This window comes from Centroberyx gerrardi, chromosome 10, assembly GCF_048128805.1.
Source record: "Centroberyx gerrardi isolate f3 chromosome 10, fCenGer3.hap1.cur.20231027, whole genome shotgun sequence".
In the NCBI taxonomy this organism is placed as follows: Eukaryota; Metazoa; Chordata; class Actinopteri; order Beryciformes; family Berycidae; genus Centroberyx; species Centroberyx gerrardi.
Window position 1 is genome coordinate 8,146,207 of NC_136006.1, and position 288,358 is coordinate 8,434,564.

General features: G+C 42.3%; 8 protein-coding genes across 12 annotated transcripts in view; 5 read left to right on the top strand and 3 right to left on the bottom strand.

The window, feature by feature from the left end:
- Positions 1-2,020, top strand: part of cops8 (COP9 signalosome subunit 8) — a 10,400-nt gene extending 8,380 nt beyond the window's left edge. Inside the window, exons 6-7 of the mRNA XM_071918282.2 lie at positions 38-100; positions 1,204-2,020. Coding sequence (XP_071774383.1) covers positions 38-100; positions 1,204-1,283 — 143 coding nt within the window. The 3' untranslated portion in view covers positions 1,284-2,020. The remainder of the gene's footprint in view (positions 1-37; positions 101-1,203) is intronic.
- Positions 2,021-27,308: 25,288 nt separating this feature from the next.
- Positions 27,309-143,255, bottom strand: col6a3 (collagen, type VI, alpha 3). Of its 3 annotated transcripts, XM_071918294.2 has the most exons (45): positions 143,002-143,255; positions 134,066-134,172; positions 130,381-130,977; positions 128,624-129,214; positions 127,350-127,979; positions 126,628-127,218; positions 47,374-47,985; positions 46,507-47,127; positions 45,713-46,309; positions 44,898-45,512; positions 44,309-44,643; positions 44,138-44,216; positions 43,843-43,988; positions 43,652-43,744; positions 43,478-43,531; positions 43,090-43,161; positions 42,963-42,989; positions 42,819-42,863; positions 42,524-42,577; positions 42,365-42,427; positions 41,735-41,800; positions 41,533-41,586; positions 41,363-41,398; positions 41,200-41,262; positions 40,859-40,921; positions 40,201-40,263; positions 39,782-39,844; positions 39,122-39,172; positions 38,794-38,829; positions 38,554-38,616; positions 38,199-38,261; positions 37,899-37,931; positions 37,747-37,783; positions 37,633-37,644; positions 36,720-37,213; positions 36,476-36,578; positions 35,479-36,180; positions 35,218-35,320; positions 35,076-35,131; positions 33,782-34,042; positions 33,270-33,344; positions 31,102-31,287; positions 30,370-30,429; positions 29,213-29,398; positions 27,309-28,158 (listed from the first exon to the last, which is right to left on the bottom strand). In XM_071918294.2, the coding sequence occupies exons 2-45, from the start codon at positions 134,148-134,150 to the stop codon at positions 28,118-28,120; spliced, it is 8,877 nt and encodes a 2,958-aa protein (XP_071774395.2). In that variant the 5' UTR covers positions 134,151-134,172; positions 143,002-143,255; the 3' UTR covers positions 27,309-28,117. The 3 variants fall into 3 exon arrangements, with proteins under 3 accessions (XP_071774395.2, XP_071774397.1, XP_071774396.2); XM_071918296.2 differs by lacking the exon at positions 130,381-130,977; XM_071918295.2 differs by lacking the exon at positions 31,102-31,287.
- Positions 143,256-165,047: 21,792 nt separating this feature from the next.
- Positions 165,048-199,717, top strand: mlphb (melanophilin b). Its single transcript, XM_078286211.1, has 15 exons — positions 165,048-165,148; positions 167,924-168,083; positions 178,590-178,811; positions 179,766-179,893; positions 182,716-182,757; positions 184,545-184,600; positions 187,398-187,584; positions 188,215-188,462; positions 191,466-191,549; positions 192,813-193,097; positions 195,202-195,351; positions 195,458-195,529; positions 196,196-196,244; positions 197,187-197,281; positions 199,377-199,717. Exons 2-15 carry the CDS (start codon positions 167,956-167,958, stop codon positions 199,401-199,403), a joined length of 1,773 nt encoding a protein of 590 aa, XP_078142337.1. The 5' UTR covers positions 165,048-165,148; positions 167,924-167,955; the 3' UTR covers positions 199,404-199,717.
- A 14,600-nt stretch (positions 199,718-214,317) lies between these two features.
- Positions 214,318-217,267, bottom strand: LOC139926528 (ras-related protein Rab-17-like). Its single transcript, XM_071918273.2, has 5 exons — positions 217,096-217,267; positions 216,642-216,793; positions 215,740-215,865; positions 215,158-215,251; positions 214,318-214,451 (listed from the first exon to the last, which is right to left on the bottom strand). The coding sequence occupies exons 1-5, from the start codon at positions 217,265-217,267 to the stop codon at positions 214,318-214,320; spliced, it is 678 nt and encodes a 225-aa protein (XP_071774374.1).
- Positions 217,268-220,119: 2,852 nt separating this feature from the next.
- On the top strand, positions 220,120-271,107 carry lrrfip1a (leucine rich repeat (in FLII) interacting protein 1a). 3 transcript variants are annotated; one of them, XM_078286072.1, is made up of 14 exons: positions 220,120-220,724; positions 239,209-239,295; positions 249,661-249,711; positions 258,104-258,130; positions 258,563-258,688; positions 259,325-259,396; positions 260,401-260,571; positions 261,255-261,347; positions 262,471-262,615; positions 268,047-268,096; positions 269,067-269,187; positions 269,310-269,389; positions 269,477-269,581; positions 269,696-271,107. In XM_078286072.1, exons 1-14 carry the CDS (start codon positions 220,635-220,637, stop codon positions 269,801-269,803), a joined length of 1,326 nt encoding a protein of 441 aa, XP_078142198.1. In that variant the 5' UTR covers positions 220,120-220,634; the 3' UTR covers positions 269,804-271,107. The 3 variants fall into 3 exon arrangements, 1 of the variants encoding a protein (XP_078142198.1); XR_013505133.1 differs by lacking the exons at positions 269,067-269,187; positions 269,310-269,389; positions 269,477-269,581; positions 269,696-271,107 and adding an exon at positions 263,796-267,846 and having other exon boundaries at positions 268,047-268,099; XR_013505134.1 differs by lacking the exons at positions 259,325-259,396; positions 269,067-269,187; positions 269,310-269,389; positions 269,477-269,581; positions 269,696-271,107 and adding an exon at positions 263,796-267,846 and having other exon boundaries at positions 268,047-268,099.
- A 233-nt stretch (positions 271,108-271,340) lies between these two features.
- tyw5 (tRNA-yW synthesizing protein 5) lies at positions 271,341-275,575 on the bottom strand. Its single transcript, XM_071918298.2, has 8 exons — positions 275,473-275,575; positions 274,692-274,846; positions 274,530-274,599; positions 274,374-274,418; positions 273,854-273,991; positions 273,585-273,672; positions 273,009-273,125; positions 271,341-272,056 (listed from the first exon to the last, which is right to left on the bottom strand). The coding sequence occupies exons 1-8, from the start codon at positions 275,551-275,553 to the stop codon at positions 271,737-271,739; spliced, it is 1,014 nt and encodes a 337-aa protein (XP_071774399.2). The 5' UTR covers positions 275,554-275,575; the 3' UTR covers positions 271,341-271,736.
- A 293-nt stretch (positions 275,576-275,868) lies between these two features.
- Positions 275,869-278,832, top strand: maip1 (matrix AAA peptidase interacting protein 1). The gene is made up of 5 exons (XM_071918293.2): positions 275,869-276,194; positions 276,379-276,450; positions 277,254-277,380; positions 277,622-277,772; positions 277,889-278,832. Exons 1-5 carry the CDS (start codon positions 275,874-275,876, stop codon positions 277,965-277,967), a joined length of 750 nt encoding a protein of 249 aa, XP_071774394.1. The 5' UTR covers positions 275,869-275,873; the 3' UTR covers positions 277,968-278,832.
- Positions 278,833-279,854: 1,022 nt separating this feature from the next.
- Positions 279,855-288,358, top strand: part of pgap1 (post-GPI attachment to proteins inositol deacylase 1) — a 16,236-nt gene continuing 7,732 nt past the window's right edge. The window contains exons 1-10 of the mRNA XM_071918291.2: positions 279,855-280,089; positions 281,967-282,120; positions 284,317-284,492; positions 285,386-285,557; positions 286,175-286,335; positions 286,544-286,596; positions 286,688-286,754; positions 286,951-287,056; positions 287,435-287,493; positions 287,816-287,899. Of these exons, the coding sequence (XP_071774392.1) occupies positions 279,958-280,089; positions 281,967-282,120; positions 284,317-284,492; positions 285,386-285,557; positions 286,175-286,335; positions 286,544-286,596; positions 286,688-286,754; positions 286,951-287,056; positions 287,435-287,493; positions 287,816-287,899 (1,164 nt within the window). The 5' untranslated portion in view covers positions 279,855-279,957. The remainder of the gene's footprint in view (positions 280,090-281,966; positions 282,121-284,316; positions 284,493-285,385; positions 285,558-286,174; positions 286,336-286,543; positions 286,597-286,687; positions 286,755-286,950; positions 287,057-287,434; positions 287,494-287,815; positions 287,900-288,358) is intronic.

The window sequence follows — 288,358 nt, forward strand, 5'->3', positions numbered from 1 at the left end:
CCTCTTCACCTCTGTGTGTTTCTGTCTTTGTCCAAAGGTGTGGTGAGTCAGGGCTGGCAGGCAGACCCTGCCACCAGGATGGTGATGCCCCAGAAACCAGGTAGGTGGCACTGTTGCTCTTCTCCTTCTCTTTCTCCATCTTCAGCCCGCTGTTCTACACCCAAACTTTTTTCTCTTCCTGGTCCCACCCTCCTCCTGCAGCACCGCCACCGCATTACTGTCCCTGCTACATTTCATTAGCTGCCCATATAACAGTATCCAGAGCTTTGAATTACGAGACATTTTTAATCTTCACGAAGGGTCTCTGACATTTTTATCTCTTGGAGCGAATTTCTTCCAAGAAATTTCCCCTCTCTGACAAAATGTAACTCATTCTGATTTCCTTTTATTTAATTCCCTTTTATTTATATAATCTCCATATTCAGCCTTCCTGCTCTTTTTTTTCTGCTTAAACCTCCATTCACGCCTTCATCGTGATCGGCTACACTTCCCCTTTTCTTTTCTTTCCCTATCCTCCTTTCTTTCTCTGATTTTTATCACGCCATCCCTCTCCAGCCCCCACCACCTAGAATCACGTGGATTGGTCCATCTTCTATGAGCAACCTATTTATTTATGCAAACATATGAGTGGGAGGTTTTGGTCTGCCCCGCGCAACGGCTTCCCTTCTCTCTAATCAGTGGACCTTAATGCTGAAGCATCTGCCATGCACATGTCCAGCCCAACACGGCAGACTCACTCGCCATTAATCCTCTCGCATGTCTGCTTTTTCCCCCCCCCAGTACCACTGGCACTTAATCGCGCGTGTTGATTTCGGTTGTAGAGTGGATCTCGCCCAGGCTATCGGAAATAATTCTTGTTTGGATGAATATAAAGTGTTGTAATATGCTGACAACGGCGTGTAGACAGCCAGACTTGGTACTCTAAATGATATCCAGACTTCAGTCCATTACGGTCACATCACTAGCATGGGCAGACTCTGTAGGTAGAGTATTTTTACAGGTTGGGAGGAAGCGGTGAGCTCATGCGCAGATGTCGGCGGTGCGGTTAGCTGAGAACTGTGCCATGCTGAGTCTGTTCAGCTGGAGCATGTGTGCTGTAGCCGCTGAGTTTAAACGGGGGAGATACTACATGATGGAGAGCACTTGGCACAATGAGGAATCCCCCTCTCACTCCACCTCTCCATACTTTCTGTCTTTCAACAGATCCTCCCCCTGTCTCGTTGGTTCCAAATGAGCAGCAGTTGGCCAGACTCACTGACTACGTGGCTTTCCTTGAGAACTGATAACCCCGCCACAACCACCACCACCCTTCTCTGCCTGCTTTGGACTGAGGGAGAACACCAACCACGGAAGCATTTATCGACAAGTTTAGATAGACCCTTCCTACTTCCTTCAAAGCCTCGCTGTCTGATGCGTAGACGTACCACACACACATTGTCTTGCATGATTTTGCAAGCGAAGTACTCTTCCCCAAGACTTGCCTATTTATGTTCATTGTCTAATACACCTTTCTCAGTTTATTCATACCTTCTTGAAAATGGCTTGTTACCTTTCAGGCTACAGTGTTGTATTATATTATTTGTGGTTCTGCTTTTTTTGCAACTGCCTGAGGTATGAATTTGGCTGTGATTTCAAAGTAGACACTTTCTCAGCTCTGCCTAGATGTTTTTATTGCTACTGTACAGGCATTTGTATTGGGTGTAGTTCACCATGACTCTTCAATATAACATACTCTTCCTACACAATATCAATTCCACAAAGCAGATGTATGTCCATCCTGTCTTAGCGCTTAATAGTTGCCTTCAAACAATTGTCTTCAGGTAAAAGTCTCTGCATGCGTCACCATGTGGAGCTCACAATTGGCTGTCAGACTCACACAAAGTATCACCGCATGTGAGTTACTTCGTTTGTGGGCCTACTGAGAAATGTGATACCATGCTCAGTAAACTCTTCCATCTCTAGACCCTGCGTTTCAATTTTATGTTTTGACTGGTGAATAAATATTTTGATGTGTTTCTAATTCTGAGTTATTTTCTTCTTCAGAAGTTTTATTTGTTGCAGGTTGGTCTTTACAAAGCTGGTTTGGTTCACTCAAGGATCTTAAAAATAATTTATTGTGATTGGCCTGCTGGGCTTTCAGTTGTCACATGTGAAAATAGCTTAGCCCAGTTCTGTGGCCTGGCAGACCGTAGGTTGATGGAGAATAGTATATTAACTGTTTGAGGAAGCATAGTGCTAGGTCATAGCCTTACTAGACCACCAGGTAGCTTGGCATGTGGACATTGTAGCAAATAATCAGAATCAAAGCTATGTTGATTAATTTACTCAATGTAGTGAAAGTGAATTAGCTTTGCACACAACTCATAACTGGCTTATGAGTTGCATTCACTTCATTTAGAGTTGACTTTCTTATGTCCCATGTAGCTATTGCTAAGCTTTTGTTCAAGAGCTTTGAGTGTGCTATAAACATAGAAACAAACGTATAAAGTGCAAGTAGTCGTCAAATATGACCATTAAAATGCACCAGAATCTGTAATTTGCGGCAATTAACATAGTGGAGAAGCCATGGACATTTCGTCAGTAGATTTGTAGGAAAGTCTGGCTGCCATCTGCTCATCAGGGCTACAAAATAAAAGTCTGGTGATTTTTTTTTTTTTTTTTATATATTCCCCTCTGCATCCTGTTTAGAGGAAGAATTTGAAACATACTTATTTACTTGATACTTATTTGATCTACAGTGTAGCTCGATGTTGCCAATAAAAGGAAGTGGCAGACATTTCATCTGATTTATTCTGAGCTCACACACACAACAAGGCCACTCCTCACATGTTTGAAGAGTGGTAAGGAAGCCATTGGAAACATGGTCTGGAAACATTTACATGAGACCATTTCACCTCTCCTTTACCTGCCATGTTCACAGTCTTAAATTGTCCACTTCAGCGACAGATCTAGGCAAAAGTTCATGTTGCATCGCACATGAATATGGAGAGTTTTGGTATTGCTCTTTAGTTTTTTGTTCAAACAGGTTGTCGTAACATTCCCCAACTATGGCCTTGTTTTCATTTCCCTCAATATCTGCATCAACAGACTTCAACGTGCCCCCCCAACTCCCCCTCCACCCCCCTTCTCTCTGGTTCATCCTGTTCCAGCCTATATATAGAAATGCAACAGTATGTGTTTGTGTGCGTTCTCTGTATACAAACATGTGTTCGCATAAACTCATGTCCAGGCGTGCATCGAAGCAGCATCAGCCACATGGCAGTGTAGCGTGCCAGAGTCAGTCAGCACAAGCGTGAGTGTGAGAAGGTAACTGACCCCGATCACTGTCCCGTGAGTTACTGCTGCCCCTGGAGGGTCTGCCACGACACAAGGACCTGTCATGGTCCCGTTATACTCTCTGGGCACTGAGACGGCACTAAATTTGTACATGGTGGCACATGCACAAATAAAACTCGACTGATGAAACGCTGAGCTGAAGCTGTACAGGTTTTGGTTAGGGCTGAAAGATATTGACAAAAAATGCGATTATTTGACAGAATATTGCAATTGTGTTTTAAACTGCGATTCATATCACAAGTTTTTTCTAACATTTTTAAAACTTTAAAATTGTTTAAAGAAAAGTGATTTTGTTAAAAGAATAGATGTCAGTGTGCAGGATTTACTGAATTTGAGTCTGATGAAAGGTTTTCACCAATATTGTACTTGATTCATGGACCAAAGATCACCTGCAGCTCTAAAACACCTTGTTCAGAAATCCATTTTGGACACAACTCTCTCTTAAGCAATTAATTGCAGCCTCTGCGATTTGGAAATTGCAGAAGTTCATATTTTTTTTTGATTAATTGTTCAGCTCTGGTTTTGGTGTCTCAATATGAATTTTCACTGGTATTTGAAGTAAGTTATACTGGATTGATGTGGGTTACTTAGATTGCTGATGTTTACTAGTAAGCTAACTTTCTATGTTTGTGGTGTAGAGGTAAAAGTCTAGGATAACATTGCAAGGACGCATCTCACCTCAGTACTGTGAATACAAAGCAGCACATTACAGTCATAATTCATCCTAATTAAAACCAGATCCCCTTATGATGTTAATAATGACTGTAAACTTGTATTTGTGATGGCCGAGGCCTGATTTCGAACAACCAAACTCAGCCACAACCTTTTTTTAAATGACCTTCCTTTCCTCGCCTGCTGAGTGCATGCAGTGAGCAAAGCTGTTGGTTTTCAACATTGTCAGCAGAACTCACAGGTGGAAAGTAAGTAAGTACATTTACTCAAGTACTGTACTTAACTACAATTTTGAGGTACTGGCACTTTACTTGAGTATTTCCATTTTGTGAGACTTTATACTTTTACTCCACTACATTTATCTGACGGCTGGAGTTTACTGTGCAGAATGAGGTTTTACATGCAAAACATATGATAAGCTCATAAAATATGTTGCATTGTTAGAGTTTAAACTCCCCAACAGTATATGGAGCAGTTAGACCTACAATTACATTACATACAATTACATTAAAATACTTCTTACAGGTTAATGCATCAATAATTTAACACTCTGAAATGGACTGTTCTTCAGAATGAGTACTTTTACTTTTGATACTTAAGTACATTTTGCTGCTAATACTATACTTTTACTTAATTAGTTTTGAATGCAGAACCTTTACTTTTAATACGGATTTGAGTACTTTTTCCACCAGTGACAGGACTACATTTGAAAAGTCGAGGAAACAGACACTCACAGCTCCTTGTATATGCTGTGAATGTAAAGCTAAGAGCCAACCTGTTTATACTGACAGGTTTTATGCAGACAGGGAAGATGGCTCCCATGGTATGGGGGTCTGGACTTCTGGAATGCGGGTAATTAGGCAAAGGGTCAAAGTGAAAGACATCAGACAGTAAATCATTCTTTACAGTACAGCTTTGGTGTACTTTAGAAACTATCAGACCGGTAATATTGAGTAACTTGATGCGTGCAGATAGCCAGCACAGTTTTACAGCTCCATATGATATATAAAAAATGTCAAGGGAATGTTGTGAACCAGCTGGGGGGAAGGCTTTGAAGTGAGGACACCAGGTCAAATGCAGAGTAGACTCTAACTGGTTTTTATTACTGTGAGAAGTATTGTCCAGGAGGGAGGTTTGGTAGTCAGATGTTGGTCCTATGGAGAAGTCAAATGAAGATGAAAATGTGTTTTTTTCTATGACGATCATCTGAAACATGACATATGGAATGGAGTCAGAGATATTTTTTTTTACTGGGCTTACTGTACATGAGTGGTGGGTATTTTAGTCTGAAAGTCACAAGATGAAAATCTGTTTAGCAGTTTCTATTAGTTGTACACAGAGGAAACACAAAGGAACAGCAGAGAAATTATTTGTTGGAAAATTTTAGATGCAATCAATTTTTTATGTTTTAGCAAACAAAAGGGAACATGGGAGGTTGAATGAGTCCATGTCCTCATGTCTTTTGCACAGATGTTCACTAAGACCCTGGGGCTCTTTTTGGTGAGGTCACTTTTTCCAGGGGTCAAAGGTGACCTCTGCCTCGTATCACCGCACATGCCACTGAGGCGATGCTCTGGAGGGCTGCAAGGCTCCCTGGTGGTCGAAAAAAGCAATTTTGTTAAAGTAAACACCACATTTAATTTCCTTTAATATAATATTTACATTTCTTTTGGTAAGCACTTGTGTAGGCCCATTCGTTTTGCACAACCATAATTATATTTGATCAGTAAAACATGGTGTAATGTCAGTCATGACATGTTTGATGGCAAATTAATGAATGAACACGTTTATAATAGCTTTAACAATGAAATGAATGTGCCTGGAGAAAAAATCTACATACTGAAAAACTTTTAATTGGATATCCCAACGTAAAAAGAATATGAATGTCTTTCTGTATGATTTTGGACATTAATATTATGAAAATAAATAACACTTGTTATGTTGTTTTTTTGTCGGAAATGCTTTTACCCAGCAGATTTTGTCGTACTTGCAGTAGTTCAGCTTCTCAGTGTCTAAATCTGTTCAACAGCCCCATGGTATCTGGAGAGCTTTAACAGGGGGGATGCCTTGGATGGGAGAACATGTTATATAAAGCCACTGCAATAAGAAGGGATGATCCAGTAGGGGGCGGTCTTCACTGAGAGTTGGAGTGGCCCCAAAGCTGAGTCCCTAATACAGTTTCTTATCATCTGACATGAAACAACTGCTCGCTATTACCAGATCCTAAAAGCATCATAGACAAGTTTATAAAGCTTTCATCCAAAGTGCAATATTTGGATTAGAAGAGGAAAAAAAGAAGCTCTGCAGATTCATTTTTTTTTGTGTTTTTCTTTGCTTTGCTCCAACTGAGGGCCTGTTGTTTAATTTTTCATTAACAGCAGTAAAAAAGTCCCTTCACATCCACAGTGAAAATGTTTCCATGTGGGACGGTGAGTCATGCGCATGAGACCCGAGAGAAGACTCCAAGAGGATGTGGGAGACTGAAAAGAGAAGGATGATGAGAAAAAAGAGTGAGGGGGAGAGGGGGGGGGGGGGGGGGGGGGGGATGAGGGAGATGGTGAGAAGGGCTGGTTGGAACTGAAGGGAGAGAAGCAGTGGGAGGACGAGTGAGGAGAGCAAAGGAAACATTGGAGGGGTGGTGCTGCACGAGTGCCAAGAGGACAGATAGTTCTTATACTGGAAAGAGGATGAGAGACACAGATAACGACCGGCCAATAGAATCTAACAGCAAGAAAAGTGGGAGTATGTGAATTTTTAAAGTATTACATTAGGCAGCTTTTAGATTTTTGGGGGGGGATTATTTGCATGCTGCGTTAAAGGGATCTATGAAGTGAAATCAAACTGTGTGAATGAGAGAAACTTGAAATCCCTTGAAGCAGCTGCTTTCCGCCATGCATTTTCACAGTTTTTGTCATTACAAGACACATCCTAACAGTCTGTAAAGCCTAGTGAATACTGAGTCAGCGATTTCCTCCAGTCCTCGCCAACAGGATTAATGAGAGCCTGTGTTGGGAATTTACTTATGTTTACCCTTGTTGAACACGAAAGATAACATCTGTTTGCTGGCGGATATGTGCTTAGATTTACAGACGTACAGACAAGAAACGCTTGTGCGCTCCATACATACACACACCAGCACCTCGTCCCGTGTAACACACCCCTCACCGCGCTCATGAGAACCAAAAAGAACTTGAAAATTCATTCTCACGAACGGAGAATTAGATGCACTTTTAGATACAGCTGTTTTCCATGCCATGTGACCTCTGTAAGAGTTCCCAGATAATGGCCAAGGGCTCCAGGCCCTCACATCTCTTCTCCAGGAGATTTCCTAATCCACTATTAAAAGTTGAGATATCCACTAGGACTTGAATTGGCTTAAGTGGCACTGCTCCCAGCCAGAACTGAATGGGTCTTTAATAGGTCTACCACTTGCCCCCCATTCATGTTCTGGTCCTGGGGACTTCACCCTGAAACTTGAGTGTAATTGCAGAGGAAATTAAGTGAGAAAATTAATATTGATTATTGGCAGAGCACAATAGAGGGCACAAAAAACTCCACTGGCTAGAGCAGCATTCACAAACCCATGTGGGCAGTAAGGAAAAGGGGTGCTTTGCATGCTCGTTTTCAGTTTTACACAGCTTTAAAGGTTAAATGTGTAATATTTCTGCTTTACCGAAGCGTAATATGACTAGTAAATATCAGGAGCGGTTCCCAAAGGGTAGTGAGTGAAACAAAGTGAATAGCCACAGCGCATGTGCTGTGGAGATTTCTGCATTCAAAAACACAGGAGTAGGCTGAGGCTAATGCTTTTGTTGTTTGAAGGCCCTCCTACCACACCAAGGTCCGTTCTAAAATCTGGCAATTTGTTTTTGCCTTACTTATCGGCGAAAAACACACATTGGAAAATAGAATTTGAGACTTATTTACTAGGTAGGGTGTTCTGGTAAATTCGGCATGTATATAATCTTCCAAACAGCTCGAATTTTAATGGGCCGGCCCATTTATGCACCGGGGAAGTGCTGTTACTTCACACACAGAATAGCGGTTCCTTACCTTCCATATGTTCCAAAAATCCACAGACAACAGGAATCGTGGTGATGTCTGGATCCTAATCACGGCAAGTGTCCATTGAACAAAAAAAATGCGGTAACTCGGTAAACCATGATAGAACATTAATTGTTGCTGATTCTGAAACAGCCGAAACAACGCTGAACGATAGAGGCCAGCATTGGACCAGAAATTACACATAGACCTTTTAAAAACCTGCCAGTATATCAAACTGAGACAAAGCCAAATATAAATTTCCTCTTAATGCCAAAAAGCATTTCTGTAGTGTAGTCAATACTGCAATAAATATGCGTGGTTCACCTATAATGTTACATAATACTTTTTTTGAAAGGGAAAGAGCAACAACCAGTCCAATTCCCTTAATATCTTTTTTCTTTATTTAGACAGTTGGAAGGCAGAGAGGGCAGCAGGGTTAAAGAAACACCACATCAAATGTCTTAATTCTACTTGAGCCATGCGTATGAAGGTAGTGTGACAGAGAAGAGTCTGTCTTTCATTCATACATTTAGAAGCCAAGGTCAAGAGTTCCTCCACAGGCCGTGACTGGGCCAAATTTGATACGGTCTTGAATCACAGGCACTTTTCATTAGAACTGCATTTTTTTCTTATTTGTTTCTTGTTGAAACAATTAGAAATGTTATTTCTCATGCCAGATGTTTGTTCTCGTTAGGTCATAAGATTAGGAAAAGTCTTCTCACCTTTAAGGATTTGTTTATGATGCTTAAGTATCTGTTTTCAATATTAGGAATCGGAACCAGAAACATTTAATTCACAAAATGCCATTAATGAACAGGAATTTGGCATTGCATTGGCGGAGAGACTGATCGATACTTTATAACTAGTGTGTTTTATATAGTAACACAGTTCATACCAACACATACAGTACAGGGACAACAGGACCTCACATACAGTGCAAAGAGATGGTGCAAGAAGACAAATGATGGACTGTAGACATCACTCTACAAATATACATACAGCATTTCCTTGATAACACCACATGTATATCCATCCACTTCGAGTTACTTTAAATCATCATCATGTATGTTTGTGTTCCCAAAGGGTTAATCCAAACATTTCAGTGCGGTTTGCAGCCAGCCACAGCTAACATGCTGTTACTCCGTGTCCTGTGCTATTATTTTTCACTTACAAGAATTCTCTGGATATTTGAAGGTCTGAGTAAACCAACTGCTGGAAGAGTGTTGCGTGGCATTGACAAACACAAAGTCCTGCAGAAAGTCCTTCAACCAGAAGACCCAGGTTCAAGCCCCTGTGTCAGCAAGCCTCTGGGACGGCAAAAAGAGAATTTATCATTAGGGATCAATGGTTACGTTCACATTACAGGTGGAAATGGCCCAAATCCAACACCAAAAAACACATGGAATCTGATCTTCTGAAGTGTCATCCAACCTCCACTGCAAATATTCCTAAAAATTTATGCAGCTTCCATGATTTACTGTCTCACAAATATGACATCATATGTTGTTGTTCATTTGCACATGTGGGACGCTTTTATGGGTCACTTTTCAAACATGAATGAGAACAGGTAAGACAAAAAAATAGGATATGAGCAAAAAATCTGAATTGAGCATGAAGGCCTGTAATGTTAATGTCACATTACTACATTTTTTAGCAGTTCTGCTCTCACAACTCAATTCTGTGAGTATAATTTCATTGACACTGTTTTGAGACCAGGAAAACAGCAACATGAGAAGGCCTGAAAACTCCTAACCTCAGTGCCCCACAAAGGCAAACAGCAGTAACTACTTTGTTTGTTTGTTTTAAAGGTGTAGAGTTCAACTCACCAAAAATGCCACCATTAACTAAACTATATACTATCCATTTGTCAGACAGGAGACTTTGAACTTTGACATAATTTTTCTCAGTTTCACTGTTCACTCATTTACTGCTGTTTGCCTTTGTAGTGCAGTAAAACCCAAGAGTGGAATGTGCTGTTTAGAACAACACTTGTTTTATGGATTACAGCTCTAATTAAAAAAAACAATTTTAAATTTAGTTGCCAAAACCTCCCAACAATCTTGCCTTTGGTGAGTTTCTCACAGCTCCTTACAAATGGCCTGCACATTTTAGAGGCTTTTGTTTTATATTCAGATGTTTCCAATCTAACCTGTTCTCTTTGAAGTGCCTGAGGTCAATGTTTGTATGGTCTGAGAATCTGCCTGGATACAAATAGTACTGTTGTTGATGGATGTGTCATTATCAACATGATGTGAGTTGTTGAAGCACTTATAATCACTATGTGGTGATGTTTTCCCAATCCCTCCCATCCGCCTCCTGCAGAAAACACTCAAACTCACGCTCATGACACTCAGAGAACATGTGTTGCAGGAGGCAATATAGACAAGTTACTTGAAACCTGATTAATGAAACACGCATCATGCCTGAATGGAAGCTGCATGACACAGCCATGATTACTGATTCTATATCAATTTGCTCTTGAGTCAGAAGGCAATCAAACGTATGGCATACAAATTGTTTCAAAACCTCCCATATTAAGAAATTATGTTTAACTGAATGGTGTGAAACTGTTAGCTATTTTGAGCTGTATAGTTTTACAGTAGTGCCTACAATGAACAGAGCAAAGACTGCTTCTCGTCAAGATCACAAGCATAATCTGTTACGCGACAGACAGTTCTCAGATTAATTTTATATGCCTTAACTTAATCTCTCCAATGTTTAGAGTATATATGTATGCAGACACTGTATATAGTATGTGTGATATATGATACAATATGAATGATTGTTCATTATAAAGTTAAATCTTGGGCACAGTTGATATTTTTCTTCTCCCCCAGGCAGGTTTTCACCCATCTTCTCTGTCTCCCAACTACTCAGGGTTATTGGGAAGGCAGAGTTAATGGTTTGTGGAGGTTCCACCTCTGCCTACTACATAAACACTGAGTTATGGGGTTTTTGAGCTTTACCTCACCACTGCAGGGTCCATGAGGTGCAACAACACCAACTCAAATTCCCCTGGCAGGAAATTCACTCCAGCGCTGTTGAGCTAACCTGTGTTTCAGTTCAATTCAGATAGTTTTATTGGTTACTGCATGTGTGAATTGCAAATTCTGTTTCATGTACAGGCTCAGAAACTATGAAGACAAATAAAATATCAACTAAAAGAAAGGGAAATAGTTTGCAGAAGTTTTATCTCTATTCCCATCACCTCTAGCAAACATTAGTTGCAAGAATTTTACTGTGACAAACATAGAAACCACCATTTCTCCAGTATTGCATAGCAGTTGCATAAATTAACATAATGGCCATCAGTTATTGGTTCACAAAACTTGTGCCCAATAACCAATACAGTATGTGCAGAGATGGAAATTTCACCAGCCCACTAGGTTGGGGTTTGTATTTTTCAGACTGGGCTGTTGTAAAATTGTCCTCACTACCTGGATTATGAACTGGGTCTAATGGAAATGTAAGAGATATGAAGCCATGTAGCCCCGCAGTCTCTGAATCCCATGCCTGAGTATGTGTATCTCATGTAGCCACACCTCTTGCTCACACCAAGCCAGAGGTACAGCTAGGTTAGATCATGTGTAATGGTGATCTTCAGCGCAGCTTCAGTGACAGTCTGTTTTAATCAAATCGAACTCTGCTTTGACAGAAATTAGGAATATGTGACAGCATATGAATAAACTGTACATGTATGCCTGCTCCGCTTCCACAGGGATTCTCAGATGGTTTATAATTCTTGTTGACTCCCACTTTATGCAACAAGGAATGATTAAAAATGATTAAAAGCCTGATTAATCCTCAAAGACAAGGTCATACACTATTTAGAAAGGATTGTCCACACAAAAAAGTACCAATGCAAAACTTAAAATGTAATCAAATGCTGCAGTTTACAGAAAATGCAATAAATAACAAGGTGCAAAACAGATTTTTTTGTCCACTTTTGACTTTCAGTTCTTAATCCTTTTCAGTTCTTACTTTGGGACTCATTGGTCCCAAAGTAAGACTTTAACAGAGAACAACTTGCTCTTTGAAGGGTTTAAATACTAATTTCGACCAGGTTGTTGAGTACTATTTAGTGCAGATGTTTCCTCATTGACTTTCTGATTTTTTTTCAGGTCCCCGAGAGTCTGAGAGAAACTATGGTTTGAAAATGATTAATTATTTTTCTTGAAGCCACTTAATAATAGAAATTAAAGACAAAGGAAAAACCTCACAGGAGATAAATACTGGATAAATTATGAACCAACACTAAGCAAACACAAAAAAATTTACTGGGCTTGCTGTTTGAATTACATCAGGAAATTTAAAAGAGTACAAAGACAAAAAGGCTGGATTGCGGTCTGATGCCATCAGGAAAACAGTCAACAAAATCACTTCTAAAGGGTTTGTGTTCGTGTGCGTTGGCAATCTGGCGTCAATATTGTCAAGCCAAAAACTTCAGCTGACATAGAAAGATGCTAGAGGGAAAGTTGCGCTCTTTTCTTTTTGTGCCAATGTTCCTCTTTGTTACAAAGATTGTTTCCACATTTACTAATAATGCAACATCAATGACTAACAGAGGGTAACTAAGGCAACATTGCCCTCTCATTTGTGTAGTCACTAGATTTGGCGCAAGCATGCTGTAGCTGTATATGAAATCTGATTATGCATAATATGGATGGCAACTCTGCTCTACTATGAAATGCATCGAATTTTTAATCTAATGTCCGGTGAAGGTCAAACCTATTTGTGAATTGATAAAGCTGGTTTGCTTTTTCAGTCTTATCCGCAATTCCTCACAGTATTCTTTATCTTCAAAAAGATAAGATAAAGCGCATCTCAGATTGATCTCTTAAACTGTTTTTATCTTCTCTAAAAACACTTTTTACCCGGGTGACTTAGGATGGAAAGAATGTTTTCCTTTCAGACATGAACTTTGGAGAAGAAACACTGAAATGTGATGTGGGTTGAACTTGAGTTTTATTGCTGTCTGATTAATAGGGCCAGGGAATGCAGTGGAAATAGAGTTAAAAAAAAAAAGCAAAATGGAGACATATGGACTAAGGTGACAAAAGTCTGTAATAGCTTTTAACTAGCCTACCTTCAAAACACAATATGTTTGTAGTTATTGACTTATTGGAAAGAAAGTCTTTTAAAGCTGTTAATGAGCTGCCACCAGTCAAACAGAGTCTAATCTCTGTTGTGTTAACCTCCACCAGGGTTTCAGCAGGCACTGATAGAGCCAGTGGACTGTAGAATTCAATTTTAATTTCTGTGTTGTTTTGGAACTGATAATTTCACCACTGATAAATCTGATCGAGTCTGTGTTGATATTGTCAGCTTGTTAGCTAGCATAGCATTTGGTCAGCTAACCATCACTGTCTTGTAAAAACATCTGATGTATACACTAGCTAATGTAGAAGTTAGCGTAGTAGTGGCTAGTAGTTGCATGTTAGCATTAACTTTGGTTGCTTTGCTAAATAAGCCTGCTGGCTAGTTAGTTAGCTAACAAAGCCAAAAACCACCTCAAGCTACAACGCTACAACAAAATAAAGACAGTGGTTGGTCAGCATATTGTTTTCAACTGGCTTTTTTGGAGTTATTTTGACATACCCTGTTTGGACCGCTTGCTAGCAAGAGGCCTAGCAATGGAGCTTAATTGTGTTTCAACCAACAGCTGACTCAGAATCAACTTTCTCTGCAGCCCAAGTAGGTATGTAAGAGACAAATTATATATAGGCTAGGTCCAAAATCGATTAACTTATCCTTTAATGCAGCTTTAAGACAAGGCAGTTTCCTGTGTCAAAGTCCTAAATTCAGAGACAAATCTTCCTTATCAGACTATATATTCACTTTTACTTACATTACTGAATGGATCTACACCACACACACAACAATCTTTTCATGTGTTTCTCTTATTTTTGTGCAGTTGTCACATATTTTGCCATTACTTTTGAACAGACAATTCTCCATTGGACGTCCATGATGGCACCAACTGTGATTGCTAGATTTGTGACACAACTGCAAAGCCTCACAGACTGATTAATTCTCACTCTCTCCTTAGTCTATATTTTCAGAATAAAATCTTCAACAATTTAACCTTCTTAGTTCATTTTTAGGAAGGAGAATGTCAGCTAGACAGAAAACATCTGTCTCCTTGGAGAGAGTCTGAAGAATGCAGTAAGTAATGACTTCCTCTCATCAGAATGTGTTTTTAATCTCATTCTCTCACTCCAACTCTGAAGCTGAATTCCTCGTGTGATGACGGTGTTACCTTAACTGGAGGTCAAGGGACTGGAGGAGCGAGAGTTCCTGTTAATGCCAATTCACAATTCAGAGTGAGTTTTTCTTGTCATAAATGGAAGGTTTATGGTTTTAATGTATGTAGTTGTCTTACAATGATAATATTGATTTAAGTACGGCATTCAGTACAGACAAAAAGGCATGTCATCAGAGTCATTAGCCTAATTTCTGACTGTAGCAATTTTGTGATGTAAATGTACATACAATATATCCATTTCCTTGTTAAATGGTCTGTTAAAATGAGCTGAGATGTCAGTTTTGTTTGACATTGTGAATACATTGCAGGCAAAATATTTGACTTCCCCAATAGAATATGAATGTACAACTCATTTGCAATAGGAGGATGGAACTTGTTTCAAAACAGACTGTTAAAATAGATTAAGATTGATTTCTGAAACCTTGCAATTAGGTGTGTTACATGGAGCATACAGTTTCTACAACAATGTACTTTTGGGATGCAGTCAAATATTTATATAAATTAATATAAATTCCCCCACCACGAATAACTAATTGACTGGATGCATTGCTCTATTTGAGAAAGTACATAGCAAAACACTTTAATACTCAGATGAAAACTTGTGCTGACTCATTGGTGGTCAATAAATGTCACAAACTGCAGAAGAAAAGTATACAATTTACTGCTATAAATGCGGTGCTATCCACTTTGTGTTAACTTGTGCTGTAGATATTAGCTGTATGTAAGGGGAGATACACCATAGAGGTTTTTTCTCATTGGTGTCCAGTCCTGCAACATCCTTATCAGCACCGTGTGCCGCTAGGATCTTGCTGCTTGGCCTTGGTTCCTATATGTATGCTGCTCCTGCATTATCCAACATGACTAACGTGATCCAATGCCACTGTGGCAATCTTTACAAATTCCAAGACTTGAATGTGAGTCTGTTGTTGATAATGAAATGTCTAACCGTACACAGCTGCAATCCAATATGAACTGCAAATCTTTATCTTAGCCTACTGCGATCTATGGAAGGTGGAATTCTCTGAAGAGACAATAGTGGGCTTAATAATGTTATTGGCATCATTTTTGTCATCAGATGAACAGAGACAGGTGTAGTGCGATGAGCCTTAAATTACAGACAACAGCCATGCTTGGATTCAGAAGTAAATCAGGTGTCTTATATAGGGAGTTAATGGTATTTGCTCGGCCTTATTTAGAGCACTTCTGTTTCTATATTGCCAGCCACAGGGTAATTAGGAATTGTTTTTCTTCTCATATCCCTCTGAGAAACAGATGCAGGTATGCATTTCATCAGAGAGGCATGAGCAGCTAGGAGAAGCACCACTGGAGCTGGTAGCAACACTTAAAAGAAGTGGGTGTGACTTTTTCCATAAGCAGGCATTCTTGAACATGTTTCACTTTCAGCCTCTTCCAGGACAAACTTTACATAGATTTGGCATCAACAGAAGTCATTACATTGACTGACCTTTAAACTGTGAGTTGATTAAATATAGCCCTACACTGCACATGAAAATGAATTCTTATCTGATTCATCCATAAATGTCAAATCATGACTTAGAGAGAATCCAGTCACTTTCATTACCTCTTTGGTTTTATGACAGTCCATGAGAACCACGAGGACTCTATTGGCCCTGTTGTCATCACAAAATTACATTGTTCTGCATGAAAACAAATAAATTGCTCCTTCTATTCTGTCAGATCTCCTTGTCCTTCTATGTTAGATGTTTAATTTGGCAGGATGCAACATTCACCAGTCTGAGGAAATTTGCAGACTGCATGTTCAGCATTTAGCCTGCCCATGAATGGACAATGGCTGACAAGCATGTCCGTGGTGCCACAAAATGCCTGTTTTGGTCCAAAGGAGGCAAAGGAGACACTGGAAGAGACCAGTCTGGAGGCCTTTTCCATTGTGACTCAGGAGCTGCAGATAAGTGGGAGTGTATTTACAGCTCAATGTGAAAGTCATTACAGGCCCCTGACTTTTATGGCTCTTGTGGAAAGATGCAGAGCCAGCGCGGTGAGTCATCGATGGGACTTGTGCATGTGTGCTGCTACAGTGGTGAAGAATCCACACTTCTTTCCCCCTTCCCTTCTTCTGCTGACCACATACAAGGCCACCGGGGACAGAACAGCGCTCCCACGCTCTTTGTTTAACCCTGCCAAGTTCATCAACTGGAAAGTGCTCCAACAAACCGCAAGTACATGATCATTTACCAGGATGATCATGTCTGCTTCAGGGTCTTATTAAATGTTTTTTTGCTTGGGATTCTTTAGAGCAAAACACTGCTTGAATCCCCAATCATTGGTTCACTAGTCTTCAAAGAAACATCATACAGATGAAACCACTGCCTTTTGGTTTTCTGACTTTCTCCACTGACTCCAACCGACTGAAAAACCACACTTTTTTCTGTAATGTCTTTGAAAACTGTAAGCTTTTGGCATGGAACTCAGTAACGGTCTTCCTAATGTTTACACTGGCAATCCCATGTCCTTATATGACTCATCAGTCAGTGGAAATGAACACTCAGACCACTGGTTTGGTAAAGCCACCGCATGGTAGAGCCAAAGGACCCTGTTTAGTGGAATGGAAGCGATGAGAGCCCCTCTTGTCCGTATGGCTCCTGATAATATTAAGCTGTCACAGGGTGGATAAGGAAATGTTGCACATGAGGACATGAGGCTGAGATCAGTGCTCCTCTTTTTGAGCTAGAGGAACTGAATGCAAAGGTTTTCAATGGCATGAAAACAGAATGGCTTTCCAGTGGAGGCAGTCTGAATTTTACAACCAGAGAATTAAAGACTGCTTGAAGTTAAGTTATACACACCAGCTCAAATATTTTATTTTTGTAGTATTTGATATATCTACCATTACAGAGTGAGTTATCACTGCCGAAGAAGCCCAGTTAATAGATATGTATGGTCAACAGAGAAGGGAACATTGATCAGTTTATAGAGCTAATCCATGGCCACATACCATGTGCTGAAGCAAAAAGGGAAAAATAGCCGCACACTCAATCCAAATCCATCATTTATTGATTGGCGTTTCGACCAAAGATCTAAGAGGCTATTTTTCCCTTTTTGCTTCAGTACATTTTTATAGCCAGCACCTCCTTTGTTGGTGTGCGTTTTTGCCTTTTCGTCATATACATACCATGTGCTATCACAAACTAATTAAGTCTGTTCACCTTGACTTCAGCTGAAGAAATGACCAAACATTTTAAATACTGTGACATGAGTAGCTGTGTTTACATGGAGCCTTTTATTCCACTAATAATCAGAATAGTAGCCCAATCAGAATAAAAATGCCTCAGGAAACCACCTCAATCAGAATAAACCGTGAGTTTCATCAGATAAATGCTTGTTCCGATCACTTTCTTTGGTTGGAATATCTCTACTCTTTGTGCACACACAGGCCTATTTGACGTGACGTCAATGACGTTTACTTTTTTAATCATTGTGGGTGCAAAACAGAATGTCTGTTGCTGACACTTTTGGAGTCATATGTTGTGATATTACTGTTACCTGGAGAGATTACCTCAGCTAGTGTCAGTCTAGGTCAATCAGAACACCTGCTTAAAGTAGAGATCCACCCTTGGATACTCTTACACTGTTATATCATCAGTCAGTGATGTTCAATGCATTCCAGAAGTTATTTTGTGATGAAGCAGCCTCGCAAGCCAGACTAGTCTTTCAAGTTGATCTCACAGTAAAACACATCTGGCCTCCCTCCCTGATAGCAGGCTAGGAGTAAGGCGGGTCAGTCCACAAAGTGCACAGTCCAATCAGTTGTGGAGGCTGATTCAAAGTTGGCGATGTAAGCAAGACACACGCAGCAAAATGGTAAACAACAATGGCGGTGATGGAGTATGACAGCATTGGCTGTGTTGATGAAGCTATATCTTCTGTTATTTCAGAATTTGAAGGTGTAAATAACTACTCAAATAACTACACTGAAGTCATACCTTTTTATCGCTTGTCTTCCTATTGGAGCTCCGTTGATGGGGAAGAAAATGGCACGGAGGGAGAACCCAGCAGTCATCGTTGTGTGGCCATGGCCATTGCCAGATTTTTTTTCAGTAGCCCAGAATCTTGGTTGCTGACTGATAAATGGTGGAACATGCACTCATCTGCATTTTATCAGGAAAATCTGAATGGGATCGCTGTGGATGAATTGCATTATGGTCTATTGAGGCTACTGGGTGGAGAAATTTCTCTGTCTCTCTGCCTGTTCTATGATGGATTTCTCCCTGTATGATTGTTGAAAGTCGGTGCAAGAAAGCTGAGAAATGTCTGCTATCAAACTCCATTGTAGCTGTGCTGGGAATATCTCAACATGATGTTAGATTGTCTATATTTAGCTAGTTAGCTAAGTTAGCTAGTCCCCAAGTATAAGAAAAATACACCCCCAAACAATGAAAATGGCCCAGAAATATAAGGAACATCGCCATTAGCTGCGTTTTAATAGTGTTACTGTTTTAGGGTGGATATTTCCTTTAATATAATGGGGAATTTACATTTACACTACATTACATTGCATTACATGACACTACTTTGCTGATGGTCATCCTAGAGTGATTCACGATTGCCAACACTACAAGCAACTACTACTAATGCAATGGTCCAATTAAGCCACAGCACCCAGACTTGTATGTATGTATCTTGTATCCATAGAATGTGTGATAGCAAAATGCTGGGAAAAGGAATAAGAGCCAGGCAGAAAGGGCTAATTTCTAACAAAACAGGAGCAATTCCAGGTGCAAACAGAGGAAGAAAGTAGGTGAGAGGGGAGCATGATTTCGGGGGATATAGGAAGGGAGGAGAGAGGAGAGGAGGATTACCGCAATTTCAGATGTACTTTCCTTGTTGACCCTAAAACATACAACGGAAACCAAAATAATGATTTGCACTATTTAATGGTGCTGAGGTTATTTATTTAATTCATATTCTGTTGGGTGGTTGCGTGGTGGGAGAGAGAGAGGGTGGTTTGCTTTGGCATGTGCTGAATGCCTCAGCAGTATACCACACTGTACTGCACTTAGTCACTTTCTTTGCCTAGCGGAAATTCTGACACACAGTTGCCAGTCGCCGTGGCCTCCGTTTTTTGTTGTACATGGATGGCTGTCAGATCCCCTACTTTTTACTTCTGAGGGCCTGAAGCACACCCAATGCTGGCTTAAGTGCCACATTGAATAGATCTGAAAAGGGTGGATAAACATACGCAAGATGGCAGTGTCTCCACTGTGTCCTACAACTTGTCAACTTTGATCAATCAAGAGCCTGTGAATCTAAGCTATCTAGCAGACTATGTTAAAAATATTATTTCTGTGCTGAGCCAGAAAAGCATCTGAAAAGAAAATGGGAAAATGGTGAAAAATATGCCATCTGTTAATGTTCAACACAAGTAACAGGGATGTAGTACATCTCTGAATAGGAGAGTGGGCATGTGTTTGAAAAGCTGCAGGGACTCTTGGAGCAGTGATAAGAGTGACAGCATGTTACAAACAAAAGGACAGTCCAGGCACTCCAAATATAAAAATATAACCACGAGGAAGAAAATACTTAAAAAGCCTTTATTGTAGTGGCTAAATCATTAAAAAAGCCAACATGTTTCGACCACTGTAAGTCTTCTTCAGGGCTTTAACCACAGACAACACGGGTGTGGCCTCACCTATATAATAGCAACAGCCAATGGGAGGCAGTCACATGACTCGGATAATAACATGACAGGTGAAACAAATTGAAAATAATGAAAAAAATATATAAATAAAACAAAATAACATCAACAACAGTTTGCATAACATTATCACAGTGAGGGCAATGCATACATTTGAAAGTGCCAACCGGTTTGGTCAACCAAGTACCTTTTTTATCTGCTGGAAGATATGAATGCATGAGCCTGTCCCTAAGAGTGGGGGCGCGTCTAAAAGAAATTATAGGGGGTTCAGGGAAAACTTTACTCAAAAGAGTGTCACTCTCAATGATGGCCCAGTTGTTTTTAACGATCCGTTTGATTTGTTCAGCATGTGTACTATATGTGGTGACAAAAAATGGACGAGACTGACGTGCAGGCTTGCGTCTCATGTTTTTTTGAAGAAGAGTATCCCGCTCAAGTGACTGTGCTCTGTCAAAAGCCTGCTTAATCACCCTGGGTTTGTAAGCTCTCTCTGAAAACCTATTGGACATGGCCTCAACCTGTTCAACAAAATCAGTCTCACAATTACAAATACGCCGTAGGCGTTGGAATTGGCCATATGGGATGTTATCTTTGAGGTGAAAAGAATCCGCTCTGAGGATGGTCTTGCGCGAGGTACTCTTCCTAAAGAGAGTATATGCAACTGTCCCTCAGCCCACTTAAAAATAGTTAAATCCAAAAAATTAATGCTATGCTGAGAGTAGTCAATAGAGAGCCTAATATTGTGATTAATGGAGTTCAAATAATTATGAAAATCCAAAAGTTGAGTCTCACTGCCATCAAACACTATTAACACATCATCAATATAGCGGCCATACCAAGTGATACAATGATGGAAAGGGTTAACAGGATTCAAAACATATTCCTTTTCCCACAAGCCCAGAAATAAACAGGCAGAATTAGGAGAAAAACAAGAGCCCATAGGAACCCCAATCTTTTGTATAGCCTACTTCATCCATAAACAAAAATATATTATTGTGAATGATCAGTCTGTCAATTTCAATAGAAAATCAGAGGAGGATGTAGAGTTCCCTCTGTCTGAAAGGAAGTGACTTAAAGACCCTATAGACAACTTTTTTGCTTTAACTTATCATTATGAAGTAAATGTTGATTGCACAGTGTAATGGCTATAGAATAATGACACCATCGGCGTTTAGATTGGTTCCCTATAAGCCTCACTCTGTCTGCCACCGGGTACGATCTCCCGGGAGAATGAAGGCTCGATTTACGGCATAAAGGAAGTGCGTCATCCATTGCGCAACCAAAAGAGGAATAGCATAGGTTTTCCCAGGTAGCTACGGTTGTTTCTTGCTTTGGACAGCAGCCAGAAAACGAACCAGGAGCTACAAGGAAGCAAGCACCAGTTAACTATGTTTGTTTCTGGCTGCTAGCGTTAGCAACGTTAGCCATTTTGCTAACGCTAGCTAACGCTAACGCTAGCTAACGCTAACGCTAGTAGCCAGAAACAAACAAATGATCCATTGTCCGTTTGATAATCTAAACAAAGAACACGTTTTCTTGCAGTGGCCTTTCTAAAATGAGCAGTGGTGAAAGTTACTATATTGTGTTATGATAGGGTGACCACATTTTCAAACCCCCAAACCGGGACCCTTAAGTGTACCGCACGTTCATGCACGTGCACATGTATGCACTTATGCACGCACCATAGGCGTTTTCATCAGGATGGGGGACAATTATTTCAGCGTTTAGCACACCTAGTGACTGCACCTTTCAACACCATGGACAGCGCCTCAGCAAAAAAATGATGTTTTGTCTCCAAAAATCCACCAAAACATAGTTTATTTGAAAACTGTATAATAACACTAGTAAACACAAAACACAAGGATTGCACTGGTGTAATATAACATATTTTTTGATTGTCAGATACCTTTCAGCTCTGGTTGTGTTTCACCAGATGGTAACGTTAGGCAAAGGTCCCCTCCTGAGCTGCCAGTTTCAGATCACTGTCACCGGCGTTTGCCCCGCTGAAGTAGGTCGCAACGGTGCTACTACTAGCTTGTAGCCACCGCTTATGTTTGGCCGTCTTAATATGATCTTTTATGTCGGCATTTCCACCGTGCGCGACCGAAAATGTACTCTTGCAGTGTGTGCAGAACGCAGCATTTTCGTTGCCGGCTACTTCACGAAGAAAAGAGTAAGCCTTCTGGAGGTCTTTAGAAAAGAGCGACTTTCTCTTCGGCACGACAGCTAACCGTTAGCGTACTGACAGATTCTGTCAGACAGAGCCACAAGCGTCATAGGCTAGCAACAGCCTTGACAACGACACATTGATTGATTGACACACATACAGACAAATCAGTGTTGAATTCAGGCGCATGGTGCATTGTTTATGTTTTTTGATTGGGTTAGGTATAAATGAGCGGGACAGAACATGATAAACGTCTATGTAAGCGCTGAAAACAAGTATAATACTATTATTATTATTTTAATTGTAGTGAAAACCGGGACAATTTGGTAGTGAATGTTGAAAACCGGGACATTTTAGTGTTTTACAGATATTTGTTGGGACTCGGGACACCCATCTTGAAACCGGGACAATCCCGGACAAACCGGGACAATCCCGGACAAACCGGGACGTCTGGTCACCGTATGTTATGATCAAGGAGTTGATAAGCAGACAGATGGTTTGTTCTATTGCACGGAGCTCGGCTCTAACGGAAAGCGATCCGGTTGTCTTTGCGACAGCGGCGCAAACAACAATACCACTTGGAAACACTAGGGGGGGACAACGGGGGGAAAGTTGAAAAGTTGTCTGTATCCACTTTAAGGCAATTAGCCCCTCCTGGTGGTCAATATTTGTATACAGACTTTCTACATCCATAGTGACAAGAAAATGAGACCGGATATCAGTCAAGGTGGCAATCCTATTTAACACATCAGTGGTATCCTCAATAAAGGATGAAAGTGTCCTCACCAAGGGTTTAATAAAGGAATCAATATATTTAGATGCCGGTTCTGTAAGAGTGCCATTACCTGATATAATAGGACGACCAGGAGGGTTATGCTTAGGCCCCTTGTGCACCTTAGGGAGTAAATAAAAAGCTGCCATAACAGGGTGTTCAACCGTTAAGAAACCACATTCATTAGCATTGATACAGCCCTCATCAAACGCCTCTTTCAGTAGAGCATCAAGTTGTTTTTTCATGTCCTGCAAGGGATTGCTATAAAGTCTTTCATAATGCTTGGTGTCAAGTTGGCAACGAGCCTCTTTATTTGTCCTTGGATAACAGAACTACAGCGCCACCCTTGTCCGCTGGACAGCATGGTGACAGCATGTGTTAGCTATTTACTGTATCAGCGCTAGCACAGTTAATCAATTTAGACAGCACATTGTGCTGTAATGGATCGTAATGAAGGCAATGATGGTTGCACTGTGATGGATTTACAAACAGAGAGAAATGCCAGCCAGGAAACGTGTCCATGATCAACCCCAACTGGAGCGTTTGTACACCATGTGTATGTGTATCAGTGTGCGCTGGGGTTTGCATGTGCATGCATGTGAATGCAAGACATTACACTCACTGGAAAGATGCAGCTGTTTGGATCTTTCACACATCTGCCCAAAAGTATAAATTCCCACCCTGTGAGAGAGAGAGAGAGCGAGAGAAAACATTGGTGAAAATGTCAAGTCTCACCACTAACTGTCAGCAGCTTTTTACAGTTAGGGTTAGGGTTATTGATAGATGTCCTCTAGTGATAAGAGTTGTGTAAGACCTCTAAACTTTATCTGGTTAACTGCCATGTGATGTGGGATCTCAGAAAACTGAGGCCCAGATTCACTAAATGTTTGAGCAGGGAAGAGTTCACACTGTAACACCAAAATGACCAAATCAGAATGCCAGGTTATTCACTAACCGTGCACAGTGAAAGTTTACCTAGTAGCTCTAGTCAAAAAAGACTCCGTCATTGTCATGCATATATAAATAAGTATAAGTATATATAAATCTCATTTTGCCAACATAATAGTTAATTGTAGGCAAGACCAAATCAAGAACTAACCAAATTATTGTAGCGTATATAAGATCCTTTAAAAGATGGCAGAAGCTGTACAAAGAGTTTGGCCAATCAGAATGGTCTGATGCTGCAAGATGCAGGCATCATCTCCAGCAAGTCAGGCAAACAAGGGAAGCATGAATCTCAGATCAGATCAGAGAACAAAATTACAACTCTTACCACTTTAGGGTGCAAGGGTGGCAGGCTTGGTGGATTAGTCTTAAAGCTGAGGCTGAAGCTGGGTGATGAAGGGGGTATTTGCCTGTGCAGTGTTCTCTTTCGGGGCTTTTTTGTTCCACAACTTGATAGATTTCTCAGTGAACAAGACAAATCCTCTGTACCTCTGTAAAAAATATATACAACTTGGGGCATCCTGGTGACTTAGTGGTCTAAGGCGCATACCTTGTAAACGCGATGTCTTGGGTTTGAATCCAACCCAAGACTTTTGTTGCATGTCATTCCTGTCTCTCTCTAATTTGAACTGTTGAATAAAGATGAAAATGCCCAAAAAATAATCTTGCAAATTGCCCTGGCAACACACTCTTAGTGAATATGGACCTTTGTGTACCCATACCACCACGTGTCATCATTATCAGATAGATCACAACCATTAAGTCATTTCCTGACTGGCGAATAATATGTAATTGCAATGTAAACTATTACAATACAGCACCCTGCAATGTCTAACAGTATCAAATGTTTCCACAGTTTAACTGTGTACATATTTCAAAGATTATAAAAAAGCTTAATCAAACATGGTGTAAGACAGCTATGTGGGCTTTCAACAAGACGTGATGTTTCCCCCACATTTGATTAACTCTTCTGTTTGTGTTCACAGTGTTCATTAGAAAATCCAGGACTGTGTTGCATGTTGATAGAAGTTACTATGACAATGGCAATGAAAAGAAGTGTGGGAAGTTGGCAGTCTTCGCTGCTACTATCAAAATAATTATCCAATTATCAAAACACCTCAAGAGAAATGACATCTGGATGTTTTGCTGGGCTGGATAAAGGGGTCACATCCCCAGGTCTATTAAATCCACTGAACAAATATTTTCTCTTTTCCTCTCCAGACAATAGCATGTGCTTCTTGCTTGTTTCGCTCGTTTGTTTGTGTTTTTTAAGTGAAAAGTTCATAATAAATGATTTGGGTCTGATCTCTGAAGGGACGGCTGCATCCTGTTTCCAACAAGTTAAAGAGTATGGATTCTCCAAACCTTGGCGTTTATAAATGTTAATTTTTCTAGTGCCTATATATATTGTTTTCAGCCTGTAAAACCAGCCAGGCAAAACAGTTTAATATTGTGATGGGTGAAGATCAGCAATTGATCACTGCCTAGGCTCAGCCCCTTTGCCACTCAGAATAGGCCTATGTGTACATGAACAAAGTGGCAACTTAAAACTCAGCCAATGTCCGCCCAAGCCACATTTCCAAGCTCTGGACTTTGACTTTGAAAAAAAATAAAATAAAAAAAGGTCCATTGCAGTAAAATCTGCAACCATTTTGAGGCTGGCCTTAGTGTGTTTTCTTTACCAAAGATTCATTGTTTTGTGATTTTTAAGAACATCGGTATGGGTCTTTGCAAATGTGTTAGTAAATGTATGATGTATTTTAGATACAAGTAAATTATTTAAAGCTGCTGTAGGTAAGTTTGGGAGGAAAGAGATCAAATCTCCAGAAATTCAAACCAACACAAGGAGTGACACACCTCCCACTGCTCCTAGTGAGTGACATTAGGAAGGATTGACAGGATGGAGTCACACCTTCTGCCTCAGACTTCTCCTCATTGGTTGGATGGGTTTTCTCATATTTCACTTTGAAATGAGAATAGAGGAACGGGGCTACTGCTGTTTCTGAGATTCTGACTTCTAGTTCATCTTTGGCCACCAAAAGTGGCAATTTATTTGTATTATTTCTAAATAAATGTTAATCCATAAAAGTTACCTACTGTAGCATGAATGAATAGTGTTAGCCTGGCTTGGTAGCATTCTTGGGTTAGTCAGGTGCTAGCATCAGATTGCTAGCATGTTTGGGTCAGCCTTGTGTTAGCATTAGCTTGGCAGTGAACATAATGAGTCAGAACTTGTTTGGTAATACAACTTAGAGCCCGCATAAACAGGGCTTAAGTGTCTAGTAGAATATTGAGGCGGCCTTGTGCTAGAATTTGTTTGCAGATGAAGTTGGTAGCAGCCATACTCAAAGGCCGCACAAATGGGGCCTCTGATTAATCGTGTGACTTATATAAACATTGAGGGTGGCTGGACAGCTGAGCGGCCCTGGCATTCAATGAGAAGCTGCCAGACAAGCCAGCAGGGCCAGTCAGACTTAGCTTTGCCTAAACAGATACAATGTGGATATGCGGACTGCTGAGTTGGTCGGGTATCTGCTCTCTGCTTGGGCAGTGTAGGATGTAAACATCATAGGATGTGTGACTTGGTGGGGTTTAGATGTAGCGCGTAACTTAATATTCTGAATAGAAAGGGATATTGATGGTAGTGTGTGATGTAAAGTAGTGTTGTTGATAACAAGGTGCAGGTGACAGTGACAGTAGTGTAGTGGACTTGGGTCTGCTGAGTCTGGGCAAAGGGGGGTGTTTCTGGGACGCTGGAATACACTGTTGAGCCTTCTTGAGGTGTCGTGGGCCTAATTCAACGAAACATCGGTGAAGGAGGGTGCCCACTTGATAACCCCAATGATTTGCCTACACTCACTCACCCTGTAACTAGAGAGGGAGCTGGTGAATGTTGCTGCCTGTCTTATGGTGCTTTAGATTTATGACGGTGTAGCATGATGTTTTCTGTGGTACTTATTGGTATGGTAGTGTATCATTCTGTGATTCTCATTCTTCTCTGAATTGGGCTTCTATATGAATGCTTACCTTGGATTATGGCACAAGGGACATTAACATCACATCCTGTGTATTGATAAATACTGTACAGTATATGCGGGTATGTGTCTATATATGTATATACGTATATATATGTATTTTATTTTTGGTGTTTCTTGTTTTTGTACCCTTGTTGCTTGGTTTGTGTTTTTTATTGGTTTGTTTCTATGTCTGGACACTTAAAAAAAGGTAAGAAAATAACAATAAAAAATAATTGAACACAGAGAGGATATTATTGTTAGCTTCTGGTTTTGTGCAATCTTCAGTTCCACTTTGAACTCCACCTTTGAAAGGATATCAAGTGCATTTTGTGTTTTTGAGACTCTGTAACTCTGTTTCAGAAACTCTTTTGGTGCACAGCACGTGATTCAAAACAAGAAAGAAAAGAATCAGTTGCTCAAGTTTATTATAAAGTCTAATTCATTTTATTTCCCCTGTACCCAGATGAACACAAATTTCAGTAAAACATAATGAAACAAAAAAAAAAACAGCTTGACAAGTACATTCCATTTTTCAAAAACTGGAACTTGTGTGTTTGAGGCAGTGGTTCCAGAAGTGCATTTACGTTACATTAATTTTTTTGCATCCAAGCAATTGGTCACTGTCATTTAAATACACACACTGCCATACTAGACTTGTGTAAACATTGCAGTGGATTCTGTAACTGTAGGAGTCTTTAGCATAGTGAAGGAAAGATTCCACGGGGATCAAGTGAGTTTGCAATCAATATAAATGAATAATGACAGCCATTGTTGCTATGTGAAATGTGGAATGTAAAAAAAAAAGGTTACTGCATTGAATAATGCCATTCCTGCAAATACTGATGTATTGCTAATCTTTGTCCAAGATATTCATATATATTTTTTGATTAATTATAAAACTGCATTTAAAAAATATGATATATCATATGATGTCGTTGTTCCAGAAAATTTTACTTTACAAAACTGAATGTACTCCACAACTCCATCTGCAAAAAACAAAAACTATGTAGCACCAGTACGTTAAAACAAATCATGCAGCAAATTGTGTTGCTTTCCATCTTCTTGTGAAAAAGACTACTTCAAGAATTTTGGGGATGAAATCCTTTTTTGTGGAATCCAGTGCAGCCACCATTGCTTTGGTATTGCATCCCTATGGCCATTTTGGTTGGTTTTCTTCAGAATCCCCTAAACAGAGGTATAAGCTGGCCATTTTGTCAGTGTCCTCCTATGTTCTTATTGCAGCAACGACTCCTCGTTTGACAGGTGCTGGTGATAAAAGACAAAGAAAATCATCATTAGCTTATTAGCCTCTGTGCATATGATTTAGTAATTATTTTCATAGTGCTCTCTTCTGTGATATCTTACACTGTTATCTTCTTGTTAACTACTGTAAACTAATACTGTATGTAACAAAGTATAACTGTTAATTGAAGTGACTCTTTTACTACATGCTCTTCAGAAATTAGGCTAAGAGATACAGTGTACACATCTGTATGGCACATATGATTGCTCATGTGCAACAGAGGTGGTAAAGGGGTTACTTTTTGTTGATAACTTTGCTTGGCAGCTCAAGTTCTAATGGGTTTGTTTACCTGCTCCCAAGATAAAGTTAACACCAGAATAAAGTGTTAGGCAGTTGTGCCACTACAAGCCACAGAGCAGCATTAATGCTCCTGTGCAACGGGCTGGAACTCTACTATTCTGCTCTAAGACATTCAATCATTTGGTGGTTTCTAGTGACTGAAATGGCGATGTGACACGGTTTAAATCATATTCAAGAATGACAGTGACCACTTATGAGCCGACCTCCATCGGGATAGAAATACATCACTCTATTAAAATGATCACTACGAATGGTTGTGTAGTTATTGGATCTTAAAGGGGAATGCCACCCATTTTAAGAATTCACATATGTTATTCATGTGCCCCAGGACAATTAAGTCAATACTTGTTAACGTGCGCAACCCTTTCCTAAAGCTAGAAACTGGAGAAAACACCCTTGAATTTGTGATGTCACACTGGAATGTAAAATCTGACACTGCTCCATAGACAATGAATGGGATTCTGACTTTTCTGACCCATAAGGTGTTTGTGTGAGTTCTTGCACCCAACTGAGGTTTTAATTCTACTTCATTCCCCTTGTTTTACTTTAAGCAACGCACTTGTAAAAAGTACCATTTTACATGGACCCATTATGCCAGGAATGCCACCCTGCAGCGCTGCTTTCAAAATATTTTCTATCCCTCTTCTTCGCAGTTACTTGTACATTGACAATAGCTGATGACTGAAGCTGGGAGATTATTAAGAAGAAGACATTTACCTGGTTTTCCACAGGCCTTCTGACACTCCTCATGTGTCTCAAAGCGATTCTGGTTCCCGCCACAGCCTCCATACCAGAAACGCGTGCAGCTCTTGCTGAGGGCGTCGTAGTGCCACTTGAGGACAAATTTGGCACAAGTGCCCTCCTCTTTGGGAAGCTGGCAGATGTCTACTGCTGTAGAGGCCGCTGTAAGGGAGGTGACAAAGAATGACAATTAGTTAAAGTAGAAGAGCACATATAACAGTGTTCATTGTACTGATACAAAATAAACTAAATTAAAATAGACATTAAATACGAGCCTCGCTGAATGGTGCAATCAAAAGTAAATGTGTCATTACTAGTATGCATAATGACTAGTAGTCGAAAGGTCACATGGTATTTTGCCAATGACTTGTCACTGAAGTTGTTCTATGGAATGGAGATCGGTATAACGCATATAAAAGTTTCAAGAAAAGAACGAAAGCACTTCCAACCACAGCAGACTTTTATTCTTCTATCTTCATAAGAAATGGCACATTTGGTTTAGAGTATATATTGTATAAACTACCTGCTGCCAATTTACTCCAACACTGACAACGTACTGACAAATTGAACTTGGTTTGTATGGAGACTGCTGCCAAAAAACAATGAACCAGTGAACAAGGCTTTCCATTCATTTTCTCCATGCTTATGACTTGGCCTGCTCCTGGGAATGACAAAAGTATAACTTTCTCATTTTCCATGCTTGGCTTTTGAGTTGTTCCGTCAGTCTTTTGGAGTATTTGAAGGGGGGTGAGGAGGTGGGGCTTTGTGGTTGAATACAAAGGACTTTTTGTTTTGCAAAGTAAGCACAGTTTGAGGAAATTGAATTATGCAACAGTGATATAACTTGCAACATTGGTGATTTAATGTCCAGATATATCCCTAAGATCTGGGTGAGAGGTCTGATTCAGATCATGTTTGAGGAGGTAGACTCGCCTGTTTAAAAACTAGAGGAAGGAGGAAGTGCTTTCTTCTTTCATGTTGGCTGGCATTTGCATTACATACATATGCACACAGGTCAAAGTCAGTCATTTGTTCAACAGAGGTAGTTGGAAGGGAAGGCACAGTAACATAATAGGCCTACAAAAGCAAATAAATCTCAAGGCAGATTATTCCATCAGCAGTTCAGTACTCACCGGGAGCTGGGAGGATCTCAACCTGTTCAACCTGCTGCACTTTCTGCTGTGGCTCTGGCACTGTGGAAACATTAAAACATATTGTTTTTCCACTTCAAGGAGCAGACTTTCATCAGCTAGTGAGAACCTATCAGATAGATTTTCAACAGGACGTCAAGTGGAACATGGACATAAACGGACACATGTATCCACTCAGATGCTCAATTTTTTTTCTACACACCACTTGCACGTCACTACGCTCGAGTCTGTGGTCTGTCTTTATGCTCTGTCACAAATCTTCATCACTGACAGATTATTTTTCTGATCCTACTTTTCAGAGATGCAGAGTCCCTTGCACTCTTCTGTATGCAGCTGTAATCCACATTTCTATAGACAGCAGATATACAGTATGTAGTGACGGTAATCATTACCTGGATTCATTTCCGGATTAATTTAAGATCAGTAATATGACACAATGTGGTTTTATGAAGCTTTTACTTTCCCCTAAATCTATCTGTACATACGATGGGCCTTAATCATGTAAAAGACAGTATCAGTGAAATCCCTTTACCTTCCATGATGGATTATCCATTCTACTGGTAACAACACTTATTAAAACAGCTTATGCAACACCTTAACGTCATTGCAGCTATATATCTGGGGTTCAAGCTCATAATATGCTGCATCAGATTGCACCATCACACCAGGCAGTGGCACATTTCCTCAGAGGGCCTGGCAGCGACAACCACTTACCTGACCTCATGCAGTGTTTCAAGCAGAGGGCCTCGGTCTCGAACCTATTGTCATTGCCTCCACAACCTCCATACCAGAACTGGGTACAGATCTCGTTCTTTCTGTCAAAGAACCACTTAGCCTGATAGTCTTTGCACGGCATTCCAGGGTCATAGTCAAGTGAGCATGGGTCTGCAAATTCGTTAACTAGAACATGCAAAAAAACAACAGCAGCAATGGAAGACAGACAGAGAGAGAGAGGATTAGTTTGTATGAAGATTACATTTACAACTACATGAAGCATAGTTTTTGTGTGCTGTTAAAAAGTTGCCCATAATGACTAAAAGGGTCTAGGGGGCTCAAACAACTCTCAGTGCTAATATAGTTCACTAAAACAGTGCAAAGAAAATGGCATTCAACATGGCATAACATTCTAAAGACGGTTCAGGCTACTTGCATTATTAGCATTTGGACGCTAGTAGTAGTCAGTGGAAAGAAAGAAGTAAAGTACAGCTTGCTACAGGTGAATTGTAGTTGTAAACGTTAGTTATTACTACAGTTACTGGTTAGTGTTAGTTCATTTTAGTCATCTAGGATCTGCAATGGCTGTGTGGTCTCTGGATTATGCTGCAAAACCACTGTCTATGGATAATCCCTCAGAGTCAAACCCCAGAAATACCTCACAGCTAATTCTGAGAAAGCTCATGAAATCCATCGCAGTCCTGGCTACATTCACAGCCCTCAAGACCATCCAACCACATGGTCTTTCAATTCCCTTGTGGAACAGTCCGGTCTAAATTGCCTAGTGCTAGTAAAAACATGTTCTTGTTCGCTTTGAGGTAGCAATATGCAGCACTCACTTTTCTTGAATGAAGACATCACTAATCAATGCTATTCTTAAAATCACAGTTGAATGAGAGCAGAGCAGATTGAGAAACTGTACTGCCAGTGAAGGAGATGTTCTCATGTCTTTGTTATGCTGCACCTTATGTTTTTACTATAAGGGAGAAGCAGCAGTAAGGCTTCACTCCAAAGGCCAACGTGTGAGCTATAAATCTGCATTAATGGATTTACTTTCCAGCAAAGCAAGAGATTTTTTTTTTCCAAAGTGACACACAGATATTGCAAGCTTAGCTGTTTTGCTTGTCACAACACTTTAAAGAAAAGTTTTAATCTCTTGGTAAAAAAGCTACAGGAGCAATAACGGTAGTTCTGATAAGAGACTCCATGAGCCTGACGAGTCGGTTGAGCAAGTTTCCCCTAATGCCCTGTATTCTTGGCAAGCACTAGTGAGTTGATTAAGAACACATTTGTGTAGTAGTTAAGTTGAAATATGGCTGCATTACTGCAAAGTGTTCTTTCTGTTCTTTGAGCTGTGCAGTTGAACCATATTATCAGGTTTTATTTGGGTAACATATATACTGCCTATGAAAACCAGCCAAACACAACTCTATTGAGATCATTAGCAGAAAAAGCACCAGGAAAATGTGGAGAGAAAATCGAATTGCCTGCTGCACAAAAGTTCAAAGAAAAAACGTATTTAACCCTTTTTGGGGTGTTCATTTTACTTCACCCATTGTCCATTTCCCTTTGCAGTGCTTTTTTATTATTATGATTTAGGACAGGGTTCCATTAATTTTAAGGTCATATTCTGATGAGGTCAGGGATCAGAGGATACAAAAAACATACAGCTATACTTATGATACTGCAGTTAATTTGTAAAGAATATGGGAAATATTTCCCAGCAAACAACACACAAAGCTAAGACTACACTGATGAGATATCACTTCAGACTTCAGTGACTCAAACTGAATGGGATGCTATGAGCAGCACAAAGTAATGCAATTTTTAATTACATACCTGAAATAGTAGAGAAGTAATAAATGATAAAGATGTCCAAATTAATTGATAACACATTTTTTTCTCAATGTCCAAATAACAGCAACCAATGTATATAAGCATTATTTTACATACATGTGTATTTTGCCTTCTATCAGGTAATGAAAAAATGTTAATCAAGTTAACAGGTTATGCCGATTCAAAATCATGGAATACAGATAAAAGCAGGCAAAAGCATCACATGCACACAAACTGTATACATACACATGTGCACACATACACATACACATACACACACACACACACACACACACACACACACACACACGCACACAGTCTGAGTCACTCACCAGTCTCTGGTTTGTCCAGGGGTGTGGTGTTTGCAATACCAGTGGCTTGGCTGGCTGGCTTGTGCACTGCTGCTTCTGTCAAAGTGGAACAAGCAGTCATGGAGCTGGTACAATAATGTTATAGTTCAATATGAGATTATGGTATTTGTCAGAATCAGAGTGATTTTAATTGCCAAGAACATTAAATGCACAGGGATTTGTTTTGGTGCAGATTGATGAAGAGAAATATTGAAGACTTTCAGCGTTTCACAGAACAACCCTCTCACCCCCTCAAGGGGATCTTGAGTGATGCTAGCCTATAATTGACACAAACAATAAAGTCATATTTTCACAATAGAGACGAGAATAGCTAGTCTAGTGAAGAGGTAATATATCACTATCCAAAATACTAATACTGCTGTTATTTAATTTTTTGACTTGAGAACAAAGGTTTTTAGCCTTAAGAGCAGGATCACATGGGATAAAAAAATTAAGCATACAAACTAATTGTACAGGTGCGTTCATGGACTTACTGGTAGTGATAATGCCCTTGTGGGTGGAGACAATGTGACCTTGGGCAGAGTGGGCCGTGACCACAGCGTGATATGACTGGGCGCTCTCCAGGTTGTAGACAGCGAGCTCCGTCCCTGACACGTTGGTTTTCAGCACCAGGGCATGGTCACGCAACCGAGTCACCACCACCTCGAAGTAGACCAAGACCTTGGGATCTGGGCTGGACCAACGCAATTTCAAGCTGCTGGAGGTGATGTTAGTGGCGTGTAGCTCATCTGTTTCTGAGGGGGTAAGATAGTGGTGTTGACGCAAGACAGCACACAAATAGACAAGATAAAAGCACAGAAAGTGCACAGAAAACAAGTGCAGGTCAGACAAGACAAAAGCATCCTGCCTGGTCCTTATCTTCTTGTGAATATTTTTATGTTCCGAAAATGACTGCAAGTAATATGCTGCTTTAGTTGAACATTTTCTTTGCAGCACTAATATGAGTTCATGAACAATGAAGCACCGATATTGGCTATCCGTCACCCTCACGTCCAAAAAACACACGATACATACTGTACACTCACCGAGCACTTTATTAGGAACACCTGTACACCTGCTTATTCATGCAAATATCCAATCAGCCAATCATGTGGCAGCAGTGCAATGCATAAGATCATGCAGATACAGGTCAGCAGCTTCAGTTAATGTTCACATCAAACATCAGAATGGGGGAAAAAAGTGATCTCGTTTGAGTATTTCTGAAACTGCTGATCTTCTGGGATTTTCACGCGCAACAGTCTCTAGAGTTTACATACAAAAACATCCAGTAAGCGGCAGTTCTGCGGATGGAAACGCCTTGTTGATGAGAGAGGTCAGAGGAGAATGGCCAGACTGGTTGAGCTGACAGAAAGGCGACAGTAACTCACATAACCTATTTACAACTGTGGTGAGCAGAAAAGCATCTCAGAATGCAACACTTCCAACCTTGAGGCAGATGGCACTTTGGTAGCCGGTTGACACTGAGCTGAAAGCTGATACCTACCCAGTATTAGTAAGGTGTTCCTAATAAAGTGCTCGGTGAGTGTACAGTATAGGTGACTAAGATAATATTATTTTTCATTTGCCTTTTTGTATTTACACAATAACAACAAGTGAAATGTGAACAGTGGTGCTGATTGCTGATTTCTGGGGCAGCTACTATTCAAGGTTGACTATGCATCAGTCACACTGAAGAAAATGGAAATGTAGCCAAGTGAAACACTTGAAATTGACATTTGCTTCTGTGATAGTGTATGAAAGTTAAATTTAGTAAGCTTATGATCTTACCTTTGTGCTTTCTTTGATGGACCGCTTGGTTATTTTCCTGGTGTTTTTGATGTTTCCTATGAATATACAAATAATTAGTGAATTGCAACATCAGTATTTACAGGGATTGATGACACGGGGTAAAAATAATCAAAACGCTTACTCCTGGACGTGTGATGACTTAAAGGGGTTTTTGAATGGCTGATCACTCTGGAACCACTTGCAGTTTTTGGCGACTTCAGGGGACATGTAGAAAGCATTTTCAACTGAAAAACACAAGTAATTTAGAACAACTTTTTCACTCACAGGGACATGGACAAACTGATGGTCATAATGGCATAAAGTAAAAATTGCCCACAATGGTAAATACATGCGCATAAAAGGCATTTTTAAAAGCACACTGACAGATGTATGTTAAACTTACTGCTGATATACTTTGGCAACAGTTGGCCAAAGCTCTGGATGTGTTTGTCATAAAAGTGTGAGATGCTGTCCAGCCTCTTGAAGAAGACATCCGACGGCTCGCTGGCCATGCGTGACAAGACACGGGCGTCTCCGGCACTCAGTTTCCCACCCACACCCATGATGACCAGGAAGTAGCCCTTGCACTTGACCTCAGTGGCCACACGCAACAGCTGCTCCTCCTCTTCTTCCACACCTCCTGTCACAAACAGCATCAGTACCTTCCGGTCACGCTGGTGCGGCGACCTCTCGAACACCTGCTCCACTGTCTGCTCGATGGCTGCCGCCAGCGCCCGACCGCCCTCTAGCTGCGGCGTCTTCTCCAGGAGGAAGTTGACGATATCTTGAGCTGAGCGGTGCTCGGTCAGGCCGATATCCACGCGGATAGGAGAGCCGCTGTTGTTGCGGAGGAACTCATAGGGTGCTTGCTGGACCACGGCCACTCTGGCATGGTGCATGGACAATGCGGGAATGGAAGACACATGTAGCTGCTCCACAATGTGCGCAATGTAGCGTTTAATCTCAGTGAAGAAGGTGGGGTAGGTGGACTCAGAGCTGTCCATGACGAAGGCCATGTCGATGTCCACATCAGTGGTGAAAGACCTCCTGTCTCTGTTGGCTGATGGGGGCACGTAGTCGCACATTTGGTCCGGAGAGCAGAAGTCTAAGGAGGAAAATACAGAATTTGACATTTTGTCTTGCTATGATTTATATTACATCTAACTGGATTTGTTTGCAAAGCTGCTTTCGGTTTGCATGCAACTTTCACTGCTACAAGGAGGCAATGTGTTTCCAATTAGGTAACAATGGAAGTATTATGATTGTTCAGTGTTTCTCGAGTCAATGAGCTGTTATACTCCTGGGATGTATTGTAGTACAGTTTTGGTCACACAAGGTAAAAAAACTATATGCAGCATTAGTACGATGTCATTTTTAGTGCACTTAAGTAAAGCTCTTACCCAGGCACACATGGCAGTTCTTAACCTTTTGGATGACTGAGTTGTACTGTGCACTTCCAGGACTGGGCAGGACAATGACCTGGGCCAGTGCTGTGTTGTTGATCTGATGTATAAAGAGGAGGCAATGAAATGTTGAAAATACAGTGTACATTGTAATATTGTCAAAGTCAAGAAAGATGCTGTAAATACATATTGTTATATGAACCTGCTGCCAGTAATCTACCCTGTTGAGTATTTTTTTTACCTGCAGTGCTCTAGCGAGCGCTCTGTCTTCACGGTTGACCAAGAACACAGAGGCGATTCCAGCATCATAGAGGCGGAGGGCTGCAGCACTAATAGGCTGTGTTTCCTTCACTCCTCCATTGACGAAAAAGATGGCCACCTTCCTCATGAGGAAGCCACTGCGCACCCTCTTGAAGGTGTTCTGGGCCACAAAGTTCATGACTGCCTCCAAACTGCGCTGCTTGCGGGTCTGCAGGGTCTGCAATCCCTCAATGCGCTGCACCAGGGCGCGTTTCTTCAGCGCGTCAGCAAAGCGGACCTCGGTGGTCACCTCATTGTTGTACAGGGTCAAAGCAACGCGCGCTCCTCTTGGGCAGTTACTCTCAGCGATGGTGATGTCGTTGATAAGGCGGAGGACTGTGTCACGCATGTTGTTAAAAACAGGGCGGCCAACGCCTTCAGAGGCATCCAGGGCAAAGGCCAGCTCAGTGGGGTAGAGAGGGCATTCCACCTGACCTAGTGGTGCACACATGGAGGATTGTGAACTCTGTATAGTATGTATTAGTGCTAAACAGACCTGGGTCAAATAGTATTTGCAAATACTTTTTCTTGTTTTTTCAGCGATTGTTTTACCCTGCTTAAAGCGCCAGATGACTGGAGTTTGTCACATACATTGATATTTAGCACCATGCCAAATTCATCCAGTCAGAGAATGTTGTCTGAAAGCTACCATAAAAATGTTCTGTGAAGGATAACTTGCCTACATAAAAACAGAATTGAACTAAAAGGCAAACTCCACCGACCTGGCACTTCAGGTTGACTAAAACAAACTTTGAGAAGCATTTCAAATAATTATTTTACTAAGGTCTAGTGCTAAATACTAATGTGCATAGTTTTATTCTGCTGAAAACTGTCACAGTTTTTAATTTACTTACCATAACAGCAAGCTGGTAAAGAAAAGGAAACAAAAAGTGATTAGACATTCTCTTTACTTATGGATAAAAAATATGGTAGTATTGCATTGTTGATAGCTTTCACATTATACTTACGACAGTTATCTCTGATCTTCTTGACCAGGTCACATTGCTGGGGACAAAGAGGCAATTGGAAACAGATGTGTGAAACAGGTAAGATACCAGACATTAGTTTTGCTGTCTTCATCCAATGCAATTTTTCAGAGTTTGATAAATGGAGTACATACCACAACGCCTGGTCCTCTCGGTCCTTTCTGACCCTATGGGAACAGAAACACTTGTGTTAACAGCTGGACATGGCTGGACAAAGACCCATGGATGATGAAGCTCTTGTATTTATTTGTGTGAAATCATTTAAACAACTGAGCAATACTTGTACAGAATATACTATGTGCCATAGAGAAGGCAAAAACAGCCCACTCAAGATCGTATATTGTAAATTATAAACACCCAGCGCATTAGGTATGGTTGCTTTATGTAATTTATATGGAATTTACACAGCATACAAATGGAAGAATGTTACTTACATAAGGCCCAGGGTATCCAACCTCTCCCTTCTGTCCGGGTGTACCAATATTCCCTGAAACGCCCTGGAAGGAATTAACCAGAGGTTTAACTTTTACAATTATTCAACATATAATCATTCTAAAAGAGCTTGATTTCAAAGGTTCACTTAAATCAAAGATGGCCCTGAAAAACGTATATAAACATTAATGTGCTCGCTCATTTAACTCACTGCTGAGGGAGATTTGTGTTAGGATGTGTTACCAGGCAGGATTTGGATACGAAAAAGGCAGTGAATTTTGTTGTGTGATACCATACAGAATGTAACCCTATGACTAGGAGAGGCAAACCTAATCTGACTGGTGTTTCAACACTCACCCTCTGCCCACGATTTCCTCTGGGTCCTGGCCCGCCCTTGGTGCCGGGGTCACCAGCTGCTCCCTGAAATGAAGGAGCCAAGAACAGAGAATGAATGCAGAGAATGAGCTGGTTTCAAGATTACGTCCAATGATCAACATCGAAAGAGGCCCACTTGCCAACTTGAGCTCTCTGTACAGTGAAACACTGCAGCCACTCTTGGAATTTCAATTTAAGGCTTAATGTTTTTGCAAACATTACCTTTGGTCCTGGGAATCCTGGGAAGCCTTCATCACCCTGCAATGACAATGCATACACACTTGATGTATCATTGTTGATTTATGAATGATTTAAGCCTGAATGGGATAAGAGTGTATTCAAGGTTTTATGTAAAATGAGAAATTAGATTTGTAATGAACAACTGGTGGTGAAATGATAATTATATTTTGTAATTTTATAATTACATTTTTTTGAAATTTACATCTTAACCTGATTTTGCGTTAACTTTAACATGAAGACAAAACTTACAAGGGCATGCACAATGGTAACTGGTGATCATATATTTTGTTATGGGTCACATTTCACTTACCCTCCTTCCTTTGGGCCCTGAGGTGCCAAATCCATCTCTACCATCTTCACCCTATAAGAAAAGGTTGGTAAAAAAAAAAAAAATCAATAAAACAATGTCCTAAAATAATAATTCAGCTGCACATGCTCTTGGTGGTTGTGTGGCAGAGTATTGAATATGGAATATAAATTTCACATAAAATGTATTGGATAGGAATACAGAGAACCCCCCCGCCCCCTCCTATGTCCTTGCATAACAGTGTTTTGCAGCTATACAGTGTATCAGAAGGCACTGACTCAGAATAGAATATGGCATAAGGAAATCATCAGCAAAATACCATTTCCCTGATTAAAAACACACCACATATATTCTCAGACATGGCAACATAAATCTTGCTTCAAACTCTGACATACAGAATAGATTATCAGACTGCAGCCTGAAGCGGATCAAAGGTTCTCCTGCCAAGAGCATTCTTTTTCATAAGAACCACTATAAATACAGTTACCTAATAAATTCATCTATTAATAGTATAGAGGAATACATGATGGTTCAAAGCCAATATGATTAATCACATATGTCTGATTTTTTTGGATTATGGAAAAGACTATTTTTATTTTGTTCATTTTCCATAACTTTTATATTCTGATGTACTGTAAGAGGAGGATGTGAGTTCATTCTTACAGGCTCTCCACGGGGGCCAAGGGGTCCAATAACACCTTTGGGTCCTGGATCTCCTGGCTCTCCCTAATAAGATAGGATAGACAGAGATAGAGAATGAGTAGGCAAAAGAGAGACAGAAAGAGTCAAAGATTTGTGTGAAACTGAGTGTCACAGAGTTTTAAATAAATAAAAAAAAATAGAATATTTCTAGTGGCTATCAAGTCAGTTTCCTTAGATTTAATTGAGCTCATATGCTTTATTTGAAGTATATGTGAAACTGGCCTTGGATGTTTTCTTAGGGTACTTTTATGTTTGTTCAAGTAGACTGCATATGTGTGTCCAGTAATGTGAGAGTGCAAGGCTTAGGCCAATGTGTTTATAACTGAAACAAGGCTGTTATGGAAGAACGTAAGCCACGCTGATTATGTTCCGCTTGGTACCTTGCGACCAAGAGCTCCTCTTCTGCCATTATCTCCAGGGGGTCCTTGGAGTCCTCCAGGACCCTAGAAAACAAAATCTGAGGTTAGGAAAGTTCTTTTTAGGCACAAAAGAAGCACAAGTAAAATTATAATAAACAGGTATACTGTGCAGATGATTGAAGGCAAATAATGTGTGTGTCACCAATGTGCCATCACAGTTGCTGTGTGTGGAAGACACAACTGCAGGCATTTATTTTTTCCATTTTCCTCCAGGCCATGTGTTCTTCTGACAGCACATTGCTGGTGTGTGTACATCTTACAGCCAAACCCATTCATGTTAAATTAGCAAACAGTGGAGTTTCTTAAATCAAAGAGGGATAAAAGATCCAGAGATTTCCTTTGTCAGTGGGCCTATGTTTTGAAGACCAGCCTCTGTTGTCTAGGACAAAGGTGCTGGGTGAACCTGGCATCAGTTTGTTTCAAAGTTTTAGTCTTTCGTCTTTGTGTTCCTTATCTGCATTACTTTGTTGTTTTTATATTTATACACCACCTTGGTCAATGATGGTTGTTTTAAACATGCTTTATTAATATACTTGACTCAACTTGACTTGATTTAAATATGTTATGGCCGTAAAAAAAAATGTGTCACATATAAAATGGTCCTGACAGGTTCACTCACCCTGGGTCCAGGGTTCCCATCTTCTCCTCTGAGTCCAGGTACACTTTTTGGCCCAGGTGGACCCTTGAAAAAGACAAACCAGACATCTATGTTCTAGCAATTTGTTATACTAGAGCTGGGCTACCAATCCATAAGTAAAGCATTAACATAAATTTGTGGACATATAAGTATTCCAGCCACCATGGTCCAGTCAAAACAATTGGTCATGTAACTAATGCAGCCAAGAGAAGTATTAACAGTAAAGTCCTATGAAAGCAATGACAATGAATTATGTTTTGGCAACGGCATTTACAGCCTGAATAATCTGCCAAATACTGCATAAAAAATGAAGATGAACTTACTCTAGATCCTCCAATACCAGGCTCTCCCTGCATACCATCGCCTCCGGGCTTTCCAGCAATTCCCTAAATGACAAGAGAACATGAAAGGGTTACAATTTCTGGAATGTAAGTATTAAGTATTAAGTATTAAGCGCTGGCTGTTATCACTGAAAGGGAAACTTACAGCCTGTCCAGGTGGGCCTCTTCTGCCATCAGATCCCTAATAAAGGAGTAGGAAATGGAATAGGTTCAGAATCAAAACACAGTTATAAGTGAGTATTTGGTTTAGAGATGTCAGCTCAGTATAACAGGCACAGATACTGAATATAGACACACAGATAGGAGTTGTCATACCCTCCTGCCGGGTTCACCAGGGCCTCCCTTCTTTCCATCCTCACCAGGCTCTCCCTATCATTTCAGAACAGATATCTTATTAAGAGCAACTTGTGCAAACACAAACAACCATATACTGTCAAATTGTTTAAATGTTTACTGTTGAAAATACAATGACAGGAATGTTATTTATAGCAATAAGATGTGTGCAGGGGGACTTTACCACTGGTCCAACATCACCGGGGTCTCCTTTAGGTCCTGCTTGTCTGTTATCTTGTCCAGTTGCACCCTAGTAGACAGAAATTACTTTGTCAAACTCAATTAGAGTCGATTGCCTTTATGGCAGTTATAACTTCTTAACCCTTATTTGCCTAGGAAAGTTGACCAAGACGACATTATTTACAGCAACTGCCTGGGAGAGCAATGGCAAGCGGAGGGAGGGTTATACACATTCACATACTAACATATTTGAGCTGACCAGAGCTACCACAGTTTTATACTGTTGGCCACTGTTGAGTGCCTTGCTCAAGGGCATTTGGACAGTGGTTGTTGAGGGAGAGGAGAGCATAACTCATTAACTCCTCTCAAGTGCTGAAAACACTCTCACAAAGACTGTCCAAGCCGGTCTGGAGATTCATACTAACGGCCGATGACAAGCCCACTTCTCTAACCTTCAGACTACCATACATGCATACCTTCACAAACATACTCTACATTTTATATGTAAAATGTTACTCCATAATGAGCCTAGACCAGTTCAACCATTCATGTCCAATATAGGAAAGTTGTTCATTTGGACATAAAATTCCACCATAACCAGCTTTGTAATATCATTAGCATGCAGTGTACTCACAGGGTCTCCTCTGATACCCATGTCTCCTCTGTCTCCTGCCTGTCCTTTGGCACCTTTAGGTCCCTAAAAGAAAGTTGAGTAAGCATACATGAGCAATAACCATATGTGATAATTGTGTGTAGAAAAAATATAAAGTTGAAATGGTATCCAGTCACTCACTCTTCTTCCAGGGTTTCCTCTCTCTCCCGGGGGTCCAGCCACTCCGCTTTTGCCCTGACAGAACACAGCAGATGTCAATTAAAGCCCACTTTCATACATAAACCAAAATCAGCCACACATGTCTTTACCACAAGCAAATTTGTCTGGTGGGACTATCATTTGATGTATTGCTGAAGACACACAAGCAAGAATCTCTAACCCTGCGTCACCAAGGCAAGCTGCCATCACTGTTTGCAGTTTGACCTTGGATTCAGAATCATAATCAAAAGGAAAAATGCAAATATGACAGACTTACCTCTTCTCCATTGATGCCATCCAGGCCAATTTCTCCAAATTCACCCTGCAACATGGCATGGTTGATTGAGTAATCACTGTAATAGCCATTTTTCTGACAGTGTTTGTCTGATAATGATAATTAAAAAGAGAAAAAAATACTCACCTTTTCTCCAGAGTATCCACGAGAACCCTGAATGAAAGAAAAAATAGTGTTACGCATGATGAGAGATAACAGAATCTACAATTTAAGCATTAAGGTTAAGGTTAAGGTTAAGGTTAAAGCCCTTTACCTTGACACCTCTCTGTCCGGGACATCCCTGGAAACCTTGAGTTCCATTCACACCAGGAGGACCTCTCTCTCCCTGTCATTAAAGACCAAAGATGTTATGCAAAATATGTAGACACAAAATACAAACATTATTAGGAAGATTAAATCTGAATGCACATGTAGTGGAGGGAAACCAAACAAAAGCTGAAACTTGGCACAGAAAAAATATTATAAAAATAATAATGATACTACTACTACTACTACTACTACTAATAATAATAATAATAATAATAATAATGAAAATAAAAAACTTCTAACAGTTGACAAATCCGAAAAGCAGTATAACAGCAGAAGCCCTCATGGAATCAGTATTTCAGCTGGACCCAAATAAGCAGGGAAATCAAACTTACAGGTCCACCCTCATCTCCAGGATGTCCTGGGCTTCCCACTCCTCCTGGACTACCCTGAAAGACAGCACAATAAAGTCCAGTAAACAATCCATCTCTGGTATAATTAAGACATTTTTGGTCTTGTATGTCTTTCTAGAAATGCCCAGAAAAGTATATATATAGTAAAATAGATACCTTAGGGCCTGGAATTCCAACTGCTCCTCGGTCTCCCCTGGTGCCAGTACACTTGCATGGTACTGCACAGCATTCCCTCTCTGCAATATTGTCCTGTACAAAAAAAGAAAAAAAAGTTTAAGTGATTGAAGGGAGAAAACAAATAACTGTATAATTTCAAAAAAAAAAAAAAAACCCTCATTACAACTTACCAGTTCCTCCATCAGTTCGTAGTCCAAGTCCATGATGTTGATGCGTAGGGGCCTGGTGTACCTGAACCCTCGACCAAACTCCAGCAGCACCGCTTCCTCAAATTTGGGCACCCGCTCCAGGCCAACCAGGATGAAACTGTTCACACCTGTTTGGCACATATGTACAAGAGTGAATGGGATGAGAAATCTTTATCTTTTTTATTGTTACTAGAGTATAATATTACTATTATTTCATATATCTGTTGTTCAGGATACATATCAGTTGAGGGCAGTTTATATCATCCATCTTTGTCACCTGACAGCCGAAGCTCCTCAACCCGCCTTTTCATTTCAGCATATGGGGCATCAAGACCATCAGTCAGATGAATGACAACCTTCAGGGGGGAAAAAAACACCATTCAGTTTCACATTTGCTCCCATTTTCTGTGAATCTCTACATTGATAGAGATAGGATTCGCTAACCCACCTTGACAACATTGTCCTGTCTGCTCTTGAACCTATCAGTGTAAGCTGTGATGGTCTTGCCATTGAGGAGATAGGGGCCACGGCTGTGTAGAGCCCTGAAGGCCCCAAAGAGCTGGTCAGCGTTGTCTGTGAAGTCCAGGTGGACAGGCTCAGAAGCAGAGTCCATGGCCAGTATGCCCACCTGCACAGAGGGAATCTGCCCTGATGAGCAACTGATGGTTGCCATTTTGGAGATCCTCTGCAGAATGGCACCCATCTTGCTCTGGAGGTTGGTCTGAGCAGTGAAGATGTTCTGGGAGGAAACATCAAAGCCCACCAACACCTCCACGCTGCAGGCTGTGAGAGAGAACATGGTTATATGTACATAATGCCTTATTTTGTGAACCATAGGCAACATCTGGAAGTCAATAATATTGATTACTAATACATATTCTTATATTCCCATAGCACACTTAATTAATAACAGTATCAGACATTTTCTAAATAGTTAGAATACTGTTGTTGTAATGTTGTAAATTTAAAAAATCAATGTGAAAGATTTCAACTATAAAGTCTATTAGCAAGTAAAAATAAATCTCTGTGATTCTCACTTTTAGGAGCTTCTGCCACACCAGTGCAAAGCTTGACACCCTTCACCTCATCATCCAAAGTCTCCAGGATCTGCTCATTGAGCTCCGAAAGTCCCTGGAAGGTGCTTGCACGAGCTACGGTGGTGGACTCGCTTCCCAGGTTTTCTAACTCGTCCTCGATGTCGCCCACTCCCACGGCATAGATTCTCACGCCACTGGCCTTCAGACCAAGGGCTGCTGTTTTACTGTCATCATCTGATTTGCCTCCAGTGACAATCATCAGGATCTGAGGGACGCCCTCATCCTTCCTGCTGCCTCTAGCTTTGGAAAAGTGATTCTCCTGAATGTGGCGAATGGCTGCACCAGTGTTGATTCTACGTCCGCCTTTGTACTCTGCTCGAATGATGGCATCGAGAATGGCCTCCTTGTCCTTGTGTGTGTTGAGGTAAAATACATCAGTCACATCTGTGGCATAGTGTGCCAGGCCAATCCGCATGTTGTCCCTTGTGTTGTAGAACAAATCGATTAGGTTGTAGATGAACTCCATCACCACCTTGAAGTCGCCCTTACCCAAGTTCATGGAGCCGTCCACCAAAAACACAATATCAGCCACTTTAGCTTTCGGTAGGCTTGGTGCTGTGAGATGAAAGTTGAGATATTGCAAGGGAAGGATAAAGAAGGGGGAGAATAGGAGAAGAGATAGGAGAGAAAACTGACTCAATAGAAATATGGTGCTCTCTCGTTAATATGAGCATAATTATATGATTGCTTTAGAAAAAAAAACAATTAATTATCACTTGGTAACTTAGTATCTAGCATCTTTTTGCACTACTTACATGGAACATCAATGTCTGTAGGTTCCTCAGGGATGGTTCCACTCAACCTGGCAATAAAGCTTTTCTGGATGGCTGGCAGGCTAGGGAATGTTGGAACTTGAAGGACATCAGCTGGTGTGGTGGCAATTTGGCTTAGCTGTCTTGTGTCAGCAGATTCAGCTCCGATACCAATGCAGTTGACCCGGGCGTCTTTAAGCCGAGGCCCGTAGAGAGACACATCAGTGGGGGAACGTCCACCTGTGAGAACCACAAGATGCTGGGAGGCCTCGGCCAGACGTACACCCGCAGAGGCTTTTAGCTCATTCCTTATGACATACTCAATGGCCTCTGCCAGGTCTGAAGACCGGCCACCCATCTGACGTAGCCTTTTGATGGCAGAGAGAACAGCTAGTTTGTTGTTATGTGAGTTAAGAGAGAACTCTGTCTTCACTCTGTCTGCATACTGGACAACAGCCACACGCACTTGGTCAAGCTGCACATCAAGCTGTTCGACAATGTTGAGGATGAAGTCACGGATATGAGCAATGCCAGCGGAACCTGTGTTGTCTGAGCCATCGATGAGGAAAATTATGTCCTTTTTCCCAAGGTTTAGGTTGCCTGTAGAGTAGGAAAGGACAATAAAGAGACAGAGGTTTCACCAATTTATTTAGTGAAACTTTGATGATTCATTTTATGATTCCCACTTGATGAATGAAATTCAATTTAGTTCACTGCTATTATATGAAAAATGAAAAACAATGCTAAAAAGCAAATGTTGAAGACATGTTGATGTTTGACAATATAGTATTTCTTACCTGAGTCCACTGAAGGAGCAACATAACTCTCGGAGATATCAGCGGTGGTCATTGTGTTGACTGAAGCAATAAGCTGCTGCTCCACGCTTGGAAGCTGTTGGAAACTGTCAACTGTATATGTGAGTTCAGGCTTCAGGGAAATCTGTCTCAGTTCATTGGGGTCTGCATTCCTTGCGCCAACGGCAAGAGGAGCTATCAGGTTTCTCTTAAGTTGGTTCGCTGGAGCGGATACATCATCTGTAGACTTGCCACCTGTAACTAGAATGAGGAACTGAGGCACGCCTTCCTCAATACGGCTTCCAGCTGTCCTCTTGTAGATTTCTCTGGAGACCCACTCGAGAGCACGACCTGTGTTCAGGCGGTTCCCACCTTTACTCCGAAGCCTTGTCACAGCCTGTCGCACCTCATCTTTGGTGGAGAATGCATTCAGCATAAAGTCTGCCTTGGCATCATCACTGTACTGCACCACTGAAACTCTGACTTTATCCAACCCTACATCCAGCTTATCCACTACTCTCCTTATCATTTCACGGATGGAGGGGAATTCACCACGCATCGCTGTTGTGCCATCAATTAGAAACACAACATCTCTCTTGTCTCCTCCAGTGGTTACTGTGGTAACTGCAAAAGACAGCAAACAATAATGAGATATGTTAGTTAGCTACAGAGTTACAACTGAATGAAGTTATGTGACTAACAACCGTGCATATGACTTCATCATGATATCCTCTTAGTAAAATAAACTTTCTGTAGGTGAGTCTGACCTAAGGAATCCTTTTAAACAATAGATGTTTGTATTTTTGAACTGTGTTATGTCAAATTCATTAAACATTATTGGTCAGAGATAATTTAACTGAGGAAAATTACCATCATAGCGTGGGAAAACTGGACTCATCCTGGCAATGTCATCATCCGACAACTCAGTAAGAGTGGTGATTATGTTGTCCTGGACTGTGTACAGGCCAGGGAGGTCATCTACAGTGTAGGCATAGTTAGGAACATACGAGACCACCTGGAGCTCTGTAGGGTTAACATCCCTGGTCCCAATGCTGAAGGGCAAAACCCTAGATTGTTTGAGGGATGTTGCTGCACGACTAACGTCATCTGTAGAACCTCCACTGGAGACGACAATTACAAACTGTGGTACACCCTCCTGCTTCCTGCTACCATGTGCTCCTGTCAGAACGTCCCGACTGACAAACTCCAAGGCCTGACCCAGGTTACGTTGCGTTCCTCCACGCTGCCTTATTCCCTTGATGGCATTCAAAACACCCTCTTTGGATGTATGTGTGTTCAAATACATATCAGCATTTGGAGAGTCACCATACTGGACCACGCCAATCCGGATCTTATTCTCGCCAACATTAAGATTGTCCACGATCCTGCGCATAAACTCCTGGATAATAGGGAATTCCCGTCCAACACCATCAGAACCATCGACAAGGAAGACCACATCCTTCCTGGGACCATGCGACTCAGCTGAAAAAGGAGGAGAAAAAATGTAATTATCTTCTGGTACACAAGTAATTAAAATACGTGACAAAGGGTAAAATGAAATCAAAAGAGCATTTACACAGCAGTGTTCGATATCCTTTCAACAAACTATGATTGGATACCTGAAATACTTGTCTCAAGAAAAAAATCTGATTGAGAGATTGTGTCAGGGTGCGTTAATAACATGGGGAAAAGCCCAGTCTGAATGTTTTATTGATTGTGGACGCGTGCTATTGCAACTGCAATCTGTTATTGGCTGATGTGATGTAGGTTACCTGTTTTGTCATGGATCAGCCAATAGCAACCAAGATCAGCCAACAGCAGATTGCAATTGCAGTAGCATGCAGTAGATGTCAGTCCAACCTGAAAAGTAGTCTCTGTGTTTGGTTTTCCTTTAAGTATAATGGCTTATGGTCTAACAATATGGCTAGACCTTTAAACACTTAAAGTTAAAATAACATTTGTGGAAAACACTCCATGCACCTGCTAACCCAGGTAACCCTGAAGAGAGGGTGAAATCATTGCCTTTGACATACTGGAGAAACGCATGAGTATTTAGGGATTAACCTCTTTTTTATGCCATGTATAATTACATTCATAATACTGACTTTATTGTGTAAGAGTTTATATAGATTTTTTGACAATGGATCTCTGCTGTGCTGGACTGTCTTTTACAGTCACCTAAAAGTGGGAACTCATTTCTGACATCAGATCCATTCATCAAAAATATAAGTAAATTCAAAATGACTTTTAAACTATCAAGTTGTGGCAAAAATGACAATGAACATTTATTTTATTTTTTCTATTTGTAGGATATTTACTCACAACCTATCAATTTAGACTGTGGCAACTTACCTGTCACAGCAATGTGCTTTAAAGTAAAGAGTACATCTAATAAGATGTCTGGGAGCTCTCCAAAGTCTCTGATTGGGAACACAAAAGTGGTATTCAATGCAACGGTTGAAAGACTGAAAGGATCGATACCAATGATGAAGCTCCGAATATTTCGACCATGAAGGGATGTAGCCTGTTGTTTAACACTATCACTAGAGAGTCCTCCTGAGAGCACTATCAACACCTGCTTAACTCCTTCATCATGCCGACTACCAGCAAGGGTTGTGAAGACATTGTCCAAAATATACTGTACAGCTGCTCCTGTATTTCGTGGTCTTCCTCCCTTGTGCCTCAATGTTCGAACGATGCTGATGACTGTGTCTTTACTTGAATGGGACCTCAAGAAGAAGTGCACTTTTGTGTCTCCACTGTACTGGACTACTGCTATTCTGTCCCTATGTTTAGCCACATCAAGGTTTTCAATGGCTCTTCGCAAGAAGTCACGCATAGCAGGAAATCCGCTTCGGCTACCATCCGAGCCATCGATGAGGAAAACAACATCACATCTTCCGATACGCAATTCTGCAGAGGAGAGTGCATCATGTAGATGAAACAAGACATTTGGCAGAAACATGAATGGGGAAAGATGGAAATAAGATATAATCACTGAATATAGCAACAGAAGGTCAGGCTGCAAGTAAACAAGAAAAGATCATTCACCGTATGGAATTAATGAGAAGTATTAAAAGAAGTAGAGGAAAAATTATCCAGTATTTTAGTGAAAAATACTGCTTGAAAGTAGAAAGGCCTCCTGAAAATGATGATCTCATGCTAGCAGAAACACTGCAAGAATACCAAGATCAGTGTCCTCTAATGGCAAATTGAGGAGTCAATGAAAGATATAAACAAAAATGACCAGCGGTTGCCAAGAGAGAGCCATCCATTGTTCTTACATGAGAGAACAATGACAACAAAGTCAAAGGACGATCCCACGATTAACACAATAAAATAATTCAAAGAGTTGAAAATCAGTCTTCACTGAAACGAGATCAAAAGAGCTGATGAAGAAAGCAACTATTGACTAAGCTACAAAATGCTGAGTAAGTTGTCCATTATATTAAGAGTCACTCCAAAGCTGAAATGTCTGCCTTTGTTGTACTCAGTACCCATAACAGATTCAAGAATGTCTTTATTTTGTGCTGTGTTCTATGTGTTCTATCTATAAATACACCTCAACATTTCTGCTTTTCTTGACCAGATACTAGATATTTACTATGCTAAACAATTCTCCATTAATTCTCACACAATGTCTCAAATTACATTGGAATTAAAAGGTTAATTTTGCTCCACAAATTAAAATAGGTTGCCAAAATTTTACAGTTGATGAGCCTAGCAAAAAACCTGCATTTTTTTTCACTCAAAATGCACAAATGGGGGGGACTGCAAAATCAAACAAATATTTGACTACTATCACACTCACTGTCTTTTGAGTATAATTTTTAGCAACATTTGGAATATTATGAAAATAAAGACGTCCAACATGTTATACTGAATGACAATATTCACAAAACAGTTGTAGTGAGTTAGCTGATACTATATATCCTACTTTTTTTTGTCTTGATAATTAAATATTTTCAAATATTTTATTCATAACCATTTTTAATTCAATTAATTAGAGAATGGTTCCAAAGTTCTTCTTCCACACCGTTGGACATATTTATCATAAAATCTGGTTTGCAAGTGATATTGTAGTGTTGTGATGGTTAACAGCAGCAGTGAATGCAAAGCTTAATGGTGAAAAACATCAGAAAAGGAGCAAAAAAGAGGTAAGATGACTGGCATGTTTCTGCCACTACGTGGATTTTGATTTTTGATGGATTTAAAATGGAATCATATAAAAAAGATAGAATGGATAAATGGATAAATATAACATATCGTCACTGTGGGGTGAAAACCTTGTATCTCCAAAATGTCAACTTTACAGGAACTATGAAAAACGGCCTTGTTTTCAGCTTGAGCACCATGCATTTTCCAGTTTATCCTAAGGATTTGAGTTTCAAAAGCCCAAGTGTCAAAGGATTTTCTCAGACAATAGAGGAGCAGGGAATTCTTCAAGTTAGGTTAAAACACCAAAATCACCAAAATCTCAGTTACAAGGTTTTTCCTGGACAACCGTGATATTCTAAATGTGTAGGTACGAAGTGAAAAATTTACCATATAAACTTGAAAAAACAATTAAAAATGAGAAAATATTACCTGTCAAACCAACGCGTGAGACTTCAGAAATAGATGTAAGTAGGTCCGACAGCACACTTGGCAGCTCTGAAAAGTCCCTTGCCTTGAAAATTAATTGTGGATTGGATGTAATTGTTTGCATGTCTCTGGTGTCTACCTGACTAATGACAATGCCAATACTCTGGACTCCCAGACTTTTCAAATCAGATGAAACCTGGCTAACAGCATCACTTGACCGCCCACCGCTCAACAGAATCAGGATCTGAGGAATGCGCTGTTGCAGCCTACTTCCAGAGGAGGGAGTAAAGACGTTGTCCTTGACATATCGTAGGGCTGCCCCGGTGTTGAGGGGTCTGCCTCCTCTGTGTCTCAGCCCTCTGACTGTTTTAACAATATCTTCGCTTGTGGTGTATGTGTTCAGATAGAAATGGACCTCTGTATCTCTGCCGTACTGGACCACAGAGACACGGTCGTTGTTGACTCCCACATTGAGTTTTTCCACCACTCTCTGAACAAAATCACGCATGGCAGGGAAGCCATTCCTTGTGGCATCAGAACCATCCAGAAGGAATACTACATCCTTTCTGGTCATTTCAGGATCAACTGAGAAAACAGATAAAGACAAAGCGTAAAAAAAACTAGGCAAAAAGCGTGCGTGTGGACTAATCATCTATGGTGGAGACTTCTCCAAAAGTAGCTAGCATTGGCTGCTTAGATTTCAACACTTTGAAAGCATAGGACCACCTCCCTTTAGCGGCACACATACGGCTAAACAATTATCACAGTTCATTAGCTTTCCCTAAATGTACATGAAACAAAGCACTCTAACATACCAAATACGGTTGGCGGTTCTGGGGTGACCAGAATAATGGCTGCCTTCATGGAGGACTTTAGTTGCTCTTGGACACTGGGAAGGTCAGTGAATTCAGACACAGAGAGAGCATAACTGGGGTCATGGGATATCTTCTGCAGTTCTCTGCTATCAGAGCTCCTGGTTCCGATTGCAAAGGTCAAGACGCCCAGCTCTTTCACAGCAGAGGCTGGTGTATCAACACTGTCAAAAGACCTTCCACCACTTAGCACTATTAGGAGCTGTGGAACTCCTTTCAGGCGCCTGCTTCCAGCAGAGGGGGTGAAGACATTATCCCTCAAGTGCTGAAGAGCTGCTCCAGTGTTGAGGGGTCTTCCGCCTTTGTGCCTCAAACCTCTGACAGTGTCAAGGATCTCGCCCTTTGTCGTGTATGTGTTCAGATAGAATTGGACAGCTGGATCTCTGCTGTATTGAACCACTGAGACACGATCTTTGTTGTCATCCACACTGAGTGTCTCTACCACTCTTTGGACAAAGTCACGCATTGCTGGGAATCCAGTTCTAGTGCCATCAGATCCATCCAGCAAGAACACAACATCCCTTCCGGAGGGCTGGCGCTCAACTAGGGAACATTAAAATTACACACATTTTAGGGTGCATGTTGCTAATGTGTGTGGCGGGATAATGAACTGATAGGAGCAAACCGCACCATTTAAAATTCACACCGGTAAACCAGTCATTACTATTTTATCAAAGTGACAGTGGCTGCCATGAACTTAATGAGAAAATCTAGCCTGAAATAGAAATCAATTTGCCTTTTCCTACAATCTTGGACAGTTAGAATTGGTCAGTTTCTTACCAGTTACTGTCGGTGTCATGGTTGTGGCTCTCTCTAGGACTTTAGCCATTACAGAGGACAGCTGTTCTTGGACATTGGGGAGGTCGGTGAATTCAGACACCGATAGAGAATAACTAGGGTCATATGATATCCTCTGCAGTTCTCCACTGTCAGAGTTCCTTGTTCCAATGCCAATCACAGAGATGCCCAGCTGTTTGAGAGCAGAGGCTGGGGTATCTACGTTGTCAAAGGACCTTCCACCATTTAGCAGGATCAACATTTGCGGAACACCTTGTTGGCGTCTACTTCCAGAGGAGGGAGTAAAGACGTTGTCCTTGACATATCGTAGGGCTTCCCCGGTGTTGAGGGGTCTGCCACCTCTGTGTCTCAGCCCTCTGACTGTTTTAACAATATCTTCACTTGTGGTGTATGTGTTCAGATAGAAATGGACCTCTGTATCTCTGCCGTACTGGACCACAGAGACACGGTCGTTGTTGACTCCCACATTGAGTTTTTCCACCACTCTCTGAACAAAATCACGCATGGCAGGGAAGCCATTCCATGTGGCATCAGAACCATCCAGAAGGAATACTACATCCTTTCTGGTGATTTCAGGATCAACTGGGAAAACAGATAAAGACAAAGCGTAAAAAAAACTAGGCAAAAAGCGCGCATGTGGACTAATCATCTATGGTGGAGACTTCTCTAAAAGTAGCTAGCATTGGCTGCTCAGATTTCAACACTTTGAAAGCATAGGACCACCTCCCTTTAGCGGCACACATACGGCTAAACAATTATCACAGTTCATTAGCTTTCCCTAAATGTACATGAAACAAAGCACTCTAACATACCAAATACGGTTGGCGGTTCTGGGGTGACCAGAATAATGGCTGCCTTCATGGAGGACTTTAGTTGCTCTTGGACACTGGGAAGGTCAGTGAATTCAGACACAGAGAGAGCATAACTGGGGTCATGGGATATCTTCTGCAGTTCTCTGCTATCAGAGCTCCTGGTTCCGATTGCAAAGATCAATACGCCCAGCTCTTTCACAGCAGAGGCTGGTGTATCAACACTGTCAAAAGACCTTCCACCACTTAGCACTATTAGGAGCTGTGGAACTCCTTTCAGGCGCCTGCTTCCAGCAGAGGGGGTGAAGACATTATCCCTCAAGTGCTGAAGAGCTGCTCCAGTGTTGAGGGGTCTTCCGCCTTTGTGCCTCAAACCTTTGACAGTGTCAAGGATCTCGCCCTTTGTCGTGTATGTGTTCAGATAGAATTGGACGGCTGGATCTCTGCTGTACTGAACCACTGACACACGATCTTTGTTGTCATCCACACTGAGCGTCTCTACCACTCTTTGGACAAAGTCACGCATTGCTGGGAATCCAGTTCTAGTGCCATCAGATCCATCCAGCAAGAACACAACATCCCTTCCGGAGGGCTGGCGCTCAACTAGGGAACATTAAAATGACATACATTTTAGGGCGCATGTTGCTAACGTGTGTGGCGGGATAATGAACTGATAAAAGCAAACCGCACCATTTAAAATTCACACCGGTAAACCAGTCATTACTATTTTATCAAAGTGACAGTGGCTGCCATGAACTTAATGAGAAAATCTAGCCTGAAATAGAAATCAATTTGCCTTTTCCTACAATCTTGGACAGTTAGAATTGGTCAGTTTCTTACCAGTTACTGTCGGTGTCATGGTTGTGGCTCTCTCTAGGACTTTAGCCATTACAGAGGACAGCTGTTCTTGGACATTGGGGAGGTCGGTGAATTCAGACACCGATAGAGAATAACTAGGGTCATATGATATCCTCTGCAGTTCTCCACTGTCAGAGTTCCTTGTTCCAATGCCAATCACAGAGATGCCCAGCTGTTTGAGAGCAGAGGCTGGGGTATCTACGTTGTCAAAGGACCTTCCACCATTTAGCAGGATCAACATTTGCGGAACACCTTGTTGGCGTCTACTTCCAGAGGAGGGAGTAAAGACGTTGTCCTTGACATATCGTAGGGCTTCCCCGGTGTTGAGGGGTCTGCCACCTCTGTGTCTCAGCCCTCTGACTGTTTTAACAATATCTTCACTTGTGGTGTATGTGTTCAGATAGAAATGGACCTCTGTATCTCTGCCATACTGGACCACAGAGACACGGTCGTTGTTGACTCCCACATTGAGTTTTTCCACCACTCTCTGAACAAAATCACGCATGGCAGGGAAGCCATTCCATGTGGCATCAGAACCATCCAGAAGGAATACTACATCCTTTCTGGTGATTTCAGGATCAACTGGGAAAACAGATAAAGACAAAGCGTAAAAAAAACTAGGCAAAAAGCGCGCGTGTGGACTAATCATCTATGGTGGAGACTTCTCTAAAAGTAGCTAGCATTGGCTGCTCAGATTTCAACACTTTGAAAGCATAGGACCACCTCCCTTTAGCGGCACACATACGGCTAAACAATTATCACAGTTCATTAGCTTTCCCTAAATGTACATGAAACAAAGCACTCTAACATACCAAATACGGTTGGCGGTTCTGGGGTGACCAGAATAATGGCTGCCTTCATGGAGGACTTTAGTTGCTCTTGGACACTGGGAAGGTCAGTGAATTCAGACACAGAGAGAGCATAACTGGGGTCATGGGATATCTTCTGCAGTTCTCTGCTATCAGAGCTCCTGGTTCCGATTGCAAAGATCAATACGCCCAGCTCTTTCACAGCAGAGGCTGGTGTATCAACACTGTCAAAAGACCTTCCACCACTTAGCACTATTAGGAGCTGTGGAACTCCTTCCAGGCGCCTGCTTCCAGCAGAGGGGGTGAAGACATTATCCCTCAAGTGCTGAAGAGCTGCTCCAGTGTTGAGGGGTCTTCCGCCTTTGTGCCTCAAACCTTTGACAGTGTCAAGGATCTCGCCCTTTGTCGTGTATGTGTTCAGATAGAATTGGACGGCTGGATCTCTGCTGTACTGAACCACTGACACATGATCTTTGTTGTCATCCACACTGAGCGTCTCTACCACTCTTTGGACAAAGTCACGCATTGCTGGGAATCCAGTTCTAGTGCCATCAGATCCATCCAGCAAGAACACAACATCCCTTCCGAAGGGCTGGCGCTCAACTAGGGAACATTAAAATGACATACATTTTAGGGCGCATGTTGCTAACGTGTGTGGCGGGATAATGAACTGATAAAAGCAAACCGCACCATTTAAAATTCACACCGGTAAACCAGTCATTACTATTTTATCAAAGTGACAGTGGCTGCCATGAACTTAATGAGAAAATCTAGCCTGAAATAGAAATCAATTTGCCTTTTCCTACAATCTTGGACAGTTAGAATTGGTCAGTTTCTTACCAGTTACTGTCGGTGTCATGGTTGTGGCTCTCTCTAGGACTTTAGCCATTACAGAGGACAGCTGTTCTTGGACATTGGGGAGGTCAGTGAATTCAGACACCGACAGAGAATAACTAGGGTCATATGATATCCTCTGCAGTTCTCCACTGTCAGAGTTCCTTGTTCCAATGCCAATCACAGAGATGCCCAGCTGTTTGAGAGCAGAGGCTGGGGTATCTACGTTGTCAAAGGACCTTCCACCATTTAGCAGGATCAACATTTGCGGAACACCTTGTTGGCGTCTACTTCCAGAGGAGGGAGTAAAGACGTTGTCCTTGACATATCGTAGGGCTTCCCCGGTGTTGAGGGGTCTGCCACCTCTGTGTCTCAGCCCTCTGACTGTTTTAACAATATCTTCACTTGTGGTGTATGTGTTCAGATAGAAATGGACCTCTGTATCTCTGCCGTACTGGACCACAGAGACACGGTCGTTGTTGACTCCCACATTGAGTTTTTCCACCACTCTCTGAACAAAATCACGCATGGCAGGGAAGCCATTCCATGTGGCATCAGAACCATCCAGAAGGAATACTACATCCTTTCTGGTGATTTCAGGATCAACTGGGAAAACAGATAAAGACAAAGCGTAAAAAAAACTAGGCAAAAAGCGCACGTGTGGACTAATCATCTATGGTGGAGACTTCTCTAAAAGTAGCTAGCATTGGCTGCTCAGATTTCAACACTTTGAAAGCATGGGACCACCTCCCTTTAGCGGCACACATACGGCTAAACAATTATCACAGTTCATTAGCTTTCCCTAAATGTACATGAAACAAAGCACTCTAACATACCAAATATGGTTGGCGGTTCTGGGGTGACCTGAATAATGGCTGCCTTCATGGAGTACTTTAGTTGCTCTTGGACACTGGGAAGGTCAGTGAATTCAGAAACAGAGAGAGCATAACTGAGATCATGGGATATCTTCTGCAATTCTCTGCTATCAGAGCTCCTGGTTCCGATTGCAAAGATCAAGATGCCCAGCTCTTTCAGAGCAGAGGCCGGTGTATCAACACTGTCAAAAGACCTTCCACCACTTAGCACTATTAGGAGCTGTGGAACTCCTTTCAGGCGCCTGCTTCCAGCAGAGGGGGTGAAGACATTATCCCTCAAGTGCTGAAGAGCTGCTCCAGTGTTGAGGGGTCTTCCGCCTTTGTGCCTCAAACCTTTGACAGTGTCAAGGATCTCGCCCTTTGTCGTGTATGTGTTCAGATAGAATTGGACGGCTGGATCTCTGCTGTACTGAACCACTGACACACGATCTTTGTTGTCATCCACACTGAGCGTCTCTACCACTCTTTGGACAAAGTCACGCATTGCTGGGAATCCAGTTCTAGTGCCATCAGATCCATCCAGCAAGAACACAACATCCCTTCCGGAGGGCTGGCGCTCAACTAGGGAACATTAAAATGACACACATTTTAGGGCGCATGTTGCTAACGTGTGTGGCGGGATAATGAACTGATAAAAGCAAACCGCACCATTTAAAATTCACACCGGTAAACCAGTCATTACTATTTTATCAAAGTGACAGTGGCTGCCATGAACTTAATGAGAAAATCTAGCCTGAAATAGAAATCAATTTGCCTTTTCCTACAATCTTGGACAGTTAGAATTGGTCAGTTTCTTACCAGTTACTGTCGGTGTCATGGTTGTGGCTCTCTCTAGGACTTTAGCCATTACAGAGGACAGCTGTTCTTGGACATTGGGGAGGTCAGTGAATTCAGACACCGACAGAGAATAACTAGGGTCATATGATATCCTCTGCAGTTCTCCACTGTCAGAGTTCCTTGTTCCAATGCCAATCACAGAGATGCCCAGCTGTTTGAGAGCAGAGGCTGGGGTATCTACGTTGTCAAAGGACCTTCCACCATTTAGCAGGATCAACATTTGCGGAACACCTTGTTGGCGTCTACTTCCAGAGGAGGGAGTAAAGACGTTGTCCTTGACATATCGTAGGGCTTCCCCGGTGTTGAGGGGTCTGCCACCTCTGTGTCTCAGCCCTCTGATTGTTTTAACAATATCTTCACTTGTGGTGTATGTGTTCAGATAGAAATGGACCTCTGTATCTCTGCCGTACTGGACCACAGAGACACGGTCGTTGTTGACTCCCACATTGAGTTTTTCCACCACTCTCTGAACAAAATCACGCATGGCAGGGAAGCCATTCCATGTGGCATCAGAACCATCCAGAAGGAATACTACATCCTTTCTGGTGATTTCAGGATCAACTGGGAAAACAGATAAAGACAAAGCGTAAAAAAAACTAGGCAAAAAGCGCACGTGTGGACTAATCATCTATGGTGGAGACTTCTCTAAAAGTAGCTAGCATTGGCTGCTCAGATTTCAACACTTTGAAAGCATGGGACCACCTCCCTTTAGCGGCACACATACGGCTAAACAATTATCACAGTTCATTAGCTTTCCCTAAATGTACATGAAACAAAGCACTCTAACATACCAAATATGGTTGGCGGTTCTGGGGTGACCTGAATAATGGCTGCCTTCATGGAGTACTTTAGTTGCTCTTGGACACTGGGAAGGTCAGTGAATTCAGAAACAGAGAGAGCATAACTGGGATCATGGGATATCTTCTGCAATTCTCTGCTATCAGAGCTCCTGGTTCCGATTGCAAAGATCAAGATGCCCAGCTCTTTCAGAGCAGAGGCCGGTGTATCAACACTGTCAAAAGACCTTCCACCACTTAGCACTATTAGGAGCTGTGGAACTCCTTTCAGGCGCCTGCTTCCAGCAGAGGGGGTGAAGACATTATCCCTCAAGTGCTGAAGAGCTGCTCCAGTGTTGAGGGGTCTTCCGCCTTTGTGCCTCAAACCTCTGACAGTGTCAAGGATCTCGCCCTTTGTCGTGTATGTGTTCAGATAGAATTGGACAGCTGGATCTCTGCTGTATTGAACCACTGACACACGATCTTTGTTGTCATCCACACTGAGTGTCTCTACCACTCTTTGGACAAAGTCACGCATTGCTGGGAATCCAGTTCTAGTGCCATCAGATCCATCCAGCAAGAACACAACATCCCTTCCGGAGGGCTGGCGCTCAACTAGGGAACATTAAAATTACACACATTTTAGGGTGCATGTTGCTAATGTGTGTGGCGGGATAATGAACCGATAGAAGCAAACCGCAACATTTAAAATTCACACCGTTGAACCTGCCATTACTATTTTATCAAAGTGACGGTGGCTAACATGAACTTAATGTGAAATCCTGAAATAGAAATCAATTTGCCTTTTCCTACAATCTTGGACAGTTAGAATTGATCAGTTTCTTACCAGTTACTGTCGGTGTCATGGGTGTGGCTCTCTCTAGGACTTTAGCCATTACAGAGGACAGCTGTTCTTGGACATTGGGGAGGTCGGTGAATTCAGACACCGATAGAGAATAACTAGGGTCATATGATATCCTCTGCAGTTCTCCACTGTCAGAGTTCCTTGTTCCAATGCCAATCACAGAGATGCCCAGCTGTTTGAGAGCAGAGGCTGGGGTATCTACGTTGTCAAAGGACCTTCCACCATTTAGCAGGATCAACATTTGCGGAACACCTTGTTGGCGTCTACTTCCAGAGGAGTTAGTAAAGACGTTGTCCCTGACGTATTGGAGGGCTGCCCCGGTGTTGAGGGGTCTGCCACCTCTGTGTCTCAGCCCTCTGACCGTCTCAACGATATCCTCTCTTGTGGTATATGTTTTCAGATAGAAATGCACCTCTGTATCTCTGCCGTACTGGACCACAGAGACACGGTCTTTCTTTTCTCCAATATTGAGTTTTTCCACCACTCTCTGAACAAAATCACGCATGGCAGGGAAGCCATTCCTTGTGGCATCAGAACCATCCAGAAGGAATACTACATCCTTTCTGGCGGCGTCAGGACCAACTGAGAAAACAGATAAAGACAAAGCGTAAAAAAAAACTAGGCAAAAAGCGTGCGTGTGGACTAATCATCTACGGTGGAGACTTCTCCAAAAGTAGCTAGCATTGGCTGCTTAGATTTCAACACTTTGAAAGCATGGGACCACCTGTCTTTAGCGGCACACATACGGCTAAACAATTATCACAGTTGATTAGTTTTCCCTAAATGTACATGAAACAAATCAGTCTGTCGCGCCAGCAAAAGGCCATGCTTGTTAACATACCAAATACGGTTGGCGGTTCTGGGATGACCTCAATAACCGCCGCCTTCATGGAGGACTGAAGTTGCTCTTGGACATTGGGGAGGTCAGTGAATTCAGACACAGAGAGAGCATAACTGGGGTCATGGGATATCGTCTGCAGTTCTCCGCTATCAGAACTCCTGGTTCCGATTGCAAAGGTCAAGACGCCCAGCTCTTTCAGAGCAGAGGCCGGTGTATCAACACTGTCAAAAGACCTTCCACCACTTAGCACTATTAGGAGCTGTGGAACTCCTTCCAGGCGCCTGCTTCCAGCAGAGGGGGTGAAGACATTATCCCTCAAGTGCTGAAGAGCTGCTCCAGTGTTGAGGGGTCTTCCGCCTTTGTGCCTCAAACCTCTGACAGTGTCAAGGATCTCGCCCTTTGTCGTGTATGTGTTCAGATAGAATTGGACAGCTGGATCTCTGCTGTATTGAACCACTGACACACGATCTTTGTTGTCATCCACACTGAGTGTCTCTACCACTCTTTGGACAAAGTCACGCATTGCTGGGAATCCAGTTCTAGTGCCATCAGATCCATCCAGCAAGAACACAACATCCCTTCCGGAGGGCTGGCGCTCAACTAGGGAACATTAAAATTACACACATTTTAGGGTGCATGTTGCTAATGTGTGTGGCGGGATAATGAACCGATAGAAGCAAACCGCAACATTTAAAATTCACACCGTTGAACCTGCCATTACTATTTTATCAAAGTGACGGTGGCTAACATGAACTTAATGTGAAATCCTGAAATAGAAATCAATTTGCCTTTTCCTACAATCTTGGACAGTTAGAATTGATCAGTTTCTTACCAGTTACTGTCGGTGTCATGGGTGTGGCTCTCTCTAGGACTTTAGCCATTACAGAGGACAGCTGTTCTTGGACATTGGGGAGGTCGGTGAATTCAGACACCGATAGAGAATAACTAGGGTCATATGATATCCTCTGCAGTTCTCCACTGTCAGAGTTCCTTGTTCCAATGCCAATCACAGAGATGCCCAGCTGTTTGAGAGCAGAGGCTGGGGTATCTACGTTGTCAAAGGACCTTCCACCATTTAGCAGGATCAACATTTGCGGAACACCTTGTTGGCGTCTACTTCCAGAGGAGTTAGTAAAGACGTTGTCCCTGACGTATTGGAGGGCTGCCCCGGTGTTGAGGGGTCTGCCACCTCTGTGTCTCAGCCCTCTGACCGTCTCAACGATATCCTCTCTTGTGGTATATGTTTTCAGATAGAAATGCACCTCTGTATCTCTGCCGTACTGGACCACAGAGACACGGTCTTTCTTTTCTCCAATATTGAGTTTTTCCACCACTCTCTGAACAAAATCACGCATGGCAGGGAAGCCATTCCTTGTGGCATCAGAACCATCCAGAAGGAATACTACATCCTTTCTGGCGGCGTCAGGACCAACTGAGAAAACAGATAAAGACAAAGCGTAAAAAAAAACTAGGCAAAAAGCGTGCGTGTGGACTAATCATCTACGGTGGAGACTTCTCCAAAAGTAGCTAGCATTGGCTGCTTAGATTTCAACACTTTGAAAGCATGGGACCACCTGTCTTTAGCGGCACACATACGGCTAAACAATTATCACAGTTGATTAGTTTTCCCTAAATGTACATGAAACAAATCAGTCTGTCGCGCCAGCAAAAGGCCATGCTTGTTAACATACCAAATACGGTTGGCGGTTCTGGGATGACCTCAATAACCGCCGCCTTCATGGAGGACTGAAGTTGCTCTTGGACATTGGGGAGGTCAGTGAATTCAGACACAGAGAGAGCATAACTGGGGTCATGGGATATCGTCTGCAGTTCTCCGCTATCAGAACTCCTGGTTCCGATTGCAAAGGTCAAGACGCCCAGCTCTTTCAGAGCAGAGGCCGGTGTATCAACACTGTCAAAAGACCTTCCACCACTTAGCACTATTAGGAGCTGTGGAACTCCTTCCAGGCGCCTGCTTCCAGCAGAGGGGGTGAAGACATTATCCCTCAAGTGCTGAAGAGCTGCTCCAGTGTTGAGGGGTCTTCCGCCTTTGTGCCTCAAACCTCTGACAGTGTCAAGGATCTCGCCCTTTGTCGTGTATGTGTTCAGATAGAATTGGACGGCTGGATCTCTGCTGTACTGAACCACTGACACACGATCTTTGTTGTCATCCACACTGAGTGTCTCTACCACTCTTTGAACAAAGTCACGCACTGCTGGGAATCCAGTTCTAGTGCCATCAGATCCATCCAGCAAGAACACAACATCCCTTCCGGAGGGCTGGCGCTCAACTAGGGAACATTAAAATGACACACATTTTAGGGCGCATGTTGCTAACGTGTGTGGCGGGATAATGAACTGATAGGAGCAAACCGCACCATTTAAAATTCACACCGGTAAACCAGTCATTACTATTTTATCAAAGTGACAGTGGCTGCCATGAACTTAATGAGAAAATCTAGCCTGAAATAGAAATCAATTTGCCTTTTCCTACAATCTTGGACAGTTAGAATTGGTCAGTTTCTTACCAGTTACTGTCGGTGTCATGGGTGTGGCTCTCTCTAGGACTTTAGCCATTACAGAGGACAGCTGTTCTTGGACATTGGGGAGGTCGGTGAATTCAGACACCGATAGAGAATAACTAGGGTCATATGATATCCTCTGCAGTTCTCCACTGTCAGAGTTCCTTGTTCCAATGCCAATCACAGAGATGCCCAGCTGTTTGAGAGCAGAGGCTGGGGTATCTACGTTGTCAAAGGACCTTCCACCATTTAGCAGGATCAACATTTGCGGAACACCTTGTTGGCGTCTACTTCCAGAGGAGTTAGTAAAGACGTTGTCCCTGACGTATTGGAGGGCTGCCCCGGTGTTGAGGGGTCTGCCACCTCTGTGTCTCAGCCCTCTGACCGTCTCAACGATATCCTCTCTTGTGGTATATGTTTTCAGATAGAAATGCACCTCTGTATCTCTGCCGTACTGGACCACAGAGACACGGTCTTTCTTTTCTCCAATATTGAGTTTTTCCACCACTCTCTGAACAAAATCACGCATGGCAGGGAAGCCATTCCTTGTGGCATCAGAACCATCCAGAAGGAATACTACATCCTTTCTGGCGGCGTCAGGACCAACTGAGAAAACAGATAAAGACAAAGCGTAAAAAAAAACTAGGCAAAAAGCGTGCGTGTGGACTAATCATCTACGGTGGAGACTTCTCCAAAAGTAGCTAGCATTGGCTGCTTAGATTTCAACACTTTGAAAGCATGGGACCACCTGTCTTTAGCGGCACACATACGGCTAAACAATTATCACAGTTGATTAGTTTTCCCTAAATGTACATGAAACAAATCAGTCTGTCGCGCCAGCAAAAGGCCATGCTTGTTAACATACCAAATACGGTTGGCGGTTCTGGGATGACCTCAATAACCGCCGCCTTCATGGAGGACTGAAGTTGCTCTTGGACATTGGGGAGGTCAGTGAATTCAGACACAGAGAGAGCATAACTGGGGTCATGGGATATCGTCTGCAGTTCTCCGCTATCAGAACTCCTGGTTCCGATTGCAAAGGTCAAGACGCCCAGCTCTTTCAGAGCAGAGGCCGGTGTATCAACACTGTCAAAAGACCTTCCACCACTTAGCACTATTAGGAGCTGTGGAACTCCTTCCAGGCGCCTGCTTCCAGCAGAGGGGGTGAAGACATTATCCCTCAAGTGCTGAAGAGCTGCTCCAGTGTTGAGGGGTCTTCCGCCTTTGTGCCTCAAACCTCTGACAGTGTCAAGGATCTCGCCCTTTGTCGTGTATGTGTTCAGATAGAATTGGACGGCTAGATCTCTGCTGTACTGAACCACTGACACACGATCTTTGTTGTCATCCACACTGAGTGTCTCTACCACTCTTTGAACAAAGTCACGCACTGCTGGGAATCCAGTTCTAGTGCCATCAGATCCATCCAGCAAGAACACAACATCCCTTCCGGAGGGCTGGCGCTCAACTAGGGAACATTAAAATGACACACATTTTAGGGCACATGTTGCTAACGTGTGTGGCGGGATAATGAACTGATAGGAGCAAACCGCACCATTTAAAATTCACACCGGTAAACCAGTCATTACTATTTTATCAAAGTGACAGAGGCTGCCATGAACTTAATGAGAAAATCTAGCCTGAAATAGAAATCAATTTGCCTTTTCCTACAATCTTGGACAGTTAGAATTGGTCAGTTTCTTACCAGTTACTGTCGGTGTCATGGGTGTGGCTCTCTCTAGGACTTTAGCCATTACAGAGGACAGCTGTTCTTGGACATTGGGGAGGTCGGTGAATTCAGACACCGATAGAGAATAACTAGGGTCATATGATATCCTCTGCAGTTCTCCACTGTCAGAGTTCCTTGTTCCAATGCCAATCACAGAGATGCCCAGCTGTTTGAGAGCAGAGGCTGGGGTATCTACGTTGTCAAAGGACCTTCCACCATTTAGCAGGATCAACATTTGCGGAACACCTTGTTGGCGTCTACTTCCAGAGGAGTTAGTAAAGACGTTGTCCCTGACGTATTGGAGGGCTGCCCCGGTGTTGAGGGGTCTGCCACCTCTGTGTCTCAGCCCTCTGACCGTCTCAACGATATCCTCTCTTGTGGTATATGTTTTCAGATAGAAATGCACCTCTGTATCTCTGCCGTACTGGACCACAGAGACACGGTCTTTCTTTTCTCCAATATTGAGTTTTTCCACCACTCTCTGAACAAAATCACGCATGGCAGGGAAGCCATTCCTTGTGGCATCAGAACCATCCAGAAGGAATACTACATCCTTTCTGGCGGCGTCAGGACCAACTGAGAAAACAGATAAAGACAAAGCGTAAAAAAAAACTAGGCAAAAAGCGTGCGTGTGGACTAATCATCTACGGTGGAGACTTCTCCAAAAGTAGCTAGCATTGGCTGCTTAGATTTCAACACTCTGAAAGCATGGGACCACCTGTCTTTAGCGGCACACATATGGCTAAACAATTATCACAGTTGATTAGTTTTCCCTAAATGTACATGAAACAAATCAGTCTGTCGCGCCAGCAAAAGGCCATGCTTGTTAACATACCAAATACGGTTGGCGGTTCTGGGATGACCTCAATAACCGCCGCCTTCATGGAGGACTGAAGTTGCTCTTGGACATTGGGGAGGTCAGTGAATTCAGACACAGAGAGAGCATAACTGGGGTCATGGGATATCTTCTGCAGTTCTCCGCTATCAGAACTCCTGGTTCCGATTGCAAAGGTCAAGACGCCCAGCTCTTTCAGAGCAGAGGCCGGTGTATCAACACTGTCAAAAGACCTTCCACCACTTAGCACTATTAGGAGCTGTGGAACTCCTTCCAGGCGCCTGCTTCCAGCAGAGGGGGTGAAGACATTATCCCTCAAGTGCTGAAGAGCTGCTCCAGTGTTGAGGGGTCTTCCGCCTTTGTGCCTCAAACCTCTGACAGTGTCAAGGATCTCGCCCTTTGTCGTGTATGTGTTCAGATAGAATTGGACGGCTGGATCTCTGCTGTACTGAACCACTGACACACGATCTTTGTTGTCATCCACACTGAGTGTCTCTACCACTCTTTGAACAAAGTCACGCACTGCTGGGAATCCAGTTCTAGTGCCATCAGATCCATCCAGCAAGAACACAACATCCCTTCCGGAGGGCTGGCGCTCAACTAGGGAACATTAAAATGACACACATTTTAGGGCGCATGTTGCTAACGTGTGTGGCGGGATAATGAACTGATAGGAGCAAACCGCACCATTTAAAATTCACACCGGTAAACCAGTCATTACTATTTTATCAAAGTGACAGTGCCTGCCATGAACTTAATGAGAAAATCTAGCCTGAAATAGAAATCAATTTGCCTTTTCCTACAATCTTGGACAGTTAGAATTGGTCAGTTTCTTACCAGTTACTGTCGGTGTCATGGGTGTGGCTCTCTCTAGGACTTTAGCCATTACAGAGGACAGCTGTTCTTGGACATTGGGGAGGTCGGTGAATTCAGACACCGATAGAGAATAACTAGGGTCATATGATATCCTCTGCAGTTCTCCACTGTCAGAGTTCCTTGTTCCAATGCCAATCACAGAGATGCCCAGCTGTTTGAGAGCAGAGGCTGGGGTATCTACGTTGTCAAAGGACCTTCCACCATTTAGCAGGATCAACATTTGCGGAACACCTTGTTGGCGTCTACTTCCAGAGGAGTTAGTAAAGACGTTGTCCCTGACGTATTGGAGGGCTGCCCCGGTGTTGAGGGGTCTGCCACCTCTGTGTCTCAGCCCTCTGACCGTCTCAACGATATCCTCTCTTGTGGTATATGTTTTCAGATAGAAATGCACCTCTGTATCTCTGCCGTACTGGACCACAGAGACACGGTCTTTCTTTTCTCCAATATTGAGTTTTTCCACCACTCTCTGAACAAAATCACGCATGGCAGGGAAGCCATTCCTTGTGGCATCAGAACCATCCAGAAGGAATACTACATCCTTTCTGGCGGCGTCAGGACCAACTGAGAAAACAGATAAAGACAAAGCGTAAAAAAAAACTAGGCAAAAAGCGTGCGTGTGGACTAATCATCTACGGTGGAGACTTCTCCAAAAGTAGCTAGCATTGGCTGCTTAGATTTCAACACTTTGAAAGCATGGGACCACCTGTCTTTAGCGGCACACATACGGCTAAACAATTATCACAGTTGATTAGTTTTCCCTAAATGTACATGAAACAAATCAGTCTGTCGCGCCAGCAAAAGGCCATGCTTGTTAACATACCAAATACGGTTGGCGGTTCTGGGATGACCTCAATAACCGCCGCCTTCATGGAGGACTGAAGTTGCTCTTGGACATTGGGGAGGTCAGTGAATTCAGACACAGAGAGAGCATAACTGGGGTCATGGGATATCGTCTGCAGTTCTCCGCTATCAGAACTCCTGGTTCCGATTGCAAAGGTCAAGACGCCCAGCTCTTTCAGAGCAGAGGCCGGTGTATCAACACTGTCAAAAGACCTTCCACCACTTAGCACTATTAGGAGCTGTGGAACTCCTTCCAGGCGCCTGCTTCCAGCAGAGGGGGTGAAGACATTATCCCTCAAGTGCTGAAGAGCTGCTCCAGTGTTGAGGGGTCTTCCGCCTTTGTGCCTCAAACCTCTGACAGTGTCAAGGATCTCGCCCTTTGTTGTGTATGTGTTCAGATAGAATTGGACGGCTGGATCTCTGCTGTACTGAACCACTGACACACGATCTTTGTTGTCATCCACACTGAGTGTCTCTACCACTCTTTGGACAAAGTCACGCACTGCTGGGAATCCAGTTCTAGTGCCATCAGATCCATCCAGCAAGAACACAACATCCCTTCCGGAGGGCTGGCGCTCAACTAGGGAACATTAAAATGACACACATTTTAGGGCGCATGTTGCTAACGTGTGTGGCGGGATAATGAACTGATAGGAGCAAACCGCACCATTTAAAATTCACACCGGTAAACCAGTCATTACTATTTTATCAAAGTGACAGTGGCTGCCATGAACTTAATGAGAAAATCTAGCCTGAAATAGAAATCAATTTGCCTTTTCCTACAATCTTGGACAGTTAGAATTGGTCAGTTTCTTACCAGTTACTGTCGGTGTCATGGGTGTGGCTCTCTCTAGGACTTTAGCCATTACAGAGGACAGCTGTTCTTGGACATTGGGGAGGTCGGTGAATTCAGACACCGATAGAGAATAACTAGGGTCATATGATATCCTCTGCAGTTCTCCACTGTCAGAGTTCCTTGTTCCAATGCCAATCACAGAGATGCCCAGCTGTTTGAGAGCAGAGGCTGGGGTATCTACGTTGTCAAAGGACCTTCCACCATTTAGCAGGATCAACATTTGCGGAACACCTTGTTGGCGTCTACTTCCAGAGGAGTTAGTAAAGACGTTGTCCCTGACATATTGGAGGGCTGCCCCGGTGTTGAGGGGTCTGCCACCTCTGTGTCTCACCCCTTTGACCATGTCAACGATATCCTCTCTTGTGGTATATGTGTTCAGATAGAAATGCACCTCTGTATCTCTGCCGTACTGGACCACAGAGACACGGTCTTTCTTTTCTCCAATATTGAGTTTTTCCACCACTCTCTGAACAAAGTCACGCATGGCAGGGAAGCCATTCCTTGTGGCATCAGAACCATCCAGAAGGAATACTACATCCTTTCTGACGGCGTCAGGATCAACTGAGAAAACAGATAAAGACGAAGCGTAAAAAAAACTAGGCAAAAAGCGTGCGTGTGGACTAATCATCTACGGTGGAGACTTCTCCAAAAGTAGCTAGCATTGGCTGCTTAGATTTCAACACTTTAAAAGCATAGGACCACCCCCCTTTAGCGGCACACATACGGCTAAGCAATTATCACAGTTGATTAATTTTCCCTAAATGTACATGAAACAAATCAGTCTGTCACGCCAGCAAAAGGCCATGCTTGTTAACATACCAAATACGGTTGGCGGTTCTGGGGTGACCTCAATAACCGCCGCCTTCATGGAGGACTGAAGTTGCTCTTGGACATTGGGGAGGTCAGTGAATTCAGACACAGAGAGAGCATAACTGGGGTCATGGGATATCTTCTGCAGTTCTCCGCTATCAGAACTCCTGGTTCCGATTGCAAAGGTCAAGACGCCCAGCTCTTTCAGAGCAGAGGCCGGTGTATCAACACTGTCAAAAGACCTTCCACCACTTAGCACTATTAGGAGCTGTGGAACTCCTTCCAGGCGCCTGCTTCCAGCAGAGGGGGTGAAGACATTATCCCTCAAGTGCTGAAGAGCTGCTCCAGTGTTGAGGGGTCTTCCGCCTTTGTGCCTCAAACCTTTGACAGTGTCAAGGATCTCGCCCTTTGTCGTGTATGTGTTCAGATAGAATTGGACGGCTGGATCTCTGCTGTACTGAACCACTGACACACGATCTTTGTTGTCATCCACACTGAGCGTCTCTACCACTCTTTGGACAAAGTCACGCATTGCTGGGAATCCAGTTCTAGTGCCATCAGATCCATCCAGCAAGAACACAACATCCCTTCCGGAGGGCTGGCGCTCAACTAGGGAACATTAAAATGACACACATTTTAGGGCGCATGTTGCTAACGTGTGTGGCGGGATAATGAACTGATAAAAGCAAACCGCACCATTTAAAATTCACACCGGTAAACCAGTCATTACTATTTTATCAAAGTGACAGTGGCTGCCATGAACTTAATGAGAAGATCTAGCCTGAAATAGAAATCAATTTGCCTTTTCCTACAATCTTGGGACAGTTAGAATTGCTCAGTTTCTTACCAGTTACTGTCGGTGTCATGGGTGTGACTCTCACTATGACTTTGCCCATTACAGAGGAGAGCTGCTCTTGGACATTGGGTAGGTCGGTGAATTCAGACACCGATAGAGCGTAACTAGGGTCATATGATATCCTCTGCAGTTCTCCACTGTCAGAGTTCCTTGTTCCAATGCCAATCACAGAGATGCCCAGCTGTTTGAGAGCAGAGGCTGGGGTATCTACGTTGTCAAAGGACCTTCCACCATTTAGCAGGATCAACATTTGCGGAACACCTTGTTGGCGTCTACTTCCAGAGGAGTTAGTAAAGACGTTGTCCCTGACATATTGGAGGGCTGCCCCGGTGTTGAGGGGTCTGCCACCTCTGTGTCTCACCCCTTTGACCATGTCAACGATATCCTCTCTTGTGGTATATGTGTTCAGATAGAAATGCACCTCTGTATCTCTGCCGTACTGGACCACAGAGACACGGTCTTTCTTTTCTCCAATATTGAGTTTTTCCACCACTCTCTGAACAAAGTCACGCATGGCAGGGAAGCCATTCCTTGTGGCATCAGAACCATCCAGAAGGAATACTACATCCTTTCTGACGGCGTCAGGATCAACTGAGAAAACAGATAAAGACGAAGCGTAAAAAAAACTAGGCAAAAAGCGTGCGTGTGGACTAATCATCTACGGTGGAGACTTCTCCAAAAGTAGCTAGCATTGGCTGCTTAGATTTCAACACTTTAAAAGCATAGGACCACCCCCCTTTAGCGGCACACATACGGCTAAGCAATTATCACAGTTGATTAATTTTCCCTAAATGTACATGAAACAAATCAGTCTGTCACGCCAGCAAAAGGCCATGCTTGTTAACATACCAAATACGGTTGGCGGTTCTGGGGTGACCTCAATAACCGCCGCCTTCATGGAGGACTGAAGTTGCTCTTGGACATTGGGGAGGTCAGTGAATTCAGACACAGAGAGAGCATAACTGGGGTCATGGGATATCTTCTGCAGTTCTCCGCTATCAGAACTCCTGGTTCCGATTGCAAAGGTCAAGACGCCCAGCTCTTTCAGAGCAGAGGCCGGTGTATCAACACTGTCAAAAGACCTTCCACCACTTAGCACTATTAGGAGCTGTGGAACTCCTTCCAGGCGCCTGCTTCCAGCAGAGGGGGTGAAGACATTATCCCTCAAGTGCTGAAGAGCTGCTCCAGTGTTGAGGGGTCTTCCGCCTTTGTGCCTCAAACCTTTGACAGTGTCAAGGATCTCGCCCTTTGTCGTGTATGTGTTCAGATAGAATTGGACGGCTGGATCTCTGCTGTACTGAACCACTGACACACGATCTTTGTTGTCATCCACACTGAGCGTCTCTACCACTCTTTGGACAAAGTCACGCATTGCTGGGAATCCAGTTCTAGTGCCATCAGATCCATCCAGCAAGAACACAACATCCCTTCCGGAGGGCTGGCGCTCAACTAGGGAACATTAAAATGACACACATTTTAGGGCGCATGTTGCTAACGTGTGTGGCGGGATAATGAACTGATAAAAGCAAACCGCACCATTTAAAATTCACACCGGTAAACCAGTCATCACTATTTTATCAAAGTGACAGTGGCTGCCATGAACTTAATGAGAAGATCTAGCCTGAAATAGAAATCAATTTGCCTTTTCCTACAATCTTGGGACAGTTAGAATTGGTCAGTTTCTTACCAGTTACTGTCGGTGTCATGGGTGTGACTCTCACTATGACTTTGCCCATTACAGAGGAGAGCTGCTCTTGGACATTGGGTAGGTCGGTGAATTCAGACACCGATAGAGCGTAACTAGGGTCATATGATATCCTCTGCAGTTCTCCACTGTCAGAGTTCCTTGTTCCAATGCCAATCACAGAGATGCCCAGCTGTTTGAGAGCAGAGGCTGGGGTATCTACGTTGTCAAAGGACCTTCCACCATTTAGCAGGATCAACATTTGCGGAACACCTTGTTGGCGTCTACTTCCAGAGGAGTTAGTAAAGACGTTGTCCCTGACATATTGGAGGGCTGCCCCGGTGTTGAGGGGTCTGCCACCTCTGTGTCTCACCCCTTTGACCATGTCAACGATATCCTCTCTTGTGGTATATGTGTTCAGATAGAAATGCACCTCTGTATCTCTGCCGTACTGGACCACAGAGACACGGTCTTTCTTTTCTCCAATATTGAGTTTTTCCACCACTCTCTGAACAAAGTCACGCATGGCAGGGAAGCCATTCCTTGTGGCATCAGAACCATCCAGAAGGAATACTACATCCTTTCTGACGGCGTCAGGATCAACTGAGAAAACAGATAAAGACGAAGCGTAAAAAAAACTAGGCAAAAAGCGTGCGTGTGGACTAATCATCTACGGTGGAGACTTCTCCAAAAGTAGCTAGCATTGGCTGCTTAGATTTCAACACTTTAAAAGCATAGGACCACCCCCCTTTAGCGGCACACATACGGCTAAGCAATTATCACAGTTGATTAATTTTCCCTAAATGTACATGAAACAAATCAGTCTGTCACGCCAGCAAAAGGCCATGCTTGTTAACATACCAAATACGGTTGGTGGTTCTGGGGTGACCTCAATAACCGCCGCCTTCATGGAGGACTGAAGTTGCTCTTGGACATTGGGGAGGTCAGTGAATTCAGACACAGAGAGAGCATAACTGGGGTCATGGGATATCTTCTGCAGTTCTCCGCTATCAGAACTCCTGGTTCCGATTGCAAAGGTCAAGACGCCCAGCTCTTTCAGAGCAGAGGCCGGTGTATCAACACTGTCAAAAGACCTTCCACCACTTAGCACTATTAGGAGCTGTGGAACTCCTTCCAGGCGCCTGCTTCCAGCAGAGGGGGTGAAGACATTATCCCTCAAGTGCTGAAGAGCTGCTCCAGTGTTGAGGGGTCTTCCGCCTTTGTGCCTCAAACCTTTGACAGTGTCAAGGATCTCGCCCTTTGTCGTGTATGTGTTCAGATAGAATTGGACGGCTGGATCTCTGCTGTACTGAACCACTGACACACGATCTTTGTTGTCATCCACACTGAGCGTCTCTACCACTCTTTGGACAAAGTCACGCATTGCTGGGAATCCAGTTCTAGTGCCATCAGATCCATCCAGCAAGAACACAACATCCCTTCCGGAGGGCTGGCGCTCAACTAGGGAACATTAAAATGACACACATTTTAGGGCGCATGTTGCTAACGTGTGTGGCGGGATAATGAACTGATAAAAGCAAACCGCACCATTTAAAATTCACACCGGTAAACCAGTCATTACTATTTTATCAAAGTGACAGTGGCTGCCATGAACTTAATGAGAAGATCTAGCCTGAAATAGAAATCAATTTGCCTTTTCCTACAATCTTGGGACAGTTAGAATTGCTCAGTTTCTTACCAGTTACTGTCGGTGTCATGGGTGTGACTCTCACTATGACTTTGCCCATTACAGAGGAGAGCTGCTCTTGGACATTGGGTAGGTCGGTGAATTCAGACACCGATAGAGCGTAACTAGGGTCATATGATATCCTCTGCAGTTCTCCACTGTCAGAGTTCCTTGTTCCAATGCCAATCACAGAGATGCCCAGCTGTTTGAGAGCAGAGGCTGGGGTATCTACGTTGTCAAAGGACCTTCCACCATTTAGCAGGATCAACATTTGCGGAACACCTTGTTGGCGTCTACTTCCAGAGGAGTTAGTAAAGACGTTGTCCCTGACATATTGGAGGGCTGCCCCGGTGTTGAGGGGTCTGCCACCTCTGTGTCTCACCCCTTTGACCATGTCAACGATATCCTCTCTTGTGGTATATGTGTTCAGATAGAAATGCACCTCTGTATCTCTGCCGTACTGGACCACAGAGACACGGTCTTTCTTTTCTCCAATATTGAGTTTTTCCACCACTCTCTGAACAAAGTCACGCATGGCAGGGAAGCCATTCCTTGTGGCATCAGAACCATCCAGAAGGAATACTACATCCTTTCTGACGGCGTCAGGATCAACTGAGAAAACAGATAAAGACGAAGCGTAAAAAAAACTAGGCAAAAAGCGTGCGTGTGGACTAATCATCTACGGTGGAGACTTCTCCAAAAGTAGCTAGCATTGGCTGCTTAGATTTCAACACTTTAAAAGCATAGGACCACCCCCCTTTAGCGGCACACATACGGCTAAGCAATTATCACAGTTGATTAATTTTCCCTAAATGTACATGAAACAAATCAGTCTGTCACGCCAGCAAAAGGCCATGCTTGTTAACATACCAAATACGGTTGGCGGTTCTGGGGTGACCTCAATAACCGCCGCCTTCATGGAGGACTGAAGTTGCTCTTGGACATTGGGGAGGTCAGTGAATTCAGACACAGAGAGAGCATAACTGGGGTCATGGGATATCTTCTGCAGTTCTCCGCTATCAGAACTCCTGGTTCCGATTGCAAAGGTCAAGACGCCCAGCTCTTTCAGAGCAGAGGCCGGTGTATCAACACTGTCAAAAGACCTTCCACCACTTAGCACTATTAGGAGCTGTGGAACTCCTTCCAGGCGCCTGCTTCCAGCAGAGGGGGTGAAGACATTATCCCTCAAGTGCTGAAGAGCTGCTCCAGTGTTGAGGGGTCTTCCGCCTTTGTGCCTCAAACCTTTGACAGTGTCAAGGATCTCGCCCTTTGTCGTGTATGTGTTCAGATAGAATTGGACGGCTGGATCTCTGCTGTACTGAACCACTGACACACGATCTTTGTTGTCATCCACACTGAGCGTCTCTACCACTCTTTGGACAAAGTCACGCATTGCTGGGAATCCAGTTCTAGTGCCATCAGATCCATCCAGCAAGAACACAACATCCCTTCCGGAGGGCTGGCGCTCAACTAGGGAACATTAAAATGACACACATTTTAGGGCGCATGTTGCTAACGTGTGTGGCGGGATAATGAACTGATAAAAGCAAACCGCACCATTTAAAATTCACACCGGTAAACCAGTCATTACTATTTTATCAAAGTGACAGTGGCTGCCATGAACTTAATGAGAAGATCTAGCCTGAAATAGAAATCAATTTGCCTTTTCCTACAATCTTGGGACAGTTAGAATTGCTCAGTTTCTTACCAGTTACTGTCGGTGTCATGGGTGTGACTCTCACTATGACTTTGCCCATTACAGAGGAGAGCTGCTCTTGGACATTGGGTAGGTCGGTGAATTCAGACACCGATAGAGCGTAACTAGGGTCATATGATATCCTCTGCAGTTCTCCACTGTCAGAGTTCCTTGTTCCAATGCCAATCACAGAGATGCCCAGCTGTTTGAGAGCAGAGGCTGGGGTATCTACGTTGTCAAAGGACCTTCCACCATTTAGCAGGATCAACATTTGCGGAACACCTTGTTGGCGTCTACTTCCAGAGGAGTTAGTAAAGACGTTGTCCCTGACATATTGGAGGGCTGCCCCGGTGTTGAGGGGTCTGCCACCTCTGTGTCTCACCCCTTTGACCATGTCAACGATATCCTCTCTTGTGGTATATGTGTTCAGATAGAAATGCACCTCTGTATCTCTGCCGTACTGGACCACAGAGACACGGTCTTTCTTTTCTCCAATATTGAGTTTTTCCACCACTCTCTGAACAAAGTCACGCATGGCAGGGAAGCCATTCCTTGTGGCATCAGAACCATCCAGAAGGAATACTACATCCTTTCTGACGGCGTCAGGATCAACTGAGAAAACAGATAAAGACGAAGCGTAAAAAAAACTAGGCAAAAAGCGTGCGTGTGGACTAATCATCTACGGTGGAGACTTCTCCAAAAGTAGCTAGCATTGGCTGCTTAGATTTCAACACTTTAAAAGCATAGGACCACCCCCCTTTAGCGGCACACATACGGCTAAGCAATTATCACAGTTGATTAATTTTCCCTAAATGTACATGAAACAAATCAGTCTGTCACGCCAGCAAAAGGCCATGCTTGTTAACATACCAAATACGGTTGGCGGTTCTGGGGTGACCTCAATAACCGCCGCCTTCATGGAGGACTGAAGTTGCTCTTGGACATTGGGGAGGTCAGTGAATTCAGACACAGAGAGAGCATAACTGGGGTCATGGGATATCTTCTGCAGTTCTCCGCTATCAGAACTCCTGGTTCCGATTGCAAAGGTCAAGACGCCCAGCTCTTTCAGAGCAGAGGCCGGTGTATCAACACTGTCAAAAGACCTTCCACCACTTAGCACTATTAGGAGCTGTGGAACTCCTTCCAGGCGCCTGCTTCCAGCAGAGGGGGTGAAGACATTATCCCTCAAGTGCTGAAGAGCTGCTCCAGTGTTGAGGGGTCTTCCGCCTTTGTGCCTCAAACCTTTGACAGTGTCAAGGATCTCGCCCTTTGTCGTGTATGTGTTCAGATAGAATTGGACGGCTGGATCTCTGCTGTACTGAACCACTGACACACGATCTTTGTTGTCATCCACACTGAGCGTCTCTACCACTCTTTGGACAAAGTCACGCATTGCTGGGAATCCAGTTCTAGTGCCATCAGATCCATCCAGCAAGAACACAACATCCCTTCTGGAGGGCTGGCGCTCAACTAGGGAACATTAAAATGACACACATTTTAGGGCGCATGTTGCTAACGTGTGTGGCGGGATAATGAACTGATAAAAGCAAACCGCACCATTTAAAATTCACACCGGTAAACCAGTCATCACTATTTTATCAAAGTGACAGTGGCTGCCATGAACTTAATGAGAAGATCTAGCCTGAAATAGAAATCAATTTGCCTTTTCCTACAATCTTGGGACAGTTAGAATTGCTCAGTTTCTTACCAGTTACTGTCGGTGTCATGGGTGTGACTCTCACTATGACTTTGCCCATTACAGAGGAGAGCTGCTCTTGGACATTGGGTAGGTCGGTGAATTCAGACACCGATAGAGCGTAACTAGGGTCATATGATATCCTCTGCAGTTCTCCACTGTCAGAGTTCCTTGTTCCAATGCCAATCACAGAGATGCCCAGCTGTTTGAGAGCAGAGGCTGGGGTATCTACGTTGTCAAAGGACCTTCCACCATTTAGCAGGATCAACATTTGCGGAACACCTTGTTGGCGTCTACTTCCAGAGGAGTTAGTAAAGACGTTGTCCCTGACATATTGGAGGGCTGCCCCGGTGTTGAGGGGTCTGCCACCTCTGTGTCTCACCCCTTTGACCATGTCAACGATATCCTCTCTTGTGGTATATGTGTTCAGATAGAAATGCACCTCTGTATCTCTGCCGTACTGGACCACAGAGACACGGTCTTTCTTTTCTCCAATATTGAGTTTTTCCACCACTCTCTGAACAAAGTCACGCATGGCAGGGAAGCCATTCCTTGTGGCATCAGAACCATCCAGAAGGAATACTACATCCTTTCTGACGGCGTCAGGATCAACTGAGAAAACAGATAAAGACGAAGCGTAAAAAAAACTAGGCAAAAAGCGTGCGTGTGGACTAATCATCTACGGTGGAGACTTCTCCAAAAGTAGCTAGCATTGGCTGCTTAGATTTCAACACTTTAAAAGCATAGGACCACCCCCCTTTAGCGGCACACATACGGCTAAGCAATTATCACAGTTGATTAATTTTCCCTAAATGTACATGAAACAAATCAGTCTGTCACGCCAGCAAAAGGCCATGCTTGTTAACATACCAAATACGGTTGGCGGTTCTGGGATGACCTCAATAACCGCCGCCTTCATGGAGGACTGAAGTTGCTCTTGGACATTGGGGAGGTCAGTGAATTCAGACACAGAGAGAGCATAACTGGGGTCATGGGATATCGTCTGCAGTTCTCCGCTATCAGAACTCCTGGTTCCGATTGCAAAGGTCAAGACGCCCAGCTCTTTCAGAGCAGAGGCCGGTGTATCAACACTGTCAAAAGACCTTCCACCACTTAGCACTATTAAGAGCTGTGGAACTCCTTCCAGGCGCCTGCTTCCAGCAGAGGGGGTGAAGACATTATCCCTCAAGTGCTGAAGAGCTGCTCCAGTGTTGAGGGGTCTTCCGCCTTTGTGCCTCAAACCTCTGACAGTGTCAAGGATCTCGCCCTTTGTTGTGTATGTGTTCAGATAGAATTGGACGGCTGGATCTCTGCTGTACTGAACCACTGACACACGATCTTTGTTGTCATCCACACTGAGTGTCTCTACCACTCTTTGGACAAAGTCACGCACTGCTGGGAATCCAGTTCTAGTGCCATCAGATCCATCCAGCAAGAACACAACATCCCTTCCGGAGGGCTGGCGCTCAACTAGGGAACATTAAAATGACACACATTTTAGGGCGCATGTTGCTAACGTGTGTGGCGGGATAATGAACTGATAGGAGCAAACCGCACCATTTAAAATTCACACCGGTAAACCAGTCATTACTATTTTATCAAAGTGACAGTGGCTGCCATGAACTTAATGAGAAAATCTAGCCTGAAATAGAAATCAATTTGCCTTTTCCTACAATCTTGGACAGTTAGAATTGGTCAGTTTCTTACCAGTTACTGTCGGTGTCATGGGTGTGGCTCTCTCTAGGACTTTAGCCATTACAGAGGACAGCTGTTCTTGGACATTGGGGAGGTCGGTGAATTCAGACACCGATAGAGAATAACTAGGGTCATATGATATCCTCTGCAGTTCTCCACTGTCAGAGTTCCTTGTTCCAATGCCAATCACAGAGATGCCCAGCTGTTTGAGAGCAGAGGCTGGGGTATCTACGTTGTCAAAGGACCTTCCACCATTTAGCAGGATCAACATTTGCGGAACACCTTGTTGGCGTCTACTTCCAGAGGAGTTAGTAAAGACGTTGTCCCTGACATATTGGAGGGCTGCCCCGGTGTTGAGGGGTCTGCCACCTCTGTGTCTCACCCCTTTGACCATGTCAACGATATCCTCTCTTGTGGTATATGTGTTCAGATAGAAATGCACCTCTGTATCTCTGCCGTACTGGACCACAGAGACACGGTCTTTCTTTTCTCCAATATTGAGTTTTTCCACCACTCTCTGAACAAAGTCACGCATGGCAGGGAAGCCATTCCTTGTGGCATCAGAACCATCCAGAAGGAATACTACATCCTTTCTGACGGCGTCAGGATCAACTGAGAAAACAGATAAAGACGAAGCGTAAAAAAAACTAGGCAAAAAGCGTGCGTGTGGACTAATCATCTACGGTGGAGACTTCTCCAAAAGTAGCTAGCATTGGCTGCTTAGATTTCAACACTTTAAAAGCATAGGACCACCCCCCTTTAGCGGCACACATACGGCTAAGCAATTATCACAGTTGATTAATTTTCCCTAAATGTACATGAAACAAATCAGTCTGTCACGCCAGCAAAAGGCCATGCTTGTTAACATACCAAATACGGTTGGCGGTTCTGGGGTGACCTCAATAACCGCCGCCTTCATGGAGGACTGAAGTTGCTCTTGGACATTGGGGAGGTCAGTGAATTCAGACACAGAGAGAGCATAACTGGGGTCATGGGATATCTTCTGCAGTTCTCCGCTATCAGAACTCCTGGTTCCGATTGCAAAGGTCAAGACGCCCAGCTCTTTCAGAGCAGAGGCCGGTGTATCAACACTGTCAAAAGACCTTCCACCACTTAGCACTATTAGGAGCTGTGGAACTCCTTCCAGGCGCCTGCTTCCAGCAGAGGGGGTGAAGACATTATCCCTCAAGTGCTGAAGAGCTGCTCCAGTGTTGAGGGGTCTTCCGCCTTTGTGCCTCAAACCTTTGACAGTGTCAAGGATCTCGCCCTTTGTCGTGTATGTGTTCAGATAGAATTGGACGGCTGGATCTCTGCTGTACTGAACCACTGACACACGATCTTTGTTGTCATCCACACTGAGCGTCTCTACCACTCTTTGGACAAAGTCACGCATTGCTGGGAATCCAGTTCTAGTGCCATCAGATCCATCCAGCAAGAACACAACATCCCTTCCGGAGGGCTGGCGCTCAACTAGGGAACATTAAAATGACACACATTTTAGGGCGCATGTTGCTAACGTGTGTGGCGGGATAATGAACTGATAAAAGCAAACCGCACCATTTAAAATTCACACCGGTAAACCAGTCATTACTATTTTATCAAAGTGACAGTGGCTGCCATGAACTTAATGAGAAGATCTAGCCTGAAATAGAAATCAATTTGCCTTTTCCTACAATCTTGGGACAGTTAGAATTGCTCAGTTTCTTACCAGTTACTGTCGGTGTCATGGGTGTGACTCTCACTATGACTTTGCCCATTACAGAGGAGAGCTGCTCTTGGACATTGGGTAGGTCGGTGAATTCAGACACCGATAGAGCGTAACTAGGGTCATATGATATCCTCTGCAGTTCTCCACTGTCAGAGTTCCTTGTTCCAATGCCAATCACAGAGATGCCCAGCTGTTTGAGAGCAGAGGCTGGGGTATCTACGTTGTCAAAGGACCTTCCACCATTTAGCAGGATCAACATTTGCGGAACACCTTGTTGGCGTCTACTTCCAGAGGAGTTAGTAAAGACGTTGTCCCTGACATATTGGAGGGCTGCCCCGGTGTTGAGGGGTCTGCCACCTCTGTGTCTCACCCCTTTGACCATGTCAACGATATCCTCTCTTGTGGTATATGTGTTCAGATAGAAATGCACCTCTGTATCTCTGCCGTACTGGACCACAGAGACACGGTCTTTCTTTTCTCCAATATTGAGTTTTTCCACCACTCTCTGAACAAAGTCACGCATGGCAGGGAAGCCATTCCTTGTGGCATCAGAACCATCCAGAAGGAATACTACATCCTTTCTGACGGCGTCAGGATCAACTGAGAAAACAGATAAAGACGAAGCGTAAAAAAAACTAGGCAAAAAGCGTGCGTGTGGACTAATCATCTACGGTGGAGACTTCTCCAAAAGTAGCTAGCATTGGCTGCTTAGATTTCAACACTTTAAAAGCATAGGACCACCCCCCTTTAGCGGCACACATACGGCTAAGCAATTATCACAGTTGATTAATTTTCCCTAAATGTACATGAAACAAATCAGTCTGTCACGCCAGCAAAAGGCCATGCTTGTTAACATACCAAATACGGTTGGCGGTTCTGGGGTGACCTCAATAACCGCCGCCTTCATGGAGGACTGAAGTTGCTCTTGGACATTGGGGAGGTCAGTGAATTCAGACACAGAGAGAGCATAACTGGGGTCATGGGATATCTTCTGCAGTTCTCCGCTATCAGAACTCCTGGTTCCGATTGCAAAGGTCAAGACGCCCAGCTCTTTCAGAGCAGAGGCCGGTGTATCAACACTGTCAAAAGACCTTCCACCACTTAGCACTATTAGGAGCTGTGGAACTCCTTCCAGGCGCCTGCTTCCAGCAGAGGGGGTGAAGACATTATCCCTCAAGTGCTGAAGAGCTGCTCCAGTGTTGAGGGGTCTTCCGCCTTTGTGCCTCAAACCTTTGACAGTGTCAAGGATCTCGCCCTTTGTCGTGTATGTGTTCAGATAGAATTGGACGGCTGGATCTCTGCTGTACTGAACCACTGACACACGATCTTTGTTGTCATCCACACTGAGCGTCTCTACCACTCTTTGGACAAAGTCACGCATTGCTGGGAATCCAGTTCTAGTGCCATCAGATCCATCCAGCAAGAACACAACATCCCTTCCGGAGGGCTGGCGCTCAACTAGGGAACATTAAAATGACACACATTTTAGGGCGCATGTTGCTAACGTGTGTGGCGGGATAATGAACTGATAAAAGCAAACCGCACCATTTAAAATTCACACCGGTAAACCAGTCATCACTATTTTATCAAAGTGACAGTGGCTGCCATGAACTTAATGAGAAGATCTAGCCTGAAATAGAAATCAATTTGCCTTTTCCTACAATCTTGGGACAGTTAGAATTGCTCAGTTTCTTACCAGTTACTGTCGGTGTCATGGGTGTGACTCTCACTATGACTTTGCCCATTACAGAGGAGAGCTGCTCTTGGACATTGGGTAGGTCGGTGAATTCAGACACCGATAGAGCGTAACTAGGGTCATATGATATCCTCTGCAGTTCTCCACTGTCAGAGTTCCTTGTTCCAATGCCAATCACAGAGATGCCCAGCTGTTTGAGAGCAGAGGCTGGGGTATCTACGTTGTCAAAGGACCTTCCACCATTTAGCAGGATCAACATTTGCGGAACACCTTGTTGGCGTCTACTTCCAGAGGAGTTAGTAAAGACGTTGTCCCTGACATATTGGAGGGCTGCCCCGGTGTTGAGGGGTCTGCCACCTCTGTGTCTCACCCCTTTGACCATGTCAACGATATCCTCTCTTGTGGTATATGTGTTCAGATAGAAATGCACCTCTGTATCTCTGCCGTACTGGACCACAGAGACACGGTCTTTCTTTTCTCCAATATTGAGTTTTTCCACCACTCTCTGAACAAAGTCACGCATGGCAGGGAAGCCATTCCTTGTGGCATCAGAACCATCCAGAAGGAATACTACATCCTTTCTGACGGCGTCAGGATCAACTGAGAAAACAGATAAAGACGAAGCGTAAAAAAAACTAGGCAAAAAGCGTGCGTGTGGACTAATCATCTACGGTGGAGACTTCTCCAAAAGTAGCTAGCATTGGCTGCTTAGATTTCAACACTTTAAAAGCATAGGACCACCCCCCTTTAGCGGCACACATACGGCTAAGCAATTATCACAGTTGATTAATTTTCCCTAAATGTACATGAAACAAATCAGTCTGTCACGCCAGCAAAAGGCCATGCTTGTTAACATACCAAATACGGTTGGCGGTTCTGGGGTGACCTCAATAACCGCCGCCTTCATGGAGGACTGAAGTTGCTCTTGGACATTGGGGAGGTCAGTGAATTCAGACACAGAGAGAGCATAACTGGGGTCATGGGATATCTTCTGCAGTTCTCCGCTATCAGAACTCCTGGTTCCGATTGCAAAGGTCAAGACGCCCAGCTCTTTCAGAGCAGAGGCCGGTGTATCAACACTGTCAAAAGACCTTCCACCACTTAGCACTATTAGGAGCTGTGGAACTCCTTCCAGGCGCCTGCTTCCAGCAGAGGGGGTGAAGACATTATCCCTCAAGTGCTGAAGAGCTGCTCCAGTGTTGAGGGGTCTTCCGCCTTTGTGCCTCAAACCTTTGACAGTGTCAAGGATCTCGCCCTTTGTCGTGTATGTGTTCAGATAGAATTGGACGGCTGGATCTCTGCTGTACTGAACCACTGACACACGATCTTTGTTGTCATCCACACTGAGCGTCTCTACCACTCTTTGGACAAAGTCACGCATTGCTGGGAATCCAGTTCTAGTGCCATCAGATCCATCCAGCAAGAACACAACATCCCTTCCGGAGGGCTGGCGCTCAACTAGGGAACATTAAAATGACACACATTTTAGGGCGCATGTTGCTAACGTGTGTGGCGGGATAATGAACTGATAAAAGCAAACCGCACCATTTAAAATTCACACCGGTAAACCAGTCATTACTATTTTATCAAAGTGACAGTGGCTGCCATGAACTTAATGAGAAGATCTAGCCTGAAATAGAAATCAATTTGCCTTTTCCTACAATCTTGGGACAGTTAGAATTGCTCAGTTTCTTACCAGTTACTGTCGGTGTCATGGGTGTGACTCTCACTATGACTTTGCCCATTACAGAGGAGAGCTGCTCTTGGACATTGGGTAGGTCGGTGAATTCAGACACCGATAGAGCGTAACTAGGGTCATATGATATCCTCTGCAGTTCTCCACTGTCAGAGTTCCTTGTTCCAATGCCAATCACAGAGATGCCCAGCTGTTTGAGAGCAGAGGCTGGGGTATCTACGTTGTCAAAGGACCTTCCACCATTTAGCAGGATCAACATTTGCGGAACACCTTGTTGGCGTCTACTTCCAGAGGAGTTAGTAAAGACGTTGTCCCTGACATATTGGAGGGCTGCCCCGGTGTTGAGGGGTCTGCCACCTCTGTGTCTCACCCCTTTGACCATGTCAACGATATCCTCTCTTGTGGTATATGTGTTCAGATAGAAATGCACCTCTGTATCTCTGCCGTACTGGACCACAGAGACACGGTCTTTCTTTTCTCCAATATTGAGTTTTTCCACCACTCTCTGAACAAAGTCACGCATGGCAGGGAAGCCATTCCTTGTGGCATCAGAACCATCCAGAAGGAATACTACATCCTTTCTGACGGCGTCAGGATCAACTGAGAAAACAGATAAAGACGAAGCGTAAAAAAAACTAGGCAAAAAGCGTGCGTGTGGACTAATCATCTACGGTGGAGACTTCTCCAAAAGTAGCTAGCATTGGCTGCTTAGATTTCAACACTTTAAAAGCATAGGACCACCCCCCTTTAGCGGCACACATACGGCTAAGCAATTATCACAGTTGATTAGTTTTCCCTAAATGTACATGAAACAAATCAGTCTGTCGCGCCAGCAAAAGGCCATGCTTGTTAACATACCAAATACGGTTGGCGGTTCTGGGATGACCTCAATAACCGCCGCCTTCATGGAGGACTGAAGTTGCTCTTGGACATTGGGGAGGTCAGTGAATTCAGACACAGAGAGAGCATAACTGGGGTCATGGGATATCTTCTGCAGTTCTCCGCTATCAGAACTCCTGGTTCCGATTGCAAAGGTCAAGACGCCCAGCTCTTTCAGAGCAGAGGCCGGTGTATCAACACTGTCAAAAGACCTTCCACCACTTAGCACTATTAGGAGCTGTGGAACTCCTTCCAGGCGCCTGCTTCCAGCAGAGGGGGTGAAGACATTATCCCTCAAGTGCTGAAGAGCTGCTCCAGTGTTGAGGGGTCTTCCGCCTTTGTGCCTCAAACCTTTGACAGTGTCAAGGATCTCGCCCTTTGTCGTGTATGTGTTCAGATAGAATTGGACGGCTGGATCTCTGCTGTACTGAACCACTGACACACGATCTTTGTTGTCATCCACACTGAGCGTCTCTACCACTCTTTGGACAAAGTCACGCATTGCTGGGAATCCAGTTCTAGTGCCATCAGATCCATCCAGCAAGAACACAACATCCCTTCCGGAGGGCTGGCGCTCAACTAGGGAACATTAAAATGACACACATTTTAGGGCGCATGTTGCTAACGTGTGTGGCGGGATAATGAACTGATAAAAGCAAACCGCACCATTTAAAATTCACACCGGTAAACCAGTCATCACTATTTTATCAAAGTGACAGTGGCTGCCATGAACTTAATGAGAAGATCTAGCCTGAAATAGAAATCAATTTGCCTTTTCCTACAATCTTGGGACAGTTAGAATTGCTCAGTTTCTTACCAGTTACTGTCGGTGTCATGGGTGTGACTCTCACTATGACTTTGCCCATTACAGAGGAGAGCTGCTCTTGGACATTGGGTAGGTCGGTGAATTCAGACACCGATAGAGCGTAACTAGGGTCATATGATATCCTCTGCAGTTCTCCACTGTCAGAGTTCCTTGTTCCAATGCCAATCACAGAGATGCCCAGCTGTTTGAGAGCAGAGGCTGGGGTATCTACGTTGTCAAAGGACCTTCCACCATTTAGCAGGATCAACATTTGCGGAACACCTTGTTGGCGTCTACTTCCAGAGGAGTTAGTAAAGACGTTGTCCCTGACATATTGGAGGGCTGCCCCGGTGTTGAGGGGTCTGCCACCTCTGTGTCTCACCCCTTTGACCATGTCAACGATATCCTCTCTTGTGGTATATGTGTTCAGATAGAAATGCACCTCTGTATCTCTGCCGTACTGGACCACAGAGACACGGTCTTTCTTTTCTCCAATATTGAGTTTTTCCACCACTCTCTGAACAAAGTCACGCATGGCAGGGAAGCCATTCCTTGTGGCATCAGAACCATCCAGAAGGAATACTACATCCTTTCTGACGGCGTCAGGATCAACTGAGAAAACAGATAAAGACGAAGCGTAAAAAAAACTAGGCAAAAAGCGTGCGTGTGGACTAATCATCTACGGTGGAGACTTCTCCAAAAGTAGCTAGCATTGGCTGCTTAGATTTCAACACTTTAAAAGCATAGGACCACCCCCCTTTAGCGGCACACATACGGCTAAGCAATTATCACAGTTGATTAGTTTTCCCTAAATGTACATGAAACAAATCAGTCTGTCGCGCCAGCAAAAGGCCATGCTTGTTAACATACCAAATACGGTTGGCGGTTCTGGGATGACCTCAATAACCGCCGCCTTCATGGAGGACTGAAGTTGCTCTTGGACATTGGGGAGGTCAGTGAATTCAGACACAGAGAGAGCATAACTGGGGTCATGGGATATCTTCTGCAGTTCTCCGCTATCAGAACTCCTGGTTCCGATTGCAAAGGTCAAGACGCCCAGCTCTTTCAGAGCAGAGGCCGGTGTATCAACACTGTCAAAAGACCTTCCACCACTTAGCACTATTAGGAGCTGTGGAACTCCTTCCAGGCGCCTGCTTCCAGCAGAGGGGGTGAAGACATTATCCCTCAAGTGCTGAAGAGCTGCTCCAGTGTTGAGGGGTCTTCCGCCTTTGTGCCTCAAACCTTTGACAGTGTCAAGGATCTCGCCCTTTGTCGTGTATGTGTTCAGATAGAATTGGACGGCTGGATCTCTGCTGTACTGAACCACTGACACACGATCTTTGTTGTCATCCACACTGAGCGTCTCTACCACTCTTTGGACAAAGTCACGCATTGCTTGGAATCCAGTTCTAGTGCCATCAGATCCATCCAGCAAGAACACAACATCCCTTCCGGAGGGCTGGCGCTCAACTAGGGAACATTAAAATGACACACATTTTAGGGCGCATGTTGCTAACGTGTGTGGCGGGATAATGAACTGATAAAAGCAAACCGCACCATTTAAAATTCACACCGGTAAACCAGTCATCACTATTTTATCAAAGTGACAGTGGCTGCCATGAACTTAATGAGAAGATCTAGCCTGAAATAGAAATCAATTTGCCTTTTCCTACAATCTTGGGACAGTTAGAATTGCTCAGTTTCTTACCAGTTACTGTCGGTGTCATGGGTGTGACTCTCACTATGACTTTGCCCATTACAGAGGAGAGCTGCTCTTGGACATTGGGTAGGTCGGTGAATTCAGACACCGATAGAGCGTAACTAGGGTCATATGATATCCTCTGCAGTTCTCCACTGTCAGAGTTCCTTGTTCCAATGCCAATCACAGAGATGCCCAGCTGTTTGAGAGCAGAGGCTGGGGTATCTACGTTGTCAAAGGACCTTCCACCATTTAGCAGGATCAACATTTGCGGAACACCTTGTTGGCGTCTACTTCCAGAGGAGTTAGTAAAGACGTTGTCCCTGACATATTGGAGGGCTGCCCCGGTGTTGAGGGGTCTGCCACCTCTGTGTCTCACCCCTTTGACCATGTCAACGATATCCTCTCTTGTGGTATATGTGTTCAGATAGAAATGCACCTCTGTATCTCTGCCGTACTGGACCACAGAGACACGGTCTTTCTTTTCTCCAATATTGAGTTTTTCCACCACTCTCTGAACAAAGTCACGCATGGCAGGGAAGCCATTCCTTGTGGCATCAGAACCATCCAGAAGGAATACTACATCCTTTCTGACGGCGTCAGGATCAACTGAGAAAACAGATAAAGACGAAGCGTAAAAAAAACTAGGCAAAAAGCGTGCGTGTGGACTAATCATCTACGGTGGAGACTTCTCCAAAAGTAGCTAGCATTGGCTGCTTAGATTTCAACACTTTAAAAGCATAGGACCACCCCCCTTTAGCGGCACACATACGGCTAAGCAATTATCACAGTTGATTAATTTTCCCTAAATGTACATGAAACAAATCAGTCTGTCACGCCAGCAAAAGGCCATGCTTGTTAACATACCAAATACGGTTGGCGGTTCTGGGGTGACCTCAATAACCGCCGCCTTCATGGAGGACTGAAGTTGCTCTTGGACATTGGGGAGGTCAGTGAATTCAGACACAGAGAGAGCATAACTGGGGTCATGGGATATCTTCTGCAGTTCTCCGCTATCAGAACTCCTGGTTCCGATTGCAAAGGTCAAGACGCCCAGCTCTTTCAGAGCAGAGGCCGGTGTATCAACACTGTCAAAAGACCTTCCACCACTTAGCACTATTAGGAGCTGTGGAACTCCTTCCAGGCGCCTGCTTCCAGCAGAGGGGGTGAAGACATTATCCCTCAAGTGCTGAAGAGCTGCTCCAGTGTTGAGGGGTCTTCCGCCTTTGTGCCTCAAACCTTTGACAGTGTCAAGGATCTCGCCCTTTGTCGTGTATGTGTTCAGATAGAATTGGACGGCTGGATCTCTGCTGTACTGAACCACTGACACACGATCTTTGTTGTCATCCACACTGAGCGTCTCTACCACTCTTTGGACAAAGTCACGCATTGCTGGGAATCCAGTTCTAGTGCCATCAGATCCATCCAGCAAGAACACAACATCCCTTCCGGAGGGCTGGCGCTCAACTAGGGAACATTAAAATGACACACATTTTAGGGCGCATGTTGCTAACGTGTGTGGCGGGATAATGAACTGATAAAAGCAAACCGCACCATTTAAAATTCACACCGGTAAACCAGTCATCACTATTTTATCAAAGTGACAGTGGCTGCCATGAACTTAATGAGAAGATCTAGCCTGAAATAGAAATCAATTTGCCTTTTCCTACAATCTTGGGACAGTTAGAATTGCTCAGTTTCTTACCAGTTACTGTCGGTGTCATGGGTGTGACTCTCACTATGACTTTGCCCATTACAGAGGAGAGCTGCTCTTGGACATTGGGTAGGTCGGTGAATTCAGACACCGATAGAGCGTAACTAGGGTCATATGATATCCTCTGCAGTTCTCCACTGTCAGAGTTCCTTGTTCCAATGCCAATCACAGAGATGCCCAGCTGTTTGAGAGCAGAGGCTGGGGTATCTACGTTGTCAAAGGACCTTCCACCATTTAGCAGGATCAACATTTGCGGAACACCTTGTTGGCGTCTACTTCCAGAGGAGTTAGTAAAGACGTTGTCCCTGACATATTGGAGGGCTGCCCCGGTGTTGAGGGGTCTGCCACCTCTGTGTCTCACCCCTTTGACCATGTCAACGATATCCTCTCTTGTGGTATATGTGTTCAGATAGAAATGCACCTCTGTATCTCTGCCGTACTGGACCACAGAGACACGGTCTTTCTTTTCTCCAATATTGAGTTTTTCCACCACTCTCTGAACAAAGTCACGCATGGCAGGGAAGCCATTCCTTGTGGCATCAGAACCATCCAGAAGGAATACTACATCCTTTCTGACGGCGTCAGGATCAACTGAGAAAACAGATAAAGACGAAGCGTAAAAAAAACTAGGCAAAAAGCGTGCGTGTGGACTAATCATCTACGGTGGAGACTTCTCCAAAAGTAGCTAGCATTGGCTGCTTAGATTTCAACACTTTAAAAGCATAGGACCACCCCCCTTTAGCGGCACACATACGGCTAAGCAATTATCACAGTTGATTAATTTTCCCTAAATGTACATGAAACAAATCAGTCTGTCACGCCAGCAAAAGGCCATGCTTGTTAACATACCAAATACGGTTGGCGGTTCTGGGGTGACCTCAATAACCGCCGCCTTCATGGAGGACTGAAGTTGCTCTTGGACATTGGGGAGGTCAGTGAATTCAGACACAGAGAGAGCATAACTGGGGTCATGGGATATCTTCTGCAGTTCTCCGCTATCAGAACTCCTGGTTCCGATTGCAAAGGTCAAGACGCCCAGCTCTTTCAGAGCAGAGGCCGGTGTATCAACACTGTCAAAAGACCTTCCACCACTTAGCACTATTAGGAGCTGTGGAACTCCTTCCAGGCGCCTGCTTCCAGCAGAGGGGGTGAAGACATTATCCCTCAAGTGCTGAAGAGCTGCTCCAGTGTTGAGGGGTCTTCCGCCTTTGTGCCTCAAACCTTTGACAGTGTCAAGGATCTCGCCCTTTGTCGTGTATGTGTTCAGATAGAATTGGACGGCTGGATCTCTGCTGTACTGAACCACTGACACACGATCTTTGTTGTCATCCACACTGAGCGTCTCTACCACTCTTTGGACAAAGTCACGCATTGCTGGGAATCCAGTTCTAGTGCCATCAGATCCATCCAGCAAGAACACAACATCCCTTCCGGAGGGCTGGCGCTCAACTAGGGAACATTAAAATGACACACATTTTAGGGCGCATGTTGCTAACGTGTGTGGCGGGATAATGAACTGATAAAAGCAAACCGCACCATTTAAAATTCACACCGGTAAACCAGTCATCACTATTTTATCAAAGTGACAGTGGCTGCCATGAACTTAATGAGAAGATCTAGCCTGAAATAGAAATCAATTTGCCTTTTCCTACAATCTTGGGACAGTTAGAATTGCTCAGTTTCTTACCAGTTACTGTCGGTGTCATGGGTGTGACTCTCACTATGACTTTGCCCATTACAGAGGAGAGCTGCTCTTGGACATTGGGTAGGTCGGTGAATTCAGACACCGATAGAGCGTAACTAGGGTCATATGATATCCTCTGCAGTTCTCCACTGTCAGAGTTCCTTGTTCCAATGCCAATCACAGAGATGCCCAGCTGTTTGAGAGCAGAGGCTGGGGTATCTACGTTGTCAAAGGACCTTCCACCATTTAGCAGGATCAACATTTGCGGAACACCTTGTTGGCGTCTACTTCCAGAGGAGTTAGTAAAGACGTTGTCCCTGACATATTGGAGGGCTGCCCCGGTGTTGAGGGGTCTGCCACCTCTGTGTCTCACCCCTTTGACCATGTCAACGATATCCTCTCTTGTGGTATATGTGTTCAGATAGAAATGCACCTCTGTATCTCTGCCGTACTGGACCACAGAGACACGGTCTTTCTTTTCTCCAATATTGAGTTTTTCCACCACTCTCTGAACAAAGTCACGCATGGCAGGGAAGCCATTCCTTGTGGCATCAGAACCATCCAGAAGGAATACTACATCCTTTCTGACGGCGTCAGGATCAACTGAGAAAACAGATAAAGACGAAGCGTAAAAAAAACTAGGCAAAAAGCGTGCGTGTGGACTAATCATCTACGGTGGAGACTTCTCCAAAAGTAGCTAGCATTGGCTGCTTAGATTTCAACACTTTAAAAGCATAGGACCACCCCCCTTTAGCGGCACACATACGGCTAAGCAATTATCACAGTTGATTAATTTTCCCTAAATGTACATGAAACAAATCAGTCTGTCACGCCAGCAAAAGGCCATGCTTGTTAACATACCAAATACGGTTGGCGGTTCTGGGGTGACCTCAATAACCGCCGCCTTCATGGAGGACTGAAGTTGCTCTTGGACATTGGGGAGGTCAGTGAATTCAGACACAGAGAGAGCATAACTGGGGTCATGGGATATCTTCTGCAGTTCTCCGCTATCAGAACTCCTGGTTCCGATTGCAAAGGTCAAGACGCCCAGCTCTTTCAGAGCAGAGGCCGGTGTATCAACACTGTCAAAAGACCTTCCACCACTTAGCACTATTAGGAGCTGTGGAACTCCTTCCAGGCGCCTGCTTCCAGCAGAGGGGGTGAAGACATTATCCCTCAAGTGCTGAAGAGCTGCTCCAGTGTTGAGGGGTCTTCCGCCTTTGTGCCTCAAACCTTTGACAGTGTCAAGGATCTCGCCCTTTGTCGTGTATGTGTTCAGATAGAATTGGACGGCTGGATCTCTGCTGTACTGAACCACTGACACACGATCTTTGTTGTCATCCACACTGAGCGTCTCTACCACTCTTTGGACAAAGTCACGCATTGCTGGGAATCCAGTTCTAGTGCCATCAGATCCATCCAGCAAGAACACAACATCCCTTCCGGAGGGCTGGCGCTCAACTAGGGAACATTAAAATGACACACATTTTAGGGCGCATGTTGCTAACGTGTGTGGCGGGATAATGAACTGATAAAAGCAAACCGCACCATTTAAAATTCACACCGGTAAACCAGTCATTACTATTTTATCAAAGTGACAGTGGCTGCCATGAACTTAATGAGAAGATCTAGCCTGAAATAGAAATCAATTTGCCTTTTCCTACAATCTTGGGACAGTTAGAATTGCTCAGTTTCTTACCAGTTACTGTCGGTGTCATGGGTGTGACTCTCACTATGACTTTGCCCATTACAGAGGAGAGCTGCTCTTGGACATTGGGTAGGTCGGTGAATTCAGACACCGATAGAGCGTAACTAGGGTCATATGATATCCTCTGCAGTTCTCCACTGTCAGAGTTCCTTGTTCCAATGCCAATCACAGAGATGCCCAGCTGTTTGAGAGCAGAGGCTGGGGTATCTACGTTGTCAAAGGACCTTCCACCATTTAGCAGGATCAACATTTGCGGAACACCTTGTTGGCGTCTACTTCCAGAGGAGTTAGTAAAGACGTTGTCCCTGACATATTGGAGGGCTGCCCCGGTGTTGAGGGGTCTGCCACCTCTGTGTCTCACCCCTTTGACCATGTCAACGATATCCTCTCTTGTGGTATATGTGTTCAGATAGAAATGCACCTCTGTATCTCTGCCGTACTGGACCACAGAGACACGGTCTTTCTTTTCTCCAATATTGAGTTTTTCCACCACTCTCTGAACAAAGTCACGCATGGCAGGGAAGCCATTCCTTGTGGCATCAGAACCATCCAGAAGGAATACTACATCCTTTCTGACGGCGTCAGGATCAACTGAGAAAACAGATAAAGACGAAGCGTAAAAAAAACTAGGCAAAAAGCGTGCGTGTGGACTAATCATCTACGGTGGAGACTTCTCCAAAAGTAGCTAGCATTGGCTGCTTAGATTTCAACACTTTAAAAGCATAGGACCACCCCCCTTTAGCGGCACACATACGGCTAAGCAATTATCACAGTTGATTAATTTTCCCTAAATGTACATGAAACAAATCAGTCTGTCACGCCAGCAAAAGGCCATGCTTGTTAACATACCAAATACGGTTGGCGGTTCTGGGGTGACCTCAATAACCGCCGCCTTCATGGAGGACTGAAGTTGCTCTTGGACATTGGGGAGGTCAGTGAATTCAGACACAGAGAGAGCATAACTGGGGTCATGGGATATCTTCTGCAGTTCTCCGCTATCAGAACTCCTGGTTCCGATTGCAAAGGTCAAGACGCCCAGCTCTTTCAGAGCAGAGGCCGGTGTATCAACACTGTCAAAAGACCTTCCACCACTTAGCACTATTAGGAGCTGTGGAACTCCTTCCAGGCGCCTGCTTCCAGCAGAGGGGGTGAAGACATTATCCCTCAAGTGCTGAAGAGCTGCTCCAGTGTTGAGGGGTCTTCCGCCTTTGTGCCTCAAACCTTTGACAGTGTCAAGGATCTCGCCCTTTGTCGTGTATGTGTTCAGATAGAATTGGACGGCTGGATCTCTGCTGTACTGAACCACTGACACACGATCTTTGTTGTCATCCACACTGAGCGTCTCTACCACTCTTTGGACAAAGTCACGCATTGCTGGGAATCCAGTTCTAGTGCCATCAGATCCATCCAGCAAGAACACAACATCCCTTCCGGAGGGCTGGCGCTCAACTAGGGAACATTAAAATGACACACATTTTAGGGCGCATGTTGCTAACGTGTGTGGCGGGATAATGAACTGATAAAAGCAAACCGCACCATTTAAAATTCACACCGGTAAACCAGTCATCACTATTTTATCAAAGTGACAGTGGCTGCCATGAACTTAATGAGAAGATCTAGCCTGAAATAGAAATCAATTTGCCTTTTCCTACAATCTTGGGACAGTTAGAATTGCTCAGTTTCTTACCAGTTACTGTCGGTGTCATGGGTGTGACTCTCACTATGACTTTGCCCATTACAGAGGAGAGCTGCTCTTGGACATTGGGTAGGTCGGTGAATTCAGACACCGATAGAGCGTAACTAGGGTCATATGATATCCTCTGCAGTTCTCCACTGTCAGAGTTCCTTGTTCCAATGCCAATCACAGAGATGCCCAGCTGTTTGAGAGCAGAGGCTGGGGTATCTACGTTGTCAAAGGACCTTCCACCATTTAGCAGGATCAACATTTGCGGAACACCTTGTTGGCGTCTACTTCCAGAGGAGTTAGTAAAGACGTTGTCCCTGACATATTGGAGGGCTGCCCCGGTGTTGAGGGGTCTGCCACCTCTGTGTCTCACCCCTTTGACCATGTCAACGATATCCTCTCTTGTGGTATATGTGTTCAGATAGAAATGCACCTCTGTATCTCTGCCGTACTGGACCACAGAGACACGGTCTTTCTTTTCTCCAATATTGAGTTTTTCCACCACTCTCTGAACAAAGTCACGCATGGCAGGGAAGCCATTCCTTGTGGCATCAGAACCATCCAGAAGGAATACTACATCCTTTCTGACGGCGTCAGGATCAACTGAGAAAACAGATAAAGACGAAGCGTAAAAAAAACTAGGCAAAAAGCGTGCGTGTGGACTAATCATCTACGGTGGAGACTTCTCCAAAAGTAGCTAGCATTGGCTGCTTAGATTTCAACACTTTAAAAGCATAGGACCACCCCCCTTTAGCGGCACACATACGGCTAAGCAATTATCACAGTTGATTAATTTTCCCTAAATGTACATGAAACAAATCAGTCTGTCACGCCAGCAAAAGGCCATGCTTGTTAACATACCAAATACGGTTGGCGGTTCTGGGGTGACCTCAATAACCGCCGCCTTCATGGAGGACTGAAGTTGCTCTTGGACATTGGGGAGGTCAGTGAATTCAGACACAGAGAGAGCATAACTGGGGTCATGGGATATCTTCTGCAGTTCTCCGCTATCAGAACTCCTGGTTCCGATTGCAAAGGTCAAGACGCCCAGCTCTTTCAGAGCAGAGGCCGGTGTATCAACACTGTCAAAAGACCTTCCACCACTTAGCACTATTAGGAGCTGTGGAACTCCTTCCAGGCGCCTGCTTCCAGCAGAGGGGGTGAAGACATTATCCCTCAAGTGCTGAAGAGCTGCTCCAGTGTTGAGGGGTCTTCCGCCTTTGTGCCTCAAACCTTTGACAGTGTCAAGGATCTCGCCCTTTGTCGTGTATGTGTTCAGATAGAATTGGACGGCTGGATCTCTGCTGTACTGAACCACTGACACACGATCTTTGTTGTCATCCACACTGAGCGTCTCTACCACTCTTTGGACAAAGTCACGCATTGCTGGGAATCCAGTTCTAGTGCCATCAGATCCATCCAGCAAGAACACAACATCCCTTCCGGAGGGCTGGCGCTCAACTAGGGAACATTAAAATGACACACATTTTAGGGCGCATGTTGCTAACGTGTGTGGCGGGATAATGAACTGATAAAAGCAAACCGCACCATTTAAAATTCACACCGGTAAACCAGTCATCACTATTTTATCAAAGTGACAGTGGCTGCCATGAACTTAATGAGAAGATCTAGCCTGAAATAGAAATCAATTTGCCTTTTCCTACAATCTTGGGACAGTTAGAATTGCTCAGTTTCTTACCAGTTACTGTCGGTGTCATGGGTGTGACTCTCACTATGACTTTGCCCATTACAGAGGAGAGCTGCTCTTGGACATTGGGTAGGTCGGTGAATTCAGACACCGATAGAGCGTAACTAGGGTCATATGATATCCTCTGCAGTTCTCCACTGTCAGAGTTCCTTGTTCCAATGCCAATCACAGAGATGCCCAGCTGTTTGAGAGCAGAGGCTGGGGTATCTACGTTGTCAAAGGACCTTCCACCATTTAGCAGGATCAACATTTGCGGAACACCTTGTTGGCGTCTACTTCCAGAGGAGTTAGTAAAGACGTTGTCCCTGACATATTGGAGGGCTGCCCCGGTGTTGAGGGGTCTGCCACCTCTGTGTCTCACCCCTTTGACCATGTCAACGATATCCTCTCTTGTGGTATATGTGTTCAGATAGAAATGCACCTCTGTATCTCTGCCGTACTGGACCACAGAGACACGGTCTTTCTTTTCTCCAATATTGAGTTTTTCCACCACTCTCTGAACAAAGTCACGCATGGCAGGGAAGCCATTCCTTGTGGCATCAGAACCATCCAGAAGGAATACTACATCCTTTCTGACGGCGTCAGGATCAACTGAGAAAACAGATAAAGACGAAGCGTAAAAAAAACTAGGCAAAAAGCGTGCGTGTGGACTAATCATCTACGGTGGAGACTTCTCCAAAAGTAGCTAGCATTGGCTGCTTAGATTTCAACACTTTAAAAGCATAGGACCACCCCCCTTTAGCGGCACACATACGGCTAAGCAATTATCACAGTTGATTAATTTTCCCTAAATGTACATGAAACAAATCAGTCTGTCACGCCAGCAAAAGGCCATGCTTGTTAACATACCAAATACGGTTGGCGGTTCTGGGGTGACCTCAATAACCGCCGCCTTCATGGAGGACTGAAGTTGCTCTTGGACATTGGGGAGGTCAGTGAATTCAGACACAGAGAGAGCATAACTGGGGTCATGGGATATCTTCTGCAGTTCTCCGCTATCAGAACTCCTGGTTCCGATTGCAAAGGTCAAGACGCCCAGCTCTTTCAGAGCAGAGGCCGGTGTATCAACACTGTCAAAAGACCTTCCACCACTTAGCACTATTAGGAGCTGTGGAACTCCTTCCAGGCGCCTGCTTCCAGCAGAGGGGGTGAAGACATTATCCCTCAAGTGCTGAAGAGCTGCTCCAGTGTTGAGGGGTCTTCCGCCTTTGTGCCTCAAACCTTTGACAGTGTCAAGGATCTCGCCCTTTGTCGTGTATGTGTTCAGATAGAATTGGACGGCTGGATCTCTGCTGTACTGAACCACTGACACACGATCTTTGTTGTCATCCACACTGAGCGTCTCTACCACTCTTTGGACAAAGTCACGCATTGCTGGGAATCCAGTTCTAGTGCCATCAGATCCATCCAGCAAGAACACAACATCCCTTCCGGAGGGCTGGCGCTCAACTAGGGAACATTAAAATGACACACATTTTAGGGCGCATGTTGCTAACGTGTGTGGCGGGATAATGAACTGATAAAAGCAAACCGCACCATTTAAAATTCACACCGGTAAACCAGTCATCACTATTTTATCAAAGTGACAGTGGCTGCCATGAACTTAATGAGAAGATCTAGCCTGAAATAGAAATCAATTTGCCTTTTCCTACAATCTTGGGACAGTTAGAATTGCTCAGTTTCTTACCAGTTACTGTCGGTGTCATGGGTGTGACTCTCACTATGACTTTGCCCATTACAGAGGAGAGCTGCTCTTGGACATTGGGTAGGTCGGTGAATTCAGACACCGATAGAGCGTAACTAGGGTCATATGATATCCTCTGCAGTTCTCCACTGTCAGAGTTCCTTGTTCCAATGCCAATCACAGAGATGCCCAGCTGTTTGAGAGCAGAGGCTGGGGTATCTACGTTGTCAAAGGACCTTCCACCATTTAGCAGGATCAACATTTGCGGAACACCTTGTTGGCGTCTACTTCCAGAGGAGTTAGTAAAGACGTTGTCCCTGACATATTGGAGGGCTGCCCCGGTGTTGAGGGGTCTGCCACCTCTGTGTCTCACCCCTTTGACCATGTCAACGATATCCTCTCTTGTGGTATATGTGTTCAGATAGAAATGCACCTCTGTATCTCTGCCGTACTGGACCACAGAGACACGGTCTTTCTTTTCTCCAATATTGAGTTTTTCCACCACTCTCTGAACAAAGTCACGCATGGCAGGGAAGCCATTCCTTGTGGCATCAGAACCATCCAGAAGGAATACTACATCCTTTCTGACGGCGTCAGGATCAACTGAGAAAACAGATAAAGACGAAGCGTAAAAAAAACTAGGCAAAAAGCGTGCGTGTGGACTAATCATCTACGGTGGAGACTTCTCCAAAAGTAGCTAGCATTGGCTGCTTAGATTTCAACACTTTAAAAGCATAGGACCACCCCCCTTTAGCGGCACACATACGGCTAAGCAATTATCACAGTTGATTAATTTTCCCTAAATGTACATGAAACAAATCAGTCTGTCACGCCAGCAAAAGGCCATGCTTGTTAACATACCAAATACGGTTGGCGGTTCTGGGGTGACCTCAATAACCGCCGCCTTCATGGAGGACTGAAGTTGCTCTTGGACATTGGGGAGGTCAGTGAATTCAGACACAGAGAGAGCATAACTGGGGTCATGGGATATCTTCTGCAGTTCTCCGCTATCAGAACTCCTGGTTCCGATTGCAAAGGTCAAGACGCCCAGCTCTTTCAGAGCAGAGGCCGGTGTATCAACACTGTCAAAAGACCTTCCACCACTTAGCACTATTAGGAGCTGTGGAACTCCTTCCAGGCGCCTGCTTCCAGCAGAGGGGGTGAAGACATTATCCCTCAAGTGCTGAAGAGCTGCTCCAGTGTTGAGGGGTCTTCCGCCTTTGTGCCTCAAACCTTTGACAGTGTCAAGGATCTCGCCCTTTGTCGTGTATGTGTTCAGATAGAATTGGACGGCTGGATCTCTGCTGTACTGAACCACTGACACACGATCTTTGTTGTCATCCACACTGAGCGTCTCTACCACTCTTTGGACAAAGTCACGCATTGCTGGGAATCCAGTTCTAGTGCCATCAGATCCATCCAGCAAGAACACAACATCCCTTCCGGAGGGCTGGCGCTCAACTAGGGAACATTAAAATGACACACATTTTAGGGCGCATGTTGCTAACGTGTGTGGCGGGATAATGAACTGATAAAAGCAAACCGCACCATTTAAAATTCACACCGGTAAACCAGTCATCACTATTTTATCAAAGTGACAGTGGCTGCCATGAACTTAATGAGAAGATCTAGCCTGAAATAGAAATCAATTTGCCTTTTCCTACAATCTTGGGACAGTTAGAATTGCTCAGTTTCTTACCAGTTACTGTCGGTGTCATGGGTGTGACTCTCACTATGACTTTGCCCATTACAGAGGAGAGCTGCTCTTGGACATTGGGTAGGTCGGTGAATTCAGACACCGATAGAGCGTAACTAGGGTCATATGATATCCTCTGCAGTTCTCCACTGTCAGAGTTCCTTGTTCCAATGCCAATCACAGAGATGCCCAGCTGTTTGAGAGCAGAGGCTGGGGTATCTACGTTGTCAAAGGACCTTCCACCATTTAGCAGGATCAACATTTGCGGAACACCTTGTTGGCGTCTACTTCCAGAGGAGTTAGTAAAGACGTTGTCCCTGACATATTGGAGGGCTGCCCCGGTGTTGAGGGGTCTGCCACCTCTGTGTCTCACCCCTTTGACCATGTCAACGATATCCTCTCTTGTGGTATATGTGTTCAGATAGAAATGCACCTCTGTATCTCTGCCGTACTGGACCACAGAGACACGGTCTTTCTTTTCTCCAATATTGAGTTTTTCCACCACTCTCTGAACAAAGTCACGCATGGCAGGGAAGCCATTCCTTGTGGCATCAGAACCATCCAGAAGGAATACTACATCCTTTCTGACGGCGTCAGGATCAACTGAGAAAACAGATAAAGACGAAGCGTAAAAAAAACTAGGCAAAAAGCGTGCGTGTGGACTAATCATCTACGGTGGAGACTTCTCCAAAAGTAGCTAGCATTGGCTGCTTAGATTTCAACACTTTAAAAGCATAGGACCACCCCCCTTTAGCGGCACACATACGGCTAAGCAATTATCACAGTTGATTAATTTTCCCTAAATGTACATGAAACAAATCAGTCTGTCACGCCAGCAAAAGGCCATGCTTGTTAACATACCAAATACGGTTGGCGGTTCTGGGGTGACCTCAATAACCGCCGCCTTCATGGAGGACTGAAGTTGCTCTTGGACATTGGGGAGGTCAGTGAATTCAGACACAGAGAGAGCATAACTGGGGTCATGGGATATCTTCTGCAGTTCTCCGCTATCAGAACTCCTGGTTCCGATTGCAAAGGTCAAGACGCCCAGCTCTTTCAGAGCAGAGGCCGGTGTATCAACACTGTCAAAAGACCTTCCACCACTTAGCACTATTAGGAGCTGTGGAACTCCTTCCAGGCGCCTGCTTCCAGCAGAGGGGGTGAAGACATTATCCCTCAAGTGCTGAAGAGCTGCTCCAGTGTTGAGGGGTCTTCCGCCTTTGTGCCTCAAACCTTTGACAGTGTCAAGGATCTCGCCCTTTGTCGTGTATGTGTTCAGATAGAATTGGACGGCTGGATCTCTGCTGTACTGAACCACTGACACACGATCTTTGTTGTCATCCACACTGAGCGTCTCTACCACTCTTTGGACAAAGTCACGCATTGCTGGGAATCCAGTTCTAGTGCCATCAGATCCATCCAGCAAGAACACAACATCCCTTCCGGAGGGCTGGCGCTCAACTAGGGAACATTAAAATGACACACATTTTAGGGCGCATGTTGCTAACGTGTGTGGCGGGATAATGAACTGATAAAAGCAAACCGCACCATTTAAAATTCACACCGGTAAACCAGTCATTACTATTTTATCAAAGTGACAGTGGCTGCCATGAACTTAATGAGAAGATCTAGCCTGAAATAGAAATCAATTTGCCTTTTCCTACAATCTTGGGACAGTTAGAATTGCTCAGTTTCTTACCAGTTACTGTCGGTGTCATGGGTGTGACTCTCACTATGACTTTGCCCATTACAGAGGAGAGCTGCTCTTGGACATTGGGTAGGTCGGTGAATTCAGACACCGATAGAGCGTAACTAGGGTCATATGATATCCTCTGCAGTTCTCCACTGTCAGAGTTCCTTGTTCCAATGCCAATCACAGAGATGCCCAGCTGTTTGAGAGCAGAGGCTGGGGTATCTACGTTGTCAAAGGACCTTCCACCATTTAGCAGGATCAACATTTGCGGAACACCTTGTTGGCGTCTACTTCCAGAGGAGTTAGTAAAGACGTTGTCCCTGACATATTGGAGGGCTGCCCCGGTGTTGAGGGGTCTGCCACCTCTGTGTCTCACCCCTTTGACCATGTCAACGATATCCTCTCTTGTGGTATATGTGTTCAGATAGAAATGCACCTCTGTATCTCTGCCGTACTGGACCACAGAGACACGGTCTTTCTTTTCTCCAATATTGAGTTTTTCCACCACTCTCTGAACAAAGTCACGCATGGCAGGGAAGCCATTCCTTGTGGCATCAGAACCATCCAGAAGGAATACTACATCCTTTCTGACGGCGTCAGGATCAACTGAGAAAACAGATAAAGACGAAGCGTAAAAAAAACTAGGCAAAAAGCGTGCGTGTGGACTAATCATCTACGGTGGAGACTTCTCCAAAAGTAGCTAGCATTGGCTGCTTAGATTTCAACACTTTAAAAGCATAGGACCACCCCCCTTTAGCGGCACACATACGGCTAAGCAATTATCACAGTTGATTAATTTTCCCTAAATGTACATGAAACAAATCAGTCTGTCACGCCAGCAAAAGGCCATGCTTGTTAACATACCAAATACGGTTGGCGGTTCTGGGGTGACCTCAATAACCGCCGCCTTCATGGAGGACTGAAGTTGCTCTTGGACATTGGGGAGGTCAGTGAATTCAGACACAGAGAGAGCATAACTGGGGTCATGGGATATCTTCTGCAGTTCTCCGCTATCAGAACTCCTGGTTCCGATTGCAAAGGTCAAGACGCCCAGCTCTTTCAGAGCAGAGGCCGGTGTATCAACACTGTCAAAAGACCTTCCACCACTTAGCACTATTAGGAGCTGTGGAACTCCTTCCAGGCGCCTGCTTCCAGCAGAGGGGGTGAAGACATTATCCCTCAAGTGCTGAAGAGCTGCTCCAGTGTTGAGGGGTCTTCCGCCTTTGTGCCTCAAACCTTTGACAGTGTCAAGGATCTCGCCCTTTGTCGTGTATGTGTTCAGATAGAATTGGACGGCTGGATCTCTGCTGTACTGAACCACTGACACACGATCTTTGTTGTCATCCACACTGAGCGTCTCTACCACTCTTTGGACAAAGTCACGCATTGCTGGGAATCCAGTTCTAGTGCCATCAGATCCATCCAGCAAGAACACAACATCCCTTCCGGAGGGCTGGTGCTCAACTAGGGAACATTAAAATGACACACATTTTAGGGCGCATGTTGCTAACGTGTGTGGCGGGATAATGAACTGATAAAAGCAAACCGCACCATTTAAAATTCACACCGGTAAACCAGTCATTACTATTTTATCAAAGTGACAGTGGCTGCCATGAACTTAATGAGAAAATCTAGCCTGAAATAGAAATCAATTTGCCTTTTCCTACAATCCTGGGACAGTTAGAATTGGTCAGTTTCTTACCAGTTACTGTCGGTGTCATGGGTGTGACTCTCACTATGACTTTGCCCATTACAGAGGAGAGCTGCTCTTGGACATTGGGTAGGTCGGTGAATTCAGACACCGATAGAGCGTAACTAGGGTCATATGATATCCTCTGCAGTTCTCCACTGTCAGAGTTCCTTGTTCCAATGCCAATCACAGAGATGCCCAGCTGTTTGAGAGCAGAGGCTGGGGTATCTACGTTGTCAAAGGACCTTCCACCATTTAGCAGGATCAACATTTGCGGAACACCTTGTTGGCGTCTACTTCCAGAGGAGTTAGTAAAGACGTTGTCCCTGACATATTGGAGGGCTGCCCCGGTGTTGAGGGGTCTGCCACCTCTGTGTCTCACCCCTTTGACCATGTCAACGATATCCTCTCTTGTGGTATATGTGTTCAGATAGAAATGCACCTCTGTATCTCTGCCGTACTGGACCACAGAGACACGGTCTTTCTTTTCTCCAATATTGAGTTTTTCCACCACTCTCTGAACAAAGTCACGCATGGCAGGGAAGCCATTCCTTGTGGCATCAGAACCATCCAGAAGGAATACTACATCCTTTCTGACGGCGTCAGGATCAACTGAGAAAACAGATAAAGACGAAGCGTAAAAAAAACTAGGCAAAAAGCGTGCGTGTGGACTAATCATCTACGGTGGAGACTTCTCCAAAAGTAGCTAGCATTGGCTGCTTAGATTTCAACACTTTAAAAGCATAGGACCACCCCCCTTTAGCGGCACACATACGGCTAAGCAATTATCACAGTTGATTAATTTTCCCTAAATGTACATGAAACAAATCAGTCTGTCACGCCAGCAAAAGGCCATGCTTGTTAACATACCAAATACGGTTGGCGGTTCTGGGGTGACCTCAATAACCGCCGCCTTCATGGAGGACTGAAGTTGCTCTTGGACATTGGGGAGGTCAGTGAATTCAGACACAGAGAGAGCATAACTGGGGTCATGGGATATCTTCTGCAGTTCTCCGCTATCAGAACTCCTGGTTCCGATTGCAAAGGTCAAGACGCCCAGCTCTTTCAGAGCAGAGGCCGGTGTATCAACACTGTCAAAAGACCTTCCACCACTTAGCACTATTAGGAGCTGTGGAACTCCTTCCAGGCGCCTGCTTCCAGCAGAGGGGGTGAAGACATTATCCCTCAAGTGCTGAAGAGCTGCTCCAGTGTTGAGGGGTCTTCCGCCTTTGTGCCTCAAACCTTTGACAGTGTCAAGGATCTCGCCCTTTGTCGTGTATGTGTTCAGATAGAATTGGACGGCTGGATCTCTGCTGTACTGAACCACTGACACACGATCTTTGTTGTCATCCACACTGAGCGTCTCTACCACTCTTTGGACAAAGTCACGCATTGCTGGGAATCCAGTTCTAGTGCCATCAGATCCATCCAGCAAGAACACAACATCCCTTCCGGAGGGCTGGCGCTCAACTAGGGAACATTAAAATGACACACATTTTAGGGCGCATGTTGCTAACGTGTGTGGCGGGATAATGAACTGATAAAAGCAAACCGCACCATTTAAAATTCACACCGGTAAACCAGTCATTACTATTTTATCAAAGTGACAGTGGCTGCCATGAACTTAATGAGAAGATCTAGCCTGAAATAGAAATCAATTTGCCTTTTCCTACAATCTTGGGACAGTTAGAATTGCTCAGTTTCTTACCAGTTACTGTCGGTGTCATGGGTGTGACTCTCACTATGACTTTGCCCATTACAGAGGAGAGCTGCTCTTGGACATTGGGTAGGTCGGTGAATTCAGACACCGATAGAGCGTAACTAGGGTCATATGATATCCTCTGCAGTTCTCCACTGTCAGAGTTCCTTGTTCCAATGCCAATCACAGAGATGCCCAGCTGTTTGAGAGCAGAGGCTGGGGTATCTACGTTGTCAAAGGACCTTCCACCATTTAGCAGGATCAACATTTGCGGAACACCTTGTTGGCGTCTACTTCCAGAGGAGTTAGTAAAGACGTTGTCCCTGACATATTGGAGGGCTGCCCCGGTGTTGAGGGGTCTGCCACCTCTGTGTCTCACCCCTTTGACCATGTCAACGATATCCTCTCTTGTGGTATATGTGTTCAGATAGAAATGCACCTCTGTATCTCTGCCGTACTGGACCACAGAGACACGGTCTTTCTTTTCTCCAATATTGAGTTTTTCCACCACTCTCTGAACAAAGTCACGCATGGCAGGGAAGCCATTCCTTGTGGCATCAGAACCATCCAGAAGGAATACTACATCCTTTCTGACGGCGTCAGGATCAACTGAGAAAACAGATAAAGACGAAGCGTAAAAAAAACTAGGCAAAAAGCGTGCGTGTGGACTAATCATCTACGGTGGAGACTTCTCCAAAAGTAGCTAGCATTGGCTGCTTAGATTTCAACACTTTAAAAGCATAGGACCACCCCCCTTTAGCGGCACACATACGGCTAAGCAATTATCACAGTTGATTAATTTTCCCTAAATGTACATGAAACAAATCAGTCTGTCACGCCAGCAAAAGGCCATGCTTGTTAACATACCAAATACGGTTGGCGGTTCTGGGGTGACCTCAATAACCGCCGCCTTCATGGAGGACTGAAGTTGCTCTTGGACATTGGGGAGGTCAGTGAATTCAGACACAGAGAGAGCATAACTGGGGTCATGGGATATCTTCTGCAGTTCTCCGCTATCAGAACTCCTGGTTCCGATTGCAAAGGTCAAGACGCCCAGCTCTTTCAGAGCAGAGGCCGGTGTATCAACACTGTCAAAAGACCTTCCACCACTTAGCACTATTAGGAGCTGTGGAACTCCTTCCAGGCGCCTGCTTCCAGCAGAGGGGGTGAAGACATTATCCCTCAAGTGCTGAAGAGCTGCTCCAGTGTTGAGGGGTCTTCCGCCTTTGTGCCTCAAACCTTTGACAGTGTCAAGGATCTCGCCCTTTGTCGTGTATGTGTTCAGATAGAATTGGACGGCTGGATCTCTGCTGTACTGAACCACTGACACACGATCTTTGTTGTCATCCACACTGAGCGTCTCTACCACTCTTTGGACAAAGTCACGCATTGCTGGGAATCCAGTTCTAGTGCCATCAGATCCATCCAGCAAGAACACAACATCCCTTCCGGAGGGCTGGCGCTCAACTAGGGAACATTAAAATGACACACATTTTAGGGCGCATGTTGCTAACGTGTGTGGCGGGATAATGAACTGATAAAAGCAAACCGCACCATTTAAAATTCACACCGGTAAACCAGTCATTACTATTTTATCAAAGTGACAGTGGCTGCCATGAACTTAATGAGAAGATCTAGCCTGAAATAGAAATCAATTTGCCTTTTCCTACAATCTTGGGACAGTTAGAATTGCTCAGTTTCTTACCAGTTACTGTCGGTGTCATGGGTGTGACTCTCACTATGACTTTGCCCATTACAGAGGAGAGCTGCTCTTGGACATTGGGTAGGTCGGTGAATTCAGACACCGATAGAGCGTAACTAGGGTCATATGATATCCTCTGCAGTTCTCCACTGTCAGAGTTCCTTGTTCCAATGCCAATCACAGAGATGCCCAGCTGTTTGAGAGCAGAGGCTGGGGTATCTACGTTGTCAAAGGACCTTCCACCATTTAGCAGGATCAACATTTGCGGAACACCTTGTTGGCGTCTACTTCCAGAGGAGTTAGTAAAGACGTTGTCCCTGACATATTGGAGGGCTGCCCCGGTGTTGAGGGGTCTGCCACCTCTGTGTCTCACCCCTTTGACCATGTCAACGATATCCTCTCTTGTGGTATATGTGTTCAGATAGAAATGCACCTCTGTATCTCTGCCGTACTGGACCACAGAGACACGGTCTTTCTTTTCTCCAATATTGAGTTTTTCCACCACTCTCTGAACAAAGTCACGCATGGCAGGGAAGCCATTCCTTGTGGCATCAGAACCATCCAGAAGGAATACTACATCCTTTCTGACGGCGTCAGGATCAACTGAGAAAACAGATAAAGACGAAGCGTAAAAAAAACTAGGCAAAAAGCGTGCGTGTGGACTAATCATCTACGGTGGAGACTTCTCCAAAAGTAGCTAGCATTGGCTGCTTAGATTTCAACACTTTAAAAGCATAGGACCACCCCCCTTTAGCGGCACACATACGGCTAAGCAATTATCACAGTTGATTAATTTTCCCTAAATGTACATGAAACAAATCAGTCTGTCACGCCAGCAAAAGGCCATGCTTGTTAACATACCAAATACGGTTGGCGGTTCTGGGGTGACCTCAATAACCGCCGCCTTCATGGAGGACTGAAGTTGCTCTTGGACATTGGGGAGGTCAGTGAATTCAGACACAGAGAGAGCATAACTGGGGTCATGGGATATCTTCTGCAGTTCTCCGCTATCAGAACTCCTGGTTCCGATTGCAAAGGTCAAGACGCCCAGCTCTTTCAGAGCAGAGGCCGGTGTATCAACACTGTCAAAAGACCTTCCACCACTTAGCACTATTAGGAGCTGTGGAACTCCTTCCAGGCGCCTGCTTCCAGCAGAGGGGGTGAAGACATTATCCCTCAAGTGCTGAAGAGCTGCTCCAGTGTTGAGGGGTCTTCCGCCTTTGTGCCTCAAACCTTTGACAGTGTCAAGGATCTCGCCCTTTGTCGTGTATGTGTTCAGATAGAATTGGACGGCTGGATCTCTGCTGTACTGAACCACTGACACACGATCTTTGTTGTCATCCACACTGAGCGTCTCTACCACTCTTTGGACAAAGTCACGCATTGCTGGGAATCCAGTTCTAGTGCCATCAGATCCATCCAGCAAGAACACAACATCCCTTCCGGAGGGCTGGCGCTCAACTAGGGAACATTAAAATGACACACATTTTAGGGCGCATGTTGCTAACGTGTGTGGCGGGATAATGAACTGATAAAAGCAAACCGCACCATTTAAAATTCACACCGGTAAACCAGTCATTACTATTTTATCAAAGTGACAGTGGCTGCCATGAACTTAATGAGAAGATCTAGCCTGAAATAGAAATCAATTTGCCTTTTCCTACAATCTTGGGACAGTTAGAATTGCTCAGTTTCTTACCAGTTACTGTCGGTGTCATGGGTGTGACTCTCACTATGACTTTGCCCATTACAGAGGAGAGCTGCTCTTGGACATTGGGTAGGTCGGTGAATTCAGACACCGATAGAGCGTAACTAGGGTCATATGATATCCTCTGCAGTTCTCCACTGTCAGAGTTCCTTGTTCCAATGCCAATCACAGAGATGCCCAGCTGTTTGAGAGCAGAGGCTGGGGTATCTACGTTGTCAAAGGACCTTCCACCATTTAGCAGGATCAACATTTGCGGAACACCTTGTTGGCGTCTACTTCCAGAGGAGTTAGTAAAGACGTTGTCCCTGACATATTGGAGGGCTGCCCCGGTGTTGAGGGGTCTGCCACCTCTGTGTCTCACCCCTTTGACCATGTCAACGATATCCTCTCTTGTGGTATATGTGTTCAGATAGAAATGCACCTCTGTATCTCTGCCGTACTGGACCACAGAGACACGGTCTTTCTTTTCTCCAATATTGAGTTTTTCCACCACTCTCTGAACAAAGTCACGCATGGCAGGGAAGCCATTCCTTGTGGCATCAGAACCATCCAGAAGGAATACTACATCCTTTCTGACGGCGTCAGGATCAACTGAGAAAACAGATAAAGACGAAGCGTAAAAAAAACTAGGCAAAAAGCGTGCGTGTGGACTAATCATCTACGGTGGAGACTTCTCCAAAAGTAGCTAGCATTGGCTGCTTAGATTTCAACACTTTAAAAGCATAGGACCACCCCCCTTTAGCGGCACACATACGGCTAAGCAATTATCACAGTTGATTAATTTTCCCTAAATGTACATGAAACAAATCAGTCTGTCACGCCAGCAAAAGGCCATGCTTGTTAACATACCAAATACGGTTGGCGGTTCTGGGGTGACCTCAATAACCGCCGCCTTCATGGAGGACTGAAGTTGCTCTTGGACATTGGGGAGGTCAGTGAATTCAGACACAGAGAGAGCATAACTGGGGTCATGGGATATCTTCTGCAGTTCTCCGCTATCAGAACTCCTGGTTCCGATTGCAAAGGTCAAGACGCCCAGCTCTTTCAGAGCAGAGGCCGGTGTATCAACACTGTCAAAAGACCTTCCACCACTTAGCACTATTAGGAGCTGTGGAACTCCTTCCAGGCGCCTGCTTCCAGCAGAGGGGGTGAAGACATTATCCCTCAAGTGCTGAAGAGCTGCTCCAGTGTTGAGGGGTCTTCCGCCTTTGTGCCTCAAACCTTTGACAGTGTCAAGGATCTCGCCCTTTGTCGTGTATGTGTTCAGATAGAATTGGACGGCTGGATCTCTGCTGTACTGAACCACTGACACACGATCTTTGTTGTCATCCACACTGAGCGTCTCTACCACTCTTTGGACAAAGTCACGCATTGCTGGGAATCCAGTTCTAGTGCCATCAGATCCATCCAGCAAGAACACAACATCCCTTCCGGAGGGCTGGCGCTCAACTAGGGAACATTAAAATGACACACATTTTAGGGCGCATGTTGCTAACGTGTGTGGCGGGATAATGAACTGATAAAAGCAAACCGCACCATTTAAAATTCACACCGGTAAACCAGTCATTACTATTTTATCAAAGTGACAGTGGCTGCCATGAACTTAATGAGAAAATCTAGCCTGAAATAGAAATCAATTTGCCTTTTCCTACAATCCTGGGACAGTTAGAATTGGTCAGTTTCTTACCAGTTACTGTCGGTGTCATGGGTGTGACTCTCACTATGACTTTGCCCATTACAGAGGAGAGCTGCTCTTGGACATTGGGTAGGTCGGTGAATTCAGACACCGATAGAGCGTAACTAGGGTCATATGATATCCTCTGCAGTTCTCCACTGTCAGAGTTCCTTGTTCCAATGCCAATCACAGAGATGCCCAGCTGTTTGAGAGCAGAGGCTGGGGTATCTACGTTGTCAAAGGACCTTCCACCATTTAGCAGGATCAACATTTGCGGAACACCTTGTTGGCGTCTACTTCCAGAGGAGTTAGTAAAGACGTTGTCCCTGACATATTGGAGGGCTGCCCCGGTGTTGAGGGGTCTGCCACCTCTGTGTCTCACCCCTTTGACCATGTCAACGATATCCTCTCTTGTGGTATATGTGTTCAGATAGAAATGCACCTCTGTATCTCTGCCGTACTGGACCACAGAGACACGGTCTTTCTTTTCTCCAATATTGAGTTTTTCCACCACTCTCTGAACAAAATCACGCATGGCAGGGAAGCCATTCCTTGTGGCATCAGAACCATCCAGAAGGAATACTACATCCTTTCTGACGGCGTCAGGATCAACTGAGAAAACAGATAAAGACGAAGCGTAAAAAAAACTAGGCAAAAAGCGTACGTGTGGACTAATCATCTACGGTGGAGACTTCTCCAAAAGTAGCTAGCATTGGCTGCTTAGATTTCAACACTTTAAAAGCATAGGACCACCCCCCTTTAGCGGCACACATACGGCTAAGCAATTATCACAGTTGATTAATTTTCCCTAAATGTACATGAAACAAATCAGTCTGTCACGCCAGCAAAAGGCCATGCTTGTTAACATACCAAATACGGTTGGCGGTTCTGGGGTGACCTCAATAACCGCCGCCTTCATGGAGGACTGAAGTTGCTCTTGGACATTGGGGAGGTCAGTGAATTCAGACACAGAGAGAGCATAACTGGGGTCATGGGATATCTTCTGCAGTTCTCCGCTATCAGAACTCCTGGTTCCGATTGCAAAGGTCAAGACGCCCAGCTCTTTCAGAGCAGAGGCCGGTGTATCAACACTGTCAAAAGACCTTCCACCACTTAGCACTATTAGGAGCTGTGGAACTCCTTCCAGGCGCCTGCTTCCAGCAGAGGGGGTGAAGACATTATCCCTCAAGTGCTGAAGAGCTGCTCCAGTGTTGAGGGGTCTTCCGCCTTTGTGCCTCAAACCTTTGACAGTGTCAAGGATCTCGCCCTTTGTCGTGTATGTGTTCAGATAGAATTGGACGGCTGGATCTCTGCTGTACTGAACCACTGACACACGATCTTTGTTGTCATCCACACTGAGCGTCTCTACCACTCTTTGGACAAAGTCACGCATTGCTGGGAATCCAGTTCTAGTGCCATCAGATCCATCCAGCAAGAACACAACATCCCTTCCGGAGGGCTGGCGCTCAACTAGGGAACATTAAAATGACACACATTTTAGGGCGCATGTTGCTAACGTGTGTGGCGGGATAATGAACTGATAAAAGCAAACCGCACCATTTAAAATTCACACCGGTAAACCAGTCATTACTATTTTATCAAAGTGACAGTGGCTGCCATGAACTTAATGAGAAGATCTAGCCTGAAATAGAAATCAATTTGCCTTTTCCTACAATCTTGGGACAGTTAGAATTGCTCAGTTTCTTACCAGTTACTGTCGGTGTCATGGGTGTGACTCTCACTATGACTTTGCCCATTACAGAGGAGAGCTGCTCTTGGACATTGGGTAGGTCGGTGAATTCAGACACCGATAGAGCGTAACTAGGGTCATATGATATCCTCTGCAGTTCTCCACTGTCAGAGTTCCTTGTTCCAATGCCAATCACAGAGATGCCCAGCTGTTTGAGAGCAGAGGCTGGGGTATCTACGTTGTCAAAGGACCTTCCACCATTTAGCAGGATCAACATTTGCGGAACACCTTGTTGGCGTCTACTTCCAGAGGAGTTAGTAAAGACGTTGTCCCTGACATATTGGAGGGCTGCCCCGGTGTTGAGGGGTCTGCCACCTCTGTGTCTCACCCCTTTGACCATGTCAACGATATCCTCTCTTGTGGTATATGTGTTCAGATAGAAATGCACCTCTGTATCTCTGCCGTACTGGACCACAGAGACACGGTCTTTCTTTTCTCCAATATTGAGTTTTTCCACCACTCTCTGAACAAAGTCACGCATGGCAGGGAAGCCATTCCTTGTGGCATCAGAACCATCCAGAAGGAATACTACATCCTTTCTGACGGCGTCAGGATCAACTGAGAAAACAGATAAAGACGAAGCGTAAAAAAAACTAGGCAAAAAGCGTGCGTGTGGACTAATCATCTACGGTGGAGACTTCTCCAAAAGTAGCTAGCATTGGCTGCTTAGATTTCAACACTTTAAAAGCATAGGACCACCCCCCTTTAGCGGCACACATACGGCTAAGCAATTATCACAGTTGATTAATTTTCCCTAAATGTACATGAAACAAATCAGTCTGTCACGCCAGCAAAAGGCCATGCTTGTTAACATACCAAATACGGTTGGCGGTTCTGGGGTGACCTCAATAACCGCCGCCTTCATGGAGGACTGAAGTTGCTCTTGGACATTGGGGAGGTCAGTGAATTCAGACACAGAGAGAGCATAACTGGGGTCATGGGATATCTTCTGCAGTTCTCCGCTATCAGAACTCCTGGTTCCGATTGCAAAGGTCAAGACGCCCAGCTCTTTCAGAGCAGAGGCCGGTGTATCAACACTGTCAAAAGACCTTCCACCACTTAGCACTATTAGGAGCTGTGGAACTCCTTCCAGGCGCCTGCTTCCAGCAGAGGGGGTGAAGACATTATCCCTCAAGTGCTGAAGAGCTGCTCCAGTGTTGAGGGGTCTTCCGCCTTTGTGCCTCAAACCTTTGACAGTGTCAAGGATCTCGCCCTTTGTCGTGTATGTGTTCAGATAGAATTGGACGGCTGGATCTCTGCTGTACTGAACCACTGACACACGATCTTTGTTGTCATCCACACTGAGCGTCTCTACCACTCTTTGGACAAAGTCACGCATTGCTGGGAATCCAGTTCTAGTGCCATCAGATCCATCCAGCAAGAACACAACATCCCTTCCGGAGGGCTGGCGCTCAACTAGGGAACATTAAAATGACACACATTTTAGGGCGCATGTTGCTAACGTGTGTGGCGGGATAATGAACTGATAAAAGCAAACCGCACCATTTAAAATTCACACCGGTAAACCAGTCATTACTATTTTATCAAAGTGACAGTGGCTGCCATGAACTTAATGAGAAGATCTAGCCTGAAATAGAAATCAATTTGCCTTTTCCTACAATCTTGGGACAGTTAGAATTGCTCAGTTTCTTACCAGTTACTGTCGGTGTCATGGGTGTGACTCTCACTATGACTTTGCCCATTACAGAGGAGAGCTGCTCTTGGACATTGGGTAGGTCGGTGAATTCAGACACCGATAGAGCGTAACTAGGGTCATATGATATCCTCTGCAGTTCTCCACTGTCAGAGTTCCTTGTTCCAATGCCAATCACAGAGATGCCCAGCTGTTTGAGAGCAGAGGCTGGGGTATCTACGTTGTCAAAGGACCTTCCACCATTTAGCAGGATCAACATTTGCGGAACACCTTGTTGGCGTCTACTTCCAGAGGAGTTAGTAAAGACGTTGTCCCTGACATATTGGAGGGCTGCCCCGGTGTTGAGGGGTCTGCCACCTCTGTGTCTCACCCCTTTGACCATGTCAACGATATCCTCTCTTGTGGTATATGTGTTCAGATAGAAATGCACCTCTGTATCTCTGCCGTACTGGACCACAGAGACACGGTCTTTCTTTTCTCCAATATTGAGTTTTTCCACCACTCTCTGAACAAAGTCACGCATGGCAGGGAAGCCATTCCTTGTGGCATCAGAACCATCCAGAAGGAATACTACATCCTTTCTGACGGCGTCAGGATCAACTGAGAAAACAGATAAAGACGAAGCGTAAAAAAAACTAGGCAAAAAGCGTGCGTGTGGACTAATCATCTACGGTGGAGACTTCTCCAAAAGTAGCTAGCATTGGCTGCTTAGATTTCAACACTTTAAAAGCATAGGACCACCCCCCTTTAGCGGCACACATACGGCTAAGCAATTATCACAGTTGATTAATTTTCCCTAAATGTACATGAAACAAATCAGTCTGTCACGCCAGCAAAAGGCCATGCTTGTTAACATACCAAATACGGTTGGCGGTTCTGGGGTGACCTCAATAACCGCCGCCTTCATGGAGGACTGAAGTTGCTCTTGGACATTGGGGAGGTCAGTGAATTCAGACACAGAGAGAGCATAACTGGGGTCATGGGATATCTTCTGCAGTTCTCCGCTATCAGAACTCCTGGTTCCGATTGCAAAGGTCAAGACGCCCAGCTCTTTCAGAGCAGAGGCCGGTGTATCAACACTGTCAAAAGACCTTCCACCACTTAGCACTATTAGGAGCTGTGGAACTCCTTCCAGGCGCCTGCTTCCAGCAGAGGGGGTGAAGACATTATCCCTCAAGTGCTGAAGAGCTGCTCCAGTGTTGAGGGGTCTTCCGCCTTTGTGCCTCAAACCTTTGACAGTGTCAAGGATCTCGCCCTTTGTCGTGTATGTGTTCAGATAGAATTGGACGGCTGGATCTCTGCTGTACTGAACCACTGACACACGATCTTTGTTGTCATCCACACTGAGCGTCTCTACCACTCTTTGGACAAAGTCACGCATTGCTGGGAATCCAGTTCTAGTGCCATCAGATCCATCCAGCAAGAACACAACATCCCTTCCGGAGGGCTGGCGCTCAACTAGGGAACATTAAAATGACACACATTTTAGGGCGCATGTTGCTAACGTGTGTGGCGGGATAATGAACTGATAAAAGCAAACCGCACCATTTAAAATTCACACCGGTAAACCAGTCATTACTATTTTATCAAAGTGACAGTGGCTGCCATGAACTTAATGAGAAGATCTAGCCTGAAATAGAAATCAATTTGCCTTTTCCTACAATCTTGGGACAGTTAGAATTGCTCAGTTTCTTACCAGTTACTGTCGGTGTCATGGGTGTGACTCTCACTATGACTTTGCCCATTACAGAGGAGAGCTGCTCTTGGACATTGGGTAGGTCGGTGAATTCAGACACCGATAGAGCGTAACTAGGGTCATATGATATCCTCTGCAGTTCTCCACTGTCAGAGTTCCTTGTTCCAATGCCAATCACAGAGATGCCCAGCTGTTTGAGAGCAGAGGCTGGGGTATCTACGTTGTCAAAGGACCTTCCACCATTTAGCAGGATCAACATTTGCGGAACACCTTGTTGGCGTCTACTTCCAGAGGAGTTAGTAAAGACGTTGTCCCTGACATATTGGAGGGCTGCCCCGGTGTTGAGGGGTCTGCCACCTCTGTGTCTCACCCCTTTGACCATGTCAACGATATCCTCTCTTGTGGTATATGTGTTCAGATAGAAATGCACCTCTGTATCTCTGCCGTACTGGACCACAGAGACACGGTCTTTCTTTTCTCCAATATTGAGTTTTTCCACCACTCTCTGAACAAAGTCACGCATGGCAGGGAAGCCATTCCTTGTGGCATCAGAACCATCCAGAAGGAATACTACATCCTTTCTGACGGCGTCAGGATCAACTGAGAAAACAGATAAAGACGAAGCGTAAAAAAAACTAGGCAAAAAGCGTGCGTGTGGACTAATCATCTACGGTGGAGACTTCTCCAAAAGTAGCTAGCATTGGCTGCTTAGATTTCAACACTTTAAAAGCATAGGACCACCCCCCTTTAGCGGCACACATACGGCTAAGCAATTATCACAGTTGATTAATTTTCCCTAAATGTACATGAAACAAATCAGTCTGTCACGCCAGCAAAAGGCCATGCTTGTTAACATACCAAATACGGTTGGCGGTTCTGGGGTGACCTCAATAACCGCCGCCTTCATGGAGGACTGAAGTTGCTCTTGGACATTGGGGAGGTCAGTGAATTCAGACACAGAGAGAGCATAACTGGGGTCATGGGATATCTTCTGCAGTTCTCCGCTATCAGAACTCCTGGTTCCGATTGCAAAGGTCAAGACGCCCAGCTCTTTCAGAGCAGAGGCCGGTGTATCAACACTGTCAAAAGACCTTCCACCACTTAGCACTATTAGGAGCTGTGGAACTCCTTCCAGGCGCCTGCTTCCAGCAGAGGGGGTGAAGACATTATCCCTCAAGTGCTGAAGAGCTGCTCCAGTGTTGAGGGGTCTTCCGCCTTTGTGCCTCAAACCTTTGACAGTGTCAAGGATCTCGCCCTTTGTCGTGTATGTGTTCAGATAGAATTGGACGGCTGGATCTCTGCTGTACTGAACCACTGACACACGATCTTTGTTGTCATCCACACTGAGCGTCTCTACCACTCTTTGGACAAAGTCACGCATTGCTGGGAATCCAGTTCTAGTGCCATCAGATCCATCCAGCAAGAACACAACATCCCTTCCGGAGGGCTGGCGCTCAACTAGGGAACATTAAAATGACACACATTTTAGGGCGCATGTTGCTAACGTGTGTGGCGGGATAATGAACTGATAAAAGCAAACCGCACCATTTAAAATTCACACCGGTAAACCAGTCATTACTATTTTATCAAAGTGACAGTGGCTGCCATGAACTTAATGAGAAAATCTAGCCTGAAATAGAAATCAATTTGCCTTTTCCTACAATCCTGGGACAGTTAGAATTGCTCAGTTTCTTACCAGTTACTGTCGGTGTCATGGGTGTGACTCTCACTATGACTTTGCCCATTACAGAGGAGAGCTGCTCTTGGACATTGGGTAGGTCGGTGAATTCAGACACCGATAGAGCGTAACTAGGGTCATATGATATCCTCTGCAGTTCTCCACTGTCAGAGTTCCTTGTTCCAATGCCAATCACAGAGATGCCCAGCTGTTTGAGAGCAGAGGCTGGGGTATCTACGTTGTCAAAGGACCTTCCACCATTTAGCAGGATCAACATTTGCGGAACACCTTGTTGGCGTCTACTTCCAGAGGAGTTAGTAAAGACGTTGTCCCTGACATATTGGAGGGCTGCCCCGGTGTTGAGGGGTCTGCCACCTCTGTGTCTCACCCCTTTGACCATGTCAACGATATCCTCTCTTGTGGTATATGTGTTCAGATAGAAATGCACCTCTGTATCTCTGCCGTACTGGACCACAGAGACACGGTCTTTCTTTTCTCCAATATTGAGTTTTTCCACCACTCTCTGAACAAAATCACGCATGGCAGGGAAGCCATTCCTTGTGGCATCAGAACCATCCAGAAGGAATACTACATCCTTTCTGACGGCGTCAGGATCAACTGAGAAAACAGATAAAGACGAAGCGTAAAAAAAACTAGGCAAAAAGCGTGCGTGTGGACTAATCATCTACGGTGGAGACTTCTCCAAAAGTAGCTAGCATTGGCTGCTTAGATTTCAACACTTTAAAAGCATAGGACCACCCCCCTTTAGCGGCACACATACGGCTAAGCAATTATCACAGTTGATTAATTTTCCCTAAATGTACATGAAACAAATCAGTCTGTCACGCCAGCAAAAGGCCATGCTTGTTAACATACCAAATACGGTTGGCGGTTCTGGGGTGACCTCAATAACCGCCGCCTTCATGGAGGACTGAAGTTGCTCTTGGACATTGGGGAGGTCAGTGAATTCAGACACAGAGAGAGCATAACTGGGGTCATGGGATATCTTCTGCAGTTCTCCGCTATCAGAACTCCTGGTTCCGATTGCAAAGGTCAAGACGCCCAGCTCTTTCAGAGCAGAGGCCGGTGTATCAACACTGTCAAAAGACCTTCCACCACTTAGCACTATTAGGAGCTGTGGAACTCCTTCCAGGCGCCTGCTTCCAGCAGAGGGGGTGAAGACATTATCCCTCAAGTGCTGAAGAGCTGCTCCAGTGTTGAGGGGTCTTCCGCCTTTGTGCCTCAAACCTCTGACAGTGTCAAGGATCTCGCCCTTTGTTGTGTATGTGTTCAGATAGAATTGGACGGCTGGATCTCTGCTGTACTGAACCACTGACACACGATCTTTGTTGTCATCCACACTGAGTGTCTCTACCACTCTTTGGACAAAGTCACGCATTGCTGGGAATCCAGTTCTAGTGCCATCAGATCCATCCAGCAAGAACACAACATCTCTTCCGGAGGGCTGGCGCTCAACTAGGGAACATTAAAATGACATACATTTTAGGGCGCATGTTGCTAATGTATGTGGCGGGATAATGAACTGATAGGAGCAAACCGCACCATTTAAAATTCACACCGGTAAACCAGTCATTACTATTTTATCAAAGTGACAGTGGCTGCCATGAACTTAATGAGAAAATCTAGCCTGAAATAGAAATCAATTTGCCTTTTCCTACAATCTTGGACAGTTAGAATTGGTCAGTTTCTTACCAGTTACTGTTGGTGTCATGGGTGTGAGCTTCAGTTTGCCTTCGCCCATTACAGAGGAGAGCTGCTCTTGGACATTGGGTAGGTCAGTGAATTCAGACACCGATAGAGCGTAACTAGGGTCATATGATATCCTCTGCAGTTCTCCACTGTCAGAGTTCCTTGTTCCAATGCCAATCACAGAGATGCCCAGCTTTTTGAGAGCAGAGGCTGGGATATCTACGTTGTCAAAGGACCTTCCACCATTTAGCAGGATCAACATTTGCGGAACACCTTGTTGGCGTCTACTTCCAGAGGAGTTAGTAAAGACGTTGTCCCTGACGTATTGGAGGGCTGCCCCGGTGTTGAGGGGTCTGCCACCTCTGTGTCTCAGCCCTCTGACCGTCTCAACGATATCCTCTCTTGTGGTATATGTGTTCAGATAGAAATGGACCTCTGTATCTCTGCCGTACTGGACCACAGAGACACGGTCTTTCTTTTCTCCAATATTGAGTTTTTCCACCACTCTCTGAACAAAATCACGCATGGCAGGGAAGCCATTCCTCGTGGCATCAGAACCATCCAGAAGGAATACTACATCCTTTCTGGCGGCGTCAGGATCAACTGAGAAAACAGATAAAGACAAAGCGTAAAAAAAAACTAGGCAAAAAGCGTGCGTGTGGACTAATCATCTACGGTGGAGACTTCTCCAAAAGTAGCTAGCATTGGCTGCTTAGATTTCAACACTTTGAAAGTATAGGACCACCTCCCTTTAGCGGCACACATACGGCTAAACAATTATCACAGTTGATTAGTTTTCCCTAAATGTACATGAAACAAATCAGTCTGTCGCGCCAGCAAAAGGCCATGCTTGTTAACATACCAAATACGGTTGGCGGTTCTGGGGTGACCTCAATAACCGCTGCCTTCATGGAGGACTGAAGTTGCTCTTGGACATTGGGGAGGTCAGTGAATTCAGACACAGAGAGAGCATAACTGGGGTCATGGGATATCTTCTGCAGTTCTCCGCTATCAGAACTCCTGGTTCCGATTGCAAAGGTCAAGACGCCCAGCTCTTTCAGAGCAGAGGCTGGTGTTTCAATGCTGTCAAAAGACCTTCCACCACTTAGCACTATAAGGAGCTGTGGAACTCCTTCCAGGCGCCTGCTTCCAGCAGAGGCAGTGAAGACTTTATCCCTGACATACTGCAGCGCTGACCCAGTGTAGAGCGGTTTGCCTCCTCTGTGCCTCAGTTGTCTGACTTTGTCAACAATTTCTTCTTTTGTGGTGTATGTGTTCAGATAGAAATGGACTTCCTGGTCTCTGCTGTACTGTACCACGGAGACACGATCTTTGTTTTCTCCCACATTGAGCAGCTCCACCACTCTCTGAACAAACTCTATCATAGATGAGAATCCGTTCCTTGTGCCATCAGAACCATCCAAAAGGAATACTACATCTTTTCTGGCAGTAGTTTGGTCCACTACGAGCATCAGAAATAAAAGTGATGAAGTCATACTTAACATTTATATAATGAATTTGATACCATTACCTGTGTAGGTATAGATTCATGCAGTATTTCTAGAGAGCTATGCAATTATGTTCTTACCCATCACTGTTGCGTTTGCAATTTCTTCCTTTATTTTGCCCCCCGTCATTGCAGAGACAAGCTGATCTTGTATATTGTGAAGTTCAGCAACTTCAGAAATTGACAAAGTGTAACTTGGCGCATGTGATATCTTCTCCAATTCCTTGTGGTCAGAGTTCTTTGTTCCAATGGGTAATACTAAAACACCGCTTTCTTTCAGAGAAGCAGCAGGTAAATCCACACTGTCACTTGATGGTCCACTACTTAAAACAACAAGTATTTGTGGCACATTTGCACTGTATCTGCTCCCTGATGCAGCTGTGAATACATTTTCTTTGACATATTTTAGAGCTGCACCAGTGTTGAGAGGTCTTCCACCTTTGTGCGATAGCCTCCTAACAGATGTTAAGACATCTTCCTTCCTCATGAATGAATTCAAATAGAAATTGGCTACTGCCACATTGCTATACTGAATCACAGCAACTCTGTCATTATTGGGCCCAATATTAAGTCTTCCAATTACTTTGTAGAGGAAATCTTGAATAGCTGCAAATCCATTCCTGGTATTATCAGATCCATCCAGAAGAAAAACTATATCTCTTCCATTTTCATCACGTTCCTCTGTTAGTAAAAATAGATAATTTAATTTCTATAATGTTTATCAGGGTCATCATTAATGCATTCACAATTAAAGATATTATTTTATTTAAAGTTTTATTCAAATAATTTAAATTTCTTACCAGCTGTAATTCCCTCTTGTGGTTTCATTTCAGTAAGATGAGAAACCAAACTTTGTTGAATATTAGAAAGATTTGCAAAGTCAGGGACTGAATAAGTATAACTTGGGTCTGAGGAAATGGTTTGCATCTCAACTGTATTTGTCATTCTTGATCCAATTGCAAATGTGACAACCCCTGTAGTCTTGAGTGTATTTGCTGGGCCTCGAGGAGAATCTCTAGATCTACCACCAGCCAGTATAATAAGTATCTGCTTGGCACCCTCATTACGTCGACTTCCAGCATTTAAAACAAAGATATTGTCCCTCACAAACTGTAGGGCTGTTCCAATATACTGTGGCCTTCCACCTTTTGGCTTTAGGTTTGCGATATGCCTAAGGACATCATCTCTTGTCTTATAAGTATTCAGATTGAAATTAGCTTCAGCATTGTTGCTATACTGCACAACAGCAACTTTGTCATTTCCTTGGTCCAAGTCAAAGCTGCCCACCACTTTTGCAACAAATTCACGCATAGCTGTGAATCTACTCCTGGCATCATCAGATCCATCAAGAAGGAAGACAATGTCTCTTTTCACACTGGGCCTTGAACCTAAAAAGTCCACAATCATGTAAATTTAAACCATATACAAATGTAACATATATTTGAAATGTATGCAATTTACATGTTCTGAAAACAAAAATCCTTAAAAAATATGGTGTGATGTTTATGGAAAACTTTACTTGTGACTTATTTCTATTCAATTTTAAGAATATAGTGCAAAATGGCTTTTACTGGAAAGAAATCCCTTCACTCAGTAAAATTAAACAAAGCTGGTTATTCTACTCAGGTTCACTCACCTACACCAGAGTTGATTGTACCTTTATGAGATGCAACTGCTGACAGCAGCTGTTGTCTCACAAGAGTAAAATCAGAAATCTCCTTGATAAAGTATGTCTCTGTGGGACTGTGTGCTAAGCGTTCCATCTCCAACCTATCTGCATTATTAACCCCAATACTGTAAAGCATGATTCCAGCATCTTTCAATCCGTCCGATGGAACTAGGACATCATCTTCTGACTTTCTCCCACTTAAGAGAATCAGTATCTGTGGGACCCCCTCTTGGGCTCTGCTTCCAGACGAGGCAATAAACATGTTGTTTTTCACATAATCAAGGGCTTCTCCAGTGTTAATGGTTGTCCCTCCTTTAAGTTTTATGTTGCTTATATGTCTCAAAATATCCCTTTTTAATGAGTATGTGTTCAGGAGAAACTCGGTAGTGGGCTTGCCACTGTATTGAATCAAAGCAATTTGCACTTTGCTTGGCCCAATTTCTATTTGCTCAACAAACTGTCTGACAAAATTCCAAATTTGTCTTGCATTTGTTTGCATATCATCAGATCCATCAAGGAGAAAAACAATATCAGCACTCTGGAGTTCTAATTTCAAGACTGTCGACGTGTCTGAAATGGATATAAACAAATATTTTACAAATACAACATCTTTGCTGTAAACAATCCCTGAGATATTTTGCTATACCCAGTGGTATACAACTATACTACTTTTATGTACAACCACATATTCAGATCTCGAGAGATGTAGGCTTAGACATTGTCTATAAAATATTGTTGAAATGCAATGTGCAAAGACTATATTTCTACTTCTTACCAATAGCAGTTGGATATTCCGTTGATTCTTGAGCACCACTCATTATGGCTTCCACAGACAAATGTATGCTGTTAAGATAGTTCAAGTTGGTGACAGTAAAATAATGTGCTGGTGTAAAAGAGATGGTTTGCATCTCCAAAGTATCAGCATTCTTTGTTCCAATACTAAAGGTCCTTATTCCATTTTCTTTGAGTGACTGTGCCGGTCCTCTAACATCATCACCTGATCTGCCACCACTGAATAAAAATAGATATTGAGGGACACCTTCTGCACGTCTGCCCCCAACTGAAGCAGCAAAGACATTGTCTCTGACAAACTCCAGTGCTGTGCCAGTGTTGAGGGGTCTTCCCAACTTGTGTCTCATTGTTCTTATGGAATTGAGCACATCATTCTTGGATGAATATGAATTCAAATAGAAATTGGCTGTGGCATCACGGCTGTATTGAACAACGGCCACCTGGTCTCTGTTATCCTCTAGATTCAAACGCTCAACTATTTTTTCAACAAAGCCACGTATCCCCTCAAAGCCATTTCTTGAGTCATATGATCCATCAATAAGAAATACTACATCATTTTTCTCAGAATCTGCAATGAAGACAAAAAGAGTTGTAGAAGCAAAGAAAAGGTGCAGGTAACAGAAAAGTAGCTACAGTGACAGTCCTCCTGAGTTCATTACTCACTGACAAGTACACGATACAAATTAAATATTATTCAGTCATGGGCATGGACAACATCTCAATTCATTTTGAACACATTCTCTTACACCCTTTACAAAATAGTGGCTTTAGCAGAAAGCTACAACATTACAACAGGGAACATCTTACCAAAATCCTTTGTGGGAGCAGCTGGCTCTATATGGTGGGAAGCTTCTTTTAACAATGACAACACATGCTGCTGAGCAGTAGGTAGGTGCTCATAATCAGTGATAGACAGGGCATAATTAGGTTCATGAGATATTGTCTGTAGTTCTAGGGTGTCTGCATCAGTTGTTCCAATACCAATTGAAATTACACCAATCTCTTTCAACTTTCTAACAGGGATTCTTATGTCATCTCCAGATCTCCCACCACTCAGTAGTATAAGTATCTGTGGAACTCCCTCAAGGAGTCTACTTCCTGAGGCAGGAGTAAAGACATGGTCCCTCACATACTGGAGAGCTGCTCCAATGTTGTGAGGATAACCTCCTTTGTGACGTAGACCTCTTATTGCATCAAGAACCTCATCTTTTGTTGAGTAACTTGCCAAACTGAAATTAATCTCTGCCGTGTTGCTGTACTGGACTACAGACACGTGATCTTTGTTTCCATCAATATTTAGGTTCGCCAGTATTCTCTGCACAAAGTCTTGAATATCTGGGAATCCTCTCTGGGAATCATCAGAACCATCAAGTAAAAATACAATGTCTCTTCTGTTGTCATCTGTAATAACACAAGCAGTCATACAAATGGGTTGATGATGGAATTTTAAGAGCAGTGTTTTTTCCAACAAATGTACAGTGAAATGTGATCATTGCAGTCTTACCATATAATGCTGGCATAATAGCGGGGGCTTCAGCCTTCTCGATGGCTGAGAATATTTGCTTTTCAATGCCTGACAGATCATTTAAATCTGCTGCAAAGTAAGCATGACTGGCTTCCTGTGAAATAGTTTGAAGCTCAAGGGTATCTGCATTCTTTATTCCCACCACAAATGCCATCACACCAATTTCATTCAGGTTTGCCACGGCATTTCTGACATCATCACTCGACCGCCCACCAGTCATGAGAATTAATATCTGAGGGACACCTTCTTGATGCCTACTCCCAGAGGAGGCTGTAAAGATATTATCCTTGACATACTGGAGGGCTACTCCAGTGTTGAGGGGTCTGCCTCCTTTATGCCTCAGACCTCGTATACCGTCAACAACATTCTGCTGTGTTTTGTATGTGTTCAGAAAAAAATCAGCAGAAGGATCTCTGCTGTACTGAACCACTGAGACACGATCTTTGTTCTCATCCACATTGAATTTCTCCACCACTCTCTCAACAAAGTCAAGCATTGCCTCAAATTCATTCTGCATTTCATCCGAGCAATCCAGTAAAAATACAATATCCCGTTGAATGGATTCAGTTTTATCTATGGACGCTTTGACAGACATAAGGATAATGCTCAATTAGAATTATAGATTCTTGAATTATATAACAATGAAAAAGACCAAAATATAAAACAATCTTGTACATTTCAAAAGTCAGTAGGGTAAAGGTCATAGGACAACAAAAAAAATTATATATATATATATCTTACCTAATTCAGTCTGTGGTTCAAGTCTTGGCTGACGGGGCACCCTTTTCACAAATGACACAAGTTGTTGATGGATGCTCTCAAGATCATCAAAACGTGGGACAGAGAAAGCATACGAGGGGATATATGCAATCATTTGGAGCTCTAGTATGTCTGCATTTCTTGACCCTATACTAAACGGAATACATTTGTCCTGTTTTAGAGCTGCAGCAGCACTTGCAACATCATCTTGAGATCTTCCCCCACTCAATAGAATCAATATCTGAGGGACACCTTCTTGACGTCGACTCCCGGAGGATTCAGTAAAAGCATTATTCCTCACATACTCAAGAGATGCCCCAGTGTTGAGTGGTCTGCCCCCTTTATGCTTCAATTGCTGGATGGAATCAAGAACATCTTGTTTTTCCGTGTATGTATTCAAACTGAAGTGTGTCTGTGGTTCTCTGCTGTACTGGACCACAGAAACACGGTCTTTGCTTTCCCCAACATTAAGTGTCTCTACCACTCTTTGGACAAAGCTTCGCATTGCTGGGAATCCACTCCTTGTGTCATCTGACCCATCCAATAGAAACACTATGTCTCTTTGAGTGGCATCTAATTCAACTAGGAAAAATAGGAAGAGCCTGTTTAAGAATGATGCATATAATAATAACATCATAATAACATCATAAGTTACAAATATTGGATACAATTCTTGACCTATGAGCCAAGATATATGCTTTTTTTTTTGATAACGTAAAAACACATACTAATACAACATCCCTAAAATTAGAAAGTCTAATTAATGCGAAGAAAATGGAAATGTGGTCTTAAATGGCAGAACATTTAAGAACATTTGTAGATCAAGAAATTATCGGAGCACTTGAAAGTAACTATGAGATAGAGGAGTGCATTCCTCTTCCACAAATGGAAGTAGGAGAAAGGGCTGTATGAAAAAGATGACAACACTGTATAACTCTAAGGATTCAGTCAATGATGTGATTATCATTGGCTCAAGGAAGAGCTTAAGTCAATGATGTGATCATCATTGGCTCAAGGAAGAGCTTAAGATTAGAGAGGGAACATTCGCTGATGTGAAGCAGTCAAGAAAAGGCCCTCCAATGCGGAAGAAGAAATAGTATTTGTGCCAAAAGTGATTTCTAAGATGCAAATAAAACAATAATCTTCCCTCCTCACATTTCCAGCATTTTGTTGAGGAATACATACAGCATAACCAGGAACTGGCCTTTAGTTAATGCAGACAGTTTGAGGAAAATGAAACTGATCGACTGACTTTCTTCAAAAGATGATGCAGTTTCATTGGTATTCAAACTATAAAAGACAAATGTCTAAAATATAAGCAGGGATGGAGGTCGGGTGGTGTGTGTGTGGGGAGTGTCAGTGTGATTCTCAACTACGAATCAATGACACTTCTTACCTACAATAGTGGGGGGCTCAATTCCCATTTTCGACTGGACAAATGCAACTATCTCCGGTTGAATAGACAAGAGTTCACCAAAGACAGGTAGGTTGAAAAGAAATCTAGAGGAGAAGGCAATTTTCTGAAGCTCCTCCTCTTTGGCATTTTTCATTCCGATGGCAAAAGACAGAACCCCAAGTTCTTTCAGGTCGAATGCAGCACCTGAGACATCATCATTGGATTCTCCTCCAGTCAGCAAAAACAGAATCTGAGGGACCCCCTCCAGGCGTCTGCTCCCAGATGAAGCGGTGAAAACATTGTCTCGAACAAACTGGAGAGCAGACCCGGTGTTCCGAGGTCTTCCTCCTTTATGGCGGAGACTTCTCACAGCATAGATGATAGCCCTTTTGGATTTGTGTGTTTTTAAGTCAAAGTAAACTGTTGTATCATCACTATAATGTATGACAGCCACTCGAACTTTATCTTCATCAATATCCAGCTCTTCTGCCATTCTTCTGATGAACTCTCGAATAGCCGGTAGTCCATTTCTGGAGTCATCTGAACCATCAAGGAGAAACACTACGTCCCTTTTGTTGCCCCCTGTGTCAACTAGGTGATAGATAGATGGATAGATAGACAGGGAATACACGGACTGGTTGTTTAAGACTTTTTGAATATGTTCAAGATATACATTTCATAAAGAGAAAGGTAAACTCATTATAATGTGAAATGAAAGACTACACTCATGTGTATTTATCAGCATGAATGAAAAGGAATGTCGAGCATTGAATTACAGAGTTGAGCTACTGCTCTGAAAGTATTATTTCAAGCAGAACTGTAGGAACCATCTTTTCATCAAAAAGATGTTATGTATGATATAAATCGTCAGCTCATCTTCAAAGAAAAAACAAAGATGTGGAAATGATGGAAATGTCCTAGTATTGAAAGCCTAAGAAAGACAGAGTGGCAGAATTTTCAAAGAGAATAGATTTTCTAGTCAATACATGTCATGCAACTGAAATGTAGCCTAAACAATACGGACTTCCTAATCAGCTTATATTAATTAAGGAGTATTTAAACTAAGAATTCATGCTGAATATTCTGGAGAGAAAGAATATTCTGGAGAGCAATAATCAATATTCCAGAGAGAAAGAACATTGTATGCCACTTTTAGGCATATATTGAAGTCAAATTCTTACCTACTAAATCAGGAATTCCAGAAGTCATGGATTCATCTGTGTCTTTTGATATGCTCAATGTAGCAACAAGCTGTGACTGGATTGAAGGCAACTCTGAGAAATCAGTGACCTTGTATGTGAAACCAGGTTTGAAGGCAATCATTTCCAACTCTGAGAGACTGGCATCTCCCACTCCAACCCCAACTGACACAATTTCACGATCTTTAAGAGCAGAAGCCGGGCCTTTCACATTATCTCTGGACTGTTTGCTACTCAGAAGAATTAGTATCTGGGGCACACCCTCTAGTCTTCTACTACCCGTAGAGGAGGTGAAGACATTGTGCCTCACAAACTGGAGAGCTGCCCCAGTATTAAGGCTTCTCCCACCCTTGTGCCTTAAATTATCTATCGCATTGATAACGGCATTCTTTGTTTTGTGAGAACTCAGATAAAAATTGGCTTCAGGTTTATCAGCATACTGAACCACAGATACTCTGTCTTTGTTCTCATCCACAGAGAGTCTTTCCACTATACTCTTAACAAAGAGTTGTATTTCTGGGAATCCATTTCTTGTGTCATCAGAGCCATCCAGTAGGAACACAATATCTCTTTTTACAGCATCACCATGTACTAAGACACAACAAATGAAAGGCATTTTGAGATGCACTTATTTTGTTACAGCACCAAGACCATCAGTTGAAGCATTTTCCTCTTAAAATGAGTTTTACACAACAAACAATAAGAAAACATAGATTTTGCTTACCTTGCTCTAGGACGACTTGTAGCTCTTCCTTGGGAAGGCTCACATAGGTATTGAGCTTTTGTTGTACACTGTCAAGCTCACTGAATTCTTTCACGTTGAAGGCAAAGGAGGGGTTGTGTGAAATGGCTTCAATCTGCTTTGGGTCTGCATTCTTGACACCAACACCAAATGGTACCACTCCTTCTGTCTTCAGGGCACCAGCAGGTTCTTTCACGTTATCCCTTGACCTGCCTCCAGTCAAAACAATCAGAAACTGAGGGACATGTTGTGCTGCCCGGCTACCATGCCTTTCAGACAAGATGGTGTCCTTCATGAATTTCAGGGCAGTTCCTGTGTTGAGACTACGCCCACCAGCCAGTGTTAACCCATTGACAGCTCTTATCACCTCATCTTTGGTTTGGTAAGTGTTAAGGTAGAAATTGGGGGTCGGCCTCTCACTATGTTGGACCACTGAAATCCGTACTCTGTCAGTTCCGATATCAAGTGGTTGAATGACTTTGATGATAAAATCCCGGATGTAGGGGAAATCAGTTCGAACATTGTCTGAGCCATCAATCAGGAAGGCAACGTCCCTCTCAGCTCCAGAAATAACTGAAATAAAAAAAGAAAATGAATAGTTAACAGTTCATTCAGATTTCAGATTTTTCACTACAGTCACTATGAGATTAAAATTAGGACAAGACATTCATTACTTCATCAAAACATAAAAATATTAAACTCACCAGTTTCCTCTATGATTTCTGTGTCAGTCACATCTGTATCACCAACCACTGTTATCAAAGGGGTCCTGATTTGTTCAACAACATTTGGCAAGTTAGAGAAGCTTGTTTCATGGTAAGCCAAGTTTGGAACAAATGCAACTGTTCTCAGTAATCCTTCATCTGCCTGTCCAGAACTGACTGTGAAGGTCAAAACACCAGCCAGAGCAACTTTGTCCGCTATCCTTTTAACCTCGTCCTGGGCTGGACCACCTGTGATCAGAACCAATACCTGCTGGACACCCTGCCTCCTCCGCGACCCAGATGACGGCTGGAACATGTTAGCTAGGGCATAATCCATGGCAGCTCCTGTGTTCAAAACTGAGCCTCCAGTCAGCCTGAGTTGAGAGATGCTGTCCAGAACACCTTGCTTGGTGCCGTGGGTGTTCAGATAAAATTCAATTCTTGGGCGCTCAGCAAACTGCATGAGGCCAATCTGGACCCTGTCTGGTCGCACATCCAGCTGGTTGACCACATTGTTAATGAACTCTCGTACATAGGGGAGGTTACCGCTGCCGACGTAACTGGAGCCATCCACAAGGAATACAATGTCTCGGACCACTCTTTGTGTCTGCACTGTAGTTATCTCCACCACTGAAGAAAAGCACAAAGGATAAAAGAACAATTAATTATTCCCTGTAATAACATATAATACAATAAATAGCCTTGTTTGAAAAAAATGTTAGTTGTTTCTCACTGGGATGGACATGATTAATTTCTGTGTACTGTGTACAATAAAAATTCCTTTTAATATCAATCCATTCATTCATTGAATGACTAGTGAATTGTGGCCATGGTGGCCATGGTTTAAAGCAAGTAAGTACTGAAATGCTTGGTCTGTGTCTATGTCTATGTCTATGTCTATGTCTGAGGAAATATTTACAGAGGTGTCGTGCCTGTAAATATGACCCATTAGGCTATATAGAGGTTCATTCGTATGTTCCAAGAAGGCGACTGATAAGTCGTATAGGCATAGAGGGTTATTCCCGTGCTGGAATGCCGTAAATCATAGGTATAGAGGTTTGTTCCTATACTGGAGAACGATAAAAGAAGATTTCTATTTTTTGTTATTGTCCTTACTTGGCTATTTTTTATCTTTCTTTCTTTTTTAAGTCATTTTACTAGACAAATTATGTATTTTTTGTGTTTTATGTGAAGCACATTGAATTTGCCTTGTGTATGAAATGCCCTGCCTTGAATTGTATGTTCATGCACTTAGTAAGATGTTGAAGCATTACCATCGGTGGGTCCTTCTGTCACCACCACCCCCGTTAGAGTGGAGAGTGGAGAGACAATTATCTTGGGGTTGCGAAGCAGCATTCGTAAGTCCTTCAGCATGAAGGCTAAGCCTTCATCAAAGGCAATCCTCTTCAGCTCCTGCTCATCAGCAGACTTGGAGCCTGCAGCCAGTGTCAGCACCCCCATACGATGCAGGGCCTCAGCAGGCTGGTCCACACTGTCACTGGACTTTTTACTGGTGATCAGCAGTAAAAGTTGGGGTACCCCCTGTTGAATACGACTGCCCTTCTCAGGCCGCAGCATGTTGGTCCGTACAAAGTCCAAGGCAGCCCCGATGTTCACTGTCTGTCCAGGTCTTGGTTTGAGTCTTCCCAAAGCAGCAGTCATGTCCTCCCTGGATCCATAGGAGTTCAGGTCCATCTCCAGGCGAGCAGCATTGCTGAACTGGGCCACACCCACTTGCACTTGGTCCGGACCGATTGGCATGGTGTCAACAAACCGCCTGATGAGCTCACGCATGGAGTTGAGAATCGTGGCACCCATTGTACTGTCAAGGAGGAAAATGATGTCTCTTTTTCCAACTGCCAAGGCTGAAAGAGAAAAAAAAACACATTTATGTGAGAATAAAAGCTATGGTGATTTAAAGCAATGCTATAATGTGACATCCATTGGTACTAAAAAGTAAAAGAGACAATCAAGGATATTCTATAATAATTAAATTTGTCATCTAAATATAGAATATTGGATATGTGTCAATGTGTGATTCATTTATTATTAGGTGTTAAATTTCCACATTAGAAAAAAGGCCTTGTAGATATTTATCTAAGCTTATTTCCACAGGGTATGAATGAGGATTTAACAATGAAAGAGGTAACTATAGTATATTGTAATGTGTTGTAAAACCCCCACCCCCCCACCAACACACACACACACACACACACACACACACACACACACACACACTCAATTCTATTGTCTCTTCTATTGGTTGATTTTGGTGCCTTTTCTATATAAAGTTTTAGGCTAACTGTTTTACAAACCCTGATGAAGGCCACATGCTGAAATGTATAACTAACCAATAACTAACCAAAATTGGAAAGAAGGGCCATATGTCAGTGAAATAGTTAATGTTCAGAGATCTCAAAATTTACGTTTGTTATGAATGATGCTGAAATTAAATAATTCCAAATTACATAATTTTCAATATCAACAATCCAAATCCTTTGTACTAAGTTTTAACCACTTTGATTGACTGAAATGATTTTAAGTCTCCCAACAGCGTTGAAATTATGTAACAAATCAGTTAGGTTCCAAAAGGCATAGGATGCAAAGCCTCTTCCGAATTTCTATTGCTTAGTGGGAGATCTTTCCACTCTCAGCCCCTTTTCCCTCTCTCCCTTTCAATGGACTTTCCACTACCAACTCTGCAAGGAACTAGTGGAATTTTGTATATTAAAAAAGTTACATCAATTTAAAGTCAGAGCTAACCTCCCATGTTGCCAATTCTTGTTAGGCCACAAATAAGAATTAGTGTTACTGATTTTTATTGAGTGATAGAACCACATCATTTAACCGAATAACATTATTAAAAAGCCTTATTAGCAGTGGGAAAAAAGCAATTTCATGTTAATCGTGAATAATTCTTACCTTGCAGATTACAACATTGTTTATGATCACTCTTACAAGGCATTGGATTTCATTAAGACCCCTTCCACAACCACGATGCCCCACCAACATTTACAGAGAAGTTACATACCTTCTGTGAACTCATTCTGAACAACAATGGTGCGCTGGGACACCCCGTAAATGTATGGGAGCAGCTGGTCACCCATGCTTGCCGCTGTTCTGAAATCAGGGGCCGACAGAACAAAGCTTTTATCTGTAGCAACTGTTTCCAGATCTGCTGTTGCAGTACCACCAATCACCGCGCCAAACGTGAGAACATTGGCCTTCTTAAGAGCCCTGTCACCCGCACCAGTATCGTCAGTGGAGGGCCCAGCACTGATTACCACCACAGCCTGGGGCACACCCTCCTCTGCCCTGCCCCCGGCTGTCTGGCTCAAAAGGCTCTCGGCCACTTCCTCCAAGGCGGCCCCCAGGTTAGATTCGTCGCCCCCTGTGAAGGTGACACGATTCACTGCTTCCAGGACTGCAGCTTTGCTGTCATAGCTATTTAGATAGAACTGAATCTCTGGGTCGGCGCTGTATAGGGCCAAGGCCACCCGAATAGTGTCCCTGCCCACATCAAGGCCCTCAATGATTTTCAAAGCCAAATCACGCACACGGGGGAAGTTTGCTGCTCCAACGTTCTTTGATCCATCAATTAAGAGTACTACGTCAGCTGACTCTTGCGCTTTAAGGGGAGAGAGAGAGAGACAAAACAACAAAATGCAAGTGAAAGCGTAAACACAGTGAGACAGAGACAAAAAAAGACAACGTGCTAGCACATCATTGCATGTGTCAAGTAACATTCACAGTGAACACAATCTGTCATAAAAACATTGCAAAACACATCATACTGCATGTAGGCTGAACCAAGGAGATATTCTAAAGTGATTTAATCTGTAGATTATGTGTATTTCCCTGCATGTGGTTGGGTTGAAATATTTAGGAGGCAATTTTGTGAGCTCTAATGTGAAAATGTTTTTTTCCCCATCATAGCATGGTTATGAATATAGGTAGTGTGAAGATTACTGATAAAAAAATACAGTATAGTAGTTGATATGAATATGCACTGATATAAAGTAGCTACTTCTGCTGATGCGCTGGCTATGTACAAAGCTTGAACATCCTAAGATTTGTGTGAAATGTCCCTTGCACCAGCTCCATTGAGTTCAGCCACCCCATGCAGACTCATGTTACAGACCTCAGATAAAGTGACCAGTCATGACCCTGTGGTCCATCCTTGCTGCCGAAGAGTTCCTACTTTAAAACATACCATGTTTGATCCCATCTGTACAAATCCAGCTGAATATTGTTGATGTTTCAAATTCATTTGGATTTGAACACAGCAGAGTGTGTACTATTAAAGGTAATGTTTTCTTTGGACGCTTGACATTTTTATTAAAATGATCTATCCCTTCATTACTATTTGTCTTGCTCATTCCACTGATTAACTATAACATCTTGCACTAATACTTAACATCTAGATGTGGAAAGATTCTTAAAACACTTGTGCTCCAGGTCAAGGATGGATCCAGGCAGGTTCATCACTGTTTCAAATGTAGAATATTGCACATATTTTACAGTTATAGACACAGTGACTGATAAAGACAAACATACAAACACAAGACACACAAGCAGTGGTGGGTGGTTAGCCATTGTTAAAAGCTCACTGACTTATTTTGAGACATTCTGTTTTGAAGGATAAGCCATCATTGCTACCATGTTCTTAGAAATGTTGTAAATCTGTGTTGTTGATATATCGATATTCTGTGTTTTGTGTGTTTGTGTGCGTATGTAGGTGTCTGTGTGTGTGTATCTGTGTGTGTGTGTGTAATATAGGGTAAGACAGACAAAACTATTTACATCATGTGATATGCCATAAAAAAAAAGTGGTGGCTTGAGTTATATATGGGATTATTACTGTATGCCAAAACAGTACTCAAGTAATTATTGTATTCAAAAGCATTTGGGACATTTGTCCCGATCACCTAGATAGCTTGTTCTTAATCCATGCTCAAGCATCTTTTTATCTGATCTGGCTTTACACAGCCATACTGTTGCAGCCATCATTACAAACCAAACACCCTCATCTACGATGCAGTAGGAGTAGTCAATCACATGCAAATCGTCTTGTGATTTTACAAGTGTTATGGGGATATTAAATGTGGTAAGAAAAAACAGGGGATGTTAATGTTGCTGGTGGATGGTGAAAGGTTATTGTGGTTAAAATATCCTGTTAATACTGGATTCCAGTCATGGCCACATACACAGCAGCTTCTTCCTGGGCAGGTGGGCTCATTAGTATGGTAGTGGCACTGGCCCCCTTTTACCTGTCCCTCCTCCAGCCACAGGGGCCTCCACTGCTACAGGGGCAGCCCCTGCCTGGGTCCCTCCTCCAGCCACAGGGGCCTCCACTGCTACAGGGGCAGCCCCTGCCTGGGTCCCTCCTCCAGCCACAGGGGCCTTCACTACTACAGGGGCAGCCCCTGCCTGGGTCCCTCCTCCAGCCACAGGGGCCTTCACTACTACAGGGGTAGCCCTTGCCTGGGTCACTGCGGTGCAAACCCCCACCGCTAAACCTTGGATTATGTCCCGCAAGGCCCGGAAAGAGTCTACACTGAACACATGAGCGTGATGGGGCTGACTAGCCATCTTCCTGAGCTCCGAGTCCACTGCGTTCTTAATGCCCACCGCAAACACTTCCGCGCCAGCCAGTCGCAGCATCTGAGCTGGCTTAGCCACGTCATCCTGGGAGCGCCCGTCTGTTAACACCACCACCACCTGGGCCACCCCTTGATGAGCGCGACTGCCAGAAGCCCTGGTCATGTGGTAACGAAACAAGTGGTCCAGGCCCCGGCCTGTCTGGGTGGCCCCGCGAAGGTACTTCATAGTCTTGATGTGTGTCAGGACTCTCTGTGTTGTCGGGTAGGCGTTGAGGTGGAACTCGGTGTAGGGTGTGCTAGTGTATTGCACAAGGGAAAACTTAAACCTGTCCCCTCTGCCACGGTGCAGTTCTTTAATCACGCTAGAAAGAAATCGTCTGACTTTCTCAAAGTTTGTTGCTCCAATGCTCCCGGACGAATCCACTAGAAAGTATATATCAGCGGCCAGCCCATGTGCACAATCTTCAAAAGAGAAAACTCGGTGTTTTGAGAACAGAAGTGAAGTCCAGTGGTATGAATGAAGCCATAACATTGTTTTGGTGCCAAATACTAACAATGCTGCAAAATCCAACTATAATCTGGAGATAATTATGTCTGACATTATCAGTCTGCTTTGTTTGTCAAAAATAAAGCCAAAGATTCAAAACATCCCACTGGACTTGGTACTCTTATGCCTCCTAACACCTCTAGTTCATATTTCATGAACTAAACTCTTTGAAGTCATTTTTTGTCCTATACAGAGATGCACACCTTGAAATCATAAGTAAAATATGTTGAATCATGAAAAAAAAAAAAAAAACAGAAATGCCAGCTTAGCAACAATGCTCATCAAAGGTAGAAATTCATTACATTTCCATTAATCTTTTTTTGATTGTAAGAATATCATAAGTACTTGGTCAGATCCCACTGATCTTTGCAATAGGGCACCGATGTAGATTATAGACTTTAAGGTAGCAATAAGATCAACAAATCTTAACTGCCAGCTAATCCCAGTGAGCATTGCTGCAAACTGAAAAAAAAAACAAAAAAAACTTTACTTTCAGACAGGTAAGACTGTCATCTGATAAAAGTGCACACTGCTGTCTGCAGCTGAGATTAACAAATTTAACTTACCATCCTGAGCATCAAGTTTATGGAACAGTCCTGCAAACAGGACGCCCAGAAGAGCGCACAGCGGTAACAACCGATGCCTCCTCATCTTCTACCGCCAAAAAGGACACCTGTGAAACCAGAACACAAAATATTGTGTCACTGTGTCTTTATGACTTTCATGAATAGGGTTAACTCAATATTTCATGCAGGTGAAATAAAAGTTGCATGTAATCACTTAGAGGGACATCAGACACACATACTGTAGATGCACACAATCGCATATAAATCCTTCCCAGATAAAAAGTGGCCTACTGTGATGAGCCATTAACATAAAACTGAACCAACAGTAAAATTAGTAAAATGAGAAAAAGGTGCAGCAATGTGAAATCTATTCTGTTTTTGGCCTTTCTTTTTGAAATGTCTTTGTTGTAACCAGCAAATTACATGTTACAGTATGGCTCCAAATGTGTGTATATACACATCTCACATAAGCTTGCTCCAGAATATCCAAACTACTTTTGACCATCTCATTCTCCCATATAGCTTCCATTCCTGGGGTGTTTTGGCAAAATAGATTGTCTTGTAGGTCTATCACATTTTAAATATTTCTGTATTCACTCCCTATGTTTTGTTTCATTGCTTCTTTGTCTACCACACACATAACATTGTGTAAGCTTGCTCCATGGGCCAAGAGTGTGTTTAGAGTTATATTTAATCTTCAACACAACACAGTAGAGAAAAAAACATGCCTCCTGCTAGCTTCTATTGCAGTGTTTGCAAGAATATGCAATATCCTGCTACCGCAAATGTCACTGCATGCTAGCCAAGCCTGTGCAGCTGTGTAACACTGGGATGAGCACATGCCTTTCTCCGTTAATCACATTAACACCAAGCACTGGCAAGCATGTACCTCCAGTCCAGGCTTCAAAACAACAGCGACAGCATTTAGCATGGTATCTGTCACAAGTGGCTGCCATGTCTTTTTTGTTTTGTTTCTTCTGCCTTTATTTATCCAGGGAATGTCTTTTCAGCACCGCCCTGCTTCACATTCATACCATTACACACTTTCACACAAAGGAGCTACTTATTAAAATCACACACTTCTACAGTTTGCCACTCATCAGCTCCACTGAAGCAAATGCAGGTTAAGTGCCTTGATCAGGGTCACGTTGTCAGTAGCTGTTGAGGGAGGGGCGAGGATTACTCATTCACTTTCCCTGGCCAGATTTTTCCAGCCGGTCCAGGGATTCGAACCAGCAGCCTTCTGGTCACAAACCTTCCTAACCTTTAGGTTTTGTGCATGCAGCATGCATGACTATCTATCTGTGTAAGTGTAGGAGCTACAGCATGTGTGGGTGATATTGGTAGCAGACCTGAGGCATGGAGTGGTAATGATCAGAACCACCTGTTAAAACAACCAGCCAATCCGCATTAGTAATTAACTCTGCTTGGCAACGAACAAATTTTCCAACTTAGAGAATAATGTGTATTTAAGAGGGGTGCTGGACTGGAAAGTCCAGTTTCACAGCAGGGGGATATGTTTTTTATTTAGTCAGTTTTTCCCCTATTGTGATGTTAACTAATGTCCAAGGAAATGAAAGAAAGGTCACACATGGCTCACCACTGACTATAAATATTGCTCAAGTGTGCGTTTGTGTGCGTTTGTGTGTGTGTATATATATAACATTGACTGTGAAATTTTATCACACACAAAATTATTTCAAATTATTACACTTCAAGCATTTTTGGGGAAAATATCACCTTGGATAATGTAACTGCTATTAGTTATGGAATTTATGGGATCTCTGCAAGCAAGTGCTGTTTACAAACACAGCTGGTAATCATCCCATCTAAGACTTATGCTATCTTTAAACTAGAAGGGCACTCGGAGAGCGCAGACCTCCGCCAAGGTTCATGCTATTATTGCTTGTTCGTGAGTCGGATCCGCTCCAAAATTTAATGGGTTCTTCCTTGGCCCATGCTACACCCTTCCACGAAGTTTCATGAAAATCGGGCCAGTAGTTTTTCCGTAATCCTGCTAACAGACAAACAAACAGACAAACAAACAAATGGCACCGAAAACATAACCTCCTTGGCGGAGGTAATAACATCCAAACCATTTGCAAAATGGGTGTAAACGCTCTCTCTCTCTCTCTCTCTCTCTCTCTCTCTCTCTCACACACACACACACACACACACACATCCAGTGTTACTAACTCATTAAATTGCAGACCACCCTGAGGGGATCACACCTGCTACTGTTGCAGACACATTAGTGTCCAGAAAGACACCATGTTAATAGGTGTAGCCCAAGAGCAGCACAGCCAATAACACCAGAGAGATACCTTAAACTGTGGAACTGTGGACTGAAAAAATAAATCCCACCCAAATTAACCTAAATTTACAACTGGGATCTGTATACCTGCAATTAGAGAGGATTTTCACATATAAGCAAATACACGCCATCACCCAGCAAAAAACAGGGGGCCTGAAAAGTAAAATTGCCTGGGCTGGCATACATGGCCCATGACCAGGGAGGTTTTCACCATTAAGCTAATGATGGGGAGTGAAATTAGCCAATGCTTTATGGTAGAGTCCCAGAGGAGCCTTTTTAACAGCTGCAGTGACCTCACACAGGCAGGCACACTGCCGAGGCTCCGCATAAAGGGCCGCTCTGATGTGTGCTGTAAGAAAAGTGTTAATATCTCATGTGGATAATTTGGGATTTATGTCTATTTTGATGGGAAGTAAAGAGGAAAAGTTACTCTAGAATATGAATTTTGCATTTCCTCATGCCAGAAAATACATGCAGGAGCTCTTAGTGAAAGGTGTGTTTTCCTCATCCATAATCTATTTGTGAAGATGGATGAGTGTAGTGTGACTATTGGAGCACTACAGAGTAACTAGAGAAACTTACTAATGAATGCCCTCTAGTGGAAAACAGAGATACAACACTGCATAATAGGAAATGATGTCCAGAATTTTGTAGCACATTAAGCCTATCCATCGTCCAACTGTCTCACATCATGTGCTTACTTGATGGAATACAAATAAGAGATAATTTTTGAAAAATTAGTGCTTCCTGTGTTTTTCCTGTATTTTCTTCTTTAAAAACCTTCTTAGTTTTACCCTAAGGGTTACTTTTAATGGGGTTGGATTTGAGCCCCACACTGCACCAGTGACATCATGCTTAGTAATATAAATATAACTCAATTGATTTTGGCATAAGAGTGTTCAGTATTCAAGCGGTTTTTGCAACGGCTAATTTAGCATATCACTGCAGCTGTTTACACAGAAAGTTACACAGAAGGAAATTCTGACACGGAATACATGAGGTAAAACTCAGACCAAATTACATGAGGACAAGGGACCTACAAATATCTTACACACATGTGCACATGTTGCATTAGTCTTAGATTTAACAGAAAAAGGCTAAATAGATCATGAATGATGTGTTACTTATTTATTTTGTACCATGCCTGGTTCTAAATTTTGGCCAACTACACATGCCAATGCCTTCATAATACCAGTATTATTGGCTCTTAGTAGTTGTGGAAAAATTCAGTGTCTACAGTAGGCTCTGGATGCAGTTTCTCTCAGATCTTACCAAATGCGCACTTCAATCCTGTTTAAATGAAATGAAAGTTGGCCCAGGGGTGAAAGAGACCCTTTCACAAGGACAGGAAAAGCGTGGGTCAGCTATGCTTGAATCAAAGCCATCCACAATACAAGGCAATAATGAAGTATAAACACGTGGCTGTCGTATTAAATGCAACAGTGCGAGCGTTGAGCTAGCTGGAGTCAGCTTGTGTATACTTTGCTTAGCCCACTGTTTATCCAGACCTCACTTTGCAGATGAGAATGCATCTCAGAACATCTAAAGTGGTGGAAAGATCTGTAACAGTGTATTTGTCCTCACTTTTTAGACAGGTCCATCAGTCATGTGAGTGTCAAAGCACATACACCAAACAAACCTTTAGGAATGTTGGGCGTACAGTTAAAGATTAGTGCAGGCTACTGAACTCCAGACATGAGAAGGCTGGTGCACTGTACTGTCACACAAAGTATCAGTGCCAGTAATTCTCCGAGTCTGCAGTATACACATTCTGTGAACACTACAGTACCTAGAGCTTCCAAAAGATCATGATTGCAAATTTAAATTTTCTGTTTTCCCAATTTCTCAATATAGCCTATGCAGTTTATAAAAGTGCTTGCAGAATCCACTGGAAAATACATTTCAGTCAGGTAAAGACAGGTCAGAAAAGCCTGTCCCCCAGTGCTGCCAGTGTCCGGATATAGGGCCTTAATCACTGGGGGTTCCTCTATTTCTAGGGAAAAATGAGAAAACCTAAGCTTCCCTTGGATACTGCAATGGATGTTTGTGTTCCCCGCTCATGTGCACATGTCATTTAGGGTCACTCAGAAGCCACTTCTCTGCAGAGTTTGTCAGGCTGAGCCAACATGTCAACACTATGGCTTCCCTTCACCGCCACAGAGGAAAACATAGTAGCACACTGGAGTCCTGTTCTCCGTCTGATAGAAGCAGCCAAGACAATGGCAGCATGAGATAAATTTAGAGTAGAAAAGAAACGTGTTGTATCCAAATTCATTCACTAACCCAAAATTTGTGTCACAAAACATGGCATGTACAACATACTGGAAGAGGAATGGAACTTGCAAACTCTGGAAAAAAGGAGAATGTCGTACACAGAGGCTTATGATACAAATAGAAAATTGTAATGCATTAGAAAAAAAGGAGAAAAAGGTAGCTACAGCAAAAAAAAAAAAAAACAGGCATTTCAATGTAATGTCTCATGAGATTTCAGACACACACAGTTGAGAAAAATGAAAGGAAAAAAAATGTAATACTCAGCCATTCATGACATTGGCACAAGTCAAGTGCTCAAGTCGACATGAATGACAAAATAGACTTTGATTTATGGATCATGTACCTGGACAAACCTGCACAAATCTGTGAGGCATATTACTCAACACTGGATTTGATTATTAAACCTGTTCACTATAAACTTCTACTTCTACTATAAACTTCAAACCCTTGCAGCGTCTGAGAGTAATTATTAGGTCTCAATTCCCCAAACTCCTGCACCATGTGCCTCTAGACTTCCAAGGGAACTCAAACTTGTCAAAAAAAATAACACCAGCATTCATTTTTCATTTACACATGGGCCATCCGGGTACTTGCAGGGTGCAGCTAACTCTTTAGCCATGTTACCAGTCATGTTCTGAGCCTGTTAGCATTACCAAGTTATTTATGCTGCCCTTTTTAAAGTCTGTTTACAGCAGAGGCAGCTAAATATGTGCAAGTCAAAATGACTAACATCATGCTAGTCTAATAAAATAAAAGAATGTTTACATGAGGATCTACGACCAGAAGACGAGGGTGCACCCTGTTAGCGTGGGTGGGTTTTTTCTGCTTAGCTCCACTTGTGTGTGCCTATGATATGTTGAGTCATCACTCGTGCTATATATGGGTAATCCTGTCACCTCCATAAAGCGATAGGCTTCAAAGAGAGCCTTTATGAGCTTTGCGAAGCCTCAGCGTTCAACAGTGTAGTAGAAAGGAGCATGTTCTGGCCAGAGCTGGTGATTTACAGTGGACAGAGCCAGTTTGCATCTACAGAACAAAAAGCTGAGATGTGCCCATGAACACTCTATAGCACCATTTGCAGCTGGACCTCACACACTCATCATTTAAAGCCAAGACCACACACACACACACACACACACACACACACACAGTCACACACTCACACACAAGCTCACACTTTGCCTCGAGATTTCATCAGCCCCAGTCTCTGTAACCAGTGATTAGGCTATATTAATTGCACTCGACACGCGCTAACTGTGGGTGAAAAAAGACAGAAAGACTACAGAACCCAAGCACCTTGTACAGTACAACTCCACATATCAAGCTGTCATCAGCACACAGGTCACACACTCAGTCCCTCGTGGTAAGCAATAAATGTATAGCGGCCACAGATACTAAGCAGACCTCCCATTGTGGAAGAGACTTGCCTAGTAGAGGAAAATTGCTCCATTGCCCAGTTTACATCATGTAACTGGAATTTGTCTAATACTCGACCTAGATAACAACATATATGACCCGCACCCCCCCCCCCTCCCCCCACCGCACCCCAACCTCCCATCCCCACACACATATGTATCTAACAAGCAACCTCTGTGTGCAAACCACATGCCATGCCATGGGCTTAATAGGTCATATTTTCACATTAGCTCTACATGAACAGTTCCCTAAACACTCTATTACCGGACTGACAACCTGGTTCATGTCTGCACCTCAGTGATTTACACCCTTACAAACAGATCCACTCTGAAGACCTGTTTTCTTCTATACACCCTACATAGTTTGTCTTTAGAAATTGTTTACAAAGAGGGAGTTAAGAGATGTGCGAAGTGAGTGAGGTCACATGGAAAGAGACAAATAGTCTAGTGTAGACACAGCTCCACACTGCCACTCACTGGCATAATGTGAGGAAATATGACTCATAGTATGTGATTTTGAGAGCACACATGCTAGTGTACCCCCACAATGTTTTAAGTTTGCGTTTTTAAGGTTAGCCTCCGCATGTAAGAATCAATCACGAGGCTGTGCAGGCCCGCACGCCCGACCCCTCCGATCGGCAGGACATGACATGTGCGGCGCAGATGAGAGGAGGATCAATGATGAAGTTAAAAGAGGACAGGGAGGCAGGGCAGAGCGGCCAATTCCACACAGCTGGTCTACATTAGCCCGTCTGACACCTAGCAGATGTGTGTTCAGGCATCATGGTCAATCTAAGGCTTCAGGCGAGCTGAATTCGAACATTAAACTTGACACTCATGCAGTTTTGGTTAAGATGTGAAAGAAACACTTACATGGCGAAATAGCAAGGAACTGAATATTCATTGTTAACAGCTGAGTGAGATCAGTTTGTAGTGTAAGCTATTTCTGGTCAATACTAAGGCCTACTTTACTCATAATAAACCTTTTGACCAATCTGAGGTCCCGTGCCCTTACTTTAATTTCTTTAATTTCAACTTCCAAAAAGGATGAACCATATATTCCTCAAAGATGACCTCAGAACTGCCAGGCTTTTGAGCTAATCAACTACAAGCTTGGTGCTTCCATTCTTAAACTGAACAATGCATAAGGGCTTAAAAGATAATTCCTGATTTTTTTTCCCCTTTCCAATTATAGATGGTTCTTTCTTTAAAGAGAGAGAGTTGGAGGAATAGTTCTCTGAGACACCAGGCCTTTCTGAAAATGATTCCAACCTCCCAGACATCTGCGCTGCATCATGGAAAAAAGAGAGAATGCTGGAGAGAGTGGAGGAGCCATAAAACATACTCATGCTGATTTATATATATAAAAAAAAAAAACCTTTGCTAAGAATTCTCCTGCCGCTGCTCTGCCAATAACAGTCTAGATAAGAGTTTCCAAGGGGAGCTGTGGTATTGTAGTATTGCTGGTTATAAATTCTGTGATAATACTCATAACACACAAAAACAAATCTGGAGTGCATACAAAGTGTCTTCTTGCTTTTGAACAATGAACAATTTCCTTCCTCTCAGCATCATAGCAAGGGTTACATGCACCTATAAAAACTATGTGGGAGTAGTAGCTCAGAACAATAATTTATGACCATTTCCAGTGTATTTTCATTTTATACTGACTTGGAAGAGTAAAATAGCTTCATTTTCTGATCATATCCCACTGCACACAATAAAACACTGCAATGAAGGCAGAGTTGAATTCCTCTGTCTCCACTTGGACGCCTATAGGAGAGGTTGAAGATTAATGGCTCACACCTGGTTTCCCCCCCCCCCCTCCTACTCTTTTGTCCAAGGGACCAAACTCCTTCTGGTTCTCCTGGTCCATCTGGCCAGTAGTGTGGAAAACACTTTCTTCACACTTTCCACTCTCGCATTCGCTTCAGAGAGGGTGTGGTTTTGAGCTACTGCTGCCCATTCAACCGCTGTTCTTTAGAGCTCAGCCTCACTTGCGGGTGCGGATTTTGGATTTTGGAATTTGGATGCTACTGTGCCATTAACAATAGATTCACTATTTAGGATTGGCTGGCTGACGCTGTAATGTCTATTTTAGATGTTTCAGAGCAATAAGAATGATATACACAGTACACAAAAACTAGCAATTGAAAGATGATCTGATGACGCTTTATAACATTGTTGATAGTCAGTGGGCTTTAATATGAGAGTTAAACCAGTTAACCAGTTAATATAACGCTATGCTTTAATTATAAAGGAACTGTGCAAGTAGACTGCACAGTCAAGTAGACTGCAAAATTTTGATGAGGACTGTATCATTTTGTAGAGAGAAACTCCTTACAGGTTCACAGCTCTTTGATCTGACATCTCAGCTTAAACTCTGGGTTCTCAGGGAATTTCCAAATTTATCTCAAGATGATTATTTGATACAGGCAGTAAATACAAAGTTGCAGAGACCAAACATCTCGAAACAGAAAAGAGCAACATTTTAAGACCCAGTGAAGAGAAACACAGAGCACACACACACACGCCCCTCTCCATTCGCTTACATTGCTCCCCATAACATTGCGGAGGTCTCCTCCTTCACCCTAACTGCGGCTCACCTCTAGCCCTTCCACTCCTCTCACCACCAGAGTATAGGTTTCACTGATAAGTTAAACGCATGCTGTCTGATATTTATGAGCTGTAACTCAAAAAGTCTCTGCAGCCCTATGATTAGGGCACCCCATCATATGCTCACATGCTGAGACTAGAAATCTTATACTGTGTTCATTCTCATACACATGGGTTCAATCAAGGTCAATCTTGAAGGGAGTAAAAAGTGAGAAATTAAATCAAAACAAGCATGCACATTTATAAAAAGCCAAGCAGCAACCTCTCTCTCCAACATTCACCACTTTTGAGAGCAATAAAGCTGTTTTGCCACTTACCCTGAGCTGAAGTAGCTGTATTCCACTGTATTTGTTTTTTTTAAAAAAAAGGAACACTTATGCAAAATGAATACACGTTGGCCCTTTGGTCATTATCCTCCTGGGTAACTCCCCTGGCTGGCTTGTCCAGCTCCTCCCGAAGGAAGGCGGATGAGCAAGGCAGTGATGGGGTAACTGATAAGAGATGTGCAGAGAGAGGAGTCCTGAGTGAAGGGGGAAATGGCTGAGACAGAAAGAGATAGTCACCCTCCCGGTCTCTCACCAGAGGAACTGTGGTTCTGAGTTCAAGACTGGGATGGGACAAACTCCCAAAGTCCTGGAGTTCTGCCACCTTTCTTTTCCTCCTCCCACATTTTCTAAAGGAGAAAGAAAAAAAGAAAAAGCAGAGGGAGAGAAGAGTGAGAGGGGGGGGGGAAGAAAAGAAGTCCTAAACGAGAACCAGACTCATGGCCCTGTTTGGTCTGGACGTGAGCAGTGGGGAGGATGATGTCACAAACCTGGAGCGGGAGTTTCTCCTTCCCTTCCCCTACCTTTTGTCATTTCTCCCTCTATCTCTGTAGGGCCCTTGTTGGATAATGTGGCATTTTGGATATCTGGATATTCATTTTCTTTTTTTTTCTATTTTTTAAGGAGAAAACTTTGCTTGGAGTAGCATAACTGAGTTCCACTTTTCCGCTCCTTTGGTATTGCTTAAAAGGTCACCATCAAGTAAAAATCATCGAAAGTGGTTTCAGTAACTAGCATATACTGGTAATCGACTCATCCCTGGCAAATTCCTCCTGTAGATATCAATTAATGACTGATGGCATACTATGTCATGTTACATCCCACTGTCTGCACAGCTGATGAATATGATATATTTGTCTATCGGCCATCTTGGGTTGGAATCTCTCCAAATGAAGCAAATACACTTGCAGATGTCCCACTAAGGAATGTGCAAGACAGTGTTTTGGCTTGGCAGTAATTGCAAATGTGATACGTCTTCTAGAGAAAAGCAACAACATGCTGCCATAAACCTAATTAACACAGCCTCAGCATATCATGCTGCATAACTCCTTTCATAATAGCTTAGTTTTCACTGTCGCATTTTCAAGTGTTTTGCAACTCATTTTAAAGTAAGGGTTAGGAAAATGTCTCACTTTTTCAAACAAGTTTCAATATTTTACAGTGCTACTTACTAGTGCAAAAATGGTTATGAAAACTATCTGTTCCACAACTATACAATAAAATTAGCTTTTGAGCTGCATTACAAATGCAGCCTATAACAATACCATTTATGAGTTCAGTTTTATTGCAAACCAGAGGCTCTGTTTAGATGTCGCTGATGCAAAAAAATCCCACAGTACTCCCTAAGCTTGTAAAGGTTCATGAGAGACTGCGACAATTCATACAGTTTACTACAAGATACACTTAATGTAGGCAACACTGTACTGTTGAACTTTAAAAATGTCAAAGTACAGGTCAGAGAGAGGAAGGATTGCTGCATCTCTGCATTTTTCTGTCAGTGAGCTAAGGCAGACCTTCTCCCACTGGTCACTACGCTGTGAAATTAACCTCGGTCCCTCACATCCGTTTGAATAAAAGTTGGAAAGCCGTGCTCTACCAGCAGTTGAGTACTGGGCAAGCGTAACCTCTTTTAGAGAGAAAACTCCCCTCTGAAAAGTCTGTACAATTAGATCAAATTTCTTAAAACATCTAAAGCAAAAGTCCCTCCAAAATGCTCCAGCTGGAAGTATTTATAACAGGGTTTTTGCATCCATGTTCTGTTGTCTGTTTGTAGGTCATTACTCGCACCACCATTTCCTGCAATGCGTTATACTGTTATGGTGGTGCTAGGCAACCACTGCCTGGAAATGTTGTCATATCCCATTGAGTTACAAGCTGTTTTATGTTCTGACACAACATGAATGTCTGATGAGCAGCTAGGTTGGCCCAAAACATTAAACAATGAAAATGCTACTATGAAAAATGCCACCCATCCGAAAGACTGTGCCCACTTAGTGGAAGGTGATGAAATTGCTCTCAGGCTGGACCAAGAATTAGCAAATTTCTTCTTTTGCTGTAACATTTAACGATCAGTTCTTATGTCGCAGATTTGTGATGTTTTAATCTAATTTGCCAAGGCAAGAGGTCAAAGCAAAAAGCGGAAAGAAAAAATCCAACGCCAAATGTCCCTTCGTCATTTAGGAAACATGTCTTACATATATTCCCATGTGAGCAGGCGCTAACCTAACCCAGACCTTTCACAATCAAAACCTTTTGCAGTTCCAGTGTGACAAGGGCTAATAATGATATTGTCTGCGCTGTTAATGTCACGCTCACAGCTTTTAACAATTGGTGTCAATGCATAGCAGAGCTGACGTCTGTGGTAAAGGGATTCTTTGATGCATGCCACCTAGGTGACCTCATTTGGGGCGGATGAAAGTACAGATGGTTTCCTGTGATGCTTTTCAAAGCTGGCCTGATTCTTGTTTCCTGCATTAATGACTGCCAGCTTTCATATGAAACACTGGCAGGTATGTGACATAGGAAAGATGAGACTCCGGGCTCTCAACTATTTTTCAACGGCAAACATAGCGTATCCAAAAAACAACGAGAACAGGAGGCCATTTTCTTCAGCATCCAGATGATGTTCTGGGTGTGGCTCAAATGGCACTAGGCTCCTGCAGAATGTGGAAATTATGAAAAGCGTAGGAAATGTGTCCTTAATCCCAGTAAAACCACGAATACACACTTGGTGTTTATTTTTTCGTCAAATAAAAGCATAAGACTGCCGTGCTCATAACTGCAGTATTCAAACTGGTTTCTGGAGGTTGCTTTCCTTGCCTCTCCTCCATGAAGACATTACCACTAGGAACAAACTGTTCAGTGGCCAGTTTGAGGAAAATGTATGTGTTGATTCCACCAACACACTTATTTCCATTGGAGCATAAACAAATAAATGGGTGGAGATGGATTGGCCTTAGTTCACTCCTACCAGGCTGCACGTCTGCTGGGGAAAGTATTAATTCTCATAGTAACAGTAGATGGTCAACAAAAAGAGGTGCGAATAGGGGAAAATAACATATTAAGGTGTCAGTCACCTACTCATGAGTGCTTAAGACACCATACATATACAGTAAAAGGTTCTCATTTCATATAGTATAGCATAGATATAGAACACATGGATAAACTATAATTTAAATAATGGTTAATGTATGATGGGCCCATATACAGATGATCTACATCCTTCCTACTCTTGTTCCTTGGGGGTGGGTGGTTACATTTCCGCCCCTATATTATCAGCTGTTCACATTGAGTTGTCTTAAATTGCAAACAGATGTAAACTGTAAACTTCCTTGTTCAGCTGTTGTGCAAGCTTTTCACATCAGCTTTAATAGCCGCAATCACAAAACATAGGTCTTTTGCATTCTGTTCCAGCAATGCCACAGTTCCTTAAAAAAAAAAAAAAAAAGCAAACTTGCCATACTCGGACAAGGAGGGTAGTAAACGTTTGGCAGAGGTAAAAGCATCACATCACAGAATGCAGATGAGGTCACTGTCACAAGACATCATGTCCTGCAGTGAGGTTTCTGCAGGTTTCAGAAAGCTTAAGACTTTTTGAGACCTTTTAAATGCTATCTGGAAAATAATTTTAGACCAATTTAAAAACCAAAATAAAGAAATTCTGAACATTCTGAAACTATAAAATCTATATAAAACTATAAAAACTATGAAGTCCAATTGTGTGTAGAGCAGTAAAGCAGATACGATGCACACTACTAACCCTGATGCATACTACTAACACTGTTAATATTAATCTAAGATTGCACATGCAGCACAAAGAAACCTGTTAATTACTTTTTGATAAATAAGATTAAGACATTTAATACTTTTAAAGGCCTTACATTTAGATCATTTATTTTAAGGCTTTTTCATACTTTCAGACTGTGATGTAAGGTTCACCTGACACAGCATGACCACATCACAGAGGATTTACAGTCAACATGCATTGGAAAAGGGAGCCAAGTCTGCACATTGACCTCCAGCAGGGTTGAATTAGCAGAGTAAGGAAGGAGAGGTCAGATGTCAAATATTCAGTTTTATCCTGGGCGAAGTTCAAACAAGTGAAAACTACACCACCCTTTAGGGCTCTCCAGAGACTTTCAGTCTAAGCTGGAGTATAGAGTGATGGGGTCTGATAAAATAGACTCTGAGTTGGATCATATAAGCATAACTTCCTCTAAACAAACTGCTCATAATGTAAATTCAGACTTGCAATCTTCCAACAAATTGCTCAGAACAGTGACGACAAGTAATCTCATGAACATCTGTTCCCACTTGCTTTTTTGTTACTTTCATTGTCTTTATGTTTCTCAGTTGCTGCTGCAGAATTGATCAAATATACAAACAATTTACAGATATGAGAAATCCATACAGATCAAAACCATGAATCTTAATTTGCCATTTAGAAATGATGGATGCATGCCAGAGACAAGCAATATGTTTAGTTTGCCTTTTCACTCCTCTACCTTGTTAAAACCACTTTTCTAACATGCAGTTTGTTATTTATGTCCAAGAGGCAGACCAGTTTCTTTCATTCATTTTCTTTACCTGCTTATCCCCTTTTCAGGAGTCACCGGGAGCTGGAGCCTATCCCAGCATGCAATGGGTGGAATGGGTGGCAGGCAGGGAAACACCCTGGACAGGCTGCCAGTCCATCACAGGGCAAACACAAATAGGCAGACAAACACTCAGTATAACTGAGAGGCACATGTGCTGTATTTTCCACTTTCTACTAATGAAATGGCCTTGACTCAGATGAGGCTAGAGTCCCAGCCCATGATTCACTGAAAGTATGAGACTCCTATGAAACAAGCATTTTTTTTTTATTTTGCACAAGGATCTATAGTCACTTCAAACCACTGTGCACACAGTAGATCTAACGTGTGACACATTACCACTGCTGCAATGAACTGTAAAGTGCTTATGACAGGTATATGGCAATGATTAATAAAGACTGTGAAAGTGCACAAAATGTCATGTGATTTTCAATCTCATTGAGGAAACTTGATGTAAGATCCTCAATAGCATCCGCATGTCAAATATTCTTTCACAATGTGCACACTGTAAGCAAGCAGGGGGGGGGGGGGGGGGGGGGGGGAGTTGGAGGGCTGCTTTTTGTTTGCTTGCAGCAGGTGGCCATATCCAAAAACCAAGCTACTGTTCATTTCCTGAACTGGGATATAGCTGTCACATCTGGACACACAGGCTAAGGCATCAGCCTGAATATGGAACTCATATCAAGGCAATTCCTTTGAGCCCTCAGTTGAATAAGTCACTAGATTAGGGGCTTCATATGTTGGAAGTAAAACTTCAGAGTAGTCGCTCAAAGTGTACTTGAAAGGATGCAGTGGACCAATTGTGAAAAGCCCATCATGAGTGCCAAAATAGTGCTTAGGAAGCTCAGCTCTTGACTCGTTGGAATGGGAGGGGCTGAAGGGCAGAGTGAGCATGGTTGAAGCAAAAATCCCACCGAAACGAATGAATGCATCTTATTCCTACAAACTTGGACACATTAAAGGTCTCTCCCAAGGCTAGAAAAAAAGAGAGCCAAGAGTCTAACCTATGATGTCTCTAAGTGAAAAATGCGTACCAAAGTGCACTTAATTCAAGTATATGTAGCACTTTTGCACGTATTCTGATTCATATATTCCTAATTTATTAATTTCTATAAATATATTATAATATATTTTATGTTTCTTCTACTGAATCTATGGAGCCCCTTTTTTATACTTAGTATATTTAAGATGTACTTAACATACTTAAAGAAAAAATTCACCCTTAAACACTTCAAACAATAGACGACGTGATGTCACCTCAAGATATTCCCAGCACAGCTACAATGGAGTTTTATAACAAAAGATTTTCAGCTATCTAAAAAATCAATGGTAAACATCCGGTTTTGATGTCAGCAAAGGCTTGTTTCTAGACTCACGACTAAAAAACGAATAAGTTAATTGCACACAAATATCATTATAGTAAAAACGATCATATCACCATACCTGCCACTATACTGGGATTGTGCCTTTTTTTGAAAAGGCTGGTATGCTGGGGAAGGAGTAGGGAACTCTGCAGGGGAAAATGCACTGTTCAGTTCCTTCTCACTGACCGCAGTGGACACACACCCATCTCACCTGTGGAAGGAAAGGAAAAATAAAGTCTGTGACGTTCTGATATTTTGTGCCCTAACACCATCAATAAAATCCTGAGTTCGGACTTCAAGGCTTCATTTGAGAGGCTTGAATGAATGCACTTTTGTGCCTTTGTGTGTGTTTCTGCCTTCAGGGTTGTGCTCTGCGGGTTCTGCACTGTGAGTATTCAGTGATGGAGCAGGAAAGCCTAGGAATGAATGACAGATCCTGTCCATGACTGCCAGGACAATTCGGTGACAGCATTGAAAGCCTTTAGACAGGCTATTGTTGATGAACAGGCCATAAGACAACGCAAAACCATAGTGTTTGAGTTTAGAAAAAGAAAAAACTGACTAAAAAACAATAAATTCATTTAAAAGTGCTGTCCAAGTGGTGCAAAGGATATTTAAATCGAACACATACAGACTTACATTGTTACCACGCACAATTGAACCACCAACAGTTGTTACTGTTGGACTGATGGATGGGGGAGAATGAAGACAGAAAAAGAGAAAAAGAGGAACAAGAACGACTGAGATCCAGTATTACTAGATTCAGTTAGTCATTGGCATCTAATGGTTATAGACCCTGTTCATAAGAAATATAGATAAGCAGTAGTAGTGAATGAATGTAATGCAATATACTGTGTATATATCATTAAGCCAATACAACCAGTAACATCAAACACTACCTCAGCCCCCCTCTGTTAACTTGATGAGCATTCATACTGCATAGAGTTGTAAAGGAGCTGTTGAAAGCCTCGTTTTGCATCTCTACCATCTTCACTTTTGCTTGCCGCCTTGATCGTGTCTAAGAGAACAGTAAATAAACAAAAGACAGATTGTGAACACACAGGGGTCACAGGTGGCTATAGTCTGAGATGTAGACTGCCCTATACTCTGTGTGAACTACACGTTGCTACAGGTTTTATTTGAATCCTCTGGAATGCACTTGATTGCCACCTGCAAGTGACCATATAGAGCTGGCTGGTCATGTGGTATTCCTGATGTCACCATGGTTCTGGAAGACTTTTGGCCATTTATTTATAGTACCCAGATCATGTGTTATATCTCTATGACCCAGATTTCAAAAATGGTGGGTTCCATATGGTTCCACTCATTCAAACGATGTGAGGATTTACGATGCAAGCTTACTGAATAACTAAATAGGATTTGCAGATTCCCCAAGAGTGAATGCTTTAAAGAAGTGGATCAGACTCATACGGTAAGATTAAACTTCTTTCAAACAGCCATGCAGGGTATTAGGATACTAGGGGCTGCTGTTCTGATCGTGTGAATAGAGCTCAACAGTGACCGCCCACTTTTGAACGGCTCCGGTTCCAGGAAGTGAATTTCCCATTCAGTCCTTCATTGACGTTTCAGAAAATCAAATTCCTCCCATTATGTCCCGCCTGTCTTTCCTGTTTCACTCGGGAATACGTCACGATACGGAAGTTAGATACTCTCGAAATGCCGTTTCATCTCAACTTTAAGTGTAGGCTAAACACATTTTAAGCTAACACAAATTAACATTTAACACAGCTGTTAGTTTTACAACTCACTTAATTTTCCTAAGCTAACCTAGTTGATGTTAGCGAGCTTAGCTAATTACTTCAGTCAGAAAACAAGGAAAACCTTTGAAGAAATTTGCTAGCATAACAAACCTTCCAGAAAACAGAAGTCACAGTCCAAATGTCAGGCAGGCATAGCACAGACTGATCCCTTATTTTTAGTTGAGTGATTTTCACAACTATTGAGAAAAAGTCTGTGTGTAGAGCGAAACTCTGTCGTTAGAAAGTTTCTTGTGTAGGCAAGCATTTTGCAGTCAACTAATCCAAAGTATGGCACCCATAGTGTGCCAACATGAACATCTCAAATAAGATAATGCAGCATCAAAAATAGATATTTAAATCAATTTATGTGTGGAAAAATTAATCAATTAGATACAAATACATTTATTATTATTATTTTGCTCACAATTCACAGCTTTAATCCAGGTATTGTTTTACTTATTTTAATTCATAATTCATAACATTTTCTTCTTTTAATCCTTTGCATTGAAATTGTTTAATTATTTATGTATCTGTTCAGGCTATTTTATTCAATCATGGCACATGTATTCATTCATCTAGGCTATTTTACTGTTTTCTGGTTCGCCAATTCAATTTTCCTTTCCATCTATTTCCTATTTTATTTCTCCAAACCTTATAATGAGAAGGACATGGCTAAAATGCTAGGTGGGTCTGACCATGGGCTCTGCATGTCATTGTCTAATCATTGTAGTTGTTGAGGGTTCGACTACAGTCTGTAGCTGTGAAGGACATTGCACAAGGAAAAGGACAAATTTTCACCAAACTGCCTTAACTTCTAGGTATCAGATAAACGTGCTTTGTAGAATTCTGCCTGATTCAAAACGCTGACATCTGTGTTCCCTGTGCCAGGATTTTCTCACTGGGAAGTTTTCCACAAAAATGTATTCATGCAGGGTGCGGTATCGGGATGATAGCTATTGATTTGGACGTAGCCTATGAGTCTTTTGGATCTACGTTAGGGCCTGGCCATTTCTCAGTCATTGTTGAGGAACAAGCAGTCATACTGTCACTCACGCTGGAAGCATATGCAGAGATTGTGCCCAAGTTACACTCTCTAGAGGATGAAATAGAGGAACGACATATTTTTCTTTGCCAGGAGATTTGCCAGTTGGTCAGCGGCCTCTTGCAGTGTGTCCAATAAGGATCTTGCTGCCACCATGTTGAAATCATCTGGTCACTCACTCAAGCACAAAAACTGTCCTCTGCACTGCACAACACTAGACACACCCAAGTAACCCAAATCTGCCTAGACCGTTTTGTGATCGATACTCGATTGCTTTACTCTGCTCTTTGATTGACTCAGCTCATTATCATATTACAGCAAAAAAGTACTAGATAGGAGAATTGGAAAATAGGAAAATAGATAAATGAATATATATGTGCCAAAATTGAATAAAATGGTCTATAAGCCATCAAATAAATTCATAAATATTTCAATGCAAAGAATCTAGGCTAAATAAAGAAAATCTTAAAAGTGGTGAAATAAAATTAAACAATAAATTGAATTACAGCTATGATTTGTGAGATAAATAATTCATAAAAAAATACGAAATAATTATTTAAGTACACAGAATATATGCTGTATTATCCTGTTTTAGATGCTGGCACACAATGGAAGCCATACAAATACAGTAAGCGAATGTAATGATTAAGCCCAAGCTTCTGATATATTTACAGTTACAGTTTCCAGTTTGTTAAACATCTGTTTTAATCTCTAGATCTGTCTTCCTCAGTAATAGCCTTTCCATTACTGGGAGCTGCTGTCTCCATTAGGCAGTGGATACAAAATTGGACTTACATCATAACTCTGCTGACAGGTATCATCATGAACCAGCTGCATCTGGAAATCTGGAATATACGTGTGTGTGTGTGTGTGTGTGTGTGTGTGTGTGTGTGTGTGTGTTTGTGTAGTTGTGAGACAGTAAACATCTCACAGATGACCTAAGGAGAGAAGGCAGTGGACGGGGAAAAAGCAGGAACTCCCTAAGTGGGAAACAAGCTAATCTGAACTGGCATAATTAGCTCTTTCTTGCCAACTTCCTTCTCGCTATCAGCTGTATCTTTCTCTCTTCTTGCAATTTATTTTGCTGTTCTATGTGTATGTATGTGCATGTGGGTATGTGTGTGTGTACTTGCTTTGCTATCCTCATGAGAACTAGTTTGAGTGTTCTTCAGACTCCCAACATTTTTGTGAAGTGAGGTCATTTTGTCCGGCCTCAATTGTTGGTTTGGGTTTAGGATTAAAGTGACCTAAACCTAACCTTAGTTAGGTTTAGGTTAGGGTAAAGGTAAAGGTTAGGTATGATAGTGTTAGGGGTTAAGGAATGAGTGTTCAGTGAAGTTCCTTACAAGTACAGTAATAAAATGTGTGTGTTTATGCATACTTGAGACTGTCTGTGTTTGTGTATGTGTGCCTTGTGTTTGTGTTTGCGTGTGCGTGTGTGTGTGTGTGTGTATGTGTGTGTGTGTGTGTCAAGCGTTGCTAAGGGACAAGCCCAGAAATGAAGCCAAAAACTATTTATACAGGTCATTTCCTCTGCAGAGATGAACCCAGCCCCTTACGTCTGCCAAAAGGCTTGACATGCTGCTGTAGATGTACTCATCACATTGTACATCTGTTTAGTCTCATATCCTCCAAAAGCTGCAATTTATCCAGTTTATCCATGTTACTTAAGATCAGCAGTGGTGATCTGGAACAGGCTAAGAAGTTAGTGGCTGGCCAACTGTATCCGCTTTGTCATCCCCTGCTTCAAAGCTCAGCATTTCAAAATCTGAGAACGAGACAGACACACTTTGAAACTTCTCTATGATCATTACTTAAGTAGGAGGTAGGTATGGCACAGTCTTTTAATTAGCTATTTCTGCACTGTGGGAGGGCCCCACCTACCTCCGTTGTTGGTCTATGATGTCTTCTATTTACACATCTTGTTTTGTTTGTGAATTAAACAATGGCAACCATAATGGGAAAAACATGGGTGTTTATGCCTGTTGAATGCCCTTTATTTTGTTAAGTAACTCTCAAATGAAAGGCGAAATTTAAAAGAAACAAATGTTAGCGTTCCATTATCTGGACGGACCTGCTAATGATTTATGAACTAGATACATCACTGTTTCAATTTCTATTCTATTCTATTCTATTCCATTCTATTCTATTCTATTCTATTTTTGATGGCACCATCTATGGGGTCCATAAGCAAGTTAGGAATTTTGAAAGACAAAAGCTAAATGGGAAGCAGACATCCCTGACAGCTGGCCAAGAGAAAAAAACGCAAAAGAAAAAAATGTTTTGGGCCCACAAGGAGGTATAAAATGGAAATGTGTTGCACACATGAGGAGCACAGCTGCAAGCCATCTCTCAGTGATCCCATTTCCTTTGATTCCCCTCACTCTTATAGGGATTAAACAGTGATAGCCTGGAAGGACACCAGGCCCTCCAGATGATCCACAATGGTGGACACTGGAGTGACGTGGCCTTTCAGTCTCATACCTGGATCTTCATCTGGCATGGTGCATTTGCGCAGATACTGCAAAAGCTAAGTAAACGTTGTGAGAAAAAAGTTAAGAGAGAAAATACAAGGCCCAAGGGCGTCCTGTCAAACCTTCTCTTAACACAAAGTTTTCTCTGATGCCTTCATACAATTTTATAATTTGTTCCAAGCTGTAATTTATAAGTTTTCTTTAGATTATAAAAATTACAAACGGAACCAATAAAACAAGCAAATTTGATCCCTCACATTAACCCTACAAAGACTATGGTCAGCCTTCATATGGAAACATCAAAGCATTTCTAGAAGAAAAAAAAATCCTTTCTTCAGTCTCCGGCTCTCTGATAGCCAACCCAAACAATGTTATATCATCATCCCAAACTCAGATATCATCACTGGACTCTTGGTGAAAGCTCTGAGCTACACAGTTTCATTAGCTTCAAAGCAAGAGTGGCCGCAATCTATTTTGATGAGCGGTCACGTCACAAGGTCATGACTGCAACAGCCCAGCAGAGTGGCCTGGAAGTTAAAGAGGTTCTTCTATGGTTAGAAGTTAACAGGTTTAATCCTGGATCCAGCTAGCATCCATCTGTCCTTGAACAAAACACTGATCTGCTTCAGGAGCGTCACTCTTGGCTGCCCTTCACTCTGAGCCCTCAGGTGATGTGTGTTATGTATTTACATGCATGTGTGTGTTTCAGGGGATTTGCAAAGTAGCAAATTATTCTGTTATATGATGATCTTATGCTCTTAATGTCTGAAAAAAGCAAAAGCATTAATCTGGTATAAATTGAAAGCATGTTTTATATGAGGAGCAATCTCAGGATTTGAAAGCATGTATTATATTCTGTTTATTTGAAACACATTATTTAAAACCCTTACACAAGGTTACTTCAAAAGTAATTGTGTACATTGTAAAGCGCTTTGAGTGGTCAGTAGACTAGAAAAGCGCTATATAAATGCAGTCCATTTACCATTTTTACCATTGTTTATGGTGCATGTATGCAGAACATCAACAGAGAGTATGATTATTGCAATGTGCAGTCTTAATGTAAGATAACTTAATGTAAGATTGTCTATCGTTGACTCTCCTGAGGCAAGGCTGTACTCTTATGCATGTCTTGTTGGGGCTTTTATTTGGATGAGAGGATTACTAATGCAGTAGAAAATGCAAACAGCCAAATGTCAAGGAACAAGTCATCCCAGTCCAAGTGTCATTACTCAATTATTTCTCTTTGAAATGAATTCACATGGCTCCACAGTAAGAAACCACTTTGGGCAAAACGCTCACTAACATGGCCAATCACGTGATGCACACATATTTCCATAGCCATTTTGGGTTTGGAAAGAGATTCTGGAATATTCCTCTCTTAGCTTTCCCATGGCCAACCTCAGGCCCCTCTATTACACCTCTTCCTGCATGACATCGATGGATTGACTGACCACACCTCCTTCCCACACCACCCACCCATTCTCACTGGGAGGTAAGCTCAAAAATAGGACCAGATACTGTAGATTCAGAGCAAGAACAAGTCCTGCCAACTAAGCAAGCTACCTTGTGGACTACTGACGTTCGAGAGTATTAATAATATTCTCAAAGGATTTTCATGTGGACACTTGGCTTCAGGGTAAACGTATCTTTTACCTCTGATCACTCAAGGGTCCATAACTTGGTGTTAACAGACGATTTTCTATGAACTTTCTGCAAATGTCTGCCCCGCATAAAAATTGTTGCTATTTCTTTGGCTCACACACGACTCCACAAAAGAGGCAGGGACTGAATGTCTTTCCAACACTTAACTGCTGCTGTAACTAGCTTCTGGTGTATCACATCTCCCTCTCGCTCTGCCAAGTGTAGCCGCACAGTCTCCCGCCTCTGGTGCTTCTCTGACTCACCAATCTGACTGAACAATGCCCGCCATTGAAGTCTCAATGGGTGTCTTTAATTGACAGCTGGAATCTATTAATGCTGAACCCGGTAGCCATGGCTACTCCACAATAACTTACCTACGTACAGATTCATGAATAAAAGAATACATTTTCAGCCGGGTTCAAGATGGAAACACGGTTGGACATGGTTTCATGGTTCTACACAGTGTGAGTCGATTTGAAAAGGCCCTTCAGAGTTGCAAATGTTTCGGGGTTGACTCACTATACTGTCGCCTTTTCCACCCCTGGTCCATGAGTGGTATTTACCTTGAGGAGTTATAATTTCCATGATTTGGATAAATGAGTTGGCCCGCTGGACATCTGGAAACCATTTTTGCTCATCAGGCTTATAGTTTTGTTCTCCCCTCTTCTTAATGTCATGTACAGTGCTGAAAGTGTTGCACATTGTGGCGAGAGTGATTAGAGGGAATTTGTTAACAGGATTTGACTGATAATGTGTGGGACGCTGATAGTTATATGCAAATCTGCTGAATTTTACAGTGTAAACCCACATGTGGTTTTGTTAGAGTGAAGAAACCTATACTGTGTGTTTTTTTGACTGTTGCTATAAATCATACTGTGAGTTCAAGCAACATGGATAGTCAACTGTTTGCAACTAGACAGATTTTGCAGTGAAAAATGACTAATTTCTTGAATAACATCCAACTCACTGTCATGACATAAGAGGTATCTAACCATGTTCACCGTGTACTTATGAACCACCATAGCTATGTAAAACGCTGCACAATGCAGTTGGTATGTAGCCAAGTGTTTCACTGAGTAGAGCAACGTGTAAGACCTTGAATGTTCTGCTCTACAGGTTCACTTGGGGGAGCAGTTGTTACGTAATGGCAGCGGCACGACAACTGCTTCAACATGGGAGTAAAGAAAACACCCTTTTAAAAAGATGGATTGCTATAGTGCAGGACTGCATGCGCCCTCGCAGTGATTGCTGTATTAAACAAATAAAAAACACTCCAGGGTGATGTTTTGGAGACAGGTCAAAAGGTCACTGTCCAATTTGCATAATTGGAGTGCAGTGATTGAACCAGGGCCACTCTGCGTCATCTACAATGATTTATCCTAATCGCTGTGCTTAAGTGTGTCATTGTGTATCCATTATGCAATCAATCTTGTTCTTGTTCCTCTTATTCTTCTTCTTCCTTTTGTTCTCTGTCTTTCCTTCTTCTCTTGCTCTTCCAACCTGTTTGCCTTTCTGTCTGCTCGTCTGTCTCTCTAGATTATAAAAAGAGATAACTAGAAGACGTGTATTTAGTTTCATTGCAAAACAGAGGCATAATTTTTTAAATGCACAATATTTCACCATCTGTCTTTCGTACACTGGACCATCCATCACTAACATTCCACTATCTCAAGCATTAGTTATGAGTTTTAGTCTTGGCTGTAATGCAAGTGGCCAGCTGATAGTATATCACTCAAGTCTGCAGTCTCAGTACAACAGTACTGCAATTTCAGTCTGACAAACAAGAGTAAAAATGCAAATATGAAGGTTAACTTATAAGCTTTTTAAATTGTGTTAGAATAACTACTGTCAATTGCTATAAAGCATGAGGAGGACATTTCTCAAAAGTTACCAAGACAAACTACACTTAGATTGTTTCTAGCATTCAAACTTGGCTTATGAACTTTAGAATGAATGGAATATAATATAATCTTGGACAGACCAATTAAACAGTTTAACAAAACTGAGGCTGAAGAAGAAAGCCACGTCTTTGTCCAGAGCCCCACCCGCTGTCTCTCTCATACACACATGCACACACACAAACACAATATTTAGTTAATTTTTTCAAAAACAAAAAGAAAAGAAAGGGAAAAAAAGAAGAAAGGAAAAAGAGTAATGATTTTATTTTTTCCTCTGTTGTCTGGAACATGTGACGCTTTGTTAAAAAAAAAAAAGGCCCATGTGTGCTGCTGCTCTAAAACAGTCTCTATAATAAGCCTTTGTCACTTGGTCAAAAGCAGCTCTCACGTAGGAAAAAATGCACCATTGACAGCCAGCAGTGCCCAGCTGGATGTGTGAGAGGAAACCCATTCAGCAGAAACCTTCCAAAGTATAAAATGGGGGATTCCCATAAAACTGCTGGCCCTTCTGAAGCCAAACCCCCCTTTAGAAAACACACAAGGAATTCCTGAATATGAAATGTATATCTATATTCCAGTTACAACTCTCAATCTTACTTAACTGGACTTTTGAATACTGCAACAATTTATGAATGCCCAGTGACCATGACATTACCACCAATTCAGGATGAAATCATTCTCCACCTACCATGTAATGCTACATGCCCATATAATATGACCAGTGCAGGCATGTCAAATCACTCAATATGAGAGATGCATGGTGGGATACCGACTGTGCAGAGGAAGACTGTAAGTGTGAAGGGTTTGGCTCTCTGTGCTGGTTTTGGGACCCAGAGGGGGAATGTGACCATTTCCTGCTGTTATGGCTGAAAATGATAGGCATCACAGTCTAGTTCATCACTGCATGGCACTGAAAACAGTCCCTCTTCCTGCTTTCCTCTGATTAGTGGAGAGGAGGGCCCAAATTTCCAGAGCAAACAAGGAAGAGCCAATCAGCAGCTCCATATCAGAGTGAATGCTTATACTAGAAGGTCCTAATCTCACAAGGGGGGAAGAAATCAGGCACGGCAGGGAGACGCCAAACCCACATGATTATCACTGGTCAGGAGAGAAGCAATGTTGATAAAGGGAGCAAGGGGATTTTCATGTCCACAACAAGATTTCGACTTTCTGTTTCATTGCTGCACCATAAGTTAGAGCCTGGATCATAATCTTTGACACAGGCCTTCTCTCTCTCTCTCTCTCTCTCTCTCTCTCTCTCTCTCTCTCTACCATCTTCCCTTTCACTCACCATTGCATGTTATCTAATGAAATATGAATCCCTTAAGTACAAAAAGACATTTAGATTATAGTGATAGTTGCCTGTGAGCGCACTGTGCTCATTACACCATTCGGTTCTCTGTGTGGACGACCCCCAGAGGCTCAGAGCAGTAATCGGCAAAATTCTTGGGGATTTTTTTTTTTTTTTTTTTTTTGGGCAACATCTTTGGTGCTAAGCGTTCCCAGATATCACCTGTCAATCAAACAGTGTGGGCGGAGCTTGGATTCTCTGTTTGAGTTTCTGTAGGTGGCGCTAGTTTCTTCGTCTTTTCAGCCATGGTGGCTATCGCTGCTCATGCTAACTACCCAGTTCTTCTTCTGTTTATTCCAAACAAACCACTGCCACTGTAAAACACATCACTTCCTGTGCACCAGAGGATTTTTCCCAGGAAAGACCTGGGAAAAATGTAGCAAATGTAAAAGCTATCAAGAACTGGGTATAGGCTGAAACACTATTATGTTAAATCAATCAACGATAAAGTGCTGCAAAATTGATTTTTTTTTTCTGAAAATGTGTCAGATCATTACTTAAAAAAATACAGAATTCGTCAGGAGAACCTCTACATCTGAAAGATGTGTGTGTGTGTGTGTGTGTGTGTGTGTGTGTGTGTCTAGGTGGGTGTGTGCGTGTGTGCACCAGTTTTTCCATTCTGTTTCCATTGTTATTGTTTGCCATCTTATCTTGTTTGCTTATGCCTATTACTTCAGTGTTTGAGTGTAGCAAGGAGATGCGTTTCAGGTTTCAGTTACAGATACAGATGGGCCTAATGGATTTAGTATGTGCCCCAGGATGTCTAAATTCACTCATAACTCTGTATTAGAAGTGGGTGGAGCAAACAGGATATGATGACGTTGCTGAAAAATGCATACTATGTCAAACGAGAGGTGAAGCTCAGATCTCAGAGGTTTTATTCCAAAATAAAATGCATGCAATTCTACATGGAAAGACTTTGGTACTGTACTTTATGGTAATTATTCTTTTCTTAAAATAGATATATAGCATTTTGAAACAGAACTGTTTGTATGAGCACTGGATGTATTGCAAGTGGAGGATACACACTATCACAAGTTGCTCAGGAGAGGAATCTGAACCCAGACCAGCACAGGAAGAATGAATCTAAAATGAATCATGAAATGCATTAACACTGTGTACATGCAGACTGGTTTCAGGACAGTCATGTGCTGTGCAGGATTGTCATGGACGCTCCCTTGTTTGCACTGAGTGTAAGCCAAGATAAGATGGTAAGAATTTCATGCTAACACATACGGGAAGATAACTGCAGACTGGGCTCGAAGCCAAACCTCAGTTTTTCTCATCTAATGCAAATAAGGTTTGGGATTCCTGCTGGTCCTTGGGTATTTCCGCTCATGTGGCCATGTAAGTGATGATATAATGCATCTCTTTTTGCTGCCAGTAATGACATTGCTTAATGCATTTACAGTCCTGAACATACAACACACTCATTTTAAAGGTGGTTAACCATATTAAAACTGTTTGAGTTGCTGCCAACTGAAACTGCAGGTTGTCTTGAAAACAGAGTCAGCTGACTATCTCCTAATGTTGGAAATAGCAATGAGCAAGGGATCCTATATATACTGTACTTGTACTTGTACTTGTACTTGTACAGTAGTACTGTATACTGTGTGTACTTGTGAAGAAGCTCCCATAATGTAACATAAAAAACTTGAGGATGTGTTGTCTGTATGTTATGTGTTGTTTTGTATGTATTTGGTGCTTGTTTATTGTGTATGTTCTGGGTATGTTCTGTTGTGCACTGTGAACTAATTTGTGGTTATGACGAGTGTTGTTTTATCTTTTTTCCAGCTTTCTTTTCCCTCTTCCTATCTTTGTAATAGGTTATACGATAATTATTTTATGTAGATTCATTAAACTGTGCCATGTATTTTTAAATGTCAACCTTTGAAATGTTCATTATTATGCACTGTCCCTATTAAACAAATAAATCATAAATCATAAATCAGCCAATGGTCCAGTGGGACCTTAGAGGTCTTGTGCTCAAATCCTGAGCGAGGTCCTGTTTGTTCTGATCGCTCGTTCAAGCCATAAGAAGAATGGAGACCACACAGTAACGTATGGTAAACTTTTGCTTTAATCAAACAAAAACAACCATAACCATAAACAACATGGGATGTGTATATCAGTGTATCGAGTGCGTGTGTGTGTGTGTATCAGTGTATTCAGCATGGAGGGTGTTTCATGCATTGCCGTACATGTGTGTGGGAAGGTGATGTAAGGGGCAGGAAACAAAAACTAAGACACGCCCAGGAGCAACTGAGGCACAGCAGGCAGGGAAGAGGAAGAAAGCAAAGGAGACGGAGGGGTTCTGCAGGTCGTTCTCCACATGCTTTCTCATGTGTTCTTGTTTCCTCCATGACACGTTTCATGTAAATATCTAACAGCCAAAGTACGATTCCAAAACAAAAGAGCACGGAAGACGTAGAGGGATAAACATCCCAAAAGTTTACTTGCCAGCCAAAGATGCATCGGACGGTGTGTTGGCCTACAAGAATGAATGGGAAGTCCCAAGATTCATTGCGAGAATCACATGCAAATGCCACTATAGTCTATATATAGCACACAGCCGGTTGATACAGCTGGGAAGATGAACACCCGTGTGTCTTAATCAATCCTGTGACACAAAGCACACAGCCCATCTCCTGTAAAGATGCCTTCTCTGTTCTGACTCCAAGACAACTTGGAAGGAACAGAAAATTCTCCACGAGGACACAAGCTACGTATTCCAGGGTCGCAGAGGGCTGGCACCTATCCCAGCATGCATTGGGCAGAAGGCAGGGAAACAACCTGGACAGGCTGCATTTTGGAAAAAACTACAGGATTGATTCTTGAACTGAATTTAAGGAATGATCATGAATAACAAATTAAATAGTAAAAGTAGTAGTAGTAATAAATATAATAAATTGACAAAAAAAATACAATCTCATCTATAGTGTATATTGAAGAACATTTTAAGTGTATAGGCCAAGTTCCTTAAAGGGGAATAACATTGAATTTAAGAATGCAACATGTAATAACAAAGACTTTTGATGGTTTCATTAAAGCCCCAGGAAAGGTAATTCTGTGATTGCCTTGTAAATATGTAATTTGTGGTCTTGTGTGCATTAAAAAATACAGTATAGTAAAAGCTGCATCACAGAGAAGGGATTGGGAAAGAAGGTAAAGTTACCTGTGAGCGTATGAGGATTTTCTGGAAATAAACTCACATTTTCTCAATAAACCTGTTGAGAATGAACTGTGATGGCATGAGAAAAATAAAACTGTCACTACCTCACATTCCAACCAAGGTGCATGAACTAGAAAAACCGATGGATGCTCTTAAAAAACATTTTGTTCATGTTCACTAATATTGACTATCCTAGACCTTTGAGGTAACATATATGAATTCTTAAACCTAATGGTATTCCCTTTAAAGATAGCAGGTTGAACAAAGTTGATTTTTGTGTCCCGGAACAGCATTTAAAAGTATCAGGGATGAATAGCATCTCTGTTCCAGTGGGGAAACCCTGTGGTAAACAGGAGTTATTGTTGTCACACTGCCTCCACATTACTCAGTTACCTGAGCTGAGCAGTCTACAATTAAATGAACAGAAAAAAGTTGCTACAGTGAGCAGTGATTGCTGGAATCTGGCCTTCTAAATTGAATTAGACTATCCTGATGTATTATGTAATCTGCTGAACCCGGGGACAGACACCCTCAGCCTGCATGCATAGGATCAGGTGAAAGCGAGATCGTATTGCACAATAATATATTTTGTGTAACAGTTTGCTACCAGTTTATCAATCAATCTTTTACTTACCTGCTTGATGTTTTATTTGTAGACTAAGAACTAAAAAGTAAAGCAGTGAACAGGCAACAAGGAGACTACAGAAATTACCAGAAACATCTCACAGTATGTTTGGGTGAAAAGTCCACCACAGACTGTATTATGCCTGTGTTTATGAAAATAACTATATACAGATTGTTCCATAAGAATCAAATTTATTAAAGTGATGTTGAACTTTGGTAGTACCTTGGGTTGTGTAGCTTCCTGGACATGATGTAACCCCAAAATCTGTGTTATCTGTTGCTCCGGTAGAGACGACAGGAGAGTTGTGTTTTTTTCTCTCTCCATTCACTGCCATTGTGTGGCGAATCAGATCTGAGAATCACACAACAAACGCGAACAAAGCAGATTCTGACAGTATATAAAAAAAACTAGTACTATCGCTCATGTGTGGTTAAGTGAATCACTTTCTTTATGTTTATTAAACCTTTCTGCTTTGTTCGCGTTCATTTATGTGCTAGAGGTGTGATTTTCAGACCTGTTTCGCCATACAATGGCAGTGAATGGAGAGAGAAAAAAACACAATACTCCAATTGTCTCTATTGTCTGTCACTTTAGATAACAGAGAATCACTGATTTTGGGGTTATATCATGGCCAGGAAGTTACACAACCCAAAGTTCAACATCACTTTAAGAAATAAATCTTAGTTGGTTTGACTTCTTCCAAAGACTTTCTTCATCTTCATTTAGTCCACAGGCAGACGACTGGGCCTGATGGTTGAGAAAACAAGAACATTGGATTGCTGGACGTGTCACATGGCTCAAATCAACCCTTTGGAAAACATGAACTACTTGTGCGAGAGGATGAGAGAAATTAATTAAAAAAGAATGGTCTTTCTGGTTTTTCTATTTACGGTCATTTGGACTCACTTTTCATGTTCGTCCCTAATGAGTCACAGTTTCTAGTTGTACATTTCTGCATGCGCTATCACATTTGTAAGAGTTTATTTTGTGATGTTCATCCTTACTCCCTCCAACTCTGCATTTACATCGCATTAGGGTTATTGTAAAAAAAAAAAAAAAAACAAGATCCTGACTTAAACAATATTGTCTTCCAAGCTGTAATTCCAAGTGGAAAACTCTGGCTTGAGTGAGTGGAACCTGATTCCTCCAACAGAAAGAAAGTTAACCCACCCACTCTGCAAATAACAGTCGTACAACTACATTCTGCTTCTCAGTATCCTTCAAAACAACATTGCATCAATTATCAACAGGGAAAAAGATGAAAGTAAAACTTGCAGCCTTCAATGTGAGTGAGGTTTGGCATTCTGTTCACATTCAGAGCGGGTAAAAACTCCACCAAGAAGCTGCTATAACTTTAACCATCAGGCCTTCCCTACGTTTTCCCGTAAAAGATGTGAATGCAGCATATCAGACATTGATAAAGAGGTGTCACTTGTTAGTTGTTATTTGGGTGATATAGACACAGTATCCCTCACTTGTGACCTGAGCGCTTCCAACCTCCTACAGAACATCATGATCAATAGTGCACACTTACACACCAGTGACCAAGATTCAAGATTTCCTTTTATTGTCATTGTACAAGTACAACAAAATTGTGTTCGCAGCTCCCAGAGTTTGATGCATAACAATGATGCATACAATCTAAACAATTAAATAAATAAATAAAAATGAGTGCAAAACAGTGAGCAAAGTGCATTGTCAATTTAAGAAGTAGTTAATTTAAAACTTAAAAGAAGTTATTTGAAAAACTTTGAAAACAGTGAAAACAGAAATTATTCAAGAGCATTATTCAAATTAGTTAAGAGCGATCAGTATGATGTAAAAAGTCAGAAATCAGATCAGATATTCAAGTAGAGCAGTCAGTATCATGGTCGAATGCACACTGTTGGTATGTGCATTCTTCTTAATTATTATTGCTTCTTAATTGATTGATTCATCATAGATTGGGCATTTCCCAATGCACAGGTAAATCAATAACCATCACAAAAGTTTTCGTTACACTGTGAATAGAGCCAGCGGGGCCAAAGCACCAAAGCGTGACCTTTTGCAGTGAGGCCAGGGAGGCGGAGAAGAGCCTTGCCTCCCAGCCCTTCGTCCTCCTGGTTAACTAGACATGTGATCAGCATTGCTGTCTGCTACTTAGCTTGTCCTGCAGTCAGCCTGGTCTGCTCTCCAGGGGAAAAACACCCGCAGGCTGCTCAGTCAACACCGAGGTCAAGGTAAGTTACAGCGCTCACTGATCTACAGACGATGTTGAAGAGTTATGTTATGAGGTTAATAATTGATGTTAAAGCCTGCCTGTGTTTGAATCCCAGAGGTCTTATTGCAATCTACTGTTAATTCTATTGGACAGGATGATACTTTTCTTGCCCCCAGAAAATTGTGTTATTGATACTGCCAGTGGGCTACAGGGATATGGCTCTCAACTGTGAGAAGGTCCCAACCTGTTATCAGAGACACAAAGGATGTATTTAGGAGTGTTTGAAAAAAATGCTAACTAATTTGTTTCATCTTGCACCAAGGCTGCCCTTTCTAGACCTTCAGATAGGAACGTGTATTGTGGCTTGAATGGGAATAAAATAGGGATACATGCTTGATCTGTGTTGCACTTTTGCCGGTGAAACTACTACATGACTGTGTCTGCATACTGTACATGTTATCAGGCCTAGCCTTCCTTTTGCAAACATGAGGAGTCTTTCAAATGTGCACCTGTTGAATCATGTGCGTTTGCAGCAAATGTAATGCGTACAAATCTTTCAAGAGCACACAATATACAGTCCATTGAAGATTTGATCGCTTTGAGAATAAGGACAAAGGATATTGTAATGTAATTTGTAGTTTGTTTGGTTTTCTTAGTGTTGCCTTAATGTACCAGAATGAGATGCCAAGTGGCTCACACCCGCTAAGCAAATACATATAGGGCCTAGGTATACTACCTGGAAATGTGATTCCCTCCTTAAGTGCATGAATATGACTGTGGGAAAGTTGTCTGCAGTAATATTCCATTGGTAGAAGAATACAATACGCATCTCAGATTCTAGCATTTAGATGTGATTTGTTGTTTCATAGCCAAACTGGTGTGCTTGCTCTTGACATTAGTTGCCATTTACAGAAATAGAAATTAGATTACCGCATCATTTGACCATTGTTTTATGTGGCCCGTGAAAAACAAAACAATTATGTGATGTCCCTGAACATTCCTGTGTGTATATGTGTGCGTGTGCGTGTGAGGGTCAGTGTAAGTGCGTGTTGCGTTTACGTATGCATGTGAGTATTGCTCTGCCAACACGGGTGGAAGTTTGCTCATCTTCTGAAACTAAATCAATCCATTGTGAAGCTGGACCACAGGAAATATTTGGGTAGGCTCCATTTAACAGAGACTGCAGACTGTGAGTAACCTAACAGTGTGATGGCTAAACTGTGCCGAACCTACGCAGATCACAGGGAAGCAGTAGGGAGCTGTCTTAGTGTGAGGCAGAGAGGTTTTAAACACCTGATCTGGGCAAACACTTCCAACACAACCAGTCACTGACCCTTGATCAATACTATTATTCTGCTCTGCTTTGTGAAGGCAAAACAGCAGCAGCCTAAAAATCCATGCAGCCTTCAAATTCCTGACAAGTTTTGGGTATCATTGGCTCATGACTGGCAGCTTAAGAATGACTCAGAATCACATGAAAGCAATTCCATATACTTTCTCAATGCAGTAAGAGTAGGTATAAGTGATACATCGGTTTCAAAGTACTTTCATGTGATTTTGAGAGTAATAGTTTCATACTCCATTCACCTGCTCCTTGCTAACAAATGCAAAGAGGAAGCAGACACCAATTTCTCAGAAAGAGAGACTGTGGTGAAAAGTTTCTAAAAATCCTGAACCTTCCCTTTTCACGGTGCCACAAACCGTACTTTCCACATTTTGGTAGGTCACAAAAAGTGACAAGATGACAGTTTAGCAAGTTTGACTGTCTAAAAGCCATTCACACACTGAATCCCAGTGTGAAAATAAACACTCATTGTGTTGCGGTCTGTAAGTGTTTTTTAACACCTACGTAATGATCCCTCATTGCAGTCTGTCATTATAGCAAATGGGCCTGTTGTATGGATGCTGCTGGAATTTACTTAACTATTATTATAAACCCTCGGAGGTCCTGGGACGCCTCAGTCCAGGAAGTTGCTGTTCCAACCAGGTTTATATTCAGTCTTGTTGTATTTATCACAAACTTAATGGCAACAATAAAAACTTGCTGCCAGTTCAGGTATGGGGGATGGAAGGAAGGAAGGAAGGAAGGAAGGAAGGAAGGATATACTGTATGATATGTATATAAATATATGTAGTATGTATGATGTAGTATGGTATATTACATGTATATGATGGTATGTAAAGCCCTTTGAGACTTGACTGTGATAAAGAGCGATGTAAATAAACAAGACTAGACTATATAAATAAACAAGTCTAGACTGTATAAATAAACAAGACTAGACTTGACTAGACTAGACTAGACTAGACTAGCATAGACTAGACTAGACTGGAAGAAAAGAAGGAAGGAATGAACAACTAAGTGATTTCAAAAGTTATTAAGCAATTAATTGTTTAACATGGAATTAAAAAGCTTATCTTTGGACCCCAAAACACTAACTACTGTATCTATAATCGCTGACCAGCTGATTAAGGTTCAGGTCATGTTATGAACCTCTGTGCATTATGTTGCATAAAATGTTAGGCAGTGCAACTTATTCAGAAAACAAATGCTATCGATCCATTTTTAAATTAACAATGTTCTGAGTGCAGGTTTACATTCATTTTTTCTCTCTGAACGATAATCGGCACTCTGCAAAACTCTGTCATCTCTTTAAAATTATTATTCCTTTGACATTTCTCTTCCCATGTTGCTCCCACCCTCATACCTCTCTCTCAACAGTCTTCAGGTAGAATAACAGCATTATTTCACATGCTCTGCAAGCAACCAATTTGATCTTTTATTACCCCACTGTAGCCCAACACCGGCTTACAGGCATAAAGTTCACCATGATGCCTGGCATGACTGAGGGGAAGAAGCTGGATCTTTCCAAGCTCACAGATGAGGAGGCCAAGCATGTGTGGGATGTCGTCCAGCGAGATTTTGACCTGAGGAAGAAAGAGGAAGACAGACTTGGGTAGGTTGAAAAGATAACATAGCTGTTTTATTCCAGATGAAGATCTGCCTCTCAACAAATACCCACAGCTAGCCAGTCTTTTGATGCTGAACTCTTCGCCAGTGAGAGTTAGCCTCACTTTGGACTCCTTCCTCTCTCTTTTTGGGGGTTTATGCTTTGTGACCTTTGAAATTTTGACTTTCTGTTTGTGGCTTTGTACAATGTCAGCAGTAATGCGTCATGTATTGCTGCAACTATACTTACTATTGCTGTGTTTGTTCTTTCAAATCTGTACTTATTTTGATCGAATATAATATGTGGACAAATACTGACATCATATTTCTATTGAATCATATACCCATCTGTTAAATCATAACTCCTCTGTATTGTACATTTGATTTGTATCTATGTATACTGTGGTACTTAAATACCTTCCATTGAATGCATACTATGTAACCATGCAGTGGAAATCAAGGCTTTTGTTCGTTCAGATGGATATCCCTCCAGCATCTGCTCCTTTTAATCACCATTTCTGTGATCTAGGATTACAAATCAAGTGTTCTTGCTAGAGTAAAAAAAAAGGACACTGGCATGCTGTTCACTTCTCCTCAGATGACAGTCAGGAGAATATTGATGAGGATGTCAATTCTTCTGAATTAATTGTTAATTCAAGGCAAGAACTGCTGCAAATGTTACAAGGAATTCAGAAGTTGCTTTGAAAAGAACTTTAACAGATTTAGCAAACTCAATTTGCCATCCAGTGTCATGAACAAGAAAAAAGCACCTTGATTCTACTTAGCTGTTCTTCTTAACTTCATGACGGCTTCATTCCAGTGTACTAGCCTGTGAAAAGTATTATAAGTGCACAATAACGCTGTGTTAGTCCACAGTGAAAATATCCCTCACACATTATGTGCTTTCAAGGGTTTCAAACTTTTGCACTGGATATTACACAGGTCATTACGCGGGAATAGGCCACTGTAAAGACTTACTGTATTCGTCTCAGATGTTGGTTCAGTGCACCGTAACATGTCAGCCTGAGCTTAACTGAACCACTCACATTCCACGGTGAGCCAGCAATCACATGACCTGACATCAAACCCATGCATGTAATACCAGATAATTGGTGATCTGCTGTTTTTTTTACACTTAAAGAAGATGGATTCTACAAATCATCGGTTTCTGTTTGTATGCTGGATGATCAACCGGTTCTTGTGATGAAACCCTAACCCTGAAATCAACATGAGATCCACCATTTGAAAAACACCTACACTTACAATAGGACCATTTACTTGCTATATTCTACCAAACATGCCAGAAGGGTGGACTAACTCTGTAGAGCAGTACGTCAACAACAGCTGATTCAGATAATTTGCTCCTGACTCAGAGGCTGCTGCTCTGTCTGTCACATGTCTCCTGGGAAATGGGCACTGATGGACGGTACAGATATCAGACTGTGGGAGGAAGAGGTTTAGGGAGAATTTCCTCATATCCTGCATTGTGGATGAGGATGAGGATCCAGCAGCAGTCTGGTGCTGGTGAGAGCAGGAATAATGGTCCACAAAACGATGAAAACATTCAACCGCACACCAAAAGGCTTTACACTTATCATATATACATATCTTTAATGGCATATCATTTTAAGGCATTTAGCTGACACTCTTGATGAGAAGGTAGGATCTTGATCAAGGACAGTTCTGCAAGACACATTGCTGCAGACTGGGATCAAACCTCTGACCTATAGAGGCTTTGCAGTTGCATTGCAAATCTCCTTGTAACCACATCATGGAGGTCCAGTGGAGAAGTGGCTGTGTGGGAATAATGGCTAAATATATTACAAGCGGGATAGAAATAGAGAAGCTTAATTTAATAATAATGAGGCAGATTTGTTTCTAAGTTTAGCTTACAGTAAACGGTCTTGTCTTTAGCCCTAGGAGTTGAGAGTCAGCTCAGTTAACCTGAACAAACCTGAAAAAAGAATGCATGCTTAGTCAACTTGTCTGGTTAAATAATGTGTAGTAATAAACCTCGTCATTAGGTTGTTCACAAAAACACTTTGGTTGGCAAGCTACATCTGTTGCAGTATCGCATAAGAATTTCATGCGATTCCAGCAAATGAACCTGGATGTCAAAGCTGACTGGTGGATTGTTTGATAGCTTGTGTTACAGCAACAATAATATTGTAATAGCATGGCATATCTGGCCATTTCAGTTTTCATTGAATTGCGGCCCATCTCAATATGGTTCATATTTTATAGTGTGCGACAAGTGCTTGTGACTCCGGCAACTTGCTTCACAAACATGATTATTTTTATTCCTCATGTGAAATCTCTTTCTGAAGATGGTTATCCAAGACACAACAATATGATTACCTACTGGTTCATATTATGTTCACCAGGAATTAAATGTTTCTGTTTATTTTTATCAAAGCTAATCCTCAGGCTTGTTTCTGCCATTTGAATCACTTTAAAATGATCCAGACCTTGAGATACTCTCCGAATCAATTCAGACAATTTCCTGTGATTAGCTGAAGTTCCCTTCCACAGAGGATTGAATTGTCACTGCCAAACACAGTGCTTGTGTCAGGTTGTCTGTGGACAAGGACAGGAGTCTTTTTGCACTGATTTACCTGCATAACATCATGGGACTCAAACCCTCTGGTCACCTGCCTGCCTCTCAAAACTTCAGTAGAGGAGCAGAGGAACATGAGAGTCAGAAAGCAGGTTAAAACAAGAGAGAATATCTGTTTTTGGCACCAGCCAGAGGTCAAATCTGATTTTACCAACCAACATCTTATTGTGCAGAAAACCCTTGTGGAAGATCTGATGTCTCCCTTTTATAAGACCTACATATTATACTATATTAGTCTGGTGTATACCATGAAATGACATCACAGGCTACATTTTGTATTTTTGTGCCTAACGGCCCTGCTCCACTACAGCCATCGGGCGTCAGGCATTGCCATCAGCCGGCAGCCATCGAAGGAATGATTCCTTTACCAGCAGTGAAAGATGCTCCACTGCTCGTGTTGCGTTTTGATTGTTTTCTGGTGAATCCATTCAAAAGTCAACACACTCTGTGGAGCAGGGAGAACGTCATGTTGGCGCAACGCTGATGGCAACGCGACGCGACACTGGTAGTGGAGCTCCAACGTAAGAGACTTAGTGAGGAATCAGGATCACAATTCATTTGATGGTATAATACAATGTAGAATATGTGATATGTATAGTGTGTAATGCATAATATATGATGCAAGGGAAACACAGCCTCAAAGGGACAGTGCAAGACAAATGCCATACAGTAGAGTGTAAAAATAAGTCAAATGTATTCTGGATATTCATTCAATATAAATTCAACTCACATCCTTACATAGCACCAATTTTCCAGATTGTTGCATGCATTGAGTTCTTCAGTTAAACACTTTTGATATCTTTCATCTGGCCCAGTACCTTTGCACAAGCGTAAACCCAACCAGTAGTTTGGCCTGTCATGCGTTCTTTACAGGTTTCTCTTGAGGCAGAGACTGTAAGTGAAACTCACCTGACTGATTTTCATCCAGATGATGCAGCCTTGCAGGTGGAGTGCAGGGCGATACGTTCTGCGTATCACATTCTGCGGCAATATATAGAGGAAATGTGGGCCTCAGCTGTTAACGAGTGAATGTGGAAAAAGTTTCCCCTTGTAACAGAGAATTGCCTAGCTAAGTCACAAGGCCAATTTTAACGATGCTGCAGCTAAATGAAAAACAACTCTCTCTCTCTCTCTCTCTCTCTCTCTCTCTCCTTCCCAAATAGAAGACAGCACTGTTCCTCTTCTTCAACAATTGCAACCACTTTAGGTTTTGTTCCGGTGCCAATGTTCTTCTTCAGCTATTTGTTTCCCGTTCAAAATGAGCAGTTGTTTGCTGTTCAGGCAATTGTTGTTTTCATCCGAGGCTTTTGGAACCTATAAATAGGTACAGATTTTTATTCATGTGGTTTACTTTCAAAACTGTCACGCCTGGATCCTGTGAAACCACAGATATGCCGGATCATAAAATGAAAGAACATATTTTGGAAATAATTTGGAGTTTGTTTTCAGCACACAAAAATAACACAGAGTTCATATAATCTCATATAAGTTCATATACGTTTTATTTTCAAGGTTTGTTTGGTCTAAAAATTCATACTGGGAGAGTTAATTGTCAAATGATTTGTTTATAATGGAAGTTATTGGCTTTTTCCAATAGGACTTTCCAAATTTCAAACAAACTTACAGCAGCATCCACATACTATCTATACTGCATTAGTACAAACGATTTTCTAAATAGTTCCTCTTGTGGGTGGAGCATCATTAAAGAAAACAGGTAAAGATTGGTAACTCGTACTCTAGCTGTATTTTCTGGAACTGACCCCAGCATGTGTCCAGCATGTGACTGTGCTGCAATTGGATTGTATTTGCGGGTGTTTTTCTTGGTTATCTACTCTCTCAAAACTCGGTTGGTTTGGCTAAATTGGTTTGGCTGAGACAGGACCGGTCTGTCTCTGGATAACTGCAGGATAATTCTGTGGTTCTTTTTCACCCTGATTCAGACATTCAAACAACATTGCGCTCTGCAAAACAATACTTTCACTTGTCTGCCTTGAGATTTATTCAAAGGTTTCAACACAAATTAATCCTTCATAGTCCTTCATAGTCTACCTACTGAAGAACATTTTCCTTACATGTGCAGCTGCCACAGCGAAATATTAAACACGGGGTTTGAAATATTTGATCTCTTAAATTCAGAAACCTAAATGTAAGAGCTGAACATCTGTGATAAATGTGTGATTAAAAGCTTGAGTTGTCCAAATTGTGTTTTAATGAAGCAGATCAACAGCTGGACTGTGTATTCCAGTAGTTTATAATTCTTGGGGAAATGGAAGAATCAATTATTTTTGGTTTTTAGTTTTGGTGAATGGGACGAGCGAGTTGCAGTAGGCTTGACAGTTTAAGTACTGTTTGTTAGGAATGGCTGATGTGAATGTTGAAAGAATAATGGATTGTGGCGTTCACTCAGCAAAATGTTGGTTGGTTTTTGCAGACTAAGGATGGTTAGTAATCTGAGCAAGGACAGATGTTCGACTGGTATCACCGTACCACTGAAAGTACATGGAACTTTTCAGGAACATTTTAGTATGGAAACATGGCTTCCTCTTCCTCTTGAGATTCAATGAGCAGGAGTAGAAACTCAAAATACAAAGCAGCATAGAACTGTGTAAACAACGCTAAATGCTAAGTAATGCTACATAAAAACATCAATGTACCAAGTTTCATCCATTACCATTAAGTGACTAGTATCTTTTCACATTTCCAGTCTATCTATCTTTCTATCTATCTATCTATCTATCTATCTATCTATCTATCTATCTATCTGTCTATCTGTCTATCTAATACACCTAAAATCAAATGAATGGCTTCCTTCACGTGATGACATCGTATAACAGGCTGTTTGAAAGGCGTTTTGGCCAAGGATGTAACCAATCAACTGACGGGAAATGGAAAATTGTCTGCAAAGCTAGTCATCTGTGGGCTGCAGCTAAGGTCTTTCTCTGGAAACCATTATGCTATGGTTTTAGACTCAATAATCCTTTCTGTGTGTCTCTGCATCTGTGCCCGTGTTTGTTTCGGTCCCTGTTTCTTTATTTCTCTCTCTGCCTTATATCAAGTATGGAGGTTATGATAAATGGTCAGAAACTTGCTTGAATTCACTTGCAAAGAAAGACACAGAGGCGACTGGAAGATGTTAAGAGAAAAGACTGAGAGACAAAGAGGAGAAAGACGGTCAGAATCAAAGTAAAAGAGAGAAATAAAACTAGAGAGAGGATGATTTGTGTATAGGCGGACACTGAGAGGAGATCACCATGTATGGAAACACACGCAGTTACTCGGGTCTTCATAACTGTCTGCTCCTAAGTGAATGTCTGGCTGCCGCAGCAGGATTCCTGAGCTTTGCCAGTTAAGCAAAAACACTGCAGTTCCTGGTTTGAATCAAATAACGGGAGGAAAAGGAGGATTTTGAGGACATACTCGTGTGTGATATTTGGTAATACTGTCTAGAACATCTACGAAATGGACTTAGTCAAGAACTATTTTGTTAAGGTTCTTTTTATAGCGTTGACTTTATTTAATTGTGCATGAGAGAAGCGAGAGAAATGGGGAAAGACATGTGGCAAAGGTTATGAGTCAGCTGCAAACCCGTATTGCGAGTTCACAGTCCACTAAACCACCAGAAAACATCAGCAAACAATTTTGTTATATGTTTTGAATTTATATTGTTAGACCAGCTTAAACTGCCAGATATAATGTGAGCGGTGTCTGCTGTCGTTTGAAATCTCGTTCGCCGTCTTGTCGCTCGGTTTCTAGAATTAACATTACAGTAAACATCTTACAAATTTCTAATTCCCTTACCGATTCCAATAGTTCTTTGCAGTTTGAAGTTTCAGAGTCATGCTGAAGTTTCTCATTCATTCATTTTCCCATTTTTGGCATGCCATCGCACTCGTCTTTGATATTGAATCTTGACCGCCATGTACCGATGCAGCTTGGAAGTTGCCTACAGCATGGATCTTATTCAAATCACAGAAGGTCAGGATGTATACCAAGTCTCTGGGATTTCATGTTTCAGAGGAGGACAGATTTAACAGATATTACTCGCTAATGTCCAGCAGCTGCTGAGCTGTATCTGCAGAAGGTTATAGGGTCGTTACAAAGTTTCCCTTTTATCCCTATGACCTGGGCATGATTGAAGAAGCCTGAAAAAAAAAGAAACCCAACAATAAGCATCCTCTCATCCTTAGTGGGTGTTTGCCAGAGTCTGCCTGCACTAGATGGCATGTGGGACTTGTTAGGTGAACTTCTCTCGTTGCTGCCGTCAGCATCTTGTGGCACTGAGTGAGGCTGCTGCTTTTCCAAGTATCACCATGAGTCTGCTTCTCCTCTCAAACTTGTGCTGAAGAAAAGTCATGAAGTGATTTGTAAGTGTAAGGAGTGGCCAAGAACGTTGGTGTCACACAGAATTGAGGAAAGATCTGTTTGTTAAATGGGATTTGGCTTTGCCTTTTTTTTTTTTAAAGCATTTTGAGTAGAATTCAGCTGTGGTTGTGCCTGGAGTTGATGCATGGTACCGGTATAATTATTAGCTGATGACAGAACATTTTCAAACATCCATCATGGAGTTCAGGGCAACTGCAGTTGAACCAAAACGTTAAGTAGTGTTAGGGGATACTGGAAGGATGACAGGCTTCAGTGCTGCATATGTTTTATGTTTTATCATGCTTTTATTTCTTATGTGTCTTTGTCCTTTTTTTTTACTCTGTCTCTTATGTGTTTTTTTGTTGTAGTTTTTTGCCCGACTGACATGAGGCTCGTGATCAAGAATTCCAATGCATTTTTATGTAAATGGAAAATAAACTTGAAACTTGAAACTTGAGTGAAAGATCTCTACTCAAAAAAGTAATATATTATGCATTACTCATTTTAAAGATAATTGTGTTGCTATGAACTACCAGCTGAGAGGATTTTGACTAATTATGAGGAAGGGGACGGGGTGGATTGGATTGGTAATTGTAGTATAATAACTGAAAATGTAATAGTGAAATGTGTTATGCTACTTGAATAGTCATCATACTGTAAAGTGTTACTGAGTAACGCATTACCACCCAGCACTAGTGAGCACAAGGGCAAAAACTTGAGACCACCGCCAACCACACTGGTGTTCCTGCTACTTCTTATTTTATGCGTAACAGAACCATGAAGAGTATCTGTTGAACGAAACATTGCTTTCTTCCATATGAGCCTTCAAGACAACCAGTGTTTAATTTAATTTAATTTTGACTTGACTATGCCTTTTACTCAGCGGAACTGGAACAAACAAAGACATGCTAACATGTTAAATATAAACCAGAGCAGCAGTAAGACAGAAGGTTTTGAAGGCCTATCCTCACTTAGCCTCACTCGGGAAGAAAATGACAGAAATACTGCTGTGATAGATGTCTACTGTGTTCTTTACTGTAAACTGTAACTGTTTCTGACCCAAACTGTGAGTCCTGCAGATAGATAGATAGATAGATAGATAGATAGATGGATAGATAGATAGATAGATAGATAGATAGATAGATAGATAGATAGATAGATAGATGGACGGATGCATGGATTGGGTGTAGATTTAGATATACAGTAGGTATAGATATAGATATATATATATAGATATAGATATAGATAGATATATAGATAGAGATAGATTGATAGATAGATATAGATATTGTTGATGCTGATGTAAATATAGATATTGATGTCAATGTAAGTATAGATATGGATATAGATATTGATGTAGATATAGATATAGATCGATATAGATATATAGATATATAGATATAGATATTGATGTCGATATAGATATAGACATAGCTATTGATATATAGATATATAGATATAGATATATTCTAACACACACTCATGTCTCTAAAACAGTTTGGTGCCAGACCATTTCATAGCTAGAACAATTAGTAGCCAGTTCATTCAAGTGGACAGAATTTGAATTTATTTGTCATCAATATAGAAGGGATTTTGTAAGATTATATATTCACTTTTGCCTTTGCATTTTTCACATGCACCTTTGTAGTCCCACAGGATTAGCAGAACATATTATAGGCTATCGGTTCATGCAATGGGTCCCGTGACGTTTTAGCATACTATTTTTAATTTTTAATTTCATTTTTATTATGTTATGCTAACTTATATATTAATACAGTAGCGATTAGGGTCTAAATCAAGAGGCTAGGCACAGTGGATCTATATCTCACCTGTCTAAATAACACTTTCATAATTTGTAACAGCAGACCCAAATGTTTCCTGGAGATGCATTGCAGTATTTTTGCCTTAACTGGACTTACTGGACTTTTCCATGTAATAAGGCTGACATAATATTTACACAGAGATGCAGAAATGAAGCCATGTGTTCCATGTGTTGACAGCCATCTCCTAGCTCATGTTTGTTAGCCAGAATTCATGCCTCATATAACTTTTGTACAATGCAATGGTATAAAGTTTTTTTTTATTATTTCTTTTAGCTGTATTCAAGTTTCTAAAAACATGAGTAATACCTGGGTTGGGTAGGGTAGGTTCCCAGAGTCTCTCAGAATACATTATTTTTTACTTAACATAACGGAATACATTTGTGCATTTGTGTTTTTTTGTTTTTTGTTTTTTGTTTTTTATTTAGAAAATATGTCATGACAGATATTCCTTTAGGCTACTACTCAACGCTATGTAGTGAACTATGTTGCGACAGCAATGTTGGTGTTTTGCCATTTCTGAGTTGTAGCCATAAAATATGTGGAGTCAGCAGTGGACTTAGACAGCCATGCTTGTATGTCAAACACCTAAGAATTATAATGCAAATAATTTTCTTTCTTTCTTTCTCTGTTTATTTTAACCTGCTTTGAGTACCAGATGGGTGCGGTTGCCATAATGACACTATTTGAAAGTCAATGTAGTATACTTTTTGTGATCCTTTATTGACCCCCAAAGTACAAATTTGTTTTTGTTTGCTGAGTAATGCAGATGAACCTCTTGCACAAGGACACAAGCTACAAGACACTAATCTGTTGCATAAGGATACATTAAAAGTCATTTTCCTTCAAGAAATACACAAATCTCTCTTTTTTTACTGTTTATAATGAATAACTTTTTTTGTCTTATCTTATCTTTTGTCTTATGTTGTTCCATTCTTTTAACATATGGTCTCCTTTAAGACAGCAAGAAGCAATAACTCTGTCTTCAGCCATAAACTGATGGCATTTTTTTGGCTTCGGGCTATTTGTGTTGCCATATATTTGATTGTGCTCACTGGAGAGATAGTTAAAAGAGAGGGACTTGTGTTACCCGGAGCCAGTTGCGTAGTTAATACCACTGATATGTTACCAGATGTGAAAGAAAATCCACTGAAGGCATGGAAAATGAGCCTTTGTTTTTTAAATTTGTTTTGTTTGCTGCTGTTTTGCTGTATACCTCGCAGGCTTTAAGCACTCAGGCCCTCACACAGATTCTTTACTGCAGCCTGATGCCTCAAGTATTATCAGGTACTAACATGAAGACTGAAATGTTTTCCAGACAATCTTTACAGAGGAAATGTTCATAGGTAAAACAGGCCAGAATCTTGACAGAAGCAGGTGCATGCTGTATGTAAAAGTTACTGACATGGCAGATTTGGATGGGATTACATTCATGGATGTGTGGTAATAATTACATTACTTCATCTCCTCCTGTTAAAGTGATCCTACTGGGGGTTGGGGGTTAAGGTGGACAGGAATATAAACTTATTTAAATATTTGTCATCCAGCTGTTATTGTCTCTTTCCTTGGTAAACTAAGTTAAAACGTCCATTTGGCGTTTTTGTTCATTTTTCCACACATCTGCACAGCTTCATCATGACTAACAACTCTATTAATTCAAATTAGTTCATTCCACTCATCCATCCCTTCACATTTCCAACCTTGTCTTTTTTAGCGACCTGAAGACCATGATTGAGAAGGAAGACACCAAGAGAGAGTTGTTGGGCAACCAGAGCAGCCTGACTGAGTCTCACTGCATTCGCTGTCTCCAGCCCTTCAAGTTCCTGGTCAACAGTAAGCGCCAGTGTCTGGACTGCCAGCTGTTCACCTGCAAGGCCTGCAGCCGCTACAACAAGAAGGAGCACGGCTGGGTGTGCGACCCGTGTCGCATGGCCAGGTAGGAAAGACCAAATCAAACCAATTAGAAGAACATAAAATCTGAAGTGAGGCAGCATTAAAGCATAACTCTGACCATTTTCAACTCTATTCTCCAATCTTTTTCCATCGTTCTGATCAATTCTGACCAAAATCTTGTCAACTGCTTCACTATAAAGCTACTTAGTCTTGCTTGCCTGGGTGTGGCTTTCCAATACATTCCTATAGGACCAATGGACACTCCAAAAACCTCGTCTTCAATGTATTGATTGCTCGTTCATCCTCAGACCCCCTAACTCTATTTATTGCCTTTTATCACAGAAATAGTCATCAAGCTCTCACTGAATTTAATGAATCTCAATGTCAATAAAGCCCCACAGATGCAGCTTTAAAACCCATTCACTGCTCAAGCTCTGCTGAATGCCTGGTGGCGAATATGAGCTCATTTCAACTCCTTATGTAACTATTATACCACCACTATTTTTTTGTTCAGATGAGAGTGAGTACTGAAAAACATTTTTTCACTGGTCTCTGACAATGCCTGCCAAATCCCTTTCTGTGTTGCTAAATCTGCATAGCTGAATCTGACAAAAGAAATCCACCATACTTTATCATACAAGTCCAGAAATTCTTGCTCTTGCTCTGTGCAAAAACAGATGTAAAAAAAAACAAACAAACATATTGCACTTGTAGTGTATTGAACAGAATACATTAATGGTTGTGTTAACTAATTATTTGATGACGTCATGGTCATGTGCGTGTATCATGCTCTCAGAGAAGTCAAGTAAAAAGATGACTAACGGTGTCTGCTGACGTTTATTTGTGTTAGTGAAAGTAATAAAACACAACAGCACTTGTTTTTTGTATCTGAATTTGTCTCTATTTCTACAGGTGCTCTTTGTGATTAATCTCTTAATCTCTAGAAATTTGTCAATTATTCACCCTCTTTTTTTGTCAACTTCCTTTCTTTTAACAGAGTGCTGAAGATCGGCACTTTGGAGTGGTATCATGAAAATGTGCGAGCCCGCTTCAAACGCTTCGGCAGCGCCAAGGTGATGCGGTCGCTCTTCAAGAGGCTGAGCGGAGAACAGAGCGACCTGGAAGGTGAGCAACCCACTGCTGTAACTCCAATTGTCCAGATGCCTACGTGTGCGCCACCTGTTTAGAAAATACATGTAATGGTTGTACAATCTCTCAACTGCCTGGAAAAAACACTTGGTGTGGGGGAAGTGAGTGTGTAACAGAAAATAAATATGTAGCCCTCAACAGAATGGTTGTACAATCACATGGGCTGTGAAAAGTTAGAATAAAGCTGGTAGGTGTCTCGCAGGTTTGAATCCCTGAGCAACACTCCCCATTTACTTAAAGGGATGTTGAACTTTGGTAAAAAAAAAAAAAGTGGGAGACAGGACTTTGACAAAGCAGGTTCTCCCAATATATAAAAAACGAGCCTCTCACTTATTTTTTTGCCTATTTACACTTATTGATAAACGTACTATTTTCTTCGTTCCTTTGGCAAGTTTCCTCCGACCAGATTTCAGTGTTACACTTGCTCAAACTGAAAGGTTTAATAACATAAAGAAAGTGATTCACTCAACCACAACTGAGCGACACAACAATTTTTTTTAATATATTGTCAGAATCTGCTTTGTTTGCGTTTGTTTATGTGCTAGAACAGAGAATCACAGATTTTGGGGTTATATCCTGGCCAGGAAGTTCAACATCCTTTTAACCCTGCTGCTCAGTGGCCAGCAGTTGAGAATTGTGGTTGTACCGGGTTGTACATGTGCAGAAATGTGACGCGGCGTAAATCAAAGGTTACAAAACCGGTAGGATGTCAGGTCTCAGGTAAAGGTCACGGTGGAGGGGCGACCTTAGCAAATATCCATCTGTTTCTCTCATTCCTTTACAAGCCCTCAGGAGACGCTGCGGGTCCGAACTGAGTCTGCCAGGCTCACGGAGCATCGCTGCAAATCTGCTGGAGCTTACCATCAGAAATCCTCAATAAATGAAAGGCTTTGAGGAGCTTCAACTACTGCATACTATACTGTAACTGCATGGAAATGATATGTGATGCAGCCTCCTGAATCAAGCTTCAACATCTTGATATCAGTAAAAGATCACTGTGACAAGTCCATCGCTTGTGTGAATTGTGTATCAGCGTTCAAGTTCAAGAATTATACTTGTTCCTAATCCGTTCTTCATAATGTGAAATGTTTGGCTTACAGCAAGGCACACAACAATATAGCCTACATAATCCCAATGAACAAAAGGTAGAAGCAGGCTAAATACATTTATTTCAAGTTCATGCAAGGCGCATGAAGACACTCATTATAGATTTAGGGTTTGCAGCAGTTAAGATTTCTTTACAAATTTATCAAAGTGATATATGTCCCTCTCAGTGAGTCACGAGAATCAAGTTTCCTTTCTCTTTTTCAGACAGTAAGCCCTCCTCAGGAGACTGCCAAATCTGACAGAGGGATTTAATCTCTTCCGTCTTTTCTGTTTTCCGGCTTTGGCCTTTCACAGCTGTGTGGCGAGCTGCTTTCAGAGAACGTCTCTGCCTGGACAAGGCTCGGGCCTCTGGTCTCCGAATGTCAGCTTTTTATCCTCAGCTGACCAGCGCTGTAGTAGAAACACTGGCTTTTGAGTCACATATGCTGCCTGCTGCAGCTCAGGAGACAGCATCATTAACAGAGATGCTGATGAAAGGTTTTGTTTGTTTATTGCATGTGTTTAAAGTCTGATGCAGTGACGATCCTGGGCTTCATCAAAACCTTGTCAACGCGCCTTTCCCCTGTTTTCCAAGACGTTCATGAACTTCACACAGCAGTGACACCATCCTGCGGCTACACCCACAGCACATAAACCAAGTCTCCATGAAACACACTGTATATCAGCAGTGTCACATTTTCAGCATTATAATACCCAGCAGGTCCCCGAGTGAGATCATAGCATCAGGAGATCAATGAAATGTGGAGATACAGCCAGGCACCCTGGTACTGCTTACGCTGAGTCACCCTGGAGGATTTTGGGAAGGGATGCGGAGCGAGCTGGTTGGCTGGCTCGGCCCAGCGGGTCTTGTGATCATCCAGTCACATGTCTCCCATTCTGTGCCTGGAATTGAATGATCCAATCCTGCAGGGCTCCACTGGCCAGAAACAGACAGAGAGAGAGAGAGGGAGACAGAGAGAGCAGGAGAGAGATAGAGAGAGAGAGGGAGAGAGAGAGAGAACAAAGACTTTAGTTTCAGAAGAACTGCGCACATCTGTGAAGATTATATGTGGAATGCAGCTCACAGACTGCGCAAAGATGCAAACTGTAGTTATGGAACATGCACTCATAAATATGCATGTTAACAGATGCAGCGTTATGTTCATAATTATCAACCAGCAGTCACAAGTAGACTCCCATGTGACCAGCTGGCTTACATTCAACACGCATGACTGTATATACACACACATGCACACACACACATTCTTTCACTGTCTTTTTACTGTATATATTTCACTGTGGTCCGTTGGGCCCCCAAAGCTCTGAGGGTGTCGTCCTCTCTACATTGAGTCTTTGTGCACAGAGGAGATGAGATGTAACACTGCTGCTGAGAACAGTGTCTCTGTTCACATGAGGGGCACAAAAAGGATTTTAAGTCAATTAGTCGGCTATTTTGGCTCCTTAGTTTCCTGCTGTTGCTTTTGTTAATTAATTCTATTTGGAAAGTTAAGCAGCTACCTAAATTATCTCCATCTGTACGGGCATTTATTAGAGTTAATGAATGGCAAAGTTGCTTTTCATGACTCATTAATTTTCAGTGAATGATAGAATGTAATGAAAACAATCAAATCAGTGTCTAGGATGATTTGCATGAAAGTGGAATTAAACACCACTGAATCAGCCATATCTCCTCTCTCTCTTCTGTTTTCCAGAGCCACATGAATTTGATACAGAGAGTATGCCTGAGGTGCACAGTAAGTAGACTGGTCTGCATCTGTCCCTGTATGTAAGACCTGGATCAAATGGTATTTGCAAATCATTATCTGCAAATCTCCCTCATCTCAAACCATCTTGTAGATGGGTGCGGCCCGCTACATCTGGACAATCCAGACAGTGCTGCCAATCACAGAAAACTATACTCAGTTGATTTTAATATACTTTCCGGTTATTTCCTCAACTTTCCGGTGTTCATTGTGCTGGTTATCTACCCTAAGTAGGCTAAAACATATCATATAAAGTATTTGCAAATACTATTTGATCCAGGCCTTTTTCAAGTCTCTAACTACAGTCAGACAATACTAAGAAGTCCTTTTCAATAACCTACTGAGCTGCTTTATACTGTACACACTGGAAACATTATACTCTTTGTGCACTGATTTTTTGAAATTTCAGTGAGACTGTGGTCTCCCTGGCCTTGGGTTTTGATCCATCCTGGAGTCGTGTTAATGTTTAATGCTTAGTCTGCTCCTTTGTTTGCTTACCATGACTTTTATTCAGATTAATCATGATGCTTACTGTAAACATGAAAATGTGAAATTAGATTTCAGCATTGAATGCTCTCATTAATGAGAACATTAAACTATTAAATTGATCCCTTTAGGCTGTGCAGCTTTGAGCTCCTCCAGCAGTGGGCACAGTGGTTTGGGACACGACCAAGAGGTTTTGGTCAGGCTGGCACAGTCAGAGCCTGCCTGGCTTTCCCCCCAACTCATGCTGGCATATGGAGAGGGGCATGAGAGCAGAGCCAGGGAAGGATTAGTCAGGACGAGTCAATGAGATTTTTTTTTTAATGTGCTAGTATTCATCATTATAATAATAATTGTTATTAGTCATAGTAGTTTTTGTAGTACTAGCAGTAGTAGTAGTAGCAGCAGCAGTAGTAGCAGCAGCAGCAGCAGCAGTAGTAGTAGTAGCAGTAGTAGTAGCAGTAGTAGCAGTAGTAGTAATAGTAGTAGTAGTATTTATTAGTGTGTATTTCTGTTTTGTGTCCATGTGTCTGTGCGTACTGTAGATATGACTGTGATGTGGCAAAAGTGCATAAAAAATAATTTATCTTGGAAATTATAGGGATGTTCATACAAGTATACTAACTGTTCGTAACTGTTTAATGTGCATGAACCTTATCTGTTTTTGTTGTTGTTGTTGCTATGCCTGTGATTTCAGCTTTATCACTTTCACTCATCCTTGAACTCCTTCTCTTGTTTCTCTTCCATTGTTGCCAGTCTCTCTTTTTCCTCCCCTCTCTCTCCCACCCTGCATGTCTCCTTGATTCAGTAAGAGAGGGAACTTTTGGAACAAACCGTTGTGTAGAAAAGCAGCTTGCTCATAAACGCTCTCGTAAAAGTGGGACTGAAAACGCACTTTTTTGCTCTTACCTCCTTGTGCCATGCTCGCTCTGCCAGATAGAAATGTAAAACATTTGATATGCTGCAAGACATACAGTGTGCCTCTTGTTATAAAGGCCACGTTACAAAGGTCCTTGGGTTGAGAATCATCTAGTTGGTTGGAAAGATTTAAGAAGAAAATTCTGGCAGAGATGTAACACTTAAGGCTGGATGGTGAATTTCCTTTGCATAATGCGACTAAAAAAGTTCACTTTGCTCACATAGAACATGCACAAATGCACGTCCACACACAGAAACACCACAGACGTGATTTTATTTGTAGACTGCATTAGTTTTCAGATGTTTGACAAGGTATTTCATTATATGTTAGTTATTACAAGCTTTAGATTAACACCAATGTCTGTCTTCTTCATTAGTAGATGGATATGAGGAGCACAACATGGATGCCACAGATGCACAACTCTACAAAGGGGTACGGTAAATCTTTTCTTCTACTGATTTTCTCTACTGATTGTATTACAGCAGTACATGTGGTTCTTTCACATGTTCATTTTTTCTTATTCACTTCCCAACACAAAATGGATATGAGCAAATAGCTGAAACACAATCACTTCCCCCTCTCCAATCTAAGCAATCTTTGTTTGTTCATTTGGAAAGTGAAAGTAAATAGGCATCATGCAGCTATTTTGAAGGTACTTAAGTTTTTGTGACTTTGTGGCTAGCAGAAAGCATTCCAGTTATATGCATCATAAAACAAGAAGCAGATATTGATTTGTGCCCAGACAGCTGAACTTAAGTAGCTCTGGCTCTTTTCACTGCTAATCCACGTTGAGACTGAGACCTTGACATGTGGAAACCCGTAAACAATACCTGATCCGCTTCAGTTCTGTGGATTTGTTGCTCACTCCTAACATGTTTCTTGTTTGTTAATTAAAAAAACATTGTGGTGAGGGAAAACAAAGCTAATCTACACACAGACAGTTACATTCACCTTAAATTCACTGTCTGCATGCATGCGCTTTCTGACACCAGCTGACCCTGATGTTTGCAAAGGTTCACAGCGGTCAGCGCTGATATTTGTCATACTGACAGGTCCTTCCCCTTGTTGAAAGGCTGAGGTGTTTTCTTCACCAGTTATCTGCCTGGTGACTGGTCTAGGCCAACCCTTATGAGCAGTTGGAATGCCGTGACAGCTGCTGAGGCATAAGGTTAGGCATGGCGGAACCGGCACCGGCCACGGTGCATCGTGGGTAAATACCAGGCTGTCACACATAATCACACACATGAAAGAGTCCGAGAGAAAAGTTGAAAGAACCTCTGGTTAAAGTCGTGAGCTTTTAAAAGGGGCAGTGAGTCCACTGGAATTTGTCATAAAACCAAGACTACTATTGTTTATACCACAGTCTCTGTGCAGTGTAAAACCTTAGCTTTGTTTATTTTCAATCACTGCAGCGGCTGTTGAGGGGAAAAATGTTTTAAGGGAGTTTTGGACTCTGCTAGGTCCCTAAGCTCTTTTCCTTTGCTTGCAATGTGACTATTGGTTTCATTTGTCTCTCATATGACTGGACTTTTGATGGATGTTGCACAAAGAAGGATGACCAGAAGGCAGAGCGGTGCTTCCTGCATCACTGGTTGTATTTTCACTTAGACAGAGTGCCCTCTAGTGTTCCAAATAGAGTGGTGCTCTTTGAGGCCACAGTCATAAAACATAAGTGTAATGATATTAATGTAATACTTTATTGATCCCCGTAGGGAAATTCTCTCTTCGCTTGCCCCTTCCAGTGAAGTTCAAATCTCCAGAATAGTGTCTTGCTTCTTCAGTGTCTTGCTCAAGGACACTTCAGTAGGGCGGATGCTCTGCTGACACCGGGTTTGAACTTGGGTCTTCCAGTTGTAGGACAGTGTCTTTAATACAAGGCCACCCTGCTGCAACTAATACAGTTAAAGTTCTCCAAAAGCAGTGACTGACCCGAATATTTCATTGTTGTTTTAGACCCACACAGTAGTCTCTGATGTCTTTGTTATGCTCCCTTAAGTGTTGATAACCTCTTTCGTCACCCTATAGAGTGACAGTCAATGGTTATTTTCCCTTCCAACTGATAACAATCATATTCGATGACAACCTTAACAGAAGAAAATCTGTATAATTCAGATTTCTTTGAAGCTTGTAAAAAGCCTTTTGCAATGGCTAGGGTTTCTTTAAGGCTGTTTGAGAGAAGAGAGCTGTATATGTCGCTGTCCTCCTTTCCTTTCCTTTCCTTTCCTTTCCTTTCCCTCCGTTACTCTTGTCTTCGGGTCAACTCTCCTCTCTTCCCTTTTCTTTTCCTCTCTCTTCCCTTTTCAACTCTCCTCTCTTTCCCCCGCCACTTCCCCTCCTCTCTGTTGGTGATGGTGTTTCCCTTTCTGCTCTCCAAAGATGAAAAAGACCAAAAGGCTGCTTACTGTCCGTCCCTTCGATTTCGATCTGGACCGTGACTACTCCATCGACTCAAGAAGACAGTCCTATCAGGTACAAGCCGGACGACATTGCAACAAACCTGTCCCAAAACAAACTAATCCTAATCTGCACGCCTCCAGCCAAAGGCGCCCTCTGTTTCTGCTTTAGCTTCTCTCTTACTCCTTTGCCAAACCAGACAATATTTGGCAAAGGAACAATGTAGTACTGTTTAACACTGTAATTATTCATCCTCCTTTATGGCTACAGCACACACTGCAAATGTGCATGCTGGTGTATACAGACACAAACATACATTGTCACCGGGACTGCTGAGGGCCAACTGAAGCCCCATTCTGATGATCAAATCTCTTTTATGTTGTATACTTGATGTCATCTCATCATCTGATAAACAGAAAGTGCTGACAAGATAACATTTTGCCAAATGTATGGAAGAGACACACTACAGGACTGGCATGAGATCAAGTCAAGACAATGGCGTTATTACTGAGGGATCATGTGGGGAATTGATACTCGAATCCCTACTGCTAATAGAAGCCACTGCGAAAACATAACCTGTGCATAACCTGCCATTATTTGGTGGTTCTCTTTTACTCTCTTTTAATCTAGTTAGCTGGGAAAAAATTAAAGTGGCAGGTAAATTCCCAAAATGTACCCACCTCCCTTTTCTCTAAGTCTCTACATCAGTGCTAGCCCAAAATAGCACAAGATCAATACAATTTCTGTGTATTGGTAAGCAATGGTCATCAGGGAAAGATGACGATACTATTGGTCCTTCCTCACCACTCTCCATCCCCTAATTCCTCTCTCCCAGGCCCCACACTCCCAGGACATCATGGAGGGAGGCATGAGGGATTCGATGATCGCTGAGGCAGACATGGCCTCCGTTTTCCATCAGATTTTGGAGGAGAGAAACGAGAAAGATCAGGAGCCAGACCTCAATACTGAAGTCGGATGCCACTTCAACCGGAGGATGAGCCTGGGCATGGCTCTGCGACACGGTAAAGAAAAGGGGACACACATCTCTGGTCACCTGAATGGTTCCACCAATCGGTGCAATTATTATACATACAGATACACACATCATCCACACAGACAGCCCTACTAGTAGAGAGCCAAAACAGCTATGACTCCTCAGTGTTCACTTTACTGAGCCCATACTGTTCAACAAGCACACACTGTCGCCATACTGGAGGTCCACAGCTCTTAGACAGCTGAATTGCAAGAAGCTAGCATGCATGTACACCATTTGCTTTGCTAAATTAGCCTGCTGCATGGCTAGTTAACAAAGCCACAACTGTTTGTTCAGGATAACTCAGCTGATTCTTCCCAAGCTACAACTCTTAGTTCAGGAGTAGGGCTAAAGAAAAGACAGTTTAGCCTACTGTGTCACATAATCTAAATCTGGAAACAAATCTACCTCGACTGTTCACTTTTACTTATAGCATTACTGAATGGATCTAACCACACCACAACAGTTCTTTTGAGGTTTCTCTCTTTTTCTTGATTATTTTAACCTGTAAAATGTTTGTCAAGTAATGTAACTGTGTCCACTGGATTCATAGAACAAACATCATTCTGAAAGACAAGTGTTCATCTTATTCATCACGGACCCTAATCTCTTTTTACAGAAGAGATTGCGTACCCAGACAGCCGGACCATGCCGCCTCGCTCCCTGTCCCGGCTCAGCCACTCGTCATGTGGCAGCGGCAGTGTCGGGGCGCCCCGCCGCTGCAGCAGCTACCTGTCTGGCCCTTATGACTCGGAGGAGGAGGAGGAGGAAGACGAGTGTCAGCGCTACCCGCTCTATCAGTCTCACCAGCGGCCCTGCAGCCACACCTCCCAGGAGAGCCTGAACTCGGGGGCCCCAACTCCACAGGTCCTGATATGACTCACATAAATTATGCATGTTTTTGTGTACATATGAAGACATGCACACACACTTACTAGCATAAGCACACATATGGAATTAGGATATACATAGGAATTAGACATGTGACGTTCATTGTTCACAATGCTCAAAATGTGCTTTAACCTCTTAATTCAATCCATGCCCACCGCCATGCAGACATTATGTCCTATATCAATCAACGTTGCTTAACTATCTACAACCCATATGGTTTTTAATCATGGTTTGTAAAAGTTTAGAGCGTTCAGGATTTTCCTTGGCAGGGCTTTAAGGCCTCTGAAAAAGCATTTAGACCAAGAGACACTAAAACCAAGGAAAGCATTAAAAATTAAATTATTTTAGGTGGCCTGCCAGCAGCTCGAGGGGGTTTTGCCCCAGCAGACATATTGAGTGGTAGGGAACAAACTGGAACATGAAATATGCTAAGCTTGGGGTACTGTTCAGTATTAGTGTCACAATATTAAGATGGCTATGTATTTGATTTTTAAGAATTTTATGGCATTTCTGCTTTACCAGATAGTGCATTAGAGAATGAAAGGAAGAAAGAAATCGATAGTTGAGAGCCAGATTCAAACTCACAACTTTTCTTACACCTTAGCCCACTGCAATGTTCTAGGGTTCTTGTTTCTTCCTTAATAGGCCTATATCAGATAAAGGGTAAGGTTTGTTTTTATGAAAATAAACTCTACTGTCACCATAGCGAAATTATAAACTTCACATTGTCCCCAGTTGGATGAGTCACATGGGTGACGACAAATTTGGCATGAAACTCTAACACTGATGTATAATCTAATTTGTACTATCTGTAATAAAATCAGAATACATATTTCAGATCCACAATGCATATGGTGATGATATCGTTACATTCCTATTGGTTTGGATTCACATTTCTGAAAGAGAACAGATTGGCCCTTTTGTTATTCAAGGACTTTCTAACAGTGCATGTTGGAACTCTTACATACACACACACACGCACACACACACACACACACACACACACACACACACAGTCTTACTTAAGTCACTTTTGGGGTATTTACATAGACTTACATTCATTTCCTGGAGACTTACCCTAACCCTAACCATAACCACTACTTGCCTAAACCTAACCCTTACCCTAACCTTAACCTAACCCTAACCTTAACCTAACCCTAACCTTAAACTAACTCTAACCTTAACCTAACCCTAACCTTAACCTAACTCTGACCTTAACCTAACCCTAACCTTAACCTAACCCTAACCTTAAACTAACTCTAACCTTAACCTAACCCTAACCTTAACCTAACTCTAACCTTAACCACTGACCCAAAAATCAGCTTTTTACCAATTGGGGACACGGCTTTTGTCCCCAATTGCACAAGCCGTCCCCAATCAGCTGGTCTTAAGTCTGGTGTGTTTCCCTGAAAGTGACTTAAGTCATACCCACCCACACACACACACACACACACTCACACGCACACACACACACACACACATACACAGGGTGCTCTGAGTGAGCCCATCAGTTTGACACATTGAGGAGACAGCTGCTAGATCAGAGGGAACATACATAGATTACATCAGTGTCTATTTATGTGTTACCATACAACTCAGTCCCTGGAAAGGATCACAGCAACTGTTACAGTTGGATCCTGTTTATGAAAGCAGGAGAAAAAACACACTGTGTTTACCATTAGCTTGGCCGACTTTAGGTAGACTGCTTATCCTACTGCGATCAGAAATCAATAGTCTATATGTGTCTCATCATCAGCTCCTCTAGTTTAGCTGCTATTTTAATAAACAAATCTCTTCAGAAATCTCTTACAATGATGTATAATGTCTAGAATGTACCTGAGTTCAGGTGTGTTTGATTTCCGCAGTTTTTAGAAATCTCTAGTTTAATCAATCAGGTATAACTTTGACTCTCCAAGATAGATAGATATAGAAAGATAAGGCAGGTGAAAACAAAGGAAGAGATCTATGATGGAAGACTGTCATGATATCAAAGGCTTGTTGTTATCGCTCCCAGCTGGTCCTGTGCTGATTTACACCTTGCTTATCTTGTGTCATGCTAAGTTTGTCTCACAGCTGGGCAACACCAAGGAGACACGAAACAGGATACTGAGGAAAACATGGTGGACAGACAGTCCAGACATCAAAAAGACCCGTGACATTACACCTGTGCATTTCTCATCGGCTGCTATGTCCAAGCTTTCTCAGAAGACAGTTTTTAACATCCTGCATGTGCCCTGAGTGTTGCTTTGTGTTGCATTACTGACCATTTTGAAAACTGTTGAGCCAGCGAGCTTGAAAGCAAAGTGATGTGTTCAGTTGGACTATTTCTGTGGAAACAAGGTGTCAAGATGAGAATAAAATGCTGCTGTATTATAGTGGGTATTGCCACACATTGCGACACTGAATGAGCAGCATTTATTCCAAATGTGCATTAAGAAAAAATTGTATAATATAAACAACATTTTAATCTCTCACTGGAACTGGACAGCTGTTATGATTATTCTGCAGTGGAACCTCTCAAGTATTGTGAAATTGAATTTGGGGATGACGTGATTTGGCTCTGAGCTCCGAGCATCAAGACCCTGATGAGGACATGTGAAAGTGCAGCATGAAGTGCATCAAGTGGGAAATAAATGGAAGGCTATTTCTATTTGAAAGAAAAATCTCTCTACCAATTAGTCTTTTGATTAGCTCAATGTGAGTGAAGTTGACCGAGGCCAGAAATCATCTTGAGACGCTGCTACCAAGAGATTGATTTCAACAGTATCATATAAACTATAAACTATAGATCTTGTGTAACTGTATTTTGCTCTGGGTGCTCCAATCTCTGCTCCTTAATGCTATATAATTACTATTTTCTATGCTGCTCATTTTATACTATTATTGTACTATTCTACCATTATCTCTCTTTTCTCTATGATTTTTTTATCTTCATTATTTGACTGTTGTCTTTCCCTCTCTTTCCCCTTCTTTCTCCAGATCACTGAATTGAACAAACGCATGTCAGCCATTGAGACCCTGTTAAACCGCCTGGAGCAGAAGGTCACCTCACCAGCTGACCAGGTAAATCCTTATAGTATCACACAACGGTCGCCTGCTGAATCCATCATCGTCCCCCAGACCAGCTGTCGGAGAAGCAGGCTTATGACCAGGAGGTTACTGGCTTGAATCCGCACAACAGCTGGAGAGGTCTTGAGGGGAATGACACATCGCCTTCAACAGCTACAGTGGGATCACTCTTGAGCAAGGCAGCTAAGCCCCAACAGCCTCCAGTGGGGCAACAGGGCAAAACTGTGGTTGTACTGGGCAGCTCCCTTCTTTAGACATCAGCTATGCAGCCAGTAAAGAAAAATGGGGACTGAGTTTTTTTGTTTTTTTGAGGAATCTTTGATCCAAACAATAAGATGCTTTCTCATCTCTCTAATTTCAATCCAAAAGCAGATCATCGTTCAAGCATTCGATTAATGAAGCGGGGCGCTCAGTCACTCATGCTCACCCAGCTCTCATCAACAGCGATGTCTCATGTGGGTTTGGAGTCTGTTTTTAATTGAGATGTGTGCTCTGAAAGAGTATCTGGAGGGAATGAGCCAGGCCACAAAAACAGCAAACCATAAACGAACACAGGACTCTGAGCTAGACTGGTAATTAGTGGCTATTGGGCTTCAAATGAGGGCAATATTTGATACACTCATGCATTGCCTCTCTCTGTTGTGGCAAACCAAAACTTAAAGCAATTTGCATGCAGCACATGTTCCGCCGAGCACAGTACATGCATAGTCTACACGCAATACATGTCTGTCTGAATGTCTGTCTGAGTAGTAAAACAAGAGAGTTGTCGCACTCTCACTCACGCTGTGCATATAATTGTTCTTCCTTTATTATACAATACCGCACTTTTCAGACTCCAGCTTGTGTGTGTGAAGTGGCTCAGTATGCGTTTTCATAGACTAATGCTGTAGTTGCTGTAGACATTTTTAAATGCAAGCGTAAGACATAACTGTTTAGAACTGTTATTTGACTTCTCTTATTTTCTTATTTTAAGTTTCTTGCACTTTATTTAATTGTTTGGACTACATATATATATATATATATATATATATATATATATATATATTTGCTTATATCTGTTTTTTTAAATTTTATCTTTGTTTTAAATTGTTATTGTCTTTATTTTTATGTATTCTTAACTGTATTTTATTTAGATTTTATTAATTTTAATATGAAGCGCATTGCATTGCATTTGCTTGTACGAAATGTGCCATGTAAATAAAGCTTGATTGGTTAATTGATTTCTTTCAGCCACATCATCTCCTCTCTGTTCCTCAGACTCCAGCCAGCACCTCTCCTCTCCCCCAGTGGGAGGACGTGGACCTGGAGGAGCAGCAACTGAGACAGAAGCTGGATGAGATGACGGGCAACATCAGCGACCACGACCTGACTTCTGATGAGGATGAATCCAACAGGCCGCTCTCCCCCCGAGAAACCCCGGGATGGAGGAGCCCAGAGTGGGAGGGCAGCATGACCAAACCTCCGTCCAGACCCACATCCAGAACAGGCGTCCTGGTCTCCTCACCCGTCGAGAAGCAGCATACGCAAACCGAATCAGAGAAGGTAGAGGTCTATGTGTCCGTCTGTTTTTATGTTTTTATTGAAGCTCAAATGATAATCACAACTTAAATTTTTTAAGCGTATAAACATGTTTAACAAAATAAACTTCGGACAGCCAATTTAACATAAAGATAACAAATGACAAAAAACAAGGGGGTTGGGAAATCTCAATAAACCCTTGCCTCCCCTGCCACCCAGCCTTGTCCTTCCTTTTAAGAGCTACCACATAAAGAGTTATGACCACTGCTGGTCTGTAACCCCTTCCAAAAAGGAGATGGAGGACCAAACCTTTTTTTCCAAAGCTGAAGCAGGATATACTTTGTCATTATAAGATCATAGTCAATGAACTGTTGTTGTGGTGCAGTCAGTTTGCCCACTGCTTCAGATATGCCGAGTATAATCAGCATGGGATCTGTCTGTAGTGTAGTGTCTACTATTCTAGAAAATATTCTGAAAATGTCCTCCCAATATGTCTCCAGCTTAGGACAGAGAACAAAACTATGTAGTATTGTACCTTCAGTAGACGTACATTTATTGCATTGTGGAGAAAGATCAGGAAAGATACAGCATTGAAGTATAGTCTATCAATTGGATGAGCAGAATCTATTATAGGCCTACTGAAAACAAGAACACAGGAAAATTGTGTCCTATACGCTGATGATGGAATATTCTGATTGGACCAGTTCAACGCACAAGCATGCACTGTTGGACTGACACTTGAATGTATTTGCTAACATGCCAGCAAGTTTTTCAGAAACATCTATACTGCACATCTGCCTTGCTGCACATTCTGTATTGTCGAGAAGAAAAAAAAAGAAAAAAAACATGCTCTGGCTCATGAAAGGCTTTCCATACCACTTCTTCTGCTGGAATCCAGCTCAAGCGCATAGTCATAAATCAAGTCACTGAGGCTTATCGTTTATATTTCCTTTGCAACCATCTCCTCCAGATTTTCTGAAACAGAGAATGGACTAGAAAAATACTTCCTTGTTAGTTGCGCTGCTCAGTTGACTGAGCTGTTTTCACTGGCATTCCCTTAGTTTTAAATGCTGGTGAAAAATTGGATTCTGTGTCTTTCGTTCACTTTATAGTCAGTAAACAGGATGCGCCTTTTTCACAAATGTGAAAGGATTTCACACAAAATATCACGCAGCATTGGCTTGTAGAAGCAGGAAAACATGTTGTATGTGTGGTATATGGTGTGATATTACACCTACAGTATCTTGTATTTATAACCATACAAGGACCAAAGCTGTGATGCTGACGTTACTTGGGTTTTCACAGTGACTCAAGGGGGCAAAGGCCAAGCTCTAATGGACCCATTTATCTCCCAGCAGGCCTTGTTTTCTGTTCTGCCTATCCTCAAACTCAATGGCCTTTTCTGGTTCATTGGCTATAGTAAGCGAGGAATGACAACTTGTCAGCTAGTGACACTAGCTGTTCAAATAATAAATATTATGGACTTTATGATGTGTTTTGTTATCAGCAGGATAAAGTTGGTGAAATAGATGCTGGCTCTAGTTATTCTTCATTTTCATTTAATTCACGAGGAACCTAATAGTATGATGTCATACTTGTTGGAGGCCTATATGGCTGTCCTTGAAAGCAGTAAAGTCGCAATGAAACCGCGATCTTGCTTCCTCAGTGTGATGTATTTCCTGTTGAAACACAATATTAAATGGGACAAAACACAGGAAGGGATCATTCAAAACTGTAAACCAATGGGAGATCAGTTAGGGAGGGAAAGGCAGTTTTATTTGATGGGCGGGATTGTTCAAAAATCTGTGATGTTTTATTGGTTGGAATTTTTATGTTGCCTCCTGGTACACAACGATTTTTTTTTTTACAAAAAATACAACAAAATATATTTTTTTGTAATTTATTACTAAGAGTCTAACAGCCCCGTGACGGTGAATTTTGTGGAAGCGTCTCTGCCGGGAATCGGACTCCAGTCTCCCGCTTGAGAGTCTGCAGTCTAACTCTCTGCGGGCCACGTGACCCATTCACTCAATGTATAGGTATCAGTTACTTGTGTTCAATCAAGTGTCTTTGATCACATTTGGATCTGAATGTAGAATTCACTTACAAATTGACATTTCTCTGATAGGAAAGCTGTTCAGCAGAAAGCCTGGAGAGGAAGTGTCACCCCCTTGAGGAGGGATCCAACTCAAGCTTCAGAGGCTCAACAGCCTTACTGTTCGAGCTGGAAGACAAAGTCGCTCAGGCAGCTGCCAATGTCCAAAACGCCCAGAGTGAGGTAAGAAATAACCAGCAGCTGGGTTAGGCTAAGTTAGGCTGGTAGATGTGTTTTGAAGAGACAAAAGTGTGCAGATCCATCCTGATCCTTCCCTTCTTCTCTCAAGGTCTCCTACATAGAGAACAGGATTGCTGCCCTGAGCGCTGCTGGCATGTCAGTGGATAAAGGCAGGAGGAAGGTAACATCACTTCAATCCCATTCAATTCATTTCAATTCAATTCAAATTAAATTTTTATTGTCAATCATCTAGACAGGAGCCAGTTTACAAGGCTAGAGATTGAATAGTGATTTCACTACAAACATCAATATAAATCTCCATTAATGCAGCATAAAAAAAACAAAAGATGCTTATTAAATAGCTGGTGTTACTATATGATGATCTCATGGAATACCCAAAACTTCAACACATGCATTTTGGGCAGGGCAACAGATGTGTGCAGCTGTTCATTCTGTGCATACACCTGTTAAAGTCCAATGTATTTAACCAGTTTAGTCCTGTATACATGTTATATAATATAAGAAAAGAAAGCTTTCAAATACAATCAAACACGTGGAGTTTGGAGTTTTAGTTATGTAAGTGGAGCTGCTCTGGAGGCAGAAATAATCTCATTGGTTGAGTGAACGACTTGATTTGGCGTTCTTGGATTTGATCATCAGTTTATGGTTCTTTGGCTCTGCCCATAGAGGTGTAAATCAACCAATAAGATTATTTTTGCCTCCAGAGCAGCTCTGCCTCCGAGAAATGTTTCTTTAACTGCCAAATGTGCAGATAGTCCGTAGTACGTCATTGACACATCATCATATTTTATGTTTTGCCTCTGTTTTTCTCCCGCTTGTCTTCTAGTCTGCGATCCCGATCCCATCAAGGAGAATCTCCCACAACTTTCCCACAAGTAAGAAAAGACACTGCTGCCCCTGAGCTGCGTCCCCAGGGCTCCTGACTGACTCAAACAGCTTAACCTTGTTAACCTCAAGGAACATGAGGATCTAGTCTGTGGGATTAATTCAGTCAAAGGAACGAATGCATTACGGGTTTAATTTCCCCTGCAGGATACCACTCTGGAGCAGAAGTGATGACTAAATGCTTTACATACAGAATTCCCCACTCAGACTTTCCCAGCAACCTTATTGTCACTATCTAATTTAATAAACTACCACTGCTACCAAACAGGATATGGACAGTCCAATGTTGATATGCAACTAACTATCAGCTGACAAAAAGCAGATGTTCAACAAAGTGTCACTTGTGTATTTGGTGCATGTCTACAGACTATGTGACCCCAACTTTGACCTTAGCCTAACCCCAACCCAGACCTTAACCTGACCCCATTTTTAAACGTAAACCTATTTCTAACATTAACCCCAGCCTGAAGATTAACCCTCGCCCAGACATTGAATATCTATAGACTACTTTTCACACAATTATGAGTATCACTTGAAACTCAGGAGACATTTTAGTGACACATTATAGTCACTTGATAGGAAACTGAGTATCATCTTGGAGATTAATTAAAACGCACCAATATTAATGAGGTCTAATATTTTGACAGCAGCACTGTCTTCATCAGGGTATAAAGCAAGATGGTAGACCAAGTACATGGTACTAGCACCTGTGTTCTAGTGATTATCGACAGAGACATCTTTCTTTATACCCTGACGAAGATAACATTGCTGTCGAAACTGTTTAATATTGTAAGGCAATAAAGAATTCTGCATTCTGCATCAACATTAGACTATCCAAATAAAGTGTGACCCAAAATTCCACGAGGAATTGCAATCAAATGGCTCAAATGGCTAGAAAGTGGATGTGCAATGTAGCTGTTGTATGTTTCCAGGCCAGGTGGACAGGTTTGTGAGGAACTCCCTGTACACGGGCTCCCTGACTCAGAGGAACCCAGTGGCCAAGCCCAAGACCGGGGCAACCTGTGCGGTACGACCCCCTCCTGCGGTGCTGGGTGCTGGCTGCTGGGTGCTAGGTGCTTGGTGCTGGGTGCTTGGTGCTGGGTGCTGGGTGCTGGGCTGAAGAGTTTAATTCCAAAATGATATATCCACCATTTGGAAAAAGGGCAGCCTACTCTGATAAAAAAAAAACTATTAATAGCACAAAATGAAAAGATAGTAGGTTACTTAAGTCCTTGGTCGAAATGTGGTAACACTCTAACTGACAGGATGCTCTCTATTTTAAGGATATTGAATGTTGAACTTCAGGTGATAAAATGGGTATAGTTTTGGAAATGAACTCAATTCCCAGTAGGACTGGGCTTGGACTTCCTTTACTGGTGGATGATCTGGTGGTTGGTGTCCAGTCAGACTTGCTGGTGTTTCTAACTCTTCTAATGAAATGGGGGGAGGGACTATGAATCATCCCCAGTCCATCCATCCACCCGTTTGTCCATCCGTCTGTCACATACAATATCTTGGACGCCACTGATTGGATTTTGATGAAACTTCGGGGAAGAATGTGCATTGTTGCTCCATTCTGGCATGTTACACTGATTGGCCTAAGGAGGGCGCTACAACATTTGTGTAATTGTCTGTGCGTCTCGCAGAATATATTAGACATTGCTGATTGGATATTTGCAAAACTGAGGGGAATAATGCATTTCATTGTTCTGTTTCGGTATTTTCAAAATTGCACGATTACACAAGATTGGCCTATGGAAGATTGGGGATGACATGTTTACTGTTTACTTGTTTTTTGGGAATCTATAATGTGGCTCAAACTGATATGCTGTGCGCTTCTTGCATAGCTGATATGCTCAACATCACCCAGTTATTCAAGCTAATGTTACATTTACTTTTCTCTGCTCTAGTTCACAATCTAAAGGGCTTTTTTTCATACCTGGAAGAGGCTAATGGCTTGCCTTCAACCTAAGGACTGAAGCAGTCCTTAGGTTCCATCCCAACATTTTCTTTTGTGGATGACGCACTGTGGCAATATCAATATGTGCGTGCAGCTTCTCTTTCTTTTGTGCCACAATAATAAAATACAGAATGCATGGAGGCTGCGAAGAGAATTGATAACATAAAGAATGAGAGGGATGAGGCAGGAGAATAATGAGAGGGAAGAAAATATATAGTTGTTTACTGTGATCTTAAATATCCCAATGTGTTTCCTATTTATAAGGATTTAAAACACATGTGCTTGCATCACGCAGATTTGTCTGGAGGGTGTTATTGGTAAAGGGCTCGCTCTTTAGATTGCCAACATTATGATTATAATACTATAAGTTAATGAGGCAGATTTTGGAAAACAACCAAGCAATATACTTCTCACCTGCCCCATACAGTGAGGCATTGTTAAAGAGGAAACTAATGAATGTGATGGCATTCCTTCAACCTGCACACTGGAGCCAGTGTAGAATATGAATTTTATTTTATTGCAGCAGTTCTTAAACGTTTTCAGCCTGAGAGCCAAATTTGATAAAATTAGTCTTGTCTTGGGACTCAGACCCGGTCCCTAGTGAAAACACTCTAGTAGTCTTGGTTTGGGCAGAAGCCATGAAGAAACACTGTTCTATGGGAACTGTTATAGGATCAAAGTCAAGATGCAATACTCTTTCATCTCTCTTTCATCATGGATATTTTCTATTCTATAATCTATTCACCCTCCGTAGAAATTCCTACATTGCACTTAAATGCACAACAGTGTTTTCAGATAAAATGATCATAAAATTGTCCAAAATGTATTGATTCAACGTTGATTTTCCCTTTAACTTCCCTTGAATGTCTCATGGATTTCTCATGAACTTTCTTCTTTTAAGAATTTCTCTTCTTCAGCCTGACTAATAATAGCCTCAAATTTCAAATGCTGCATAATCATCAACAATCATAGACCTGTTCCTGTTTTCAATCGTGTCTAAATTGCTATCAATCTGTCATTCCCGTGATTTCATTAATCCAATCCAATCAATGCATGAATTAACTGATCACTCAGTTAGTCAATTAGTCAAACAGCCAATCACTGTCTGTTTCTGTCTGTCTGTCTCCTCTCTCCCTCTCTCTTTCTCTCTCTCTCTCTGCAGAAACCAGTAATGGCACAGGGCCCATGAGGAGGAGGCTGAGCATTATGTGAAGATCTTACCTTCTCTTTGTGTCAAGAATTTGTGAATTTATTTTAATTTATATATCGCCTGCTGGAGCAGTAGAGCCCACCTGCTGTGCATTTTTCCGTAAGAACCGCTTTCCTGACATGGTCTGATCCCAGTTAAAGAGTTTCCAATTTAGTCTGAGATTTTCAGCACCCATCAACCTGTTTGGGACTGGTTTAATATATGTCAATTCAATTGTCTTTTTGATGTTATCATGTTATTTTACTCAGTCAGGCATACTATATCTCTGCATGAGCATTAGGTACAGATATGATTTTCAGATACAATCCTTTTTCTTTAAATCTTAGATGTGGGTAGATGCACACAGTAAGATGTCTGCACACTTTGAAGATAGAAAATAAGCTTTTACCATGGCAATATGAAATAGAGACTTGTTTTGTTCCGATGTTAACAGACTGTACAAGTGAAAACAACTTTTTCAGCTTCAAATCTGCACCTGCTAGGTTTCTTTAGCTGTTATATTGAGTCAGAAACTGTCCAGAAACAAAAACAGAAACTGTCCAGAAACAAGTTTGAAACAGCTTGCCATGTTTTAACTTTCTTAATTTCTTAATTAGGGATTGGTTCTGTAAAATAGAAGAAAGTTGATATGACTGTAAAATTTGAATGACATGATAGCAGCAAGCCTTTAAAGTAACTGGTTACTTTAAAGTATACGCACTAGAATGAAGAACAGCAATAGAGAATACAGATATTATCATGCTTATATTTATGAAATAATATTAAAAAGGTATTTCTATTATAGTGTATATTATGCTTTTCTATATATTTATGCCAATAGGATCTGTAAAGAAATATATCTTTTTACTATCCCTTTTTGAATATAATCAATAGTTTTGTAATAAGAAATTGCACCTTAGCATGGATATAGTGGCATACTAGCAAATTGAAAATGGAAATGCTCCTGAAATTGGGATTTATGGATCATTCTCCAAGCTGATAACTTTTTCCGGCCAAAATCTCAGTGAGGAAATTTAGAGTTTGACATGTTTTACTTTGTTTTCCATCAAGTTGCAGCCATGTAGGATTTTGAAGACCCCAACTGAAACATTAGACCAACAAGCAAAAAATAGTGAAATCAATAAAGTTTTTGTAATAACACAAGAATGCAAACAGAGACAGAGGCAGGAACTATTTATCTTTTTATCACCGTTGTATTCAATTGATTCTAACGGTGATTATCTGAGATTTCATGAGGCAAAATTATGATGTATGTATATTATGCTTTACATGATGATATACAAATCATCTACATTTTTGTTTGAATGTGATTTAATGATTTGCATGAATATTTTGATTAATATATTTATAAAATGTTCTATTTTCTGTTTTATTGTTTGTATAACCTGCAATTTTAATCAACCATGTGAGATATGTTACTGAGAGAAAACACCCACTCCACCGGCAGCACTCGAGGTCTTCGTTCCTTAATCACCACTGAACAGATTGCTTCAAGCCTCTTCAGCCATAATGTCATTCTAATTATTAGTCTGATTAGTCTATTAGTCTAATTCCAATTATGCAATACCAAGTAACACCTTTGTCTCATTATTCTCATTAAATTGTTTACAAACTAAACTGATATGCTTGTTTTACCTTTTTTTTTTTTTTTACCATTCAGCCACTAATGCAGTAAATGTAACGTAATGTAAGTAAGTGTAACCTTTTCATCTACAGTTCCCCCACAAAGCTGCTTTGCCTTTGTAGCTTATGATATTTTTTATTAATAGAACTGCATTATCACACCATAGCCTTAACAAATCATGAGTTTCTGGATGATATGGTGTCTGGAGTTTCAAACAGGATTTATATCTATTTGATATGGGGATATGGTGTGGAATTCATCCCAGAATTGGGGGGGGGGGGACCAATTAATTGATGCTTTTGGTGTGTAAAATGCACCAGACACTGATCCACTTTTCATAGCTTTTTTTTGGGCTGTGTTGGTCTTTCTGAAGCTGTTGCATGACTGAATAACTCATTGAGGGAAGATTGCATCAAAGTGAACTCAAAAGCTGCTTCCCAGGCTATTTCCACCAGACATTTCATGAAATGTACAGTGCAGAGAGGGTACTTCAACATGGACAAAGAATAAAATATCTGCACCATTTTCATATTAATAATTTCCATTTTGCTTCTCTCTATCACTGTAGAACAGAAAAGTGATTGTCACGGGGATGCCCGATGCCCTATATTAACATACACCGCCAAACATTACCTGCATTAACTTTCATTTCTTTACCATAGATTACATCTTGGCGCCACTAAGAGATGTTAGTTAAGTGTTACTGTGTTTTGGTTTTGATTGTTAGATTCTCGCATTTTCATTGTAGTCTGTGTCTCACTGCAGTGTTCCAGCCATACTGGGAGGCCTACCGGCATTGGCGTTATTTAACATTCCCGCCTGCATTGACGCAATTCCGCAATCTTTATACATTAGATAATTAATTCAAAAGTTAAATAAAGAAGCGGAGACATTTCATTATTTATCATGTTTAATGAAACAGTTTGCAGATTACTCTTACCCCGTGTATTTTTTCTTCTCCTGCACTTGGCAGTTCCAGTTTTAGACCCAGAGTGCGAAACTGAGGCGGAGGGGTCCAACCTCATTTGTAGAGAGGGGTGGCAGTGGAATGTGCCAAGTGTGGTTGAGATAGGGGGTGTCCAAATTGATAAAAGTATACATCTATATTTTTATGCATCAGACTGATGATAGGGTCATTGCAATTTATTATGTGTGTCACATAGTTATATCAATGTAATAATAATTGTATTGAATCAGACCCTTGATGTATTGTTGCATTAATTGAAGACTAATTATGTTTTGTCTTCATAGGAGGGGCTTAGAGTATATAGGAGGCCAGCACCCATGGGTGCCCGCTCACTCTGCCTCGCTCCAGCCAGGAATTGGGACCAGGACTGCTGGCCTAATAGCATAGGGCCCACGTCAGGGGCTTAGCCTATGTTTTGGTTTATAGCTTAGTTCTGCCTTTGTTATTTTTGTTGTTTTCTTGATTCATTATCTATTTCTTTATTTTTCTTTTTTAAAACATTTTGAGTATTTTCCATTTTTGTGTGGTTTTTACAGCTCATCTTGTAAATACACCTGGTTTCTCCACAATAAATCCCACGTGGTGGTATTGAATCCTGCCTCAGCCTGTGCCTTCCTCTTCTACCCACTCGCCATCCTAACACTTGGTGTCAGAAGTAACGGGTCTTGTTGGGATGCCTCCGAAGAAGAATCAGCAGCAGCAGCAGATGGGGCCAGAGGCTGACGATGGAGCGGCTGGGGGTCCACTGGAAGAAGGCCTCCATTCCACCGTCAACACAGAGGTCGCTGCTGAGTCTACCCTCACAACCCTGGCAAGAATGTTTGAAAGTTTTATGCATCTCCAAATGGAGAGGGACAAGAGGCAAGACAAAGAGGCTGCAAAGCAGGAGCAGAAATTCAGTGTGCTTAACCACCAGATTACTCAGCTCCAGTTGGACCTAGAGTCGGCGAGGGCTGGTCGGCCTACTCCACGGACAGGAACTGTGCCAGCTGGGGAACCCAAATTGGTGAGGCTAGAAGACACTGATGATATTGAACATTTCCTGACTACATTTGAGCGTCTGGCAGCAGTCTACAACTGGCCAGGTCAAGAGTGGGCTATCCGCCTCATCCCGCTGTTGACTGGTAGGGCCAGGAGTGCCTTTGTTGCCATGGACGCCACCCAAGCTGTGAACTATGAGATGTTGAAAGATGCAGTGTTGAGAAAGTATGAAATCAACAGAGATACGTACCGTCAGCGGTTCCGCTCCCTTGATGCCCCGCTCGAAGAGTCTCCTCAGGAACTGTACACCCGCCTCAAAGACTTATTCTGCAAATGGGTGGAGTATGAGGCCTGCACCAAGGAGCAACTGATGGAGAAGCTGGTCCTGGAACAGTATCTCAGAGTGTTGTTCCCGGAAGTGAGAGCCTGGGTCAGAGAACACAACCCAGGGACTGCCGCAGATGCTGCCAAGCTGGTTGACACATACGTGACTGCTCACCGAGGACCAGGGGCCTATCGCTACGCAGGACAACTACGACAAGCCAGGGGTGAGTCTGTTGGGTTGGGGAAAGGTGGTGGTTCGCAGAAGTACTCTCCCAGTCAGCCCAGGTTCACCAAGCCCCTAGTGGTAGAATCCTCCAAGTATAGGTCTCAGTCAGGCAGTATGTCTCAGTCAGACAGTAAGGCTGAAGTTGTCTGTTATAACTGTGGGGAAGTGGGTCATACTCGTCCAGTCTGTCCTGTCAAAAAGCCTAACGCTACCAGTTTGTGCTATGTTCCCAGACCTGAGGTCATTTCTCTCTCTGAGTCTCCTGAGCCACTAACAGCTACTGTTTTGTTAAATGGCAAGCCTTTGTCTGCACTATTAGACACAGGCTGTGGACAGACACTTGTCCAGGCTGAATTCATTGCCAGGCAGACATGGAATATGGAAGAGACAGTGCCAGTTATCTGTGTTCATGGGCATAGTGTAGATGTCCCTACTGCTGAAGTCTACATCGAGGTTCACAACCAACCTTACCTGATGAAAGTTGGGGTAGCCACTGAGTTACCATATCCTATTTTGTTGGGAACAGATCTGCCTATCTTGCTAGACTTGATCCAAGACACAAAAAGGCGGTTGTGTGGAGTTGTGACACGGTCTAAGGCAAGGCAGGGCACCATTCCACCAGTCCCACAGGAAACAGTCTCAGCTGAGGTAGATCCTGTAGTACAGCTCATTACCCCTGTCTTCATTCAGCCAACTCCTGTCATGCCTGTCCCTGCTTCTGTGACCACTGCAACACCAGAGGCAGAGGTTAGTGATAGTCAAGTTGCTGATATGCTTGTTGCTGATGAGTCAGTTGCCCATGCACCAGCTACCAATCCAGACACGTTTCAGTTTTTGCCATTTTATGAGGAGGAGGTAGATGGGATGCCCACAGTCACACAAGAAGACAGGTGGAGCAGACGTAGAGAGCAAGTGGGGGAAACAATAGCTGAGTCAGTTGACCAGTCAGACCAAGAAGTCGAGGCTCCAGAGCTATCTGCTGCAGATGTCCCTTTCCCTGTTGACCTGGCCCAAAAGCAGAGAGAAGATCCCAGCCTGATGGAGTGTTTTAGGCAGGCAGAGGAGGTCACTGGTGGCAGTACTCTTAAGGACTGTTTTGTGCTGGAGAATGGACTGTTGTATAGACAGTCAGAACATGGCAAGCAGCTTGTCCTCCCACAGGTGTGTAGAGGGGAAGTGCTGAGGGTAGGCCATACAATCCCTTGGGCTGGCCATTTAGCCTTCATGAAAACATATATGCGCGTAGCCAGGAGATTTTATTGGCCAGGAATGTATACTGAAGTCAAGGAGTACATTAAAACATGCCCAGAATGCCAGCTCACTGCAGGAAAGCAGACAGCCCCTGTACCTCTCATCCCACTCCCTGTCATTAGCACTCCGTTTGAGCGTATCGGTGTAGACATTGTTGGCCCAGTGGAGAGAAGCCAGTCAGGCAACAAGTTTATTCTGGTAATTTGTGATTACGCTACCAGATATCCAGAAGCTTTTCCCTTGAGAGAGGTGACTGCTAAGCAGATAGCAACAGCAATGCTAAGGTTTTTCTCCCAGGTAGGCATCCCCAAGGAGGTGCTCACAGACCAGGGCCCAAATTTCATGAGTCGAACACTCTCCCAAGTTTATCAGCTGTTAGGGATAAAAAGAGTGAGAACCACCCCTTACCACCCTCAGACTGATGGCTTGGTCGAGCGTTTTAATCAAACCCTCAAAGGCATGCTGAGGAAGTTTGTTTCAGACACTGGCAAAGACTGGGACAAGTGGCTGCCGTTCTTGCTTTTTGCATATCGTGAGGTTCCACAAAGCTCTACTGGTTTTTCACCCTTTGAGCTCCTTTATGCCCATCAGGTCAGAGGTCCCCTGGATGTGCTGAGAGAGACCTGGGAGGAGTCGGACAAGCCCCAGAGCATGAACATCATTTCCTATGTCCTGAAAATGAGAGAGCGGCTCATGAACACCACAGCCATGGCCAGAGAGAACCTGCTGAAATCGCAAGCAAGACAAAAAGAGTGGTATGATCGTTCAGCCCGGAAGAGGAGCTTGGAACCTGGTGAGGAAGTCCTGTTGCTTTTGCCAACGTCAGACCACAAGCTGTTGGCTAAGTGGCAGGGCCCTTATCAGGTCAAGCAGAAGATGGGTCCAGTGACCTACCAGGTATACATACCGGACCGAAAGAAGCCCCTTCAGACCTTCCACATTAACATGCTGAAGAAATGGCACCCTCGCAATGTCCCTGCAGCGCCTGCAGTCCATGCTCTCTTCATTTGCGCTGTACAGGAAGAGGAGGAGCCTGTGGAACAGTATCTGCCTTGTCAAGAGGAGGGTAAGAGACTTGATTTAGACCATCTAGCAGATGAGAGGAGAAAAGAGCTCCTTCAGATCTTACCACTTCACCTCTTTGTTGAGTCCCCAGGCAAAACCAGTGTTATGTACCATCACATCACCCTGAAGGATCCAACACCCCTCCGGCAGCCAGTGTACAGAGTCCCGGAGCGCCTGTTGCCTGTGTTGAAAAAGAGCTGGAGATGATGAGAGAGCTGGGGGTGATCGAGCCTTCCTCCAGTGAGTGGAGCAGCCCAATCATCCTTGTCCCTAAGAAGGATGGCACACTGAGGTTCTGCCTGGACTTCAGGAAAGTCAATGGGGTCAGTAAGTTCGACCTGTATCCCATGCCCAGGGTGGATGACCTGGTGGAGAGGCTGGGCAGCGCCAGCTTCATCAGTACCCTTGACCTGTGTAAAGGCTACTGGCAGGTTCCCCTTACTGAGGAGAGCAAAGAAATCACAGCCTTCAGAACCCCCTTTGGTCATTTTCAGTTCACTGTCCTACCATTTGGTCTTCACGGGGCTCCAGCAACATTTCAGAAAATGATGGACAAAATCCTGGGGGGCACTGAATCCTTCGCTGCAGCATACCTAGATGACATTGTCGTGTACAGTGGTAGCTGGGAGGAACACCTGTGTCATCTAAAGGAGGTGTTGTCACGCATCAAAGAAGCTGGACTGACAATTCGCCCTGACAAGTGCTCCCTGGCAAGAGAGGAGGTCCAGTACCTAGGATTTGTGCTGGGAAAAGGTATGATCCGGCCTCAAGTGGGGAAAGTGGAAGCTATCAGGTCAGCTGAACGCCCCAGGACCAAGTCCCAAGTAAAGTCCTTTATGGGCCTTGTTGGTTGGTACAGCCGTTTCATCCCCAACTTGTCAGCACAGGCAGTGGCCCTGTCGAACCTCACCAAAAAGAACCAGCCCAACAAGGTGCGGTGGACCAAGGATTGTGAGGAAGCATTTCAACGCTTAAAAAATTGTCTGTGCACTGAACCACTTCTTAAGAGCCCTGACTTCAACCAGACCTTTACGGTTCAAACAGATGCCTCTGAGTTTGGAATTGGAGCGGGACTGTTGCAGGGAGAACCAGAGAACCTCCAGCCGGTTGCCTACATAAGCAGAAAGCTTAAACCACATGAACTTAGGTACTCAGTTGTGGAGAAAGAATGCCTGGCCATCAAGTGGTCCCTGGACTCTCTACGATATTACCTGCTGGGAAGACAGTTCTTCCTAGAGACTGACCACCGGGCATTGTCATGGCTGAAGACCATGAAAGATACCAACTCCAGGATCACAAGGTGGTTCCTTGCCTTGCAACCCTTCGACTTTGAGGTGCGGTACAGGAAGGGTAAGGAGAACTGTACTGCTGACTATCTCTCCAGGACGCCACAAGTGTCGTCTCCAGAAGGGGGGGGGAATGTCACGGGGATGCCCGATGCCCTATATTAACATACACCGCCAAACATTACCTGCATTAACTTTCATTTCTTTACCATAGATTACATCTTGGCGCCACTAAGAGATGTTAGTTAAGTGTTACTGTGTTTTGGTTTTGATTGTTAGATTCTCGCATTTTCATTGTAGTCTGTGTCTCACTGCAGTGTTCCAGCCATACTGGGAGGCCTACCGGCATTGGCGTTATTTAACATTCCCGCCTGCATTGACGCAATTCCGCAATCTTTATACATTAGATAATTAATTCAAAAGTTAAATAAAGAAGCGGAGACATTTCATTATTTATCATGTTTAATGAAACAGTTTGCAGATTACTCTTACCCCGTGTATTTTTTCTTCTCCTGCACTTGGCAGTTCCAGTTTTAGACCCAGAGTGCGAAACTGAGGCGGAGGGGTCCAACCTCATTTGTAGAGAGGGGTGGCAGTGGAATGTGCCAAGTGTGGTTGAGATAGGGGGTGTCCAAATTGATAAAAGTATACATCTATATTTTTATGCATCAGACTGATGATAGGGTCATTGCAATTTATTATGTGTGTCACATAGTTATATCAATGTAATAATAATTGTATTGAATCAGACCCTTGATGTATTGTTGCATTAATTGAAGACTAATTATGTTTTGTCTTCATAGGAGGGGCTTAGAGTATATAGGAGGCCAGCACCCATGGGTGCCCGCTCACTCTGCCTCGCTCCAGCCAGGAATTGGGACCAGGACTGCTGGCCTAATAGCATAGGGCCCACGTCAGGGGCTTAGCCTATGTTTTGGTTTATAGCTTAGTTCTGCCTTTGTTATTTTTGTTGTTTTCTTGATTCATTATCTATTTCTTTATTTTTCTTTTTTAAAACATTTTGAGTATTTTCCATTTTTGTGTGGTTTTTACAGCTCATCTTGTAAATACACCTGGTTTCTCCACAATAAATCCCACGTGGTGGTATTGAAGCCTGCCTCAGCCTGTGCCTTCCTCTTCTACCCACTCGCCATCCTAACAGTGATCCAACCTATATCGAGTTAATTTGCTGTTCTAAACACCCGGTGTCTGGTAAAATGAGAATCTCACAGATTGCCACTTTAAAGTAATATATTCTTCATTACATGGCGTCATTTCCCAACTCATGTCAGCTCACACACACAGTGGGAAGCCCCATAAGGAAGGGGAGTATTGTCTTCATGTCCTGTAACACCAAATACATTTCCAACCTCCCCGGTTCCTCATTGTACAGAAGATATAAAGGAGGCTTAGTCACACAGATGTACCTGGGATGCAGGCTTTGCGTTTTGTAATGAAATCCTGCATGAGTGAGATGGCATGCAGTCTCAGAATAGATATGACTACAATGGTGTCAATGTAGAAGAAGATCCTTCAGAATGTGTGTGTGTGTGTGTGTGTGTGTGTAGGTGTGTGTGTGAGAGAGAGACGGTGACATCAGTATATCAACACATCGGTGCCCCTCCTGCTGGAATATAAAGAGATGGAGGAAACGACTGATGAATTGAGTGACTCCCCTGCACCTCCAACCGACACCCAGAGGCTCCGTCCACCTTACAGTCTATTAGTCTCATTAGCATTTCCCATAGGACTTATAATAGGCTGTCCGTTCACACTAAGAGGGATAAAGCGATCAGCTGTGGTCCAGTCATCACTCCTGCACCTGTTTAGCTCCTGCAGCTTCAATAACAAAGTTTGGTTCCTGAGGCTGCGACTCCAGCATCCTACAGATATTGTTCCTCACAGTAAGTCTATGCATTTCTTCAATATCTCTGTGGTGATTTTAGTGGTGTATGTTGCAGAAGTGCTGAAAAAAAGTGCTAAAGTGCAAAAAAAAAAAAAATTGCAATTGTCCTTTTTTGGAATGACAGATTGAAAAAGTTGTGCCTAGTAGTAAAAAGTAATTTACTACTAGGCACAGTTTAGGTCTCTTTGATGCAATTTTCAAATAGTATTTGCAAATTATTCATAGTGTTTGTTTTCAGCACAGTGTCAGCTAAGTGGTCAATCACAGAAAAGTATACTAAATTGACTTTCAAACAAACTAAATTTAGTGGCACTTCATGTATGACCCTATGCACCAGGTCTGGTTACTAGTTATTACCTTTACTGTAGTATCAGTGAGACTTGACATGCATAACATTTAGATAACTCTGTAAGTCACAGTAATTTGCTGTTGTTATTAATATTTGCATTAATATTTGCTGTGGAACTAACTTGATGACATTCAACTTTTTGAATTCAAAATGAAATTTCCTTCTGACTTGTTTGGATCAGAGAGAATAAAGATCAATCCAGCAATTGTTTTTCCTATTGTATTTGTCAACTCTGGTGGTACAGTACTATACCAACTGCATTTGATATTTGACACTATGTTGTGTTTAGATGTCATTGTTTATGAGATTCATTACTGTGTATCCAACATTATATATTCTTTTTGTTCTGGTTCCAGGTAGTCTTCAGTTGGAGCTGTAATGAGGGTGTGTTCAATGCTCTGTGCCCTGCTGCTACTGCTGAGTCAAGTCCTATGTAAACCACACAGAGGAGGCGCCATAGACCTCAGAAGTAAGAGATCCCAAACTGACAACCCATTTTATCCCAATTTTATTTTCTTATGTTTTTTTAAGAAAGCTTTTTGTTCAGCTCTTATTTCTATCTAGGTATTCTTTATTATTGTTGATATATGAATATTCTAGGGACATTCCTACTTGTTTCACTTGCAGTGTCTTGTAAGCCTATGTGGGCTGGGCACCAGTATGGTGTATGACACTATAATAAAATTAAATCAAATCAAATCAAATCAATGAAATTGAAATGTAAACATGAATGGTATTTTTTCCCTGTAGCTACTCCTCTTCCCGTACTCTTCCTCTACATCTTTTTAGTGTCAACCAGTGAAGCTCATTTTCTTTCATCCCTTATGTCTGTCAAAACATCATTTGTAAATTCACAAGCAGAACTGTTGAATGAATTTGGTCGTTTGGGGATCAATGTTATTGCCGTTATAAAGCAAATAGGGCGGTATGAAAGTTTTAATTATGGATAGTAAGTTATTACTGTAATAGCAATAGTGTTATAGCATGTTTTGAAGGTTTGAGTAATTCTTTTTTCATCATGACTAAAGCTGCAGCCATGGTTGGTACAATTCAGCTACTCCATAAGAAACTCATACATTATAATATGTGTTAATATATTTGTTCTGTACTGTTATTGCATTGAGTTTTGCTTTTCATTTTTCTTCATCGTCTGTGTCGTTCAGATCCAGACATCGATGCCTCCTGGTACACAGGCAGAGGGATCCGACCGGTGGGGCGGTTTGGTCGAAAAGTAACGAGGAGGAATGGGCATCCGGCCTTCATCACACCCAGAGTCTGCAGTCCAACAGCTGACAGTGGAGACTGGGTCACATGATGATGATGCTGTGACGGTTCATTTTGTTCCCTTTTTCTTTCACCAACGTTAACATTCGTTTTGTTTATACTTTTTTTTTTACTTTATTCAGATTTATTTTGATCCGTTAGACTGTTTTACAGTTTTCTAACACATTGTATGAGTTATTTATTTATTTATTTTTTTATTATATTGTCAAATTTTTAGGTACGTCTTGTGTGTTGCTTTTCTTTGATAAAATGTTACATGTAAAGATTGCATGTATTTTAAAGGGGGCAGAAATTTGCGGATTATACGGATGAGTGATCAGAAAAATCCTATGACTTAGTCGACTTATAATTTATTAAGTTGAGGCCAGCCCTAATGTATATACCAATTAAATACATCTACATTCAAAATTAAAGTCTAATATTGCAATGTTATGTGTGTTACTGCTTTGTCCTTTTGAATGGCCATTGTTTTTTTTTTTAATACAATAACATTTAGTTTTAAGCAAATGTTTTTTTATATATTTTGTTTTACCTTCCAATCAGTTTGTACACCGAACACTGAAACTGAAGTTACATCACTGCATACTGTAGCCTGTATGCAGCAAAAAGGACTTTTCATTTGAATTAAAACAGCAACTTTATCACTGTAGAGTTTAAGTAGTTTATAGACTTCAGTTCAGTCATTTTGTTTCAAATGAATAAAAGATTAGAGTAAATAAAAGATTGAGTAAGATCGCTCAACATCTGCAAAAACTGAAGCAGTGGACCTGGGGGTGGCTTCACTATCTTTTATATTCATAAGATTTATTTACTCCTAATTACAACCAAGCCTGTTTTTTTACGGCATTTCATCTAAACAGCATGAAGTGTTTCCTTGATTCTGTGAAGCTTCTTAACCAAATGAGGACCAGCAGTCCCTCTGGCCCAACAGAAGCTTGGTTTCAATCAGCAGTCTAAAGCCCCTTTTCATTGACAATTCATCAGCCAAGACCTCAGCAATGTTTTAAATCAGTAAGCAGTAAAACAGAGTAAAAACTTGGAAGCGTCCAGCAGAGAAAAAGCGCCTGTGTGTATCGAGAAGACACGAGAGAATATGATAGAATAAACAATAGGAAAGATATAGAGGCGTGCAGATAGAAAGTGACTGGACCGCAGGGGAGACAAGTCACTTCGAGGGGGCCGAGTGCAAACATTTAGAGAGAGACTGGCACGGCATACGATACATGATGTGAGCAGAGGGTCTTTAGGTTGAAGATGTTTATGGAAGCACAGAGACTCTATTTGTGTGATTTATGGTTGTCATTTTCCTCCATGGTGCATCCATTTCAATGCCAAAATCAAGTCAGAAATAAGCACAGCAGTTTCTTTTCCAACAAATGTTGCAAATGCGAAGGGTTTCATTGCAAAATCTTGTATAACCTTTTAGGAAAATATTGTTACCTGAAGTTCATCGCTCAATTTTTTTTAAAACACAGTTGATTACTGCCTTCTATTTTGTAAGTAAAGGGTTCAGATTACTAGTAATTTCAATGACATTCAGTTAGTTTTACTTACACTAACTACTGAGTTAGTTCAATTATTATGTCTTGATGATTAGGTGTCACATGTTTAAAATGGTTGGAATAAAACTCTTCATATTCACAGACATACACATACACACATGCATGCCACAACAACACTTCTTGCTACAGTATAAGAAATATTTACAGTAGAATACATGCATACTGCAGTTTTAGTTATACAGGTTTATTAGAGGCAGATTTGCTCTGGAGGCAGAAATAATCTGATTGGTTGAGCTAAACCTCAGTGGGCGTGTAAAAGCCCCAAAACATAATAATTGACCTTAATGTAATAACTGCCTATAATGTAATAAAGCCCATAACATAATAAAAATCCAATAACGTAATCAAATCTTGGACCTGTAACCTAATAGCAATTTGCCCATAATGTAATAACTTATTACTTTATCGACCATTTCCCCAAGTGCCACAAAGCATTTTACAAGAATCACAAAGTATTCCCCAGCACCAGAGAGTAGCACAGAGTATCAAAGCATTCAACAAAGTCCCTCAAAGTATCACAAGGTTTACTGGACATGATGAAAAGCAGCACAAAGCACAGCATCAAGCAAACTGTGTGGCACAAAGAGAGCTGATCCCAAAGCACCAAAAAGTCTATAGAACAACAAAGTAAATTAAACAACATTTTAGACTATTTTTACTTTACTGGTTATTACATTATTTAGCAAAATTATTGTTTTCAGGTCTGTAATGTAATAAATTAGCAATAACGTAAGAAGAAAAAGTCGAAAAAAATCAAAAAAGCTATTACGTTGATTCAAGATTTTATAACGTTATTGGATTTTTATTACATTATTGGCAGTTATTAGGTTATGGTCAATTATTCATTTTTCAGAGCATAAGATAGCTAACTGGCAAACTTGAATGGCACACTGGTCTTTTTTTATTCATTCATGATCATGACATTCATAATTTTGGAAGGCCAACAGGCTAGCTAACTAGCTCACCTAGATAACAAGGGTAAGTTTGATTTGGGAAGTGGTGGGGACACAAATTGGTGGGGGTCCCTTAGAAAAATTGGATCACATTAATCACATTACCTGCAATTCAATATAATAATCTAAGACTATGTAGTGATCTTAAACACAAACTTTGGACACAATTAAATTTAGTGTATAATCAGTGTACACATGTACTAATCATGTTATTGAATTTGCTAACTTGCTAACTTGTGCTCTGAAAACTGTGGTTCTTTGGCTCCTCCCACTGAGGTTTAACTCAACCAATGAGATTATTTCTGCCTCCAGAGCAGCTCTGCCTCTGAGAAATGTTTGGGTAACTAAACCTCCAATTTGCAGATTGCACCTTATCATAGTCTCATATACTGGAAACACATCCAAAATTTAGATTGTCACATTATTTCGTCACATATTTTCTATCTTTGACAGGATCTCTATTGTGTAAGTGAAGGAATTTGAACAGCCACACTCATCGCTGCTTGGTGTGAAGCTCTGCTGAGTTTGATTGCAGGCTAATGGCAGCAAGGCAGGAGACAAGGCTGAAGGTAATTAGTATCAGTTCAGCATCTGGCATGGACAAAGACCCCTGGAGGTTTACAGCCTGCTGGAGCTGTCCCTAAACCCACTGAGGAAAATCAATCCCACTAGCACTGGATAGGCAACAAGTGGAGCTGTTTTTGACTGGGTTTGATATGTATTTGTTCCAGGAGGCTCCTTTCTCGACTTTAGGGATGTGGAGGGGGGAGATAGATAGATAGATAGATAGATAGATAGATAGATAGATAGATAGATGGCAGGACTTCACAGGATTTGTTTTGTCACTCAGCTGCCCTATGAAAAGTTTTTTGAGTAAAAAGACAGCCGTCCTATCAGCCTAAACCACAAATTAGTCAGCGGCGATCAGTTTCCAGTGAAAAACGGCACAGAAATTAACTATGCCTATTGAATTCCATTGAGACGGCCAAGTTTACGTTTACAAACACAAACAGCTGTCCATAGTCACTGTTGCCCAAGAGCTGTGGACCTCCAACATGGCCGCCAGAGGGAGCGTTACATCACCTGAACGCCCTCTGTTGACAGAGACGGGGAGGTTAGGGCCCAACTTTGGGGCAGCAGGATGCAAACGGGTTGAAAGTGTCATTGTGCTGCAGATCCACCAGCGGCGTCTCCTGCCACTCTGCCAGGCCCTCCTGCTGCCCTGCAATACTCTGCTTCACTCTGTGGGCTGGAGCACAGCACGGTTACCATGGAGACCACATAGACACTAGTACACACACAGTTACCGTATGATATATCACACAGGACCATGCGGACATTTCGGAGGGCAGGGGCTCAAGCAATAAAATAAATCTGTACTTAACATATAAAATAACATAAAATACTTAATGAATGCATTGTTGTTTTTATCAAAGCAACTATAGGACAGTATTTCATATTGCCCACTCCAGTTATTCATTTTATACTGAACAAAAATATAAATGCAATATGTCAATTTTTTGTCCAATGTGTAATGAGTTAGAATAAAAATTTTTTCACAAAAAGCTTATTTCTCTCAAATCTTGTCCACCAATTTGTTTACATCCCAGTTAGTGAGCATTTCTCCTTTGTCCAGAATTTCTCTCAATTGAATGATTTTCTTATATGAACTAAGTAAAATCTTTAAAATTGTTGCATGCTGCCTTTATGTTTTTGTTCAGTGTAGATTTATTATGAAGGCGAACATCGGACCCTGTAGTTACAAAACCTCTTAAAGTACATGTACTGATGTGAAACCACTGATCGCTTCACATTCAGTATGATCTTGAAGGATCAACTGACCCTAGATCAGCACTAACTACCAGCCCTGGCCTGCATTTGTTCTCTTAGTTTGTATCTGCTGCTCTCTAGTGGTAGAAGGTTGACTTTCTTATTGCAGTTTGTTCAAAACTTACCTATAGCCAGGAGCAGCTCAGTGACTTGATGCCCTGACAGCGCTGATGTCTCCATGAAGAACAAGCCCTTGTCAATGGCCAGACCATGTCCTTCCTGTGTGGAGGCATGGAGAATCTGAGCAGTGATGATGACAGTAGATGTGTAATAAAGTCTACTGTCTAATGACTTTGTTTACATGCACTATATAGGGATTGGATGAGGAAGTTTATGTTTGTTTCTGTGTGTATGTATGTCTGTGTATGCATGTGTGTGTGTGTGTGTGTGTGTGTGTGTGTGTGTGTGTATGGGTATGACTTAAGTCACTTTCAGGGACACACGCCAGACTTAAGACCAGTTGATTGGGGACGGCTTGTGCAATTGGGGACAAAAGCCGTGTCCCCAATTGGTAAAAAGCTGATTTTTGGGTCAGTGGTTAAGGTTAGGGTAAGGGTTAGGTTTAGGCAAGTAGTGGTTATGGTTAGGGTTAGGGTAAGTCTCCAGGAAATTAATGTAAGTCTATGTAAATACCCCAAAAGTGACTTAAGTAAGACTGTGTGTGTGTGTGTGTGTGTGTGTGTGTGTGTGTGTGTGTGTGTGTGTACCTGCACTGACACTCGTCGATCCTTAGCCAGATCTCCCTTGTTCCCCACCAGTCCTATGACAGTAGATCCTGGCATGCACTGTTTCTCAAGCTCTTTGAGCCACACCTGGGCTCTGATGAACGTCTCCTAGTCACAGTAAGACACACAGATACATAGAGGTAAATACACATCAGCCAAGATATGCTTTGGATGAACACAAACACACACATACACACACACACAAACCCAAACATACAGAAAACACAAAAGCTTTCTCTATTTAATTGTGTGCAATGTGCATGTAGGTTAGGGTTAGGTGCATGTAGGTCAGAGGTGGAAAGTAACTAAGTACATTTCAAGTACTGTACTTAAGTACAATTTTGAGGTACTGGCACATTACTTGAGTATTTCCATTTTGTGAGACTTTTACTCCAGTACATTTCAGAGGGAAATATTGTACTTTTTACTCCACTACATTTATCTGACGGCTGGAGTTACTAGTTACTTTGCAGAATAAGCCTAATCCTTTTGCATGCAAAACATATGATAAGCTCATAAAATATGATGCATTGTTAGAGTTTAAACTCCCCAACAGTATATGGAGCAGTTAGACCTACAGCATTAAAATACTTCTTACTTCTTAGGTTAATGCATCAATAATTTAACACTCTGAAAGGGACCGTTCTTCAGATTGAGTACTTTTACTTTTGATACTTAAGTACATTTTACTGGTAATACTTCCATACTTTTACTTGAGTAAACTTTTACTTATGTATTTTTTGGAAGTATTTTTCCATTGTGGTATTGCTACTTTTTGAGTACTTTTTCCACCGCCGATGTGAGCTAGGTTTATGTTTCTGTATGTGTTTGTGTATGTTTAATGTCCATGTCTGTGTGTGTCAGTGTGTTTGCACTGCTTTTACCCGCTTGCTGATGTCATAGACCAGCAGTGCAGCGTGGGCTCCTCTGTAGTACAGCGGGGTGACACTGTGGTACTTCTCCTGTCCCGCCGTGTCCCAAATCTCAAAGCGAAATGTGACGTCACTCAGATGCACCACCCGGGTCAGGTAGGCACCTGGGAGGAGGGTGGGGGGGTTTATTCATTAAGCCCTGAGTCTTCTGAGCTCTTTGTCTTTTGGCTGATTGTAGAATATCTTTTGGAAAACTGGACTAGAGGCAGTGGATCAGAAAATACATATGAAATTGCAAATCTAAAGTGTTTTGGGACAATATCAAACAGATGAAAATGTACTACTTACTGAATGAAAATAAGATGGAAATAAAAGAGATCTCCCTGCTATGAAGATATAATTAACATCATATGACAAGTTCCCACTTTTCAGCATTAATCTACAGCTCACAGTGTAGCGTACTCACAGCCCACAGTAGGTGATGTGTTCCTGAACTCATCCTTGCTAAACCGCAGGGCCAGACTGGACTTCCCCACCCCAGAACTTCCCAGGAGCACCATCTTCACCCGCAGGGTCCGGACTTCTCTCCTCGCAGTGTCACTGCGGAGCCGAGCTCCTCCTGGCACGCTTGGGAGCATCAAAAGAAGAAGGTAACTCCCAACAGAGCAAGAGAACTCAGGTGGACCAGACAGAAAAAGTCCAATAAAGTCCTTCAGTCCAAATCTTGTAGTGTTTTTTCTGTTTAAGGAGTAACAGGTATTCCAAACTGCTCAGAAGAGTTAATACGTTTTCTTTGTTGTAAGAAGCTCAAGATCAGCTAACAAGGTAACAGCAGTGCTCGCTTCCCATTCTTTTACAGAAAACAAAAGTAAAAGATCCAGCCAAAGTCCAGTCTTGACTTGTAAATGGCCAACAACACAATTTCACTTCCTTGTTTACACCCCCTGCCAAGCCATAAAACCTTCAAGCCAATTACAAGCCAGCAATCACATGCACTCTTAACTCCTCTCTCATCAGACCTAATGCTGCTTGTCTGCAAGTGTAAACTCAATCATTTCTTGAGAATGACAAGATGGAAGGCTGTTTAAGTCGAGCAAACAGAAAGAGAAAGGAGAATATGGGAAAGTTTGGTCTTCACTAAATTTTATTGGTTCCATTCCTGTTAACAAAGCTATTTTGCTTTGGCTGTTATATGACTGATGAGCAAAAGTCTGAACTGAAGCTGTGGTAAAAGTGCAGATACACACAAGGAAGACCACTTCCTTTGCTGACAACTGCAAAACTGTCTCCACTTGGAGATTTTCTGCTGGGTTGTTCATGTTAATGATAGATAAGACACACAGATATGCTCACAATGACACATCTCTTTTATGGGTGTATATACATAAATGCAGTACATACAAAGATACTTTTTCCTTACTTTTTTTTTACACAGCATACACTAACAACAACATGCTCTGTGCCAATATGTGTCGCTGGAAATGTATGTTGTGTGGAAAAGTAACTCTAATGTGTGGTGTCCCATAAATGCATTGAAAGTGACACATCCCTTGTATGAGTGCACATACATACTGTAGGCTACATACTGTACATACATACAAATCCCAAGACAGATGCATGTAGCCTGTGTAAGTATGTAAGCATGAACAAAAACCTGAGACGATCTGGCCAAGAAGGAAATAAAAGATAAAGAATCTTAAAAAGTAAAAACTGAGAACAAATGAGTTTTACGCGACAGTAGAATATTTTTCACTGCAGGCTGCCTAATAGATCTAACACAATTGCACTCAGTTTATGTTGAATACTTTACATATTTCCATGTCAATAGTTGCAGATATGCCTTGTAGAATGGGAGAAAGGCATCAATATTATGTGGAATGGGACAAAAGCATGTAGGCTAATATTGTTTTGTTTTGTTTTGGGATGAAACATACAATAACTAAGAAATGTTCCATTATGATTATTGTGAACATTTGACTGAACCTTGTGTTATTTTCCCCCCAAGCCCTGTATGATCTCCTCCCATGACACTGTCTCAACACAAGAGGGCGACATTGTACATATATACTGTGTTACCCATGCCTTAAAGATGGATTTACTAATTACTGGGGCAGCAGTAGCTACATGAAGGCAGTGGAGCTTCACAGCATCAGATAAGGTACATCAGATACTTCTAAATAATTCTAAATCATTAGTTAATTGAATTCTTTCCTCTCCATTTCTTCACAGAAGGGGTAAAAATATGAATATAACACCTCTGCACCAACGGTCTTTCACTTCTACAGTGTTTCATAAAGTTGTGCAGCTGGACAAAAGTTTCCCCAAAGGGCCTTGTGATGATAAACCGACTATTTTAAGCATTATATATGGAAATAAGCCTAAAATAAATATAAATATATGTGAAAAGGAGCTATAATAATCCTAAAATAAGTTTTAGAAGGGTGCTATATAAATATTATAGCAAAAGTATAGGTCCTAGGAATATTATAGGATATCATACTATAGTGACACTACAGGAGATAAAAACTACTACAAGTACGATGAAGTCACCATTGACTACCATAGACACACTCTAAATCACTGTAAGAATATTATAGAAACATAACAGTGATATGTATGCTGGGTTATTGTTTTGATAGACAGGCATATGAACCCCATGCAGCACCACAGTCTTGTCTATATGCCTTTAAGAAGCACAGCACTGTTTTTAGAGCTGGCTGGTCATCATTAAAAATAGCAGAGGGGTGTGAGAGAGTGCGATAGCCCAGGCGGTGTGGTTGCTGGTTGGAAATTGAACCCCTGAACGTGTATAGAGCGTCTCCGTCCGGGACTGATGATGCCTTCAAGTGCTCCTCGTAAACTCCTTGCTCCGACTTCTTGAGTCGTAAATACGACCTGTCGCTTTTTCAAGCCCAATTAGGTCTGAAATTATAACAAAATGGACGAAAATGGATGACATTTTTGGATGTTTTATTTTATAAATCAAGTGGCATAGAGCTACTTTGCGCTGCAGGGACAGAATGAAGAAGTAAGAAATGTGCACCAGCCATGTAACTTCGGTTTTAACATGAAAAAAAATTAAAAAAAAGTCAAGGCTGCTGCTGTAGAAATATCTCAGGTTTCAAATTGTCCCCCCATCACCTTTCCTAGACCCACTTCCTGTATAAATGTGTGTATTGCCTTCTCTTAGACCCCCAGAAATCCATTGGTCTTTCTAGCGTTAATTAATTAGCCAACAGTTGCTGTAGAACTTATATGTAGCCTATGCACAAAAATGTGTAATAAGTAAAGATAAAACAAAGAGTGCAAATAGAAATATACAACAATGCTAATTATCTCGGGTATCATAGAAAATTGCGACTTCCCTAGTGGTATTTACCACTTTGATGGGTCATTCATGTGCGCTAGAGACGGAAATGCCATATTTCCTACAGCACCTGAAGGCAGCATGATTGAGTACAGGCTTTCAACTTTTTCAGTCTGACAGGTCCCAGTCTGTTCCTGTGAATCAGGTGGAGGTGCGGCAGCCCCACTCAACATGAGAACATTACAGGACGTTTTAATGGAAAAGTAATGTTACTTTAACATAGTTGTTTATTTCATTTTTGAAGAGTTTATAGAGAGGAAGTTCAACACTTTACAGTGTAGTGTAAACCTAGAGCGGGCGACTTGTGAATTGCGAAACTGTCAGGAAACGCACATGGTGCAGATGCTGCTAGTCAGGCTGCGGTAGTTTAATAAAGACTTGCGACAAAGTTGCGAGTTGTGCGCCGACACAGGAACACAGGAAGAAGTCTGAAAACGGATGTGTGACAATAATGACCCATGCCGCGAGCTCGGCCAACAACGGTTTGTCTTCTTCTCTCTTGGTCTGTAGTTTGACTTTTTAGCAACACATGCTTCCCAATAGAAGCGTAATTGGTGGCTACTACTCTTGTTGGATTATTCGGTGCGCTGTTGGACCAGCGGTGTGAAATAACGTGATTGGACAGGCGGTGTGGAGCCATGGGGACTCAGGGCGCAGGACGGAAAAGAAACCCCAATAAGGAGAGGTCGACGGCCGAGGATGATGCCCTGAACTTCATAGCACGAGAGGTGAGTGGAGAACAGTGAATGAGTCATTTCTATCTGGAACATTAGGTCTCTATTGACGGACAAAAGCCCAGAAGAGTCCACGGGCTCTTGCCTGGTCTCTCCTCTCCCCTTCCTCCTCCTCATCTTCCTCCTCTCTGGTGAAGTAGGGACACCCGCTCATAACGCCCCCTACCTGCCAACATGTGGCCCCGAAACCTACATAGGGTTGGACAGATAATGAGTTTTTGAAGGCTGATCCAGCTGTATTTTTATTGAGAAGCTGCCAACAGCCCATATTCAATATCTCTACTAAAATCCCAAGTATTCAGAGTCTTCTTGTCAGGGTGGAAAAGGCTCTGAAACAACAGTTAGATCATCATTTGACACCAAAACTCTCAGTTGTAACCCAGACTAATGACATTCTTTTAGGGTTAGCAGGTCTTAAAAGCAGGGTGACCCACCTATTCCACGGTAGGGAAGTCTGGGATACAGTACTACCTTTTTGAATTAAGAACTCATTCACAAAAAACTTTATTGAGCAATTACATGTATAATAAAACGTGCAAAGAAAATTAAAATGTTATTGCAGGTTTTACAGATTTTTTCTGTAGTTGCAGTCAGGGAGGAATCTCCATATCGGCAGTGGACCACATGACTATCCGATGTCATATATTTAATAAAAGGCCGATATATTGACAAACTGATATATCGGTCTAACCCTACTACACACATCTATTATCATAATCTTCAAGAGCACTACCAGACAGTATCCCAAAGCTGTCAAAACAACTAATTGTATTTATTGCACTTGGTGATTAAAGGGATCCTGATTATGATAATCCCCCATTGTTCCAGGAAAATCTGTCACTACTGTTGACTGCAAGGGAAACTGTGTTGCACCAGCTCTTATATATGTGACCTGCAGCTAATTGAAACAGTTTAGTGTATTAAGAAATAAGTCTTTCATGTGCTAACCTGCAGGGATCCTTTCTTACCCCTCAACAGTGCAGGACAGGACTTGGCAGCAGTCGCAGGCAGTTGCCTGTAACAGGTGCTGAAGTCGTGTTGTGACTGGTTCACACTGTTTCACGGGGGACCGACACCCACCCTAATCTCTTTATGTTGGGTCGTATAATGTTTGATTTCCCAACAACGGCCCGACTCCTGTAATTAAACACTATTATGATGAGCCTGGTGTAGGGTAAATGGGTGTTTTAGTCTAGAGTGTCTAGAGGGTCCTGGTGCCATGGACTTTGAAATGAGACAGTTTTCACACTCATTTAGACCGCTCGTCTTATCTTCTCTGTAAAGTGTGAAATCCAGACTGGAAATCCACATTTGAAAAGTTTAATTTCAAAACGAGATATCCACCATTTCTGAAATAAACCCCAAAACTGACATCTACCCTTATAAAGCGACTTCTTGCATGAGATTTAAACCTTTCAATGGAATGTATTGTTGAATCTATCAACCATCTTAGAGGATGTAATCATCTGTATCTGTGAAATATTAATCCCCAAACTGGATCTTCAGTTTTCTCAACATGGATCCTGCTCTCTCTTATCTAGCTGATCTGTGGCTTTCAGCGTATCTGTGCACAGCTCAGCTTCATACAGTGAGGATGCACAGGAAGCTGCCGTCATCGTCATCACCCTGCATCATGCCAGCATTGAAAACCGTACTTCAGTTTGGGAGGAAGTTTGGTCTGTGCAACCCAACCCGGATGTTTCATCAAATTTGCATATCACACTTCACACACACACACTCCCTATGGCTGTCTCTTACTAGCTGTGAGCAGGCCCAATATCAATGCCAAAGCCTGGAAAGGTTGGCTGTTTAAATGTTATCTTCTTTTAACTGCTTAGCTGACTATTGACACTGCAGTAGTTGGTCTGAGGTTGCACATTCCTGTAGCTGGTAGTCGTTGCTGGTTGTAGTCTATTTGCAGGGGTGGGAATGTTCTCCGGCCGAAGTTTGCAGAGATAAGTTGGACAAGAGTTATTGCGTAATTGTTCAGCAGCAACAGATACACAGTCTCTTTACAGGAGTTTTCCTTGCAGTTTGGCAGCACTCCTCAACAGTTAAACCTTCTCTGTGTTCGGTTTGCTGTCACATCTGTGGAGCGGACAGAAAGCCTGTGCCTTTAAGTGTTGGTGGGGTCAAGTCCCTCACTGGCAGTCCTCTGACAGGATGGTATGTCAGCCCTGATGAGCTGGCCCATTCTGCAAAAGAGTTTTAAAAATAGACGCTCCTGAAAGATCAGCTGTTACTGCACCCTGCTTTGAGACTGGGTCTGTGGAGGGGGGATGGGGAGGCGGGACGGAGGGAGGGGTGTAAGTGACTGATGTGGCTCACTAACTGGCCATCCTGCCAACTTGAACATTTTGAAATGGCAAATTGATGGATAATTGGCAAAGTTATGGCAAGTAAGTCCATAAAGAACAGAAATTGAATTTAAAGGTTTGGAGACGCTGGCATGTTGAGCTGCTGAGGTGTATTAGGCCATCGAGGGGGTCCATTAGTATCATGTTGCTACGCATTTCTTTACTCCCCCAGTATCGCAGTGTTTAGGAAAACTGTCAATAGTGTATCCCCGACTAAGCTTGGACCAAATGGGAGAAGACCACACACTAGGAAAGAATGTCGGCACTGGAAGCCGGAGACTTTGTAATACTGTACTTTTGGGCGTTGTTTCTGTCAAACATTTTGAATCCTGTTATAAACATCCATTTGTAGCGCAAGGATGGCTTCCTGCTCTTGAGTTTCACTTGTCCTAATTAGATGGGAATGTGAGAAGTCTGGCAGGGCTATGATGGGAGTTAAATAGTACATACATTAATAATATTCATTGTGGAACATTTATGAATCTGTGTCACAGGTGTCATTCATGCACCTGTGGCACAGATCAAATGTCAAAACATTTCAAAAGCAATTTCTTCAAACCGTGTGCCATGGAGGGCTGAGAGTCTGCAGGTTTTCATTCCAACACTACACCAGCTGATTTCACTGATTAGCACACCTTCAGCCAGAGAGGAGGAACCAATCAGTGGTAGTGTTTGGTTGGAACGAAAACCTGCAGGCTCTCGGCCCTCCGTGGCACGTGGTCTGAGACTCCTGACTTAGATGGAAGATAAGATTTCTACCTGAGGAGGAGGAGGAGGAGGAGAGAGTTTATCTGACCTCTTTAACATCGTTACATACACCAACCCAAGAGCCGCATTATTGATATCGTCCCACTGTGTAGAATCCACTCCACTCTTCATGACACCTGGAGGCAGTGAAAGGAATACAATTAACAATCTGATGTCGCAGAGAATTCAGCATACTGTAAACATTTAATTAGATTACTGTCATTTAGAACAAACCAATCATTGGAAGAATAGGGGAGTGATATTTCAAATAAGAGTGAGGGGCCTTGTTATGTTCTTCAAGCCTTAAATACAGTGTACTATAGTGTATGTGGTATAGTAACTCCACCACATGTTGATGGTAATAAAACTAGTGACTGTCGGTGGTAATAAACATACTGTAAAGCTACACTAGGACTATGTCCGCATGCAGACCGCAGCTGAGTCATCTCTACCCGATTGAAGCAGACATGGATAAAATTAGAAACTGGCAGTTTACATGATAAGTAAATAGTCTGACTCCATTTCAGCGTGCTTATCTATTGTTATAGCTTGCAATGTTTTATTTAATTTCAATGAAATGTGTGAATGAAAATGTTTCCAGAAAGTCTTGTGAGAGGCTGCAGACTGAATTCCTGTGCAAGGCAGTTCATAAAAGTTTTCTCTGTTTTCATTGATAAATACACAAGTTATTTTCCTTAATCCTATGACAATAATGCACTTCAATCATAAATGTTTATAAATATCCGAAAGCAATTTTGGTCCGTATGCATAATGGAGCGAATTAATATGATTAATTGGCCTAATTTTAATCTAATATTCTTTTGTTGGACAGATTATTCAGAGGATAATCTCACTGTTTCATCTGGCTTGAAATTTAATTTGGGTTAGGGACAGTTGAGCTGCACTAGTCCTGCGGAGGTGTGTGAGCTCCTTTTTGTTTGAAGTGAAAGTAATGCATCCCATTAACAGATTACAAGGCTGCTGCTATAAATCTAACAACTGAAGCCATTTCTAGGAATTAAAAGATTAATATGGGTAGAGGGATTTGGATGATGATGTCACTGGAGAAAACTGCTAAATAACGCTCGCAGAGGGAATTGCTGTGTGAGTCGGTAATTTAAGCCTATAGTGCCTTAATGTTCCTGTTGACCATTGTGCATCATGAAACATACTGTGAACGACATCTCACTGGCATGTTAAAATAATAGGGCTATATCAGCTTGATTTATGCCCTTATTTGTACCCTGATCCTAACCAGACTTGTACCAAAGAGTCTGTGAAGCTATTTTGATGCAGCCAACAACACACAGTCCCTAATGAAGAGGTTGTTTTTGTTCAGATTGGAGCAGCACTTTCTTGGATCCAGTATCCGTCCCTGGTCATGTTTGTTGATATCATTCAGCGGTGGCAGTCACCCTGGTGAGCGGGCCAACTGCCACTGTTGGCTTTCACTTTATTGACCAACCAGTTAATTATAAAGCCCAGGCTTTGAGCATTCAAGACCACAATTTGGTGAAAAGAATGATCAAATACCTCCTGGCTTGGTCTTGCTGTAGGGAGTTGTAGCTTGTCGGACTAATTTATGTATTGTTTTAGTCTACCACCAGCTATGTTTGGGCCTGCCTGGTGGACATGTATCTGTGAATAAACTGAATATATGTTGATCTTTGCAATTTTCTATCATTATCAATCATCCATATATCATATAATTAACCATTTGGCGGATTCTTTCATCTAAAGCTCCTTACAGTACCATGGGTGCATACATTTTCCAACAGAGGTTTTGCAGTTGCGCCACAAATCTCCTAGCATCCACATCTGGTGCCATCATGGAGGTCCAGTGGAAAACTGTCTAGTGTGCAAATAATTGATAAATATATAAGAACTGGGGAGGAAAAGGAAAGATTCACATTTTTCACAGCCACTGTTGTTCAAGAGCTGAAGACCTCCAATATGGCCGTCAGTGGGTGCATTACGTGACCTGAAAGCCCTCTTTATGTGTCGCCACAGTTGGAAATGATCTCCTTACCTTGGCAGTTATTCCCATGACCTGTTGAGCCATAGGCTACAGGACCACAAAGTCAGATTCTTTTTTTATTTTTATGTTTTTTTTCCCCACTAGGGAACTGTTGTAAACGCGCTTGGTGTCGACTGTCACCAGCTGTAGTTGATGTCGCTCCCCTCAAGCTCTGTTCACACTACACCACTTGCCCCCTCAGTGTGGGATCAGATATCAATCATTACAATAATGATGACAGTCCTGGAATCTGGCCTGAGGCAAACAGTCACTCTCTTGGAAGCTTCTGGTAAACAGTCAGTCCCAGTGTGTATTATACTAAAAGATCACCCCCAGCTTAATGTGTCATAGTGTATTTCCAGCTGAGTCTGTTGGTGAGCACTTATAAATGTTGTCAAATTTAACTCGACAACAGTCTTGCTAAATATTTAATATACAAGTCATTTAAGATTTTTATTCCAAAATGAAATAAGTATCAGTTATTCTTTGTTTCAAAGGGGAATACCACTAAAATTCTGCGTTGAAGTATGTTATTCCTGTGCCTTAAGCAGTCCAGAAACTAGAGAGGAGTCCCCCTACCCCCTGCCCCCCTGTCCCCCAAATCTGGGATGTTGGAGCAATATTCTCTATAGAGACGGATGTTTAAAAGATGAAAACATGACCGTAACAGCACAAAACATTGTTTTCTGCAGATAACGGTACTTAATCTGGTGTGGAAGAGGTAACACTGCAATACTACTTATTGACTTTATTGTCCCCATAAGGAAAATTCTTAAGATGAAAGAAAATAATTTGGATGGAAAAATGTTGATATTGACCATCAGCCATTTATTATCAATGGAGCAGCTTCAGATTGTATTACATCTCAAATCCAAGTTTTGGTGCTCTGTGGTTGGTTTTTCTGATGAGGATTTCACTTAAGGTTCAATTTCCCCTAAGTTTGTGAGCTTGACGAAGGGAGTTGCAACAAACATCTCAGGCTGGTTTCTATGGGTAAGAAAAAATACAACGTTGTTTGCCACAGTAAAGCTTAAAGAGTAACTTAACACCAAACCCAGATCTGTGTAAAGCCTGACATCTAATGGTAAAAAGAATATTACTGAAATTGACACCTGCTATTGGCTGATCTTTGGTGCCAGGTGATGTCACCACCTGTTGTACTCTACAGAAGGTGACATCACCTGGCACCAAAGATCAGCTGATCTTAATCAGAATCAGAATCAGAATCAGAATCAGGTTTATTGCCAAGTAAAGTTCACAATACAAGGAATTTGCCTTGGTATGTAGGTGCATACAATAAACATGGAGAAATATAGGAAGTAGAAGTAAAAAAGCACAACAACTACTGTAAGTCAAAGTCAAGAATATAAATATAAAAAAACAAAAAGAGATATTTACAATACAGAATGTGAAAAAATATAATAAAAATATAATATTAATAAATATTGGCCAGAGGAATGTTTACTGTACAGAATGCATAAATGAACGCATAACAAAATAATGAGAATATTGTGTTTTACTGTTTTCTGGTTTGTATAGTTCGAAGTTGGGTGTAAATAATAGCATCAGAAAATCGGCTGATATAGCCTGTAGGATATCTAATGTTTTGCCCCAATTATCAGTAGCAGACCCAAAATGCTCATTCAGTCAGTTCTCATGGCAGTATCCACATAACGGCTCTTCAGGATTCTGTTGATCGTCTGTTGTGTCTGTGCGAGTCTGAGGAGACAATATAAGCTGGGGATTAAGTTGCCAGGTTGTCACTGGATGACAGTCAGAAGCTCAGTGGAGCGTTGAAGAGAATCAAGTGTTTAGAGAGGATTAGTGTGGGGCTCGACGGCGAGGAAGGGGAAGCCCACCGCGCCACTCCCCTCTCAGTCTCACACTGTCATCTAGGGAACGAGCTCGAAAGACACGGCCAAGTTAATCTTGAAAGTAGGGGGGGACAAGCAAGACACACTTGTACAGTACATGAGGCAGCCAACAAATGGCAAACATATGCACATGCACACATTTTACATTGTATTTACACAGTATTTTTTGTCAGATAACTGTTTTCTTCTCCAAAACTAACTGTAAAAACTTCATGTATGTTTTACTTCGCTTTTTACAACGCATGACGCTTCTGGAGGGTCCAGCATTTGCAAATTAGTGCATTTAGTTTAATCAAGTAGCCCAGAATTTGGCTGAAGCAGATTGACATTTCCCAGTGAACACCCATTATGCCCTAAAGTACTAAAACAAACGTTAATAGTCCAAACAAATGCTCATGTATTTCTTGATATGAGTGTGTACACAAACCACTGGCTGCAGTTAGCCTTGCCTGCCCCGACGCCTGAACAAGGCAAGTGTCCTTAAAAGGAAGCGGAGGCCCTGTGTGTGTTGGCTTCCTCTTGATGACATCATCACACGCACGGGCCCTGCAGATTGTTATCACAAACTCCTTCCTGTTTATTCAGGAGCTCCTTCCAAAACCTAGGGAACAGTGGTGGGTGTGGGTGGGGATTCAGTAGTGGCACTACAGATTAGCCAAGCAGGTACACTAAGGCTGGTGGTACACAAAGATGTTTTTGTGGCAAAGTAGATCGGTAACACTCCCAGCAAGCGGGAGCAAAGTAAGACAAATGGTCAGTTATTCAAATGTTTCCTGGCAAAAAGATGTTCCTATGTGACTAAAGCAGCGATATAACGCTGTTTTCTTGTCAAAGTTACCCAAAGGCTGCTCTGCTGTATGTACGGATGCCACAGACCCCCAATTTGAAAAGATTTTGTCTGAGGAACCCATATGGGAAAATTGTTGTTGTTGTTAATTACCTCCGCCAAGGAGGTTATGTTTTCGGTGCCATTTGTTTGTTTGTCTGTTTGTCAGCAGGATTACGGAAAAACTACTGGGCCGATTTTCATGAAACTTCGTGGAAGGGTGTAGCATGGGCCAAGGAAGAACCCATTAAATTTTGGAGCGGATCCGGATCCGACTCACGAAATTTGCACATCATAGCAGACTGGACTATTGGCCTTGGCGGAGGTCTGCGCTCTCCGAGTGCCCTTCTAGTTCAGTATTTACTAGTTTCTGTATGTGGGGAGACGATAGTGGTGAGAGTGCAACCTATGATTAAAATAGTCATTCTTATACATTCTCTAATTAGTTTAATTATAGTGAAATTAAAGTTGTCCTCATTTTACTGGGAGACCACCTGGAATCCCTTCAAGCACCCCCGGAGGTCCCCGGACCCCACTTTGAGAACCCTTGCACTAGGAGATGAAGGTTTCTGAACCCCCATTTTTGTGTAGTTACAATAAATTTTGTGTAGTTACAATAAATGCATTTCCTTGGAAAAAATCAAAGTTCAAACTCTGTGATTTATTTCAACTTGTCCATGTTTAGCCTGCTGCTGTTTGTGTTTACCTTGATGCTCGATAGCAGTGGGGTTTATTTGGAATACAATAGATCTGTTTATTTTTTCATCAAATTGGTTCCCCTTGATTTCACCCCCCCCTCCCCCTTGCAGTTCTCTGGCCCCTCCCCTAGGGGGCGTGTCCAACTGGCTGTGAAACACTTGATTTAGATGGCGTGCAGGCGTTGTTTGCCGACATTGCTTAATCAATTTACCATTCCTCACCGCAAGCCAAGACATGTCAAGAAGCAACAACATCTAGATGCTGTCAGATGCACTGAATGCTGCCTCTATTTTTGGAATAAGGATTCAAGTACTCCAAGTGGGTTACCTTCGTTCAGTGAGATAAACAGGAAGACCAACCTGAAGATGAAATGCTGTCTGCGGTTGGAAGACTTATCACCTATTGCAGCTCACTGCTCAAGGATCCATGTTAGGGTTAATATGAATGTGAAACACGTAGGGGAGTTGTGCCATGTCATGCTATCACAGTGTTCAAGGTCACATAGTCTGGTTGCCTTGGTGATAAGCCCTTTTTTTTTTTTTTTTTAAATGAATGGAATGCATTTCCTTGTCTTGTTTAGGTGAGTTGATTGGCCCAAATGAGTACACTCTTCAGCCAAGCGGAACAAAAGCAGTACTAAGGACAAATTCTGTGTTATTAATGGCAAAGGGCTTTGGACAAACTTAAATGAGGCTTGAAATTGCAGTTTTTTGCATTTCACCAGTCATTACTAAGCCCTCCAAATCATGTTGTGTCCTCATAAAACACCAACACTGCATCTTAAATCAAGTGATTGTGTTGTAACACACACGCGCACACACACACACACGCACACACACACACACACACACACACACACACACACACGCGCGCGCACACACACAGAGGATTCTTCACTGTTCCAGACAATAGCAAACGTAGTGTATTTCGCCCAAAAGTGTAGACTGACAAGCATGACGAAGCACAAAACTACTTGATTTACCGGACGCCCATCAGAGTTTAAGTATTTTTCAAAATGACATGCCAGAGGACACATATACAGCCACCACAACAGCTTTCATGGTGTGATAGTGTACGGATTATGACCTGACTTTTTTTGTGGTCGTACTTATTCTTCCCTCCATTACCATGATCTTCCTCTTCTTAGAGCCCAAACAGTGCACTGCCTGTCACACTTCTACCTCAGAAACCGCTGTTGATGTGCCCATGTGCAATGCATTTAACCCTCAACTGCTTCGGTGGAGCTGCGCAATGGCCAACAGTAGAAAACAGAGGTTGTACTGGTGTGAATGTGTGTGTGACTGTATGAATGAGACGCAGAGAAAGAGCATGTATGTTCAGCAAACACCCTTGCATGGATATTGTAAGGGTGTTTAAAAAAACTCGTAGAAATTCCTTCTTGCAACGAATCTCCTGTTATTCACCGCGCTCACAGAACCACATTGTGTAACTTCCTGTGAGGTATTGCTCACTCCCATCATGCAGTAGTAGTAGTGAGAGCTGCGACATAAACTGTTGACGCCTGAAGCACTATGCACAAGGCTACAAGCAACTCAATATTACTTCCATGAGGGAAAAACAAGGAGGGCCTTACAGTACATAACCAGTTGGAAACATCTGGGTAACCTCAACAGAAATATTTTCATCTCAAGTGACGCTCATGTACGTCACGGTCTTGCTATAGTTACCACCGCAGCTCTCTGACAAAATATTAACATGCCAGGCTCATGTTTGTTAGTTGAATGGTATTTCATAGTTTCCATAATTAGCTGCCTTTAATGAATGAATTAATGAATGTACTTTATCTGCTGCAGAACAGCAGATGAAGCACATTGTAGGCACTGAGGACATAACTTTTTTCCCCACCATTGTCATGTAGTTTTGCTTGTTTTGTAGCTTTGCTTCACTGTTAAAACCCAGCTGCCTTCCTTGTTATTTTTAGAAATGTCTGAATCATACTATTTATTTTGCTGCTGGCCTGAAGTGGCCTGCACAGTTGCTAACCGGTTTGTCTGAGGTGCTGAGAACTCTACAGCTGTTCCTGTGTTTGTGGTGCAGTTTGAGGTTGACTTGCATCGCTCTGTCAGTGGAGGCAGGGAGGACAGCTGTCAGTTAAATGTTTTCCTTCCCATTTTCGCTGTGGTTTGTGTGTCGTGTGCACATATCAGTGAAGTTATACTCCAAATTTTTAACAAGCTCCTAAAGCAACTTGTATGATGAAAATACGCTGCTTTTTCACCTGTGTGTGTGTGTGTGTGTGTGTGTGTGTGTGTCCAGTATTTGTTTGCTACAGTTCATGCCAAGGTCATTGCACACTGTATGTTTCGTGGACTGTATTGCACAAATTTGCTTAAAAGAAGTGTGCTCCTTTAAGGTCTAACCTCCCTGTGCTTTCGATCAACATAGCCTTGACCAACAGTTAATGTCATTATAACTTATTTACAGACTATTTTCCACCTTAACCACATAACTTATTTGGAGGTTTAAAGCTGCACTTCGCACTTTGGCGGCCCCAAGTGGCAGCGGGAGATAACAGTTCGAATTTTTGAAAGTTTTGAAAGGACTTTATTACCCAGAAATCATGTAATGTGACCTCAGTAAAACTCACGCTCCTCTGACCTAAACTTCCTCTTCTTTGTGGCTGGTAGGAGTCGAGAGATGGTGGAAAAAAAAATCTTTTCTCAGCAGCTTCAGCCATTTTTGGTGGTTCCATCTTTCTGTGGACAGAGCGCTTAAGTTTCGATTCGTCATTTCCGCTAGTGACCATACTCACCACTTGAAATTCATTTGGGCAAATAGGGCAAATCTGCAGGGTCTCAGTTAGTGGGGATGGGACACTTTTCTCTGTTGCAGGTCCACTTTGTGATTTAGATTGATAAGATGGGTGTGTTTTTACATATAAATCTTGTCTAGTGCAGCTTTAAAACCAAGTAAAGCATTTATATAGCGCTACTGTACTGCACTGTAGCTCTACACAAGATAGACAGATATCCACAATGGTTGTATTGTAAAGGTGGATTATACAGTATGTTTAATCAGTGACCAATGGCTTGTTTCAGTTTAGTTTATTTTGTCTAGTTTGAGTCTGAGTAAGTTTTTTTACAGTGTGGTTATCTTATCTGGCCATGCCTTTATGCATCACATTTTGAGTCATTTTTGTGAGAATTTTTTATGAGTGTGAAAACAAGGACTTTATTTATCCAGTTCTGCTCCTTCTCTGGAAATGACGCTGTCCGTTCGCTTGACTCATGTCTGTGGGATAGAAGGAGCTGAGACTTGGCCTTTGCTGGCTATATAACTTTTTAGCAGCCACTCCCTGTTGGCCAACATCTGGGAGGTTTATTAGGTTTTGCAACGGGGAAACATGTCATTTTTTCTTGTGGCTGAGTTATTCATTATCACCATCATTGACCTCGATTGGATAATAATCAAAGTGTTTGCAGTTTTTTATCAGTGTGTGAATCCACTTTATGGTTTCACGTCATTTCAACAGCGGCCTAACCTCCACTTGGTCAGAAATCAGAGTTATTTCTGTATCCTCTCTTTGTCCAGCCTGTCAGCACTCACGGCCATTAAAATACCCGGCCATTTTGGTTGCTGAAGACTGGCATTCAGGGCGTGGGAATTCAGCTCTCTAGAGGCAGAGTCGGACCGCACTGGCATTTAGTTCTGGTGGCACTGGAAACCTCGATAAAGACTCGGTGCCCTCAGAGACTTGTCAGCAGAGACAAGGGATCAGGTTGATAGGAGCCAGGACAATACTTCTGTCCTCTGCTGTCACTGGGGAGTTGCTGTGACATACAGTATGTAGCACACACAGTGAAGGACATGAGGGAAAGAGTAGAACTGCACTTTGTTTTCATGTCAAATTTCTTAAAATCCGATAGAAAATGGATTGTAGTTGCATTTGTTTCTCATGGGAATGGGGATGAGAATGAGCCATCTTGAATGAAAGGACTACCATGACAGAAAAAAAACACATTAAAAACACATTAAAAAGACATCAGAAATATTGTGATGTACTATTTTGGCCTTATTTCCCAGCTCCAGCTGGGTGGAGCATTGCTTACTCACAAACTTCCTCTATTGTCTCTGTTGTCCGGTTGTTGTTGGGTTTTTTCATAGTGAGTGCAAGTATTGATTTGGTGAATTGCAAACCTTAAGTTTATCCAGTCTTACTAAGATTTGGGTTGCCAGTTAAGGGAAGCAGATTTCTCCCACTGGACATACTGTATGTTACGGTCCCTCACCTTGACCCAGAATGCTTGAACAACACAGCCTAAACCCTCCGCTGTAACTCAATCCTACTTTTGACAGCACTTAAGCCATTTGAAAGGGTATTTCAAGGTAATAAATTTTGTTTCAGCATCCATTTTTGCAATGAACTAGCTCATTTGCTCTCAGGAGGACAGTCACACCATTGAAATTGTGCTGAATTAGAACAGTTTTGATGGAACCCGAGTCCATGTAGGTCAGTATAAATAGCCATACAGGAGGAGGAAGAAAGATGTGCGATTCTGTCTTTTGGCCTAGTTAGACGGAGCATTTTCCTGACTAGAGGCAAGTACAACCTCTCAGGTCCAAGATGTGTGGGAACGCAGATGATCCGGGATTCCACATGCTTACAGTGACCGACATCATGGTGTATTTTGATCACTGCAAAAAGGTAAAGAGGAATTTATGTATGCTAGACTAATGGTTTGTGATGTTACATACTGTAGGTATGATCTGTTTAGGGAAAACCTGCGTCAAATAGTATTGAACAGAAATCATAGTGTTTGTTTTAAGGCATTTGGTATACCAGGTGGGTGGAGTTTCCTGCATCAGGGAAACTCAGGTGGTGTCAGGTAAGTCAATAAATTCACTTTCAAACACTTTTCCTGTGATTGTCTAAGCTTTCTGACACTTATTGTTTGCTGAATGACTCCTATGTGGAAAACCCCACCCATCTTATACTACCAAAAGTTTAAAGCACATGCTATAAACTTGTAAATATTTACAAATATTTGAACTTCATCTTGTTGATGCTTGAATAAAGGCATTGGTCTTCAGGTTTATAGATTTGTGTTTGTGTTGGATCGGTGTAGAAATTCCCCAATTGATTGGTGGGAGTCGACTTTCAATATAACATTTTCTTGGAAAAGTAGTGGGTGTGTACAAGTGAGGCTGGAGTTTTGTGACCTCTTGTGTGTGAGTCAGCTCTCTGACTTCCTCTTCAGTACGTCGACATTGATCCTTGTATTCAGACTAGCGTTATAGGCGGCATCCAGTCGTCCTATTTCTCATTACAGAACAGTGCATTCTGGTGTCACAAGTTGACTGAGTGAGCTTGAGGATGTGGTGACACAGCCCAGCCCAACAGAAAAGGGAAGCAGTAATATGTAAACGATGAAATCATTCACACCTCTCAGTTGCTAGAGGGTTTTTTAGGGGCTGCTAAACTAAAACGGTTGGTACTGAAATTACTAATACTGATGAGATCCTGCTCTCACTTCAGAAAAGAGGTGGCAGCAACAAAAACCCTATGTGTGTGTGTGTGATGCAGATTAGACAGGAAAGCCTTTTCAATTTACAGTAAATCTACTGTCACTGAATGTTCACTTTTCACACTTTGCTGGCTTTACATCTCATTTTTCACTCATCATACTGGACTTCTTCTATAGTCTGCATCGAATACCATGTATGATTTTTGTTACATGTGTTTGACAAAGCATGTTGATTCTAACATGCTGTGTTTGACACCCTGGGACGAATCAAGGAACCTGTTAGAGTGAGACTTTATCTTCATTAGATATTATTCCTCTCCACAGTGAGTGACTGTCCACCAGGCGAGGTTTGACCCAGTTGCATATTCTGTGCCAGGGTGTGTCTGGGCTTGGGTGGCATTAGCCTAGTCAAGAATAAATGCTCGGTCAGATTAAAGATAAAGTCACTTTACTTGGTCCAGATAAATCGAATGCAATGGGAAGGGAACCTTGCAGTGTGCGGACTGGGATGTGCGTGCAGCTACTCAGTTTACCTGGGATTAATTTAGTGTCCTGAGGGTGAGGTGGCTATTATTAGCAATTGCATTTGTTTGTTTGTTTTAGGGCTGCAACTAATGATTATTTTCATGATCGATTAATCTATTGATTGACAAATGCCCATCACAAGGTACCAGAGCCCACAGTGTTTCTTCAAATTGCTTAGTTAGTCTGACCAGCAGCCAAAAAAGTCTTAATTTTATGAGATGAAACGGAGAAATGCAGCAAATATTAACATTTGTGAAGCTGTAGCCAGAAAATGTTTGGTACTTTTACTTGACAAATGACTAAAACTATTAAGCAATTATCAAAATGATAATCGCTGAATTTTTTGTCGATTGACTAATTGATTATTGGACTAATCATTTCAGCACTAGTTTGTATAAATGTCTCTATTCAGTGGATGTGGTTCTTACAAAGATACAGACCTCAGCTGTTACTTAAACAGTAGCTCAAATGAACCTTTTTGACGCTGCTGTTCCTATCTTTTTATTACTGCTACAGCTGTGTGTCTTAATCTGTTTTCAGCTATACTGTAAGTCATTTTAATGTTGGCTTGTGACAAAGAATAGATGCTGGCATAGCATGACTAGCAGAGAGCGTGGCGGACTAGTAATAGATGAATCCGACACCTGGTGCTTGGAAATAATTCTTAGCGTTTGTTTTAACCTGCATGCAGTGCCAGATGGGCGGGGTTTACTGCATCAGGACAGTTCAGAGAGTGTCAAGTAAGTTGTCATTCACAGGAAAGTATACTAATGGTATTCAAATACTTTTCCTGTGATTGTCTGCATGTCCTGGCACTTATTGTGTTGTACTGCATGTGGTAAAACCCCACCCATCTGACACCCAAGTAGGCCAAAGCAAGCCATAAATAGTATTTGCAAAACTTTTTTCACCCCAGTCTGATTGACATCCGTTCAGTTGTCTGTGGAATTTGTGTGTTTGCGCCTGCCTCTGCTCTTAATCCAGTCAATAACTGGTGTTTGTTTCTTGATGCACAGCAGTGACAGATGATAAGCCGTCTGACTCGCAGCCCTTAACCTCTGAGCTTGTTGAACCCATGCATGTTAATGGAGGTTTTCAAGCGCTGTGTATTTGTTGCTGGAGGCTAAAAGAGTGATGTCATGTTACTCTGCAACTTCCTCAGCCCATGGGTAACGGAAAAAGAAGTGTACAAAAAAAAGGAAGATACCGTTCCCATGCAGTTCAATGTGTGTGTGTGTGTGTGTGTGTGGCACAGGCACAGAATTGTGTTTGAATAGGGAACTGTGTGTCCTTAAAGCACATGGGCACAAACACATTAAGAATTTGTCCCAAGGACAATGAGCAATCATTGACTTAGAGGAAATGCCATTTAGGCAATCAGGGCACGAGCCAAAGCAAGGACATGAACAGCAAGCAGTGAGGGCTTTTCCTGGAACATCTCCCTCGCCACTAAGACTAAGACGACTGTTTGGTAGGGATGAGATGACATGCTTATCTCCCGATACGATTCGATATGTGATATGGGGTTCACACGATACAACCATGATATGATGTAATAAATAAAAGTTCAATGACAACAAAGTATCACTGTGCAGAATTAAGTTTATGTCTGAGACGCAAATCTTTCTAGCAATAGCATTGGCTTGCTAGAATGTAAACAACAATTTAAAAATGTCATTACAAAGTGCAAATAATATAATTTCAATGGAGAGCTTGTGAAATTGTGATGGGCAAACTGTCTCATTTGTGATTACTACAGCAGAATAAAACAGCAGAATAAAATCTAGCTAATATCGCGATTCATTTTTCTGCTTCACGATACATATTGTCACTTTTTTGCTTTGCGATATTTTGGCGTTGGCTAAATGGCATTTGTTGAGGGAGTGGAAAGCATCGTGCATTCGCTTTCCCTTTCCAGATGTTTGTAGGTCGGGGGATTTGTGCTGACGACTCTCCAGTCACAAAAGCCCGCTGCTGTAACCTTTAGGCCACCATGAAACTTTTCTCCACCTCTGAGGCAGAAGTGCTGACTCAAGCAGATCTTTTCAGGCCTTGCTGAAATCATATTGAAGACCTCTTAGCTGGTATTTACTCTCCTGCAACTATTACTTCCGCGCCATTCACCTTAATCTCAATGGGAAGTAGCCTACATGAGACCCGGGCTGAGCTGCCTTTCATGAGTCCCTGTTGAGATTCTCATCACAGAACTCAATGAGTCTTCTGAGCGTAAAAGAAAAGGTGAAAACTGGGACAAATTGACATTTGACCCAGATTTATGAAGAGGAGTGAAGTCAGAGAATGTGCTTCTGCAACGGAAAAGTGAAACAATTAAACATCCAGCCATCTTCAGAATAGCACTCCTACACTTTATATTTATAATATTTAATACTCCTTTATAATATTTAATACTCTTATTCTTACTCTCCGTATTGCCCATCTTTACTGGCTCTGGAACTGCTGTACTTTTGCTATTTTTGCCCTTATTTGTGACTCTTTTTAACATTTAATATTTGATATTTTTCTTTTTTTTTCTTTTTCTTATGCCTATTACGTAGTTGTTGCTTCCCCTAAGAATTTCATTGTTCATAATGACCTTGTGTTATACTGTGCATTTGATAAATAAAACACTTTGACTTTGATCTTCTATTCCTTACAAAAGTTATATTTGAGGGTTCTTTGGTAAGAACTGATTCTAAATGAAGTTGAAAACAGTTTCAGCTTTCCACAATAGTACATTTTTCAAGATTGAAGAAGTGCAGAGAGACCAGAGTGTGTTGAATGCAGAGGTCAAGCTGCTGAACCTTTTAAAAAGTGTCTGGTTTGTGTTCTGGAGACAGACAGAATTCTTTTGGTTACCGAGACCAGACATGTTTTACTTTTACATTTTTTAAAGTCTAGAGGCAGATGCAACTATTTAGAGATAAGGCTCCCTTTAAAACCATGTGAGCAGGGTTTAAAAAAAAAAGTCAAAGCTCAAGGTGTGTGTGTGCATGCATGCCCTTGGTGCAGGCGCTTGTGTTGGATGATTTCGTAGTCTGTGTTTTCCTGTTACTGGGTCATAGTGTCTGACATTGGGGAAATGCATTAGTGTGACGGTAGGAGGGATTACTACAGTGACCCCGCCTAGAGGCGAGCAGCCACATTCTGTCTGCCACAGAGTCAGAGGAAGGAAGTGCTTACACACACACACACACACACACACACACACACACATACACACACACACACACACACACACACACACACACACTCTGAGAGAGATCCTTTTAAGGAAAAGGCCCTGCTCTTGCCCCGAGTGCTGAGTGGAGCGAAGGCAATACCTTCAAATACAGAAATATAAATACATACACACATTTCCACACCGTTTTGACTGCATGCATGACTGGGTCTCCACATTCTCACAAGATTGCATACACATAAATACACTGAGCTATATCTGTTCTGAGTCTGAAGCACACTTGGTATTCTGTGCTTATAGACACTGCTACAACATTATTGATCCATCTACCAGCATTTGTAGCAATATCCATAGTGTGGCATAGTGGATTACCTTTTCTGTTTATGTTTCAGTTGTTACTTTGATTGATTAAGCCACATAAGGAACACATTATACCAAATTTGGGAGCATGATCTGCAAAAAAAAAAAAACCTGCCATCTGTGATATGAAGTTACATTTGTGCTCCTTTCTCAGTTTTTAGGAGCATACACTGGTAAAACTATAGAACCATTCATCCCTGTTGTTTTGACAGCTGACAAAGTATTTAATTCCCAACCATGACTTGCAAAAAGTTTTGTTAGAACTCTGTCTAGGATTTCTGGTCACATGCATGTTCACCCTTTATAGATGTGTAGTCGTGTGCCAGTGCGAGCTCGACTAAATCAACTGCTATTTTCTCTCTCTCTCTCTCTCTCTCTCTTTCTATTTCTCCCCCTGTCTGCCCCTCAGGCCGAGGCCCGGCTGGCAGCGAAGAGGGCAGCGAGGGCAGAGGCCAGAGAGATCCGCATGAAGGAGCTGGAGAGGCAACAGAAAGAGGTAGAACCCAACGCTTCCGTGTCGTACGGCATCAGACACACTCTCACATCTAAAGCAGTGATGCAAAAAAAAAACACGTTATGGGTAACTGTAAAGGGCAACTAGCCTGGTAAGACCATCCTGATCACGTGACCTCACATTCTGTTTCGCTCCACGAATCAGTCTGGACTTCGGGAGTGGGCGGGAGTACTTGCCTTGACAGACAAACTCCTTCAGCCAATCAGCGAATCCAAATTCAAATCCAGTCGGAAGAACGGCGAAAACGTCTTTTCCGCCGAGAAACTCCGCTAGTGCATACTCTTGTTCTTGTTTAATTGTTGTTATTGAGTCTATTTCTGCAATAACTGGGATAACCCGGTTACGTCATCAACTACGACGCAGTCCCTGATTGGCCCGGTTACGTCATCAACTACGACGCAGTCCCTGATTGGCCCGGTTACATCATCAACTACGACGCAGTCCCTGATTGGCCCGGTTACATTGTAATTTCAGGAAATCGATGTGGGCGGCTAGAAGTCCAGACTGATCCATGGAACGAAACTGAATGTGAGGTCACGTGATCAGGATGGTCTTACCAGGCTAAAGGGCAACAGCCCAAGGAGTTGGCAGAAAACATTTTGAAGAGTTATGACCCTGTCTCACTTTGTTTCTGGAAGTGTCTCCCATCTACATCGCCCCTTATGTTCCATCCAAACCAAAAAAAGTTAACATATTTTATACAGTGTACATATTGATATCGTATTTGAACTTCAACACTATTACATTCTCCTTAATCAGATGTCACATAACTTAAAAACGCATCGAATTTCAGCAGTCACTTGGATTCTCTGCTGGCAGTTGGGAACAAAGGCATTTCCTGTCAACATTGCTTTACGTTGTTAAGCTGCGGCTCTTTCATCCTGTGCTAGGTCATGAGTCAGAGGCGTAAACAGAGCGCTGTAATGACCAAGGCACTGAGGAGCACTGCTGGGGATTTTCTAGCGGTCAAATCGTACTCCATATAAAGTGTGAATAAAGTTTACGACCTGAAATAAAACACCTTATGCGCAGATTAAAACAACAGTAAAATAACACCTCACATTACAGTCTGATAAAAAGCCTGCCTCCTCACCAATCAGCTCTCTGGAAAAATGGCATCACTGCTCATAGAGGATTAAAATAATTTACAAAACCAGATATGAACAGAAACCCCAAAAGCTTGTTGCCTTTGGAAGATCATTTATATCGTTTTTTACTTTGTCACTGCCATTTGGGTTCATTTGGCAATTTTGTTTTCTCTGACATCGGCAATGAAACAAGGCTGGGCAGAAGGTTACAGTGCAAAAAATACCAAGAACAATATCTTTATACATCATCTAAGATTGCATCTTAAAATCAAATTTTTCTTAAAAAAACATCTTAAAATCTGGCAATTTGGTGATAAAATGTCACTGATGCCGCTCTACACAAACTCTCTTGAATAAAGTGGCTGTATGCTAAAACAATAATCCCAATTGATTCAAGAAAGTAAGTGACCCTTCAGTAGAAGCAAGTGAAATGTTCTTCCCCATTAATCGGGAAAGATGGACATTTTTTGCAGTGTGGCTTTGCTCTGAGGTTTAGTTCACAGTCTGGCAAGTAGTAAGTGGAGTAGTAAGTCCTCAAAGAGGCTCACTAATTACTCGAGAAGGGTTTGGGCCTTTTAATCTCAGGCCAAATTGGAAAATTCCTCCAAGAGGTTTATGGGAAAATTTTCAGGTCATGCATTTAATTTGAACTCTTAATGAAATTAAGAGTTCAAGACCAAGGCATACTGTTTTGATGCCTGCTGTATCCTTTTACCTTATTTTTACAAATGTCCTTCAAAGTTCATAAAATGCCCATGAATTTAAAAAACGTTTGGCAAAAATGCCCCCAATAATTAGGAATAGCCTTTTTTGTATTTGACCCTGTTCACATTTTATTCGCTGACCTACTGTCCCCTATGGGCCACCGTCGTTGATTCGTTTGAGTCTGTGACTGGGGGATTCTTTCTAGTGCTTCCTGTGTGGGAAAAATGGGGGGGGGGGGGGGAAATGCAGGAAAAAAGTTTTTGATCAGAAAACAATCAAATATATAGCCTGAAGCAGTAGAAAGTGTTTGCATCATGCAGCCAGCAATAGAAGAAAATGTCAACCTCCCACAAACCATTCCGTCAACCAAAAATAAAAAAACAATATTGTAAAAAATAACAGTGGAGGGGGGAGGTGGACTGTTTGGGAACAGAAAAGGGAAAACAGTACCTTCCTCTTCTGTAAGGCCTGCTGCCAGCTTCTAGCGGTAGGAAAGAAGTGTGGGACGTGTGGTATATTATGATTCAAAATAAAACACATCTTACTGATACAAAATGAGTGTTTATTTATCAATACGCAATGCAAATGTATTTTTTCATAGTTCAATATATTTGCCCACAAAAGGACCAAAGTGACCCTAAAAATCAGGTCAAGGGGGCAAAAATTGCTCTCTGAAACGAAGTTAATTTCTGGCCCTGGATTGCTCCCCAGTCTGCAGCCCCTCAGCCAGTGTTGGCAGCAGCACTGCATTCTGATCATGTTGAAACAGGTGGAGAGATGAAAGTTTGTGTTGGGACTGCTGGTCAGCGGTGTGCTGCTTGTGCTTTTCCTCGCTGTGGGTTTAGCACCTCTGATCTCTACAGTGGGGAGTCCCTCCATTCCTGGATCGCTATTCTTAGCTTGCAGTAATCCCATACAGACAAACAGACTTCTGCCTCTCACCTGTGCAAACCAAACTCACAAAGGTTGCCTGCTCTCTGTGCCCAGAGCCGGTTTGGTGGTTAAGACCCCCGACTCTGTAACCACATGTAGCCCAGCTGGCCTTCAGTTGAATCCTGACACAACTTTCTCTCCTGTGTCTGCCCTTCTCTGTAACCCGATGATCTTTCCTACTGTCGCAAAAGAAAATATACACTACCAGTCAAAAGTTTGGACACACGCATTTTTCTTTATTTTTACTATTTTTCAAATTTTAGAATAATAGTAAAGACATCAAAACTATGAAATAACACAAATGGAATCATGCAGTGACCAAAAAAGTGTTAAACAAATCAAAACTATCTTATATTTTAGATTCTTTAAAGCAGCCGCCCTTTGTCTTGATGGAAAGGCAAAGGCTTTGGAAAGAAATTCATACATAGGATCAACTTCACTATTTATATTTGTCTAAGAAACACATTTCAAGCATTTAAGCACAAGCCTTTAGATCAAAATGGCTTTAAGATAATGAAAAACATAGAACATTCAATCAGGTGTGTCTATTAAGGCTAACAGTTTTCCCATTAAGGTGTACTGGGATAATCGGCATCCCAGTGGCGCACAATTATTTAGCAATCAAAACACAGGTGGTGAGCCCAAACAAACATATACACACACACACGCACACACACACACACACCCACACACACCAGTCATACTTACCGGATTAAGGGTCAGTGTTAAGCTGAGTCTGGTCAGGAGGTGTGCATGTATGTCAGGAGTGTGTGTGTGTGTGTGTGTGCGCGCATGCGTGTGTGTGTCCCTTAAAACCTTTAGCCAAGTTCCAAAGTAGCTTAGCCGGCTGCGCTCCTTGGTCCAGCCTGTAGTGGAGAGGTTGTTGTTGTTGCTGTGTTGTTGACATGAGCGATGGGTTGCTGCGCTCACAGCCACCTTCAGGATCTTGACTTTCGGATGTTTTCTCACACTCTGAAGACGGGACTTAAGGCTGGATTATTGGCTTTATAGCGGCGCAAACTCAAACCGTCCGGTTGCCTCTCTAGTCGTGAGCTCAAACCTCAGTGTTCCATCACGCCGTGATCCCGACAGGACAGGACAGGACAGGACAGGACAGGACAGATACAGGATGCACCTCTTCCTGGCACCCTGAGGGCAGCAGGACGGCTGGGCGTCGGCTGGCAGGGAGGGGGCTGAGGGCCACCCTCACCGGCCGCCCGCAAACCCCTCCGCTGAAGAAGGGGAGCGCGGTGAGTCCGACAGAGCGGGTGCAAAACGTGTAAGCTGATTGTGTAACTGGTTTGATGAATGGGCCTAATGACCGCGTCCAGCTCAGTTCCTAATTGGGTGTCCAGACACGTAATGGGAGATAAGTAAGTCGCTGGGATCTCTGAAGTCAGTTATAAATCCTCAAGCTTTTGCACTATGCATGGACAATTTTTGTGGCACAGTGTGCTCTGCCAAGTCTTCATTCATGTCACACAGCAGAAGTAGGGAAGGACATGGTTTGGTTTTTGATGGATGTTTTTTGTTGGCAGAAGTTAAAACAGAGAGTTGAGATGTCAAAGCCTATGTAGCACAGGTAGACGAAGAGATTAAAGTTGCACTATTGATTTATAATACGTTAATCTATAATAATACATTTCTTATAATGGAATCGGTACATTATAATATTGCTGTGTTTTCCTCAAAGTAATGTATTGGGAACAGAAAGGGGAAAATGGCACCTATTGCCAATAATCAATATGTTATTTAGGCTATGAAATGCCACATAATGATGCTCTCGAAAATAAAGAAGTCATCCTTTTTTTAAGACTTCTTGAAAGTCTAAAAGGTCTTGAATTTTGATTTATGGCTATTTACTCTTAAGTATATTTGATTGGGACATTTTGTTCGATTTCTTTCATACTTGATTTATGTGTGAATTGTATGCCAGATTGAATTGCTGTCAAAGGTTTTTACTGCTGTCAAATAAAAGAAAAGCAGAATAGTAAATTGTAACATATTGGCTTCAAATCACAGAACTCTGTATTTCAAAACAAAGAAAAAGAATATTAATGTATCAGGAGCTTTCTGGCAATTCCCTCCCTTAGATTCATGGTGTGATATTTTATAAACACATCCGTCATGCACATTTGTCACAGGCTTGAAGGTGAGGAGGATGACTCCATTAAAAAAAAATGCTGACTCTAAAGCCAGCACCTCTACAGTGGTTTATAATAAGATTTATAATGAAGAGTAAATGTCTCAGGTCTAGACAAGACAAATGCCAAAAATCCTTCAATTCTGCAGCAACAAGAGGTTCTCAATGTCGGGACCTGACCTTTCATCTCATCTGGGACTGTCAAATTAAGAGCAATGGACTCGTGAGGGCAAGAGGCCGCACTCCAGGAACAAACAGCGCTCCTGGATAATCAATGAAGTGATGCGGTGGACGGAGAGGTCAGCTGAAAATAGATCTGTGAAAGCCAGAATTACAAAGCAGCCAATCCATATATTGGGCAAGCATAAGAGGCAGACAGTGGTGGTAAATCTGGATTAAAGGACTGGACCAATGGGATAGGCAGTGCAACTGTAAGGATGGGGTGTACTTTAAATGTGGGTTGGACTGCATTTGCTTGGTGCAGGTATCGGGAAAAGCACAAAGAGGTGGAAGATATTTGCTTTAATTCACAGCAAGGCGTTCAGCAAGGGAACGGCTGTGAAACATATTGCAGAAGAAGTTGGTGGTTGATCAAGGAAAGATTGTATGATAGTCTTTAGTCTTTAGTTATAGAAAAAATACAGTAAGTGTTATCTCTTAAAAGGCAGGTCCTATGGATTTAATCTGACATCTCTTGGTGAGTGTTACAAATTTCTATTTTTACTTGTAGTATTTCTTGATTGTGTCACACATTGGATGCTGTCTTGATTCTGCCATATGAACAAGCCTGGACTTGGTGTGAATATATTCTGTAATTGACCTTTATACTGAAAATCTGATACCTGTGCGAGCAAAGAAGAGGTCGTGGCCAAAATGTTTTTTCAGCGTCTGGTTTTGCTATATTGAGGTTATCTGAGGACACTTTGTTGCACACTGTGACATCTAATGGTATATAAAATTACTTCAATTGGCAGGGCATGAATTTAGATGCTAACAAGCGATGCATTTATTGAATAAACCTAGTAGGCTTTGGCTTGGGCCTGCAGGCTTGACCAGTTAGTTTCCTCAGAGTGCAGGGCTGCTGGGTTCAGTTCCTGGATCTCGAGGACCTCAGACTGGCTGCTGTGGGGAGATCGACGGAAATGACGAGGGAATAAAAAGCAGTCTGGCAAGCTTTATCCATGCAGTGTGAGGTTCAGGTGCGCTGGTTTGAGTATCACTGCCGGAACTTTCAATATCACTGAGTTTATTCCCACTCTCTGAGGAAAACAAGTACAGGTTCTATACATTCCCATGTCACATGGCGATGAAATATAGACCTAATTTATTATCAGTTTATTTGAATGTGACCTCCGCTTTCTGGTACAGCAACGCTAGTATAAAGTCAGTATGAAATGCTTATGTCATCGATCATAGATTTAGTTATATACGTCACTACCTCACAGCAGTTCATGCAGACTAATAGATGAAGAGCCCAGAAGTAAGTTCACCGAGCGGGTTCGAAATTAGTGAGTAATGTTGGGAATTAGCCTAAGTGTAGGTAGAGGGCATGGCTGTGCGTGGGAACTGACGCTAGAAATCTGTTAAGCCCTCTGGAGGAGTCGCTGGCTGAATTCAACCAAACATCTGTGATGGGAGGAGACCACTTGATAACCACAGTGGCAGACCTGCACTCACACACTCAACCCTGTAACATTTAGATGAGGTGGCTGGTGAATGGTGCTGCCTGTCTGACGGTCCTGTAGGTTTATGACGGCATAGACTATAGTCCTCATTTATGGTTTAGTGGATCATTCTTTTGATATGAATTTGGCTTCTGTATGAATGAATGCTCACCTTGGATTATGTCACAAAGGACTGCAACATCAAATCCTGTGTATTGGTAAATGCTCCCATCATTTGACGTCATCAAAATGATTTGTGAGAGATTACAATCATAGCTAAGGTGAAGATTTATAGTTGGTTAAATTTTCACAATAATACAACTTGTGCTTCATTTTATTAATTCTATTTTGATCTCTAAAGCCCAGAGTTAATTTGTACAAAGTGAGTTTTACCGCACCATGACGATAACCGTCTCACTTCTGGTTTCCCCACGCCACGCCGCCATATTCAAAATTCAAAATGCGATGCTGTAGTGCCAGATTAAAGTAAAAGTGAAGATATGTCAGAGGCCAGTTGTTTGTCACAAGACTCAGACTCTGTAGTCATGGGAACGGACACACACTTCCAGGTGACCTAGACGGCACCGACCTTATGGAAACGTGGGGGAAACCCTGGTTACCGTGGCAACCCAGTCACATAGGTGTTGGGGCAGATCTCCGGTGAACTCCTCAAGTTCCTGGGTATTTCACATTCCTCAACTCTGTCCCTCTCGTTAGCAGAAACCTGCGTCTGTCTTCCATCACCGCCGCACAAGCATTCATTTCATCCTGTTTTTATTTCTGTGACTTTATGACATCTCCGTCTCATTTTCCACTATTTTCATTAAGCCTGTTCTATTTTTTTCTGTTTTTCATGTTTGATTTCTCCCACTCTCTCTCCTCTACCCTCCTCCGGTGTTGGTGTGTAGATCTTTCAGGTCCAGAAGGTAGGCCTCCTCTTCCTCATTTTCACCTCTTTGGATTTCATTATCATTTATTTTAAGCATGCTTATGTAATAATCATAGGCATTTGCTTATAATTGTGTCCAAAAAAAAATGACAGCGGGTTTGTATACACATAAAATGATGACACATTGTGAATGATAATGAAAATCTGCTACCTGTGCCTTGTTTTCTGAACTGTTTTTCCTTGCCCTCATTTCCTATTTTTCCTCTTCCTCTTTTTGCCCAATTTAGAAATATTATGGCTTGGATACCAAATTAGATGACCGATCGGACAGCAAATGGGGAGATATTGAACAATGGATGGTACAGTTTCCGTGCTCTGATCACAAACGATACTAAAAAATATACCTCCCATATACTAAATGCTATGCATGTCCTGTGTGTGCATTCAGCTCCAATTCAGGCATTTCTCTACCTCTTTACAGATGTTTTGGGTTTTGATTTGTGTTTTTGGGAAGCTTTTATATTGTACCAAGTCTGCCTTTGAATTCCACATAATTCCCGTTAAGGCTTTTTACAAAATAACAGATTATAATGTATCAAAGCTTGGCCATTAATGATAATCCACTTATTCAAAGCAGCAGTGTGCCTGTTTGGGTTTGAATCTGCATGACCATCTGTCCCTTTGGTGTTAGACTGCATGGGTTTTACTGTGTCGTGTTTACTACTTTAGCTACTTTAATTCTAATTATCCCACATAATCAGGAAAGTTCAAATGCACCAGTGAGGATACTTAGTACATGACTTGTATTCTCTCAATTTGTTTTTTCGACTACAATAATCTACTTTTAATGTACTATTATTGCAGAGGTTTTAGGCTAAAATTTAACGTTACAGTAGCTCTACAACAGTAAGACCGTTTGCATGGAGTGGACAAAGCTGCAGCGTCAGGACAGAAGCTGATTGTGTTTGTGCAACATGTGTCTTGTTGACTGGATTACTGGGTCACTGTGATGGTTTTAAGTGCATGCATGGCTGTGCGTGGGAACCGATGCTGTGAAGTGAGCGTGCAAGCTTTGGAAAAAGTTACCTAGAATTGACAGTGTCTTATTTCATTTAAAAAGGGCATTGTGAAACTATGTAGAAATGTAACCAACAAGTGGGTGGTATATTTCTGAGCATGCTGGCAAGCTATTCACCTCAATGTTCCCTCTAAGCCAGTCGTGTTCAGTTCTGCGCCATGGAAGAGTCTGCAGGTTTTTGTTCCAACATCCAATTCCCTGATTTGATTAACACAATGAATTGCAGTCCTTAGCACGTTTTGAATTTGCATGGTGATTCATAGGGGTCTGGCTGCAAGCCTATCCATCGGCAGTTATTTTGGACAGATACTATCTGACAAACTTGATTGGATGGTCGATGTAGGTGGGACAAACCTGTTTAAGACGGGCGTTACAGAGCGTGACAACAACTACCAAAATGGCAGCGCCGGCAAAGGAATGATTGGAATGGATGATGGCAAGCTAGATTTAGCGCTTTCGTCAGTCCTTAAAAAACGTAACGGCATCGATGAATTAAAACAGAAACAATCAGCATGTTTAAAAGCTTTCCTAAGAGATCAGGCTGTCTTTGCGGTTCTTCCCACTGGTTTTGGCAAGAGCTTGATGTACCTGCTTGCACTCTTTAAAGGCGTCATAAGTAGGTTTGTCCCGCCTACATCGACCATCCAATCAGGTTTGTTGGACAGTATCTGTCCAAATTAACTGCCGGTGGATAGGCTTGCGTCCAGACCCCTATGAATCACCATGCAAATTCAAAAAGTGCTAAAGACTGTGATTCATGAGGGCTGGACACCAGGCAAAACTTCAGCCAGAGAAGAGAAACTAATCAGTGAAATCAGCTGCTGTAGCTTTTGGCCGAAATGAAAACCTGCAAGACTCTTCCATGGCTCAGGACCGGACACGACTGGATTAGAGAGAACACTGACCTCAAACCTCATGTTGTACCTCAAGAGAAGGTTACCTCCATCCTCCATCTGTCTGCTTGACCTTTGACATCTCTCTCTTCCTTCACTTCCCACATCTGCTCTTCCATCTTCACCCCCCCTCCTCTTCCTTCCTCCAGGAGGACAGTGAGAGATACTCACGCCCTTCACGGATAAACACGGTTTGTAGCCCTCCCTCTCTCTCCATCTCCTCTTGCCTTTCCTCCATAATCCTGCGCTCCACCACTTGGGGAAATATTAAGTTATAGAAACATCAATACTCAAAGACTGCAAGGTGCAACCAAGTGTCTAATGTTGGCTCCAGTGTGATGGGCCTCATGTATAAAAATGCTTCCTCATTTAAAAGAAATATGATTTAAAAAAAAAAAAGTATATATCGCAAAACATTTGCAAAAATCAGTATAGTCTGGTCATGACATTTTTTTTTCTTTTTTTTTTCTTTCGACTTGAATTTGGTTGGAAGCACGACATTTCTGCACAAGAATAATAATAATCTTTATTTGTATAGCACCTTTCATACACAACATGCAGCTCAAAGTGCTTTAATAGAAGGCAAACAAATCAAAAAATCAAAAAAAAAAAAAAAGGATATAAAAGAACAAGCAAAGTGCATTGCATTAAAAGAATAAAATCAAGTAAAAGTAAATAGAATATGCAAATAAAAGAAAAGAAAGAAAAGAACCTTTTATTAATAAGGCCCAAAGTGGTTCTTGTGCTCAAGCACATGATGTCAATAAACATGAAGTTCATACAGAACACAAGCATCAGGTGAAATCTTTGAATAACAATATCTGATCACTAACCATGTTTCATTGCAGCAGGTCACCTCCTGTTATTCACTTGTCATGACTGACCGTCAATCATACATTGTTCCCATGCTCAAAGCCCTAACCATCCACTCCCATGTCTCCCTCTCTCTCACAGCTGTCAGACGACGATGAGCGGATGTCAGTGGGGAGCCGGGGCAGCGTCAGGGTCAGTATCACTCAAACGCCGCACGCCTTTCAGTTCCACTCGCTTCCCTTTGAGGCTTTTCTTATGAAAAAGAAGACCGCAATTAATCCAAGCTGGCACATAAACGATAATCCAATTACCATTCACTGTGAGATTCCCCTTTGACCTCCTGCCTGGTTGGTTATGTGGAGGTTCAAGGCAGTGCGTTTACACCCAGTTAACTTAACAGGGTGCTATCAGTGCGGGTGGCACCCCTCGGTGACGATGTTCTGGTGTCTTTTGCACAGTCGGATCTCGATGCAGTCGGGGCCTATGGTGGAGGGGTAAGGGTTTCTGCTCTGATGATGAACCTGGGATCAGTATTTATCCCCTCTGCTTGAAAGTTTGTTGTGTGAGTGGGTCGTCGTTTGACTAACAGTTGGTTTGTAGTTTTTCTTGTCAGTGTGATCAAGTCAGCGACTGGCTTTATACAGTAAGGAAGAATCAATAACACTCACATTTAGACATTTAATGGACTGGGTTTTATTTTCTGTCACTGAGAAGCTTTTATATTCTATGCAATATGGCAGTGAAGGCTTTTTATGGTTTGGTATTTTCCAGTTCTTGGGCTCAGAGGGAGATGCATGATACATATTTTTGATTGAGTTGAAGTAATACTTAGAAAACAATACGTCATTTTACAGTTGAAAGAAATTCCCCCAGTTTGGTCAGTTACATCTGCTATTGCCAAGGAACATTGATTACCTTGGGAGCGATTACATTTGATTACTTCAAAAGAACGCTATGTTTGTCCATGTAATCCTGTTGATGTAACTGATGTACTATTATAGAGCGAGCTTGTCATCCGCTCCAACCCAAACACACAGTCGGCTCTATTTTAGGCTCTGTTATGTCTCCAAATATGAAGCAGTATTTCTCCTATGGTATGTGCTTGTGGAAAATACTTAACCTCAGATGAATGTATCAGATCTGAATATCTGGCTTAGTCAGTCCAAATAGGTGAATCAGGTAGTGTTGTCTGGTTAATACAGTCTGTCCTTGTGTGCGAAATATGCTGTGTTTGCTACCGTCTGGATCATTTTGTGTGGATCAGTGTCAAGAATCCATTGTGTATGTGTGTGTGTGTGTGTTGCCTGTGTTTTGCATGTGTTAGTAGTGTAACGTTTGATCAATCAGTGATGAATGAGGGAGCATGGCCAGCCACCAACTAATAACAACAATAATAATAATAATATAATTATATAGCTTTTTTCAAAGAAGTTTTACAAAGTGCTTTACGAAGAATAAAGCAATAATTAAAGTAATTCAAGCAAGCAGTAGAAATGCCATGCATGCTGGTTTTGCGGTGACTTACACAATGAACCGACTTGTCCAGACACCATGGCATCCATCTTTACTCTTCTCCCTCTCCTTTCACCTCTTCCTCTCATCCTAAGGGCTCCTCCTCCCTCACCTCGCATAAGAAGTCCAAGAAAAAGAAGAAACATAAGCACAAAGACAGAGACGTATGTAAAAGCTCAAACAAACCGTGACTGTACAAACGGCCCGCACACAAATCACAGTGATGTTTCTCACTCATGCGCTTGTTCTCTGTTCACAGAGCAACGGCTATGATGATGGTTACAGTGCAATATCCAGCCGGGTTAGTAGTTGTTTGTTGAACTGGATAGTGTAGTCCAACAGTTATACAGTCACTTGCATTTGGCTTGTTATAGAGAAAGGAAATGGAAATATCAATCAGATTTGTGCATGTTCGCACCTGGAGAAGGAGAGTTGCAGATGGGCTGCATGCTGTTATATTCATGTTTTGTTGTGTCTCGCTCTCAGAGCTCCAGACTCAGTGATGAGAGCAGACTGTCTCGCTCCTCCAGGCTAGACCTGACGGTGGGTGTTGGCCGCCCGCCTCTGATCCTTATGACTGAATCTCTGTATGCTGAATCAACATAAAAATATAATCTGGCTTTTGGTTTGATGAGCCAGATATGCCTGCTTTGTTTTTAGGGGGGAAACTGTTCCGGTAATGCTGTGGTATGAGTGTACACTCTTCAAAAAAGATGCAGATTGGAGTTTTAGTTATTCAAATATTTCTTGGAGGCAGAAATAATCTGATTGGTTGAGTTAAACTGCAGTGGGTGGAGCCAACGGCAGGTAAGTTGGCTAACTGGCAACTTTCAAATGACAAAGAAGGAATTCTGGTTAAAATATAAATAGAAAATGTAAATGGCAATGACTTCTTTTATCATTCTTTCATTCATGATTTCAGGCCAGCTGTTAACATAGATACTAACCTTATTGGCCAGAAAAACCTTCTCCTTGGCCCCGCCCATTTAGGTTTAACTCAGCCAATAAGATCATTCCTGCCTTTGAAATGTCTGTATAACTAAACTTTCAACCTGCGAAAAGGATGTGGAACAGTTTTCCTTTAAACCCGACTTTTGTTAATATCAGCATTACTTTTCAAACCAATACATGTTAATACCAGCATATGACGTGTCAGTAGGTTGTTGTGTTGAAGCAGCGGTGTGTGCTGTCAGACGGATGTGTTGAAAATGACATATGGTTTCAGTAGCGCTGTAGTGCAGCACAGCTCAGGTTTGATGTGTCTCCTCTGTGCTCCTGACTGTCAGAGCTCCAGGCTGAGTGACGACAGCCGGGTTTCTCGCTCCTCCAGACTGGACCTGCAGCCGGTGGGTCTCTGCACTGCAAACTGGCTTTGTGAAAATACGAGTCTGGCACGTAACACTTACTAACGGCCTGCGGTGCCCATTTCTGTCACTTGGTGTGGTGCGCTGTGAAAATTGTGTTCCATTTTTTATTTGCGCATGGTTTTTCTGTCACTGTTTAATGTCATGTCCATTAACAAAATGAGTTTTAATCTCAACTTGAATGAAAATGAAAGAGGCGTGTAGTTTATGGTTCTCACCTCCAGCATCCCTCCTCGTTCTGTTTTAATCGGCATCTTCTAATCAAGGTGTCCCTTGTCATTTTGATTAATTCTGCTATTGTGTGATGTACTCAGGAGTTAGATTTTTTTTTTATTTTGGCGACAACAAAAGTGGTCACTGCATTTTTGCACTGCACTTCCCAGAGATCACCTGTCAATCAAACAGTGTGGGCGGTACTGTGACGTCTTTTTCCTCGGATTTTCTGTTGATGAACTTTGACTTTCTGTAGGTGGCGTTATATCAGTCGGCGATAGAAAGTAGCAAAGTGAAAATGTATTTATATGAAAATGTCATGCATTATTACTTTAACTGGTTTGTGGTTTTGCTCATGTGCATGTCCCTGGTTTGCTCCATATTCGTATCAGATGTGAAGCTTGAGTGTGAGTTGCATTGCACTGATTTGCTCTACACTTGCATAGAATGAATACAGTGATGAGGTGAGTGAATTACAAGTTTGGTGAAACGTTTGGTGACTTTTTAAAAATGCAGGCCGTTGTTTCTTAGCTTCCTGTCGTGTTTCTTCATTCCCATCTCCCTCCCTCTGTCGGCCTGCTTTCTCATTCCCTCCCTCCTTCCCTCCCTTCTCCTCCTCCTAGACATCTTATGCTTCTTCTGACTTGTACGGCCTCAATGGTCTGTCGTCCTCCAGACAAGCGGGTTCAACTTACAATGGCTACCAGGTCTGTACACAGACACACAGATGGACAGACGCACACAGACACATATACACACATACAAACAATTATGTCCACTAGGTGCTTTATGGGCAGCAGGCTGTCAGAACCATCCGCCCTGTGTAAGTGACCTAGAGCAAGACACTGAAGGGGTTATTCATAAAACTCACTGACATGGTTAGCGTGATATTACAGGCTGAAACCGTCACAGTAGAGTGTTTTTATAAATGTGAATAATCTGATGAATTCTGCATTTTAGTTTTTTGTGTCACCACCACCCGCTTTTTATAATTTGCATAAGGTCTAAGAAACTCAGAAAAGCACACCGCAGTGCAAAAAATACCACCTCCATATTTTTTTTAAATGAATGTATTATAATTGTCACGTATTATATCTGAAAACAAGTTTAAACATAAATTGATTTAAAAAAAAAAAAAACAAACATGTTATATTGTGTCATAGGGCTTTATCTTTTTCATTGGAAACTAATTTGCATGAATTTGCAGTTATTATTTAAAGTTGTGACTGCAGTGTTGAAGGCGAGTTCCCATGTAATTTGATCAGGCTCCTGACAGACACTGCAGTTGCAGCAGCAGGAGTTCTGCAGGGGAGAATTACGTCTTTCTCTCCTGTTCTGACAGATTTAGTATTCAGTCCATTGAACTGGCACACAGGCTGGATATTCAGAGTCGGAGTTAAATGTGGAACGCTAAATTAACCTGTCGATTTTCATTGGCTGCCACCTGGGCTATCTCTAAGAATAATGTAGCCATATGTGGCTCCATTAGTGATCACAACCCGGATACATTTATGAATACATTTAAATTACTGAGCTGCAGATTATGCACCACAATACTGTTACCATTGAGTTTTATGAATAGACGCGCTATCCTGTAGCTGGCCCTGACTTCTGACCTCTCTGTGGAGGGGGCAAGTGAAAAGAGGATCAATAAAGTTTCACTGTCATTCATTCATTTAACACCAGAATGACAGGGGTACATAAACAACGCAATTGAAAATTTCTGGGATCTAATGGCTGTGTGATTACCGTCTTCAGCTCCAAATCTCTCTCTCTCTCTCTCTCTCTCACCCACACACACGCACACACACACACACACACAGAGTTTTCTCATGGCTCCAACCTGCTGGCTCCTGTGTTTTAAACATCCTGTTGGATTCTTACTTAGTTTCCACTTCCTCATCCGTTGCAGCTCTCCAGGTCGCTCAGTCAGATCACCTACCAGCGCCATCATAGGGTCGGTTCCATTCATTTCACCTTTCACCTGAACTTTTACCCACCATAACTTCCACCCAGACCACGTCACTTGTACGATGCTCATACTTTCCCACCAGTGTTCTTACGAGCACCTAAAATTGAGCATGTTTGTGTCAAGAAGAGCAAAGGATTTGATGATTGTCTCACACGGGCTTCCAGTGATGTTTGGTCACCTGAACAAATTAGCTCTAACCCTTTGATATTCAAGCGCACAGCATTGACTTCAATGGAAGGGAACCACATGTCAAGCACTGCAGGCGGGGTGTCAGCTTTCTCACCATGCACTGGAAAGCATGTAATCAAATCTGCGTCAAAGAAATAGCGCCGTACATTCACACTGCCGATGCTTCAGCGTACTCCTCTTACTCTATGTGTGTGTGTATGTGTGTGTGTGCATTTGTGTGTGACATCTCATACCTGCAGAGCTCCTTATATGAAGACGGCCTGTGCGGCGGGTCGCGGCGCGTCACTGGCGCCAGCTCTCGTGTAAGATTTCCTGGAATTGTGGCTTTGTTTGGTTCGGCGCACCTGAGTGTAACTTGGTTTCAGCGTGAAATGTTCCTGAAAAAGTAGTTTGTTCCCCCTTGATGTTTTACACTCTCCCATCTAAGACTTAAGTGAATGTCAGCTGTCCTGATTGATGATGCTAACAGTGAACTAAAAGAATGACGGATAACAGATTCAGTGTGAAAATGGATCTGGCGTGAAATAATGGAATGATGTGTGCGACCAGTTTGAAATTGTTTGACTATAGTGTGCAGTAGAGTAACCAGATTTTAGTGGTGTTTCTCCCCTAGGCTTTTGGAAGTTTGTTTTCTTCTAACTGCTGCATGGGACTTGTTTTCAGGTCTTTGTTTGTGTCTAATTTGTCAGTTTTGCTCATACGAATTGGTGTTGGAATCTTACTGAAATGTGTTTTAAGTACCAAGTTGATATTGGTTTAAATATCTAATTGTGGCGTCGATCGTCTCCAGCATGGGTGTGCTATAGTACTGTTGAAATGCAGATTGTTCTTTGAGCGCTCCCCTCCCTCTGTGTGTGTGTGTGTGTGTGTGTGTGCATGTGTGAATATTCCTGTGAGTATGTGCATGTCTAGACAGAAACATGACGGTGTGTTTTCTCCGCAGCCCTCAGAGTACAGTAGTTATCGCAGCTCGGGCTCCAGAGCCTCTTCCAGGGCCGGCTCGGCCCGCGCCAGCCCAGTGGTGAGACCCCCCGCCCCCTCCGCCCTGCGTCCCTGCAGCCCCGGGGCTTCACACTCACACAGCACCACTGCAGTGTTTGTTTCAGATGAATTGGCCTATATGTCATGTGTGCAGATCACAGGATGACGAGGCTGCACGCTGCTTTGGAACCACATAAGTGGATATGTGGCTTTCCCACATCCGCAAAACTTAATAGCCATAAAGCAATTAGACTAAAAAATTGGTTTATGATTCCTATGATTCTGTGTTTTCCATGTGAGGAACTCATAATTAGACCTCGTTAATTCTGGGAGTTATGCTGTCTCAATTATGTAATTTGCTTTGCAAGTAGACGTGATTTGCAGGGGTTGGGAGTGTTAAAGTTGATTTGTGCCATCTGCAGACAACAGGCAGGTATTTCTTGGTGGTTTTGTGTAGTGCAGTGGATAGAGAATGACAGTACTTTGTTTTAATGTTAGTGAACTATGAAGTGAAGCTCATTCTGCTGCTGAGCTCATTGTAAATCTGGATAAAAGCATCACATAAATGCCTGAAATGTAATTGTAAAATGTAAGTCCACTGTCCTCATGGTCATCAGTCCAGTTCACTGAAGTCTGGACAAGCTACAGCAGCTGATTGGAGCCGTCTGTCTCAAGCCTGCATCATCTGACTGGGCTTTAGTCAAGGCTTTCAGTCACGATGGGAAACGCATTATGGGATGATACCAGATCAGGCCAAAAAACAATCTCACATATTGCCCTGTGTCTTTGGGATTTAGTTGCACATTTTTCAGTCACACACAATAGAGGTATGGGCCTAGCTTTTGTAGATTTAATGCAAGTTGCTCTTGACTTTCATGAAATTCAAAATATTTCATCAGTTCATGAAGCAGTGCCCTGACATCAGAATAAGTCTTGTACTTATCAGTAATTGAAAAGTTACAGTGATGTCAAAGACGATTTGACAAGTGTAGAAAATGTTACAGAGATATTATCTTTCACAGTAATCAATTTATCACAATTCTCAACCATGCTATCTAATCCCATACAGTACATTCTTATTCATAGACGATATATTGAAATTTTGCCTACAGGATGCATTCATTCATATTTTGGTTGTGGTTTGATATTGTTAATTCACATAAACATGCAGCTAATCTGATCATTTGTCTTGCTCTCCATATGCATGACAAAATGCAAGTGATTAATAAAAACATTTGATTCTGTGCCTGTGTTGACGGCACCAGTGATTATTTTAGGTGTGTTGGCTCAGAAGCAATAGTTCACAAACACCATCAAAAGGGAGGCCTAAAAGAAGAAAATTAAGAAGCTGAGGTAGTAAAATAAAACATTCTTTTAATTTGACATGGTGCAAAATATGAAAAGTAAAGACAGAAAAATTTAAGGAAACGTTTCCGCCCATCAGAGCACTATTGATAATTTTTGTATTCACATTTAAGTTTTTGCACCATGTCATATTAAAAGAAGCTTCTACTATCTCAGCTTCTTAATGTCCTTTTTCGGGGCTCGATGCCCTCACTGGCTGTTGTTTAGAAAATGCAAGTGGTGACAGACTAGCAGTGGTGTTGACAGACTGGTTTGTTGTTGTGCTCCGCCCCCTGGTGGCTGCTGTAGGACAACTGCAGCTCTGTTGCCAGTTTCCTGAGGAGCGCGGCCAGCAGCAGCGGCCTCCCCAGGGACCTGGACGACGTTACGATCCCCGACTTTCCTGATGTGAGTCGGTTTGGAGGCCGTCTTTCCTCCCCTTTGTGCACTTAACCCAAAGAGGAGGGATGATTGTGCTGCACAGAGTCTGATTGATTTGTGTGTTGACTGAGCATGGAGACTGACATGAAGCGTGTGTTTTTCTGTGTCAGGTGCTGAGCAAACATGAACTATGAACTGCTGTTTGGTGACAAAACATGCTGTTGAATGGACTATAGTGTGGGGCTAATGTTAGGTTCACCTGTCATCAACTATGTGTGAATATAATAATGAAGTAGTGTTGATACTAACTTTAATTTCTGAAGGAGTATTGATGTCAGTTGTGTACTAATGATTTGCATGGTGTTGCCTATATTGAAATCAGCTTGTTTCTTTTCCTGGTTTATGATTAGAAGGCAGATTTCAAGCATGGAGTCATTGCTCCATCTGTTGGTCAGGAGTGTTTTTTATTAGATGGAGGCTTCTTTGTAAATATTCTCGTCGATGATGAGGATTTTGGGACTGACTTTCTCCCTCCTTCCTCGGTGTGTCTTGGCCCTGTGGCCTTTACATCGGCCTTTGGAGTTTAGGTTTGGTTTGTTCTGACAGTATTTTCTTTTGTTCCCAACAGGTGGAGGACAAAGATTATCTTGAGAAGGTGAGTGGATCACATCACCAAATGTAATGTTGTCATTCAATGTGCTATGAAGTGGAAATCAGAGTTTAGTTCATGACACATGGCTCTGATTAATAAAAAAAAAAATAAAAAAATATTGGGTGGGAGTTTTGTGAAGAGTTGGAGTGTGCTTTGCTTAACAACTAAAAAAATATATATTTTTACTTCATGGGGTCTATTAATGGTGTGGTTGTTTTGTACTTGGATACCATTTTCTACCATTTGCCATTTAAATTATTTTCTGTATTTTAGGTGTTTAGTGTTGTGTTACATAGTTACCCTCTGATATGTGTTGAATATATTATAGATGATTGTCTGTTAATATGTTTATTTTGTTATTTTACAGCATTTTGTAACATTTTGTAAGCACTATATAGTTATAATCATTTTTGCTGTCATTCTTCTCTCCCTCAGGGATCTCGAGCAGCTTCTGCCTTAACAGCAGCGACCCTCACCTCCTTAGGCGGGTCTTCCTCCCGGAGAGGAAGCGGTGAGACGGCTATAACCGTAGACACCGAGGCCTCCATACGAGAAATCAAGGTAAATCTGCACAGATGGAGACGACTAAATGGTTCCATGCACAGAATTTGAATGGAGAGAATGGACACTTCCTGAAGGATCAAGGTTTTATCTTTATTTGGTACACAGAGATGGCTGTCGGAGGATTTTGATGATATTGTCATGGAAATAAGCATTGATTCACGTGTGGACAGAGACTCAGACAGTAGACTGTTCAACACAGCGGATATTTAGCCAGATGATGATTTTGATTTGAGTCTCACACATCTAATGCATGCTTTAAAGGGAAAATACACCTTAACACATAAGTAAATTACAACATTGACGACAATCTGATGTTCAGTCCACCCTAGGATGCTTGTCCAAGCGTGTTGGAAATGTTTCCTTTAATTTCCAACATTATCAAGCCTTCTATGACAGCTGTCTCAGGTGTACCAGTCAAACAACCTGTTGACCTGACTGGGAATCTCCATTTCCTCCAGTCAAGCTCTGTGTTTCCATGTCATTTCCATCCTCTCTGCGAAAACGTCTCTGTTACTGTTCTCTGTTCTCATTGCTCTGTCACCCAACTCTCCGCTTCACCTTTCTCCACGCCGTCACGCCACGCCACGCCTCTCCTCTCCTCTCCACTCGCCCCTCCCGCACTCTTTACCCCAGGAGATTCATGAACTGAAGGATCAGATTCAAGATGTGGAATCCAAGTACATGCAGAACCTCAAAGAAGTCAAGGTACAAGTCTGAGCCCCTCTAAAAAAAAAACGTGCAACTCCAGACTCACTGTCATTAACCAATGGGTTTGCTGTCCCTAACTTGCACTGGTTGTTTGGGGCTTCTCTACTTTTAGGTAAAGAATATGTACACTGTTAACCAAATCATTAAGTCAGTTCACCCAAATAGCACAAGGAATAGTTACATGAGATCCTGTACATTGGTAGAAAAGTCAAAGGAGAGACCTCTTCCGCCACAAATCAATCAATAAATAACTGAATGCTTTCCTTAAATTGATGAATAGCTTAATTCATCACTTTCATACTGAAGCAGTCCTGCAGTTTCTTACTAAACTCAGAACTGGAATGTAGACCTGCAAACATTTGTTTTAAACTCCCTTAATTTGCCTGTATTTACTTCTGATAGGCGGACTGAGCACACTATGTTTTCTAGCAACACACTCATACAGTCACACACACTGACACACCTAACACATCTGCAGTCTTCTGTTATTGGTCTCTGGACAGTTTGGGGGTTAAGTGCCTTGCTCACGGGCGCACTAGTGTTGGTGCTGCTGTTGAAGAAGTGCAGACTGTTGCTCATTCACTTCCCTTGTGCACATTTTCCAAACTGGTGTGCAAGCTTGAAAACTGGCAATCTAACCAGCAAAGTTACAAGCTCACTTCTCTAACCCGCATGTTACTGTCATTCTTCCATGTGATGTGTGTGTGAAATTTTTATTACACTTGCAAGCCGGGGGCGAAATAGTATTTTTCCATTTGGCCAGATGTATGATGAAAGTATACTAATTTGACTTCCAAAATACTTCCCTGTGACTGTCAATTGATTGCATTGTCCTATATGGCAAGCTATATCCATCTGGCACTCCAAGCATATCATTTGCAGGTATTATGTAACAGAGGTAAGCATACCTGGGAGTTATTTTTTTTTATCAGTGTGTTATGTCCAAGGCAGCACCCACCTGTGCTCATACATGTGCTCTCTCTTCCATGACTCCTTATTAGGACGCATTAGTGGAGGTGGAGGAGAAGTACCGCAAGGCCATGGTGTCCAACGCCCAGCTGGACAACGAGAAGAACAACCTGATGTACCAGGTGGACACGCTGAAGGACTCGCTCATGGAGCTGGAGGAGCTGCTGTCCGAGTCGCGCCGCGAATACGAGGAGAAACTCAAGGTACAGCAGGCAGAGTGATGGAGAGTCTTTGAAACCGAGGATATGGATCAAGTCATATGACACTGGATAGTTTTACCTAAAATAAAAGGTTAATGAAGAAAGGGATTGGATAGAAAAGATTGTTCATTGTAGGAATAGGAAACCTAACTTCAATGGATTAGCCTGGCAAACTAGACTTTTCTGACAGAGGACATGAGAGAAGAAGGGATCAATTTTGTTTGATCTTTTGTTGCACTAAACTTATTCCACTGCAAGCTCAAGTGGTGTGAATTGGTTGTTAAATAGCTGGATTTCTAACAACAGTTGTTGGGATCTGGTCCATGCAGTGAGTGTTGTGACGGTGACACCGTAATGACACCAAAGTAGAGTCAAGTACTCTTCAGTCATTCATCATTCATCAAGTTGCTTCGATCAGAACAAAATCAAGCCACTACAAACTCTTAGGATAACTCAAAACTTTAAAAAGCAACATTAAAAAGTTTTCCCACACTGTTTTGGGTGGGCTGGTGTGTGTGTCTGTGTGTGTATTTGATTGACAGCACAAAATGAAAGCAAACTGTTTAAAGTGGGGTAACTCATGTCCTTAGTTGACAAAATGATCAGTGTTTAGGAAATGAACTCTTCGTTTGTTCTCCAAAAGAAGCCCGGTTCTTCGTTGTCAAGCCTTCTCTTGTTCCTCACAGGACTTCGAGCGAGAGAAACATGCCCACAGCGTGCTGCAGTTCCAGTTCAGTGAAATGAAAGAGACGCTAAAACAAAGCGAAGAGCTGCTAAATGTGAGTACAGGAGTCCCATCTGTTCCCAGGTGTGAATGTGTGTGTGACTGTATGAGTGTGAAGCAGAGTGCAGAAAAAGAGCATGCATGCTCAGCAAACCTCCCCCGGATAAATTAAGGTGTTACAAAAATCAACAACCAGCTGCCTTTCACTTCTTTTTTTTCTGCAACAACGCTGCATGTAGGGGTGCAGATTTCACAACTTTCCTGTCTCTTCACCTTTATGCTTGCACTGTTTTTATTTCTCTGCTTTCTCACTCTTCTTTTCCAACTTTTTTCCCCCCCTTTCCTGCTGTTTAGGAGATCCGTCAGCTGCGTATGAAGCAGGACGGTTTTGCTAGGGAAATAGCAGACCTGCAGGAGACGGTGGAGTGGAAAGATAAAAAAATTGGGGTATGACCTATGAACCCTGACCCAACGGTTCTGCAATTTATTGACTTCCACATGTCTCCCATTTACTTTTGACCTGGCAAACATTATCTCCTTTGCTTGAAACTGTATGCTTTCTTTTACTTTCTTATCACTTCTTTTACGCAAATTCTCCTCCTTTTCTGCACTTCATCTCTGCCACTCGGGGGTTTTGCTCAGGCCTTAGAGCGACAGAAAGAATATACAGATGCAATCCGAATTGAGCGAGATGAGCTCAGAGACGAGGTGGTCAAGCTGAAAGATATTCTGAAGGTACTGAGTCAGTGTGAAGTCATTATTTCTCTCTTTCAATTATGGTCTTATACTCGCTGCTGCATTCCTTTTAGGACTGTACATTCAAGCTGCTGTGTGTAGTTTTAGGAAGTAAATTTGAACCTTTAAAATGTCCAAAAAAAAGCTTATGATATAGCTGTAGTGCTGAATAAAGTTTTCAAAGAGGAAAACTTGATCCTGGAACATAGTTTGAAGCTAGAAAGTAATTGATAAGTAATTATTTGGTCCTATCCTCCCACTATGCTTATAATACAAAGATCTTCCAGTTTTACCTTTTTTGCCTCACATTGTTTTCGAAAGGCATTTTTTTTGGATATGTGATGATTTTCTTTTATTACCAAAACCAAATAGTGCAGCTTTAATTCTGGACTCAGTTTCAAGGTGTACGACAGAGCTAATGTTTGCTTTCTTGTTTTCTCTAGAAACATGGAATAGTGTTGGGACCCGATCTGAACATCAACGGGGACGTGGTTGAGGCAGAAACTGAGGGGTCGTCCAGTGGAGAGCCTGCCACCCGCCTGGCTCAGGATTCACAGACTTCCCCGACGGAAGGGAACAGCATGCTCGGTAAAACACATTGTGGAAAAATTGATCAATGCATGCTTTCTTCATGCATAGCTCAGCACAAAACTAGCCTAAGGGGTTCATTCCAAAATGCTATATACAGTGTCCATTCTGAAAAACAAAAGGGTTACCTCTTTGCTCAATTATTAAAAAAATACAGATGATTGAATGCTCTAAAATGTCACTATTTAGTAAATAAAGGGCTCAAAATAAGGAATAACAAATAATATTGAGTAGTGTCAGTTGTTTCATATGCTGGATATCTCCTTTTGGAATGAACTCTTCCGTCCTAATACTGTTCAGTAGTGTTATGCTCCTACAGTGTTTAGACCTGCTGTGATTTGCACTGACCTTAAGCCTGCACGTTGCACATCTTGCGCTCAATCTTACATTTCACTGAAAAAGCCATTTCTTGCCTTCAAAACTGTGTCTTCATTACTAACTTTTTTTCTGTCATTATTTTCTCTTGCACCATTTTCATTATTTCAACTCATCTCCTACATTTCATTTCCAAACCCAAGCGCACATTGTGTGTACATTAAGGTTTTCTTAGTGTGAAAATGCTGACAGGTATCTAGTGTTATATTGACAGGGTTGAATGACAGGTCTGTGCAGGTTTTGGGGTCTGGAAAGAGATTTATTTGTAGCATAATTTGGCTTGTTTGATTTGGTGTAGTAAATTCAGATAGTAGTAGCTGTATAGACTAGTGATGAGATTTTAATTGAACTATTCCATATACATATTTCCCTCTAAAACTGGCATCAGCATTGTAGTGCTTTACCTCTTTGCTTATTGACGATCAGTAACCTAAATGACACACACACTGATTCTCAAACACCGTACAACACCACTGCAGTGATTTCAAGACTAAGAGTTTTAGATTTTGTCAAAGGATCGGCCTCTCCTCTATCTTTCTGATGCATCGGGGATCAAGGATTTCATTTCGGTGCTCTTCTCTTCGTCCTCCTTTTCTTCTTCTTGTTTTTTGGCTTTTCTTGGCCATCCTCCTCGTCTTTTTCCTTCTCTTTCTTGCTGCTGAATCAGTCTAGAGTGTCCTGCCTCTTCTTGACTTCTGCTGTTGCGCTTTTTGGTCAAGGTTAAAAAGATTACACTTTTGAAAATCATGTATCAAGTCATCATTTTTCGGCCTTTTATCACCGTCTGCTTTTCATGATCTCTCAGGCAGCGCACAAGAGACTCAATTGAGAAGTAGTGGAGAGGAAGAGGTGGATCCAGATCAGCATCAAGAAAGGCTCGAGGAAGCTAAAGAGAAAGACTTGAGCTCTGCTACACCCTGTAATCTCGCTAGTGCTTCCACACTGGAAACATCTAGGGAAGAACAACAGGCATACCTGCACACAGTGGAGAGCAGTGTTGGAGAAAGTGGCCTCAGCAATGATATTGCCAATAATAATTACTTTCCAATCACAGATGCCAAAAATACAACAATTTGCAACTCTGAGTTTCAAGAGATTGTAACAAGTCCTGAGGAAAAAGATACAGGGGCAGAAGAGGTTGAGTTGAGAGATGTAGGAGAGACAAGTAAAGTAGAGATAGGAGCTGAAAAAGTTAGTATTGGGGATTCAGAAACCTTACTCATCGAGTGTAGTGAAGACGTTAGAGAGGCATGTAACGATCTCTCTGAAGAGCAAGTAAACGCACCGGAGGAAGTTGAGGGAAGTCAATCAGCTAGAGGCAGCACAGACTCATGTTCACAGGAAGAAGTCGTAGAGAATATTATGAAAGTCAGCTTACCTGACGATTCAACCCCAGCCACATCAAACACAGAACCTCAACATGAGCCGGAGAATGCAGAAGAGGCAGAGAACGAGGAGTTAGAGGAAATCTCCAGCAAATCTCAGCCTCAGGGTGCTGCTGCTACAGGCAAGAAGAAGAAAAAGAAGAGGAAAGGCAAGAAGAAGAAGGGAGGGAGTCGGGAGGATGAAAAGCAGAAAAACGACGCAAAGGAAAAAGGTATAACGGAGAAGGAAAATGGCAAAACAGAGAAAGATTTAGAAACGGAGAAAGATTTAGAGTCGGCTACAAGAGATAATGGTCCTGCAACAGAACCTGCAATTGCCGATTCTCCCGTTGAAACCCTGAAGGAATCAAGGATGGATCAAGTTAAGGATGAGCAGGACAAGCAACATATTTTGCACACCGAGGAAGTAGAAGCAGTTGAATCTGTAGTGACTCCCAATACAGAGTCCAACCTCAGTACGACTAATCTTATCGACAACTCCAAAAGTACTGAGAGCACCGATGACCATGATGGAGAATGTACTTCAAATGTAGATAACTCTAAAGATGGAACAGACGTCCCAACTAAGACTGGTGTTGTTCAGGTTGAATCAGAAATTATTGATAGCGCAACGGATGAAGCCGGGTCTGTTAATGAGGTTGAATTAGAATGCACAACTAATAACGCTGAAAACAGCTTTGAAACCGCAAGCACTATGGCAACCACTGAGGCTGAATCACAAGATCCAAGCAATGCTGATGCAGCCACGGACAAATCTGAATCCACAAACAACTCTGAGAGGAAGGAAAACAAGTCGGAGGCCTCATCAAACACTGATATCTTCTTTGATTGTCTTGAGAGCTCACCTGGCTCAGAAGTGCCAGTGGAGTCCAATCAATCCACAACCGTGAACTCAGGCAGCGACGATGCCATCACGGTTTCTGTCGGAGGACCTTTGGAGGAAACGGAGACGGTCAAGGATGAGGAGGAGCCAGTAGTAGAGGTGGAACAGAAATCCTCTTCTTGCATTGTCGCTGCTGCCGATCATGATGATCATGATCATTCCGAGCCAAGACTAGAAGAGGCAGGAAAGGAGGAGCTGAATGGAGAATTGAGGGAACCTGAAGATTCACTGCAACCTGACAACTCCTCAGTGCCATTTTCAACAGATGGAGACAAAAGTGACAATGAATCATCAGTGAACTACTGTGATGCATTTGTTGCTGAAAAGAGCGTTTCAGAGACTGTAATCCAAGCTGAACATTTTGATGATGTATCTAGCTGTCCAGTAGAAAGCCAAGATTTGAACTCACCACTCATTCAAAATGATGAATCAAATGATGAAGTTTCCTTAGAAACAGAAGAGAGCGATACCATCACAATTTTGCAGACAACAGACTCTGCAAAAGAAGTTGTTGAGATTGGTTCCTTTGTCGAGCAGGACGACGGCGATGGAGAACCGGCTATTGCAGAAGATCCTGAACATCAAAACAGTCAAGACGAGCAGGAAAGTGCGACATCTCCTTGTCTGATGGAAAAGCAGCAGCACGAATCCAACAAAGATGAGCCAGAGGATAAGAATTCATCTCAACCCCCCCAGCAGGACAGCGATGAAGAGGACGATGAAGATGAGGAAGGGCAGTCGTTTGACTTTGATGACGTAGATATGGAGGCGGCTGTAGCCGTAAATGTCGCTTTAAAAACGCCACAGGAAGAAGTTGAGAAGGGAGTGGAAAGCATGTCAGAGGAAGACGACAATGGTAATTCAGTGCCGTCCCAATGTGATATCGAGGCAAATGAAGACACAGAGCCACAGCTGCAAACACAAGAGGAGCCGGTGGAGAGCAATGAAGAGAAGTGTAGAGTTGATGAGGGTAGCAAGGTAAACACACAAGATGAGGAGTTGGGTAGTGAGTCTCAGGACGCCCCAACAAGGGATAAAGAGGAATCCACATCTGAAAAGGGGGGAGATGAGTGTGAGGAACAGCAAAACACAGCGGAGAAAGAAATAGGTGTTGTAGATGAACCAAAGCACATTTTAGAGGGAGGAGAAGTTGGGAATGTGGGAGAGCTGGGTGTTGTAGAGAGCAACAGTGTTGAGGAAGTAAACCGGGAATTGTCTTTACGGGTGGAGGAAGGAGAAGATGCCATTAAGCAAGAGTTGCAGGGTGAAAAATTGGTCACTCAAAATCCTGAGGACCAAGTGGGCAGCAACGTAGAGCCACCACTATCGGGGAAAGATTCTAAAAAGAACGGCAAGAAAGGCAAAAGTAAGGGCAAAGAAGAGTGTAAGATGTCTTAGTTTATAGCTTTCAAGGTTTGATCTGCCCTGATGTGTTCTTTTGCTTTAGCTGTTTACACTTTTGTAAGAAAAAAACATATTCAAGTGCAAAGTATTTCATCACTTTTATACAGCCCAAAGTCACAGGTGTATATTGTTTTAATTAAACACACAGTCCAAATACCAACTTTCATTTAGGTCAAATGAGTAGAAAAATTTGTTGAGAGATGGTAATGTGTAAACTGCTAGATAGAACTAGATTTCACTATTAGACTTGATGACACGCCATGGAGATAAAACTGCACTTGATGTATCGGACAACATATTTATTTTGATATTGATGCACATTTTTCATGCTGCTTGTAATGTTTCATGAGTATTTGTTAACATTGTCTTTGTCGCTCTGCAAGAGCATCACAAAACTGTTTTCTTATACTAAACTGGTTAAGAAATAATCCCTCCAGGAACTCATTTATATGACCATATGATTTATGTTTTCAATCGAGGCAAAACTGTTAATTGAAAGTAACTGATTGTGAATCTTTATAGTGAAATGGCTGTTACATGTTCTAGCTGATATGTTATGCTCATGGTTAAAATGAACAATCTTTGAAAAACCTTTCCTGTTTGCAATTACTAGTAGGACTGTTGTTTTATTTAAACAAAGCCAATTTAATCTACAGGAGCTATAAACTCTGACACACGCAAAATATTGTCTGATGTTGAAACTGCATTTTGTTGCACTTAATGGGAAGGATGGTTGTGATGCAACTACAGTTAAACGACCATAAATACCTTGCCATTACCCATTTGAAATGTTGATCTAAATGCATTTTTGCAATGAAATTACTTGTATGACATGCCCATAATTAAAAAAAAAAAGTTTCAGCTCTTGGCAAGAAATGTTGCAACAAATTTCTGATCAAAATCAAACTCCATTAATGGTTTACAGTCTGTTCAGCTCAGCACATTGACACGTAGAGGTTCATATCTCCATATTGTGTCATGATGTGGTGTGGATGAAGCCCTGGTGTCTGTGTGCCCTTGCATTGACTTCCTCTCCACAGTTTCTGCATGCTAACTTTCCCCTCACACCACGCTCCATCACTTCCCCACGGATGCCTGCTCTGTTGCATGCATCAAGTGATTAAAACGCCTCCCACCCCGACCCAGCCCCCCTCCCTCCATCTCCCTGGCTCCTCCCACCCCTGGTATGTTAACAACTTTTTTTAAGATGGACTGTAGCAATTATGACTGTTGTTGGTAAAGGAGTATTAAGGCATTGTGGTGCATGATACCAGCTGCATTCGTGATATGATATTACCAAGACTGGAATGTCAAATAAGACTGTTATGAGCTTTGCAGATACATGAATTGTTGGTTTTTCAAACACCTCTGGTTTATCTTGCAGAGATCCGCCTGAGGAAACTGGTGGATGAGCGCGAAAAAATGATAGAACAGGTGGGTCAGTGATGCATCCATTATCTCAAACAGTAATATGGCAGTTGACAATGTTTTCCCCCAGCTAAACTGTCTTACATCAGTAGAAATTAAATTTAAAATCAGATGCAAAAGACAGACAAATGTGCCAGTGGCTATATATAGCAGGAGATGCAGTATGTACAGTATGAACAAAGCACAGAGGACACTGCAGTTTGACTTTTTTTCTTTTTCTTTTAGTCTGGATGCTTTTCTTCAGTGTGCAGCTCAGTTCAAATGCTGCAAACTTGCCTTATTAGAAGAAGTTTTATAATTGTTTAGTGAGGAGAGCCAATCAAGACCAAGTCCAGTTGTGATGTGTTGACTGTTGTTAGTTTTGCAATAGTCTGCAATAACTTTAAATTTAACCACTGAAACAAAAATCAAATTTAACAAAGTCTACATTGAACATCTTTGATCATGCATGTAGCCTCCCCTTGGGCCAATCAGTAACAAGTAAAGAAACATTGTAGCGCCCCCCTAAGGCCAATTAGTGTAATTTTGAAAATACTGGAATGACGCAATGGCATGCATCGTTCTCCGAAGTTTTGTCAAAATCCAATCAGTGGTGTCCGAGATATTGTGTGTGACAGACAGACGGACTTGGGCCGATCCATAGTCACTCCCCCGATTTCATTGTGGGGGACAAAAACCTGAATTCCTATAGTAGAGCCATTTAAATGTAGCATTACGGTATTCCCAATCAGGACAATGATGTTACATGATTTCATTGGCCTACAAAAATGTCTCAGGCTGCGTGGGTAGGGAGACCAACATCATACACACATAAAAAACATGACAAGAACAATTCCTCATCTAGGCCCTTGTAAGTGATGAGTTGTCATATATTCTTTGTGGATTTTTATATGGAGGATTGAGCCGCGCATTGGAAGTTGTGGTTGTGTTGTTTATCAGTTGATGTCTTATGTGTCCCGGATGCTTCCATTAACAGGTGAAGAAACTAAAAGCCCAACTGGAACAGAAGACACAGAGAAATGGCACAGAGAGCGCTTCAAGCCCAGATGGTGAAATTCTGGAGAACGGCACAGATCCCAACATACTAGAACTGCAGAGTAAGTTGTGTATTTATTTATATACATGAAAACTAGCAGTCCATTCACTGCGATATTCTATATGTTCTACTTTTACATTTGTGTATCTCATACTCAAGAATGTTTTTCCTAAATCTTTGCAGGAGATGCCAACAGGCACATAAGTGACATGAAGTTCAAACTTGTGAAGGCGGAGCAAGAAGTCACCGCTTTGGAACAAAACGTAAGCAGAGAAGGCCATATGAATCCATAGCGTATTTGGAAACACGACAGTATTCTCAATTCAGATGACTTTTTTTTTGTCTTCCAGGTGACCAGACTCGAGGGTCAGGTGACACGCTACAAGTCTGCATCAGAGAACGCAGAGAAAGTGGAGGACGAGCTAAAGGCAGAGAAACGCAAGCTACAGAGAGAGGTACGATGTGTTTTTTTTTCTTTCTTACATTACAAACATCAGGAATTCAGAACACCGGCTTGTTTAAGAGGCTCTGTTTCAATGTCTTTTATCTCTCCCTGTGTGAAATAACAGTTGCGGTCAGCACTGGACAAGATAGACGAACTCGAGTCAAACAACAGCCACCTATCCAAAAGACTGGAGAAGATGAAGACTAATCGCGGCACTGCACAGACTCCGTAGCATCGAATTTGCTGATTAACTCCACCTTCTCTCTGTCCAGCACTGGCTGATCACTTGGAAAAAAAAGAGTAACCCTGCATTTTTGGGTTACTCTCTTTTTGTCTGCCTATTAGCAACATTAAGAAAAAGGAAAAAAAATAGTTATAACCACAGAAACACAGATCACAAACACGCAACGTGCCATTTCTTTTTGTCTGTTTTGTTTTTGTCCGATGAGAATTCTTCATAGCGTTACATACACACCCAGAAATCCCTCAGGTAGTACATGTAAGTGGGAAAGCGGATGTTTGTGTGCCTCACGACTTGAGACATTATTTGATCCATTGCGATAACACAAGTTAGCAGTAGGGCCACGTGGAGTGTGTTGGGACAGGACGGCGTCGAGAGGAATCCATCCTCCTCCTCCTTTGGGGCGACATGACTATTCGGTTCTCCAGTGTAGCGAGAGACAAATATTGCACTGCCCTTTTCTTCCAGAACCTCCTGCTGCCTCTCACCAAGATTCAAGATATTTATTTGCCTTGCACACGCTTGGAGTACAGAAGAAATGCTTCCTTGCCCAGTTCAGTCTGTCAACCGAAGACAAGAGTACCTGAACACAACACAGTAAACGGAACCAACACGCTGTTTAATGCCCATGACCCCAAGAATTATGACTGTTATTTGCCTGTCAGGACATGTCTCAGACCGGTGTGCGTGTTGTGGATGAGAGGGCAAATTTGTGTGTGTTATTTCTCCTTTCCTGTTCTCATTTGCATCCAAAGCCAAAATAATAAAAAAAAAAAAAATCAATTGTGTTTGGGTGTGTATGCCAATCCACGATTCTCTACTTTTTTGTTAGCCGTTGTCTACAAAAGGGTTTATAAGTAACAGTCCCAACACAATCTAATGATAATCGTCATCACAATCAAAAATGCACTTGCAAGTCACCAGCTTTCAAATATCTGTTCCTTTATTAACATAGTAGCCTGATACAGGTCAGAGGTCGTTTTGAATGTACAGGTTGAACGGTTGATGCTTACAAACAGATCAGCTTGACCCGTAGTGTGTAACCTCCCTTCTGATAAGATAGTACCTCTAAGCTTATTTCTGTTTCATATAGTAAGTCACTGGTTGGCTCTTGTGCACACACACTTAGTTGCTGAGACTTACGGAGGAAATGTGACGACGAGGACTCAAAGGGGCGTTGATAGGAGACGCTGTGCACACCGGGGAGATGCTGCTTCACTGTTTACAAAGCTTTAAAATGTTTGTAAGGAAACTTAAAAGAACTGTAATCTTTGTGCAATAAAATGTCAAACCACGCTGAGTGTGAGTGGCAGATGTGTGTTTCAATCCTAGAGTTCTTATGAATTTGTGTGGCCATAAGCCGTTTTGCAGTAAACTGTTTATGTTCCTTCCAGTCGCTCCTGGGGAAATATTTGAGCAAAAGTAGAACAGTTACATAGCCTGAATATCTCCTCCAAATAAGTATTTGGAAGTCCATAAGGTCAACAAATATTTTTCCACAAAAGGAAAAGTAAGCCAGTTATGAAAAAGAAAACTCTACAATGATCACAAAGAAGGAGTGCTGCTTTGGCTTGAACACTGTGTAGAGGGGAGAGAAGCTGTTTTGGAAGCAGGGTAGAGAAATAAAGATCCAAAGAGGCAGGCTTTCATTAAGAAATTAAAAAGCCTTTATGGTTTTGGCTAATGCATAGCAAAAGGATTGATGATATTTTAATCTTTTTGCTGTGCATTTGCCAAAATAAAGGCTTTTTAATTCTCTAAGAGAGTGTGCCTGAGGATTCTTTGGATCTATATTTCTCTACAGAAAACTCTCTCTTTTCAAAAATCTTAAGTTACATGTATTATGCACAGCATAGGAACAGCATCATGTAGAAGCATCACAGAGGCTTCATTGGTTACTCCACATTTCTCTGTAGACAGAGACTCATCCAGGTTTGGTGAATGGACTGCTGGGTAATGTACTTTCAGAGTCTTCCTGTGCAGTTGTGCCTGACAGATTGACGGAGTACGTCCGCTTTTGGATGCGCTGAATCATACGGCGGCCATAGAAGTCCCGATAGTCCTGTGGGAGCTCATCCAGAGTGTGTAGTGCCCTCTCCAGCGCCTGAAGGGCCCGAGTTGCAGCCAAGGGGTCTTTATTACCGTAGGGGTCTTTTTTATCATAGCTTTCTGCAGGTAGATGGCGCCAGAACACATTAACTCCCACACCAAACTGCAGCGCGAGGGTGTTATGGAACCACAGAGCTGGAGGGAGAATTACTGAATTAATAACACAAGTCTGAGGTTCAAAAAGGATGGCAGTGGGAAATATTTACACTGAACTTAGTAATGATCAAGAACATATAGCAAAAATATGCTTGATGGCGATCTTTACTGTGATTTTGGGTATGACTGTGATGCAGCAGGTATGACAGGCGGCCAAGTACCATCGGCTTCAGAGTAAAGTACATCCTGAATGCTATTATGGCTTTAATACAACAATTACCAAAGCATAGTTGCTATTGGAAAGGTTTTCTACATAGTAATGTACCTACATAAGAATAATAAACAACAGAGAGCAAGAAATTATCAGGCAGTCAATCCCTGGTTACCTCAAGAACCAGCATAGCAATCAAGTTAATTTTTTAAGTGTTTTATTTTGATATTAAAGTTAAAACACTTGATGGACAATCATTTCCTGAGACCCAGGAGTTTGATTTGAGAGAAGTACGTGAAAACATGCTTAGAAATGAGTGTCATAATAATGATAAGGAGTTTAAAAAAGAAGAAAGGTCCAAGGCACTCTTCTGGCAAAAAGTTTAAAAGCCTTTATTCAGATGGCTATTTCATGGTGAAATTCTTAAAAACATAGACAAAGCTTGTGCATGTTAAAATAGAACAGCCTTCTTCAGAAGAAGAAGGCTATTTGTGCCGCTACGCGTGGGTTGTAACCCAGTTCTATTTTAACATGCACAAGCTTTGTCTATGTTTTTAAGAATTTCACCATGAAATAGCCATCTGAATAAAGGCTTTTAAACTTTTTGCCAGAAGAGTGCCTTGGACCTTTCTTCTTTTTTGAACTTTTGTGTTCCCTACCAAAGAGCACCTTCATCACACCTGTTTGAACTTCCGAGCACTCCGGACCTTTTCTTTCTGAATGATAAGGAGTTTAGTTGATTTGCTGATAGAGTTGGATGATACAGACAGTTTTCCTTACCAGGGATGAAAAGCAAATCTCCAGGCTCCAGCACACACTCAAATCTCTGTGCCTTCACAAAGTCAGGAAACTGTTTCAAGTCTGGGGAGTCGATGTCCAGGACCTCAGATTTATCACCTGATGGTCCAACAAACCACGAAAAAGGGACATTGTACTACTATACCAAGCTAGAATAATTGCCTGATGTATTTCAACATGAGAACACACTTCCTTCAGTGATACCTTCAGTTATTCTGGAGATGTGCAATATTAGTTTGGCCAAACTGCACTTAAAATACATTTATCTGTGTATCCCAATAGTGATATTGCTAAAATAACAGCAGTTCTAGTTAGGTGTTTGTCATGTTTCAAATTCCATACTGCATATTATCTACTAAATAGTACGCCATTAAAAAAAGACAGAAAAACCATCACATTCATCCCAATAAATGACACAAATCATTTCAATATCTGCACTTGGTATTACATTTCTAAATGTTCTAAACTAATATATTCAAACTGCCCTGTACATAGAAATCAGTATGAGCATTCAAACACACAGCCACTGTCATTTTTCCAAATACCGGTGCTTCTTACCTGACAGGTAGAGGTGCAATGCATCCTGGGGGCTGTAGAGAACCACGCGCTTCCTCCCAGTCACCTGAGCCAGCAGGTTATCCATCACCTGAACAAATAAGCACACAGACCAGGTAGAAGAGGGAGAGACGGTCAGTTATTTCAAAAGCTTCATTTTCCATCAGACAGGAACCGGAATAAAACTGTTTTTATTTGGACTCGGGGTCTTTCTATCTTCTGGGCCATCTTGCCACTCCAAACACCATTTCACCAAACATGCCAACACTCACATCATAGTGTGTCCACAGCTGCAGACCACAGGAGCTGATACGGAAGACACTGGAGAAAAACTGATCAGGTTCAAAGAACTGTGGGATATGGAAATCCTCTGCCAGGTCAGGAAACTGTTTACTCAGATCAGCAGGTTCCTGCGGGAGAGGAGGTACTTGTGTTATAAATCATTTTGACATTTAAACACCCAATCCAGAACGGGTGTCATGCGCCTCCTGTTGACTCACTGCTGGCTGTGCTTCTGTTTTTATATCATTATCATTTTTTTTTTTTCCCCACTTTATCTTATGAATCTACAAATGAGTTTACTGTTTGCAAACGCTGAACCTGTATTTTGAGTTGCAGCATGATCTTAAAGTTACAAAAAGATTATGTGCCATCAGCAAGTACTATTTAATAGCAGATGCACTCAAACGTTTCTATGGTATACTGAGATATTTGACGTGATCATAGAATACTACACACAACCTCATATAATACTCTGCAGGTTTAGTATGTAAGATGGAGTCTTCTAGATACCTTTCGAACGTCCTCTCCCAGGGATCGCAGATAATAGCTCTCATCCTGATACAAAACAACACATTGGATCAGTACAGAGTTTTGTGTCATCAAATAAAAATAGCATACAGTAGCCTATAAACTACATAACATCATTTCAAGATGGGTCTTACTTACCTCACACAGGAAGAAATCAGAGTGTTTTTCTTCAGATGCCCTTTTCACAAATTCATTAAATGGCAGAGTCCTATGAATAATGAGAGGTACCTGATGAAGAGGAGTACCTATTTGGGTGTGTGTGAGTGTGAGAGAGCGAGAGATAGAGAGAGACTCACTCACCTGTACGCAAAGTTTTTGTGAAGGAAGTCCATCTGCGGCACAGTAGATACATGGACCTTGACTTCCTTGTCACCTCCTTTCTGTCCAAGGTATTCAACGGTCCACTTCTCCAGGCACGGTCCAAGATTCACGCCTCTCAACACAGCTGGTCGTCGCTTTAAAATTTTATTGAAATAGAATAAATTGCTGCTTCCTCGTGGCAGCAGGTAGAATGCTGGGGGGCAGCCCAGATAACGTCCTGTTCTTTTGTATGGCGAATGGCGAGAACGTCACACCAATCTATTTTAAAAATCTGGCAATTTATATGGTCTTGTTCCGTGGCAAATGTAATGTAATAGGACATAACTTAAGACACTGTACGAATTATTAGGATATTATTCGATTCGGCAAGCAGCAATTTATTCTATTTCAATAAAATTTAAAATTTTAGAATTGGTTCACCTGTTATTCCCACAATCTTTTCCCACCAAATTACACAGCAGAGGCCGCTAGCGAGCAATAATCAATTCAAAATTTTTTAGATTTTATGAAAATTAAGTGCTGCTTTATACATCACTTCTATGCCGAATTTACCAGCAGACGCCAATGATTTACAAAATGTCTTAAGTCGTTTTATAGCTTATATGTACATTTGCGGAGAAGCAAGGCAATTTTAAAGTGCCAGGTTTTTTAATGCACTTCGGCATGCATCCTCCATACGAGAACGGCTAGCAGGGGCTAGCATTTGAAGAACTGACAACTTGCAAAGGAAGACCAACGTCAGGTAGCTGCTTTATCTTACCTTTGGATAAATCTCTCGCACAAAAACGTCCCTGTCTACTTCGGTGAATATCGGCACAACGACCTTTTCCTGGAGCTCCATTTAACATGATTTAATTCAAGACTTTGACAGCAGTGAAACCAGATGCAAACAGCTCCCCAACTTACAGCAGGTGTCACATTGTTTACCTTCCCCACATTAGCAACAAATGCGAGTAAAAGTAGAGTATAAAAACTGTATAGCCTATTGAATTGAAAATTATATATTCTTTCATGAATAATAAAAAATAACACCACTAACGTTATCTTAGCGATTTGGTGTAGCACAACTTTACATCTTTTGTAAACATCTAGTTTGTTCCCCGTCGGAAGATAGAAGTAGATGGACAAAAAAAAAAAAAAAAAAGGTATAAGAGAAAAAAGATGGCGCTGCCCATGTTAAGAGGTTGTTACTGTAGTAGGCTTTCATCGGCATTCAACATTACTCGCCTATTTAAACCAGAAACCGTTGTCCTGAGCCGGTCCAGTAGAACGCGGCTAGCTCCCCCGCTGCCTGTCGGTGTTGTGGCAGCAGCCCGGCCGTACAGCTCTGACCGGGGCGGACACAAACACAAACAGAATGTGGTGGTTGTTGGCGTCCCAAACCCTTTCATATGGTTCCGCACACGGATTTACTACTTTTTGATTAGGGCCTACTTTGACAAGGAATTTAACATTGAAGAATTCACGGAGGGGGCGAAACAGGTCAGTGTTAAAAATATATATATATACAGTTTGGAGCCAACTAACGGTTAAAATAACATAAGTGCCATGTATGATCAGTTCATCCTCTGATTTATTGACAAACCCAAGCCAGATTTGCAGCATCTATAACGTAATCACATCATGTTGAGCTGTTGCTGATGAAAATTTTCATTTCCCTTTGCAGGCATTCTCCCATGTTTCCAGACTGCTGTCACAGTGCCAGTTTGAAGCTCTGGAAGGGCTGGTGGCAAAGGACGTGAGTATGGAAATGTATCAGTCTATAGGGTTATAAATCAATCCATAGGGTTATAGATCTGTACTTTGAACTGGTGGCTCATTTGTCCTGTGCTTAATTAAAGATAATAAGTAATGCACAAGGAGCCACAGTCACACACTACTTAAGTACTAATAAAGTATCTTGACCAGCCACTCACAATACCTCTAATACTAGTAGTGCTAAAACAATTAGTCAGTTCATTGATTAGTTGATCACCAGAAAATTAATCAATAAATCATCTTAGGCATTAATCACATACCAAACATTTGCTTGCTTTTCTCAGTTTCATATCATTATAAAATTAATACTTTGGGGGTTTTTTTTGGCTGCTGGTCAGACTAAGTAAGAAATTGTAAGACATCGCTTGTCATTATATTTTGACATTTTATAGACTAAATGATTAATAGATTAATAGAAAAGTAATCAATAAGTCAATCGATAATGAAAGTAATCGTTAGCTGCAGCCCTAAATACTGTGATGCTTTCTGTACGGGGCGGCAGTGTGAGTTGGGGGCACTAACACTAGAAAATGCCACTGTCCAAATTTTAAATGATGTAAAGACAAAATAAACTTGTTTGCTTCTTTACCTATGACTGCTCCCACCTACCATTGAATATTAATCACAAAGTCATTTTTTTTGTCTTTGGAGTGGTATCGTACTGCTTGGTATCGAGACACCCAGTCTAGTCTTGTACTGAAGGGTAAATTATCTTGACACCACTATAATGAGTATATTCAATTTGCTCAAGCTCAACATCACCTCATTTTAATTGCCTTGCAGTTGATTGGGAAGCTGGAGGAAAAATGCAACCTTCTCCCATTAAGTCACAAGAGAGCGCTGTCTGCAGATCCTGATGAGATCATGTACACAACTCCTGGAGACGTGGGCATCTACTATGATGATAACGGTAAGCATGAACTTATTTTACTCAGAAAATGTATTAGGATGTCAACACACAAGAGAAGAGGGCCACGTGATTTTTTTGGTGTTAATTTTGTTGCAGCCCTAATCAACATCACTTGAAATGGTGAAGTGTTTTATTTTATGTTTTCCTATGAAACTTCATTCAAACGTTTTCACAACAAGAGGGACACTTTCTGGCGTTATTATTGTTGCAGTGTTAATCGAGGTGTGTTTTTTCTTTCCAGGGAGAAAGTTTGTGAGTATTCTGATGCGTTTCTGGTATCTGACAAGCGCTCGTCTTCCTGAGGACTCCTTGGAGGGAACTCGTGTCTTCAAGGTGGCCATCGGTGAAGAGGGAGAGGCGGAAACTAAGAGACTGCTATCAGCCAATTACGAGTGAGTATATTTTCCTGTGCAAGTAAGAACAAATCTGTCATACTTGGGCTTTGGAGCTTTATGAGTGTTTCATTACTAAGAAAATGCTCCTTTTTTTTTGGCTTGGATTTCTTCAGATTCCAAAGGGAGTTTACTAAAGGAGTGCCACCTGACTGGACCATTACGAGGATAGAGCACTCCAAACTGTTGGATTAAGGTGGTGTTGCTTCGAGGCTGATGCACCGCTGGAAAACTGGTCGAGGATCAGAAAATTTCCTTCGGTGTTTCCTTCCTTTTTAAATTGAGCAGGAACATCTCTCCACCCACAGCAGTCTCCAGTTACTCCGTAGAAGGACAACAGCGGTCTTCACCTGACGAAGAAGTTCAGGGGAAACCACCAGGAAAAAAAAACTTTTAATTCATACACAACTCACTGTAGAAAAGGCACACAAGCTGATCACATCTGTTGTTAGATGCTGACTAGAACTGTGTGCAGTATAACAGTGTTGCTGATTGTTTTTGTTTATTGTCCCAATAGTCAATGATCAGAACTTGACTATGTTTGTGAACGTCTTGCTCTGGAAGGCTGAGATTTGGCTCTTATTTGTACAGTCAGGAATAGGTTTGGGGTATGCAGCAGACCTGGATCAAACATTATTTAGAAAGAATTAATAGTATTTTCTACCCAGCCTGCAATATGACATGGGTGGGTTTGCTACTTAAGACACTAAAATAAGTGCCAGAAGGTTTAGGTGATCACAGAAGAATATTTGAATGTGAATTTTTTTATACTTTTCTGTGTTTGACGTCTCACCTGACACTCTCTGAATCGTCCTGATGCAGTAAGCCCCTCCCATCTGTCACTCCAGGCAAACACTAATAACTGTTTGCAGATACTGTTTGACCCGAGTCTGATGGTGTGAATGAAAACCAACTGAGGTCTGTGCTGAGATTATTTTGTCAGTCTTAGATCTGCTGCTGCACACACTTTCATGTCTTGATGTAGAATGTGCAAAAACACAGACAAAGACTTTTTTTCTGAATTCATAAACAAAATGTGAAATCATTCCTGAGATCATGTGGGGGGGGTGGCACTCGTTCCGTGAAACTCCCACATCTTGTTTTTATTTTTGAAAGGATTGACTGGAGTCCAGCGTTTCCAACAATTGTAATCTGTAGTAGAGAACAGATTCTTCTCTACAGTATGTAGGTCTGCTTGGTTTAAACGCTCCTGTCAGCATTTAATGTGCCAGATTTTAACAACTGTGTTTCTCCTTTCCTCAAATGTATGACCTGTTGCAATCACCTGGCTCTGATGCACAAGATATATACAGTATGTATGTGTGTGTGTGTGTGTGTGTGTGTGTGTGTGTAATGGTCAGCGGTTAAGGCAGCTTCAAGCAGCAGACCTTTGATTGACACATTAAAGATTTGAGAGAAAAAATGTTTTTCCCCACTTGATGGCATTTCCTGTGCATGTATATCTGGGATTCCTGTCTAATGTATACCTGGGAAATGATAATTCTGCAGTCCATAGCAGCTCTTTTTTTTTTTTTTTTTTTTGAAGACAAGACAAAGATGTTCTCTCTATTATCAGAATACAAGAAAACATGTTTTAATTGGAAAATGCAAATGTATAAATTACAAGTGTATTTACATACTTATAAATTAAGTATGTAAATAATATATAATATATAAACATTATAATAATATAAATCAATATAAAATAAAATAATAGTGCTCATTGGACTGGTAATCCATAGCACCTGAACGTTTTTGTGTTTTTCACTTCAATTTTTGAATATTAACAACATACAGAATTCACAAGCAAATTAATTCAAATATATTTATATGTAATATAGTATATATATATCAATGAAAATTGAATAGATACATTTTAAAATATATGAATATAATAAGCAATGCCTCCTATACAGATGACATCACTCGCTGCTTATTGATGCATTTCAAAGCTGCTCTACCATTGGTCCGCTTCCTTGCGATCTCACCGCCCATTGGCCAACCGATCTGCCAATCACTGCTGTTTGTATAGTAGGTGGTTCCTGTTATGAGCCACCACAGTCTGTGTGACAGTCAATGGTTTCTCGCTCGGCACGGAGTTTCCTGAAGGGAAAACTGAAACATGGAGATTAGACACCTGTAAAATAAAACCCCAAAGTAAAAAAAAAAAAAAAAAAAAATAAGCATGAAATTCGCCACTGTGGCCTTTTACGGTTTGGCTCTGGGGCTTCTGGCGGTTGGCCTGCGAGAGTTGCTGACTGGCTTCGAGGAGAATAGATGCAGCATGACCTATATGTTTGAATACCCAGAGTACCGGGTGAGTTGCTCGGCTAATTATTGGCCTTAACGCTACATGAAATATCCATGAAATATCCAGTAGCCTTCCGTACGCCTTGTTTTGTGTCTACAGAGGCAGCGGTACAGAAACAGAAACATCTTGCTAAATGGTTCGCAGGCTTTCCTATTCCTAATCGCGAGAAAAATGTCATTTAAACACATTATCATCATATAATCATGATATGATTCCAATGGCATGATAAATTATGTCAATCAAGCGCCCGTTTAATGTGTTGGGCTATTTCCTGAAAGCTGCCACCTGACAGAACAGGTAGGTGTAGGCTATCTTGCATCTCAGCCTAGCTAAGGTATTTCCTCAATGGCTTTTAACACACAGACACACACACACACCACAATTCTCTCTGGAATTCAATACAGGACCTGTAATGTGTGTAGGGTGTGTGTGTGTGTTGGGGATACAGAGTAAGTGCTACAGGCTGAATGGAGAGTCAAATTAGCCCTATAGTTATCCAGGTTGTGAAATCACAAATCAGCTGCTGATCCATGAATCCTCTCAGCAGGTTCAGCAGGAGATCAGCTGCTTTTAATAGCAAGATGCAGGAGCTGTTTTCACATGCAAGTCAGGTTAAGACGCCTGGAATAAGTTGGCGTTAAGAAGATGTTAGCAAAAGGCAATGTAGGTCGCCTGCCTTCTGCTCTTTGTGCTCACTAATGTGTTCATCTGTCCAGAAGTGGGGCACAGCTGGAGGCAAAACACTGTAAGGGCATCAGGCTTACCTCAGGATGGGAGTGTGTTGTGGTTTGTTATGGTACGAGGATGAGAATAATAGAGACAGTTGTTGGACTCATCAGTAGCCTCACTTTATCTAGATTACTTTTTGTTTTTGTGCTGTGACAGGAAAGAGGTCAGCTGTTTGCACCTACTGTGAATACAGGACAGATGGCAGGGGAGTATGGATGACAGCAAGGCAATAAGTATTCAATAAATATTCAATAATTAGAATAATAAATAAGGTGGAGGAGGCGAACGGCAAGCCAGGAGCTAAAACCAAAGGGGTGTTGTCTTGTCTGATAGCTATACAGTATATTTACCACTGTCAATAACGGAAAACAAAGTATCCTAAGGACTGGGCTTTGCTAGTTTGTCATCCATACCAGAAAATTGGTAGTATTGATTGTAAATTTAATGAGCCTTTTTAGCGTTGAAGGAGTGATATGTTACTTTTTAGGTCATGAATAGCTGCTCTGAGGATCTGAAGTCACAGACAGCAGGCTGTCAGGCTTTTTCAGGCTGTCGTTATCAATAATTAAAACCAGCAAAAATAACTTTGCACTTAAGAACAGCAATTAGAATAGTAGGGATGGACGATGTGCTTGTCTCACGATACGATTCGACACGCGATATGGGGTTCACCATTCGATACAACCACGATATGATGTAATAAATACAAATTGACAATGACAAGAAAGTCTGACTGTGTAGAATTATGTTTATTTCTGAGACAAATACATGTTTACATTCTAGCAAGCGTAAACAACAATTGCAAAATGTCATTAGAAAGTGCAGATAATATAACTTTATTGGTTGAGGTGATTACAACAGCAGAGTAAAAATGCAGCTAATATCATGATTCATTTTTCTGCCCCGTGATACGTATTTGTCACATTTTTATTGCGATATATTGAATTTTGATATAACCTATATTGTCCCATCCCTAATAATTAGGCCAGGGGAGGCAAACATTGTTTTGTCTGCCAGCTGTAGAGTGGATGTAGATGCTGCTGTAGTCACTTTACAGCTCTTTTTAGTCTCATCAGTTTCATGCACAAGCATAATGAACTTTTCCTAATCTGTGTGTGTGTGTGTGTGTGTGTGTGTGTGTGTTGTGTTCACAGCGCGTGGCCCTGCCTCGTCGCGTGGCCAGACTGTACCCGGCATACGGGCTCTACCTGTACGGAGAGGGTCTGTACGCTCAGGAGACCCGCGCACTTAAACTCACCGGTGCACCTGTGCTCTTCCTGCCTGGAAATGCGGGCAGCTATAAACAAGGTAAGTGCCTCTGCTAACAAAACGCAGGGTGGGCTGTTAAAGATGTAAAGTTTCACCACTAGTATTTGAATTTGGAACCAGTAAATGAAGAAAAACAGCAAGTGAATAAGCAGAGGGTTGCACAAGCAGGGAGGTGACGTAAAACGCAACTTTTTTTGGAGTGGGAGCATGTGTTGCTGAGGGCGTATGAGGACAGCGGGACGGCCTCAGGCTTTTTGTCGATTGGTTTGTACCTGATGGGCAAGCAAACTGGATTGTCCTTCACCGTTTTGCACACAAGGTAGCTGTTATTCAAGAGAGAGGGCTGGTAGAGCTTTGCCATGCCGCAGAAATTAAGTTTCAGAGTCTGTGTTGTGCGTGGGATGCTGGAAATCACATGTAAACAATGTAGAATTTAACAATCTTTGTTAGCTTAAAAATGTGCAGTTGTTTTCCAGCAGTGTAATTCTTGTAGGTAAAAAAACAAGACACAACACAACTGATTTTTAATCAGATATGTGAAAAATCTACGAGGAAATCAATGAGGAAAAGAAATAATTCCTTTCACACACATCAGTCTTGTTTAATAAACACTGCCCATTCCCCAATTTAGTGAGCTTTATGTTTGTTAAACTGTACTTGTAGATATTAAAATATGTCTATAATTTTATACCTACTATGTAGTTGCAGGTTCCATACTGACAACTAATTAATATGATTATTATTATTGAAAATGGTAGTGATTTAATCTTGCTCATTCTTGGGGAATCAAACCTGGGACGTTCTGGTTGCAGGATGCTTTCTCTAACTAATAACTGTATTTAGTGTGGACTGTATTATACTCACTGTGATGCAGATAAATCCTCAACTGCTGAAGGCCTGCTTGTTCTTGCTATGGGTTGTGTGTAGGAGGAGAACGCCCACTGTTTTATTCTTGTGAAGACAAACACATTTTGCAGTTACACTGTGCTGTATCCGATGTGTTTCATGATAAATTCATGCTCTCTCTTCCTTACACGTCTTGTCCTGCACTTAAACTCTTAAGGCCTCAAGATATTTTCAGCAACAGCTAACTGCACTGTTGTTTAATAAGCTACTCAACTTCACAAATTATAACAACTTGATATGGTGCCATTGTCGCTAAGGAAAGAGTATCCTGAGGTCGGGGCGTTGCTTGTATCTTTCAGAGAGTCATCAATACCAGAAAATGGAAGTGTTTATGTAAATTTAATGAGCCTTTTTAGTGGTAAAGTGATACTTTACGTTTTTAGGTTATGAATAGCTGTCCTGAGGATCTGAAGTCACAGGATCAATAATCAATCAATAATCCAAACCAGAAAAATACATAAGAACAGCACATAAATAATTATAATAGGAATTAGCGTGTATACGATGTGGACCATGTTAGAGGTGTAACTTGGACTAGGTTTCAAAATGAACGCCTTGATATTGGTGGTTGACTGTTCATTCTAGTATGCTTGCTAATGAAAGTCCACTCTGCTCCATGCACGCCTGTGGACTCTACTGGCTACAGTAAGGCTGATCTGACCATTTCCCAACCCACTGTTAGCCAAGCTTTCTGCCAAGTCTTATCCAGATATTAGTGCTAGATGAGCTTGCCTAACATTTGTTTTTTTACAGTATTTGGGAATAAGAGGATGAGATGACATGGGCATAGTGTTCATTCATCTGGAGTAAAATAGGTCTGTGTGATTTGAATCTGGCTTGTGCTGTGTTGTCACACTTCTCGCTGCACTGTACTTCTCTGTAAAAACACCTAACCTGATCAAAACACCTGACTGGGGATGGGACGATATATCGAAATTCAATATATCAATACGTACCGTACCATTTGGCAGCAATACGTACTGTACCATTTGGCAGAAAAATGAATTGCAATATTAGCTCCATTTTATTTTGCTGTAGTAATCACAAATGAGACGGCTTGATCATCACAGTTTCACAAGCTCTCCATCCAAATTATATTATTTGCGTCTTGTAAAGCCAATGCCATTGGTAGAAAGATTTGTGGCTCTGAAATGAACATAATTTTGCACAGTCATACTTTATTGACTGTGCAATTTTTATTTATTACATCATATTGTGGTTGTATCAAAGCTTGAACCCCCATATCATGTATCAAATCGTATCGTGAGATAAGCATGTCGTCCCATCCCTACACCTGACGTAACCGGACGTCCTGTCTCTCCCCTGCAGCTCGCTCCCTGGGCTCGGTGGCCTTGAGGAAGGCTGAAAACATGGAGGCAGGGTTCCACCTCAACGTCTTCACCGTGGACTTCAACGAGGAGCTGGTGGCCTTATACGGCGGCAGCCTGCGCAGGCAGACACACTTCCTGCACGAGAGCATAAAGGCCATCCTGCGGCTCTACAAGGTCAGGCCTCAAATATCATCTAGTGGTCACACAGGATTACTCGATATGAAGGATCTTGCTGGTGGAGTGTTGTTTCACTGAAGTGGGGTTACTTTTTCTATCTTCTGCCCCATATCACATTCCTTTCCCTTCTACATTTACAGTTTAGCCATTTAGTTGATGCTCGACTTCTCCAGTACAACTCGCAGTAATATAGTAGAACAGTGCCGAAGTAGAATAAGCTTAAATTCCTAAATTGCCAACATTACAAGCAGCCAATAGTAAGGAGTGCAAGGGTCAAAACCATAGCACCCAAATATTAGACCTAGCAAATATTCAACTGTCCATAAAATATTATAGTGTGTAATTTGCTTTCAAAGTACATGAAAATGTTGCATGTTATTATTAAACCTTTCATTTGTCCAACACTACACTTTGTCAAATATTTGAAAAATAAACCTAAGCCTAGGGCTGGGCAATAATTCAATATTATAATATATTACATTTATAGTCTTTCATTGGAATCATATATAATCATATATGATTATATGATGATATTGTGATACACAATTCTGTTGTCTAAATTGATGATAACATGCAAATTACTTTAAAAACGTATATATAAAATGAGGTACGAAATATTTTAAGGAATATCATAAGAAAATTTCTGCCTTTTGTTTGGCATCACACTTAACATTACTATGCAGTTCAATGCGACGAACATCAATTGTATTATTTAACATGTAATTTTGCATACGTAAGCCATAACGTCATATGTATCGATAATCTAAAAAAAATCCTCACGATTATTATGATATTGATTTCAACCATATCGCCCAGCCCTATCTAAACCCAATAAAGGATTCCACCAATCAGCTTATCTCCCCTCCGCTCCCCTTTCCTCCTCTCAACAGGACCTTGAGGACCCGCCTCGCAGTGTGGTGCTGGTGGGACACTCCATGGGAGGAGTGGTGGCCCGGGCTTTGTTCACCTTGCCCCGCTTCAGCCCCCATCTGGTCAGCCTCATCATCACCCAGGCCTCGCCCCACCTGGCCCCCGTGCTGGCCCTCGACACGTACCTGCTGGGTAAGGAGAACACACACATTAAAGTGATGTTGAACTTTGGTAGTAGCTTGGGTTGTGTAGCTTCCTGGACATGATCTAACCCCCAAATCATTGATTCTCTGTTATCTGTTGCTCCGGTAGAGGGGATTGGAGAATTGTGTGTTTTTTTTCTCTCTCCATTCACTGCCATTGTATGGAGAAACAGGTCTGAAAATCACACTTGTAGCACATAATGGAAAACACTAGTCATGCTGCTGAATTGTTTTTAAGTGAATTGCTTTCTTTATGTTTATTAAACCTTTCTGTTTGAACAAGTGTAACACCGAAATCTGGTCAGAGAAAACTTAAACCGATGGAACGAAGAAAAAAATACGTTTACCAATAATTGTAAATAGGTGGAAAAAAAGTGAGACTCGTTTTTTTATATATTGGCAGAATCTGCATTGTCCAAGTCCTGTCTCACACCTTTTTTTTGCCTATTTATAATTATTGATAAACATACTAATTTCTTTGTTCCATCGGCATAAGCTTCCTACGACCAGATTTTGGTGTTAACACTTATTCATACTGAAAGGTGTAATAAACATGAAGAAAGCGATTTTCACAGTTTTTTTTCTCTCTGTCACCACTCTGTGTAGATTTCTACTCTGCAGTGAGACAGAGGTGGGTGAACCAGGCGGACGACCTCAGGAACGTCACAGTGCTCTCTGTCGGGGGCGGTTACCGTGACTACCAGGTCCGCTCCGGCCTGACGTCCCTGCCTTGTCCCCCAGGAGACCCCAGCAAGTTGTCACTGGTGGTAAGACTCACCCGCTGCATTATGGGAGTCGCAGTTCTGCAGTGAACGCTTGTAAATCGCTCGAGTGGCGCTTGAGCTGATCACATTCACTCAAATCCATAGGCTGCATACAAAAAAAAAAATCAAGTCGCAGTGTGTTGACAGCAGTTTGCATTTGTTCCAACTCTGGTCTTCACATCATGTTTCATGTCTTCTTGTTTTTGCCAAGGCAACTGCAGTTCCCAGGACATGGGTGTCCACCGACCATCTATCCATCGTTTGGTAAAAAGACTGACTCCTTTATCTACAACCATTTTGAAATATTGCTGAGATCATCAGTATGCAGTATGTACAGTATGTCTTTGTGTTGCAGGTGCAAAGAGCTTGTTCTCGCTACTGTCAGGGCTTTCTTTGACCTCATCGAACCTGAAACCAGACAGGTCAGAATGAGGTTTTTTAACATTACTTCTCCCTCTGCTAAAACTGCAGGGAAAAAATCAGGAGAGTAATTTCCAAAGTAGAAGCAAATGGGAGTTGTGTGCCCTCCAGAAAAAGCCTGAAAAGTCACATCTCTGATAAGCATGAACTGCGAGCACATCCCATCTATTTCCAAGCTAATCAGTGTGTCGTTATTAGTTCTCAGAGGACCCAGAGAGGAGAATGACCGTCCTGAACCATCACTTCATCAGACACCCAGTCAGGATGTTGGATGAAACTCAAGAGACCTCCATCTCCCTCTTAGGTTAGTGGATAACACCTGATCATGTCACAGAGACGCCGGGCTAAACAGGACAAACATGCACGTAGAGTTCACATTCATCTCCTGCTCACAGATTACCATCCCATCCATGTATCTATCTTGATATTAGCCATGTCTGCTTGTACATATTTGGTTCTCTCCACTGTCAACAGACGGTAAAATGTTTAAAATGAATAACTTTGTAAAGCCATCAGGCATTAAAAACAAACATCACTAGCATTATGGGGGAGTTTGCTGTAGATGTACCCAAATTGCCCATGTCATGCATGTAGAAAAGAGGGAGTCGTGGTGATGGGGTGATACTTGTTTAGGAACCACTCACTTTAGTTCTCCTGTATTTCCCACTTTGAAATTTTCCAGATTCTCCTGAAGCGTGGAGTGAAGTTAACACACTGCGTCTGACTTACAGCACCCCAAAGGTACTGTACTCTATATCAATATAATACATTATATTCATCTATGTAGTTAGAGAAAGATGGTATAGTTGGGAATGTTGGGATAGAATAGTTTAGGCTGCACTTGCAACTATTATACTCAAATAGTCCTTGGAAAAATCTGTAAAATTGCTTTCCCACCTCATTCTCTCTCTTACAAATAAGTACAATCATGCAAATTGATGTTTAGTCCAGTTATTTGACTAGTCAACCAAGAGAGCAAAGCCCTAGTAGAGATATATATTACATATATATAAGACATGTGTTCATTAGACTAGAGTTGCTCAGTGTTGCTCTCTGCCTACAGGAGGGTCAGGCCAAATTCTTCCTGTTTGCCCTGTCCAGTCGCAGGAAAGGCTACAGCCACTTCTACTGCCGGAGCAACAACCTGGTGAGATCGCAGCCCTGCTGTCGGAGAGAGGGTGGTGGGGCGAAGGGCAACAGCCACACCTCCAATGTAGAAGAAACCAAAGAAAATAGAATACTTGTTAAGAAAACATTTTTTTACCAATCCTCAATTAAATGAAATAAACGAAATAAATGAATTAAGCGCTGGAAATAAGCTGCCGGTGCCTGCTCCCAAGAAAAGTACAAAAAAAGCAAAACATTTACATTCTGGGGTTCATGTTGTAATTCCCTGCACAGCCATGAGAGGGTGCACTTGAGCTTAAATCGAGGATTGCAGCTTTAAATGATGGAGATTTTATTCCAAGCCGAACTAAGAAATATAAAAAAGTGGTCTGTGCTCAAAAACTACTCAAAAAAGAAATGATCAGCAGAAGTTTTGGCATAGTCCATTCTAATGCTGTGTGTGGGAACTATTTGCAACTTTATATTATGTACTTGTGAG

Coding starts and splice junctions, on each gene's coding strand:
- LOC139926528 (XM_071918273.2), bottom strand. CDS start 217,267: ATGCTCCCAAGCGTGCCAGGAGGAGCTCGGCTCCGCAGTGACACTGCG. Junction 216,794..217,095: donor CACATCACCTACTGTGGGCT/GTGAGTACGCTA, acceptor CCCTCCTCCCAG/GTGCCTACCTGACCCGGGTG. Junction 215,866..216,641: donor TCTATGACATCAGCAAGCGG/GTAAAAGCAGTG, acceptor TACTGTGACTAG/GAGACGTTCATCAGAGCCCA.
- tyw5 (XM_071918298.2), bottom strand. CDS start 275,553: ATGGAGCTCCAGGAAAAGGTCGTTGTGCCGATATTCACCGAAGTAGAC. Junction 273,673..273,853: donor AGCTGTGGACACACTATGAT/GTGAGTGTTGGC, acceptor TTATTTGTTCAG/GTGATGGATAACCTGCTGGC. Junction 272,057..273,008: donor AGATTTGCTTTTCATCCCTG/GTAAGGAAAACT, acceptor TTCTCCCTCCAG/CTCTGTGGTTCCATAACACC.
- maip1 (XM_071918293.2), top strand. CDS start 275,874: ATGGCGCTGCCCATGTTAAGAGGTTGTTACTGTAGTAGGCTTTCATCG. Junction 276,195..276,378: donor TCACGGAGGGGGCGAAACAG/GTCAGTGTTAAA, acceptor TTCCCTTTGCAG/GCATTCTCCCATGTTTCCAG. Junction 277,381..277,621: donor CATCTACTATGATGATAACG/GTAAGCATGAAC, acceptor TTTTCTTTCCAG/GGAGAAAGTTTGTGAGTATT.
- col6a3 (XM_071918294.2), bottom strand. CDS start 134,150: ATGAGGAGGCATCGGTTGTTACCGCTGTGCGCTCTTCTGGGCGTCCTG. Junction 127,980..128,623: donor GACAGAAGGACCCACCGATG/GTAATGCTTCAA, acceptor GCTTTTCTTCAG/TGGTGGAGATAACTACAGTG. Junction 36,579..36,719: donor CGCTCGCTAGAGCACTGCAG/GTAAAAAAAATA, acceptor TTTATACATCAG/ATCAACAACACAGCACTGGC.
- lrrfip1a (XM_078286072.1), top strand. CDS start 220,635: ATGGGGACTCAGGGCGCAGGACGGAAAAGAAACCCCAATAAGGAGAGG. Junction 258,131..258,562: donor ACAAAGATTATCTTGAGAAG/GTGAGTGGATCA, acceptor TCTCTCCCTCAG/GGATCTCGAGCAGCTTCTGC. Junction 269,582..269,695: donor AACGCAAGCTACAGAGAGAG/GTACGATGTGTT, acceptor GTGAAATAACAG/TTGCGGTCAGCACTGGACAA.
- mlphb (XM_078286211.1), top strand. CDS start 167,956: ATGATGCCTGGCATGACTGAGGGGAAGAAGCTGGATCTTTCCAAGCTC. Junction 178,812..179,765: donor GACCCGTGTCGCATGGCCAG/GTAGGAAAGACC, acceptor TTCTTTTAACAG/AGTGCTGAAGATCGGCACTT. Junction 191,550..192,812: donor TCACCTCACCAGCTGACCAG/GTAAATCCTTAT, acceptor TCTGTTCCTCAG/ACTCCAGCCAGCACCTCTCC.